This window comes from Ranitomeya imitator, chromosome 6, assembly GCF_032444005.1.
Source record: "Ranitomeya imitator isolate aRanImi1 chromosome 6, aRanImi1.pri, whole genome shotgun sequence".
NCBI classification, from domain to species: Eukaryota; Metazoa; Chordata; class Amphibia; order Anura; family Dendrobatidae; genus Ranitomeya; species Ranitomeya imitator.
In genome coordinates, this window is record NC_091287.1 from 511361555 (window position 1) to 511605347 (window position 243793).

The following is a 243793-nucleotide window of genomic DNA, read 5'->3' on the forward strand; positions in this document are numbered from 1 at the left end:
TCAATCGTCATTCCCATTTGATTACTTGATTACTGGGCATCAAAATTAGACACCTGGCCAGAATTGGCAGAATATGCATTGCAGGAGCTTGCTTGCCCGGCAGCTAGTGTCCTATCAGAAAGAGTATTCAGTGCTGCAGGTTCAATACTAACAGAAAAAAGGACTCGTCTGGCTACCCAAAATGTAGATGATCTAACCTTCATTAAAATGAACCACAACTGGATTTCGAAATCTTTTGCCCCACCTTGCCCGGCTGACACCTAGCTTTCCTATGAAAAGGTCTTGCCTGTGGACTATTCTGAATGCCTTTTCCAATCTCGTAATTTTCTGCACCTGATTGTCCAGCATACGACATGTTTACACCTCACTAAATGGCCAAACTCCCCACATGGGGCCGTGGTATCGACACTTGGCGACAGCACCCGTGAGAGTGCTGTTTGTCTGAAGAGGTGGGTGTGCCCGCTTTTGGTCGACGGCACTGCCACTGGGTCCCTCCTAGTACAATAAAGTGTCTCTGGCGGTGGTGGTGCGCACCCAACGTCAGACACACCGTTGTAATATGAGGGGCCCTGGGCCTGTACCGCCGGCCACAAGACAGTTCCCCCCCCCAGCTCAAACAGTGTTCTACCACTTGCAAAATTATCTCACAGCTCCACCAATGTTTAGTCTATGCGTTGACATCCTTCAATGCCTGCCACTGACAATACCATTGTATTGACATTTTTGTTATGTTAGGCCTTCGAAGCCTGTCTGCGGTCATTCCTTCCACTATGCCTCCACTGACCACACCACTGCTGCCCGTGTACCCCTGGAACCAATTTAAAATTGCCTACAGCCAGCCCAATTTTTTTATTTTAGGCCTTCGATGCCTGTCTGCGGTCCATTCTTTCTACTACTACTACACTGACCAGGCCACTGCTGCCCGTGTACCCCTGGAACCAATTTAAAATTGCCTACAGCCATGTGTTATTATTTTAGGCCTTCGATGCCTGTCTGCGGTCACTCCTTCCACTAGGCCTCCACTGACCACACCACTGCTGCCCGTGTACCCCTGGAACCAATTTAAAATTGCCTACAGCCAGCCCAATTTTTTTTATTTTAGGCCTTCGATGCCTGTCTGCGGTCACTCCTTCCACTAGGCCTCCACTGACCACACCACTGCTGCCCGTGTACCCCTGGAACCAATTTAAAATTGCCTACAGCCATGTGTTATTATTTTAGGCCTTCGATGCCTGTCTGCGGTCACTCCTTACAATATGCCTCCACTGACCACACCACTGCTGCCCGTGTACCCCTGGAACCAATTTAAAATTGCCTACAGCCAGCCCAATTTTTTTATTTTAGGCCTTCGATGCCTGTCTGCGGTCACTCCTTCCACTAGGCCTCCACTGACCACACCACTGCTGCCCGTGTACCCCTGGAACCAATTTAAAATTGCCTACAGCCATGTGTTATTATTTTAGGCCTTCGATGCCTGTCTGCGGTCACTCCTTACAATATGCCTCCACTGACCACACCACTGCTGCCCGTGTACCCCTGGAACCAATTTAAAATTGCCTACAGCCAGCCCAATTTTTTTATTTTAGGCCTTCGATGCCTGTCTGCAGTCCGTTCTTTCTACTACTACTACACTGACCAGGCCACTGCTGCCCGTGTACCCCTGGAACCAATTTAAAATTGCCTACAGCCATGTGTTATTATTTTAGGCCTTCGATGCCTGTCTGCGGTCACTCCTTACAATATGCCTCCACTGACCACACCACTGCTGCCCGTGTAACCCTGGAACCAATTTAAAATTGCCTACAGCCAGCCCAATTTTTTTATTTTAGGCCTTCGATGCCTGTCTGCGGTCCGTTCTTTCTACTACTACTACACTGACCAGGCCACTGCTGCCCGTGTACCCCTGGAACCAATTTAAAATTGCCTACAGCCATGTGTTATTATTTTAGGCCTTCGATGCCTGTCTGCGGTCACTCCTTCCACTAGGCCTCCACTGACCACACCACTGCTGCCCGTGTACCCCTGGAACCAATTTAAAATTGCCTACAGCCAGCCCAATTTTTTTACTTTAGGCCTTCGATGCCTGTCTGCGGTCACTCCTTCCACTAGGCCTCCACTGACCACACCACTGCTGCCCGTGTACCCCTGGAACCAATTTAAAATTGCCTACAGCCATGTGTTATTATTTTAGGCCTTCGATGCCTGTCTGCGGTCACTCCTTCCACTAGGCCTCCACTGACCACACCACTGCTGCCCGTGTACCCCTGGAACCAATTTAAAATTGCCTACAGCCATGTGTTATTATTTTAGGCCTTCGATGCCTGTCTGCGGTCACTCCTTCCACTAGGCCTCCACTGACCACACCACTGCTGCCCGTGTACCCCTGGAACCAATTTAAAATTGCCTACAGCCATGTGTTATTATTTTAGGCCTTCGATGCCTATCTGCGGTCACTCCTTACAATATGCCTCCACTGACCACACCACTGCTGCCCGTGTACCCCTGGAACCAATTTAAAATTGCCTACAGCCAGCCCAATTTTTTTATTTTAGGTCTTCGATGCCTGTCTGCGGTCCGTTCTTTCTACTACTACTACACTGACCAGGCCACTGCTGCCCGTGTTCCCCTGGAACCAATTTAAAATTGCCAACAGCAATGTGTTATTATGTTAGGCCTTCGATGCCTGTTTGCGGTCACTCCTTCCAATAGTTCTCCACTGACCAGACCAATGCTGGCCGTGTACCCCTGGAACCCAGCTGAAAGTGCATGTAGCCTCCTTTTTTTCTTTGTTTTATATTTAGAAAGCCCAGATGAACTACGCTGTGCAACGGTTCAAGCTACCCAGTCGACATTTCTTTTGCGAGAAAAGCCATCCCAGCCCTCCACCGGCATGAAAAAGTCTGCATTGTCATAGCACTCAGGCAATCAAACAGTAGAAAGGTGCACCTGACAAGAGACGCATGGACCAGTAGGCATGTCCACAAAAAGTTACGTGTCCATTACGGCGCACTGGGTTAATGTGTTGGATGCATGGTCCACAGGGGACAGCCTACAAAGTCTGTCTGCAGTCCCTAATTCCAATTTTCCTCCGCTGACCACACCACTGCTGCCCGTGTACCCCTGGAACCAATTTTACAGTGTCTACAGCCTAATTTTGTTATGTTAGGCCTACTACGCCTGTCTGCGGTCCCTCCTTCCAATACTCGTCCACTGACCACACCACTGCTGCCCGTGGACCCCTGGAACCTATTTTTAATTGCATAGAGCATCCTTTTTTTAATAGTAGGCGTACAAAGTCTGTCTGCGGTCCGCTATTGAAATTGTCCTCCACTGCCCAGAGCACTGCTGCTTGTGTACCCCTGTAACTTTTTTAAGCTGCAGTGAGCCACATTTTTGGGTTAAGTCCTACTACCTGTGTCTGTCTGCGCCACTCAATTCAGCTGTGTTCCTTTGAAAAAAGCTGAGCGTCAATAGTCTTGTTTTCAGCCTCTAGGAATTTTAAAACTGCATTGGGGGTACAACTTTGGTAGGGCCTACTAACGGTGTCTGCCTCCCCAAGGTGTGCCCCAGGTTTCCTCGCCATTGCTTCGATCTTAATGCTCTCGTTTAGTAGTTGTTGGAAACTACACTGCATTAGGCCTACAAATTGGGTATGGGGTGTAGAGAGATGGTGTGTTCCACTCCAAGGTGTTCTCCAGGTTACCTTTCCTGAGCTCCGATCTTCCGGCTCTCGTTTAGTAGTTCTTGGAAACTACACTGCATTAGGCCTACAAATTGGGTATGGGGTGTAGAGAGATGGTGTGTTCCACTCCAAGGTGTTCTCCAGGTTGCCTTTCCTGAGCTTCGATCTTCCGGCTCTCGTTTAGTAGTTGTTGGAAACTATGCTGCATTAGGCCTACAAATTGGGTATGGGGTGTAGAGAGATGGTGTGTTACACTCCAAGGTGTTCTCCAGGTTGCCTTTCCTGAGCTTCGATCTTCCGGCTCTCGTTTAGTAGTTGTTGGAAACTACGCTGCATTAGGCCTACAAATTGGGTATGGGGTGTAGAGAGATGGTGTGTTACACTCCAAGGTGTTCTCCAGGTTGCCTTTCCTGAACTTCTATCTTCAGGCTCTCATTAAATTGTGGTTAAACGGAACAACTGCATTTGGCGTACTAGTTGGTTTGGGGCCTACTATCGGTGTCTGCCGCTTCTTGCTGTTCTCCTGGTTTCCTGTCCTGAAATTCCATTTTCAGGCTCTCGTTAAGTAGTTGTTAATGTTAGACTGCATTTGGCCTACTAGTTGGGTTGGGGCCTACTATCGGTGTCTGCCACTCCTTGCTGTTCTCCTCCACTGAACAAAGCTGTGCCGCCTGTTTACTACGGTTGCCAATTTTGAACTGCATTTCGACTACTTACTGATTTGGGCCTACTCTCTGTGTCAGCCTCTCATTCCAGTTGTCCTCCACTGCAATGCCCCCTGGTTAGTCCTGTGTTACCAATTTTGAACTGCATTTAGCCAACTTTATTCTTTGGGCCTATATCTGTGTTTCCTCCTCATCCTGCCCATTGCCCAGCCAGTGATAGATGAGTCTGCTGGTACATTGACCCATAATGCAAAATTCCCCGTGCACGCTACACAGCAAGATTGTGACCCTGCTGAAAGTCAGGTTCCTCTTCCCGCATACCATACCACCTTACACGGAGACAAAGAGGAAGGTGCAGATGAAAGTGCAGGTTCCTTCATCAGGTGGGGGGAGGAATACTAGTTGGCGACGTCACTGGCACAGGGCCTCTCATAGTACGCAAAAGTGTTGCTGCCGGTGGGAGGCGCCCCCGCCATGCAAACACACCGCTGTTCTTTGAGGGGCCCTGTGCCAGTGCCAATGCCAACGAGTGGGCCCCCCCTGCTTGCTCAGGATCACAGCACTTGCAAAGTTGAAATACTTACCTCTCCCTGCTCCACTGCCGTGACGTGGTCCAGATTTACTGGGCCCACTAATTACTTGAACCAGCCCTACCCCCCACAACTTTAGCCAAATGACCCCCAATTTCAAATGCCTTCCAATTATTATAAGGTAAATTACGATTGACAAGCTTCTTTAACAAGAATGGATGTTTTTGCCATTAAAATGGGCAGTGTAGGTGTTTTCCTGGCCTCCACTCACTGCCGACTATGCTCCCCCATTGACTTGCATTGGGTTTCGTGTTTCGGGCGATACCCGACTTTTCGCGATAATCGGCCGATTCCACTCGACTTGACTTCTAAGATAGTCGGGTTTCGCGAAACATGGCTCGACTCTAAAAAGGTCAAGGTCGCTCAACCCTAGTGCCCAGTGTCAGAAAGCTGAATTTGCATGCTAGGTCATAGGTCTTCCAACAGGACACTGACCCCAAACATACTTCGAGAAGCACACAGAGATGTTTGGAAACAAAGTGCTGGGGAGTTCTGAAGTGGACAGCAATGAGTCCGGATCTCAATCCCATTGAACACCCGTGGAGAGTTCTTAAAATTGCTGTTGGGAGAAGGTGCCTGCAAATATGAGAGACCTGGAGCAGTCTACAAAAGAAGAGTTTTCCAAAATTCCAGCTGAGAGGTGTAAGATGCTTGTTGATGGTTATAGGAAGTGATTGATTGCAGTTATATATTCCAAAGGGTATGCAATCAATTGTTAAGTTCAAGGTTCCAACAATTTTGTCCCAGACATTTTTGGTGTTTTATGTGAAATTATGTCCAATTTGCATTTTTTTCTTTTCTTATATGATTTTTTTGTGTTGATCCAATACACAAAAGGATATAAACATGTGCATTATGAAATATATGTAATTACAATACTTTTTGGGGGAGAAATACTTAATTTTCTGGAACAATTTCAAGGGTGTCAACACTTTGAGTCATGACTGTACATAGAAAGACAGGGAGGTTGGATTATCTTAACCCCCATTATCTGCAGAAAGAAACAAGCAAATGGTACTATATATGCCTGCATCATTTAGATTAATAGGCAAAAAAGTAACATTATCTGTTCCTACTTCATTTACATGGACAGTCATGTAGTCGTACTGTATGTATCTAGATTATTAACTAGAGGAGACAAGAAAGCAACACTAGCTATGTCTACATTATAAACTAGAGAGTCAAGGAGACAGTATTTTCCATGTCAATATCATTTAACTGGAGTGAAAGGTAAAGGTATAGTTACACTAAACGACTTACCAACGATCACGACCAGCGATACGACCTGGCAGTGATGGTTGGTAAGTCGTTGTGTGGTCGCTGGGGAGCTGTCACACAGACAGCTCTCTCCAGCGACCAACGATCAGGGGAACGACTTTGGCATCGTTGAAACTGTCTTCAACGATGCCGAAGGCCCCTGCAGCACCCGGGTAACCAGGGTAAACATCGGGTTACTAAGTGCAGGGCCGCGCTTAGTAACCCGATATTTACCCTGGTTACCATTGTAAAAGTAAAAAAAAAACACTACATACTCACATTCTGATGTCTGTCACGTCCCCCGCCGGCATCCACAGGGTTAAAACTGCTTTCGGCAAGAGCTCTGCTAATGCACGCGCTGCTGCCGAGAGTTTCCCTGCACTGACTGTGTCAGCGCTGGCCATAAAGCAGAGCACAGCGGTGACATCACCGCTGTGCTCTGATTTACGGCCGGCGCTGACACAGTGGACGCCGGGGGACGTGACAGACATCAAAATGTGAGTATGTCGTGTTTTTTTTTTTACTTTTACAATGGTAACCAGGTTAAATATCGGGTTACTAAACGCGGCCCTGCGCTTAGTAACCCGATATTTACCCTGGTTACCAGTGAACACATCACTGGATCGGCGTCACACACGGCGATCGAGCAATGACAGCGGGTGATCAGCGACCAAAAAATGGTCCTGATCATTCCCCAACGACCAACGATCTCCCAGCAGGGGCCTGATCGTTGGTCGCTGTCACACATAACGAGATCGTTAGCGGGATCGTTGCTACGTCACCAAAAGCGTGACATTGCAACGATATAGTTAACGATATCGTTAAGTGTGACGGTACCTTAACAGTATTATCTGTGCCCACACCATTTGCATGGAAAAATGAGTTGGCAGTGCTATCTTAAATCATTTACATAAGAGAGACAAGTACCATTATTATCTGTGCCTACATCATTTACATGGTGAGCCAAGGTGGCAGTACTATCTTTGGTTATATAATTTACAAAGTACATGATGAGACAGGTAGGATAACTGAGCCTAAATCATTTACAATCAAAGACAAGGCATCTGTGCTATCTGTGTCTACATCATGTACATGGAGAGGAAGGTAGCAGTACTACCTGTGCCCACGCTATTTACATGGCAAGTCCAGGTGGCAGTACAGTGTGTGTTCATCATTTACATGGTGAGCCAAGGTGGCAGTACTATCTGTGCTTATATAATTTACAAAGTACATGATGAGACAGGTAGGATTACTGAGCCTAAATCATTTACAATCAAAGACAAGGCAGCTGTACTATCTGTCTACATCATGTACATGGAGAGGAAGGTAGCAGTACTACCTGTGCCTACACGCTTTACAATGCAAGACAAGGTGGCAGTACAATGTGTGTCTACATCATTTACATGAAGAGATAAGGTGACAGCACTACTATCTTTATATCATTTACATAAAGAGACAAGGTGACAGTACTATCTGTCCTTATATCATTTACATAAAGAGACAAATAGCATTATTATATGCGCGTACATCATTTACATGGCAAGGCAAGTTGGCTGCACCATTTTCGTCTACATTATTTACATAGCGAGACAGGTATCAGTATTATCTGTGCCAGGAAAACATCATTTATGTGGAGAGACAAGGCAACAGTACTATCTGTGTCTACATAACTTAGGTTTCTAGTGAGGAGAGTAGGAGTGTTATTTGTTTCAGCTATGATGTCTTTGAGAAAGGGTGTGCGAGCCATACCCATATCCTAAATTATTTATGAAGAGGCAGATAAGCAGCATCATTTAGCGTTTCCATTTGCAGAATGTTGTATGTGCAGAAGTTCATATACTTTGACTGAACCTGAGGTATTTCTCTGAATGTTAACATCCACTAAGTGAGCGCAAATTCTTTAGTGAGGGGCAGTAGCTGACTTGGAAGGAAAGTTGCTTTCAAAAGGAGCACAATGTACAAGTGCCTGGCGTAAGAAGATTAGAACACTTCTTATGTTACACTAGATGGTGGCCCGATTCTAACGCATCGGGTATTCTAGAATATGTATGAAGTTTATTTACGAAGCGGTGTTTAAATCCCGCTGCAATATCGCTGATTGGTCGCGACCGGCCGGGCGCGACCAATCAGCGAAGCGTGGTTTAAATCCCGCGCCAATTCGTGGCCGGACTACGCCTGTCGCTGATTGGTCGCGGGCGGCTGGATCTGAGGCGTCTTTTTTCTAAGCTAAACAAGCCCAACGTTTCCAACCTCTCATCTTATCATTACTTCTGAATATCCTTTTAAAAATGTGGAGCCCAAAACTGGATCCCGTATTCTAGATGTGGCCTCACCAGTAATTTATAAAGGGGTAACAATACGTTGGGATCTCAAGATTTTCTCTCTCGTTTTATATACCCTAAAATCTTATTTGCTGCTGCCTGACATTGAGTACTGCCGCTCAGCTTACTTGTAACCACGATACCCAAGTCCTTCTCCTGTTCTGTAGTCCCGAGTATGGTCCCATTTATTGTATATGCAGAAGTAGGATTACTCCATCCTAGGTGCATTACACTACATTTATCTACATTAAACCTCATTTACCAAGTCTTTTCCCATTCAGTCATCTTATCCAGATTGTTTTGCAATATTGTAATGTCAAAGTCAGGTTTTAATATCCTACATAGTTTGGTGTTGTCAGCAAAGACACTTTACGCTCAGTGCCATCCGCAAGGTCATTTACAAAGAGGTTAAAAAGAATTGGTCCTAGTACAGATCCCTGCGGTCACCACTGCTCCCAGTACAGATCCCTGCGGACCCCACTGCTCCCAACACAGATCCCAGCAGTCCCCACTGCTCCGATGTACTGGTCCCTGTGGTACCCCACTGCTTCCAGTACAGATCCCTGTGGTCTCCACTGCTCTCAGCACAGATGCCTGTGGTACCCCACTGCTCCCAGTACAGATCCCTGTGGTACCCCACTGCTTCCAGTACAGATCCCTGCAGTCCCCACTGCTTCCAGTACAGATCCCTGCAGTCCCCACTGCTTCCAGTACAGATCCCTGTGGTACCCCACTGCTTCCAGTACAGATCCCTGTGGTACCCCACTGCTTCCAGTACAGATCCCTGTGGTCTCCACTGCTCTCAGCACAGATGCCTGTGGTACCCCACTGCTTCCAGTACAGATCCCTGTGGTACCCCACTGCTTCCAGTAGAGATCCCTGTGGTCTCCACTGCTCTCAGCACAGATGCCTGTGGTACCCCACTGCTCCCAGTACAGATCCCTGCAGTCCCCACTGCTCCCAGTACAGATCCCTGCAGTCCCCACTGCTCCCAGTACAGATCCCTGTGGTCCCCACTGCTGACTATGTCCTGTATAGAGAATGTACCATTTACGATGACTCTTTGTTTCATGTCATTTATCAAATTCCTTACCCATCTGCATGTAGCTTCCCCCAGTCCTTGGCTCTGTAGCTTCAGTATAAGGCTGTTATGTGGTATAGGAGCAAAGTCCAGATATATCACATCAGCCGCATTACCAACATCCAGATTTGCACTTACCTCCTCATAGAAACCCAACATGTTGGTTAGACATGACCTATCCTTCATGAATCCATACTGGTAGTCAGTTATTATATTATCTACAATATAACTCTGCAGCTCATCTCTTATAATGCTCTAAAGACGTTACACACTACTGATGTCAGGTTTACCAGACGGTAGTTACCTGGATCCACAATTTTATTTTTCTGAAATATTAGCACCACGTGAGCCATCCTTCAATCCTGTGGCACCGACCCTGTTACAAGAGAGTCTAAGAAGATGAGTTACATCGGTCTGTCAATTCCTGAGCTCAACTCCCTCAATATCCGTGGATGAATGCCATGTGTGCCGGGGGATTTGTCGATGTTTAATTTGCTCTGACGCAGGCATATTTCTTCTTGTGTTCAACTAGTTATATCAGGTGGTGAACTTTGATTTTAGCCATTTTGAAAGATCACTGGAACAAACAGTGTAATTTCCTAATGTAACATTGTGCGCTGATGACGTTTCTTGATGAATCTACTATCCATTAGGCTTTATATTTTACGCTTTTGTATTATTATTATTATTCCATTAGTTCTTCTCATCTTCTCATGCATTGACAGGAAAGCAGCACACTGTGTCCTCATAGAAGAATCAGCCATATTCCACTAGTTTTTCACTGATCACTCGAAGGAAGAGGTTACTTAGAAGAATATAGGAGTAAGTTTACATTCAATAGGAGAACACAGCAAGCAAAGTATCAAATATGCCTCGGATCAATGCATTAGACCTGTGCTTATGCCAGGACTTGTGGCCATAATGTCAAGCACATGAAGACACCTATATTAGACTTTTGTGAAACTGGCCTATATAGGAGTCAATAAAGATAGGAGAGGCAGATCTAGGTTGTCTGGCACCCAGGGAAAGAATTCAGCTTGGCGCCCCTTCCTATACACAGCATAAGGAGTCTGAATAGTTATGTGACCATTCATGTGCAATTTGCCCATTTACAATCGCGTACCAGCTTGCTGTACTTCATCATTCTCTCAATGCTTAGTAAAGAACTACAGCCCTTCCTTCATTGAGAGAAGCAAGAAGAGAGGCTAGTTGGCACATGGCCGTAATTATGTAAATCACATATCAGTGAGAACGTGATGACCGCTGGAACTGGCAAAGCAGAGCAGAATCCTGACAATGGGTATATTACATGCTGTTAGAATTGAGCATGCTATAGTGCTGAATTTTATTATTAAAGGAGATGTTCAGGTTTGTGTTGAAAGTCTGTAGTCATTCTCTGTGACTGCAGATTTCTGAATCCTCACAGCTTGCACACTGCACGGTGTCAGGATTCTTCAGTTGTGTGGCCCTATTCTGACTAAACATGCCTCATTCAATACAAGTGAATTGTGAATATACTTATTGTTTCATTACCTCCTGCTCTCACCACCAGAAGTGGAGAATCCTGTCAGCGTGCAATGTGCACACTGTGAGGATTCAGAAGTCTGCAGTCACATTTAATGAATCTAACATAAATACATATAAATGTAGTAAATGTTAACTTGTCAGACGGCACAATACTTTATTAATTTGGCCTGTATAACATTATGGATTAATAGTTATGGATTAATATATATCAACAGGATCAAAACAAATAACAGCACAGAAATACGTCACTAAAACCACATCAGTACACAAATACATCACCAGAGCCACAATCAGTACATGAATACAGCACTAGATCAGTCATCAGTAGAGGAATACCGCAACGGAACCACCAGTACAGGAATACATCATCTGAAAGAGGTGAGTACAATTGAAATCTACGAACCACTGTGACGGCGGTGGGTGTGGACCTACTTAATCACGAGCCATGCATACCCTAGGGGGGGGGTGGCTGAGCGACTGCCAGGTTCTCACTAGAGCCTCTGATGGTGAGAATACGCTTGACTGCAGGTAGTCGCTATGTATCACTCCAGGGCGGTCCCCGGATCTACTACAGCTTACCAATGGGTCAAAGCAAACAGACAATCCCTGCATGTGTTGTAGCTGTCGAACAGCCGTGAGACATGCAGCCACAGAGACTCGAACATATTTTTCGAATACGCCAAAGTCACTCAGTTAGCACATGAGCATGCTTGGAAAACACCTCATCCAAGCACATTCTCTCCTCGTCAATGGGGAGGGCAGAAAAAGAGAAGAATATCTTGTGCCACTGTACTTGAAAGAGAAAGAAATTATGTTAAACTAAATTTGCGCTGCTATTCCCTTAAAAGGAAACCACGCGGGAAACTCTCTGCTACAAAATGATAGAGGACAAACTTTCTCTGCCACAGTTGCATAGATTATATAAAATAAACTTATTTTGAAAGATGAAGGACAAATTCAGCTCAAGTTCATCCATATTGGGTATATAAAACATGTTTCCTGCCTTTATATATCAGGGTGCCTCTCCCTCTGTCACATTTGAGGTACTGTGCTTTGCACTCAATGTAGTACAGTGATGTTTAAGTGCCGGTATTTCACTATTTAACAAATCGCGATCCACCCTTGGCTGTTGACTAGTTAAATGCCGCTGTTAATCTCTAACAGAAGCATTTAACTCGCACTTACAGGAAGCGTGCCACTAATCCCGCCCATAGATGACCCTGTCACATGATTGCGGGTCACCGATGGGTCGGCGTGACAACCAGAGGTCTGTAGCAGATTGTCTTTTTTAGATTGCTATGAGCGCCGCTCGGTGGTCGTCCCTCATAATAAGTGAGCATTTCTGCTACACACAGGCGATCCGACCATAGCCTTTGTGTAGCAGGGGTGATCAAAATACTGCAGATTCTAGTCTCCCATGAAGACTGTTGAAGCATGCAAAAAGTAAAAAAAAATGTTTTTAAAAATATGAAAAAATATAAAAGTTCGAATGATCCAGCCATTCACCCCATTCAAAATAAAACACTAAAAAAAAATCATCAAATATGCACATATTGCCCAACCTATCAATATAAAAAAACACTAATCCGAACGCTAAACGGCATAAAGTGAAATTTTTTTAAAAAAATGTCAGAATTAAGCCCTCATTCAGCTCCAGATCACAAAAAAATGGAGATTCTACAGGTTTCGGAAAATGGCGCCATTTATTTTTATTAACACATTTTTTTTGTTTATTTCCCACATTTAAATAAAAAAAGAACTTACATATGTTTGGTGTCTGCGAACAAGTAATGGCCTGAAGAATCATACCGGCAGGTCAGGTTTAGCATTTAGTGAACATGGTAAAAACAAAAAGACAAAAAACAACTGTGGACTTGCACTTTTTTTCTGCAATTTCACCGCACCGCAATTTTTTTTTCCAGTTTTCCAGTACAAGATATGGTGTCATTCAAAAGGACAACTTGTCCCACATAAAAAAAAGCCCTTGTATGGCCATATTCACAGAAAAATAAAAAAAAGTTATGGATTTGGGAAGAAGGGGAGCAAAAAAACAAAAATGCAAAAACGGAAATTGGCTTGGTGGTTAAGGGGTTAAATGAAATTTGTGTAATATTTTGGACTGTGGTGCAATCCTTATAGATACACCGATATCTAATGTCACAGCAAATTTCTTCAAACCAACACATCCAGTCCTCTTTTCCCCAACATCAGCATTCTGGTGCTGTTTTCTTACATTGTTAAGCTTCAAATAATATTTTTGCTTTGTCATGCTTTTTACTTTTTAATGAGGATATAATAAAGGTAGTTTGGGAAATATCTGGTGCCTTGCACCAGTTTTTTGTTCATCTATTATGTGACAGTTTGGAGACCCCGATACACATAAGATTGATGGTTTATTGGTATTGTGTGCTCCTGTATCAGCACCATACTTCCAAAAGTGACCATGTAAATGTTATGAATTTCAACTGATTTATTTGTATGGACGATCCCACCTTTTCCATGTCAGCAGATGACTGTGAAAAGAAGGATCGGACATGGCTGATTTCAGCATACCTGATCCTTTTGTTCTAGCTGGGGAGAAGCTACTATAAGATGTCCTTCTTGGAAAACATATACAGATTCATCAGGTGGTTTTTCATTCATATTCATATTGCATATAAATTAAATTTCACCCATTTGTAATAATAATGTATCGAAAGGTCACATTTCAGAGTTTGAAACTCGCACGTGAAGAGTCACTTGTGACACAATGGTGGCAGGGAGGCATCAGATTCCAAAATGGTGACTGTCTGTGCATGAAGTTTTGAGTTTTAGGGTACAAGAGGTGTAAATCAATTGTTATCATGCAGCAAGCGTTTCGAAGACAATTTGAAAGTGACCCACCCTGGTCACCAGAGCATTGGTGGTATCAACAATTTAAAGACACAGGATGCTTGTGTAAACGTAAAAGCCCCAGATGACCGGGTGTTACAGGTGAAGCGGTGGAGAGGGTTCGATAGACCTTTGCACCTAATCCACAGAAATCAACACGTCGCGCAAGTCTTGAACTTGGCATTTCTCAGCCAACTGTGCCATAAACCATGTTGCGCACAGCTATGGCAACATTTACAGCCATCCAACCATGGCATCCAATACATATTCTGTGCACTTTTTCAGGCAGCATTGGATGATGACAAATGTCACATTGTCCTAATACAGCTACTGTGGAAATCGAAAGAAATTCTCTGAAAGTAAATTTTTCAGTGCAATCTTGAAGGCAAAGGTGCACGCACACTTTTTTGGGGGGAAAAGATTGTGACAGGTGTATCGTACTTCGATATGTTATAGTTATGGTGGTTTCTGCAACTTAATTTTCCAACAAGATGTAGCTCCACTTTACTGGCGTTCAGAGGTGCCTCGCTATCTCAAAGAGGAACTCCCAAACCAGTGGATTGAGTGCTGTACTGGTGTTAACTTGGCACTCTTCAGACCTTGACCCTCCAGGTCTCCTGATCAGACAGTGTGTAACTTCTTCCTTTCGGAGTACGTCAAAGACATTGTTTAAGTGTCTCCTTTGCCAGCAACACTGGATGAGCTCCCGAACCACAATCCCGCCACTCCAATGATCACCGACGGGAACATGCTGAAGCGTCTTTGGGTCAAACTGGTAATAAGTTCACATGGATTTCAATACTGCAACGGGGAGAAGAGAAGAAATAAAGGCATCCTAAATAGTATAATACATATTATTTCAATATGATCTGTAGATGGAATCCAGTTATGTCATACATATCACCAGTACTGCGCCCGACGGTGCTCCACTGGGAACCGATGATCTTTAATGACCCAGTGGTTACTGACCACCACTGTACAAGATATGATCATCCACTTGAAAAACTAAGATGTGATGTCAGAGTTGTTGGGATTATAGGTAAGCCCTCTCGGCTGCGCAAAGAGACCTTAGTCCACTTTTTGATGCTTCTCTGGTATGTGAAATAGTGCAAGGAAATTTTTCTTTCGTGAATCGAATTTCAAAGTGTTAAAATTTGCATGGAAACAAAAATTTCTGAAAATTCAACTCATATTCGATCCTCCGCAGAGCAATCCCCTCATCTCTGAGTACATCTACACGGAGGGTCAGTATGAAGCTGACAGATTTGTAAACTGTACAGCTCTCAGATCGGCAGCTATACACACATTTAAGACGAATGAAAACTGAAGTCATCACTTGTGTTTTGATAGGAACAAGCCTCAGCTAATCCCTGTCTGACATTGAGATATGTGCTGAAAAAAAATGCTGTCTTACATTTGTATTTTGCCTGTATTCCCTATTACACGTTACTTCCCACAGTTATTTAGAAAAAAAATGAGTTGCTCTTAATCCATAGGCTAACATAACGCCACTTCTGACGCACATGTGTGTTTATGTGGATCTCAAGTAAAGAGGGTGTTAATGTATTTCATCAAATTTGTGGATTCTCTGTAACTAAACTTATGGAGACTAAGGGATTCCTGTTCGTCACTCAACCAGTGCATGTCTTTGCTACATGGAAATATTCATATCATGGCCCTCAGAGTGGCTATCCACCAGAGATGGTGACCAAGTAATGCAAGAACATCAGATTCCAGGATGAGATAAGGGATATGAAATGTGGTGGTTGGCCAATACACAACTCAGGAAGGAGGCTCAATTATGAATTAAAAATGTTTTTCCTTTAGTTTTTTGTAACAGTGTGTCCCTGTATAAATAAGACTACTAAGAAATTATGGAAAAAGCTCAGAAGACCATCATGGTTATCAGAGCTGTCTTACTGACTTTCAGAAATTGAAGTCATCGGGGCGTATTCTGAAAAATGTATTCTTAGTCAAGTCTACTGCTGATGACAAGAACACAACTGTTTTGACGATGGATAAGAAATTTAAAAACTGAGTAAAATTTTCGTTTTGGAGACAGTCACTGAATCATAAACAATAGATGGGCTGAAGCCAAGACAAGAGCCGAAAATTAAAACTAGTGGAAACCTAAAGTCTTACAAGCCAACATTCATATAATCCTACAACTTGAAGTTCGCGAGACTCCAGAGAAACCAGCAGCTACAAATAACTGTTTGCTGCATTGTACTAGCATTTTATCAGCTCCTCTCTTCATCCAATGAATTTCCTTTCTCATTATGCCTTTATCTGCACAAACCCATCTGTGCAGTAACTTGGTGGACTGAATAAGTCTCGGAGGTCAGGTTTATATAAACTCCCATCCAGTTAAATTATAGCACCACTTGATGGGACAAAGGCATAACTTTGAGCTCTTGGGTCTCAAGGCAAAATCTGTAACAGGGACACCTACCATCTGCCATTTTTAATAATGATGTATTCATGGTACCACTACCATGCCTGTCTCTGGAATTTGGGAAAAGTGAGTCTCTTGACAGCTGATTATGAAAGTTGAGCCAATTTCTCATGGCCATAGTACATTTTCACACCTGTGATCGTCACAATGCCCGCCCTTGAGGATACACAGAAATTAATATTATGGATTCTGCATAATATTGCTGTATTTTTATGCTAAGTGACAAAACTAGACTCAACATCTCTATGATCCTGGCAAAATGTAACATTTTCTCATAGCCCATTTTTTATTTATCCACAATACATTGTAAATATGGGATAGGTGTGAAATGTAAAGAGATGTTAAATATGTTCGCGCTATAGAAATAAAAAAAACATTATTTTTATGTAGGTCAGTCTCCTCACAAAAAAATATTTTTTTTTACATAGTTGCAAATAAAGAAAATGGAAATAAAACTTTTGGACAACTTAAATATGAACTATGGATCATGAATTATGAAGTGATGAGAGGCCATAACATTGCAGGCCCACTGCTATATAAAAGGTCAATTAACGTCTTATCAGCATCGTACTCGTCTCTTCCCATAACTCAAGATTTATATTTGCATCTTTCTTCAGTAATTTCTGATTAGTTCTGATTTCGCACACAACTCATTTATATGCCTGGAACGACATCTGGTAAAAATCTTAGTTACGCCAGAATAGTTAAGGAGTTTTGCAGGATGGAAAACATTGATAATGTCACTGACCTTTAGGGCGCATGGAAATGAATACTGATTTTATTTCATTAGATTGTTTTGAGAAATACACCAGATGGACAAAAGTATTGGGACAGTTACACATAAACACCTACAGGAGCTATTATTACATCTCATTCTACAAATATAGGCACAAATATGCAGCAGCTATAACAGCTTCCATTCTTCTACAAAATGTTGTAGGTGTTTGTAGTAATTTTTCCTTTTCTTCCAGAAGAGCATTTGTGAGGTCAGACACTGATGTTGGAGAAGACGGACGGGCTTACAATTTTTATTATTATTATTTATTTATATAGCACCATTAATTCCATGGTGCTGTACATGAGAAAGGGGTTACATACAGGGTTATAGATATCGTTTACAGTAAACAGGTTTACAGTGACAGACTGGTACAGAGGGGAGAGGACCCTGTTCTTGCGGACTTAAATTCTATGGGATAGTGGGGAAGAGACAGAAGGTAGGGGTGAGGAGGCGGCTCTGGCGGTGGTGAAGCGGCAGCTCTGGCGGTGGTGAGGCGGCGGCTCTGACGGTGGTGAGGTGGCGGCTCGGTTATTGCAGGCTGTAGGCTGAAGAGATGGGTTTTCAGGTTCCGTCTGAAGGATCCGAGGGTGGTGGATAATCGGACATGTTGAGGCATGGAATTCCAGAGGATGGGGGATATTTGGGAGAAATCTTGGAGGCGGTTGTGTGAGGAACTAATAAGTGTGGAGGAGAGTAGGAGGTCTTGGGAGGATCGGAGATTATGTGAGGGATGATATTGGGAGATTAGTTCAGAGATATAGGGAGGGGACAGGTTGTGAATGGCTTTGTAGATCAGTGTTAGTAGTTTGAACTGGATTCATTGGGGAATTGGGAATCTCCATATGGGTGTTGGATGGGGTTCATGTCAGGGCTCTTTGAGGACGGTCATGTTCTTCCACACCAAACTTCCCCAACCATGTCTTTATGGACCTTGCTTTTTGCACTGGGGCACAGTCATGGGGAACAGAAAAGGGCCTTCTCCAAACTGTTCCCATAAAGTTGGAAGCTATAATTCTCCAAAATGTCTTGAGCTGAAGCATTAAGATTTCCCTTCACTAGAACTAAGGGGCCAAGGTAGATCCATGAAAACCAAACCCAAACCCACAGCTTTATCCCTTCTCCATCAAACTGTACAGCAGGCAACAATGCAGTCAGGCAGGCAACGTTCTCCTGGCATTTTCCAAATCCAGACTTGAGCGTTCTCCTGGCATTTTCCAAATCCAGACTTGAGCATTCTCCTGGCATTTTCCAAATCCAGACTTGAGCGTTCTCCTGGCATTTTCCAAATCCAGACTTGTCCATTATATGCCAGATAGAGAACCATGATCAGTCATTGCACAGTGGTGGTAGTTTTACGCCACTCCATCCGAGGCTGCATGAAGCTACTTGGGTCATGAAGGTCCCGGCAGGGGCGCAGTGTGCGTGCTTATGTTAGTACCAGAGGAGGTTGGACTTTGCAGTTATGGGGTCAACAGAGCGTTGATGACTTTTCTGCGCTCTGCTCCTCAGTAATTGGTGACCCCGCTCTGTAACGTTACGTGGTCTCCACTGTGTGGCTTAGTTCCTGTGTTCCTTCCACTTTCCACAAATATCACTCATAGGTAATGGTGGAATATTTAGCAGGGAAGAAATGTCATGAACTTACTTGATACATCGGTGGCTCCTATTACAGGACCGCGCCGTATCAGAGAGTTCTTCACCACCAGACATTCTGTCACATTATGGCAAGAGATTTTATACACCAGGGAATGATGGGAGTGAATGAATAAGCTGAGTTTAATGATTATGATGTGTGTTCCAATACTTTTGTCCATATAGTTTAATTACAGATCCATTAAAGAGGTGTCTCTTTCCAGAGAGAATTTTAATTTATGTGCCTTAGATTTCTGTAAAATCATAAAATTCCTGCAAGTCCTGTTCCAATGCTTACCTGGTTTCCACTGGTCTGTGATTTCTGGTCCAATTCTGGCCCACTGTAAAAAGACAGAATTGGCCTTTTCCCAATGGGGTGAAACCAAGAAGCAGAGACCTGTGGGTTATCGAGGAAGGTTAGTATCATTTTGTATTATTTCACATCAAACTGAGGCATTAAGAAATATTCCCTGGGACATCTTTTGAAGAATATAATACTACATGCCCTGCATGAGAGATAATTTTAGAGGATCTGTCATCAGGTTTTTGCTATGTAATCTGAGAGCAGCACGATATAGGGGTAGAAGACCGGATTTCTGGGTTGCCTCACTTATTTGGCTGCTTGCTGTCATTTTAATACAATCATTGTTTTATCTACTGCAAATCTAGGAGTGCTTAGAATGTTGGTATAATCCCGCCCACACCACTGATTGGTAGCATCCTGTGTACACTGTCAGAAAGCTGCTAATCAGTGGTGGAGGCGGGGTTACATAGAACAGGTTGACTAAGTGGCACAAGGCAACTATTCTTCTAGTGATAATCTCCTGCTGATAAAACACAAATTTTATTGAGACAACAACGCGCAGCCAATTAAGCGACACATCCATCGTTGGAATCAGGGTTACAGCTCTTACATTATACTGCACTCAGATTATCTACTATATAATTGTCTAAGGCAGGCATGTCAAACACGTGTCCCGCGGGCCGCATGCGGCCCTTTACAGGCATATCTGCGGCCCGCACAAAAGTCTCCAACTTTGTCTCTAAACACAAAGTTTGAGACTTTTGTGCGGGCCACAGATGCTCAAAACTTCACGATCAGCACTTCCGGCTCTTCATTCATTGGCCGATATCCCTGCATATGACCTGCTTACGTGATCAGCAGCCGACCAACTAGCTCCGTGTCAATCCATGACGTGTGTACTTTGGTCGGCTGCTGATCACGTAAGCAGGTCCTATGCAGGGATATGGGCCAATGAGTGACGACCCGGAAGTGCTGATCGTGAGTTTTGTACATCTGCGGCTCGCGTGGCTGCTGATCACCGTCCTAAGTCAGGAAGGCTGAGAGTGACTGTGACCGAGGAAGAAGGGACCCACTGCCGCACAGGCAAAGTCCAAGTAAGTGAATGGCCCTCCTGTATGTAACGGTACCATTAACCCCTTCCCGACCTTTGACGCCACGTAGGTGTCATGAAAGTCTGTGCCAATCCGACCCATGATGCCTATGTGGCATCATGGAAAGATCGCGTCCCTGCAGATCGGGTGAAAGGGTTAACTCCAATTTCACCGAATCTGCAGGGACAGGGGGGTGGTAGTACAGCCCAAGGGGAGTGGCTTCACCCCCCCGTGGCTACGATCGCTCTGATTGGCTGTTGAAAGTGAAACTGCCAATCAGAGCGATTTGTAATATTTCACATATTATAACTTGTGAAATATTACAATCCAGCCATGGCCGATGCTGCAATATCCATCGGCCATGGCTGGAAACACTGATGTGCCCCCCCCCACCCCACCGATCACCCCCCCAAGCCACCGATCAGTCCTGCACACTGCCCCGCTCCCCTCCGTCCTGTGCTCCGCTCCCCCCGTGCTCTTGTCCGCTCCTCCCGTGCTCCAATCCCACCCCCGTGCTCCGATCCAACCCCCCTGCACTCCGATCCACCCCCCCGTGCTCCGATCCACCCCCCGTGCTCCGATCCACCCCCCCACCCCATCATACTTACCGATCCTCCCGGGGTCCGTCCGTCTTCTCCATGGGCGTCGCCATCTTTCAAAATGGCGGGCGCATGCGCAGTGCGCCCGCCAAATCTGCCGGCCGGCAGATTCGTTCCAAAGTGCATTTTGATCACTGAGATATAACCTATCACAGTGATCAAAATAAAAAAAAAGTAAATGACCCTCCCCCCTTTGTCACCCCCATAGATAGGGACAATAATAAAATAAAGAATTTTTTTTTTCCACTAAGGTTGGGGTTAGAACTAGGGTTAGAACTAGGGTTAGGGTTGCTGTATTTTTGTTAAATATATTAGTTGCTGTTGCGCACTGCAAATATATGTTGCTGTTACATATTACTACTTCATATCTTGTTTTCATTGACTGCTGTTAAAATACGTGTGTGACATTAACTGCTGTGTGCGGCCCTCGCAACAACCTCTTGTTACTCATGTGGCCCTCGGGGTACCCTGAGTTTGACATGCCTGATCTAAGGGTCACTTCTGTCTGTCTGTCCTTCTGTCTGTCACGGTTATTCATTCACTGATTGGTCTCGCCAGCTGCCTGTCATGGCTGCCGCGACCAATCAGCGACAGGCACAGTCCGGAAGAAAATGGCCGCTCCTTAATTCCCCGCAGTCAGTGCCTGTCGCCCGCATACTCCCCTCCGGTCACCGCTAACACAGGGTTAATGCCGGCGGTAACGGACCGCGTTATGCCGCGGGTAACGCACTCCATTACCGCCGCTATTAACCCTGTGTGTCCCCAACTTTTTACTATTTACGCTGCCTTTGCGGCATCAATAGTAAAAAATGTAATGTTAAAAATAATTAAAAAAAAATAAACCTGCTATACTCACCCTCCGTAGTCCGCTGAGCCGCTCCCGCCGGCCGCCATCTTCCGCTGCAGTTTCCGGTGGCAAAGATGGTATGGCAGAAGGACCTGCAATGACGTCACGGTCATGTGACCGCGACGTCATCACAGGCCCTGCGCGACAAGGACCTACCATGACGTCACGGTCATGTGACCGCGACGCCATCACAAGCCCTGCGAGCCTGCGCTAGAAAGACCTGCCATGACATCATGGTCATGTGACCAAGACGTCATCACAGGTCCTGCACTCTGATACCAACCCTGGGACCAGAAGCTGCCGTGGACTACAAGAGGCCTTCGGAAAGGTGAGTATATGTTTATTTTTTCACCTGTGACAAACCTGGCTGGGCAATATACTACATAGCTAGGCAATATACTACGTGACTGGCCAAAATACTACGTGGCTCTGTGCTGTATACTACTTTGCTGTGCAATATACTACGTCACTGGGCAATATACTACGTTACTGGCCAATATACTACGTGGCTCTGTATTGTATACTACATCACTGGGCAATATACTACGTTACTGGCCAATATACTACGAGGCTCTATGCTGTATACTACGTCACTGGGCAGTATACTACGTAACTGGGCAATATACTATGAGGCTGTGCAATATACTATGTGGCTGGGCAATATACTACGTGGCTGGGCAATATACTACGTGGCTGCGCAATATACTATGTGGCTTCGCAATATACTACGTAAGTGGGCAATATACTACGTGGCTTTGCAATATACTACGTGATTGGGCAATATACTATGTGGCTGGGCAATATACTACGTAACTGGCCAATATACTACGTAACTGGCCAATATACTACGTGGCTGGGCAATATACTACGTGGGCTGTGCAATATACTACGTGGCTGGGCAATATACTACGTGCGCTGTGCAATATACTACGTGGCTGTGCAATATACTACGTGGCTGGGCAATATACTACGTGGATGTGCAATATACTACTGGGTGGGCAATATACTACGTGACTGGGCAATATACTACGTGGGCTGGGCAATATACTACGTGGGATGTGCAATATACTACGTGGCTGGGCAATATATTACGTGGGCTGTGCAATATACTACGTGGCTGGGCAATATACTACGTGACTGGGCAATATACTACGTAGCTGGGCAATATACTACGTGGCTGGGCAATATACTACGTGGCTGGGCAATATACTACATGGCTGGGCAATATACTACGTGACTGGGCAATATACTACATAGCTGGGCAATATACTACGTGGCTGGGTAATATACTACGTGGCTGGGCAATATACTACGTGGACATGCATATTCTAGAATACCCGATGCATTAGAATCGGGCCACCATGTAGTATAGAACAAACCTGATGGCAGATTACTTTTAGAAATTGAGGGAGCACAACTCCCAGAGAAACACATGAATGAATGTGTTAAATTTACTAATAGTCTTACCCTTGGTTTCCTCAACAGATGTTGGATTGTCAAAGTCAATCACAGTGCCGAATTGTGCTTATAGTTGACATTCCCAGTGCTGTGAATGGTGATTTTAGCTGTTCCAGTACGCCTCTATTACTGAAAGCTGGAGGCTCCCGGGAGGAAAAAAGTTATTTTCCCAGTAGCTGCACTTTCAGTGAGGCGGTCGAGCAGCTGTGTAAAGCTATTAAACTTCACATTAATCATATATCTGCAGGTTACAAGAAAGGGTGGGGGAGAAAAACCAAGTACTTTTAAACGCTCCTCAGGGGTGGGGATTGGACCAAAACTAGGAATTTATTATTATGTTACTCCTATTGGAAGAGAGCCAGAAACACACGGGCTACTTGCACATTGAACAAGTCTGTAGAAACCTGTTCACACCATCAAGAAACTTGAAGACACAAAAAGAGCACAGCGAGGTCAAAAATAGTCTGTTGTAAAAAAAGAGAGAACTGAACAAAAGATTCCCATCTATACACAGAGTATTTGAAATAGTTTCCATAAAGGAATGAAGGCCAATGAATGCAGAATGGACAACGACACCTGTCTGTATCTATTCTATGTGTCTATTCACATGTGTTAACCTCAACAGAAAACTTATTGCCCATGAGCTACATGAGAATCATGACATCTAATAGACACTTTTGTCCTCTTTCATTAGAAAAATCTAGTTCACCTTCTGACATCCTCCACACGTCTCAGAATTCCAATGATTTGCAGAATTTCTTGCTTTAGGCCGATGCATCTGGATGTCAGATATCGTTATAGTGTAAGCTAAGCAGCGCTGCTCGTCTGTCTATCAGAGCTCTGGATACATTAACTTGTCATCTAGTGCTGATATATACATCTCTCTTTGTGCATCTTCTAACTGGCCCATTTTCCTGGAGAATTTGCCTATAATTAAGCAGGGATGACACTTGTGATTTGCTGTGTTTGAACCTTGTATGTGTCGTCCATGTGTCACTTGAAGCCTCAGAGCCTTAAAAAATCACATGTGTCATCTATCGTACTGGTGTCTTCTCAGCAGGGTCAGCATCTTGTCCACAATTTCCTGGATAGCCGATAAGAATAGGAATTATTTCTTCCAGTGTCCATAAAAAAAATGATGATGCGTCTGCGAACGCTGGCAGAGCTCGTACCGATCAGTGTAATTCACAGTATAATGTGCTCACATCAGAATTTTGAGCAGTAGATGGAGATTAGAATCTTGATGACTTACTATATTTTTCCAAGTTCTTGCTGAAGTAATCTAAAAAAGACTCCAAAACCTAATACAGAAACAAAATGAACATATACCCGCTGTAAGTAAATAAAAGCAACAATGCATATAAATAACATTGGGTTCTTCGTAAACACCGTTTTTGATCAAAAAAGTGTAAAAGCCACCCCACCAACGACAAGGTGTACCCGGTTGGGACGGTCCTAACCTCTAGTATCAAAACCTTACCATGCGTCAGTGACGTCAATGTGAATAAGGGCTGAGCAAGACCGGGTCCGAAATAGAAATACTCATCAAAGGGGAAGCTATATATGCGTAATGTCTAGCTCAAAGAAAGGAATATTTCAGTAAAATAAAATAATCTAGCTGGTATTCTTGGTTTTTAGGCATTACTTACAACAGCATCATTGGTACCATGACTCCTTGATATGGGATGGACACTCATTTTATTAGCAAATGTCTCAAACTACAGTAACAATATGATCCAAATAAAATAAAATACACAAACATTATTTTGGTCTTATATAACAACAGCTTTATTCAATATTACATGTCACTGTTAGGGCCAACGATCGAAAAGAAATCACAGCACGCATTTTCTTCTTCCATAAATCGGAAGAGACTCGTCCATTCAAGTATATGGGTGCACAAGAAAAATCGGATGCCACACGGAAACATAGTATGGCATCCAATTTTGATGCATATATTGCAATTCTGTAACATAGGAAACTGTAAATGGCCTTGTAAATGATTAATAACCGCGGCCTTAAAAAATAACGCATTGGATGACAAGTGAGAAAAAAAATCTTCTGCCTTTCTGGATGAAATTGACAATGTTTTTATACGCTCGTGTGAACCTACCCCAAGCGTTAAGTGAGTATATTCTGGGATTCGTAGATACCAAGAGAACCCTCGTCTGCCTAACATACAACAATGGGCGGGCAGCCATCCAGGGGCGGCATGCTCTGACCTGCCACACCAGCAAAGCCAGTCCACTTCAAGGGTCCAATGATTTTATCAAAAATCCTCATTCCTGTGTCACCCATGGATAACGTTACCATTATCATATCCTTCGGGCCACCAAAGCTCAACCTATTCACCACCAGTATTTATTAAAATGAGTCCCCTATAACATGCCGGCTAATTCAACCTGACTCTCCAATCGTAACATCAAAGCTGTGACAGCAATAGACCAATCGGATTTCATTAAGATAGATTCTCATTTAATAATTAATTTTTATTTATTTGCCTGAAACAAATTTCAAAATACAGTTTGGCCAGCCAAAATCATTATTCAACACTCAGGGGATGGAAAACCTTTACGGGGAGAACCTCTAGGAAACCATTGCCAGTATCGCGGTGCATTGTAATGGACCCTCACATCAGATTGCACCACTTAAATGCCACTGGCAGAAATTGTCAGTGAGTTTTAAGTGGTTAAACAGCAACAATCGGAGTTGTCTCCCCACACTGCACCCGTGCATGTATGGTGCGCGTCGGGAAGTGGTTATTTTACTCAGCATATTGCGGTGAATAACCGGCTGCCTTCCGATCAGACGTCACGGTCAGCGTGACAAGTTCATTTTAACTGTGCAATGGCAGAAAAGATCAGAGGGTGAGGAAACCTTACAGCTCATTTAATCAGAATCTCTGGGGCTTGTGTTTGTTTTGACAAAGTTTAGTCATCCGCCGTGAGGTCTAATGGACTGAAATTTGGATTCTTTAGTAAGATAAGCGATGTAATGCTGATATTAAGGGAGACAAGAAGAAAGGTGCTGTTTATCATGTCACTGGGATGGAACATGACCAGCGATTTACATATTCTAGAATAATATTCTGGCAAATAACATTTCCACGAATTAGGTACCGTATTACACAGAGAAATAATGAACATCCATGAACGAGTCGCTGCAAAGAGCGACTTCCCCTATAGAAAACCCAGTGGACCACGCAAAACTATAACGCTGCCGTAAAGAGAACTACATGCAGGTGCTTCTCACAAAATTAGAATATCATCAAAAAGTTATTTTATTTCAGCTCTTCAATACAAAAAGTGAAACTCCTGTATTATATAGAGTCATTACAAACAAAGTGACCTACTTCAAGTGTTTATTTCTGTTAATGTTGAGAATGTGAGAAGCACCTGCACTATATTGCTGGGCGATAAAGTTGGATGAAGATTTCATTTTAGCCATCATCCCAGCAGTGACTTACAGCTTTGTATCAGCATTAGAGATGAGCAAAAAAGATTCAAAAATACCCCAGTCCAATGCGTTCCTCCATGGCAGTCAGACCAGGGCAGTGTTTACTTCTTCCTTGGCAATCTTCTGCTGGCATCATTGGTGTTTTTTCCGTTTTGTAGACCTCTACGACATCTTGAAGCCTAGTCAGTCCTCTGTCCCTTAGCTTCTGCTATTTAGTAGGCCACTGCGACATCATAATAGAGGTATGACTCACGTCATGAAGTCTAGTAACTATGGGACCTAGTAAGGTGGCTAGAATACTGAGCAGAGGATAGCTGGCACAGAAGTGAAGAACGTCCTGGTCCAGCAGTCACAAAGGACTGAACTGGACACCGGATCAGGATAATTCAAATCTTTTTTCTAATTTTTAAGGCATGTATACTCAATAGTAGTAGGTCGGTTAAATGGAGGGGGAAGTACTAATGATCAACTCCCCAGCACTTCCATGTGAAGGTTTCTGCAGTCTCTGTTCTGGCTGCTCTAGCGTTATGTTGGCACACGTGACTTATGGAGCCAATCAGTAGCCCTAGCGGTGGTGACCTAAGGGGTCTTGTGGAGTAGGTAAACCCGAGACAGGTAAGGGACAGGGGAAGCGTTCTCATGGAAGCAGAAGTGGATTGCTAGACATTACTCAAGTTCATGTTTTATAACGAACCAACTGATTCCAATCACACTGATCACATACAGTAGTCCATAATATGTGCACCACTGCATTTCGTATAGGTTTTATCTGAAACGCAAAAGGACAAATTTACATAAATTTCTATGAGCGTACGCTTCAGCCTAAGCACTGATGAGAAGGCTTGACACTGAACTCCGTGTTATTATACTACGACAACTCTCAAAATGTCAAATTATAGCAATTCTTCTACTTAAAGAATACAGCGGAAGAAGAGTCTCTTGCTCTTTTGCTTAAGTGTTCAAACTCCAAACATTTTCCTTTCTGTGTAGGCACTGACTGGTGTTTTTTTTTCTCTTGTTCAGGGCATACATTTAGAGATGAAAAGACGCCTGGAGAGAAGTTTAAGTGTCGAGAGTAAAATAAGTGAAAATAATTGAAAAAGAAAAAGAAAACTTTAATGTACTCCCAAGTGATCTGGTAATAATAGTCATGAGCTGGTATGCCAATTAAGCTGCCCTCTCATTAGATGTGAATGCCACTGCTGAAGCTTTTCATTCGTCACTCGAAGTACTGAGCAGAGGACGGCTACTGGTGGTGATAAATGACTACATTGGATCCAAAGAGGATGGCTCATGTCCATCAAGTGTCATTATGTTACTTCCGATTAGTTCACTGCACATTTAATTAATGCCCAATACGCATTACAGAAAAGTAATCTGAAATTGCTGTTTTCAGCCAGTAAGGCTGATGATCCAATGTATTTGGGGGCCTTCCGACTCTCTCCCGATTAGAGAAGGAGGTTTCATGTTGAATCCTTTTGTTCTCCTTTCTCCTGATAGAAAAGACATAAACAATCAGTTTCAACAAACTTTCAGGTGTATTGGGGAGCCGCAACAGACAGCTGTTGGCCATACAAGCTATTGTAGATGCATTGCCACACTTGGTAAAGGCTCTCAAATAGGGGTGAGCGAACGTGCTCAGTGACACTCGGTTATCACTTGAGTGATCACGGTGCTCGGGTGTCGTTACTCGGCGAGCAATGGGCGGTTCTCAATGGGAAACTCGAATCCCCACATCCTTGGCACCTGTTACGCAGCCAATAAGCATGCGGGGATTGTCTATGAGTCACTGTAAGGCCGTGCTCATCTTGTTTGTGGCAATACTGTGATTGGCTGGCCATCTGACATCATCAGTTATTATTAGTTATGAGCAAATATACCCGTTACTCGAGAAACCAGGCACCCCCACACGTACTTATGCTGGCTAACAGATGTAAATCATTCAGCTGCGACGCTAAAAACTAAAACTCCGAGCACTAAAAAAAATACTCGGAGGACCCCAAGCATGCTCGAGAAATCTCGAGTAATGAGTATATTCGCTCATCACTAGTTATTATAAAAGGACAGGCGTCGCCGGGCTCGGCACACTGATGCCATTGCGCAGCTCTGTGACGCTTCGTATTGGAGGGAGAGAGTGCCTGTCCAGGCCTGTTTATGCACAGTATAATTAATCAGAGTCCTGTAGTGTTCATACTGGTGCTGAAGCCAAGCCATCATACTAGCAACCCTTCTAAGGGCTCATCTTTTGCTTTTCTGTCTGTTTCACATACAATCTATATTTAGCCTAGTGAGTAACAGAGAGCCGCAAGAGAAGGGAGAGTGACAGAATCCAGTCTTTAGACAGGGATTAGGCCTGTGTAGTTTATTAGCAAATATATACCGTATTTTCCAGCGTATAAGACGACTTTTTAACCCCTGAAAATTTTTTTAAAAGTCAGGGGTCATCTTATACGCCAGGTGCAGACCAATGTGCATATGGTGGGTGGGGGGTAGTGGTCCCGATGACGAAGAGAGGGGGCGTCTCACAGGAAAGTGTGAGTGAAGTATCCCCCTATTACCTCATTGCGGCAGCGTGGGGTTTCTGTGCTGGTGAGCGGCGGCGGCTCCTCTTTGTGCCGTGTGGGTGCTCTGTGCTGTGGGGCACCGGCGTATCTTTGTGCAGCGTCGGGGCTCCTCCGGCATTTCCTCAAAGCCCAGAGGCACCGGCAGCTCCATTGCTGCGATGTGGTGGGCTCCAGGGAAAAGGCCGCTGGGGGCGGTGCATGCTCAGATTCAGATCTCGTCCTGAGCAGACATTCCTGAATTTCTCCATTAAAGAGTTAGGTGATCTCCAGTCTGGGACTTTTTTTAAAGAGTTCTGAGACAAACAAAATGGCCATTTGCAACCTGTGCCATGAAAAGATCAGCAGGGGCCTGCCCACTAAGAACCTACCCACACCAGCATGTTCAGGCACATGTCATCCAAGTACCTAATTTGGTGCACCAAATGACTGGGTCCATGATTGGTGCCATTGGGTTACACCACTGCCTCTTACCCTGTGCTAAGTGCTTTCCAATCCCCTGTCCAATGTGATGTTTGCACATTCTGACTTGGCATCATCAGGCAATTCAAAAATCTTGTCCCAGCACTGGGTTCAGCTGTCACTACCCCAGGCTTTGAAATGAAAAAGAAAGTTCAAAGCCACCCACCTACAGGCCCAAATATTAAACAGGCACATTTGCAGGATGCTTGCCATGCAAATGATGTCATTTAGGTTGGTAGACACTGAGGATTTCTGCTGACTCATGGTGGCAGCCATCCCTTGGTACTTGGTCGCCTCCGCCATTTTTTCTCCTGGTGTGGCGTTCCTTCCTTGTACCAGCACTTGTTCAGAAACATCACCTATGAGCTTACTAACGCACTTACTAGCATTGTCCACTTAATGACTGACATGTGGACAAGCACTTGCAGACAGGGTCGCTACATTTCACTGACGGCACACACTGGGTGAACATTGTGGAGGTTGGGGCTGAGTCACAGGAGCTCCTGCCACTGAGTATTGCTGGCCTTACTTCTATCAGGGTTTACTCCACCTCCTACAGAAGTTCTTGCACCCTCTCCTGCTTCTCCTCATCCTCCAACTCCGATGTGCGATCTCAGGGCATATTGTCTACATCAGCCAGAAGCTCTGCAGAACTGCCTCAGCTGAAGCTAAGTTGTCTAGGACACAAACCGCACACCATGGCAGATGTACTTAAAGGAATAACAGACCAGACAATCTGTGGTTTTTGCCGCTGAACTCCCAACTAGGCATGGTCGTGTATGATAATGGGCATAACCTGGTGGCGGGTATGAATCTTGGCAAGCTCACATACATACCATGCTTGGCACATGTGCTTAACTTGGTAGTTCAACGGTTTCAGAAAACATAACCAGATTTGCCAGAGCTTCTGGTCAAAGGTACGCTGCGCCAGCGCCCATTCTCACAAGTCTGCTACTGCTGCCGCCGCTCTGGCAGTCCTGCAGCAGCAGAAGCAAATACCAGCTCACCTACTGGTTTGCGACTTCACATGCTGGAACTCCACACTGCACATGCTGGCAAGGCTTTGTGAGCAGAAGAAGCCAGTGGTTGAGTACGAGCTCCAGGACGCCCGATGGCATTTTGGTCAGCCTTAGCATAAAACAACTCAAGAGTGGGCACGGATGTCTGACATTTCTGTGGTTCTCCAAGATTTTGAGGACTCCACAAAGATGCTGAGCAGCGACGATGCCATAGTCAGTGCAACTATTCCACTTCTGTGCTACTTGGACAGTCACTGCTCACAATTAAACATGAAGCTTTTCACGTGGGGCAGCTGGGGATGGAGGATAACAACACAGAAAATTATAGCTGGCCCATTCTCATCTCCTCTGTTCAGCACGGATTGGGTATCGCTGAGGAGGAAGATGAGGAACATGGCTGGCGCAACATAGGCAAGTAGCCACACAACTTTCATCCTGTGTACCCTATGTGGATGGCGTGAGGATGGGAATGAAGAAGAAGAGAGGGAGTAGCAGAAGGAGATGGAGTCGTCCTGTTGGTGGAGGTAGGGAAATGTTGGGTGTATGGAGCTTGGAACACATGGCTGACTTTATGTACCGCAGCCTTCCCTGTAACCCTCGCGTTACATTCTTTTTGGCCAAAAAAAAAAAGAAGAGTACTGGTTGTTCACACTGCTAGGCCAACGCTACAAGGAGAACTTTCCATCTCTTCTTTCTGAGGTGGAGAGGTCTTCTAAAATGGTGCTATACCAGAAGGCCATTGTGGAAAATACTTTGAAAAATTCCCATCAGACAATGCTAGTGGCAGGGGGCAAGCTTCCTTGGCCAACCAAGGAGGGGAAGCCAGGGAGACACACAGCAGAGGCATGGATACTCTGTCAAAGGCGTGGGCCAATTTCATGACACCAGCCCTGAGACTGATGACTGGGTATTTTAGTCAAGAAGGAAAAGTTTTTAAAGATGTCAAGCGATACCTGGCAGACCAAACCAGCCTACTCCCTAATTCCTCTGCAACTTTCAACTATTGGGTCTCAAAGCTGGGCACCTGGAATAAGCTGTCTCTCTATGCCTTGGAGGTGTTGTGCTGCCCTGTCGCTAGTGTCTTGTTTCAGCGGGTTTTTAGTGCTGCTGTTGGCCATAATAGACACGCGCTTTTGCCTGTCAACAGTGAATGCAGACAGGCTCACTCTCACAAAAATGAACAAAGCGCCTGGATGAGTCTAGACTTTCACACCACCAGATGACAGCACCACATAAAGTGTTTGTAATATTCAATATTTAATGAGGCCTGCCATTTGATGGTTTTCAGGGGTATATGGATGACCCTCATTATATTTTCTGTCTGGCTTTGTACTTTCTGCAATGTCTTTATGACTGCATGTGTACATCAACTACACTTTGAAAATATTTTTGTTCAAATTTTTTTTATAAATTCAATGACTCATCCATATAGTTTAACATGGTTATTGTTTAACTACGGTGGTATGTAAAACTTACAAAAGGTGTAGAAAAAATATGTCAGGTTTAGAATACGCATCAATAAAGTATTATGTGGTTCTGTCACATTTTGATTGTGTAGAACAGTACAAAAAAAGAGTTTGAAAATTTTGCTTGCTTGTCCACATTTCTTACCAATATATTATTCCGTGTCCTCGGGTACATATTTGTATACAGGACAAAAAAAAGTTTAAACATTTTGTTACATTTCTCAGCCTTACAGTATCACGTGTTCTTGGGTAAATTTCATTGGTATACAATACAACCCTAAAAAAAACTTGTTCAAAACTTATTGGTTATATTTTGCTCATCCATAGACTATGCCATGGTCTGGAGTACATTTCGTTGGTATAATACCCTCAAAAAACTTGTTCAAAATTTATTGGTATTATATTGCTCATTTAAAGGGTATTATACCTTCTTGGGTACATTTCATTAGTATATAACCTTTAAAGAAAAGTCTTCAAAAATGTAGGCTGTGTACACACGTTGACGATTTGGTGCATTTTTGTCACTTTTTTCTGGGTGGATTTGTGACAAAACCTGATGCCAGTAAAGTGAATGAGAAACCTGACGTGTTATGCACACATATTTTTGACTTACAGATTTGGAGCAGAAAATAATCTGCTGCATGTGAATTCTTTATGCATTTTTGGCCTTCGCTTTTTTCCCCATTGACCAGTCAAATCAATCAAAAGCATAGGGAAAATTGCTGCAAAAAATGCACGTTTTTTTGCAGCTACGTTTTTTTCATGCCAAGAGATGCAGAAATTTTACTCAACATGTGCACATACCCTTATCTGTGTTATATTGCTTACCCATAGACTATCTGTGGTCTGGGGAACATTTCCTTGGTATATAACCCTCAATAGTGCATACCCTTTATGAGTCTAGGAATAACAATACATAAGAGTTTGAATAGAATGTGTGAGGCCTCCTTTATGTCTAATACAGGTTGTATCTGAGTACCTATTTTTTGGCAGTTCTTGCTTCTGCATAAATTACACCGAAATGTCTTATGTTTTTAACCCCTACATGACCTTGGGATTTTTCGTTTTTCCGTGTTCGTTTTTCACTCCCCTCCTTCCCAGAGCCATAACTTTTTTATTTTACCGTCAATTTGGCCATGTGAGGGCTTATTTTTTGCGGGACGAGTTGTAGTTTTGAACGACATCATTGGTTTTAGCATGTTGTGTACTAGAAAACGGGAAAAAAGTTCCAAGTGCGGTGAAATTGCAAAAAAGTGCAATCCCACACTGGTTTTTTGTTTGGCTTTTTTTTAGGTTCACTAAATGCTAAAACTGACCTGACATTATGATTCTCCAGGTCAGTAAGAGTTCATAGACACCTAACATGACTTGGTTATTTTTTACCTAAGTGGTGAAAAAAAATTCCAAACTTTGCTAAAAAACAAAAAATTAAAAAAAAAAAAAAATTGCACCATATTCCGATACTCGTAGCATCTCCATTTTTCATGATCTGGGGTCGGTTGAGGGCTTATTTTTTGCGTGCCGAGATGACGTTTTTAATGATAGCATTTTGGTGCAGATACGTTCTTTTGATTGCCCATTATTGCATTTTAATGCAATGTCGCGGCGACCAAAAAACGTATTTCTGGCGTTTCGCATTTTTTTCTCGCTACGCCGTTTAGTGATCAGGTTAATGCTTTTTTTTAATTGATAGATTGGGCGATTCTGAGCGCGGCGATACCAAATATGTGTAGATTTGATTTTTTTTAATTCATTTATTTTGATTGGGGCGAAAGGGGGGTGATTTAAACTTATATTTTTTTTTATTTTTTTCACATTTTTTTTTACTTTTTTTTTTTTACTTTTGCCATGCTTCAATAGACTCCATGGGAGGCTAGAAGCAGGCATAGCACGATCGGCTCTGCTACATAGCAGCGATCATCAGATCGCTGCTATGTAGCAGAATTGCAGGTGTGCTGTGAGCGCCGACCACAGGGTGGCGCTCACAGCGACGGGTGATCAGTAACCATAGAGGTCTCTAGGACCTCTATGGTTACTATTCTGAAGCATCGCCGACCTCCGATCATGTGACGGAGGTCGGCGATGACGTCATTTCCGGCCGGAAATGGTAGTTAAATGCCGCTGTCTGCGATTGACAGCAGCATTTAACTAGTTAATAGGTGCTGGCAGATCGCGATTCTGCTCGCGCCTATTACAGGCACATGTCAGCTGTCAAAACAGCTGACATGTCCCGGCTTTGATGCGGGCTCACCGCGGAGCCCTGCATCAAAGCAGGGGATCTGACCTCGGACGTACTATCCCGTCCAAGGTCAGAAAGGGGTTAATAATAATAAAAAAATATTTTAGTTTAGTTAAATTATAATTTTTTTTAAATTTTGCCTTATATACAAGCTAATATAAAATGCAATTTCTCGTCAGTTTGGAATGTTTTATTGTCAGTCCTTAAAGTGGAGTAAAAGTGTGACACCATTGTTCTCAGCAATGATCTGCGAGTCAGAGATGCTTCCAGGGGTCTTCCCCATGCCTTTCTCCTTCCCTTCAGCACTTGTCCCATCCATTTGAATATTTTCACTGCCCCCCAGACCTCTTTGTAGGGTCTACCGATAAAAAGCTCGACTTTCCCATCGACTCCCATTATACTCATTATCCAAAACGAGCATGTGAGTAGTAGGAATTGCTTGTTTCGAGCAAGGTGCACCAGACTATTTTAGTACTCGCTCATCTCAACTTTTTATGTTACTTGATATAGGAGTGATTAATATTTGTCTTAATATTTTTGTATTTTAGTTTTACTGCATAAAATTAAAAAAATGAAGTTTTTATATTGGCTATAAGTGCAAGCACTGTGGACACAAGCTTCTTTCGGCTCACAAAGTCATATCGTAGGTGGGAATACATACATACTATTGCCTATAGCAAAAGTTTTGTGAAGGGTTAATTTATGGGTTGCTCTAAACCAGAGTTTCCGAAACTCCAGTCCTTACGGCCCCAAACATGTCATGATTTGAGGATTTCCTTAGTATTATACAGGTGATAGAATTCTAATTAAAGCACAATAAACTGTCAGGGTAAGTGCTCATGATCCAGAATAGCAGCGTTTTGGACGCAGCCGACTTGCCCTGCATCCAAAATGTGTTCTAGGTTACAAGTACACTAGATGGGATTTATAGAAATCCCATGCCCACTGTGCTTCTGTTTGACAACGTGTAAATTCACCCACGATGTGGGTTTACGGGACCCAGTTTGTCAATTATCTGCAGCAGAGACGATGCATAGTCTCACCGATAGCCATTCATTACATGTGGTAAATCCGGAAGGTTCAATGAACACAAGCAGATTTACCTACATGATTAGAATGCCATGTTTTGGATGCAGCAAAAATTCGCTGCCCTATCCTGATCGTGGGGACAGAACCTCACAGGTTCTTTCAACTTTGCAATACTAAGGAAATGCTGAAAACTTGATGTTGAGGACGGTGAGGACGGGGTTTGGGAAACACTGCACTAAACAGATCAATTTCAAATTCTACTTTATCAAACAGTTCTAAAGCTCAGGGCCTTGAATAAAAGTGTTAGACAGTCCTGATCTCCAAACTTGTATTCCTAAGATTTACTAATCAGAATCCAAAGTCTTCATATTTTTTACCAGATGACTTGTTTTAATTCCTGAATCAATTTCCTTTATCGTTTTAATATTTTTTTTCTCCCCCAACTGATGCGCCTCTTAAAGGATTAGACACGAGCAAATAAATTCATATTACCCTGGTTCAGTGATCATGCCATGGATTGCGGGATAGTAGTCCTGCGACCCGCTAAGTGCCTGCTGGCATCCTCTGCTCCTCTTTTGATTAGCCAGTCTAGCGCAATGTGATCGTTGTGGCATGATGCTAGCAGGTCAGAGCCAGTGACATTGGATTACTGAAGCATTCGCCATAGCAGGGGCCTCATCACTAGCTATCTGCATTTGGAGATGTTTGAGATCCTGTGCTAGTAACAAGACCTTGGACAGTAGAGATCAGCACAGAAATTCTAAAGTCGGTGCCTGTTATCCAATAATCCATACTCCGGTGTGGAACATTCCAATTACTTCTACCTTTTTTTTTATTGTTATCCCAATCAAACACTCAATCTGTATGAAATTCACATTTGTCTGAGAACTGTATCTTTCTATCATGTATTTCTGATTGAGTAGGAATCATGGGTTTCTACAACGTCTTCTAGAAGGTATGTAATTGATTTTCAATTTTCACATTCTTGATTCCATTTTTGTGTTACATAAAATTCTATTGTCACTGTCTCACATTGTATTTCATCACGACAAAGAACTAATCACTTTAAACTCTATGAATGTATGAAATGCGCTTGCTTCCTTCATAAAAATTCAGCATTTTCTTGAAAAACCAATGTTTTTTTTATTAAAGTAAGAAAGCTGTCAGTTAGTAGGAAGGGATGGGTTAGCTTGAACTCATAAATATCAAGGAATACATAACAGGAACTCATTAAGACTAGGGGACAGAGTGTTTTCATCAAAACTACAGCAAAAAGTACGTAAGTGACATCACTCGAATCAATGTCAAATCCACATATGCACCCCTTGGCAGTCGAAATCTTGGAGCCCCTTCAGTCAACTAATCCTGAATACATTTTTACATTTAGTAAGAATTTTAAGACAATTATATTTTATTAAACAGAATAATAAGTTACTTAAACTTCATTCTAATCCAGAAAAGGTAATGAGCCAACATTACCCTTGGGTGTAGGCCTATTTAAATACTCATTTGTATTCCTAATGCTTCTTCTCACAAATGTTCTATTATGGTCTAGCGTTGGCGAAAACTTGTGCCACTTACCTCTCCTCCACTCCCCCTACCTATTCTAGCCAAGTACACAGTTGTAACACCAGGTCGCATAGCTACCCCCCCCCACTACTACTTGTAAATTCTCGAATAGACCAGACAACCATGAAAAGATCATTTCTCTACCATTTGCTGTAATGTTCACATTAGAGCTCCCTCTGGCCTCCAATGTCAGCTGGCCGGATTGGCACACCAATTGTAATTTTCATTCAACATCAAATCTATATTCTTAATCTGTTGCATGAGGCCTCCAAAAGATTTGGGGCCCATAGGCCGATGCCTTCTTTCTCTAATTGGAAATCCGGCATGGACTATCTAATTATACTCACCTACTCCTGGTGCGGTCCCTGCACGTCCCTGCTTCTTCCAGCGCTGCAGCTTCTTCCTGTAGTGAGCGGTTACATGGTACCGCTCATTACAGTAATGTGGAGCACTATATGGGGCCATAAAGTTTGTGCAGCACTATATAGGGCCAAAACGTTTGTGCAGCACTATATGGGGCAAGTGTCTGTATGGGGCCATAATTACCGTTTGTGGAGCATTATGGTATATGGGGCAAGTGTCTGTATGGAGCATCTTAGGCTACTTTCACACTGGCGTTTTTTTTAATACGTCGCAATGCATCGTTTAGGGGAAAAAACGCATCCTGCAAAGTTGTTTGCAGGATGCGTTTTTGCCCCATAAAGTTACATTACCGACGCATTGTGACGTATTGACACACGTCGCAACTGTCTTGCGACGGTTGCACCGTGTTGTGGCGGACCGCCAGGAGCAAAAAACGTTAAATGTAACATTCTTTGCAGCCGACGGACCGCTTTTTCCGACCGCGCATGCGCGGCCGGAACTCCGCCCCCACCTTCTCGCACGTTACAATGGGGCAGCGGATGCGCCGGAGAAATGCATCCGCTGCACCCGTTGTGCGGCACAACAAACGCTAGCATCGGAATCTCGGCCCGACGCAATGTGACGGGCCGAATCCGACACTAGTGTGAAAGTAGCCTTATAGGGCCATAATCAAGGTTTGTGCAGCACTATATGGGGCAAATATCTTTATGGAGCATCTTATGGGGCCATAATCAGCATTTGTGCAGCATTATATTGGGCAAATGTGTATATGGAGCATCTTATGGGGCCTTTATTAACCTTTATGTAGGATTATATGGGGCATATTTTAATATGGAACATCTTATGGGGCCATCATAAACTTTATGGAGCATTATATGATTCAATATGGATATTCAAAAACACTTGGCCTACTGATGTCTCAATTAATTTTACTTTTATTGGTATCTATTTTTACTTTTGACATTTACCAGTAGCTGCTGCATTTCCCACCCTAGGCTTATACTCGAGTCATTAAGTTTTCCCAGTTTTTTGTGGAAAAATTAGGGGGGTCAGCTTATACTAAGGTCAGCTTATACTCGAGTATATACGGTACTTATAGGCCTTTTTTATATGGAATTGATGAATAAAGAGCCTCCACGTATATGCTTGCAAGCAGGGCTGTGGAGTTGGTAAGCCACAGTTGCGACTCCGACTCCTAGATTTTATCAGGTTCTGACTCCTTCATAAATGGCCAATTCGTAACAATAAATTTACTGTTGTCAAATATTAACATCGTGCTTATTCAGTTTCTCACCATCATATAAGTAATCAGGCCACTTAGAACAAAAACTATATTTATTAGCATACAATTAGAATATAGCAAATAACTTTTATAAACTTTTCTAAACTCTTGTAAGTAAATATGCAATAAACACTGTTATGCAGTTAATAAGAAGAAATCTATAAATTTGTCCTCAGAAAAAGTATTGCCTCTGTCAGATCCTCCTTCATGGATGCCCTCAAACCTGATCTAATTATTTTGAGAGCAGAGAACAACCTCTCTACACTAACTTGGGTTGGTTGCAAAGCAGTAACCACTCGGGCAACATCTCTGACAATGTCAGGATACAGAGGAATCGCTTGTTGCACTGTTATTTTTGATGAACGGTCAAATTTCTCAATTTCTTTTAGTGCACATGAAAAATTCTGCTGAAATGTACTGGCGGTGTTCTTTGATGGGGATGACTCTTCTATGCGGGAACGCTTTGCACGGTCCTTGTGATCCAAATATTTTTTAAAATTGAATTCTTCATCAGCTGATGAGGGTGAAGATGTGGCAGGATGACCAAATTCTTCTTGTTCCTCCTGACTGTTCTGCAACCCTTTCATCCTTCCTGCTATTTCAAACAGAGCTTCTTTTCCTTTAGTTAGCTGTTGATCATCTAGAAGAATCCAATGCATTGGGTCTACATAAACAGCTGCCAAAAGAATGTTATTTTGTAATAGTAGCTCCTCTCTCCGTTTCATTGATGTGGCAATGCCACTTGCAATTAACCCTCCTCTTTGGGACAGGCGAAACATCAGGTTCTTCTACTCCTTTAAGAAAATACCTGGTGTTAAGTCCTCTGCTTGTCATTTTTTAGTCACTGTAAATGGGTGCTCTAGCAATTTTTCCAGCTCAGTCACCTGATTCCACTGACTTTCATTTAGCGTCAGTTGAGGGTTAGCCATGTCTACAAGAAAGGTTTTTAGTTCAACCAAGCGCTGATACATTAAGTAAGTACTGCCCCATCGTGTGGCTTGATCAATAATTGCCCCTTTTCCAGCACGTCTCTTCAAAATTGAGTCAACTTTAGGGGTTCTGGCAACAGTAGCCAATTTTCTCACCTTGCCAATCAGTGCAGCAGCATGTCCTTCTTGCAGACTGTCTCTTATAGCCAGCTGTAGCGTATGCACAACACAGCGCATGTGATGAATGAAAGAACGTATTGACAAAGTTTCAACAAGATCATCTAAACTATCATGTTGCTGTTCATCTGAAGCAACTTCAGTTTGCTCCTAAGTACTGTGTTCCTCTATTTCAAACATTTCTGTGTCTGTGGACCCAGAATGTTCTTCTAGCTGCTGGTCACCATCATTACTCCCATTCATCAGCTTAATAGTACTTATCATATTTGAAGCATTGTCATTTACGACAAAAAGAACTTGCTCTTTTTTAAGTTCATAGTCTTGCAGAACCTTTTCCACCAAGACCTGGAGAAACTCACTGGTGTGATGAGCTTTGGTGTCTTTTACTGCCAATGTCTTGGTAACTATTTCATTTTTGTCACAAACAAATCGGACATTGATGGCAAAATAGTTCACTCTGTGACGTGTGCAGGCATCCATTTTAAGAAACAGACAGCGTCCCTTGAGAGTTTTTTTTAAGTTCTTCCTTTTGTTTAAAAGTTTCTTCGATTAATAATTTTCTAATACTCTCTCTCTCCAGAGAAACACCGAGCTTGTGGGCCATTTCCCCATTCAGACACATAAAAACTGGTCGTGAAAATAATGAAAAAGGCACACTATCCTTTACAACAAGCCCTATGATCTGTTTTTTAAATGTATCTACTGTCATTGTCACAGTAACTTTGTCACTGACAAAATCTCTTGCAACTGATGGCTGCAAAGTTCTCTGCTCCTTTGTTTGGCTGGAAGAGCTGGGCACTGGTTCATTGGTTTGGATGCAGTCTTTCTCATCCACTGCTTTCAGTACTTCTGGATGAAAGAGCTGTAAATGTCTCTTTAGATTAGAAGCTCTGGTAGGAGCATTTTTATCTTTGCCTGAATATGCACTGATCTTGGCTTCACAGCATTTGTTTTTGTCTGGATCATTTGTCATACACTGACAGACATAATGTTTTATATCTTGAGTGATGGTGAAATGTTCAAATACAGCTGATGCTTCTTTGACATTCTCAGGTTTTTAATTCTTTATTCACAATCCAAATCACAATTGTTTTTCCTAAAAACAATTGTACAAAATTATTGTCGTACAACTGATATAGTGGTCAGTAATACTGTTATTCCTCATGTACTCACAGTTAACTGATGCAAAGTTTGTTGAAAGGATAATACTTCTTACAGTCTTCCTCTTGAGTAGCAGCTGTGAGATGCTTGGAAGACCTAGTAAACATCTGGTCTAGAGGAGGAGCTTTACTACTAAGAATTTGCAACACATTTTCACTATCAGTTTTATACATTGTAAGTAGGGGTGTTGGGGCAGCATGAGGTTAACCAAGTATAAGATTAGATAAGGGCAGTGGAGAACAGTGACACACAAGAAGTAAGAAATGTCTCTATCTCCAGCAGAACTGCTTATCACTGTTGTTCATAGTTTGATAGAACGTATATATTTGAGCAACATTTATAAAATTCATATGAAAGTTCAATTATGAAATATTAATACATTTTTTTTTTAAAGCTGGAGTCGGAGTCAGTACATTTCTACCGACTCTGACCAAAACTAACTCCGACTCCACCTCCACAGCCCTGCTACAAGTATTGAATATGGTTCCACAGTAAATCTCTTTCTAAGTAGATCTGTGGCATATGAATTCAACACAGAGACAAACGGTCTCAGTATTATATCCACATAAATACCCACATTTTGTCACAGACTGCCAATCCCCGAACCTATAGATCTACCCACACAGTGAGGTCAAGCCTTTCTGTATTTTAGCTAAGCAACAGAAAGTAGTGGATGACGTGGTAACAAAAATTCATAAGCATTTTTGTCTATTTTACCAGATAATGAACCTTCTAAAAGATGGGGTTGTAATTCACTTAACAGTTGTCAGATGTAAAGAGAGTTTTTGATAGTCTTCTTCATCGTCCAGAAGGGCATCGCATATCCTACAGCATTGGAGTGTGTTGATAAACACCATGTTACTTTCTTTGTCAGAGGGTTTGATGGTAAAGGGGTGATCATGTTCAAGAGCACATAGAATGCGCATTTCTCTCTCCTTGAAAGATTGTAGCCTACAGACATTTCCTCTCTCAAGATTCTCTAAAGGTACCATCACACTAAGCGACGCTGCAGCGATACCAATAACAATGTCGATCGCTGCAGCGTCGCTGTTTGGTCGCTGGAGAGCTGTCACACAGACAGCTCTCCAGCGACCAACGATCCCGAGGTCCCCGGTAACCAGGGTAAACATCGGGTTACTAAGCGCAGGGCCGCGCTTAGTAACCCGATGTTTACCCTGGTTATCAGCGTAAACGTTAAAAAAACAAACACTACATACTTACATTCCGTGTCTGTCCTCCGGCGCTGTGCTCTCCTCTGCACTGTCAGCGCCGGTCAGCCGGAAAGCAGAGCGGTGACGTCACCGCTCTGCTTTCCGGCTGGCTGGCGCTGACACAGGATGCAGGAGTGCAGAGAAGCACAGCGCCGGGGACAGACAGCTGAAGGTAAGTATGTAGTGTTTGTTTTTTTTAACGTTTACGCTGGTAACCAGGGTAAACATCGGGTTACTAAGCGTGGCCATGCGCTTAGTAACCCGATGTTTACCCTGGTTACCAGTGAAGAAATCACTGGATCGGCGTCACACACGCCGATCCAGCGATGTCAGCGGGAAGTCCAGCGACGAAATAAAGTTTTGGACTTTCCTCAGCGACCAACGATCTCCCAGCAGGGGCCTGATCGTTGGTCGCTGTCACACATAACGATTTCCTTAACGATATTGTTGCTACGTCACAAAAAGCAACGATATCGTTAACGATATCGTTATGTGTGACGGTACCTTAAGTCTTCGGATAGCAGATTGACAAAAATATCAATAGATGGCACAACACTTTGAACAGGGAGCATGTTTTAACTTGTTTTAAGTTAGTAAAGAGACCTTCTTCCCTACTGTTGGGGTTTTCTTCCGATAGGTCACATAATACTCCTATATACGGTAATAAGGTGTCCCCATGTCACCTAAATTTAAGCAGCTTCATCTGTCTTCTCTCACAAAATGTTTATGCCATTTGAGTCTACATGCAAAAAGGTTGAGGTTTTTGATAGTTTCAAAGATATTAAACTCTGATGTAGGAACAAATGAAAGACCTTTACTAAGAATTTTAATTTCATTTTCACTCAAATGTCTTGAGGAAAGATTTATGATCTGTGTGTTTCTAGAAGGTTAGGATTATTTGAGAGATAGGACCAGTTTCTCAAAAAGTAAGTTTGCTCCAAGAAAAAGTGTCCCTTGAGTCAACTGTCTGATGTTACCTCCCTCAAGGATCCTCAGTTTGTCCCATTAGGTTCTATTCCGACTCACTGTATCAGAAATCTAAATCTGTAGATGACAGATCCGCCTCTATAGCTTTTGTTTTAGTTCTATTATTGGGATAATTATACACTATTTTCTCTGAAGTCCTGTATATCTCTAGTATAATGTTCATGTTTCCTTTCTTTTAAATGAAACTGAAAAGAGCTTAAATATGAAAGTTGTATTTATTTCTCTCGATGTAAAATCTGGTTTAGAAGTACATTCTTTTTTCGGATATCAATTAGTTCTTTTAATTTTGTCATTTAAATTTGATAAAGTCTGAGTGAATGGTTAGTGGCCTCGCTCTCCCATAAGGCAAGAGCATTTAAAATGGACCCCCTGGTGTCAGAATAATTCTTAAACAATGGGAGACAATCTTTATATCAGGGCTGTTGAGTCAGAGTCGTGGAGTCGGAGTTAGTTTTGGTTCGAGTCGGAGTCGGTAGAAATGTACTGACTCCAGCTTTAAAAAAAATGTATTCATATTTCATAATTGAACTTTCATATGAATTTTGTAAATGTTACTCAAATATATATGTTCTATCAAACGATGAACAACAGTGATAAGCAGTTCTGCTGGAGATAGAGACATCTCTTACTTCTTGTGTGTCACTGTTCTCCACTGCCCTTATCTAATCTTATACTTGGTTAACCTCATGCTGCCCCAACCCCCCTACTTTCAATGTATGAAAGTGAAAATGTGTTGCAACTTCTTAGCTGGAAAGTTCCTCCTCTAGACTAGATGTTTACTAGGTGTGCGTCTTCCAAGCATCTCACAGCTGCTACTCAGAAGAGGAAGACTGTAAGAAGTATTATCCTTTCAACAAACTTTACATCAGTTAACTGTGAGTACATGAGGAATAACAGTATTACCAAGTGGACTGATTACTTATATGATGGTGAGAAACTGAATAAGCACGATGTTAATATTTTACAATACTAAATTTATTGTTACGAATTGGCCATTTATGAAGGAGTCGGAGTCGAAACCTGATAAAATCCAGGAGTCGGAGTCGCAACTGTGGCTCACCGACTCCACAGCCCTGCTGTCTTGGTCAATTCATTGAAAGCTGCAATGAATGATGGAATATACGGTACTTTGTGTGTAAAATTATGGTCTGAGAATACAACATTAAACACTCTCAATGTCAAAAAGATTCAATTTTTAATAAAATATTCAAAATGTCGCTCACATGGCTACATGAATAAGAGGTATATCATATAAGACACTTGCAGACAAAATGAAAGCATCCCTCTTTGGCTATCCAGTATCAGTTATATTTTTGGAGACCTGTAAAGTTATTACTACTAGGCTCGCAAAAATATAGGGGATAATGTAATGAGGATAGGATCTCATGTCATCATTATTGTAGTTATAGAAATAGGAGCATTCTCGCCCAGATCCACATCCAAACGGGATATATTAGATGCCAAGTCTGATCCTTCAGACAATTTGGGGGGGATCCATCTGATATCCACAATTCAACCTGTCCAAAGGAATCTCTTGCCGAGTTACCTAAGCGTTTCCTCAGATCAGATTACTCAGAGGAGGTAACATCCAAGCCGAATAGCCGACTGAAGGGGAATGGAGCTGAAATAGCGTCTGTTATCGATGGCTCCTCACTTCCCTGTTTAAAAAGGGAGCGAAGGGTATGTGCGCACGTTGCGGATTCCATTGCGGATTTTTCTGGGCAGATTCTGGGTTTTCTGGGTTTTCACACCTGCCGAATCCTATAATCAATTAGGTGTAAAACGCTGCGGAATCCGCACAAAGAATTAACATGCTGCGGAAAATAATCTGCAGCGTTTCCACTCAGAATTTTCCACAGCATGTACACTGCAGATTTGGTTTTCCATAGGTTAACATGGTACTGTACAACGCTGTCAAATCCGCAACGTGTGCACATACTCTAGATGGCTGACTCCCAGGTCACACAATTCTCTTCCTGTTTTGGCCTTTGTCAATCTTATGTGTCGAGCAGGCATTTCCTGGCGCCAAACCCCTCCAGAGTTCTGGAACATGCAAGCAAGTCCATTTCCGGAGCAGCGCTCAGGAACGGGGTGTTTACAGTGTCCTCCAGGTATTCTGACACTTATCCAGTCATCTCTGGCATCGGGGGGACAGGTAAACACATGACCATATTACTGTAGTAAAGCAGGAGTTCCACCCCTTCCATCCCACACATCAGTGGTGACACATTATATGTCCCACCGAATGATCGCTCATCTGTGAGGGGGAGAGGTTTTGTGGTAGTCAAGGCAAAGAAGTTTGTTTTAGGCAATTTTTTGTTTCTAAAACTTTATTCAGGGCCCCCCCAAAAATATGCATGAAAACAACGGCTATTTAAGCATTGCGTTGTGGCTTCTGTATTAAATGACTTAGAAAAAAATTGGTCACGGAAGCAATGTCATAAATTAATAAAAGTCCCATTACACCAGTACTTTCAATCCCTGTCAATGTTTATTTATTGTGCAGTGGGGATGTTATCTATGATGCATTGTTTAGGCCAATGATTGGCTGCAGTGGTCAAATAGGGCAGGGTTTCTTATCTCCATCCCCACAGGTCATGTTCTCCGATTTCTTTAGAATTGAACTGGTGATGGAATTATTACAAGAAATCAGAAATTGCTACAGGTCCTCTCCATAGAATAGGGGCCGAACAAAATCAATTTGAAATTTATCTTACTATATTTGATCAAACAAATAATTAACTCACCAGTAAGGCTGGTTTCACATTACGTTGTGGCGTCCGTTAGACGGACTACGTTACATCGCGGCATAAACGCGGTGTAACGCAGTCCGTCTAACACCGCCATTATCCCCAATGAGCGTGCGCTAGCGATGTGCTGTCATTGAGTGACGGACCCCGAGATGCGGGCTGCAGCGTTTCCGGGTTCGTCACTGCTAGCGCAGATAGAGCATCTGCTAGCTCTATCTGCGCTAGCGCTCTGCATATACCGGCACTTGCGTTGACAGCAGCCCGTTAGCGTATGTTGAACGAGCTCCTGTTTAACGCAGTGTAAACCCGGCCTAATGGGATGTCTGGAAGTGCTTCTCTTTGGCGAGACGTGTGAGGTTAGGTGGTAATGATGATGATGCTACTTGCAACTGCTTTTCTAGGTTTGTGTTGGTCTGTAGCACAGTCAACTCCTTGTGCTGATAAGTTTTGTAAAGAACTCGCAGTAGTAAGTTGTTCTGAACACAGATGTATATTACACTAAATGTCTACTCACAGTAGGACATTCATCACTGCTCACATAACATTTGTAGAACTCAAACAGTAGAATGTCTGCAGTATATACATTACACGAGATAATGAGGCTGTAGTATGTGCATTTCATAAGAGACACTGGGGCTGTAACATATACATCACATAGGAGATTCTGGGGCAGGAGCATGTACATCACATAGGAGACAATGGAGTTGGCACATATACATCACAGGAGACAGTGGGGTTGGAGCATGTACACCACAGGAGACCGTGTAGCTGGAGCATGTACATCCCAGGAGATAGTGGGGCTGGAGCATGTACATCCTAGGAGACAGTGGGGCTGGAGATTGTACATCCTAGGAGACAGTGGGGATGAAGCATGTACATCCCAGGAGACAGTGGGGTTGGAGCATGTACATCACAAGAGACTGTGTCTGGAACATGTACATCACATCAGACACGAAGGCTGCTGCCTTCACCTGTGGGAGGGTGTGCATCACGTGCCAGCAACGCTTACAGAGTATGTCCACTGGCCAACATCAGGACCTAATCAGTCTACGCATGCACCACAGCGTTCAATAGTGAATGCTGCATACGTGTGCTTGAAGTGCAAGAAGGACATTAAGGGCTGGTGGCCGGCAAAACTAGACCACCGGCACGGACTCTGTGATCCCCAAGAATCTGTCAGGGGTCTGGAGAAAAGGTTATCAAGGGCCATAGGTCATTTAGTTTTCGTTGGTCATTTAGTTTTCGATGGTCATTTAGTGATGGACGATTTCTGTAAGCCAGGAATGGCTTACAGAAACCTACTGACAGCACTAATGACCATCGATCAGCACCTTGTTTTCCTATACAGTAGTTGTTTCAAAGCTTGCTCACATAGGTAGACCACTATAATGATATAACCTGTAGGATCTGCAATAGATCATTCAGTTCACATAGGCTGCCACTGTTCTCAGCAGCACGAGTCCTGGTTAAACAATACATATGATATGCAATTGAGAACGATGATCTTTTGTGCAACACTAAAGATCATTTCACTAGAGGGTGGCTGGCAACCTGTTTACACAGAGATAAACGTGAAACTAGTGTTCTTAAGAATGCTGGTTTATGATAAAGTTATGGTCTAAATGGATCTTTGGGTTTAAAGGGGTTGTCCAGGTAAAACAAGTTATCACTTATCCACTAGGTAGGTGATATCTTGCTGATTGATCAGTGAGAGTCCCACCACTGGGGCCTGGACCAATTGGCAGATTGGGAAATTTTTATTACAAAATGGTGCAGGAGGTTGGCTCGACCACAGCTCCATTCATTCTCTATGGGGCCTCCGAGACAAGCCAACAGAATGAATGAAGTGGTGGTTGAGCAAACTCCTCTGCAGAACAAAAGGATCAAGAATTCAGTTCAAACCCACCCCTCTCCTCTCCGATTCTTATCTTCCCTGACATCATCAATTGGAGGACAGCTGGAAGCCCCCCCATCCTATACATTAAATGTTCAGCTGATTCTGCAGAACGCGCTGGTTTGGCAGATGTTTATCTAATGTGTTTGAGGGCCCTAAATGTTTCCCTGTAACAGAAAATGTGCTGGTGATATGTAACCATTCAGAATGATCATCAGCCACCATAAGAAACCTTGAGGTGGTCATCCAATAGTTGTGGTAGCCCCCATTTCACCGCAGCAACTGGAGTTCTGTTCATTCATGTAAAAAGTTGTGGTACTCACAGAATTTCCAGTCGATTATATGCCATACGGGACACATTGGCTTTTAATATTTTATTGGTGAAGAAGATGATTATGAAACCATTTATAAAATGCAGCCGCCTGGATACGAACTTCAAAGGCTCGTGTACGAGTATTGTAACCGGCAGTGAACAGAGATGTAAGACGCGAGGGATGGCTCATTAGCCGGCAGTATTTACCCGTATAACAAATAACTTCTTTGTGGTTAAAACAAACAGTCGCTCGTTGGAAGCTTGAAATCCTAAGATGGGGTCGCTGCTCTCCAGACTCGCTACCTGTTGCTTAGCAACCTGTCCTACGTGTCTGCCTTCTTTCCTGTTGTACAATACCGTGGACATAGGGGTTGGCTGGCGATAGATGAATATCCGCCGGACGCACTCGCACAGGGCAGCGTAGCAGAAGTTTGGAGCACAGGTGAAAAACTTCTTGTCTTGCTTTGATGCTTGGACGTATCCTGGAAAGTGACACAAACGTTAAAGCGGAGAATATGGTTTTCTGTACATGTAGCAGAGCGGAGTTATATACGGTTGACTAATGGTAAGTGACAAACTCTGCTCTACTGCATCTGTAAAATGGAATTATCTGAAGACAGTGTGTAGATAATGTAACACAAAAGGTTGTATTAAAAAACACAAGTAACAAGAAAAAACAAACAAAGTCATACATAAAGAATCAGGACAACCCCGTTCTATATACCCAATTATGACAATATACAATGGTTCTCCCATCAGTACCCCCTGTATTAACCCGAGATGATGTAGAATGCAGCCTCCACTCACATGTGATTGCCTGGAGGTTTAATTCCCATGCTGTAGTTGTCAGGAGGTGGCGGAGAACCCCATTGCTTCACCTCTCTCCTATGTGCTGATCCCGTGCAGTTCACTGTATTAATGTTATGTACCTGTATGTTACTGTATTCTATGTATTAGTGTGCTATGTCTGCAATGTTCCTATATGTGTTAGAGGCAGGGCCAGCATAGGTTAACTTTGTGGGCTGGACTTGCATCCTCTTGGGAGCAGGAAGCTCCTGCTTCCTGCTCAGAGCCCAGACCGGACAACCTGAGGTAGGGTGTGTGTTCCCATCTGGGGCACAGGTGTGTCCCCGCTTGGGACAGAAGGAGCCACTATCTGGGTCAAAAGTGGATCCCCGTCTGGCACGGAGCTGACCCCTGGTTAGGGAGGACATAGGCTGTCAGAGGACTGTCGGGCAGTGGGCACAAGGATTGTGTTGGTGCTCCACCAGAGACTTTGGCTCCAGAGAGCTTGCTGAGAGTCATGGACTTTGCTGCTGTAGCCGTTGCTGTGTCTAGGGACATAATAGGAATTATTCATCTCGTGTTCATTTTTACACCTTTATTATTAAAATACAAGTTGCCACTGTTGGAACCTATATAGTGTGAAGCGTGGTTCATACGGAGGACGTCATCCCATTGTGGAGAACAGCTGCAGGACTGAGGTAACCCACTGTGTCCCAAGGCTGGGATCAGAACTGACATTTTATGTGCAAGGGGCCGGGGTGTGGACTGACTGTCGTAGTAGACTCGCCCGCGACTACCACCCTGTGCCACCTTGTTACTTAGTAGCCAACTGATTACAAGGGTATATAGATGTCATAGAGGGGAAACCTCAGATCCAGACCCTCCCCTGTGCCAACTATCTGAATAGTCACTAATTCTCCTGCAGCCGATCACCACGAGTTGGTGATTATGGACAATGTGTCGTCTTGAAGCTGATCCCCATTCAAAACCTTCATAAAATGCCGATATTTCAATTGGTAATTTAGTTTTTTCTTCTCTTCTACCTATAACCAAACTTTTTTTTTCCCATCCATCGACGTATCTGTATGAGAACTTGCTTTCTTGTGGTATGAATGAGTTGTAGCTTTGTAGTAGTAGTTTCGAATTAGGTCATTCACTTTAAAATAGAATATACTAAAAAATGTGGAATAAACTTTAAATGGGGTGATCCGGTGAAAAACAAAACATAATTCCGCCAACGTCAATGGGTTACATTTTTACAACGTCAAAGAGTTCTCCCCTCTTTCCGGAAGGCTCAGGGATGTTCTTGGATAACTTGGAAAATTAGCAATTACCGTATGATTTAAGGATGTTGCTAACCATTACTCCGCAGAGTAAAGTTTTGGAACATTATATGCAATGGTTGTGAACTATACATCACACATTTTATAGCGATATCTCTGTCGTCTTATCCCGCACTAGAACGGTATTGATGTTTGTATATATATATATATATAAGTTGAAACAAACTAAACTGCCATGTATTCCCAAGTTGTTGCCATAGAAACAGAATCCGTTATACGGCAGGCTTGTAAGTCACGGCCCCCCTAGGTGCTCCTGGCATTAGTTGGCTCTTGTACGGGTCTAGTACCTGTGAGACATCCATGTGTTACCGCTGTAAGCCTTGACGCAGCAGTCCACTAATCTAACAGAACCTCAGCTCACAACACCAATTTTATTTTCACACCATCTTAAACACTTTCCTCTCATTTGCAGACGTCCGGCTACGGATGGAGGAGCGCCATCGGCTAATGTGTAAGTTTATGGCGAAATGTGCAGTATTAAAATTAATGATCAGATTTTCTGGGCAACAAACCCAGTGTGACAAACTCCGTACAAAGTGTGAAGACATAAAAATATATACAGCAAAAATTAAAGAAAGAAGTCAAGAGAGAAATGCACTCATACGGCTTCTAAGAATGGCATCTAATCCACATCCCTGTGATACGGGGGCAATATAGGCACCAGCCTAAACCTACACCTTGTGTTATGACTGCACGGGGCCTGCGGGGGCAGTGTCTACATTTTACACAGGACGGAGGATAAGTCTCTGACCATTAGTGTTCCCACCACCATTATTGGTTAGGAGAATAGGGTCCTGAGCCCCCCCACTTAAAGGAGCAGCTGTCCAGCAAACCCAATGCTTGTCTAATCAAAGTCATAGGACATGCATAGATAATCAAGCTCTGTAAGTCGGTCCCTAGGACTTTGCAGCACATCGCCACTCCATTCATTCTAATGGAGGACTTGATTAATGAACCTTAGCACACCTCAGCTATGAGCGGAAACATTTTTCCAAGCAAGAAATTAACCGGCGCTGAATAATTTTAAGGGGCTGTCAGGACAAAATGACTGTTCAAACCAAGTATAGGAGCTCGGTGCACCCTTGGTGTGGCCAAACATCTCCGCTTCTATAAAGCCAGAGCTGTCAATCAAAGAAGGGGAGGGTTGGTAGAGATAGAGGGAAAAACAAGGAGGGAAGGTGCACTTAATTATTTCATGTGTCTTTTAAATGCCATTTTTAGGGCATAAACATTAAGATTCTCCACTTCTCCAGAATTACATTTTTAGATAAATTTTTTCAGGCTCCCTCTGGAAAGCTATAGGAAAAATTACACCAAAAAACAGCTCAGAAGCGTCTTTAAATGCAATGGTAATTGATTTTCGGGAAGTCACATCCACTATACTTAAACTGTTAAAGGAAATCTGCCAGCAAGTTTTTGCTATTTAATCTGAGAGCTGCATGACATAGGGTACGAGACCCTGATTCCAAGGATGTGTCACTGATTATACTTTATATGCGTGTTTAGCGCTTTCAAAGACAAGTCAAGCATAAACTTTACATGGAAAAATTAGCATCTAAATTGATATGCAAATGATATTGGTATATCGTAAACTTCTGTCACTCCAGCTCTATTCCCCACCCTCCTTCTGTTTGACTGACATCATCTATGCTGTGTGACTTCAGGCAAAGGAGCTGTCAGTCACGCAGTGGAGGTGGCGCTGGTTGTAGAATAGAGCTGGAGTGACAGAGGCTTCAGATCTCTGAATGGTTCTTCAGCCTTATTTGCATTTTAATTCAAAAGCTGACAAGGTCCTTAAATATCCCCCCCAAGTACACCCCAGTGCTCATCATTGGCAGCTTACCGAGAGCATTGAATGTCGCTGCATGTTCCCATAAATTGTCACCTTGGTTCAAAACTGGCTGCCACAGGAGAGCGTCCACATCATGTCTCAAAGAAAAGCATGGCATCATTTCTGGAGTAGCAACTAATGAGAAAAGGAATTGATTGCCGCCAAGATTTACCTGTGGGAAAATAGGGTACAGACTTGACAAGACATCGTCAATGGGGTCAGAAACTTAAAAGAGACTGTTACCAGGTGTTTGCTGCCCCATGTGAGAATAGCTAAAAAACCTTGATTCTACTGTTGGGTCACTTATGGGGCTTCTTGCTATAGATTTCATAAAACACTTTTTATCTGCTGCATCTCTACTAGTCTTCTCAGTAATAAGCTGCAGATATTTATTTCTTGATATTCATTGTCAGATTCCTGTCTATGTACAGTGCAGACAGAAAACTGTAGTCCATAGTGCAGAATAGGTGCGACAGAGCTCATCACTGAGAAGACTAGCAGAGCCGCAGCAGATATAACAGTGATTTCATCAAAACTACATCAATGAACGCAGCAAGTGACCCAGGGCTGAAATCAGGATATCGGCCCTTGTTTTACAGTGCTCTCAAATTGGGAAGCAAAACTTTTATGATCAATTTTCTTGAAGTATCTTGAATAAAACTAAATTCCACTTCTTTATATACCTTCTTAAAAAAATCCTCTAACTCTCCCACAGTCTCAATTCACAAGATAGACAATTATGACAAGTCCACAGCCCAGGTGGAAACAAACAAAAGAAAATGGAGGAAAAGAGAGTGTGTCGGCACATCCATCCAGGATATAAGGAAAATCTTTCTTTATTGAAAAATAGATTAAAAGATGGTAAAATGAAACCTCAGGAAATATGACGCGTTTCTGGTGTATACAACACCCTCATTCATGGGAGAACTGAGGTGGATCATTGTGAGCCATCATTTATACTAGGCATGTGCCAATTAGTGGCTATAATTAATCAAGCTGAAGTCAAAACTTCAGGTGCTGGTCCCACTTATCAGAAACAGTTAAAAATGCAAGGAAATGGGAATTAGCATGATGCAAAGGAAAAACAAATATATCCCAAAAGGGATGTGGCATTTCAATAAGCTACACAGGGTATAACAGGTAATCATGATTTTGGACAAAAGATCGATTAGTTAAACATGCATCTATGACTTTGGAATGTACAAAAAACAACATTTGATGATATTTAATGGGCAGAACAAAACAAAATGTGTATTTTTCCTTCATGATTCTCAAAGCAAAAAGACCAAAAATAATGCAAATAAATATATAAATATTTTTTAAAAAGTGACTTTGTTACATTAATGGAGGTATCATCAACCCCAGAACTTTAACAATTGAGTAACTAAATGGTTAAAGGGAACCGGTCACCTCAAATTGGCAGGATATTTAAATTACTTTTTACCGGTCCACTGGGCGGCGTTTCAGCTTCATTTCTCCACCCCGTCCATCCCTGTTGTCCGCAATATATTACTGAATTAGAGTACGTGTGCGCCATAGTTGGCGCGTGTGCAATGCAATCTTCGGTCGCGCACGCGCAGTATGCTCTGCCCAACTGCGGGCAAAGCCGAAAAGCATTGCTGCGCATGCGCCCACACACTATGTCCCAGAACACAGCGAAATACTTCCGGGACATAGTGCGCAGTAATGCTTTTCGGCTTTGCCCACAGTTGGGCAGAGAATACTGCGCGTGCATGACCGAAGATTGCATTGCACATGCGCCAACTATGGCACACACTTACTCTAATTCGTAACATATTGCGGGCAACAGGGATGGACGGGGTGGAGAAATGAAGATGAAACGCCGCCCATCGGACCGGTAAAAAGTCATTTAAATATCCCGCCAATTTGAGGTGACAGATTCCCTTTAATTGCCCTGTGATTTTACCTTGAGTAATAAATCAGCAGCGGGACAGCAGATAACATAGGCAGTTGAATAAAAAAAAAAATTGCATTGATCTCGTAATTAGTCCTCTGCAGGACTTCAGAACCATCAGTCATTTGACCAGTGAGGCCACTATTTGGCTGCAGGTTCAGATGACTGATGGTCGGGAAGTCATCACTTCTGGTTCCTCAGAGAGGGTCAGATCAAGATGCTCATGTTTTTAAAGATATAAGCCTATAGCTATCTGCCGTCTTCAGGATGGAGCGCGATGGGGCAGAGCCATAGACTCCGTGCTGGAGTGCAGAATCAAACTGTGGCTCTCGCCAGGAGATCCGGGGCACCGGGGTAGAAGTCCGAGGCACATGCACTGCCCCAAATCTTCCACTTTAGACTTGTCATTTAGATTTGCTAAATTTTTTTAAAATAAAAGTAGAACATTTTTATTTCTTTTATCATTTTGCAGTTCTAAGAAATTTGCACCTAGAACAACCGCGCCTGTGGCAGCCCCAACACTGCGCCACTGCTCCAATTGATTGCTATGGGCAACAAACACTGCTATACTGTAAGACAGTGTTGATATCAGGGGAGATCAGATGGTGCGGCTGGACATAATCTGCACCCATGGTGGCGATTGGCTGCACAATTTCGTTCCAAAACTAAGAGGCCATTCCTGTGGGCGGAGAAGCAGTAAAACAGAAACTTGCAGAACTTTTCACGATCTGGGATTTTACACTGATGGCCTATCCTCAGCATAAGTTATTGATATGACGGGCGTCCCAAGATGATGAAGAGCAGCGAAGATCTGGACGCTCCATACGAGTGTGATTGGTACTCTACTAGGGAGAGCCACCGACCTTCTTTCCACTGATTGGAATGGACTCTACTGATCATCTATCGATGACCTATTTTAAGGCAAGAATTAGAATACTTTCCTGGTAAAACTTTTGCTGACTTGTCCCATAAAATGTAGAGATGGGGGCCGGATATTTCCAGGAGCGCTCCTCCGGACCGCGCTGCACACATCTAGCTCAGCACCTGCCGCGCTGTCTCATATCAGACATGATATCTCGATGAGTGATCTTGGCGTGCAGCAGAAGGACGTTCTTTACGAGTGCCGTATTCTACATTATTAAGCTTTTCTAATCCGGGAAAGGTCCACTTGAGAATTACTGAATATATTACATTGCCCGTGTATCTTTAAAGTGTCATTCTGCATGGCATCTCACAAATTAAATATTAATCATCAAAGACAGTGGTGATGAAAAGAGAAGTGCGGCGGCGCTCTGTTCACGGGTGATGTGTCTGACAGCCAGGCTTATCCTCAGGCACGAGACATACTGATCCCCAAGATAATGATTAGAAAGGTAGAAAGAGCAACATGGAAAAAGGGACCAAAAAAAAAAAGAAGAAAGAAAAAATTGAAGTTTATGTTATGTGTAAAAGGGCTTGTTATATTCCCAGCAGAAGCAGGTATTTTCCCTTGGTTTAAGCATAATATGCACCATGATTTTTATAGGATTGCAGGCTAAGCAGCTGAATATAGGGTGATCACAAAGCAAATAAGTGGCGTAAACCTCAATATAATGCTCAAAAAAATGGCAATGGAAATCTAGTGTGCTGATGATAAATCTGAACAACATAAGATATAACTCATTCTATATACTGTACATAGAAATAAACTTATGTGCTTGTGTTTTTCCAACCCGTCAAGCTTCTCCCCGTGTCTAAACACCTAGACGCAGCAGTCACTCTTGACAGTGGCATCTAAGGGGTTAAACAGAGGGATCGTGTTCTCACAGATTCCCCCAGTTTGTGCAGGAACCCACCTGTATATGTGATGAATATATTCATTGCGGAGAGCTAATTTACCAGTGCTCATGATGGATACAGCGCCGTGTAGTGTTAAGGGGTTAATGGTGTTCCTAAAACCTATTGCGGATAAATTATACAGTACGGATTTCTCGCATTGTTCCTTATGATATGCACAAGTCTGCAGAACATCAAAGGCACAAATTCTTACTCCGATGCCTGTGGAGGACGAGCACATAAATATTCTAATACTAGAACAGTGAAAAAGTGAAGCAGCCCTCGGAGGACGACACTGTGGCCAACAATACTTGTTCAGCGCTCCACACATTGTATTACGTATAGTCATTGTGGTTAGTATTAAAGCTAAACTCTACATTAGTATCTTACGAGATCTAATTAGCTTTCGGGGTCGCCATCTCCTGGGATAGGTGGTTGGCACACAAAGGGCTTTCATTCCCAAACAGTGGAAAAGGTTCAAATCTGTCTGACATCAGATGTATTATCTTCATACAGGAAACAAGTACATCACAGAGAAAAATTAATCTGGGACCATCAAGCCCTTAACTAGACGTGGTAGAACTCTAGCCGTCCAAACTCTGAGCCTATTGCCCAGAACCTCATAACACCATAGGACAGCCCACACCTCATTGCGATGACCTCCACATGCCTCAACGCAGTCTATCCTTTCCCAGACCAGGAGCCAAGCCCGGGAGTGAGGGGCATCATACACAATAGACAGCTGACGGTTTGGGCAACGGATGAGCATGCAGCTCCTAAATGCTCTGCCGTGCGCTCTCCAGTGATCTCTAAGAAAGAGAGAACAGCTACCAGATTCCACTAGCGCCAGCCAATCTCGGATATACCGGACCCTTGCTTCCTCAGACATCATCTGTCAGAGCGGAGTTAGAAAACTCCTCAATATACATCAGACTGTCGGCGAGCCCACTGATATCGAGTTTAGTCTAATGTGCATGGGGGCCCAAAGGCTGTAGTTCGTGACCTAATGTACAGCAGCGATTTTACACATGGACCTTTAATCCATTTGAAAAAAAAAATAAAATGACTAAATCACATGTAAACTGTAAGCAGCGTCTCTATCCATCCACTATGTGGACACACGAAAGCACACCAATCCTGTAACATCCACAATTTCTGACTTGGTAGGCCAGTCTGTACCCACCATAAGGCTAGGGCTACAAGACAACTTTGGAGGCGACATCTATCTCACAACTGAGGTCGGCTCGTGACTACACTGAAGCACAATTAATGGGGTTGCATTTTTTCTGTAGGTGTTGCGATGTGACCCTATTTACTTCTATAGTCCTGCCATATAATCATAGAATGTTATAGTTGGAAGGGACCTCCAAGGTCATCCCCCTGCTCAGTGCAGCATTCACTAAACCATCTCAGACAGATGTCTGTCCAGCCTCTGTTCGAAGACTTCCATTGAAGGAAAACACACCACCTCTCATGGCAGCCTGTTCCACTCATTGATCACCCTCCCTGTCAAAACTTTTTTTTCTAATATCTAATCTGTATCTTCTCTTTTTCAGTTTCATTCCTTTACTTCTCATGTTTCCTTGTGCAAATGAGAATAAGGATGGTCCATCTACATTGCAACATCCCTTCAGATATTTGTAGACAGCTATTAAGTCTCCTTTTAGTCTTGTTTCTTGCAAGCTAAACATTCCCAGATCCTTTAACTGTTCCTCGTAGGACATACATTGCAGTCCGCTCACCATCCTGGTCGCTCTTTTCTGAACTTGCTCCAGTTTTTTTAATGTCTTTTTTAAAAATGTGGTGTCCAGAACTGTACACAGTGTTCCACATGTGGCCTGACCAAGGAGGAGTAGAGGGGGATAATTACTTAACGTGAACTAGACTCTATGCTTCTGTTAATACAATAGCAGCAGCATCAAGTGAACATCTATTGCGGCCAAAGTAAACTATATCTAATCTTTTTGAAGGTGGCTCCTAAGGAGCCTAATTAGACTGGATGGTGTCAACCCTTGCTTCACACAACCAAGCAGAATTTCAGGTTTTCAATCCAACCAAACAGATGAAAACCCGTCCATCATCAAGTGACTCCCTGTCTAGGTGACCACAATATGAGAAAATTAAGTTACATTCACAGGTGTGATTGTATTAGAAATGTGAGCAAAAGTTCTAACTGCAACACAATAGGCTATTTTTAATTCCTCACAAGACTTATTTTAGTTCCCACTCCCCATACAGAAGCCATCACAGAAAGACGTATAAAATCTATGCACAGATTGCAAAAATGGATAGGCACGCCAGCCTACAAGGCAACCAAATAATTCCTTGTGGTAATTTCCTTATTGAGTTGGAGGCATTTTTTGTTTCGACAAAACAGTTTGCTCTAGGTGTGTTTTTTCCCCAAGTGCTCCCTACCCTCTTAAAAATTCATGAAGTTCATGGTATTTCCATCCTGCCAAATCTCTCCCTCCACCAAAGTCACAAAAAGGTGTGTGAAAGAGGCCTTTAAAGGGTTCACTGATGAAAACAAGTCATCACCTATCCTCGGGATCGTCGATAAATTATGCCAGGTCAGATGCCTGACCCCAACTCCATTCATTCTCTTTGGCGATGTTGGAAGAAGTCAAGTGCAACGCTCGACAGCTCAATATGGAATGAGTGGAATGGAGGTTCTCACTGGAATACAAGTGTCCTGGTTCTGCCGATCAATGTAGGTCCTGTGGTTGGATATCCACTGATCAATAAGCCAACACCTATCCTGCATGTAGCCAAGTACGCCGAATGCTAATTAGAGCATATGGATGTCTTAGAAGGTGGTCCCTTGTGTCTTGACAGTCAGTCCGGTGATCTCCAAGATGTCTACACGAGCCAATTACAGGCTTGCCCACATAGACCATTACATTTTAGGTCGCATAAGCATTAATCCCCCGTCTCTGACAATTGTACAGCTCCTGATGATTGGCATAGAATCTAAGTGAACACTGACTATTCCAACAATTAAATGATTATATATTGAAATCAATTAAAATAAAAAGCTTTAGAGCAATATATTATACTATATATACACATATACATACATATACATACACAATAGATTGCTTTTTCTACATGAGGGTCTATTTGTCATGAACTGTGTGAGGACTTTTATTATGCTCTGCTCCTACTGAAGCTTTTGTGGATAGATTTTAATAAACTAATAGTTCATACTTCTTTGCGATATTTCTAGGCAGAACATCTGATGGAAGCGGGTCTTTTCATAAAAAGAATTACGGCATGTGTTACCTTACACGGCACAAGAGCCGCCTGGAGTGCGCAGCATAACCTAAAGGATTTGACTCAAAATGGAAACGGCAGTAATAAAACTTTTCACCCATTTCCACTTCACAGACTATAAAATTGATTAAAAAAAGTGCTTTATGCATAGAACGACCCTGTTACAACTACGTCCTTTTCTTCACTTACCAGCATGCACCGCTACAGACATTGCCAGACACTTTTTTTAGTGGGTGGTTTGTCTTAATCCACATACTGTAAACACTATGGTCCTGATACATCACTTGCAATTTCTTGAAGTCACTTTTTTTATCTTGTGGGATTCACTGATGTAATTATAATAAAAACAATCCTTAACTTTGTATTTAAATTTTTTTTGTGACTTTTTAGCAGAAAAGTTGCAAATCCTTTGAGAAGTCGCAAGTTTGGCTTAAAACGCGTTAAATTAAAAAGCTTGCCAATAACCTGTGAGATGAGGCAAAAGAACACGATATTTTGCAAAAGTTGCACTTTGTGAATCTGTCCTAAACATCTGGATAAACAACGTTGTATCCTTATGCATGTATCTTATGCTTTAGGCTCAAATACTGCCTAAAGCCACTAAAAAAGTACAAGTAATCTCAGAAAAATGGAGAAACAACAATGATGAATCAGGCCTATAGGTGTGACATATTTCTTTCTATAACTCCCCAGAATGCACTTTTTCTGCCATTGTCCAATAGACTGCTCATCCTGAAAGTCCATCTTTCTCTTATGCCTGGAGTATAACAGACAGGAGAGCAGGAGCAGAGAGAATAATAGCTCCGCCTCCACCTCCTGTAGTTCATCTCTCTCTTATGCCTGGAGTATAACAGACAGGAGAGCAGGAGTAGAGAGAATAATAGCTCAGCCTCCACCTCCTGTAGTTCATCTCTCTCTTATGCCTGGAGTATAGCAGACAGGAGAGCAGGAGCAGTGAGAATCATAGCTCCGCCTCCACCTCCTGTAGCTCACCTTTCTCTTATGCCTGGAGTATAACAGACAGGAGAGCAGGAGCAGAGAGAATCATAGCTCCGCCTCCACTTCCTGTAGTCCACCTTTCTCTTATGCCTGGAGTATAACAGACAGGAGAGCAGGAGCAGAGAGAATAATAGCTCCACCTCATGTAGTTCATCTCTCTTATGCCTGGAGTATAACAGACAGGGGAGCAGGAGCAGAGAGAATAATAGCTCCACCTCCTGTAGTTCATCTCTCTCTTATGCCTGGAGTATAACAGACAGGAGAGCAGGAGCAGAGAGAATCATAGCTCCGCCTCCACCTCCTGTAGTTCATCTCTCTCTTATGCCTGGAGTATAACAGACAGGAGAGCAGGAGCAGAGAGAATCATAGCTCCGCCTCCACTTCCTGTGCTTGTCTTAAAACTCAACATGACGATTCTAGTCTCCTTCAAAAGCAATTACCAAGGGTCAATGTAGTTGCCCTCATGCACATATTAGAACTTGGAATGTCTAGTGTAAGATACAGGAAAGATATATATCTTTGTACCGTGTTAGCCAATAGATAGAAAAATATTTAGAATTGAGAGTCCTCAGTGGTTGATACCTTTTAATGGCTAACTGAAAAGATGGTAAATTGCAAGCTTTCGAGACTACACAGGTCCCTTCATTAGGCATAGACTAATACAAATTCAGAAAAAACACATTTATGCATAATACAGCCCAGAAAAAATGCCATAGATAAGACAGGTGACGTGAAGCAGAACTACCATTATGTGAGAGTGCTAAAATGTTTATGTGCATAAATATTGGAACAGTTCATAGATAAGGAGTGTCAATGTTTTATTGTCCTCTGATTGGGGTCTGGTTCTATGTTATGATGACCCCACATGGTCTGACGAGCAAATTCCTTAATTTATGTAAAAACACATAAATCCATGGGACACATTCATTCCTGCACTGAGTGTGTCAAAGATCATCATCAGTTTATATTCCCATACTCTTCTGTCTCTCTGAGATTTGAAGTTACCTTTTAATACAAGTAATTTCATGTCCATAATGCTGTGATCTGGGAGACAAAAATGTATTGCCACAGGTAGATCCATTCTTTTTTCTCTTATTGTGTGGTGATGAGAATTCATTCTTGTTCTCAGTTTTTGCCCTGTCTCCCCCACATACAGACCCCCAGTTGCACATTTGGTACAAAAAATTAAGTACACCACATTTGATGTGACACAGCTGAAAGTACCTGGGATCTTGTAGTCCTGATGTGAACTGGGGATCTTTATCTTGTCCGTGGTCATTATGAATGGGCAGGTTTTACATTTTTTCTGATTGCAAGGAAAGGTACCTGCAGCTGTTGGAGAGGACAGGGAGCTTCTGACAATGATGCTTCTTAGATTTCGGGGCTGCCTAAACCACAGTAGTGGGGGGTCTGGAAAAATGGATTGTAAGCGGGCATCTTTTTGTAGTAAAGGTTGTGATTTCAGTGCAGCTCCACTTAGCACCTCCAGATTTGGATTGTAGGTAACTACTAGAGGCACTCGGTTATGTTCTTCTTTAGCAGGTGATTCCTTGATATTCTAGTTGCTCTTTTAATTTGGTTTTGCATTGTTCTTGGATGGTAGTCCTGATTCAAAAACGTCTTTCTGAGGCAACCAAGGTGTTTGTCTCTATCCATGGGGTTGGAACATATACGATTGTATCTGATGGCTTGGCTGTAGACAATAGAGTTTTTTATGTGTTTTGGATGGAAACTGTCCCATTTAAGGTATGTTGGACGGTCGATTGGCTTCTGATACAGGGATGTCTCTATTTCATTGTTCTGCAGCTTAATGATGGTGTCCAAAAAGTAAATTTCAGTACAGGTGTAGGTGAGTGTCAAGTTGATGGTGGGATGAAATTGATTAAACTGATCATGGAACATCTTTAGCTGTGGCTCAGACTCCGTCCAGATGATTAAAATGTCATCAATGTAGCGGTAGTAGGCCAGAGGCCTGATGGGACATGAGGACAAAAAGTCGCTTTCAAGCTTGGCCATGAAAAGATTTGCATACTGTGGGGTCATTTTACTTCCCATTGCTGTGCCAGTCTCCTGTAGATAGATCTTCTTGTCAAACTCAAAGTAATTGTGGGTGAGGATGAATTTTATGTTTCCCCACAGAATCCGCATCAGTCTCTGTGTTTTCCAGGAAGAATTTGCAGGCATTTAATCCATCCTGGTGTGAAATGTTAGAGTACAAAGATTCCACATCCATGCTTGCCAGGATGGTTCCTTCTGGTATGAGTGCCATTATATGGAACAAGCTTACGAGCTGAGCCCTCTCAAAACAGAGCAGACGTCGGCGGTCTTATACAGCCGGCATCTGCCTCTAATAATAGTGACCAGAGCTAGCTCTCATAACTGTTGCTAACTTAGGCTACTTTCACACTTCCGTCTTTTCAGATCCGTTGCAATGCGTCGTTTTGTGAAAAAAAAAAGGATCCTTTAAATGTGCCCGCAGGATCCGTTTTTTTCCCATAGACTTGTATTAGCGACGGATGGCCACACGTCGAGTCCGTCGTGCGTTTGTCTTCATCGGGAAAACGTATCGCGACGGATCATGCGACATACGTCGTTGACTAGAATGGAAGCCTATGGACGCAGGATCTGTCGTGACATGTCGTATGACGGAATCCAGCGCTGGAATCCGATTTTTTACACTGAGCATGCTCAGAATCAGGAATTTGTAGCCAATTGGCCAGACAGGCCCAAAATCTATATAAACCTGGCATGGCGCGTCACCCCAAATGTGCCAGCAAGACTCCTGCCAGCCTGAAGACAGCCAGCCAGTCAATAGATTGTTTTCCCTATTTTCCAGTAGCCAATCACATTTGGGAGACTCCCATTTTTAGGCATGGAAAACGGATCAGTCAAAAAAAACTGGATGAAACGGATGGTAAAAACGGACAAAACGGATGCAACGGATCCAGTTTTTCGACAGAACCGTCTAGCGGATCCGTCGAAATACTGGATGCGTTGCATCCGTTTTTCACTATTTTTGACGCATCCGTCGCACCGACGCATTGTGACGGATTAAAAAAAAACAAAAGTGTGAAAGTAGCCTTAAATTCCGCCGTCAGCTTCTGATAACGGCACGATCCACGTAACGTATGGTGTTATAGGCACCCATGATTCTCCTGATACACAATCACAGGTTGCTGATGCATTGCAGTGCCAGGCTGGGTTCTGCTTAAGACTGAGGGCAGCTAGGGGCCTGCTGAAAGCCCCCATGGCTGCAAAGTCAGTACTCCTGCGAAGCCCAGCTATAGACACCAAATATTTTACTTGCATCCTTCAATACTGTGGTACTGCAGTATACAGATTAAGCCATTACAGGATCACAGGTACAAGTCCCCAAAGGTGATTAAAAAAAAAAGTAAAAATCTATATAGATTGAAAAAAAATTAAAAAAAATTATATATATATATATCTACTATATAAAGCTGAATGTGTGTATGTGTGTGTGTGTGTATGTGTGTGTGTGTGTGTGTGTATGTCCGGGATTGGCATCTGCACCGTCGCAGCTACAGCCACAAAATTTTGCACAGTCACACGTCTGGACCCCGAGAGCGTCACAGGCTATATTGTGAGGTGAAATTTTAACCCCGCGCTTTCCAATTCACCAAACAATTTTGCCCCTATCTACATAATGGGGAAAAAGTGAAATGAAAAGTGTTGGAGGCGTCGCAGCTACAGCCACAAAATTTTGCACAGTCACACGTCTGGACCCTGAGAGCGTCATAGGCTACGTTGTGAGGTGAAATTTTAACCCCGCGCTTTCCAATTCACCAAACTATTTTTCCCCTATCTACATAATGGGGAAAAGTGTTGGAGGCAAATTGACAGCTGCCAGATGTGAACAAGGGGGACTTAAAGAATGAGAGCGATGGCGCCAAAGAGTATATACCGATCAGTTGCTAAGGTGGGGCCCCGACATGAGATACTCACCACACATGGGGATATGAACACACACACAAAATGCGCCACACACTACCACGTGCTTGAACACATAGACCACCCTCAGCACACATTTCACCACACATACGCCAACCTCGCCACATAAAAGTCGAAACACAAAAGTCGCCGCTCAAAACTCACCACGCGCAAAACTCGCCACATGCAAAAACTAGGCTCACGCAAAACTCGCCACAAGTGCAAAACTCACCTCATGGAAAACTCGCCACACGCAAAACTTGCACACGCGGAAAAATTGCCACATGCACAAAATTTGCAACACATGCAAAAGTTGCCTCACACAAAACTTGCACATACTCAAAAGGCACCAGACATAAAACTCACCACGTGCAAAACTCGCCATGCGCAAAACTTGCTGCACACAACTTGCTACACTAACCTGTCACATGCAACTTGACACACAAAAAGTTGCTACACGCATGTTGCCACACAACTCATCTCACAAAAGTCGCTACATGCATGTCGCCACACGCAACTCAACACACACAACTTGACAGACGAAACTCGCCCTAAAACACACACAAGTCTGGTATTAGCCTTCAAAAATAAAAATCTGATTAATAAGCAGACAAACTACAAGAGCAACAAATGTACCATATAGGAAATACAGCAGCTGTCAGTCACATGACCTGTCTATTATGTGTATGTGTGAGCTAATATATACTGCCAGGGGGAGGGCTTCCTGTTGGCTGGGGATTTATCAGGCTGCCAATTTATCTTACAAATACTGAGGTAAAAATACTGAGCAAATAACGTGTTAACGAGGTCTAATACAGGAGATCACACAGGTATATACTATATACAGGGGAGATGACACACAGATATATACTATATACAGGAGAGATGACACAGGTATATACTATATAGAGGAGGAGATGACATACAGGTACATACTATATACAGGAGGAGATGACATACAGGTATATACTACATACAGGAGGAGATGACACACAGGTATATACTATATACAGGAGGAGATTACCTACAGGTATATACTATATACAGGAGGAATTACCTACAGGTATATACTATATACAGGAGGAGATGACATACAGGTATATGCTATATATAGAAGATGACATACAGGTATATACTATATACAGGAGGAGATGACACACAGATATATACTACTAGATTGTGGCCCGATTCTAACGCATCGGGTATTCTAGAATATGCATGTCCCTGTAATATATGGACAATGATGATTCCAGAATTTGCGGCTGACTGTGCCCGTCGCTGATTGGTCGAGGCAACCTTTATGAGATCATCGTCGCCATGGCAACCATTATGACATCATCGTCGCTGTGCCCGTTGCTGATTGGTCGAGGCCGCCAGGATGTCTACGTCCTTTATGACATCATCGTCGCTGTGCCCGTTGCTGATTGGTCGAGGCCTGGCGGCCTCGACCAATCAGAGACGCGGGATGTCTATGTCCTTTATGACATCATCGTCGCTGTGCCCGTCGCTGATTGGTCGAGGCCTGGCGGCCTCGACCAATCAGAGACGCGGGACTTCTACGTCGATGCTGTGCCGGTCTCTGATTGGTCGAGGCCTGGCAGCCTCGACCAATCAGAGAGCAGGGATTTCCAGGACAGACAGACAGACAGACAGACAGACAGACGGAAAAACCCTTAGGCAATTATATATATAGATATACAGGGGAGATGACACACAGGTATATACTATGTACAGGAGGAGATGACATACAGGTATATACTATATATAGAAGGAGATGACATACAGGTATATACTATATATAGGAGGAGATGACATACAGGTATTTACTATATATAGGATGAGATGACATACAGGTATATACTATATACAGGGGAGATGACACACAGCAGGTATATACTATATACAGGGGAGATGACATACAGGTATATACTATATACAGGAGATGACATACAGGTGTATACTATATATAAGGGAGATGACAAACATGTATATACTGAGGTGAAAATGAGAGGTGTGATGTGAAAATAAAAAGGTGTGAGTGCAAAATGAGAGGAGTGAGGGAAAATAGTGGAGTGATCGGAAAATGACAGATGTGAGGTCGAAATGACAAGTGTTAGGGGGGAATGAGAGGAGTGAGGGGGAAAATGAGAGGAGTGCGGGAGAAAATGAGAGATGTGAGGGGGAAAATTAAAGATGTGATTGGGAAAATGAGAGGAGTGATGGGAAAATAAGAGAAGTGACGTGCTATAACTAACCACAGATATTTACTATGCCCAGGCAACGCCGGGCTCTTCAGCTAGTATATATATATATATATATATATATATATATATATATATATATATATACACACACACACATATATATATATATATATATATATATATATATATATATAAATTTTAATCACACACCCCCCTTTTCCCTTTTAAAAAATTAAAAAGTAACCATATTTAGTATTACTGCATCTGTAAAAGTCCAACCAAAACATAAAATTATTTTACAAGTACAGTAACTACTGGAAAGAGGAAAAAAAAAATCAAAATTGCGTCTCAACCACAAAATGAAATAAAGAGAGATCAAAAAGTTGGACATACCCAAAAAACGTCAGCTCGGGACACAAGTAACAAGCCCACATGTCCTCTGTTGGAAAAATGGGGACACAAACCATTTTTTTCTTCACTTAACCCTTTAATGACAGCCGATACGTCTTTTAACTGACCGGAGATATAAGAGCATAGCCTCCCCATACAGGTGACAATCCAGCAGCTGCCGGCTGTACACTATAGCTGACAATTTGCTGCATCAGCCACGATCAGTGTTGGCACTGTACATAGCTGTTTAACCCCTTAGATGCTGCTGTCAATAGTGACTACATCATTATAAATGGTTAAGTGTGGGGGCTTCCTATTTAACCAAATTGGTGCCTTCAGATCATGATTTTGTGGTCCTGATGTTTGCCATGGCAATTCACGGCCAAATAGCGGCCTTAGAGTCTGCCGGCTGTTGTAACCTGTTCAGAAGTTACCGACATTTAGGTGGTAAAAATACACATTTTCATTTCTGTCATACCACTTTGCATTAATTCCTGTAGAGCACCTGAAGGGTTAATAAACTACCTGACTGCAGTTTTCAATATGTCAGGGGGTGCGGCTTTTAAAATGGTATCATGTTTGGGGGTTTCCCAATATATGAGACCCCTTCACTTCAAACATGGATAGTTCCCTAAAAAATAAATGTTGTAAACTTCCTTGAAAAAATGAAAAATTGCTGCTACATTTTTAAACCTCCTAAAATGCTAAGAAAATAAAAGAACATTTTACAAATGGTGCAGATGTAAAGCAGACGCGTGGGAAAGGTTATTTATTAATGGTTTGCTGTGGTATGACTATCTGGATTAAAGGGATAATCATTCAAAGTTTGAAAATTGCTAATTTTTTAACATTTTTCTCAAATTTTTGATATTTTCTATAAATAAACACAAAAACATATTGACCTAAATTTACCATTATCATAAAGTATAATGTGTCACGAAAAAACAATCTCAAAATCACTGGGATTTGTTGAAGCGTTGCAGAGTTATTACCACATAAAGTGACACTGGTCAGATTTCAAAAATTTGGCTCCGTCACTAAGGGGTTAATTATAGAACTAAAAACAAAACAAAAAAACCACAAAAATACTCAAAGTTTGGCATTGGAATTGCACCGACCTGGAGAACCGTATTGCCAGGTCATTGTTACTGCACAATGAACGCCATAGTAAAAAAACTGAATAAGGAATTGTGTTTTTATTTTCACCATTTCTTGACGTTTTTGTTTCCGTTTTTTGAATACTTTATAAAGCTAAATGAATGGTGTCTTTCAAAACTACAACTTGCCAAAAAAAACAAAAACCATCATGTGGGTATGGGAGGTCAAAAAAATAAAATAAAAAACAGCTATGGGCTCTTTGAATACGAGCAGGTAGAGCAGGTAGAAAAAAAAATAAAACGAAAGGGCAAAAACAAAGAAAAAACATAAAAGCTAAAGTACACAAATGAAAGTTGGCTGTGGCTGGCAGGGGTTAATGCGAGGTGGTGCTCAGAGGACCGTCAGCTGCTGAGATTATGGAATAATCTTGCTTATTTATCTCAACGTTCTGCATATAAAATTCCCCCCCCCAAAAAAGGGCAGGAAATACTTTTGGCATTGCAGAGTAATTAGCATAATTGCCTGATAAAGTCTGATCAGAATATAGATCTCGCTCGCCCCATCTCCCACACACACAATGTGACATAGTCCTCATTAATATTCGGCTGATGTGGCCCTCATCCCTATCAGATCGGAGCGCCTCCATACTTGTTGTGTGTGGAGACTATGAGGTGTGAAGATCGCATGGTGTTCTTGAATAGAGAGGAGACAAGGGATAGAAAATAGCTGGCAGTGTGGAGGGGTGTGAACGGAAACGGGGGATGGAGCAAATAAGATAAAATGTTCTATAACACGCAGATATAATAAGAAAATCGACATATAATGTAACAAAATACCATTCACAGGTAGAGAACTGGTGCCGACAACTCGTTAAAATGCAGAAAAGATCATGGGTACAGTAAAATCCCTTTAAAGGGGGTCCGACTGCTCGATCTGACAGTGTAAACTAATCACGGAACATTGTAGATATTACAGCACCTATAAAAATCCCACCGTTCGTGCTCTAATCGCTGCCTCCGTTCTGCAGAAATGGATATTTAATCAAATATGCTAATTAGGGTGCACACTGACAGTGCTCGCTAGCCTGGAGTGAGCACTGACTGCAGAGAAAGCCTAGGTAGGCCAATCAGGTGAGTCACCAGTAATGTAGGCGGGAACATGCAAAACCAGTGGGCGGAGCAGTGCACTGAGCCTCTTGGCCACACCAAGGGTGCAGCAACTACTCTAATTCGCACGTTTCATTACATTTCAGTTTCTGGAAAACGGAGGCTGCGATTAGAGCACCAACGGTGAGATTTTATAGGGCCCGTAGTAGCTACAAGGCTATGTGCTTAGTCTATATTGTCAGTTTGGGATGACGGACTCCCTTTAATTTTGCACACTGACCGATGCTGTACTATCAGGCCTCATTTAGGCATCCGATTTTCTCGCACGAGTGCTACCCGTGTGATTTTTACCCTGAACTGAGCGGTCTGCAGACAATATCTGATTTTGATCCGAGGGTTGGATCAAAATCTGCAATGCAAGTCAATGGGGAAAAAAAAAAAATCTGACTGCACTTGGATGACATTCAAGTGCGTTTCGATTTTCAAGGACTGTCGGAATGAAGAAGTTATTATTTTTTTTAATTTCTTCATGTGCGAGAAAAAAATTGGATGGCATTTATATCACACTGATCAAATTCTGATCAGTATAAATCGGTCCAATTTTCTTGTACGTGAAAAAAATCAGATATCTGAATGAGGCCTAATGAGGAGCTGAAAGAAAAAGTAACTTTTTTTTTTTTTTTTTAGAAAAAAAGCATCCTTGTTTTTCAACCCCTGTAACCTTGTACACAGCCTCTAAACACGGACAATAAACTATGAAAACACTGCTACAGAAATGATTGAAAGTATGCACAAAAACAGCTAAGGCCCGGATGCTTCCACACCTGATGCCCAGACAGACTATGCTTGTGCCATACAGGATGTCTAATGTTTGTGTGTCTGGGTTCGGACCCCCATGGTCTGGTGGTAACGTCATTCATATAGATACAGGAGTTATGATGAAGCTCAGATAGCGGTAGTCTAATGAACCCAATAACATGATCAGGATAGATGTCTATCACCGTTCTCGGACAACAAGCACAGATTTTGACACACAAAAAGTACAATAAAAAAGTTCCATTTGTTAAAAAGTAACTAAACGTTATTTTTTTCTATAATTATCCTCAATGCATTGCAAAGTTATGCATTTAATTGCCTTACTATGCTTCCTTCTCTCTCACTTACTATGCTGCAGTGCTGTCCAGTTCATGCTCCTTTAGAAGCTGCTTTCAATTGCTGCTCAGCTAAATCAGTATACTACATTCAAACTACCGGTGTATGGGACTTTTCCTATCTGAGCCTCACTGCTCCCCTGCTGTACTCAAATAGGGAAACTTCCATACTCTAATTGAACACAGGTCAAAATCATCATTCTTTAAACACTTTTTTCCATTTTTTTTTATTTTTAGGCATGTTTATGCTCGCACCAAATTCATTATGACTTTTGTACCATTTGTATGTTTGGGGTTTCAGTCCCCATCACCTTTTAGGCTTGCTCAGCAATATGGCCTTGGTATTGATTATATAAACGATGGTTAATTTGAGCCTTTTACAGCCTATTGAAAGGAAAAACAGAGCAAAAAGAGGAGAACTTATCAAGACTGATGTTTTGTACACCAGTCTTCATCCAGGGGTAGATGGAGTAAGATACCACTTAATAGAAAACGATCACCATTTTTTTTTTCATGTGTGACCAAAGATTATCACCTTAGTTAATAAAGGGGTATATAACCTCGGTGACTCCCCCTGTATACTCCCCAAAAACCTTTATAAATTCCCCCATGCTTTATGTAAAGCGTGTCGGTCCAGTCTAATAGGCGTCCTTTTTGTGGTCTCTATCCCTCCTCCCGGCTGCTAATCGACGACCTAATGCGGACTGTCGTGCATGAAGCCTCCTGCGTCAACCACATAGTCGGGTAAAATCTCACGCCTGCACAGAGTCATCGCCGGCTCACAACCGCGCTCTTAAAAAGTGCGCTTGTTTTAGACTCTGCCCGCAGTGGGGCAATGCAAATTGCACAGGCGCGAGCTTTCGCCCGGCTACGTAGATAACACATTTTGCGTCATCCACGTCAATCAGAGTAGGAGGACGACGATCAGCCCCCCTCTAGAAAAGCAAGCCAAAAAGATTCAGAACATTTTTAACATAAGTTTTCTGGCTTAAAAGGCTGGATGAATTCCCCCAAAACATTGTGCGCCTTTTTCATGAATGTGGACCAAAGTCCGCCACCACAAAAAGGTAGAAAAGACAAAGAAGAAAAAAAATGTATAAAGGGCTCAAATGATCAATCAGGGTCATAGCTTACAGATCTTGCTGAGCAGCAGTTGAAAGCAGCTTCTAAAGAAGCATAAATGAGACGTTGAAACAGCACTTTAGCAAGGTATTTGGCAGAGAAAGAAGGAAAATAAGATCATGAAGTACACAATATATAACATTGCAATGCCTGGAGGATCAATAAATTAAGAAATAAAGTTTAGTTACTCTTTGCATACATTTTTGACTCTTGGCATAACATATTTGCTCTGAATACTGACTTTAATTTATAGGTCATTTGCAATGGAAGAATTTTTTGACCCTTAAACTCCTCACCTTCTCATAGCCTCAGGTGCTTCATTCTACAAGTCCTTTACTTGAGAAGGTTGTGAATAGAAATAATGAAAACCAATCATCAGCGGAGGGAAAACAACTCAAACTTTTCATTGCTTCATTGATTCTATCACTGAAAAATGAGAGCTGGCAGCTGCAATGTTCCGGTCAAACAATTGCATTTGTATAGACCTCCACGATAAGTTGAGTATCAGATGCATGTGATGTATATGATTATATTCCCAAGGTACACTACTGCACAACTGTCCTCCCTAACAAGTCTTTGATTATTGGGGTATTCCCACCCTGGAATATTGGGGGATCCTCTAGCACACGCCACCCACTGGGACTCTCGCCAATCTGGAGGATGGAGTCCCGTCAGCATTTCTTCTTCACTCGTCAATGTTAAGGAGACTAGGCCTATACCGCAGGTCCCTGTTGGACCCGCATTGCCTTTAACTGGGTAATTTGGACTTCCCCCAGTAATTGGGGGCACGCTGATCAGTAAGAGGTGGTGCACGGTATGGATATTACATCTATGGTAGGAAAAACACTCTAAAATGAAATAGGAGGGAGATATAAATGCCTCAATATAAATGTAACATGGGTAACGTTCACTTAAAGGGGGTATCCAGGATTTAAGCAAAAAAAAAAAAAATCGTCAGCACTAATAGACAAGTAGTTGGTACGCACCTGTCTTTTGGTGCCAGACGCCGTTCTCCGCCGGCACAGAGCGGTCACAGACTTGTGCTGATATCAAGTCAACAAAGCAAAGGTTTCTCTTCCTGTTGGCGGGGCTACTGGTGTCATGCTGATTGACACTTCCTAATTGGGGGAAGCCAGCTGTCAATCAGCATGACACCAGTAGGCCCGCCCTGTCAACAGGAGGAGAATATGCTGCTCTACTGACAGGGAGCAGCTGAATCTCCGGCAGGAGCGGTCAATGACCGGCGCCGGGTGGAACAGGAAGGTAGTTGCCTCTGTTACCAACTACCTGCCTGTTAGTGCTTAGACAATATTAAAATTATTATTTTTTTTTTTTATAGTCCTGGACATCTCCTTTTTTTTCAGCGTTTTTTTAATGCAAATTTCAACTGCGTTTCACGGTACAAACAAAGTCTATGAGATTTCAGTAAGCTTGTTTTTCTTGCCTCTCAGCATTTTGTGCCTTTGCTTGTTTTTTTTTGCAGAATAAAGCATGTCACTTCTTTCAGCGTTTTATCAGCATTTTTTTTTATCCATCGAAAGCAGGGCAAGTTTTGCTGCAAAAATAAAAACACCGAAAAAACACCTAGGGTGAACATAGCCTTACAGGGACTTTGTCAGTAGGATCAACCCTCCTAAAGGTTCATATGGGAGTGCAGATCATAGGAAGCGAAATAAAAAGATACCTTGATATCAGCAACCCGATGTTTTATTCCAGAGAAATCCACGTTTTTCTTGTATGTCAATGAGCCCTTAAGATCTACGGGCCAAACACTGATCATGTGAGACATGTAGATAAGGAGAGAGGACTGTCAGTCATTACATGTCTCTCTTGGGTAACGCCCACTTTCATTTAAAATAATCTCCGGAGGCAGATTCTCTGGCATTCTCCGGCCCATTGATCTTGACAGCTCAATCACATATTAAAATTCCCATATTATGAAAAATGTGGATTTCCCTGGAATAAGACATCGGATCGCAGATATCAAGGCATTGTTTTATTCAGCTTTAGTGACGAGCGAATATTCTCGTTACTTGAGATTTCTCGAGCATGCTTGGGTGTACTCTGAGTATTTTTTAGTGCTCAGAGGTTTAGTTTTTATTGCCGCAGCTGGATGATTTACATCTGACAGCCAGCATAAGTACATGTGGGGGTTGCCTGGTTGTTAGGGAACCCCCACATGTAATCAAGCTGGCTATCAGATGTAAATCATTCAGCTACGGAAAGAAAAACAATCTCCGAGCACTAAAAAAAATACTCGGAGGTCACCCGAGCGTGCTTGGGAAATCTCGAGTAACAAGTATATTCACTCAAGATGAATGAAACTTGGCACTCAATTTTTGAGAAGAAAAGCTTCTTAGTTTATTGATGCATCCAGACAAACAAAACCGCTAAACGTTTTCGGTCCACACCGGACCTTCGTCAGAGCGTTTCTTAGACATTGACTGGATGAGGAAGCTAATGAGCCTGAATGAGCGTCAGCCAGAGCACGGGATATAGGAGCTGCAGTCTGCTGCAGGATCACAAAGGAAGGTGAAGCGCCAGAGGAGAGGCACAAAGCCTGGAGGGAGTAACGGCGCTGGATCCTGAGCGCTAGTAGTGCAGAGCAGAGGAGAGTGACACTGCAGACTGCAGCTCCTATATCCCGTGCTCTGGCTGACGCTCATTCAGGCTCATTAGCTTCCTCATCCAGTCAATGTCTAAGAAACGCTCTGACGAAGGTCCGGTGTGGACCGAAAACGTTTAGCGGTTTTGTTTGTCTAGATGCATCAATAAACTAAGAAGCTTTTCTTCTCAAAAATTGAGTGCCAAGTTTCATTCATCTTTAATATACGGGGTGGACACCCTACTTGAGCACCGCCAACCCTCATATCTACTGAGTGCCGTGTTTCCTTACCGTAAGTATATTCACTCATCACTATTCAGCTTTCTATGACCTACATGTCCATATAGATGGCTTAGAAGGCTTGATCCTACTGACAGATTCCCTTTAAGATATCCAAAACACAGAGTAAAGTCAGACAAATCTGCTAATATGTGTGTAGGCTAGAGATGAGAAAACTGAATCGCAGTACCCCGAGCCCCTTTACCCGCCTCCTTCCTGCCAGCTTCACCATCTCCTCCTCTGATTAGCCAGCCTGACACAATATAATCGTCGTAGAGTGACAATGTCGCACCAGGCCGGCTAATCAGAAGAGTAGTCAGGAATGCCCGCAGGATGAAGCGGCTCACAGGATCCATCAGGCTGCCATGGATGAGGCCACTGTGAATCGATCTGTTCATCTCCAGTATAGAGTCTTCCTCACTCTTCACTGACAGATGACTTGTAAAGTTGAGGAGCTTTCCTCAGGATAGCGCACCAATATCAAATCGGTGGGGTCAGGTACTCAGCGCCCCATCGATCTCCCCATTAATAGTTGGGAGTCTCCCACTCAGAACTCATCTGTGCGGTGGAACAAGAGGAGCGGAGAGCGTATCTGACTCTGGAGGACTTGGCATGTTTACGTATTACACAGGCAACTTCTAGATTTGAAGGTGAATTGCGCAATGCTTCATTTTACCTCTGGGGGCAGTGCAGATGATCGTTCATCAAATTTTTATTGTTGAACTGGACACACAATGTAATAGTGGCGACAAAACGGAATAATAATTTTTTAATATCTCTCCGTTGCAGAGCTATTAGCAATCAAAGTATCTGGCGCCTAATGAGCTAACTTTTGTTAGGACCAGGTGAGTGTTATCAGATGCTTTTCTGGGGGCGTTTACTTATTCCCCTGTATAATGTTATCCAATCATAAGCAGGCAGCACTGTAGAAAGTTGAACACGCCCCACCATAGATTAAACCATGTTTCTCAGTGTGTGAGATGTAATGACACCTATGTCTGCTGTGTGATCAGGGCTGTCATTACATCTCACAAAGGAGCAGTCTATTCTGGGATACTCCTGTGTAAGATGTAATGACACCCTGCTAAGATCTCACTGCAGAGCAAGTGCAAGTTACTGTGATCACAGCAGACTCACTACTGACCCATCTCCAGACAGGCAGTGTAGAGGAGGTGCAGTACAGCAGCGATGACAATGCTATGGGAGGAGGAGAGCGGATAGAAGAGATGAAAATATGACACAACTAAACTCAGCTGTGCTGCTCCACCCACCATAGATACTTTATCTGAAAGATGCGAGTCATCTGTTTTCTTCTCTCAGCACTTTCTAATCATACAGGAGGTTAGACCAGGAGATCAGAGCTGTCTGTCACACACCTCATATGTTGAGAAACCTGCTCTAAGCTATTAAGAAGCGAGTTCTTGTTTCCCTTGAGTGTTACTTCCTGATTATGATAGGTCATCATCATACAGGGAGAAAAAGTACACACCCCCAATGAAAACTATCTGATAACACCTACATGGACTTATCAAAAGTTAAACGTTATTAAGTGCCAAATACTTTCATTGCTAATATCTCCACATCGGAGAGGCAATACTAAAAAAAAACAAAAAAAAAACAAAAACAAAACAAAAGTAAAACATTTTATTCTGCCCTGCAGCTAATATTACATCGTGTGTCCAGTTCAAAATGAAAAATTTGGTGAAAGGTCCTCTTTAAAGGGGTTGTCCAATTTATGTGAAGTCCTGCAGTGAGGAACTGCACCCTTTGTTACAACACCGAGACCTCCCCCATGTTACACTGTGCAGATCAGCTGCAGACGTCACGGCCAGGTATACCCCATGAGGTGTGCAATCAATCACTGACCTCACTCATCTGTTTTTTGTTTTGCACTGGGTTCAATGTGTAGTAAAGATGACCTGTCAACGTAATTCTCACAGATCAATAGGACGGTGATATCAAACTTTTAAAAGGTTTTTCTTCCATGTAAAATGGTGAAAAAAAAAAAAATAGTCTTGTGTGCGAATTTTCTGAGTTAACTTTTCCTTTTTCCACTGGAGCCACGTGCTTGGTGATTCAACGTTTTTATTGGCACCATTGGATTTTCACAGATGTGCATCAGCAGGTCTCCGTCTGCCATTGGCACCCCAAATCGTGTCGGGGGGGGAGGGGAAGGTCATCCTAAGCGGCAAGTCACGTTGATCACCACTGCAGACCAACAGTGGCATTTAAGGGGTTAACAGCAGCAATCGGTGCCATTACGATTGCAGGCTCCATAACATGCGGTAGGCTGAGCCTGTTCTACACAGCCGCATCTGGCATGTGACGTACATTCACCTATCTGAAGGGGCTACAGAATGGTTCCTCCACAGATTACGGGAGATCTCTGGGAGGCTGAGCATTGGGAGACCTTGTGGCGAGCATATTCTTGGGGACCCTTCTAATAAAAGAAAAAAAAATTTGGATTTCCTGCCCGTATGAAAAAGAATAGATCTAAATGAGAATGTGTGATCGTAATTAGGACCAGTGCCCACATGGGAGAAGTCATAGATGAAGGGCAGAAAACATCTGAGACTCCTACACGAGCTCAACCAGAGCGGGGCGATAATGTACCTTCTAATAGTTGTCCTAAGAAATGAAGATAACTGTTAATATATTCTGCACTCCTCAGTAATGGCAGCATCTTACCACATGTGTAGCTTTCATCGTGTTACCATCAAATCTGCACAAAGTTGTGCTGTCCTCCAGAGCCATGTCGCACTCTTCCAGCTCCTGAGCGTTACACGGAGGCTTCTCTCGCTCCGGGTCTGGATTCTGACAAAGAAACGCAAGAAATTACCAAGATGTAAATTCAGAATATTTGCATCTATTACCACAAGATTAACTCACACAGAGATCTGAGCAATTTACTAACAAGGAAATGGAGCATAACACCGGGGGCCACCGAAATCAACCAGATGTCAATGTAACCCAAGCAATTGCCAGCAAGGTCGCCTCCAGAGGCCATCACCAGTACACAACCGATGGCCCGATGAACGATCACTCATCGCCGTCCCAAAATACCTCCCAAACTTCCTCAGCAAATATTGGAATTGTTCAGCTGATGATGACATCAGTAAAAAAAACTTGCTTTATGCCACAACTTTATGCATTCAAGTACATGCCGGTGTTTTGTACGCCATCTGTACACACAAGCACCACTAAACTGCACGAGTGCCTACTGGAATTTATCTTGGAGTCCATAATGGTAAGTCATGTAGAGGGAAAGGGTTAAAGTGGTTGTTCGGTCTTTGGCTACAAGTCTGCAGTCACTCCACATGACTGCAGACTTGTGAATCCTTACAGTGTGCTCACTGCACGCGGTGAGGATTTTCCAGGGCCGGGTCCAAAAGTGAGCTGTCATGTGATGACAAGTATGTGATTTCCATACTGTCGGCCACATTCAGACTAGACGTGTCCGCATGTGTGCAAATCACATACATGGGGTCAGGGCCGGCGTCAGCACCCGGCGCACCTGGGCAAATGCCGGGGCACTAGAGAGAGAGGGGGGGGGCCCACTCACGCTGTCATAGATACAGCTGGGAGAGCAGAGCAGGAGAACATGCTCTCTCCGCCCACAAAGTCACTGCTGGCTGCGTTCTCTTAACCCCTATGTGCCAGCTCTGACTCAAGCATCTTCTCACTCAGTCAGTGCAGCCAGGCAGGCACACATAGGGATTAAGAGAAGGCAGCCAGTGTGACATTGTTTGTGGGCGGAGAGAGTACGTTCTCCTGCTCTGATCTCCACCCCTGGCTGGCTGCAGTGCTGCTGAACTTATGAGGCAGATTCCGGAGGAGCTCCTACCAGTGCCTGAGTGAGTGGCGTTGCTATATACTACATGGGCAGCTGGGCTGCTATATACTACGTGGGCTGGGCTGCTATATACTACGTGGGCTGGGCTGCTATATACCATGTGGGCTGCTATATACTACATGGGCTGCGCTGCTATATACTACGTGGGATGCTATATACTACGTGGGCTGGGCTGCTATATACTACGTGGGCTGTGCTATATACTACATGGGCTGCTATATACTGTTGTGGGTTCTGTTTTTGGGCTCCCTCTGGTGGTTACTGATGGTACTGGGTGACTTGTGTTCTCTGCGGTCTCTGGTGTCCACCTGTTCCATCAGGTTATGGGAGTTTCCTATTTAACCTGGCTTTTTTGTCATTTCCTCGCCGGCTATCAATGTAATCAGCGTGTCTTTTTACCTCTGCTCCCTGCGTCTGTTATCTTCAGGACAAGCTAAGTTTTGATTTTCCTGTTCCACGTTTTGCTTAATTTTTGTCTTAGTCCAGCTTGCAGATATGTGATTCCTTGCTGCTGGTTGCTCTAGTGGGCTGAAATTACTCCTCATGTTCCATGAGTTGGCACATGAGTTCAAGTAATTTCAGGATGGTTTTTTGAAGGGTTTTTCGCTGACCGCGCAGTTCACTTTTGTATCCTCTGCTATCTAGCTTTAGCGGGCCTCATTTTTGCTGATTCTATTTTCATAACTACGTATGTGCTTTCCTCTCATTTCACCGTTATTACATGTGGGGGGCTGCTATTTCTGTGGGGTGTTTCTCTGGAGGCAAGTGAGGTCTGTGTTTCTTCTTATAGGGAAAGTTAATCCTTCGGCTGGCGCGAGACGTCTAGGAATCATCGTAGGCACGTTTCCCGGCTACTGCTAGTTGTGTGTTTAGGTTCAGGATCGCGGTCAGCTCAGGTTCCATCACCCTAGAGCTTGTTTTGTTTTGTGCTTGTCCTTTTGTGATCCCCTGCCATTGGGATCATGACAATATACTACATGGGCTGCTATATACTATGTGGGCTGGGCTGCTATATACTACGTGGGCTGCTATATACTACATGGGCTGCTATATACTACGTGGGCTGTGTTATATACTACGTGGGCAGTGTTATATACTACGTTGGCAGTGTTATATACTACGTGGGCTGCTATATACTACGTGGGCAGTGCTGTATACTACTATGTGGGCAGTGCTGTATACTACTGTGTGGCTGTTCTATATACTACTATGTGGGCAGTGCTGTATACTACTATGTGGGCAGTGCTGTATACTACTGTGTGGGCTCTGCTATATACTACTGTGTGGGCTGTGCTATATACTATTGTGTGGGCTGTGCTATATACTACTGTGTGGGCTGTGCTATATACTACTGTGTGGGCTGTGCTATATACTACTGTGTGGGCTGTGCTATATACTACTGTGTGGGCAGTGCTGTATACTACTATGTGGGCTGTGCTGTATTATACATGGCTGTTCTATAAACTACGTGGGCCGTGTTATATACTATGTGGCTGTGCTATATACTATATGGGCTGTTATATGATACGTGGGCTGTGCTATATACTACGTGGCTGTGTTATATGCTACGTGGGCTGTTATATACTACATGGCTGTGTTATATACTATGTGGGCTGTGTTATACACTACATGGCTGTGTTTATATGTTGTTATACACTACATGGCTGTGTTTGAAAACCAGGGATTCAAGCTTCAGGAGGCTAATTTGCATATTCCAGGTGCCTTCTGGGAGAAGCGAAGTCTCCCTAAGCTAGAAGATCGTTGGGTACAGCCGGGACCAGCTGCTTCGAAAGCATCACCAAACCAGGGATTCAAGCTTCAGGAGGCTAATTTGCATATTCCAGGTGCCTTCTGGGAGAAGCGAAGTCTCCCTAAGCTAGAAGATCGTTGGGTACAGCCGGGACCAGCTGCTTCGAAAGCATCACCAAACCAGGGATTCAAGCTTCAGGAGGCTAATTTGCATATTCCAGGTGCCTTCTGGGAGAAGCGAAGTCTCCCTAAGCTAGAAGATCGTTGGGTACAGCCGGGACCAGCTGCTTCGAAAGCATCACCAAACCAGGGATTCAAGCTTCAGGAGGCTAATTTGCATATTCCAGGTGCCTTCTGGGAGAAGCGAAGTCTCCCTAAGCTAGAAGATCGTTGGGTACAGCCGGGACCAGCTGCTTCGAAAGCATCACCAAACCAGGGATTCAAGCTTCAGGAGGCTAATTTGCATATTCCAGGTGCCTTCTGGGAGAAGCGAAGTCTCCCTAAGCTAGAAGATCGTTGGGTACAGCCGGGACCAGCTGCTTCGAAAGCATCACCAAACCAGGGATTCAAGCTTCAGGAGGCTAATTTGCATATTCCAGGTGCCTTCTGGGAGAAGCGAAGTCTCCCTAAGCTAGAAGATCGTTGGGTACAGCCGGGACCAGCTGCTTCGAAAGCATCACCAAACCAGGGATTCAAGCTTCAGGAGGCTAATTTGCATATTCCAGGTGCCTTCTGGGAGAAGCGAAGTCTCCCTAAGCTAGAAGATCGTTGGGTACAGCCGGGACCAGCTGCTTCGAAAGCATCACCAAACCGCGCGCCGTAATTTTTGCCTGTAGGACATTATTGCAAGAGAGCTTGGCTGAGTAGATTACACAAGAAGGAAAACACACAGCAAGTCAGCAGGATCTAGGAGCAACATGGCAGATGTGACAACCTACATGGTGAGCTGCAGCATGTGCTACATGTTCACAGATCGACCAGAAGAAGAATCCAATTTCACCTGTCAGAAGTGTAGACTAGTGGCCCTTTTAGAAGAAAAGGTGCGGGGTCTGGAAGAAAGAATAGCAACTTTGAAACTCATCAAAGAGAATGAAGACTTTCTAGACAGAACAGAAGCATCTCTACTGGTCACAGAAGGTGCAAAAAGTGTCAGAGAACCTCCAAAAGCAGATGAGTGGAAGCATGTGACCAAAAGAAGCAAGAAGACCATGGAGAAATCACCAACCACACAACTGAAGAACCGATATCAAATCTTTGTAGAGGATGAAGATGGCACACCTAAGAATGAAGCAATACCAGCAAGCAAAAAAGAAAAGGGCACACAGCAACAAGTGACAGCAAAAAGTACAGCCAAGAAGCAACGAAGAGTGGTGGTGGTGGGAGACTCACTACTGAGAGGCACCGAAGCAGCCATCTGCAGACCGGACATAACTGCAAGAGAAGTATGCTGCCTTCCAGGTGCGATGATCAAGGATGTGACCGATAGGATACCAAAGCTCTTCAGCTCCAAGGACGTCCACCCATTTCTTCTGATACATGTTGGCACCAATGACACGGCAAGGAAGGACCTACCGACAATCTGCAAGGACTTTGAAGAGTTGGGGAAGAAAGTAAAGGAACTGGATGCACAGGTAGTTTTTTCTTCTATCCTTCCAGTAGACGGGCATGGCACCAGGAGATGGAACAGGATCCTTGATGCAAACAACTGGCTAAGACGATGGTGCAGACAACAAGGATTTGGATTCCTGGACCACGGTGTGAATTACTGGTATGATGGACTCCTCGCCAGAGACGGACTACACCTCAACAAACCTGGGAAACACACATTCGCCAGAAGACTCGCTACACTCATCAGGAGGGCGTTAAACTAGAAGAAGAGGGGACGGGAAGAAAAACATTAGACTCGAACAAAGACGACCCAGGAAAACATACTCAGAAGGGAGGTAAGAACATTTCTAAAACAATCCACAGTGAGGAGATTGGAACAAAACAAAATCCTCTAAACTGCATGCTCGCAAACGCCAGAAGCCTGACAAACAAGATGGAAGAACTAGAAGCAGAAATATCTACAGGTAACTTTGACATAGTGGGAATAACCGAGACATGGTTAGATGAAAGCTATGACTGGGCAGTTAACTTACAGGGTTACAGTCTGTTTAGAAAGGATCGTAAAAATCGGAGAGGAGGAGGGGTTTGTCTCTATGTAAAGTCTTGTCTAAAGTCCACTTTAAGGGAGGATATTAGCGAAGGGAATGAGGATGTCGAGTCCATATGGGTTGAAATTCATGGAGGGAAAAATGGTAACAAAATTCTCATTGGGGTCTGTTACAAACCCCCAAATATAACAGAAAGCATGGAAAGTCTACTTCTAAAGCAGATAGATGAAGCTGCAACCCATAATGAGGTCCTGGTTATGGGGGACTTTAACTACCCGGATATTAACTGGGAAACAGAAACCTGTGAAACCCATAAAGGCAACAGGTTTCTGCTAATAACCAAGAAAAATTATCTTTCACAATTGGTGCAGAATCCAACCAGAGGAGCAGCACTTTTAGACCTAATACTATCTAATAGACCTGACAGAATAACAAATCTGCAGGTGGTTGGGCATTTAGGAAATAGCGACCACAATATTGTGCAGTTTCACCTGTCTTTCACTAGGGGGACTTGTCAGGGAGTCACAAAAACATTGAACTTTAGGAAGGCAAAGTTTGACCAGCTTAGAGATGCTCTTAATCTGGTAGACTGGGACAATATCCTCAGAAATAAGAATACAGATAATAAATGGGAAATGTTTAAGAACATCCTAAATAGGCAGTGTAAGCGGTTTATACCTTGTGGGAATAAAAGGACTAGAAATAGGAAAAACCCAATGTGGCTAAACAAAGAAGTAAGACAGGCAATTAACAGTAAAAAGAAAGCATTTGCACTACTAAAGCAGGATGGCACCATTGAAGCTCTAAAAAACTATAGGGAGAAAAATACTTTATCTAAAAAACTAATTAAAGCTGCCAAAAAGGAAACAGAGAAGCACATTGCTAAGGAGAGTAAAACTAATCCCAAACTGTTCTTCAACTATATCAATAGTAAAAGAATAAAAACTGAATATGTAGGCCCCTTAAAAAATAGTGAGGAAAGAATGGTTGTAGATGACGAGGAAAAAGCTAACATATTAAACACCTTCTTCTCCACGGTATTCACGGTGGAAAATGAAATGCTAGGTGAAATCCCAAGAAACAATGAAAACCCTATATTAAGGGTCACCAATCTAACCCAAGAAGAGGTGCGAAACCGGCTAAATAAGATTAAAATAGATAAATCTCCGGGTCCGGATGGCATACACCCACGAGTACTAAGAGAACTAAGTAATGTAATAGATAAACCATTATTTCTTATTTTTAGTGACTCTATAGCGACAGGGTCTGTTCCGCAGGACTGGCGCATAGCAAATGTGGTGCCAATATTCAAAAAGGGCTCTAAAAGTGAACCTGGAAATTATAGGCCAGTAAGTCTAACCTCTATTGTTGGTAAAATATTTGAAGGGTTTCTGAGGGATGTTATTCTGGATTATCTCAATGAGAATAACTGTTTAACTCCATATCAGCATGGGTTTATGAGAAATCACTCCTGTCAAACCAATCTAATCAGTTTTTATGAAGAGGTAAGCTATAGACTGGACCACGGTGAGTCATTGGACGTGGTATATCTCGATTTTTCCAAAGCGTTTGATACCGTGCCGCACAAGAGGTTGGTACACAAAATGAGAATGCTTGGTCTGGGGGAAAATGTGTGTAAATGGGTTAGTAACTGGCTTAGTGATAGAAAGCAGAGGGTGGTTATAAATGGTATAGTCTCTAACTGGGTCGCTGTGACCAGTGGGGTACCGCAGGGGTCAGTATTGGGACCTGTTCTCTTCAACATATTCATTAATGATCTGGTAGAAGGTTTACACAGTAAAATATCGATATTTGCAGATGATACAAAACTATGTAAAGCAGTTAATACAAGAGAAGATAGTATTCTGCTACAGATGGATCTGGATAAGTTGGAAACTTGGGCTGAAAGGTGGCAGATGAGGTTTAACAATGATAAATGTAAGGTTATACACATGGGAAGAGGGAATCAATATCACCATTACACACTGAACGGGAAACCACTGGGTAAATCTGACAGGGAGAAGGACTTGGGGATCCTAGTTAATGATAAACTTACCTGGAGCAGCCAGTGCCAGGCAGCAGCTGCCAAGGCAAACAGGATCATGGGGTGCATTAAAAGAGGTCTGGATACACATGATGAGAGCATTATACTGCCTCTGTACAAATCCCTAGTTAGACCGCACATGGAGTACTGTGTCCAGTTTTGGGCACCGGTGCTCAGGAAGGATATAATGGAACTAGAGAGAGTACAAAGGAGGGCAACAAAATTAATAAAGGGGATGGGAGAACTACAATACCCAGATAGATTAGCGAAATTAGGATTATTTAGTCTAGAAAAAAGACGACTGAGGGGCGATCTAATAACCATGTATAAGTATATAAGGGGACAATACAAATATCTCGCTGAGGATCTGTTTATACCAAGGAAGGTGACGGGCACAAGGGGGCATTCTTTGCGTCTGGAGGAGAGAAGGTTTTTCCACCAACATAGAAGAGGATTCTTTACTGTTAGGGCAGTGAGAATCTGGAATTGCTTGCCTGAGGAGGTGGTGATGGCGAACTCAGTCGAGGGGTTCAAGAGAGGCCTGGATGTCTTCCTGGAGCAGAACAATATTGAATCATACAATTATTAGGTTCTGTAGAAGGACGTAGATCTGGGTATTTATTATGATGGAATATAGGCTGAACTGGATGGACAAATGTCTTTTTTCGGCCTTACTTACTATGTTACTATGTTACTATGTTACTATGTTATATGCGATCATGAATCGTGGTATGTGTTAAAGGGGGGGGGCCCACTGAGACTCTTACGCTCGGGGTCCCCAAAAACCTGGAGCCGGCCCTGCATGGGGTCCTGTGTTGTGAATTCTGTGGCTGAGTTCACTTCTGTGGTCACAAGTGGTATTGCAGTCTCTGGGCTTCCTCCCTCAGGTGTTTTGGTGAGCTCGTTGGCTGCCTTGCTATTTAGCTCCACCTGAGTCTGTCTTCCTTGCTCCTTGTCAATGTTCCAGTGTTGGATCTGAGCTACTGCATCTTTCCTTGGGCCTGCTGCTCTGCTAGATAAGTGCTTCTAGTTTGTTTTCTGTTTTTTCTGTCCAGCTTGTTATTATCTTTTGCTGGAAGCTCTGAGAAGCAAAGGGGTGCACCGCCGTGCTGTTAGTTCGGCACGGTGGGTCTTTTTTGCCCCTTTGCGTGGTTTTCGTTTTAGGGTTTTTTGTAGACTGCATAGTTCTCTTTGCTATCCTCGCTCTGTCTAGAATATCGGGCCTCACTTTGCTGAATCTATTTCATTCCTACGTTTGTCTTTTCATCTTGCTAACAGTCATTATATGTGGGGGCTGCCTATTCCTTTGGGGTATTTCTCTGAGGTAAGTCAGGCTTGTATTTCTATCTTCAGGCTAGTCAGCTCCTCAGGCAGTGCCGAGTTGCATAGGTAGTTGATAGGCGCAATCCACTGCTGCTTCCAGTTGTGTGAGGACAGTTCAGGTACTGCAGTCTACAGAGATTCCACGTCTCAGAGCTCGTCCTATTGTTTTGGGTTTTTGCCAGATCTCTGTATGTGCGCTGATTACTGCACGCTGTGTTGCCTGATTGCCAGCCATAACAGTACAAGGAGCCCATTCAATGATTTCCAATAGAGGGAAAAAAGAAATCCTGACATTTTTTTTTCTTAGCTCTGTCTTCAGTCTTTTTTTTTCCCCTAGACATTAGAGTGCTTCAGGACACAGCTGTGGACATGGATATTCAGGCTCTGTGCTCCTCAATGGATAATCTCGTTGTAAATGTACAAAAGATTCAAGATACTATTGATCAGAAATCGATGCTAGAACCAAGAATTCCGATTCCCGATTTGTTTTTTGGTGACAGAACTAAGTTCCTGAGCTTCAGAAATAATTGTAAGCTATTTTTGGCCTTGAAACCTAATTCTTCTGGTAATCCTATTCAACAGGTTTTGATTATTATTTCTTTTTTGCGCGGCGACCCACAGGACTGGGCGTTTTCTCTTGCACCAGGAGATTCTGCATTGAGTAATGTTGATGCATTTTTCCAGGCGCTGGGATTGCTTTACGATGAGCCTAATTCAGTGGATCAAGCTGAGAAAAATCTGCTGGCTTTATGCCAGGGTCAGGATGATGTAGAAGTATATTGTCAGAAATTTAGAAAATGGTCAGTACTCACTCTGTGGAATGAATCTGCACTAGCGGCTTTGTTCAGAAAGGGTCTCTCTGAAGCTCTTAAGGATGTAATGGTGGGATTTCCTATGCCTGCTGGTTTGAATGAGTCTATGTCCTTGGCCATTCAGATCGGTCGTCGCTTGCGCGAGCGTAAATCTGTGCACCATCTGGCGGTATTGTCTGAGAGTAAGCCTGAGCCTATGCAGTGCAACAGGACTATGACTAAAGTAGAACGGCACGAACACAGACGTCTGAACAGACTGTGTTTCTATTGTGGTGATTCTACTCATGCTATTTCTAATTGTCCTAAACGCACTAGGCGGTTCGATAGCTCTGCCGTTATTGGTACTGTACAGTCCAAATTCCTTTTGTCCATTACCTTAATGTGCTCTTTGTCATCATATTCTGTCATGGCGTTTGTGGATTCATGCGCTGCCCTGAATCTGATGGATTTGGATTATGCTAAACGTTGTGGATTTTTCTTGGAGCCTTTGCGGTGTCCTATTCCGTTGAGAGGAATTTATGCTACACCTCTGGCCAAGAATAAGCCTCAGTACTGGGCCCAGCTGACCATGTGCATGGCTCCTGCACATCAGGAAGTTATTCGCTTTTTGGTACTGCATAATTTGCATGATGTGGTCGTGTTGGGGTTGCCATGGCTACAAACCCATAATCCAGTATTGGATTGGAACTCTATGTCGGTAACCAGCTGGGGTTGTCAGGGAGTACATGGTGATGTTCCATTTTTGTCTATTTCGTCATCCATTCCTTCTGACATCCCAGAGTTCTTGTCGGACTTTCAGGATGTATTTGAAGAGTCCAAGTCTGATGCCCTTCCTCCGCATAGGAATTGTGATTGTGCTATCGATTTGATTCCTGGTAGTAAATTCCCTAAGGGTCGTTTATTTAATTTGTCCGTACCTGAACACACCGCTATGCGCAGTTATGTGAAGGAGTCCCTGGAGAAGGGACATATTCGCCCATCGTCATCACCACTGGGAGCAGGGTTCTTTTTTGTAGCCAAGAAGGATGGTTCGCTAAGACCGTGTATTGATTACCGCCTTCTTAATAAGATCACTGTTAAGTTTCAGTACCCCTTGCCATTGATTTCTGACTTGTTTGCTCGGATTAAGGGGGCTAGTTGGTTTACTAAGATTGATCTTCGTGGTGCGTATAATCTGGTGAGAATCAGGCAGGGAGATGAATGGAAAACGGCATTTAATACGCCCGAGGGTCATTTTGAGTATCTAGTGATGCCGTTCGGACTTGCCAATGCTCCATCTGTTTTTCAGTCTTTTATGCATGACATTTTCCGTGAGTATCTGGATAAATTCTTGATTGTTTACTTGGATGACATTTTGATCTTCTCAGATGATTGGGAGTCTCATGTAAAGCAAGTCAGAATGGTTTTCCAGGTACTGCGTGCTAATTCCTTGTTCGTGAAGGGATCAAAGTGTCTCTTCGGTGTGCAGAAAGTTTCATTTTTGGGGTTCATCTTTTCCCCTTCTACTATCGAGATGGATCCGGTTAAGGTTCAGGCCATCCAGGATTGGACTCAGCCGACATCTCTAAAAAGTTTGCAGAAATTCCTGGGCTTTGCTAATTTTTATCGTCGCTTCATCTGTAATTTTTCTAGCATTGCCAGACCATTGACCGATTTGACCAAGAAGGGTGCTGATTTGGTTAATTGGTCTTCTGCTGCCGTGGAAGCTTTTCAGGAGTTGAAGCGTCGTTTTTGCTGTGCCCCTGTGTTGTGTCAACCTGATGTTTCTCTTCCGTTCCAGGTCGAGGTTGATGCTTCTGAGATTGGTGCAGGGGCGGTTTTGTCACAGAGAGGTTCTGGTTGCTCAGTGTTCAAACCATGTGCTTTCTTTTCCAGGAAATTTTCTGCTGCTGAGCGTAATTATGATGTGGGCAACCGAGAGTTGCTGGCCATGAAGTGGGCATTCGAGGAGTGGCGTCATTGGCTTGAGGGTGCTAAGCATCGCGTGGTGGTTTTGACTGATCATAAGAACCTTACTTATCTTGAGTCTGCCAAGCGCTTGAATCCTAGACAGGCCCGTTGGTCGTTATTTTTTGCTCGTTTTGATTTTGTGATTTCATACCTTCCGGGCTCTAAAAATGTGAAGGCGGATGCTCTGTCTAGGAGTTTTGTGCCCGACTCTCCGGGGTTATCTGAGCCGGCGAGTATCCTCAAGGAAGGAGTCATTGTGTCTGCCATCTCCCCTGATTTGCGGAGAGTGTTGCAGAAATTTCAGGCTAATAAACCTGATCGTTGTCCGGCCGAGAAACTGTTCGTCCCTGATAGGTGGACTAGTAAAGTTATCTCTGAACTTCATTGTTCGGTGCTGGCCGGTCATCCAGGAATCTTTGGTACCAGGGAGTTGGTTGCTAGATCCTTCTGGTGGCCATCTCTGTCGCGGGATGTGCGTGCTTTTGTGCAGTCCTGTGGAATTTGTGCTAGGGCTAAGCCCTGCTGTTCACGTGCCAGTGGGTTGCTTTTGCCCTTGCCGGTCCCGAAGAGGCCTTGGACACATATTTCGATGGATTTCATTTCTGACCTTCCCGTTTCTCAAAAGATGTCTGTCATTTGGGTGGTCTGTGATCGCTTTTCTAAAATGGTCCATCTGGTGCCCTTGGTTAAATTGCCTTCCTCCTCTGATTTGGTGCCTTTGTTCTTCCAGCATGTGGTTCGTTTACATGGCATTCCTGAGAATATTGTTTCTGACAGAGGTTCCCAGTTTGTCTCGAGGTTCTGGCGAGCCTTTTGTGGTAGGATGGGCATTGACCTATCTTTTTCCTCGGCCTTCCATCCTCAGACTAATGGCCAGACCGAACGAACCAATCAGACCTTGGAAACATATCTGAGATGTTTTGTTTCCGCTGACCAGGATGATTGGGTGTCATTTTTGCCGTTGGCTGAGTTCGCCCTTAATAATCGGGCCAGCTCGGCTACCTTGGTCTCTCCATTTTTCTGCAATTCTGGGTTCCATCCTCGTTTCTCTTCAGGACAGGTTGAGTCTTCGGACTGTCCTGGTGTGGATTATGTGGTGGACAGGTTGCAGCAGATCTGGACTCAGGTAGTGGACAATTTGACCTTGTCCCAGGAGAAGGCTCAGCTTTTCGCTAATCGCAGACGCCGTGTGGGACCCCGACTTCGTGTTGGGGATCTGGTTTGGTTATCTTCTCGTCATATACCTATGAAGGTTTCCTCTCCTAAATTTAAACCTCGTTTTATTGGTCCGTATAGGATTTCTGAGATTCTCAATCCGGTGTCTTTTCGTCTGACCCTCCCAGACTCCTTTTCCATACATAATGTATTCCATAGGTCGTTGTTGAGGAGATACGTGGCACCTATGGTTCCATCTGTGGAGCCTCCTGCCCCTGTTTTGGTGGAGGGGGAATTGGAGTATATTGTGGAGAAGATTTTGGATTCTCGTGTCTCTAGACGGAAACTCCAGTATCTGGTCAAATGGAAGGGTTATGCTCAGGAAGATAATTCCTGGGTTTTTGCCTCTGATGTCCATGCCCCAGATCTTGTTCGTGCCTTTCATGTGGCTCATCCTGGTCGGCCTGGGGGTTCTGGTGAGGGTTCGGTGACCCCTCCTCAAGGGGGGGGTACTGTTGTGAATTCTGTGGCTGAGTTCACTTCTGTGGTCACAAGTGGTATTGCAGTCTCTGGGCTTCCTCCCTCAGGTGTTTTGGTGAGCTCGTTGGCTGCCTTGCTATTTAGCTCCACCTGAGTCTGTCTTCCTTGCTCCTTGTCAATGTTCCAGTGTTGGATCTGAGCTACTGCATCTTTCCTTGGGCCTGCTGCTCTGCTAGATAAGTGCTTCTAGTTTGTTTTCTGTTTTTTCTGTCCAGCTTGTTATTATCTTTTGCTGGAAGCTCTGAGAAGCAAAGGGGTGCACCGCCGTGCTGTTAGTTCGGCACGGTGGGTCTTTTTTGCCCCTTTGCGTGGTTTTCGTTTTAGGGTTTTTTGTAGACTGCATAGTTCTCTTTGCTATCCTCGCTCTGTCTAGAATATCGGGCCTCACTTTGCTGAATCTATTTCATTCCTACGTTTGTCTTTTCATCTTGCTAACAGTCATTATATGTGGGGGGCTGCCTATTCCTTTGGGGTATTTCTCTGAGGTAAGTCAGGCTTGTATTTCTATCTTCAGGCTAGTCAGCTCCTCAGGCAGTGCCGAGTTGCATAGGTAGTTGATAGGCGCAATCCACTGCTGCTTATAGTTGTGTGAGGATAGATCAGGTACTGCAGTCTACAGAGATTCCACGTCTCAGAGCTCGTCCTATTGTTTTTGGTTATTGCCAGATCTCTGTATGTGCGCTGATTACTGCACGCTGTGTTGCCTGATTGCCAGCCATAACAGTCCTGGCACTGCAGACTCCTGACAGTCTACAGTGAGTGTGATGTGAGGATTCACAAGTCTGACTCGTAGCCTAAGGCCAGACAATCCCATAAACAGAGATGGGCTTAGTATGGAGTCTTTTAAGCCATGCACCATAGGGAAAACTATGCAGATTATCTTTCTCTGAGAATGAAAGAAAGTATCTTGCAAGTCACTGTCTCACCAGCCTTGCAACATGACCAAAGATGAATGGCACCAAATACAAAAGGAACAGCATCCAGTCCGGGTGATGAAAACAATCAATACCTTTAGGGTATGTTCACACGTTCAGGATTTCCATCCTTTTTTTTTCAGGACTGTTTTTTTAAAAAACTGCAGCTCTTGGCAGAAAACGCAGGTCCTTTTTTTGGTCCTTTTTTGATGCGTTTTTTGATCCTTTTTTTTTATGCAGTTTTCTAACCCTAACCCTACCCCTAACCCTACCCCTACTGAAAAAAAAAAAAAAAAAATCTTAATTTTTTTTATTGTCCCTACCAATGGGGGTGACAAAGTGGGGGGGGTGTCATTTACTATTTTTTTATTTTGATCACTGAGATAGGTTATATCTCAGTGATCAAAATGCACTTTGGAGCGAATCTGCCGGCCGGCAGATTCGGCGGGCGCACTGCGCATGCGCCCGCCATTTTGCAAGATGGCGGCGCCCAGGGAGAAGACGGCCGGACGGACACCGGGTAAGTATAAGGGGGGGAGATTAGGGCACGGGGGGGGGGGGGCATCGGAGCACTGGGGGGGGCATCGGAGCACGGGGGGGGGGGGCATCGGAGCACGGGGGGCGGGATCGGAGCACGGGGGGGCAGCCACACTCCGCCCACGCACTTCCGCCCGCTCCCCCGCACTTCCTGCTGCAGCGGTTCTGCACATCAAATCGCAGTAAAACCCGCAGATATATTTTTGATCTGCGGGTTTTACTGCGGTTTTGACCTCACAATGGAGGTCTATGGGTGCAGAACCGCTGCGGTTCAGGAAAAAGAAGTGACATGCTCCTTCTTTTTTGCCGCAGCTATTCTGCGCGGCTTTTTAAACGAAATTCCGAATCATGTGCACAGCAGTGACTGTTTTCCATAGGGTTACATTGTTATGTACCCTGCATGGAAAACAGCTGCGGAACCGCAGCGGCAAAACCGCTGCGGTTCCGCAGTAAAAAACGCACTGTGTGAACATGGCCTTATTCTGCCATGATGCAACGTTTCGACCCAAAAGGTCTTTGTTAAGCATCAAAGATGAATGGCAAGCCAGAAACTCAACAACAGACTGTTTCAGGGCCAAATCAGAGCACTCAGTATTGAGATTTCTTGTCCCCTCCCCTCCTCCATGGATCATATAGAAATACTGTATGTATGTATGTATGTATGTATGTATGTATGACCAGGCAGGGTGCTTGCTGTGTGCTCTGCCCCATCACTAAGAGGATAATAAAGGGAGACGGAGCAGAACCTCATAATAAGTCGATAGGGTCTGTTGTGCGAGTGATTCATCAGTGCTGCTCTTCTTTTAGAAATGGAAAAAGTATATTCGATGATCAAAATTTAAGAAGTGGTTTCCTTACCAATTCCTCAGACGTGAGGTGCATCAGTTGTTCAGCGATTGCAGCACATTGTGCCGGATCTGCGACAAATTCTCCTTGTTTATCGCCGACAATGACTTCTGGCCACATACAGCCCTCGTCTCTCTTCATCAATGTGACTTCCACACTGCGAAGACAAAAAAGTACATAGTGATGACTGGCTGAACACCAAGAGACAATAAAAATATTAATATTACATGTTATCTATTCACTATGTATCTGAAGGGAGAAGAGATGGCCCGGGAATTAAAGGGAACCTGTCACCCCGTTTTTTCAAGAGGAGCTAAAAATAGCGTTAAATAGGGGCAGAGCTGGGCTTTACATTAGTGTATTTTGGAGCCTTTATTCCCCACCTATGCTGCCGAAATACCTTTGTAAAGCCGCCGTTTTGGGGTGTCACTCACGCTGGTCAGGTCATATGGGCGTGGTGACAGCGCTGTTTCTCCCCCAGATCTCCGTTGGTGGCGTAGTGGTGTGCGCATGTCCAACTGGCGAATCCACTGCGCAGCTTGAAGGAAAATAGCGCGATCTGCGCTATTCAGCCGTTTATCGGTGGGCGTGGCCATCTTTGTGAGGCCGCGCGTGCGCAGATGGTTCTTCTCGGCTTCCCGGGGCTTCAGGAAAATGGCCGCGGGATGCCGCGCGTGCGCACATGGAGATCTCGGCGGCCATTTTCCTGAAGCCGAGTTCGCATCTGGAGCTGGCCTGGGAAGAAAAAAAAAGGGCTGGCCTGGGAAGAAAAAAAAGAGCTGGCCTGGGAAGAAAAAAAGAGCTGGCCTGGGGATAAAAAAGAGCTGGCCTGGGAAGAAAAAAAAGGAGCTGGCCTGGGAGGAAAAAAAAGAGCTGGCCTGGGAGGAAAACAAGAGCTGGCCTGGGAGGAAAAAAAGAGCTGGCCTGGGAGGAAAAAAAGAGCCGGCCTGGGAAGGAAAAAAAAAAAGCTGGCCTGGTAAGAAAAAAAAGAGCTGGCCTGGGAAGAAAAAAAAGAGCTGGCCTGGGAAGAAAAAAAAAGAGCTGGCCTGGGAAGAAAAAAAAGAGCTGGCCTGGGAAGAAAAAAAAAGAGCTGGCTTGGGAAGAAAAAAAGAGCTGGCCTGGGAAGAAAAAAAAAGGGCTGGCCTGGGAAGAAAAAAAAGAGCTGGCCTGGGAAGAAAAAAAAGAGCTGGCCTGGGAGGAAAAAAAAAGGGCTGGCCTGAGAAGAAAAAAAGAGCTGGCCCAGGAAGAAAAAAAGAGCTGGCCTGGGAAGAAAAAAAGAGCTGGCCTGGGAAGAAAAAAAAAGGGCTGGCCTGGGAAGAAAAAAAGAGCTGGCCCAGGAAGAAAAAAAGAGCTGGCCTGGGAAGAAAAAAAGAGCTGGCCTTGGAAGAAAAAAAAGGGCTGGCCCAGGAAGAAAAAAAGAGCTGGCCTGGGAAGAAAAAAAGAGCTGGCCTGGGAAGAAAAAAAGAGCTGGCCTGGGAAGAAAAAAATAGCTGGCCCAGGAAGAAAAACAGAGCTGGCCCAGGAAGAAAAGAGATGGTCCGGGAAGAAGGCATACATATGGAATTCAGTGGAATTCATTTAGCTTTGCCTAGAAATTTGTCTACATTTTTACTGGTATGGGGGGAATGTACTCAGACCCGCGTTGCTTATACCAGCCGCTGTTCAGCACACTCTGGAAAGAGCAAAAAGTGGCACATTTATTACGGAGGCATAAACTACCCAATACACTTGTTGCATCTTTGCTTTTACATACGCTGAAAACACAAAACTACATCTGCACTAAGTGGGCATAAAGTATACAAGTTTCTGCGGTGAATTATATCATATGTGTTTGGAAGAGGCGGCCCCATCTGTAAAATGGCCAGAGTAGTCTAAAAACCTAAAAGGAGGCAAATACGGTATGTAACTTGGAAAAGGCTCGTATAAGGTGCCAGTCACACAGATACGTGTTGTGCACCATGTTAGCTTACAGACTATTGGTCACTGCAATACTATTAGGTCAGACGAGCTGCCTCGTACTATGCAAGTGCACCCCACAAAAACAGACACCCCAATTCCTCTCATCAGCATTAAAGCTACCAAACCTACAGGGCCCTGTGTGACAAAGTGAATGCCCCCTAAACCTAATAACTGGTTGAGCCACCTTTAACCCCTTCATGACCTTGGGATTTCTCGTTTTTCCGTGTTCGTTTTTCGCTCCCCTCTTTCCCAGAGCCATAACTTTTTTATTTTTCCGTCAATTTGGCCATGTGAGGGCTTATTTTTTGCGGGACAAGTTGTACTTTTGAACGTCATCATTGGTTTTAGCATGTCGTGAAAAGAAAATGGGAAAAAAATTCCAAGTGCGGTGAAATTGCAAAAAAAGTGCAGTCCCACACTTGTTTTTTGTTTGGATTTTTTGTTAGGTTCACTAAATGCTAAAACTGACCTGCCATTATGATTCTCCAGGTCAGTATGAGTTCATAGACACCTAACATGTCTAGGTTGTTTTTTACCTAAGTGGTGAAAAAAAATTCCAAACTTTGCTAAGAAAAAAAAAAAAAAAAAAAAATTGCGCCATTTTCCGATACTCGTCTCCATTTTTCATGATCTGGGGTCGGTTGAGGGCTTTTTTTTGCGTGCCGAGATGATGTTTTTAATGATAGCATTTTGGTGCAAATACGTTCTTTTGATCGCCCGTTATTGCATTTTAATGCAATGTCGCGGCGACCAAAAAAAACGAAATTCTGGCGTTTCAAATTTTTTTATCGCTACGCCGTTTAGCGATCAGGTTAATGCTTTTTTTTTAATTGATAGATCGGGCGATTCTGAACGCGGTGATACCAAATATGTGTAGATTTGATTTTTTTTTATTTTTTTTATTGATTTATTTTGATTGGGGCGAAAGGGGGGTGATTTAAACTTTTATATTTTTTTTATTTTTTTCACATTTTTTTAAAACTTTTTTTTTTTTTTACTTTTGCCATGCTTCAATAGCCTCCATGGGAGGCTAGAAGCAGGCACAACTCGATCGGCTCTGCTACATAGCAGCGATCTGCTGTTCGCTGCTATGTAGCAGAAAATCAGGTGTGCTGTGAGCGCCAACCACAGGGTCTCAAGGACCTCTATGGTTACAATGTGACGGGGGTCGGCGATGCCATCATTTCCGGCTGCCCGGCCGGATGCGGAAGTTAAATGCCGCTGTCTGCGTTTGACAGCGGCATTTAACTAGTTAATAGGTGCGGGCAGATCGCGATTCTGCCCGCGCCTATTACGGGCACATGTCAGCTGTTCAAAACAGCTGACATGTCCCGGCTTTGATGCAGGCTCACCGCCGGAGCCCGCATCAAAGCGGGGCTTCTGACCTCAGACGTACTATCCCGTCCGAGGTCAGAAAGGGGTTAAGCAGCAAAGCTGCAATCAAGCATTTGTGATAACTGGCAATGAGTCTTTTACAACGCTCTGGAGGAATTTTGGCCACTCATCTTTTAAGAATTGCTGTAACAGCCACATTGGAGGGTCTCCGAGTATAAACCGTCTTTTTAAACGTCATGCCACATCTCAAATCGGATTAAGATCAGAACCTTGACTAGGCCACTCCAATGTCTTAATTTTGTTTTTCTTAAGCCATTCAGAGGTGAACTTGCTGGTGTGTTTTGGATCATTGTCCTGCTGCATAACCCAAGTGCACTTCAGCTTTAAGTCACAAACAGATGGCCAGAAATTCTCCTTAAAATTTTTTCGGTAGGCAGCAGAATTAAATTACCACAGCAAGTCTTCCAGGTCCAGAAGCAGCAAAACAGCCCCAAACCATCACACTACCACCACCATATTTTACTGTTGGTATGATGTTCCTTTTCTGAAATGCTGTGTTACTTCTACGCCATTTATAATAGAACATACACCTTTCAAAATGTTCAACTTCTGTTTCATCAGTCCACAGAGTATTCTCCCAAAAGTCTTGGGAATCATCAAGATGTTTTCTGGCAAAACTGAGATGAGCCTTTATGTTATTATTGCTCTGCAGTGGTTTTCGTCTTGGAACTCTGCCATGCAGGCCATTTTTGCCCAGTTTGTTTCTTATGGTGGAGTCATGAACACTGACATTAACTGAGGCAAGTGAGGCCTGTAGTTCTTTGGATATTGTTGTGGGGTCTTTTGTGACCTCTTGGATGACTTGTCACTGCGCTCTTGGGGTAATTTTGGCTGACCGACCACTCCTGGGAAGGCTCACCACTGTTCCAAGTTTTTTCCATTTGTGGATAATGACGGTCATTTTGGTTTGCTGGAGTCCCAAAGCTTGAGAAATGGCTTTATAACCTATTCCACACTGATAGATCTCAATTACTTTGTCTCTCATTTGTTCCACAATTTCTTTGGATCGCGGCATGATGTGTGTGCTTTGAGGGTCTTTTGGTCTACTTCACTTTGTCAGGCAGGTCCTATTTAAGTGATTTCTTGATTGAGAACAGGTGTGGGGACCTGGGTGATCAGGTTTGGGTGTGGCTAGGGATTTTGAACTCCGTTTCCCAAAGGTGTGATAAATCACAGTTATTTATATTTTAAGGCGGGGGCAGCAATTATTTTTTTCACAGAGGGCCCTGCAGGATTGTTTTTCTTTTCTGAACTTTGTGTTTACTTATGTTATCTTTGTTGAATATTTAAATCTGTTTGGTGGTTCTAAACATTTAAGTGTGACAAACATGCAAAAGAACAAGAAATCAGGAAGGAGGAAACACGTTCTCACCCCACTGTACACTTACATAAATGAACAGGTCATTAAGCGACTGCCAATCAGTTTACATATAACTGACCAGCACCCATTTATAGGGGTTGACGACTATTCTGACAACCCCTTCTGAATCCATATGCTACGACCAATAAAAGACCACCACTTATACTCACCTCCAGTGCCGACGGCAAAGGCTCTCTCAGGGCACTATTGTGTCACGCAATCCCTGTGGCCAATCTGAACTGGTTTCACTCTCCCCTACAAAAACACATGTAATCAACATCCTGAAGAAGTGAGAGGGCAGAATCAGCAGCTCTCACTTCCTCCGCATGTCTTGAAATGTCCAAAAGAGAGGCGGGTGAAGCCAGCGCTGATTGGCTGCAGGGATAACGTGACAATGTCCCGTGAGCATCGGGAGAGCCAGTGCTGATATCGCTGGAATGGTGCCGACACTGGAGGGGAGTATTAGTGTTGTCACTTTACTGGGGGGGAAAACACAAGGATTCAGGAGGAGTTGTCCGAGTAGTGGACTACCCATTTAACAGCAAATATAAATGCACCTTAAAGGTGTTGTCCACTACTTGGACAATCCCTTCTCAATTACTATATACCCCTCCCAAGTAAAATAATAACAGCGTATACTCACCACTGGTGAGCCAAGGAGCCAATCAGCATCTGCTAATAGGCAGCTTAACTCTCACTTCCTTTGGACTAAAAGGGTATCGGGCGGAAGTGAGAGAGCAGCAGCAGTTCTGACTTCTTCCACTAGTCAGTTTTGTCCAAACGAAGCGAGTGTGGCGGCCAGGACTCGTCTTGCAGCCATTGTTGGGCCCCAAGAGTCCCAGCGCAGGCGTTGCCGGAAAAGCGCTGGTTATTTTACATGGGGGAGTGTATTCATTGAGAAAGGGTTGTCTGAGTAGTGGACAACCCCTTTAAATTTGGCATTTGAAATGCCGGTCTTGGGAACTTCCTCCTAAAATGTTGCATAATTTTGCTCAAAAAAGATTACAGGAATACATCCAAATCTGCAACTTTTATTACACCGGTATTCCATCCTACAGTTGATTTTAATTGGAAGGGATGAGAAACGTTCTGCAGCATCGTAACAGACGCAGAAAGCGGCGACAGGAGGGAGATTCATTGAAAATGAAAAAAATCACATCAATCCCTCCACAGGGCGCATTGTTTATGTCTCCACGAGGCAATATGGATCCGTAGTTCATTGAAGAGCGCGCCTTCATCTTCATTGTCTGCCGACTGATTGGTGCCGGTCGACTTCAAAACGCAGGAGATGGAAGACGCGAAGCTCGGGATCAATAGATAAAAACACTGCATCTGAACCTTGGCAGGTTAATAGGGGAGAATTGGATTTCATCAAAGTGAAATAAAAGATGACAGGCTCTCAGATGCCGTGACAATGTGAATAATGGGAGCGCCACAAGTGGCTGCCAAAGGACAGAAGACTTTGCGAAAGAAGGAAGACCTTACCGGTCTTTAAGGGAAGAGCGGACGGAGATCTTAAGACTTTGATTGCATGTAATTAAATGTACTGAAAGCCCTTTAAATTAACGTACAAAAATAAAAAGCAGTGCCGCCGACCTCGGGCACTAGAGCGTTCACACCGGATTAAGGAGAAAACCGTGAGCCTGTGATCAAAAAAGGGAGGACGGGGAGGAGTGGGATCAAAAGGCTGCCGGGATGAATAACAGGTTTTATCAGAAAGCGAAAGGTCAATAACCAAATTCCCAATTAAGGTACAATCTGCGGCTTCTCTAAGCCGATCAGGAGCCGGGGACGGCCATTTGCCGGATGTAACAAAAGCGTTTTATCTCGGAAGCGAAGGAGGATTCCTCACTGGAAGGAATCATTAAGCGGCTCTTTCCCTGTCGTTTTCGGATGTGTTCCCCTTCATGCTGCATTATACATGCAACGCCAAACAGAAAGATAGTAAAACATTTCCTCGCGATGATTTCACGCTTTCGGAGTCTGCTGTGAACTGAGCGGCGGAGCCATAGGCGAAAATAAATTTTGTTATTCACAACTCATATGGAAGAAGGAGGGGGATTTAGATCAATAGTTTCAGAAATTGTGGCAGATACTCATTACTGCTGGGCTCTTTTTTTTCTCTTATATTTGCCAGATGCATTTAAATTGCATTGTGTCTAGAAAATGAATTCGGTCCATGTCTAGACCCCCCCCCCCCCCAGAGGAAAAGGGGCGACGATCTCTCAGCTACGTGAGGGTGCAGTTTCAGAGGCCAATCTTCAGTCTTCCAGGCCTTGATAATCTAGGTCTCTTCCACAGATATCCTGGGTACTGCTGCCTATATTAGCTAAGAATCAGTACAGCTTCTATCCTGCACCGATTTCCCCTACACGCACCTTATCTATAGCATGTTGTGGCTGCAAACTGTGAGCTCTGCACACCTCTAGGACAATCTCAATCCGTATATTTGCACCCAGTGAAATAATAACGCTTATACTCACATCCGATGCCGCCACCATATTGAAAAGCGAATAACTCCAACCTGCAAATAATCTGTCCCCTGTACAGTACACATTTTATGGTCAGACTGTAAAAAAAAGTGAGACCAGAGGCTAAAGAGATACGGGCATCCAGAAATTTAGAGAATGGCAGCTGCGTGATATCAGAAAGTGGCAGCTTATAAAATTAAAAGGAAAAAAAAAAAACATTAATCAAGGGGGAAAACTAGGAGAGAAACTGGGAAAAAAATCTGTTAAAAGACCTGAATATCACACAGAAAATAAAAAATGGATACGCTTCAGTCATCACAACTTATTGGCCATCATCAAAAGCAGCGGATTAAAGGCTACCATTAATATAGATAACAAATATTTTACATAGGTTAGTGGTTTCCTTTAGTTAATAAGTTGCACTAACTTTTAGTCAGCAATCTTCATTTTCTCATTCATTTTTAGACCCATAATACGGAGATTGCTGCCTGCTCCAAGTCCTGGTAATATAGGCTGGGCATGAAGTCTGAGTATATGTAGGGTACTTTTGTCTTCATTGCCTATATATCAGCACAGATTCTTTTCTGCATTTTATGATGTTTATGTGCTTTCCTCCTTTCTACAGTCTATTTTTTCTGCCGCTCCTGAGACTGTAGATGCTTTCTCCCCTGTGAATTCTTTTTTCCTCTAATACTGAGGGAAGAGTGGAAAGCAGAACCTCAAGAGAGGGAGATCTGATGGATTTTGAACATTTCAGCAGAGCACTCAGCAAGATAAAGGACTTACATTCTGCAGCAGCAAAATAGTGCCGCATGTTTAATAAAGACTAGAAACCTGCTCAACTATGCACTTAAGAAAGGAGTGAACAATTTATATATACAAGAAAAAAATCTATGTGAAGATATAGCCCAATTGAGGTAGTAATAAAATGCTGCCATACCTATAAGCAGCATCTTACCTCACACAGGAAAGAAGTCGAGTTCCATTCTATGAATTATTGGATCGTTGTGAGAAATAATATGCAAGTTAATTTTATTATAAGCGTAATTTCCAAGGATTTATAAAGTGCCATTAACTTAATTTTGAGCTAAGTTAATGACAATACATTAACAGCAGAAAATAATGGAAACAATTTCTACTAATTAGCTTTATTATATCTATTTTCATGACTTAATGTGTCCCTGGGGAGAAGATAAAAAAAAATAACAAATGAAAAGCAGCTATTTAGCAGACTGTGCACACAGCTCCTTGCAGCAGATAGGTACTGCCTTGGTGTTATAATATATAGACCTGCTTATAATGCAGTGTGAAAGTATCAGATGTAAAGTTAAAGGGGTATTCTCATCTCCAAGATCTTAGCCCAATTTGTAGTAGATGTAATAATAATAAAATTAGTAAATACCTTCAATTAGAAATGTAGTACAGTTCTTCTGATTCACTATGTCACTTACCCGATGAGAAGGGCATTGCAGTAGCTTAGGTATCCTTGTTTACAACCGCTAACAACGGTCAATATGTGAGTCGTTGTAACCATGGAGAACTAAGCTACTGCGATGCCCTGCACATGGGGTAAGCAGCATAGTGAATCAGAAGAACCATACTACAATTCTAAAAAAAAGGTATTTACAAATATTATTACATCTACTACATATTGGAATAAGATCTTGGAGATGGGAATATCCCTTTAATGACTTCTGGTGTAAAGGCAGCCGTTGTGCGGGCAGTCTGCATTCTGCTTTTAGGCTTGCAACGGGTGGAAATTTATTTGATAAAGGACAATCCCCTTCTATGTGCCCTATTACAGGTATGTGGACGTCATTGATGGAGTTCTTCATTTTCTGAAGAAAAAAGGGAATCCTGAAGGATCCATGCAGAAAAGAAAAAACATGAAGCACTTACTCTCTAAGGTAGAATAAAAAGAAAAACATTTATCAATACATAAGAAAAAAAAGTAATAAAACGTCACACTTTTTAAAACAGGTTCTCCTTATAAGAGCAACCCTGGCCTAGATGTTTCGAACCGGTGTGCATGCAGTTATTTTTCTTATCTTATTTGATCTATACAGCAGTCTCATGTCTCCTATGTAATGTATACAGCAGTCTGTATTTTATGCAATATAAATACAGTAGCCTCAGTGTCTCCTATGTGATGTATATACAGCGTTCTCAGTGTATCCTAGATTATGTATACAGTACAGTCTCAGCATACCCTTTATGATGCATAAACAGCAGTCTCAGTGTTTCCTATGTGATGCATAAAGAGCAGTCTCGTGACTCCTATGTGATGCATATATAGCAGAGTCTCAGTGTATCCTGTGATGTATACACCAGTCTCAGTTTATGTAATGTATATACAGCAGTCTCAGTGTATCCTATGTAATGTATATACAGTAGTCTCAGTGTATCCTATGTAATGTAGATACAGCAGTCTCAGTGTATCCTATGTAATGTAGATACAGCAGTCTCAGTGTATCCTATGTAATGTAGATACAGCAGTCTCAGTGTATCCCATGTAATGTAGATACAGCAGTCTCAGTGTATCCTATGTAATGTATATACAGTAGTATCAGTGTATCCTACGTAATGTATATACAGTAGTCTCAGTGTATCCTATGTAATGTAGATACAGCAGTCTCAGTATATCCTATGTAATGTAGATACAGCAGTCTCAGTGTATCATATGTGATGTATACAGCAGTCTCATGCCATGAATGACAACTGCATACAGATGTCGGTTCGAAGCGTGTAGGCCAGGGTTACTCTTATCAGGATGTCCGGTTTTAAAATGTGTGAAGTTTTATTACGTTGTTTCTGGACGTACTAATAAATATTATGGTTGTTATTCCACAATGGGGGAGTTTTTTCTCTGCTTGGAGTTATATTCATCATTGTCCTATTGGGATTTCTTCCCGTGCACTCCCCAGGAATGTCACCGTTTATTGTTAAAGGTGATATGAACATATCTTTATTAAACCTGTAGCATACAGGACACGTTAATCAAGCTGCCCGATTTATTGTTTTTCCTACTTGCTGCTGACTGAGCAAGAGAGAACTAAAGCAAGCCCGTGATCACAGACGCCTCCATCCAATCTCACTGAGCGAGCGTGCAAAGAAGAAGGAAAAATGTCACCTCTACAGACAGACCCCGAAAGACTTGCAGCAGTGATTGCAATGAAAGGTGGTCCTACAAAGTATTGACTCAGAGGGGGCGAATATAAATGCATGTCGGATCTGTATTTTTAAAATAGTTAGAAACCCCCCATGTATCATTTATTTTACATTTCACAAACACTTGATATTAGTGTTGGTGTATCACAAATGTGTTTTGGGGGGATTTTAAGTTTGTGGGTGTAACGTGGACGAGTTCACAGGGTATGAATACTTTTTCAAGGCACTATGTATATACACAAAAATACATTGTATATACATCTTTTTTTTTTTTAAACCTGCGCCTCTGGCCCGGAGACAATTTGCAGGCAGTAATGGCGGTTCGTGCAGAGGTAGGAGGACGAGCCGCAGCAGCTTCCTTTGATTGATGGCTGCGTCTCCTTGCAGAGGTGTACGAGACGTCAGAGCTTTTGATAGAACTCTCTACGAGTTGAAGACTTCAGATTTTGACAGCGTGAACTTTCTGGAGTGTGAAGGCAGAGATCTTACAGAACATTATATTTTTACCACAAGTCACCGGGAGCGACGTCTCCCACAACGAGAGAACATTCAGGGGTCTCGGAAACCTGTGTGACCATTCCCACGGATCAGTGACCACTATATATTGGCTGTCCCCAGCGGGCCACACAATGTTCACTACTGACCGCCGAGGTGCGTGCAATGCAAGCTCACATTCCGACAAGTGCTAGGGTCACGACAGACTTTATGGGGGGAGTCAGCGCACAATTTGTTTGGCCTTGAAGGATGGTATAAATATCCAAGTGGCTCTTCCCAGGAAAAAGATTCCCCACCTCCGCTTTAGTGTAAAATTCTTAGTATAATGATCAAAAAGAGGTTTGCAGCCCCTCTACACTGCAATTACAAGTGCCCTGAAGGCGGTTTCCATATGTTAAGTGCCCCAAAGGCAGTTCATGCATGTGCAGTGCACCGCAGACTGTCCCTTCATATGCCTTGCCCCATACATGTGCATTGCTACACTTAGTAGAGTGCTCCGCAGGGCATTCCCCACTTAGTAGAGTGCTCCAAAAAGCGTTTCCCACTTAGTAGAGTACTCAAAAGGCAGTCTCCAGTTAGCAGAGTGCCCAAAAGGTGTTCCCCACTTAGTAGAGTGCCCCAAGAGGTGTTCCCCACTTAGTAGAGTGCCCAAAGAGGTGTTCCCCACTTAGTAGAGTGTCCCAAGAGGTGTTCCCCACTTAGTAGAGTGTCCCAAGAGGTGTTCCCCACTTAGTAGAGTGTCCCAAGAGGTGTTCCCCACTTAGTAGAGTGCCCCAAGAGGTGTTCCCCACTTAGTAGAGTGCCCAAAGAGGTGTTCCTCACTTAGTAGAGTGCCCCAAGAAGTGTTCCCCACTTAGTAGAGTGCCCAAAGAGGTGTTCCCCACTTAGTAGAGTGTCCCAAGAGGTGTTCCCCACTTAGTAGAGTGTCCCAAAAGGCGTTTCCCAGCCAAAAGGTGTTTTCCTAGCGTATGAAGCTGAAACGCAATCGCTCAGTACACCACGCAGTGGCTATTGTCGGGTACTGCAGCTCAGCTCTCATTAATAATAATAATAATAATAATAATAATCTTTATTTATATAGCGCCAACATATTCCGCAGCGCTTTACAGTTTAACAGTTTTAAACACAACAGACATAAGTAACAACGTTAACAATACAATAATTAAAGCGAAATAAAACGACCCTGCTCGTGAGAGCTTACAATCTACAATGAGGTGGGGGATATACAAAGCACAGGTGAGTATTTACAGTGATGGTCCAGCCATCTTCAGGGGGTGGGGGATAGATGGAGATAGTGAATGGGCTACACACACACACAAACATAACATAACTTTGATTAGTGAGCGTGATAGGCCGCTCTGAACAAATGTGTTTTGAGCGAGCGCCTAAAACTACGCAAATTGTGGATGGTCCTAATATCTTGGGGTAGAGCATTCCAGAGGATTGGTGCAGCACGGTAGAAGTCTTGGAGTCGAGAGTGGGAGGTACGGATAAGTGCAGAGGTTAATCGAAAGTCATTTGCAGAGCGCAGCGGTCGGCTAGGCCGATAGACAGAAATGAGGGAGGAGATGTAAGGGGGTGCCGCACTGTGGAGAGCTTTGTGGGTGAGAACAAGTACTTTGAATTGTATCCTGTAATGAATAGGCAGCCAGTGTAACGACTGGTGAAGAGCGGATGCATCTGAGTAATGATTAGCCAGATGGACGACCCTGGCTGCTGCATTAAGGATGGACTGGAGAGGGGGAAGTCGAGTAAGGGGGAGGCCAATTAGTAGAGCATTACAGTAGTACAGGCGGGAGTGGATCAGGGCGACCGTGAGGGTTTTAGCTGTCTCCATGGTGAGAAAAGGGCGGATTCTAGAGATGTTCTTTAGGTGTAAGCGGCACGAGCGGGCAAGAGATTGTATATGGGAGGTGAAGGAGAGATCGGAGACAAACATAACACCCAGACAGCGCGCCTGCTGCCGGGGTGTTATTATGGTGCCACCCACGGAGAGGGAAATGTCAGATTTAGGGAGGTTAGTAGTTAGCGGGAGTAGAAGAAGTTCAGCTTTGGAGAGGTTGAGTTTCAGATAGAGAGCGGACATGATGTTGGAGACTGCAGACAGACAGTCAGTGGCGTTCTGTAGTACAGCGAGAGTAAGGTCAGGGGATGACGTATATAGTTGTGTGTCATCAGCGTAAAGATGGTACTGAAAACCAAATCTGCTGATGGTCTGTCCAATTGGGGCTGTGTAGAGAGAGAACAGAAGGGGGCCAAGGACTGAGCCCTGAGGTACACCGACAGTGAGAGGAAGAGGAGATGAAGTGGAGCCAGAGAACAGAACACTGAAGGAGCGGTCAGAAAGATAGGAGGAGAACCAGGAGAGAGCAGTGTCCTTAATGCCTAGTGACTGGAGCCTAGAGAGCAGGAGAGGGTGGTCAACAGTGTCGAAAGCTGCAGAAAGATCGAGAAGAATGGGCAGAGAGTGGTCACCGTTACGTTTTGCTGTCAGAAGGTCATTGGTCACTTTGATGAGTGCAGTTTCTGTCTAATGTAGGGGGCGGAAACCGGACTGTGAAAGGGTCTAGGAGGGAGTGAGTGGACAGGTAACGGGTAAGGCGGGAATAGATCAGGCGCTACAAGAGTTTAGAGATGAAGGGGAGATTGGAGACTGGTCTGTAGTTGTTTGTGCAGGATGGGTCGAGGGTGGGTTTCTTTAGTAATGGAGTAATAATAGAATGTTTGAAGGAGGAGGGGAAAATGCCAGAGGAGAGAGATTAAAGATTGTAGTTAGGCGAGTTGTGACGACTGGAGAGAGAGACTGGAGGAGATGTGAGGGAATGGGGTCGGTGGTGCATGTAGTCGGACGAGAAGAGGAGAGGAGCCTGGAGACTTCTTCTTCTGTGATGGGATCGAATGTGGAGAGTGAGCCAGGGGAAATGCAGGGAGGGATGGGAGTCACTGAACTTGGTGATTAGGAGCAGGTTTGCTGACGGATATTGTCTATTTTCTCTATAAAGTGGGAGGCAAGGTCATCAGCACAAATGTCTGTGATAAGGGCTTGTGCTTTTGGCCTGAAACAGAACAGAACTCATTGAACAGAATGTAATCCGAGCTGCAGTAGCACAGTTCGGCCACTACGCGGAGTAAAGAGCCATCATCTTCCAGCTCTACACACTATGGGAATATTTACACCAAAATGGGGGGGTACATGGGCAGAACAGTTTTGCTGGTATTAAATTGGAAACCACCTTTAAATGTACAATCTTGCAGGAACGGGCCGCATTTGCGATAAAATATCCACTATCACTTGCTCCATTTTCGAGAATGCGTGACCAGGGATGCCGATTTGACAAAATGCAGCGTCTGGACATGAAGGAGAGTTGGATCCGAACAGGACAGATCTGCGGCACTTACAGGTGAAGGTGTATAATCCCGCCATATCTATACCGTCCATGCTGTCATTTCCCTGCATACACCAGGTAATTCTATCCTCTGTGATTACAGGTATTACTGTGTATACATAGAGCCTGTTATGACATATATAAGGGAGGTTAGGGGGGAATAGGCGCAGGCGTCATACAACCGCTGTGTCCTCTGCAAGAGGAGGACAGTTCTAAGTACATTGGAGGCATCTGAAAACAAAAGGGAATCTATCAGCAGTTTTTTCTATATGTAATCTGAGAGCAGCATAATATAGCGCAAGGGGCGCAGATTCCAGTGATGTGTCACTTACTGGGCCTCTTGGCGCTGTTTTGATAGAATCCCAGTTTTATCTGTATCAGTGGTCAGAATGCTGAGCTGTGTATAACCCCGCCCACACCGCTGATTGGCAGATTCCTGTGTACACTGTCAGCAAGCTGCGAATAAGAGGTGGGGCGGGGTTACACGGATTAGCCAGACTTGTCTGCATGTGAGACCAAGTCTGACAGCGATAATTTACTGCTGATAAAACACCGATTGTATTTATATTACAGAACACAGACTAGTAAGTGAAACATCACTCTAATGAGGCTCTCTGTCCCTGCATTGTGCTGCTCCCAGATTAAATAGAAAAAAACTTGTCACTGGACAGAAGAAAAAGAAAAAAAGACCTTTTAGTGTGCGGTGGGCACAGCAGATCCGGATTCTGTTCCGGGGCAACCAAAGAAATGTCCCTGCAAAGTGCAAGTTCACAAGTGCATAGTTGCTCTAGATTGTTCACATGCCATCCTAGGGCATACGGATAAGACTCGTCCTTGTGGCACTAACCTTTTAATGGCTGCAAATTAAATTTTTACTTGGAGAGCCCCATTTAAAATTGCAGATCTACCTGAGAAAAGTCTGAAACAATGTGATGGCGCCTCTATAGGTAATACAAAGTACTACAAGGTTCCAAATAATTCATACTGGAAGTTCAAAAGATGTCCAAAGCCAAGCATCAGCTAATGGAAGGTACTGAGATGAGGACGAGTGTATATTACAATCTTTACAGCGGCTTATAAAAAAGGGGTTGCGTGAAGAATATTACCCCTTTGGGTGCACTTTTAATTGGCTTGTCCAGGATTACAAAACATAGATGTCATCTTCCAAGAGCTGCTGCACACTTGCTCTCTGGGTGTGAGATTGAAGTATTCAAGAGTGTGGAGGAAAGGAGCAGGTTGGGAGAGAGTGTGGGGGAAAGGAGCAGGTTGGGAGAGAGTGTGGAGGAAAGGAGCAGGTTGGGAGAGAGTGTGGAGAAAAGGAGCCGGTTGGGAGAGAGTGTGGAGGAAAGGAGCAGGTTTGGAGAGTGTGGGGGAAAGGAGCAGGTTGGGAGAGAGTGTGGGGGAAAGGAGCAGGTTGGGAGAGTGTGGGGGAATGGAGCAGGTTGGGAGAGAGTGTGGGGGAAAGGAGCAGGTTGGGAGAGTGTTGGGGAATGGAGCAGGTCGGCAGGGAGTGTGGGGGAAAGGAGCAGGTTGGGAGAAAGTGTGGGGGAAAGGAGCAGGTTGAGAGAGAGTGTGGGGGAAAGGAGCAGGTTGGCAGAGAGTGTGGGGGAAAGGAGCAGGTTGGGAGAGTGTGGGGGAATGGAGCAGGTTGGCAGAGAGTGTGGGGGAAAGGAGCAGGTTGGGAGAAAGTGTGGGGGAAAGGAGCAGGTTGAGAGAGAGTGTGGGGGAAAGGAGCAGGTTGGGAGAGAGAGGGATAGGAGCAGGTTGGGAGAGAGTGTGGGGGAAAGGAGCAGGTTGGGAGAGAGAGGGATAGGAGCAGGTTGGGAGAGAGTGTGGGGGAAAGGAGCAGGTTGGCAGAGAGTGTGGGGGAAAGGAGCAGGTTGAGAGAGAGTGTGGGGGAAAGGAGCAGGTTGGGAGAGAGTGTGAGGGAAAAGGAGCAGGTTGGGAGAGAGAGGGATAGGAGCAGGTTGGGAGAAAGTGTGGGGGAAAGGAGCAGGTTGGAAGAGAGTGTGGGGGAAAGGAGCAGGTTGCGAGAGAGTGTGGGGGAAAGGAGCAGGTTGGGAGAGAGTGAGAGGGAAAAGGAGCAGGTTGGGAGAGAGAGGGATAGGAGCAGGTTGGGAGAAAGTGTGGGGGAAAGGAGCAGGTTGGAAGAGAGTGTGGGGGAAAGGAGCAGGTTGGGAGAGAGGGATAGGAGCAGGTTGGGAGAGAGTGTGGGGGAAAGGAGCAGGTTGGGAGAGAGTGTGGGGGAAAGGAGCAAGTTGGGAGAGAGTGTGGGGGAAAAGAGCAGGTTGGGAGAGAGTATGCGGGAAAGGAGCAGGATGGGAGAGAGTGTGGGGGGAAAGGAGCAGGTTGGGAGAGAGTGGGGGAAAGGAGCAGGATGGGAGAGAGTGTGGGGGAAAGGAGGAGGTTGGGAGAGTGTGCGGGAAAGGAGAGAGTGTGGAAAAAAAGGAGCAGGTTGGGAGAGAGAGTGTGGGGGAAAGGAGCAGGTTGGGAACGAGTGTAGGGGAAAGGAGCAGGTTGGGAGAGAGAGTGAGGGAAAGGAGCAGTTTGGGAGAGAGTGTGGGGGAAAGGAGCAGGTTGGGAGAGAGTGTTGGGGAAAGGAGCAGGTTGGGAGAGAGTGTGAGGGAAAAGAGCAGGTTGGGAGAGAGTGTGGGGGGAAAGGAGCAGGTAGGGAGAGTGTGGGGGAAAGGAGCAGGTTGGGACAGAGTGTGAGGGAAAGGAGCAGGTTGGAAGAGAGTGTGGGGGAAAGGAGTAGGTTGGGAGAGAGTGTGGGGGAAATGAGCAGGATGGGAGAGAGTGTGAGGGAAAGGAGCAGGTTGGAAGAGAGTGTGGGGGAAAGGAGCAGGATGGGAGAGAGTGTGAGGGAAAGGAGCAGGTTGGAAGAGAGTGTGGGGGAAAGGAACAGGATGGGAGAGAGTGTGGGGGGAAAGGAGCAGGTAGGGAGAGAGTGTGGGGGAAAGGAGCAGGTTGGGAGAGAGGGGGATAGGAGCAGGTTGGGAGAGTGTGGGGGAAAGGAGCAGGTTGGGAGAGAGTGTGGGGGAAAGGAGCAGGTTTCCAATCTGGCTCCATATTTTTCATGTAGGAAAGGAAAATATTCAGATACATTTTAACTTGAGCTATGAAAAAAAACCAGAACATTAGACTACCTTTTTTCATCTTTTACAATCCAAGTGCTGCTTTCATGATCAATTCTGGAGTAAAGCTGTCCTTTGAGAAATGGATCCTGTTCCTTTAATGAAATGCTGACGTGATCGGGAGAAAACTGTATATTAACGTACTCTTTGGTTATATCATCGGGAAGGCGGAAAGTAAGAGTCACATCCTCTGCCGTCTGCTGCCAAATATAAAGGGGCTCTATAAAAAATATATTAAAAAATATTTTTTAAAAATATAGAAAATATAGAAAAAAAAAATATATAAAAAAATTAATAAACCATATATAAAAGAAATATGCAATAGGGCAGGTTATTCATTTAAAGGGATATGACCATCAGAATGAGATTTCTTAAAATAAATTTGGTGTAGAAGAAAATGTAATGTCCAAACACGTAAAAATACATGATGGAAAATTGCAATTTTACAAACATGTTCTATACAAGACTGACAATTAAAACTGAAAAAATATATATAATTTTACAGCATTCAGTAAAGTGAAATGTAGCAATGTGACAATTAGACATAAGGGAAAGTTCTCATGGAATTTTAAAAATGTGTGTGAATCCGCAGCAAGGATTACATTTTGCTCCTTGACTTCAATGGGAAAGTTAAAAAAAAAAAAAAAATTAAAAAGCAATAAAATCCTATTGTTGAGCATTTTGATGCTGATGATCTGGGAATCTGCTACAAAATCTGCAGGATATTTACAGCGTTAACCCCCTGGCACTTGCGTGGTTGCCTTCCAGTCTCTGTATACTAGCCCCAGATGTGACATGTATACGGACTTGTTATTGGAGGGAGGGGGTTTGTTGGGGGGGTGGGAATATGAAGCAAAATTTTCATGATTTATAGATTCAATGAGGATTTCCCTGCGTATTTCTGTGGATTCAATGCAAAAGTTTGGAATTTCAAGAAATATATCATTACTTCTTCTGATACACAGAAACAAGAGCGGACACTGGATATAATAAGTGCCATGGATGATGTATATGGGTAAAGGTTGGGGATGTGTCTTGCTAGAATTGACTGTAAAGCATCATTATCCTGCCGTAAAGATGATTAGTATTCCAGTTATTAAAGGGAATCTGTCAGTAGTTGTTTTTCCTATGTAATCTGAGAGCAGAATGATGTAGGTTCAGAGACTCGGATTCCAGTGATGTATCTCTTACAGGGCTGCTCGGTGCAGTTTTGATAAAATCCCTGTTTTCTCTGCTGTAGATGTTGCAGTGCTATAAATGCTTAGCTCTGTATGACCCCGCCCACATCCCTGATTGGCAGCAACCTGCAGACCATGTGTGTGGGCGGGGTTACAAATACCATTGGACTTCCTGGTACACAACACCTGGTTCTGCGGTGATAATCTCCTGCTGATAAAACACTAATTGTAGGGAAACTACAGCAAGCCTCTGGGCATGTGACACATTGCTGGAATCAGGGTCTTTGTCCCCACCTTATGCAGCTCTTAGAATAAATAGCAAAAGCTTGCTGACAGATTACCTATAATAATTATCCAGGAAGAATAACAGAGGAATGGCACAGTCTTAAGTCCTAAGAAAACATTCAATTAATACAATATTTTCCTGCACGGTCGTCAGGTCTCGTGTTGTTGAGTTATGATCCAGTGTGCGCAACAGTTATAAATATTACTTGAAACTATGGAAACAGTGGGATATATAGGATTATTAATGAACACTCCCGTTCACACATCTTATTCACACCTCTGCACTTGTTTTCCTATTTATGAAAAATAATAAAATGTGCTGTTTCAGTAATTGGAATCTGGAAGCGAAGAACTACCGAACACAACCAATAGTTATATCGCGGTATGGAAAATAACAGTTCTAAAAACCATTAAAAGGGTTGTACAGAATTCGAGAAACAGGAAAATATTATTTCAAAAAACAGCGCCGCTACTAGCCACAGGTTGTGTGTGGTACTGCAGTACTAAGGGAATAGAGTAAGACTGCAGTACCACATACGCTGCGGCAGCCATTAACCGCACTGTAACCATTTTGCTGCCAGGACAACTTTCACATTTTTGATAGACCCAAAAACTGAAGATAACGAAAAATGATTATGATTTGTTTTTAGAACACCATTGATTCCATGGTGCTGTACATGAGACGGGGTCACATACAAAACACAAATGTAAATCACAGTCAAGAAACTAAGAAAGACAGACGGGTACAGAGCCGGAGAGGGCAGAGAAACTAAGAAAGACAGACGGGTACAGAGCCGGAGAGGGAAAAGAAACTAAGAAAGACAGAAGGGTACAGAGCCAGAGAGGACAGAGAAACTAAGAAAGACAGACGGGTACAGAGCCGGAGAGGACAGAGAAACAAAAAAAGACAGACGGGTACAGAGCCAGAGAGGGAAAAGAAACTAAGAAAGACAGACTGGTAGAGAGCCGGAGGGGGAAAAGAAACTAAGAAAGACAGACGGGTACAGAGCCAGAGAGGACAGAAAAACTAAGAAAGACAGACGGGTACAGAGCCAGAGAGGGAAAAGAAACTAAGAAAGACAGACGGGTACAGAGCCAGAGAGGGAAAAGAAACTAAGAAAAACAGACGGGTACAGAGCCAGAGAGGGAAAAGAAACTAAGAAAGACAGACGGGTACAGAGCCGGAGAGTGAAAGGAAACTAAGAAAGACAGACGGGTACAGAGCCAGAGAGGGAAAAGAAACTAAGAAAAACAGACGGGTACAGAGCCAGAGAGGGAAAAGAAACTAAGAAAGACAGACGGGTACAGAGCCGGAGAGTGAAAGGAAACTAAGAAAGACAGACGGGTACAGAGCCAGAGAGGGAAAAGAAACTAAGAAAAACAGACGGGTACAGAGCCAGAGAGGGAAAAGAAACTAAGAAAAACAGACGGGTACAGAGCCAGAGAGGGAAAAGAAACTAAGAAAGACAGACGGGTACAGAGCCAGAGAGGACGGAGAAACAAAGAAAGACAGACGGGTACAGAGCCAGAGAGGGAAAAGAAACTAAGAAAACAGATGGGTAAAGAGCCGGAGAGGGCAGAGAAACTAAGAAAGACAGACAGGTACAGAGCCAGAGAGGACAGAGAAACTAAGAAAGACAGATGGGTACAGAGCCAGAGAGGACAGAGAAACTAAGAAAGACAGACGGGTACAGAACCGGAGAGGGAAAAGAAACCAAGAAAGACAGACAGTTACAGAGCCGGAGGGGGAAAAGAAACTAAGAAAGACAGACGGGTACAGAGCCGGAGAGGGAAAAGAAACCAAGAAAGACAGACAGGTACAGAGCCGGAGAGGACAGAAAAACTAAGAAAGACAGACGGGTACAGAGCTGGAGAGGGAAAAGAAATCAAGAAAGACAGACGGGTACAGAGCCAGAGAGGACAAAGAAACAAAGAAAGACAGACGGGTACAGAGCCGGAGAGGGAAAAGAAACTAAAAAAGACAGACGGGTACAGTGCCGGAGAGTGAAAGGAAACTAAGAAAGACAGACTGGTACAGAGCCAGAGAGGAAAAGAAACTAAGAAAGACAGACGGGTACAGAGCCAGAGAGGGAAAAGAAACTAAGAAAGACAGACGGGTACAGAGCCGGAGAGGGAAAAGAAACTAAGAAAGACAGACGGGTACAGAGCCGGAAGTGGAAAAGAAACTAAGAAAGACAGACAGGTACAGAGCCGGAGGGGGAAAAGAAACTAAGAAAGACAGACGGGTACAGAGCCAGAGAGGGAAAAGAAACTAAGAAAGACAGACGGGTACAGAGCCGGAGAGGGAAAAGAAACTAAGAAAGACAGACGGGTACAGAGCCGGAAGTGGAAAAGAAACTAAGAAAGACAGACAGGTACAGAGCCGGAGGGGGAAAAGAAACTAAGAAAGACAGATGGGTACAGAGCCGGAGAGGACAGAGAAACAAAGAAAGACAGACGGGTACAGAGCCGGAGAGGACAGAAAAACTAAGAAAGACAGACGGGTACAGAGTCGGAGAGGACAGAAAAACTAAGAAAGACAGACGGGTACAGAGCTGGAGAGGAAAAAGAAACTAAGAAAGAAAGAAACCAGGGATTCAAGCTTGAGGAGGCTAATTTGCATATTCCAGGTGCCTTCTGGGAAAAGCAAAGAGTCTCCCTAAGCTAGAAGATCGTTGGGTACAGCCGGGACCAGCTGCTTGGAAAGCATCACCAAACCAGGGATTCAAGCTTGAGGAGGCTAATTTGCATATTCCAGGTGCCTTTTGGGAAAAGCAAAGAGTCTCCCTAAGCTAGAAGATCGTTGGGTACAGCCGGGACCAGCTGCTTGGAAAGCATCACCAAACCGCGCGCAAATTTTTGCCTGTAGGACATTATTGCAAGAGAGCTTGGCTGAGTAGATTACACAAGAAGGAAAGCACACAGCAAGTCAGCAGGATCTAGGAGCAACATGGCAGATGTGACAACCTACATGGTGAGCTGCAGCATGTGCTACATGTTCACAGATCGACCAGAAGAAGAATCAAATTTCACCTGTCAGAAGTGTAGACTAGTGGCCCTTTTAGAAGAAAAGGTGCGGGGTCTGGAAGAAAGAATAGCAACTTTGAAACGCATCAAAGAGAATGAAGACTTTCTAGACAGAACAGAAGCATCTCTACTGGTCACAGAAGGTGAAAAAAGTGTCAGAGAAACTCCAAAAGCAGATGAGTGGAAGCATGTGACCAAAAGAAGCAAGAAGACCATGGAGAAATCACCAACCACACAACTGAAGAACCGATATCAAATCTTTGAAGAGGATGAAGGTGGCACACCTAAGGATGAAGCAATACCAGCAAGTAAAAAAGAAAAGGGCACACAGCAACAAGTGACAGCAAAAAGTACAGCCAAGAAGCAACGAAGAGTGGTGGTGGTGGGAGACTCACTACTGAGAGGCACAGAAGCAGCCATCTGCAGACCGGACATAACTGCAAGAGAAGTATGCTGCCTTCCAGGTGCGATGATCAAGGATGTGACCGATAGGATACCAAAGCTCTTCAGCTCCAAGGACGTCCACCCATTTCTTCTGATACATGTTGGCACCAATGACACGGCAAGGAAGGACCTACCGACAATCTGCAAGGACTTTGAAGAATTGGGGAAGAAAGTAAAGGAACTGGATGCACAGGTAGTTTTTTCTTCTATCCTTCCAGTATACGGGCATGGCACCAGGAGATGGAACAGGATCCTTGATGCAAACAACTGGCTAAGACGATGGTGCAGACAACAAGGATTCGGATTCCTGGACCACGGTGTGAATTACTTGTACGATGGACTCCTCGCCAGAGACGGACTACACCTCAACAAACCTGGGAAACACACATTCGCCAGAAGACTCGCTACACTCATCAGGAGGGCGTTAAAGGGAACCTGTCACCCCGTTTTTTGAGATTGAGCTATAAATACTGTTAAATAGGGCCTGCGCTGTGTGTTCCTATAGTGTATGTAGTGTACCCCGATTCCCCATGTATGCTGAGAAATAACTTACCAAAGTCGCCGTTTTCGCCTGTCAATCAGGCTGGTCAGGTCGGGAGGGCGTGGTGACATCGGTGGTTCTTCCTCAGCTTTACGTTGGTGGCGTAGTGGCGTAGTGGTGAAGACACAGCGCGCGATCTGCGCTGTCATCCCTTTCGTCGGTGGGGGCGGCCATCTTCCTGGGGCCGCGCGTGCGCAGATCGAGTGCTCTGCTGCACGGGGCTTCAGGAAAATGGCCGCGGGATGCCGCGCGTGCGCATTAGAGATCACGGCGGCCATTTTCCCAAAGCCGAGTTTGCATCTCGGCTTTGGGAAAATGGCCGCCGCGATCTCTAATGCGCACGCGCGGCTGCCCGCGCCATTTTCCTGAAGCCCCGTGCAGCAGAGCACTCGATCTGCGCACGCGCGGCCCCAGGAAGATGGCCGCCCCCACCGATGCAAGGGATTACAGCGCAGATCGCGCGCTGCTTGTTCACCACTACGCCACTACGCCACCAACGTAAAGCTGAGGAAGAACCACCGATGTCACCACGCCCTCCCGACCTGACCAGCCTGATTGACAGGCGAAAACGGCGACTTTGGTAAGTTATTTCTCAGCATACATGGGGAATCGGGGTACACTACATACACTATAGGAACACACAGCGCAGGCCCTATTTAACAGTATTTATAGCTCAATCTCAAAAAACGGGGTGACAGGTTCCCTTTAAACTAGAAGAAGAGGGGACCGGAAGAAAAACATTAGACTTGAACAAAGTAGACCCAGGAAAACATACTCAGAAGGGAGGTAAGAACGTTTCTAAAACAATCCACAGCGAGAAGATTGGAACAAAACAAAATCCTCTAAACTGCATGCTCGCAAACGCCAGAAGCCTGACAAACAAGATGGAAGAACTAGAAGCAGAAATATCTACAGGTAACTTTGACATAGTGGGAATAACCGAGACATGGTTAGATGAAAGCTATGACTGGGCAGTTAACTTACAGGGTTACAGTCTGTTTAGAAAGGATCGTAAAAATCGGAGAGGAGGAGGGGTTTGTCTCTATGTAAAGTCTTGTCTAAAGTCCACTTTAAGGGAGGATATTAGCGAAGGAAATGAGGATGTCGAGTCCATATGGGTCGAAATTCATGGAGGGAAAAATGGTAACAAAATTCTCATTGGGGTCTGTTACAAACCCCAAGTATAACAGAAACCATGGAAAGTCTACTTCTAAAGCAGATAGATGAAGCTGCAACCCATAATGAGGTCCTGGTTATGGGGGACTTTAACTACCCGGATATTAACTGGGAAACAGAAACCTGTGAAACCCATAAAGGCAACAGGTTTCTGCTAATAACCAAGAAAAATTATCTTTCACAATTGGTGCAGAATCCAACCAGAGAAGCAGCACTTTTAGACCTAATACTATCTAATAGACCTGACAGAATAACTAATCTGCAGGTGGTCGGGCATCTAGGAAATAGCGACCACAATATTGTACAGTTTCACCTGTCTTTCACTAGGGGGACTTGTCAGGGAGTCACAAAAACACAACTTTAGGAAGGCAAAGATTGACCAGCTTAGAGATGCCCTTAATCTGGTAGACTGGGACAATATCCTCAGAAATAAGAATACAGATAATAAATGGGAAATGTTTAAGAACATCCTAAATAGGCAGTGTAAGCGGTTTATACCTTGTGGGAATAAAAGGACTAGAAATAGGAAAAACCCAATGTGGCTAAACAAAGAAGTAAGACAGGCAATTAACAGTAAAAAGAAAGCATTTGCACTACTAAAGCAGGATGGCACCATTGAAGCTCTAAAAAACTATAGGGAGAAAAATACTTTATCTAAAAAACTAATTAAAGCTGCCAAAAAGGAAACAGAGAAGCACATTGCTAAGGAGAGTAAAACTAATCCCAAACTGTTCTTCAACTATATCAATAGTAAAAGAATAAAAACTGAAAATGTAGGCCCCTTAAAAAATAGTGAGGAAAGAATGGTTATAGATGACGAGGAAAAAGCTAACATATTAAACACCTTCTTCTCCACGGTATTCACGGTGGAAAATGAAATGCTAGGTGAAATCCCACGAAACAATGAAAACCCTATATTAAGGGTCACCAATCTAACCCAAGAAGAGGTGCGAAACCGGCTAAATAAGATTAAAATAGATAAATCTCCGGGTCTGGATGGCATACACCCACGAGTACTAAGAGAACTAAGTAATGTAATAGATAAACCATTATTTCTTATTTTTAGGGACTCTATAGCGACAGGATCTGTTCCGCAGGACTGGCGCATAGCAAATGTGGTGCCAATATTCAAAAAAGGCTCTAAAAGTGAACCTGGAAATTATAGGCCAGTAAGTCTAACCTCTATTGTTGGTAAAATATTTGAAGGGTTTCTGAGGGATGTTATTCTGGATTATCTCAATGAGAATAACTGTTTAACTCCATATCAGCATGGGTTTATGAGAAATCGCTCCTGTCAAACCAATCTAATCAGTTTTTATGAAGAGGTAAGCTATAGGCTGGACCACGGTGAGTCATTGGACGTGGTATATCTCGATTTTTCCAAAGCGTTTGATACCGTGCCGCACAAGAGGTTGATACACAAAATGAGAATGCTTGGTCTGGGGGAAAATGTGTGTAAATGGGTTAGTAACTGGCTAAGTGATAGAAAGCAGAGGGTGGTTATAAATGGTATAGTCTCTAACTGGGTCGCTGTGACCAGTGGGGTACTGCAGGGTCGGTATTGGGACCTGTTCTCTTCAACATATTCATTAATGATCTGGTAGAAGGTTTACACAGTAAAATATCGATATTTGCAGATGATACAAAACTATGTAAAGCAGTTAATACAAGAGAAGATAGTATTCTGCTACAGATGGATCTGGATAAGTTGGAAACTTGGGCTGAAAGGTGGCAGATGAGGTTTAACAATGATAAATGTAAGGTTATACACATGGGAAGAAGGAATCAATATCACCATTACACACTGAATGGGAAACCACTGGGTAAATCTGACAGGGAGAAGGACTTGGGGATCCTAGTTAATGATAAACTTACCTGGAGCAGCCAGTGCCAGGCAGCAGCTGCCAAGGCAAACAGGATCATGGGGTGCATTAAAAGAGGTCTGGATACACATGATGAGAGCATTATACTGCCTCTGTACAAATCCCTAGTTAGACCGCACATGGAGTACTGTGTCCAGTTTTGGGCACCGGTGCTCAGGAAGGATATAATGGAACTAGAGAGAGTACAAAGGAGGGCAACAAAATTAATAAAGGGGATGGGAGAACTACAATACCCAGATAGATTAGCGAAATTAGGATTATTTAGTCTAGAAAAAAGACGACTGAGGGGCAATCTAATAACCATGTATAAGTATATAAGGGGACAATACAAATATCTCGCTGAGGATCTGTTTATACCAAGAAAGGTGACGGGCACAAGGGGGCATTCTTTGCGTCTGGAGGAGAAAAGGTTTTTCCACCAACATAGAAGAGGATTCTTTACTGTTAGGGCAGTGAGAATCTGGAATTGCTTGCCTGAGGAGGTGGTGATGGCGAACTCAGTCGAGGGGTTCAAGAGAGGCCTGGATGTCTTCCTGGAGCAGAACAATATTGTATCATACAATTATTAGGTTCTGTAGAAGGACATAGATCTGGGGATTTATTATGATGGAATATAGGCTGAACTGGATGGACAAATGTCTTTTTTCGGCCTTACTAACTATGTTACTATGTTACAGACGGGTACAGAGCCGGAGAGGGAAAAGAAACTAAGAAAGACAGACGGGTACGAGACGGAGAGGACAGAAAAACTAAGAAAGACAGACGGGTACAGAGCCGGAGAGGACAGAGAAACTAAGAAAGACAGACGGGTACAGAGCCAGAGAGGGAAAAGAAACTAAGAAAGACAGACGGGTACAGAGCCGGAGAGAACAGAAAAACTAAGAAAGACAGACGGGTACAGAGACGGAGAGGACAGAAAAACTAAGAAAGACAGACGGGTACAGAGCCGGAGAGGACAGAGAAACCAAGAAAGACAGACGGGTACAGAGCCAGAGAGGGAAAAGAAACTAAGAAAGACAGACGGGTACAGAGCCAGAGAGGGAAAAGAAACTAAGAAAGACAGACGGGTACAGAACCAGAGAGGGAAAAGAAACTAAGAAAGACAAACGGGTACAGAGGCGAAGAGGACAGAAAAACTAAGACAGACGGGTACAGAGCTGGAGAGGACAGAGAAACAAAGAAAGACAGACGGGTACAGAGCTGGAGAGGCCCGCAGCAGCTTATAGACAGTAGTTTGGGGGGTTGTGGGAGCTCCGGTAGTGGTCAGGCGGCGGCTCTGGTAGAGGTGAGGAGCATCATTGCAGCAGGCTGTATGCTTTCCTGAAGAGATGTGTTTTAGAGTTTCGTGTGAAAGTTCTGAATGTGGTGGATAATCAGAGGTGATGGGCTACAGAAATTCCAGAGTATGAGGAATGCTCGGGGAAAGACTGAGGCAATTAAGTGAGGATCGTATAAGTGTGGAGGAGAGAAGGAGGTCCTGGGAGGACCAGCGATTACGTGTGATATCGGAAGATTAGTTTTGTGATTTATGGAGGAGATTATGGACGGCTTTGTAGGTTAATGTTAGATTCAAATGTCGGTAAACATCAGAGTCACCAAAGCACAAGGTGAGATTACATAGTTACATGGGCTGAAAAAAAGACCTAGGTCCATCAGTCTCAACATTTCCCCACCAATTATACAATTTTTGTCACTAAATTATCTATAACACACAATGTTATGTGTACTGTGGATATCGGCCATTACTACATCTTGTGGTCGGCATTCCACAGTCTGACTGCACTAACTGTAAAGAACCCTTTCCTATTCAGCTGTCGGAATCGCCTTTCTTCAACCCGTAATGTGTGCCCCCTGGTCCTTGGAATGAATAAGTCATGTGCCAGTCCTCTGTACTGAACCCACATATATTTATACATGTAAATGAGATCTCCTCTGAGGAGTCTTTTTTCTAAGCTAAACAAGCCCAACTTTTCCAACCTCTCATCATATGACAAGCCCCATATCCCCTATAATAATCTAGTTGACCCCTATGAACTAGATGCAGCATCACCAGTGATTTATAAAGGGGTAACAATACGTTGGGGTCGCGGGATTTTATCTGTTTTTATACATCCTAAAATCTTATTTGCTTTTGCGGCTGCTGCCTGACATTGAGTATTGCCGCTCGGCTTACTTGTAACCAGAATCCCCAAGTCCTTCTCCTGTTCTGTAGTCCCGAGTATACTCCCATTCATTGTATATGCAGAAGTAGGATTACTCCGTCCTAGGTGCATTACTCTACATTTATCTACACTAAACCTCATCTGCCAAGTGTTTGCCCATTCAGACATCTTATTCAGATCGATTTGAAATATTGGAATGTCAAGGTCAAATTTTAATATCCTACATACAGCTCTGGCAAAAATTAAGAGACCACCATAACAAAACCCTGTCATGGGCAGCCCAATCTCCAGACCTGAACCCCATTGAAAACCTCTGTAATGTAATCAAGAGGATGATGGATAGTCACAAGCCATCAAACAAAGAAGAACTGCGTAAAATTTTGCGCCAGAAGCAGTGTGAAAGACTGGTGGAAAGCATGCCAAGACACATGGAAGCTGTGATTAAAAATCATGGTTATTCCACAAAATATTGATTTCTGAACTCTTCCTGAGTTAAAACATTAGTATTGTTGTTTCTAAAGGATTATGAAATTGTTTTCTTTGCATTATATGAGATCTGAAAGCAGTGGGATTATTTTTTTTTTTTTAATTTTGACCAAAAAAAAAAAAAAATACAAAATTTATTGCTTGGAATTTCGGAGACATGTTGTCAGTAGTTTATAGAATAAAAGAACAATTTAGATTTTATTCAAAAATATACCTATAAAGAGAAAAATCAGACAAACTGAACATTTTGCAGTGGTCTCTTACTTTTTGCCAGAGCTGTAGCTTGGTGTCGTCAGCAAAGACTGACACTTTACTCTCAATCCCATCCACAAGGTCATTAATAAAGAGGTTAAAAAGAATCGGTCATAACAGATCCCTGTGGTTCCCACTGCTCCCAGTACAGATCCCTGTGGTCCCCACTGCTCCCAGTACAGATCCCTGCAGTCACCACTGCTCCCAGTACAGATCCCTGCAGTCACCACTGCTCCCAGTACAGATCCCTGAGATCCCCACTGCTCCCAGTACAGATCCCTGCGATCCCCACTGCCCCCAGTACAGATCCCTGCAGTCCTCACTGCTCCCAGTACAGATCCCTGCAGTCACCACTGCTCCCAGTACAGATCCCTGCGATCCCCACTGCTCCCAGTACAGATCCCTGCGATCCCCACTGCTCCCAGTACAGATCCCTGCGATCCCCACTGCTCCCAGTACAGATCCCTGCGATCCCCACTGCCCCCAGTACAGATCCCTGCAGTCCCCACTGCTCCCAGTACAGATCCCTGCGATCCCCACTGCCCCCAGTACAGATCCCTGCAGTCCCCACTGCTCCCAGTACAGATCCCTGCGGTCCCCACTGCTCCCAGTACAGATCCCTGCGGTCCCCACTGCTCCCAGTACAGATCCCTGTGGTCCTCACTGCTGACTATGTCCCATTTAGAGAACCGACCATTTATAATGACTCTGTTTCCTGTCATTTAGCCAGTTCCTTACCCATCTGCATATAGTTTTCCCCAGTCCGTGCTTCTGTAGCTTCAGTATAAGGCTGTTATGTGGTATAGGAGCAAAGTCCAGATACATCACATCAGCAGCATTAGTTGTGCAAGCGCTCATAGCCTCACTCCTATAATTACAATAAACCCAAAACAATCACCCCACAATTGACAATCAGGGAGGCCACACTCTTTAAATGGTAAGAGGGTTGTCAACATGAAGAAAGGTTCTTGCATCTCCCAGCTGAGGCAGCTGCACGCTGTACGGGGGAAAACTACAGTACAGCGCTCATTCATCCATGTTTTTCATAGACATAATTCATACCTACTATAGTCTATGGGATCGAGTCGTCCACTCCGAAACACGGAGACCTGTCCCACTTTTATCCAAATCAGGAAACAAACTTGCCCAGGGGTATGTGAAAAACAAAAATCAGAGAGCACTTGGACATCACCGGTGTGCGGATCGCTTGTCACTATTTGATAGAAGAAGTTTGAACATCCTCAAAGACTCTGTATTTTTTTTTTACTTATAGGTCTCAGAACTTACAGGCAGGTAAGTGCCTGCTCTGCCGGACGTCGGTCATGGACCACTCCTACCAGCAATTCTGCAGCTTCCATTGACAGAGCAGTGACATCTCTTCCGCTCTGTTTACGGGTGTCATTGCCGATGTGTTGTTGAAGGACAGCTGGCCCTCCGCTTCCTAATTGTGAGAAGTCGCCTGTCAATCATCACAATGTCGGCAATGACGCCCCATCGACAGATCAGAGAGGAAGAGCTGTTCTGTTGACGTGAGGTCAAATGAAGCAGCAAAATCTCCGGCTAGAGCGGTCCATGACTGTTCTGAGCCAGCACATATCAATGCTTGCCAGAACAGTCCGGAAGTTAGCCACGTTCACACGGTCAGTATTTTACATCTGAACGTGTGAACACAGCCTAAGAAGAAAAATACAAAAGTCTTTTCATAACGCCATTAATGGAAAGAGAACTCATCTATGGAGAGACGCCCTCCTCTACATTATGTAATATGGGAAAGGCAAATAAACACCAGTGCTCCCTTTGGTCTTCCTGATAAAAGATTAATATATGCTAAAATAAATGAAAATGATAACTCGTCAAGAAAAAAGATAAAAGAACAACCACCAAAAAGTCACAAACGTTTCCTTTGTTCCTACCTACAAAGCACAAGGGTTTAAGCCATAGGTTACTTTGAATGAAATTGGAATAATAGTCCTCAGCGATGGCCACCATTGTCGGTGTAATTTCAGAATGAAAGGAACGGTGTAATTACCCGGCCGCGGTGACATCACAACTGTACGAGATTAACAATTAGCTGCTGTTAGAACGGGGTCTGCATGTGAAAAGCTGCAATGAAAAGCATGCCAGTGTGATACGGCAGAGGACGGGGGGCTCGGTTAAAGCAATACCAGTCCTGGACTAAGGATTCTGCACCAAAAAAAGGGGGATTATTTTATATACCACCCTATTTCTTTCCTTATTACCCAATAAATGTTGTGATTCTGCACAATCAAAAAGTAAAATAGTACAAAAGACAAATTAGAAAACACAATAAAGCGATGCACAAAAGTCCATCACCTCCAACGCCGTCACCTGCACCTATTTGCTCAGCTCAAAAACAAAGAGGAGGAGGAGGATCTGCCGGCAAACAAGTACTGCTCGGTGTGTGCTCATGGCGCCTCTTAGATTCTCCTTGAAAGCTGCTAAATAGTTTATGTCAAAAGCGTTCCTCACCTAAAAAAAAAAGCCAGAGAAAAAGACGAAACAATGATCGAAAATACTCCAGAAACACTCGTTTCAGGACAAAAGATGCCCTGGTGTCCTACAGCGTCTTCCTCTGGCAAAACACAGCGAGTCCTCTGATGCCTTTTCTCCTGAAGTGTCTTTTTCTGGAGTATTTATAATCTGTTTTTCGAGTTTTCGGCGGCGTTTTCTCTTTTTTTGGGACACTTAGATATAAACTACTTTGCGGCCTCCGAGCAGAAGCTGAAAGTCTGAATATATACACAGCAAATCATTTTAACATTGCGTTGCATATGGTCATTCATTTTAGCGTTGCTTAAGAGCCTTTTCAGTCAAAATCCACCTGAAAAAGACAATGTGTACACATACCCGTATTTGTCACCAGGTTTCATCCACCTTATCTGAGAGTAGCATAATGTAAAGATAGAGACCCTGATTCCAGAGGTGGATCACTGACTTTGCGTCTTTCTGTGGTTTTAATAAAATCAATGTTGTATCAGCAGGATATTATCATTAGAGCACTAATAGGCCTGCCGTCATGTAGTCCTCCATATCTATGTGATCTTTATAACCACCCCCCACTACTCATTGGCAGCTTTCTGCCTATGCACAGACAGCTTCCAACCAGTGGAGTAGGAGGGGTTATATAGAGCTCAGCATTCTGAGCACCGCTAGATCTGCAGCAGATAAAACTGTGATTTTATCAAAATGAAAGCAAACAGCTTAGTAAGTAACACATCATCGAAATCAAGCCAGAAGACCGCAGCATCTGATTGCTCCTGCTCCAGCGCTGAGAAGAAGCACTTCTCCTTCATTTTAAATGTGTTTATTCCTTCTGGCAGAATAGGGGTTAATCGGCCATGTTGGAAATCCTTGTGCTCACAGGTCAACTCGGTTAGCCACACCTTTTCCCTTTATAATCTGGGCTCTGTTACAAATCCTTGTCAGAGCTAGCTTTTGCTGTATGGCTAACGGTGGGAGAGGAGTTCATACGAGAAGGAGAGTTGGAGGAGTTATCAGAGATGGTTGTTTGGTTTGTATGCGTGGTATTTCCCTGTCCTTCTCTGTTTTGGTTTATTCCTCTACCTCCACACCCCGATGCATTCCTATGTTATATGTGAGTGAATATTTTGTATGTTTGGAGTATTCTAATAACCCTTGGTTGTAATGCCTTGTTTGTCGGGTTGGTGTACTATGGTGCACAGTAGCGCCCCTCTTCCTGGGTGAGGGAAGAGAACAGACGGAGGGCTAACTCAGGAGATAAAGCAAGGGTGGAGGCCCCGGCGCCCCCTAGTGTTAGGGACAGGGAAGGAGCCCCTGGTCCCTGGTTACCTGACTGCTGTGTCATTACAAGTGGCCTACATTGCCATGGAGCTAGAACCCCATTAGCGGTGAGGAAGTGCAAGTTTAGCATAGTCAAGGAGACAAAGTACCGGCAGGATGTGGACAGGCAAGATGCTTCATGGGCTACGTACTGATATAGCGTGTGTGCTAGCTGGCGAATAGTTTTAACGTTGCAGAATTGGGCCCGCAAATGTGAAGAGTCAGCATAGCTGTTGTCAGGGAACACAACGCTGTTCTTCCATGTTTATTAGTCTTTTTAGGACACTTCAGATCCATTATGTTGTTAAGTAGGACACTGGTTGCCGTGGTAATTCAGCAGCACTCCCCGATTACACCTCGCTGGGGTGGGTGGGGAGAGCGCTATGGGCCTCTGAAACAGGAATGTTATGATAAGATAATTCAGTACCACAATGGACATAGAAGTCAGAGCACATACAGTGACCTGACAATAACCCAAAAACATAGAACGAGCTCTGAGACATGGGAACTCTGCTGACCGCAATCCCTAATCCTCTCCAACCACACTAGAGGCAGCCGTGGATTGCGCCTAACGCTCCCTATGCAACTTGGCACAGCCTGAGAAACTAGCTAGCCTGAAGATAGAAAATAAGCCTACCTTGCCTCAGAGAAATACCCCAAAGGAAAAGGCAGCCCCCACATATAATGACTGTGAGTTAAGATGAAAAGACAAACGTATAGATGAAATAGATTTAGCAAAGTGAGGCCCGACTTTCTGAACAGAGCGAGGATAGGAAAGGTAACTTTGCGGTCAACACAAAACCCTACAAAAACCACGCAAAGGGGCAAAAAGACCCTCCGTACCGAACTAACGGCACGGAGGTACACCCTCTGCGTCCCAGAGCTTCCAGCAAGCAAGAAAAAACAAAATAAGCAAGCTGGACAGAAAAAACAGCAAACAAGATAGCAAAAGCGGAACTTAGCTATGCAGAGCAGCAGGCCACAGGAACGATCCAGGAGGAAACAGGTCCAATACTAGAACATTGACTGGAGGCCAGGATCAAAGCACTAGGTGGAGTTAAATAGAGCAGCACCTAACGACTTCACCACATCACCTGAGGAAGGAAACTCAGAAGCCGCAGTACCACTCTCCTCCACCAACGGAAGCTCACAGAGAGAATCAGCCGAAGTACCACTTGTGACCACAGGAGGGAGCTCTGCCACAGAATTCACAACACATGCATAAAGGACTGAAACACTGATGGAGCATTGGCAAGTCCGAATGGCATTACTAGATACTCAAAATGGCCCTCGGGCGTATTAAATGCAGTTTTCCATTCATCGCCTCGCTTAATACGCACAAGGTTATACGCACCACGAAGATCTATCTTGGTGAACCAACTAGCCCCCTTAATCCGAGCAAACAAATCAGACAACAACGGCAAGGGGTACTGAAATTTAACCGTGATCTTATTTAGAAGGCGGTAATCTATACAAGGTCTCAGCGAACCGCTTAGTGCGCTTAGGACAATCAGAGATAGCATGAGTGGAATCACCACAGTAGAAACACAGCCTATTCAGACGTCTGTGTTCTTGCCGTTCAACTCTGGTCAAAGTCCTATCGCACTGCATAGGCTCAGGTTTATGCTCAGATAATACCGCCAAATGGTGCACAGATTTACGCTCACGCAAGCGTCGACCGATCTGAATGGCCAAAGACATAGACTCATTCAGACCAGCAGGCATAGGAAATCCCACCATGACATCCTTAAGGGCTTCAGAGAGACCCTTTCTGAAAATAGCTGCGAGCGCACCTTCATTCCATTGAGTGAGTACGGACCACTTTCTAAATTTCTGACAATATACCTCTATCTCATCCTGACCCTGACACAGAGCCAGCAAATTTATCTCTGCCTGATCCACTGAATTAGGTTCATCGTACAGGAATCCGAGCGCCAGGAAAAACGCATCGATATTACTTAATGCAGGATCTCCTGACGCAAGAGAAAATGCCCAGTCCTGAGGGTCGCCACGTAAAAAAGAAATAATGATCCTAAGGCTAGGGTCACATTGCGTTAGTGCAATCCGTTTAGCGCTAGCGCTAGCGGATTGCGCTAACGCAATGTTTTTAAAGGGTCGCGTTTCGGGGTCGCGTTAACGTCCCCGCTCTCGCAGATCCCCGATCTGCGAGAGCGGGGAACGGACCTCGGGCGCGCCGCGGACGCTGCAAGCAGCGTCCGAGGCGCGCTACAAAAGACCGGCGCGTCGCTAGCGCGTGCCGAAAATGACACGCGCTAGCAATGCGCTGGTACATTGCGGGCAATGGGAGCGCTAACGGACGCGTTGCATGGCGTTAATTTCGCCGTGCAACGCTGTCCGTTAGCGCTCTGACCAAAACGCAATGTGACCCCAGCCTAACTTGTTGAACTGGGTCACCAGAGGAGCGAGGTTTCAAAGCCAGAAATAGTTTACAATTATTTTTGAAACTCAGAAATTTAGTTCTATCTCCAAAAAACAAATCAGGAATAGGAATTCTTGGTTCTAACATAGAATTCTGAACCACAAAGTCTTGAATATTTTGTACTCTTGCCGTGAGCTGATCCACACATGAAGACAGACCTTTAATGTCCATCGCTACACCTGTGTCCTGAACCACCCAAATGTCTAGGGGAAAAAAAAGGCAAAACACAGTGCAGAGAAAAAAAAAATGGTCTCAGAACTTCTTTTTTCCCTCTATTGAGAATCATTAGTACTTTTGGCCTCCAGTACTGTTATGATAAGATAATTCAGTACCACAATGGACATAGAAGTCAGAGCACATACAGTGACCTGACAATAACCCAAAAACATAGAACGAGCTCTGAGACGTGGGAACTCTGCTGACCGCAATCCCTAATCCTCTCCAACCACACTAGAGGCAGCCGTGGATTGCGCCTAACACTCCCTATGCAACTCGGCACAGCCTGAGAAACTAGCTAGCCTGAAGATAGAAAATAAGCCTACCTTGCCTCAGAGAAATACCCCAAAGGAAAAGGCAGCCCCCACATATAATGACTGTGAGTTAAGATGAAAAGACAAACGTAGAGATGAAATAGATTTAGCAAAGTGAGGCCCGACTTTCTGAACAGAGCGAGGATAGGAAAGGTAACTTTGCGGTCAACACAAAACCCTACAAAAACCACGCAAAGGGGCAAAAAGACCCTCCGTACCGAACTAACGGCACGGAGGTACACCCTCTGCGTCCCAGAGCTTCCAGCAAGCAAGAAAAAACAAAATAAGCAAGCTGGACAGAAAAAACAGCAAACATGATAGCAAAAGCGGAACTTAGCTATGCAGAGCAGCAGGCCACAGGAACGATCCAGGAGGAAACAGGTCAAATACTAGAACATTGACTGGAGGCCAGGATCAAAGCACTAGGTGGAGTTAAATAGAGCAGCACCTAACGACTTCACCACATCACCTGAGGAAGGAAACTCAGAAGCCGCAGTACCACTCTCCTCCACCAACGGAAGCTCACAGAGAGAATCAGCCGAAGTACCACTTGTGACCACAGGAGGGAGCTCTGCCACAGAATTCACAACACAGGACCCCCAGAATAGAACGCTATCAGAGATAGTGGCAGGAGATAACAAAAGCGATCATCTGGGCATGGCGCAGGCTCTACACAAGAGCACCCGCCGCCACCTGAAAAAGTTGTCAAATACTTGAACCTCTTCTCATTTCTCGTGCTTGGCCCCATTAAAATATATACACTAGTGATGAGCGAACGTGCTCTGATAAGGTGTTATCTGCCATGCTTGTGTGCTAACCAAGTAACTTCGGCGTGCTCGAAAAATATGTTTGAATCCCCGCGTCTGCATGTCTCAGGGCTGTTAGACAGCGGCCACATTTGCAGCAATTGCCTGTTGTTAGGACATGCAGCCGTGGGGACTCAAACATATTTTTTGAGCACGCCGACGGAACTCTGTTAGCACACGAGCATGGTCGAATAGCGCCTTGTCCGAGCACGTTTGCTCATCACTAATTAACACCTATACTCGCCTCCCGTGCCGACACCGTTCCAATGATGTTGGCACTCGCATTCCCGGGACTCACGTGAGGTTGTTAGGTCACTTGAGCCCGGCCCTCAATTTGCGTTAGCGTCTCTGTCTCCGTAGGCGTTAATAATCTAGAAGAAGTACGTGGCCAGCCGCAGCTCTGAATTCTTCTAAGTATATGTCCCAAGGCAGGGACAGTGCAGGACTCTTGTAACATAACCTCATGTGAGCCCTGGTAATGCGAGAGCCGACACTGCTGGAACGGTGTCGGCACAGGACGCGAGTACAGAGGTTTTTTTTTATCATTTTAACAGAGCTAAACATGGGGTTGTCCTAATAGTGGACAATGCCCTTCAAGGCCATCGTACTTCTTGAAACTAAATTATGTCACGAAATCCAGGATAATGAAGATCTACTTTACAACTTGTAAGTTAAATTCCACATTAGTATGATGGCTCTAATAGACTGTGAATGCCATCACGAATTTAGGACACGCTAATAGTTTCCACTCCGATCTGTCTAACATGTTCAAAATGTGGAATTAATGTTTATAGGAACCAATGACCACAGGGAGAAGAATCCCACAGTTGACAATCTAGATAGATTTCATTTCTGCAGGGCACACAATGATTGGATGAAAGAGGATAAACAAAGGAGAAAAGCGATGGCAGCGAAAAGAAGAGGTTCACTGAGCCAGAACGACAAGGGCTTGGAGATGAAATGCAATGCCCAAATCTTGACATACACAGCCGTCATGCATCACCGTTATCACTGCTCAAAACCAAATACATTTACGCTAATTTTTCTGTCAATGTAACAGGCCGATGCGTGGCTCACATGGTAATGAGTAATAATGCAAACAGGACAAGTCATTGCTAAATGGGTCAATCCCTCGCAACATGAAGGATGTATCTGGCTTAGTTATTATGTAAAGATGCAGTACAGATACATTTGACATTTCATTCTTTGGAGCAAAATTGAGTAAGCAATGTGAAATCTTTCAGGCCGAGAACCACTGATGACTGAACTGCTGCGAGTGCAGCCTCAGTGACCGGCGGTGACGTCATCGAGGTTACCTCCGGTCACTGCATCTGCGTTCTCAGCTGGGCTGAACTGCGGTGACCCCGGTGAGATGGGAGCTGTAGTCCAATTAGCTGACACCAGTGACCGGAGGTGAACTTTATACCTCCGATCACAGCTGCGCGCTCACACTGTCTTTTGACAGCTTGGAGTCCGCAGCTCTCTGACCGGTAGGGATGATTTCACCGTCGATCAGAAGTGGTGTTCACCACGCTGTCATGCACATGACAGCGTGACAAACTCCCGGTGTTCGGACAGCCAAACCCGAACAGTAACACAGACTTCATAGTGAAGTCCATGTTCGATGTCCGTGCCCAAACAGCAGGTGTTCGGTATGGACGCCGAACTTTACTGTTCGGGTTCACCCATCTCTATTAATCACATGCCAATATAACCTATTTTTAAATCTGTACAGATTTGCAGCTATCAGCCCTCTAATGATGCCCCCAGGGCTCTCTTCATCCTCTGTTGCTACAGGATCCATCCTCCAGTAGTTCTAATGCTGCTGGTCGAACACATTCAGATGTACTTAAAAACCATGACCCTGGAAGAAGCTGGCGGCGAAACGCGCGTCGGGGTGAGGGGACGCTGAAGTGACCTCAGGCATTGGAGCCTTCACGCACTCTTTACTGTCAGGTACACTAAGCATAGCACTCTGCACTTTATTCTCATGCATTCCCTTAGATCCTCCCAGGTGTCAGTATTAATACCACTCGTAGTCAGGTGCTGCAGTCCCTATTGATCCATTCAAACATGTGCTAGACAGGAATATAAGGGCAGCACCTGAATGTACATATAATGCAACTGTGAATTTAGGATTTTAAAATTTAAGGTGTTGTACCAGAATAATGACTGTGTGTTGATATAGCGAGTTAATTATTTAAATATGTATTACCTGATCCATCTAATTTTGCTAGTGAATCTTATGACATATTGAAATCCTGATAGTTCATCAGTAATTATACAGACTTTATTTCTATTTAGCCCGAGTGCCTCCTTTAAGCGTTCCCGATTGTGACATCTCTGATTTTTTATTATCATGTTTTAATTTATAACAAATAAAGCTACCGTACATTTTTTTATATGGATCTCTTCGGTATTCGACCCATTATTTGGTTCGGAATGTAAAATACGTACTTAAAAACCATGTCTAATAAATCAGCTGGTAGCAGGGGTGTAGTACAGCTCAGCTATTGTATGCTGAAGATCCCATTTATATCAGTTGCTTTAGCATCTAAAGCATCTAAAGAACCTGTCTAATTCATAAAATTATGATACATCTATGACCCTGTTGTCACGATTCCACCCCTCAGTGTGTCTGGGATGCAGTTACTGAAGGTTCAGCCATTCAATCTGGTCCAGGGGTGTGCTGAAGCGGTCAGTGTTTTGCTTGACAGCTCGGATGTCATATCTGAGACTGGAAGGCGCTGAGATGCCTTCAGTTGTTCTCTGTCCCAGGTGATTGCCCAGCTGCTTAGCAGGGCTGTCAGTCCCAGACCTCTGCCAGATATAGCTTCAGCTAACAGTGGTTTGTTTTCTACTCTGTGGTTAGTGTTTTGTTCGATGAACTTTCACTGCCTGACCTTGGACCTCATTCTGACCTTCCGTCTGATTAACCCCTTTGCTCCGCTTTCCTCCTGGTATTTTGACCTCGGACCATTACCTGACTACGCCTTTGTCACTTCCGTCTAATTATGACATACCCTCCTAGCTTTTGACCTCGATCTCATTGACTATCCCATCTCGCTCCCTACTGTAAGGAACTTCCTCTCCCTTTTCTATTCCGTCGTATCTGCATGCAATGTCCGTGTCCGAGCGAGACAAGAGGCTGCTCACATTGCTGTCCAATTTAAGTTTCTGAATGCAGAGTGGGTGTTATGATCTGGAGAAAGTAAGTTCTCACTCTCAGAGTCAAGACTACCAAGAAAATGTAAACAACTTTTTCACTAAACAACCCACCAGGAATAAAAAGTCAGGGTATGTGCACACGGTCAGCAATTGGCCGCGCTTTTGAACACCGGTGATTTCGCTTGTGTTCATTGAACCATATGGATTCACTGTGTCCAATACATTGTACGGGTGAAATTTATCTTGTGGAGGCTCTCGTCTCCGTAAGATAAATTGACACGCTGCAGTCTGGAAAGACGTGCCGCATGTCAGTCTCCGCAGGTAAGCCGCAGGTGTTGGTGCACGCATAATGGACGTGGGATTTCTTGAAATCCCACCCATTATATGGTAACATCTGGAAACTGCGGGTTGAATGCTGCGTATTTACGTAGCGTGCAACCCACAGTGTTTACTGACCATGTGCACCTACCCTAATAATTTGAGTATGCCTGTCTGCTAAAGTAATCTTTTGGTTTGTGATACTTTATGAGGAACAAATTCTGCAAATGTATTCCTCATTTTCTGCTACGTAGGCTTCCTGTTTCTGCCATAGGATGGAATAGTACGTTCGATGGCAGTATCACCCACTTTGATGTGGGCTCCAGCAGTGAGCCCGCATCAAAGCCAGAACATGTCAGCTGTTTTGTACAGCTGACATGTGCCCACAATAGGCGTGGGCGGAATCACGATCAGCCCGCACCTATTAATTAGTTAAATGCCGCTGTCAAACTCTGACAGCAGCATTTAACAAGCGCTTCCGACCATCCGGTTGGAAATGCACTCATCGATGCATCGTCATGACAACCAGAGGTCTCCTTGAGACCTCTATGGTTGTTTATGCCAGATGGCTATGAGCGCCACCCTGTGGTCGGCGCTCTTAGCAATGCAGTAATTCTGCTACATACAGGTGATCTGAGCATTGCTTCTATGTTGCAGAGCCAATCGAGTTATGGCAGCTTCTACTCTCCCATAAAGGCTATAGAAGCATGCCAAAATTAAAAAAAAAAAAAAGTTTGTTAAAATATGAAAAAACTAATAAAAAAAAGTTAAAATCACCCCCCTTTCGCCCCATTCCAAATAAAACAATAAAAAAAAAAATCAAACCTACACATATTTGGTATCGCCGCATTCAGAATCACACGATCTATCAATATAAAAGTGGAGATGGTACGGGTAACGGAAAATTGCGTAACGGAAAATTGCGCAATTTTTTTTTTTCAGCAAAGTTTGGAATGTTTTTCACCACTTCGATAAAAAAAAAACTAGACATGTTTGGTGTCTATGAACTCGTAATGACCTGGAGAATCATAATCGCGGGTCAGTTTTAGCATTTAGTGAACCTAGCACACTTTCACCACACTTGGAATTTGTCTCCTGTTTTCTAGTACACGACATGGTAAAACCAATGGTGTCGTTGAAAAGTACAACTCGTCCCACAAAAAATAAGCCCTCACATGGCCATATTGACGCAAAAATAAAAAAAAAGTTATGGCTCTGGGAAGAAGGGCAGCGAAAAACAAAGACGCAAAAGCTCCTGTCATGAAGGGGTTAAAGAAATAATATAAATCCGGTACACAACATATATTTGGAAATGCTGAATAATATATCCATATTTGCATGAAAAGCTGTTTCCATTCTAAAACATTTTTACTTGGGGACATTTTAACTCCTACAAATTCTGCTCCATAAAAATATTTTATTACTTATATTGTGTGATAAACCACTACCGTCACAAGTTATTTTTGTGTGTGCAGGGAAAAAAAAAAATTGTATTTCACATGCAAAATTTCACATTATAAGGAAATTGCATCAAGGGAACACCGGTGTCAAAATTACCTTTCTTCTCCTCTTCCATTCTCTCCTCTTCTGGCTGATTTTCCTCATCCACAATGAATCTGAAGGGTTTGTAAGAGATAATCGTCAATCCATTTCCCGTCGGTTCAATAGCCGCATAATGTGGGACAGATTTGCCATGAAGCTTCCTACGTTTCAAGATTTTACATTCATCTGTGAACACAAAAAAGCAGTATCTTCTATAGACAATCATATCATACCGAACAGCCAATTACAGCCGCACAAGTTTTAGGTAAATTGCTCAATTACGACACCAATGTTAGAAACAAAACTCATATCGCATAAAGATTGTAGGAAAATTGCTGTTTGCCCCATAATTACCAGTGTCACCTCCTACTGTGGAGGCATTCAAGACCATTCTTAAGTGGAATGGGTAAAGCATGTTAAGACAACGCTGAAAAGGATTATAAATATACAGTAGAATCTCCAGAAGTCCGTAACACCTACTGAACATACAGGAGCTTCTCACAAAATTAGAATATCATCAAAATGTTAATTTCAGTTCTTCAATACAAAAAGTGAAATTCATATATTATATAGAGTCATTACAGAGGGATCTATTTCAAGTGTTTATTTCTGTTAATGTTGATGATTATGGCTTACAGCCAATGAAAACCCAAAAGTCATTATCTCAGTAAATTAGAATACTTTATAACACCAGCTTCAAAAATGATTTTAAAATACGAAATGTTGGCCTGCTGAAATATATGTACAGTAAATGCACTCAATACTTGGTCGGGGCTCCTTTTGCATCAATTACTGCATCAATGCGGTGTGGCATGGAGGCGATCAGCCTGTGGCACTGCTGAGGTGTTAGGGAAGTCCAGGTTGCTTTGATAGTAGCCTGCATTGTTGGATCTGGTGTCTCTCATCTTCCTTTTGACAATACCCAATAGAGAATCAGGTCAGGCGAGTTGAGTTTGCTGCCAATCAAGCACAGTGATACTGTTGTTTGTAAACCAGGTATTGGTACTTTTGGCAGTGTGGACAGGTGCCAAGTCCTGCTGGAGAATGACATTTCCATCTCCAAAAAGCTTAACGGCAGAGGGAAGCATGAAGTGCTTTAAAATTTCCTGGTAGACGGCTGCGCTGATTTTAGTCTTGATAAAACACAGTGGACCTACACCAGCAGATGACATGGCTCCCCAAACCATCACCGATTGTAGAAACTTCACACTAGACCTCCAGCAGCTTGGATTGTGTTCCTCTCCACTCTTCCTCCAAACTCTGAGACCTTGATTTAAAATGAAATTCATAATTTACTTACATCTGAAAACAACATGTTGGACCACTGAGCAACAGTCCAGTTCTTTTTCTCCTTGGCCCAAGTAAGATGCTTCTGGCGATGTCTATTGGTCATGAGTGGCTTGACACAAGGAATGCGACACTTGTAGCCCATGTCCTAGATTCGTCTGCATGTGGCGGCTCATGAAGCAATGACACCAGCAGCAGTCCACTCCATGTGAATCTCCCCCAAATTATTGAATCTACTTTTCTTAACAATCCTTTCAAGGCTGCAGTTATCCCGGTTGCTTGTGCACCTTTTTCTACCACACTTTTTAGCTTCCACTCAACTTTCCATTAATATGCTTGGATACAGCACTCTGTGAACGGCCAGCTTCTTTAGCAATGACCTTTTCTGGCTTACCCTCCTGGTGGAGTGTGTCAATGCCTGCTTTGTGGACATCTGTCAAGTCAGAAGTCTTCCCCATGATTGTGAAGCTACTGAAACAGACTAAGGGGCGTTTATAAATGCTTAGGAAGCCTTTGCTGGTGTTTCTTGTTAATTATGCCAATTTACTGAGATAATAACTTTTGTGTTTTCATTAGCTGTAAGCCATAACCATCAACATGAACAGAAATAAACATTTGAAATAGGTCACTCTCTTTGTAATGACTCTATATGATAAATTGAGTTTCACTTTTGGTATTGAAGAACTGAAATAAATTAACTTTTTGATGATATTCTAATTTTGTGAGAAGCACCTGTATTACACCTCTCGACGACTAGACAGGAACTTGAAAAATATAGGTGATTGGAAGCGAGTTGCAAAAATATATCAGTAATTTGTAAGTAATCTTAGACATGATCTTGCAAGTATGGCAACATTCTGAAAGACAGAAGATTCATATCTTTATTTATTCTGCACCATGAACAGCTACCCCCCCTAAAAAAACTGAAAAGAATGCCAGAATTTCCGTGTTTTTTTTTAATCGGTTCCTCTTGCAAAAGAAAACAGGAATGAAAAGTGATCAAGAAACTGTATGTACCCAAAAATGGTAACCGTAAAAATTGCTTATCCCACAGAAAAAAAACCAAAGGCTAGTCTTCATATTAGCTAAGTTAATGGAAAACAGATTAACTTTGGTCTCCCAGGGTACGGCAACACAAAAGCAAGTGATTAAATTTTGGCATCACCATAACCATTATGACCTGTAGAATAAATTAAAGACATTGTCTGATACCTAAAACGACCTTAATAAAAATCTATTTTTCATCCATACCCACTTTCGTAATTTGCTTTACTCCTGTCCCCATATAGCTAATTCCTATATATTGTATGCAGAATTATTGGCAGGTGAGTAGACCATATCATTATTTTTATGGAGATTTTCCAACTCCGTACTGTATAACATGGGATGGAGCAGATTAGGTGACGTGTATGTGTGTAATGAGGAGAGTGCGACCTAAGAATATAACGTCCATTATCAAGGTGTGCAGAATTATGAGGCAGCCTGTTTTCCACAGGCAAAATGGGCCAAAAAAAGAGAGAGAAGAATCAAACGTGAAGCGACCAAAATGCCATTAACCTCCAGTGCTGTCATATTCCAAAATGCAACTTCCCTGGAGGCCCAGTAGAACAAGGTGTTCAGTACTCATACACAAGGTCAAGGTGAGAAGGCTAAGACCGACCACCACGGAGCAAGATATAGAAGACAAGGTGCTCAGTGCTCAGAGACACGGCCGAGGTGAGAAGGCTAAGACCGACCACCACGGAGCAAGATATAGAAGACAATGTGCTCAGTGCTCAGAGACACGGCCGAGGTGAGAAGGCTAAGACCGACCACCACGGAGCAAGATATAGAAGACAAGGTGCTCAGTGCTCAGAGACACGGCCGAGGTGAGAAGGCTAAGACTGACCACCACGGACGGAGCAAGACATAGAAGAACAAGGTGCTCAGTGCTCAGAGACCTTTAACACAACACCCTTTATAGTCATACTCAGCACAACTTACACATACCACCACAATATAAATTCATACACCAGTAAAACCAAAAGCTTATCATAACTAAAACAATGCCTCTAGATAGATTCTTTGAGGAGTCAAGTTTCCAAAATGATGTCAATTGTGGGAGGGTTTCCATTATTTAGGCACATTAGCGGCTTTCCAAACGAGACATGGCATCAGCAGACCATTCCATCAAAGTCTGCGTTCCAAAACATCACTCCATCTTATCCAAGCATCGCAGTATGTCTAAACAGTAGTTTCCCACCACATATGAGGTATTGACATACTCAAGAAATTGAGCAACAAATTTTGGGGTCCATTTTCTCCTGCTATCCTTGTGAAAATGAAAAAAATCTGGAGCTAAAGAAATATTTTTGGGGAGAAAAATGTGATATAACATTTTCACGGTTCAACGTTATAAAATTCTGTGAAGCAACAGGGGGTTCAAGGTGCTCACCACACATCTACATAAAGTCCTTGGGCGTCTAATGGGGTTACTTGTGGGGGGTTTCCAATATTTAAGCTCATCATGGGGCCTGCAAACACGAAATGGCTTCTGCACTCGATTCCATACAATTTTGCATTCCAGAAGTCAAATGGCGCTCCTTCCCGTGCGCTCAAACAGTAGTTTTCCCCCACATATGGCGTACTCAGGAGAATTGTATGGTCCATTTTCTACTATTACCCTTGTGAAAATGCACAATTTGAGACTAAAGAAATATTTTTGTGGGAAAAAGGAAAATTTTCATTTTCTTAAAATTTCTATGAAGCACCTAAATCGTCACGAAGATTTTTAAATGTGGTTTTGAGCACTTTGAGGGGTGCAGTTTTTTGAATGATGCCACGTTAGGGTGGTCCCTTCAAAAATTGGTTTTGTAACTTTTTGTTGGAAAAATTATTAATTGCTGATAAATGTTTAACTCTAACTTTCTGAAGTACAGTATGGCACGAAAAATCTCAGAATCAGTGGGATCCGTTGAAGCATTCCAACGTTATTGTCACATAAAGCGACAGTGGTCAGAATTGTAAAATTTGGCATGGTCAGGAAGGTAAAAAACAGGCTTTGAAGTGAAGTGAAGGGGTTAATGAAACACAAGGGCAAAAAAGATTTTTTAGCCCCAAAAATGCAGGCATAGAAAAAAAAAAAAAAAACGATCCCCAAAGGTGGACAACCCCGTTAATTAATTCAAATACCAGAGTAATAAAACAGGTTCTGAATTGGGCTACCTATGAAAAGGACAGCCATTAACAGCAACGCAACACGTGATGGTGTCTCCGCAGCTTCTTTACTTGCATTTGCATATTTCCCATAAGGGATGGGGGCAGTGTTCTGGAATCACTGCGTTGAGAAACACGTGATGGTGTCTCCGCGGTGTTGGATGTTTTGGTCTCCCCGACGCCAATCATCTGTGCCTCTATAGCCTTTTTACTAGGCACTGCTCCTAATAGCCAGATTCCTACTCCACACTGATGAGGGGCAAAAACCCCGAAACAGCTGTCTGTGGATGGATACCATGCTTGGCATAGGTGGCTTTCCTTCATAGGATGCTGCCCTTCCCGTGGTTGTTCCTTCCCGGGGAAAGGCCTGGCTATTCACTGCTTGCGTCGAGAAAAACGTGATGGTGTCTCCGCAGCTTCTTTACATGCATCTGCATATTTCCCATAAGGGATGGGGGCAGTGTTCTGGAATCACTGCGTTGAGAAACACGTGATGGTGTCTCCGTGGTGTTGGATGTTTTGGTCCCCCCGAGGCCAATCATCTGTGCCTTTATAGCTGTCTTACATAGTCACCTTTATAAAAGACTCCTGTCCACAGGCTCAATTAACCAGTTAGACTCTAACCTCTACAACATGGGCAAGACCAAAGAGCTTCTAAGGATGTCAGGGACAAAGCCGGAATGGGCTACAAAACCATAAGTAAGATGCTGGGTGAGAAGGAGACAACTGTTGGTGCAATAGTAAGAAAATGGAGGACATACAAAATGACTGTCCATCGACATCGATCTGGGGCACCATGCAAAATCTAACCTCATGGGGTATCCTTGATCAAGAGCAAGGTGAGAGATCAGCCTAAAACTACATTGTGGGAACTTGTTAATGATCTCAAGGCAGCTGGGATCACAGTCACCACTGGTAACACATTATGCCGTAAAGGTTTAAAAAATTCCTCCTGACATGTGCACAAACCTCATCATCAACTACAAACAACGTCTGACTGGTGTACTTGCCAACAAGGGTTTTGCCACCAAGTATTAAGTCTTGTTTGTCAGAGGGATCAAATACCGTATATATTCGAGAATAAGCCGAAATATTCAGCCCATTTTTGGGGGCTGAAAGTCCCCCTCTCAGCTTATACTCGAATCATACCCAGGTGTCGGCAGGGGAGGGGGAGCGGGGGCTATCTAATAATACTCACCTGCTCCTGGTGCGGTCCCTGCCTCCCCGGCGCCCCAGCTTCTTCCTTTACGGAGCGGTCATATGGTACCACTCATAACAGTAATGAATATGCTGCTCCACCTCCCATAGGGGTGGAGCCGCATATTCATTACTGTAATGAGTGGTAACTGTGACCGCACAATACAGGAAGAAGCTGGGGCGCCGGGGAAGCAGGGACTGAACAGAGCCAGAAGCAGGTGAGTATAACGGGGAGCGCAGCGCTGTGCGATATTCACCTGCTCTTCGTTCCCGCGCCGCTCCGTCTTCAGCGACGCTCAGGTCAGAGGGCACGGTGACGTTGTTAGTGCGCGCCCTCTGCCTGAACGTCAGTGCAGAAGATGCTGAAGATGGAGCGGCGCCGGAACGAGGAGCAGGTGAATATTGAAAGTGCCGGGGGCCTGAGCGACGGAGAGTATGTAATTATTTTTTTGTTACCGCGGCAACAGCAAATGGGGCAAATGTCTGTATGGAGCATCTTATGGGGCCATAACGTTTGTGCAGCATTATATGGGGCAAATGTCTGTATGGAGCATCTTATGGGGCCATAACGTTTGTGGAGCATTATATGGGGCAAATATCTTTATGGAGCATCTTATGGGGCCATAATTAACGTTTGTGCAGCATTATATTGGGGCAAATATGTCTATGGAGCATCTTATGGGGCCATTATTAGCCTTTATGCGGGATTATATGGGGCATATTTTAATATGGAGCATCTTATGGAGCCCATCAAACTTTATGGAGCATTATATGGGGCTCCTGATTCAATATGGATATTCAAAAACACTTAACCTACTGAGGTCTCAATTAATTTTACTTTTATTGGTATATATTTTTACTTTTGACATTTACCGGTAGCTGCTGCATTTCCCACCCTAGGCTTACACTCGAGTCATTAAGTTTTCCCCGTTTTTTGTGGCAAAATTAGGGGGGGGGTCTGCTTATACTCGGGTCGGCTTATACTCTAGTATATATGGTACTTATTTCTCACTGCAAAATGAAAATAAATGTATATAATTTATACAATGTGATTTTCTGGATTTTATTTTTGATATCCTATCTCTTAATGTTAAAATTAACCAACTCTTAAAATTATAGACTGTTCGTGTCTTTGTCAGTGGTCAAACTTACTAAATCAGCAAGGGATCAAATACTTATTTCCCCCACTATACTTTGTTTTCACCAACACAACCCCTTTAATGGGGAGAGTAGAAAGATTTACCAAAGGACTAAAATGAGTAAGATATTAACTAAAAGACTACTGTACGTGAGGAACATTGCTATGTAGAGCCATCAGTACTGTATGGTGGCCAGAAAGGGGGATACTACCGTTAAATAAGGGCACAAAAATGGGGGCACCTTAGGCCACCTTGTCGTATTATTGGCTACATTGGTGTTATGTTTAGTAACAGCATTGTATATATATGTTGAACTCATATTCCAACATTTGGAAACTGAAGTAGATCCAGATTTTCATCAGTGTAGCAGTCACTATAACAATAAGGACAGGTGAAGGATTTTCAAGAATTGACTTTGGGGGGATGCTTGTCTCTTAAAGGGAATCTGTCAGTAGCTGTTTGCTATTTAATCTGAGGGCAGCAGAATATAGAGCAAGAGATCCTGATTCCACGGATGTATCACTTAAAAGGCTGTGGGTTGTAGTTTCAATACAATCAGCGTTTTATCAGCAGGAGATTATCAGGGCTGGACTGGGTGTCATGTGCAGGCCAGTCAGGCTAACCAGTATAACTCCGCCCCCACCAATGATTGGTAGTTTCCTGTGTACACTGTCAGATACTTGCCAATCAGTGGTGTGGGCGGAGTTATACACAGCTCAGCATTGTGAGTATTGCTACATCTATAACAGATAAAACATGGTTTCTATCAAAACTGCAACAAGCAGCCCACTAAGTGACATGTCACTGGAATCAGAGTCTATTGCTCTATATTATGCTTCTCTCAGAATACACATAAAACCTGCTGAGAGATTCCCTTAAGATAGTTATCTAAAAACTTCTAAAGATGATTCCTTTCGCTGCCAGATCCAAGTGTGGTTTATTGCCACCTGGACCTCATGGGCCATGTCACATTATTACAGTATATGATACACTGACCGGACAATGCTCGGGTGGTCTACCACTGTGCCCCCAAATTCTAGGTTATGCCTTCAAAACACCTTCAGAACTGGTCTAACAAAAGGAAATAGAATCTCTGGGATCATTCTAAGCTCAGAAAGGTTCTGGTCCATTACTGAATAAAAGGGTCTAATATTAGGGCATTGTAGGGAACCCAGGTAACTGAGCTCAGGGGGTGAGGTAGCGTGGAAAGCTGGCTAAATTCAGAAGAAAAACATTATACTAAGAAACACGACTAAGTAAATGGTATAAAGATTATTTAGTGTGTCGACTCCTCCACACCAAACTTCTGAACCGCATGTTCTGATCACGCCATCATTTTTTTTTATTTTACGGCTATTCACAGAATATAAACCAAGAAGCCTCTAATAGGAATAAAAAAAAAAAAGAAAAAAAAACTACTGGTAGATGCAAAGATATTTCTGTGTGGTGTAGTGTTTACGGTGGACACCTTCAGCTAATACTTTATTGAAGTCTCCTTTGAACTTATAGCAGCAGTAAGTCTTTTTGGGTAGGAATCCATCAGCATGGCACATCTAGAATATAGCAATCTATGCCCCTCTTCCTCACGGTAGTGCCACATTTGTTGGATTGTGAGGGCACCTTGTGTGCACAGCGCTCTCTTCAGGTCACCTAGAGATTTTCTGCTGTATTCAGATCTGGGCTCTGGCAGGGCAATTACAAAACTTTGACATTCACCAGGAAAGCCATTCTTTTGTTAACTTGGAGGTACGATTTGGATTGTTGTCATACTAAAACGTGAAACTCCTTTTTGTCTATAGCCTTTTATTAGCGGCCTGAAGGTTTTGATGAAAAATTTACTGATATATGGATCTCTTCATAATTCCCTCCACCTTGACTAAAGCCCCAGTTTCAGCAGATTAAAAGAAGCCTGAAAGCTTAATGTTGTCCAATTTTTAATGTCCTGGCGGAGGGAAGGAGGTGGTCACTCACAATGTTACGGTACATGGCTCTATCCATTGTAACGGTCGCACCGAGACTGGTTGGCGCGGGCGTGCGGGGGTGTGGCCCCACTGGACCACAGTCCAAACTTCCCTGGAAGGGGCGTAACTAAGTAGCTTCCTAGGTGTTCGCTAGAGCCTCTGATGGTGAGCTCAGACTTGTGCAATAGGAAGCTACCAGGTACCACTCCAGGGTGGAGTCTGACTGTGGATGCTGATCCCACCGGGGACAAGACACGGGCAGGCAGGCACGGCTGTGACACTGGCTGACGGATGGGTACAGAAGAGGCCCTGACGGGCAGACTGGCTTGACGGAGATACAGGCAGGCAGACGGGCACGGCTGGCACTGGCAGACAGGACTGATACTCTGGTAGGAACTGGTATACAGGCGGATGTATGGAAACAGGTAGGAACCTGTTCAGACTGGAGAGTATATGGAAACAGGTAGGAACCTGTACGGCAAGTTGCTGAACAGAGGAAGAGCAAGAGCGGATGCAAAGCAGAACCACAGGGGGCGGAGTAAGAGCAGGAAGGAGAAGACAGAACTAAGAGCAGAGAAGGAGAAGGCTGAGCTAAGAGCAGAGAAGGAGAAGACAGAACTAAGAGCAGAGAAGGAGAAGGCAGAACTAAGAGCAGAGAAGGAGAAGGCAGAACTAAGAGCAGAGAAGGAGAAGACAGAACTAAGAGCAGAGAAGGAGAAGACAGAACTAAGAGCAGAGAAGGAGAAGGCAGAACTAAGAGCAGAGAAGGAGAAGACAGAACTAAGAGCAGAGAAGGAGAAGACAGAACTAAGAGCAAAGAAGGAGAAGGCAGAGCTAAGAGCAGAGGAGAAGACAGAACTAAGAGCAGAGAAGGAGAAGACAGAGCTAAGAGCAGAGAAGGAGAAGACAGAACTAAGAGCAGAGAAGGAGAAGGCAGAACTAAGAGCAGAGAAGGAGAAGACAGAACTAAGAGCAGAGAAGGAGAAGACAGAACTAAGAGCAGAGAAGGAGAAGGCAGAGCTAAGAGCAGAGGAGAAGACAGAACTAAGAGCAGAGAAGGAGAAGGCAGAACTAAGAGCAGAGAAGGAGAAGACAGAACTAAGAGCAGAGAAGGAGAAGACAGAACTAAGAGCAGAGAAGAAGACAGAACTAAGAGCAGAGAAGAAGACAGAACTAAGAGCAGAGAAGAAGACAGAACTAAGAGCAGAGAAGGAGAAGACAGAACTAAGAGCAGAGAAGGAGAAGACAGAACTAAGAGCAGAGAAGGAGAAGGCAGAGCTAAGAGCAGAGAAGGAGAAGACAGAACTAAGAGCAGAGAAGGAGCAGGCAGAACTAAGAGCAGAGAAGGAGAAGGCAGAACTAAGAGCAGAGAAGGAGAAGGCAGAGCTAAGAGCAGAGAAGGAGAAGGCAGAACTAAGAGCAGAGAAGGAGAAGACAGAACTAAGAGCAGAGAAGGAGAAGACAGAACTAAGAGCAGAGAAGAAGAAGGCAGAGCTAAGAGTTGGAGGCGGAGCCACGTACAGAACTGCAGGAGGCAGAGCCACGTGCAGAAACGCAGGAGGCAGAGCCTAGAGCAAGAGACGTAGAACCGCAAGGAGCGGAGCCAGGTAGAACCGCAAGGAGCGGAGCCGCAGAGCAAAGCCACAGAGTGCAGAGAAAAGTTACAGAGAGCAGAGCTGAAAGCAAAGCTATAGAGTGTAGAGCAAGGTCAGAGTGCAGAGCAAAGTTACAGAGAGCAGAGCTGAGAGAAAAGCCACAGAGTGTAGAGCAAGATCAGAGTGCAGAGCAAAGTTACAGGGAGCAGAGCAGAGAGAAAAGCCATAGAGTGTAGAGCAAGGTCAGAGTGCAGAGCAAAGTTACAGGGAGCAGAGCAGAGAGAAAAGCTGAGAGACACATAACCACAGGTTGTGGTAGAACTGAGCAGAGAGAAGCAGAGCCACAGACCGTGGCGAACAGAGCAGAAAGATAAGGCAAAGGTACACACGGCAGAGTGGGAAATGACTAATGACAAAGGAGGAACAGGAACGGACATAGACCAGAGTACAGACAGGAACAGAAACGGATAAACAAACAGAACACAGATGAAGGCCTGCAGTATTGCAGCCCTCTGAGACAGGAAACACACGACCTGCCAGCTCAGTAGCAAGTGCTAACTGAGGGAAATAGTTTGCTCAGGCATCCTCCAATGGGTAAGGATGCCTTAAGTATCAGAGGCCTCAAGGCTATTGGCCAGGAATACCCAAGGGAGGTACACACAGTCTCAATAAGAATCCAGAGTGGCTGGCGCCGCCCCCCTATGCACACAGCCAGGAAGTGTACGGGGCGATCCAAAAGTAATGATAATCGGTTATTTCTATTGCACAGAGAAATTAAAATAAAATGTTTTCTTCTCTCTTAGGTACCCACTAGTCCAGGAAAAAAAAATTACTTAAATAGACCACGATTCCCGGAAGCTACATTCATTTGAATATGAACTGCCGAGGAGTGAACATCAAAATGAAAAAAAACGAGCTCAGAGCTGTCATCAAATACCTCTGCTTGAAAAAAATAACTACCAAAGACATACACAGCGACTTGGTGGAAACATTGGGGGACTCTTCTCCTCCATATTCCACAGTTGGACGCTGGGCCAAGGAATTTAAGCTGGGAAGAACATCGACGGAAAATGAACATCGTGAAGGACGCCCATCCACGTCCCTCAATGAAGAAAACGTGAAAAACCGCTGTTGGGGATTTTTTTGAGGGTCAAGATCAAGAATTTTTTTCGAAGGGAATTCTAAGTTTAGAAAAGAGATGGACTAAATGTATAGACTTGTTAGGAGACTATGTAGAAAAATAAATATATTTTTTGACTATATTCATTGTGTTTAGTATTGATTATCATTACTTTTGGATCGCCCCTCGTACACAGAGCAAGCCGCCATGAAGCACATGGCATGGAGCTGGCAGCAGACAGATCTCACAGCATGGCACTGGGTGAGTGAGTTGATGTAACAGGCAGGTGGGGAATGGAAGGCCATGCAGTGATGCCAGCAGGGTTGTTACAGTACCCCCTCCTTTACGCCCCCTCTTCTTCAAACCCGCCAAAATGATCCATAGAAGAAGAAAGAAACCACTCACAGTCCAAGTCATAACATCTTCAAAGTAGGATAAGGCCAACGGGTCACCAGGAATCTCAGAAGACAAAGTCTCTTTGTGCTCAACAGGGTTAGCTTCATCAGAAATTTCAGATAGCAAAGTCTCTTTGTACCCAATGGGATTAGCCTCCTCAATGGACTGGACCATTTCCTCTGGGTAGACAAGAAGCAGGGACTTAGATGCTACTGACTTGTTATCTTCACCAGCCGGCCACATGGAAGCTGAAGGAACACTCACAGGATACATCTTCTTCCCGATATCCAGAGACAAACTTTCAGGTAGCAGAGATGTCTTGATATCTTGACCAGCCGGCCACATGGAAGCCGAAGGAACACTCTCAGGATACATCTTCTGCCTGATATCCAGAGACAAACTTTCAGGTAGCAGAGGTGTTCTAGAGTACTGAACATAGGAAAAATCATTGGAACAGAGAGTGGAGAACAACAACGCCACCGGATCAGAAAAAAAAATGAGAGGAAAAAACTTCTATTTTGGATTCTTCACCAACCGGCCATATAGACAATGAAGGCACCCACATAGGAACCATTTTCTACCTATTATCCAGAAAAAAACGTCCAAGAGGCGGAGGTACTGTATTTCCACGAACAGGTTACAGGTATAGTCATTAGAGTTGTGAGGAGAGATTGTCACCGCTTTCCCATCTTTGGTAACATCAGCACTCCTTGACTCGATGACTAACGGGTTACTGGTATAGTCACTGGAGACGTGTGGAGAGATAGTCACCGCTTCCCCATCTTGGGTGACATCAACACACCTTGACTCGACGACTAAAAGGTTACTGGTATAGTCACAAGAGACGTGTGGAGAAATAGTCACAGCTTCCTCATCATGGGTGACGTCAACACACAATGACTCGACGACTAGCAGACCAGCTGAAGAAGAAGACAACACAGTTGACTGTCCTTGACGCATGGGAACCAGACACCTCTCATGACTGGGTAAATTCAAACGAAGCATTTTGAAAGAACTCTTGACCAGGGCGGGTGGTAGAGTCCTAGGCTCAGAATGACCCATGGGCATAACAGACAGCATACGGTAGACAAACTTCTTCGAGTATAAGACTCCAACCTGGAGCTGTAGTTGTCCTTGAAGGACTAGACTGCTCTTGAGTAGGGCTTGACCAACTTCAGACAACGCCCATACCGGGTTCTGGAGCTGTATGACGGAGACCACACTCCGACTCCGAATGGCAGGCAACATTACCGCACCAAAGCTCCCAGAAAACAGAGACACAGTCTAAGATTTTGATGGAGAGGAAGTACTCTCACCTAGGGCAGCCTCTCCTACTGGACCGTCTGGATGTTCCTTGCAACCACAGCGATACCGCGTTCCCTTCTTGCGGCTGGATTTGGGCTGCTGCTTGGCCAGCCCACTTTTTCCAGCCTTCTGGGGTTTTGCTTGGGTAGCTGTTGGGACAGGTAGAGGAATAGGCGGATTTTGGACGGGCTTGGCCAGACGTGGCGGTTTCGTTGGGGGATTCGCTCGTCTAGACCGCCTCTGGGATCTGGTGAGGGAAGACTTTGCAGGAGGAGCAGGTTTAGGTGCCTTGAAGGCTTTAACAAAGGCTTCCAAGAAAGCCCCAAGGTCTGAGAGGATCGGATCCCTTGCTTCACAGAGAGGATTCATCCAATTTAACGCATCTCCTGCTAGGTAGGTCAAGATAAATCCTACCTTGGACCAATCAGAAGAAAATTCGGACGCATTTGCTTCGATATACAACATACAATGCTTCAGGAACTCAATGCACTCCTCTGGATCCCCACAGTATCTTGGCGGAGGATTCGAAAGGCATTCATGATAGGCAATGTAATCATACAACTCCCTTGAGATTAGGAGTGGACCACATGTAGGAGGTGTAGGCTGATCTTTCAACTGAGCATAACAATCTTCCGAGGGCCTAATACGGGCTAGAAGAGAGTTCATTTTGCTCCAAGAGCAGCGGCTCATGGGACTCAGCGGGGACCATGGCCTGAGCAATTGAGCAATCTGTAACGCTCGCGCCGAGACTGGTTGGCGCGGGCGTCTGGGGGTGTGGCCCCACTGGACCACAGACCAAACTTCCCTGGAAGGGGCGTAACTAAGTAGCTTCCTAGGTGTTCGCTAGAGCCTCTGATGGTGAGGTCAGACTTGTGCAATAGGAAGCTACCAGGTACCACTCCAGGGTGGAGTCTGACTGTGGATGCTGATCCCACCGGGGACAAGACACGGGCAGGCAGGCACGGCTGTGACACTGGCTGACGGATGGGTACGGCAGAGGCCCTGACGGGCAGACTGGCTTGACGGAGATACAGGCAGGCAGACGGGCACGGTTGGCACTGGCAGACAGGACTGATACTCTGGTAGGAACTGGTATACAGGCGGATGTATGGAAACAGGTAAGTACCTGTTCAGACTGGAAAGTATATGGAAACAGGTAGGAACCTGTTCAGACTGGAAAGTATATGGAAACAGGTAGGAACCTGTACGGCAAGTTGCTGAACAGAGGAAGAGCAAGAGCAGATGCAAAGCAGAACCACAGGAGGCGGAGTAAGAGCAGGAAGGAGAAGACAGAACTAAGAGCAGAGAAGGAGAAGGCAGAGCTAAGAGCAGAGAAGGAGAAGGCAGAACTAAGAGCAGAGAAGGAGAAGGCAGAGCTAAGAGCAGAGAAGGAGAAGGCAGAGCTAAGAGCAGAGTAGGTGAAGGCAGAGCTAAGAGCAGAGTAGGTGAAGGCAGAGCTAAGAGCTGGAGGCGGAACCACGTGCAGAAACGCAGGAGGCAGAGCCACGTGCAGAAAAGCAGGAGGCAGAGCCAAGAGCAAGAGACGTAGAACCGCAAGGAGCGGAGCCAGGTAGAACCGCAAGGAGCGGAGCCGCAGAGCAAAGCCACAGAGTGCAGAGAAAAGTTACAGAGAGCAGAGCTGAAAGCAAAGCCATAGAGTGTAGAGCAAGGTCAGAGTGCAGAGCAAAGTTACAGAGAGCAGAGCTGAGAGAAAAGCTGAGAGATAAAGAAAGTCGAGCGGGCACCACCTAAATACTTCTCACCATATATGCCCGGTGCTACCAATGCGCTTATATGTACAATACTATGGAAGAAAAAGAGAAAAGAAGCGCAAAGAGGTGCACACTGAGCCAGAATATTCAACATAAACAAATCTTTATTGAGACCAAACTTCAGTGCTAAACATTAAAAACATACATTAAAAACAGCATAAAACATATGCCTACACACACTAATTTCAATGTCCTCTGTATATGGGGACATGATAGAAACCAGACCCCCTAGGACAAATAATCCTGTAATGTGACTCCGTGAGTTGAAGATAGGATAGAGTCTTGAAAATGCAGATAAGTATCCAATGGCAAAGTCCTGGCGTCATTTGATAATGTCTAAGATAGATATCTGACAGTTGTCATATATAGTAATACAATGATACCAAAAAACATAAATAGCAAGCTGTAAGCATGCAGATATCCACTTTATATGTATGCTAAGTGCTAAACAATAAACCCTTCATGTGTTGTGGGTACAGCAGTACATATAAACAATATCATAATACATTTTGATGATGTCAAAATATCGCCAGAACTAAAGCCACAGGCACCACCCACTGCATGTAAAAATAAACATGATATACTAACTAGGAGACAGGGTCTGGATGCTCCCTACGCGTATCGCCACTCCTGGTGGCTTCGCTGCGCCGATTCTTTGGAATGCACTACCTAGGTTAATACGATTAATCCCCAATCCCCACAGTTTTAAGCGTACCCTAAAAACTCATTTGTTCAGACTGGCCTACCGCCTCAATGCATTAACCTAACGATCCCTGTGTGGCCTATTTATAAAAAAAAAAAAAAACAACAATCCGGTTCCTCGCATCATGTTCTCATACACTTTATGCAGTTAATAGCCCTCTGTGTCTGTACTGCTACATACTTAGGCAGATAACTGGTTCATGCAGCTTTACATGAACACCTGAGCCTTACACTATGGCCGGTCCGAATAACTAAAGCAATTGTTACCATCCACCTCTCGTGTCTCCCCTTTTCCCCATAGTTTGTAGCTTGCGAGCAGGGCCCTCACTCCTCCTGGTATCTGTTTTGAACTGTATTTCTGTTATGCTGTAATGTCTATTGTCTGTACAAGTCCCCTCTATAATTTGTAAAGCGCTGCGGAATATGTTGGCGCTATATAAATAAAAATTATTATTATTATTCGTCAGGGGAAGTAATGGTTCTCAAGTCGTGTCCAGCATATATAGCGTAAGTGCACTTACTCATTGGTGAGCTAATGCCGACACCCAGAAAAAGTTCAGGTTTATGATGTAATGCTTTCAAAACAATTTTTCTGCAAAACAGATATAGATCTTTAATAACGGTAAACTTGTCCGTAGTTAGCATGGGGGAGAAGGAGAGACCCCTCTGAAGTACTGACCTTTCTGCCTCAGACAAAGTATACGTGGACAGGTTGATGATTTGAAGCTGGTTATTAATTACTTCTGGCGCCTGCTGCTCTTCTTCTGCCCTTGCATGGGCTGGTAGCGTGGCCGCCTGCTGTTTCTTATTTCTCTTTCCCCGCCTTGTCCTCCGTCCGTGTCACTTGTGCCTGAGGCTAAAAAATCGCTCAGACTGTTTTCAGCTGTAGCCCCCATGTCTTGTTGATTTGTTGCAAAAAATGATCTTTTATTACCCGAGTGTTTCCACCTGTAGGCTGTACCCTTTTCATAATCCTGTTTATCCCGTTGTAATTTAGTTTTCTTTCCTGCCATGATCTCTTGTTCGAATTTCGTAATCGTGTCTTTTAAATTTTTCTGAAAGGGCTGTACTTGTGTTATAATAGAGATGACCTCTCCGCAGGCACCGCGCAAGCGCATTGAGCAAACGCTAATCATAGGACTGGCGTCAGGGTTCAGCATCATCGCGTCGCGCAGGCGCAATAGGCGACTTGTATCAGCAGGCCAGCGTCTGGTTTCTAAGACGCTTTGTAACCAAGACGCTCTGTATTTTGATCGCTCTGCGCAGGCGCAACAGACGGACGTTACCTATTGGACTGGCGTCAGGTCTCTAAGACGCTCAGTAACTAAGGGGACTTCCCACTGGACTGATTGAACCTATCGGAACCCATTTTGCACTACAGAGAGGGGAGGGGAATCGGGATGTAATTAGACCTTCAACGAATAAGGACTGGTTTTATATATCCCCACTCAGGACTTTTGAACTGTTACATTGGCCAGTGACTGCCGAACACAGGTGTCGGCATTAGCTGACCAATGAGTAAGTGCACTTACGCTATATATGCTGGACACGACTTGAGAACCATTACTTCCCCTGACGAAGCCACCAGGAGTGGCGATACGCGTAGGGAGCATCCAGACCCTGTCTCCTAGTGAGTATATATATCATGTTTATTTTTACATGCAGTGGGTGGTGCCTGTGGCTTTAGTTCTGGCGATATTTTGTCATCATCAAAATGTATTATGATATTGTTTATATGTACTGCTGTACCCACAACACATGAAGGGTTTATTGTTTAGCACTTAGCATACATATAAAGTGGATATCTGCATGCTTACAGCTTGCTATTTATGTTTTTTGGTATCATTGTATTACTATATATGACAACTGTCAGATATCTATCTTAGACATTATCAAATGACGCCAGGACTTTGCCATTGGATACTTATCTGCATTTTCAAGACTCTATCCTATCTTCAACTCACGGAGTCACATTACAGGATTATTTGTCCTAGGGGGTCTGGTTTCTATCATGTCCCCATATACAGAGGACATTGAAATTAGTGTGTGTAGGCATATGTTTTATGCTGTTTTTAATGTATGTTTTTAATGTTTAGCACTGAAGTTTGGTCTCAATAAAGATTTGTTTATGTTGAATATTCTGGCTCAGTGTGCACCTCTTTGCGCTTCTTTTCTCTTTTTCTTCCATAGAAAAGCTGAGAGACACATAACCACAGATTGTGGTAGAACTGAGCAGAGAGAAGCAGAGCCACAGACCGTGGCGAACAGAGCAGAAAGATAAGGCAGAGGTACACACGGCAGAGTGGGAAATGACTAATGACAAAGGAGGAACAGGAACGGACATAGACCAGAGTACAGACAGGAACAGAAACGGATACACAAACAGAACACAGATGAAGGCCTGGTAATTACAGCCCTCTGAGACAGGTAACAGACACGACCTAGCAGCTCAGTAGCAAGTGCTAACTGAGGGAAATAGTTTGCTCAGGCATCCTCCAATGGGTAAGGATGCCTTAAGTATCAGAGGCCTCAAGGCTATTGGCCAGGAACACCCAAGGGAGGTACACACAGTCTCAATAAGAATCCGGAGTGGCTGGCGCCGCCCCCCTATGCACACAGCCAGGAAGTGTACACAGAGCAAGCCGCCATGAAGCACATGGCATGGAGCCAGCAGCAGACAGATCTCACAGCATGGCACTGGGTGACTGAGTTGATGTAACACGCAGGTGGGGAATGGAAGGCCATGCAGTGATGCCGGCAGGGTTGTTACATCCATTCTCCCATTGATGTGATGAAGTAGTCCTGTGCCTTTAGCAGAGAAACACCCCCAAAACATAATGTTTCCACCTTCATGCTTGACAGTGGGGATGGTGTTCTTTGGGTCATAGGCAGAATTTATCTTCCTATGAGTTAATGCCAAATAGATCAATTTCTGTCTCATCTGACCACAGCATCTTCTCCCAATCACTCGCAGATTCATCCAGGTGTTCCTCGGCAATATCAGACGGGCCTGCACATGTGCCTTCTTTAGCAGGGGGACCTTGCAGCCACTGCAGGATTTAAAACCTTTACGGCATAATGCGTTAGCAATGGTTTTCTTGGTGACTGTGGTCCCAGCTGCCTTGAGATCATTAACAAGTTCCCCCGTGCAGTTTTAAGCCGATCTCTCACCTTCTTCATGATCAAGGATACCCCACAAGTTGAGGTTTTGCATGGAGCCCCAGCTCGATGTCAATTGACAATCACTTTGTATTTCTTCCATTTTCTTACTATTGCACCAACAGTTGTCTCCTTCTCACCCAGCATCTTACTTATGGTTTTGTAACCCATTCCAGCTTTGTGCAGGTCTATAATCTTAGATCCATCCATAGAAAGCTCCTTGGTCTTGCCCATGTTGTAGAGGTTAGCGTCTGACTGATTAGTTGAGTCTGTGGACAGGAGTCTTTTATAAAGGTTGATTAGGAAAGTCTAACTGGTCTGTAGGAGCCAAAACTTGTAATAGTTGGTAGGGGATCAAATACTTATTTCTCACTGCAAAATGCAAATAAATGAATATAATTTACACAATGTAATTTTCTGGATTTTATTTTTGATATTCTCTCTCACTCACAATGTTAAAATGAACCTAACCTTAAAATAATAGACTGTTCATGTCTTTCTCAGTGGGCAAACTTACAAAATCAGCAAGGGATCAAATACTTATTTCCTTCACTGTAGAGGATGTGTCCCGTGTGGTGCAGTATATAGGGATATGTCCTGGGGGTGCTGTATATAGAGGACCTGCGAGTAGTGCACTATATATGGGACTTGTGAGGAGTGCAGTACATAGGGGACATGCGAGGAGTGCAGTATATAGGGGACCTGTGAGGAGTGCAGTATATAGGGGACCTGCGAGGAGTGCAGTATATAGGGGACCTGCGAGGAGTGCAGAGCTTCCGAGACCTCACAGTTACAGCGCAGTGCTTGTACAGTCACGGCCAAAAGTATTAACACCCCTGCAATTCTGTCAGATAATACTCAGTTTCTTCCTGAAAATGATTGCAATCACAAATTCTTTGGTATTATTATCTTCATTTAATTTGTCTTAAATGAAAAAAAACACAAAAAGAATTGTCCTAAAGCCAAATTGGATATAATTCCACACCAAACATAAAAAAGGGGGTGGACAAACGTATTGGCACCATTCGAAAAATCATGTGATGCTTCTCCAATTTGTGTAATTAACAGCTCCTGTAACTTACCTGTGGCACCTAACAGGGGTTGGCAATAACTAAATCACACTTACAGCCAGTTGACATGGATTAAAGTTGACTCAACCTCTGTCCTGTGTCCTTGTGTGTACCACATTGAGCATGGAGAAAAGAAAGAAGACCAAAGAATTGTCTGTGGACTTGAGAAACCAAATTGTGAGGAAGCATGAGCAATCTCAAGGCTACAAGTCCATCTCCAAAGACCTGAATGTTCCTGTGTCTACCGTGTGCAGTGTCATCAAGAAGTTTAAAGCCCATGGCACTGTGGCTAACCTCCCTAGATGCGGACGGAAAAGAAAAATTGACGAGATTTCAACGCAAGATTGTGCGGATGTTGGACAAAGCCTTCTCTTGACCCATCCTCTGTATCTAGCTATCGCCCTATATCACTTCTCCCCTATGCCTCCAAACTACTGGAACAACACGTTTACCTTGAACTGTCCTCCCATCTCTCTTCTTGCTCCCTCTTTGACCGCCTATAATCTGGCTTCCGGTCACACCATTCCACTGAAACTGCCCTAACTAAAGTCACCAATGACCTCTTAACCGCCAAGAGCAAGCGACACTACTCTGTCCTCCTCCTCCTCGACCTGTCGGCTGCCTTTGACACAGTGGACCATTCCCTATTATTACAGACCCTCTCATCCCTTGGCATCGCAGACTTGGCCCTATCCTGGATCTCATCATACCTAACAGACCGGACATTCAGCGTCTCCCACTCACACACCACCTCCTCACCTCGCCCTCTATCTGTCGGAGTCCCACAAGGTTCAGTCCTTGGGCCCCTGCTCTTCTCCATTTACACCTTTGGCCTGGGACAGCTCATAGAATCTCATGGCTTTCAGTATCACCTCTATGCTGACGACACACAGATCTACATCTCTGGACCAGATATCACCTCCCTTCTAACCAGAATCCCTCAATGTCTGTCCACTATTTCATCCTTCTTCTCCGCTAGATTTCTGAAACTTAACATGGACAAAACAGAATTCATCATCTTTCCCCCCATCTCACGCGACCCCCCCAACGAACCTATCCATTACAGTAAATGGCTGCCCACTCTCCCCAGTCCCACAATCTCGCTGCCTCGGGGTAATCCTTGACGCTGATCTCTCCTTCAAACCACATATCCAAGCCCTTTCCACTTCCTGCCGACTTCAACTAAAAAAATTTCACGAATCCGTTCATTCCTCAACCATGAATCTGCAAAAACCCTAGTCCATGCCCTCATCATCTCTCGCCTTGACTACTGCAACCTCCTGCTCTGTGGCCTCCCCTCTTACACTCTCGCACCCCTCCAATCTATTCTAAACTCTGCTGCCCGACTAATCCACCTGTCCCCCCGCTATTCCCCGGCCTCTCCCCTCTGTCAATCCCTTCACTGGCTCCCCATTGCCCAGAGACTCCACTACAAAACCCTAACCATGACGTACAAAGCCATCCACAACCTGTCTCCTCCATACATCTGTGACCTTGTCTCCCGGTACTTACCTACACGCAACCTCCGATCCTCACAAGATCTCCTACTCTACTCCCCTCTTATCTCCTCTTCCCACAATCGTATACAAGATTTCTCTCGCGTATCACCCCTACTCTGGAACCCTCTACCACAACACATCAGACTCTCGCCTACCATCGAAACCTTCAAAAAGAACCTGAAGACCCACCTCTTCCGACAAGCCTACAACCTGCAGTAACCACCGATCGACCAAACCGCTGCATGACCAGCTCTATCCTCGCCTACTGTATGCTCACCCATCCCTTGTAGATTGTGAGCCTTCGCGGGCAGGGTCCTCACTCCTCCTGTACCAGTTATGACTTGTATTGTTTAAGATTATTGTACTTGTCTTTATTATGTATACCCCTCCTCACATGTAAAGCGCCATGGAATAAATGGCGCTATAACAATAAATAATAAAAAACCTCAACTAACATCCAAACAAGTTCAAGCTGCCCTGCAGTCCGAGGGTACAACAGTGTCAACCTGTACTATCCGTCGGCGTCTGAATGAAAAGGGACTGTATTGTAGGAGACCCAGGAAGACCACACTTCTTACCCCGAGAATTAAAAAAGCCTGGCTGGAGTTTGCCAAAACTTACCTGAAAAAGCCTAAAATGTTTTGGAAGAATGTTCTCTGGTCAGATGAAACAAAAGTAGAGCTTTTTGGGCAAAGGCATCAACATAGAGTTTACAGGAGAAAAAAAGAGGCATTCAAAGAAAAGAACATGGTCCCTACAGTCAAATATGGCGGAGGTTCCCTGATGTTTTGGGGTTGCTTTGCTGCCTCTGGCACTAGACTGCTTGACCATGTGCATGGCATTATGAAGTCTGAAGACTATCAACAAATTTTGCAGCATAATGTAGGGCCGAGTGTGAGAAAGCTGGGTCTTCCTCAGAGGTCATAGGTCTTCCAGCAGGACAATGACCCAAAACACACTTCAAGAAGCACTAGAAAATGGTTTGAGAGAATGCACTGGAGACTTCTAAGGTGGCCAGCAATGAGTCCAGACCTGACCCATAGAACACCTGTGGAGAGATCTAAAAATGGCAGTTTGGAGAAAGCACCCTTCAAATATCAGGGACCTGGAGCAGTTTGCCAAAGAAGAATGGTCTAAAATTCCAGCAGAGCATTGTAAGAAACTCATTGATGGTTACCGGAAGCGGTTGGTCGCAGTTATTTTGGCTAAAGGTTGTGCAACCAAGTATTAGGCTGACGGTGCCAATACTTTTGTCTGGTCCATTTTTGGAGTTTTGTGTGAAATGATCAATGTTTTGCTTTTTGCTTCATTCTCTTTTGTGTTATTCATTTAAGACAAATTAAATGAAGATAATACCAAAGAATTTGTGATCGAAATCATTTTCAGGAAGAAACTGAGTGTTATCTGACATAATTGCAGGGGTGTTAATACTTTTGGCCATGACTGTACTTATAGAAGCAGGAATTTTTCTTTAGCGAGATATATTATAAAGTGGATTGCTTATTAATTCAAAAACGATTTATGGGGGAAAATGATGGCGCCATGTTGCAAAATATTTAATAAATCAAAAAGAAAAAAAATAGAGATGGAAAAAAAGAAAAGCTGCGATATTGCCCCATTATCAGACGTGTCCATTAGTCGGCACATATCGTACATTTATAGAGTGCGGTCACTCTTCTTCTAACAGTGAAACGCGTTGTACCTGCAGAGAATAATATTCTCCTGAAACTAAAGAAAAGAAGCTGATCGGTTTTTTTTTATCATTTTTTTTCTACTTCATCCTAGAATAGCGAGGCTGAGAGATATGACTGCAGGTAGCACACTGGATTATTAGCTAAGCAAGTGAATGCGTGGGAGGAAAATAGAGGGACGAGGCTCGGATGAGTCACAGGAAAGTTACAGAGAAAGAGGATGGTTTAGCAGGAGAATAAGCTGAAGTGGCATCTGCCGCGGGTTGGGTCAGAAACATTGGAGATTAATACAGGCGAATACTGAGAATTTGCTCATCTTCATATGCTAGCAAATCTGTCTGTCCTTTAACCCTTACCCAATATATGCTACACATGTATTTCGGGTGCACGCTTATGGAGGGGGCTCAGCTGAGCCTACGCTACACACGGCGGGAGTATAGTATTTAAAGGGAACCTGTCAGCAGGATTGTGCACAGTAAACTACAGACAGTGTCAGGTCGGCACCGTTATTCTGATTACAATGATACCTGGGGTGATGAAATCCGTCTTGTGGTTGTTGTGTTATCTTCAGCTTTGTGTTAATGACATGCTCGTGCTGCGCAATATGTGGAGGCTTGGCGGGCGCCACTTTCAAATTATTATTTTTTTCAGCGTTGTTTATCCACTGACTTGAATGGGCATTGAACAAACGCTAAAAAAAAATGCACCAAAAACTGCAGGTATCAGGTTTTGCTAAGCTATTTGATTCTATAGAACAGGACTTTTTTTCAACACTAAACTTTATCAGCATGCACAAGAGACAAATCTAGGATGTCAAAACCACAGCAAAAAGAAAAAAAAAAAAAAGCAAGAAAAATATATTTTTTTTCTGCAGCTTCTTTCCGGCCAAGAGAGAAATTTTTGCTGCAAAAAAAAAAAAAACACTGAAAAAAATGCCCAGGGTGAACATACCCTAAAGTCCCCCTATTGGTAGTGATACAAAAATACATACAAATATTGTTAAGTTATCAATTAAATATTTTTAACAAAACATATTTAAAAAAAAATAAATAAATAAATAAAAGCCCCATTCTGATTAAAAAAACAAACGAAAAGTGGGTGCACACGAGAGAATCTGGGAAGAGGAGCTGCACAGCAGCAGCACGTCTACCTGTTAGCTTCTTCTCTAGAGTACACCCGGCGAGTGCAGAATTGAAACAGCTCAAGAATGGTAAAAGCTACAGGAGAGGAGGAAAATGGTGACCTTAAAAGAAAGGTACTGTGAAATACGAGGCCCCTACACATAAGATCGCTTAGCGCTACACTTGGAGAAGAGCTCCCTCTGCCGAGGAAAGGAGAAAATAAGGTGGTAAGAAAGTCCTGATGAAGCACAAATATGATTTTTCACTATAAACATATACCGTATATACTCTAGTATAAGCCGACCCCCCTAATTTTGCCACAAAAAAACTGGGAAAATTTAATGACTCGAGTATAAGCCTAAGGTGGGAAATGCAGCAGCTACCGGTAAATTTCAAAAATAAAAATAGATACCAATAAAAGTAAAATTAATTGAGACATCAGTAGGTTAAGTGTTTTTGAATTTCCATATTGAATCAGGAGCCCCATATAATGCTCCATAAAGTTCATGCTGGGCCCCATAAGATGCTCCATACAAAATATGCCCCATAAAGATTATGATGGCACCATAAGATGTTCCATATTAAAATATGCCCCATATAATCCTGCAAAAAGGTTAATAATGGCCCCATAAGATGCTCCATAGACACATTTGCCCCATATAATGATGCACAAATGTGGATTATGGCCCCATAAGATGCTCTATACAGACACTTGCCCCCATATAACGCTGCACAAACGTTATGGCCCCATAGATGCTCCATACAGACACTTGCCCCATTTGCTGTTGCTGCGATAAAAAAAAAAAAATCACATCCTCACTTCTCCGTCGCTCAGACCCCGGCACTTTCAATATTCACCTGACTTCGTTCCGGCGCCGCTCCATCTTCATTGCCTTCTGCACTGACGTTCAGGCTGAGGGTGCGCACTAACCACGTCACCGCGACCTCTGACCTGAGCGTCACTGCAGAAGACGGAGCGGTGCCCGGAACGAGGAACAGGTGAATATCGCGCAGCGCTCTCCTCCCCATTATACTCACCTGCTCCTGGCTCTGTGCAGTCCCTGCTTCCCCGACGCCGCAGCTTCATTCTGTACTGAGCGGTCACCATTACCGCTCATTACAGTAATGAATATGAGGCTCCACCTCTATGGGAGGTGGAGCCGCATATTCATTACTGTAATGAGCGGTTCCATGTGACCGCTCAGTACAGGAAGAAGCTGCCGGGGCCGGGGAAGCCAGGGACCTGCAGGGACCGCGCCAGGAGTAGGTGAGTATTATTAGACAGCCCCCGATCACCCACCCCTGCCGACCCCTGGGTATGACTCGAGTATAAGCCGAGAGGGGGACATTCAGCCCAAAAAAGTGGGCTGAAAATCTCGGCTTATATTCGAGTATATACGGTACTTTATATTCCAAACATGGCTGTAAGCTACTCACTAAAGGTACGTTCACATTTGCGGTTTGCGCCGCAGCGTCTCCGCCGCAACAAAACGCATGCGTCGTGCGAGCCTATCTTTAATATTGGCGCCGCATGGCGCCGCATGTGCATGCGTTGTGTTGCGTTTTGTGGCGTTTTAAGCCGCATCTGTCTGGGCGCGGCAAACGCAACATGTTGCATTTTTCGGGCGGCACCGACCTTTTAAAAAACGCATGCGTCGTGCGACCCTATCTTTAATATTGGCGCCGCATGTGCATGCGTTTTGCTGCGTTTTTGTTTGCGTTGTGCGTTGCGGCGACAACGCTGCGGCGCACAACGCAAATGTGAACTTAGACTAAGGCCGACCATACACATTAGAAGGCGATCGACCGATCGATTGAAAAACTGGAGAACGTTCGGAGGAGAGCTGCCAGGATGGTGAGCGGCCTGCAAAGTATTTCCTACGAGGATCAGTTAGCCCCTTAGGGACAGAGACAATTTGGTTCTTAATGACCGGGCCAATTTTTACAATTCTGACCACTGTCACTTTATGAAGTTATAACTCTAGAACACTTCAATGTATCCCATTGATTCAGAGATTTTTTTTCGTGACATACTGTACTTCATGATAGTGGTAAAATGTCTTCAATATGACTTGCGTTTATTTATGGATACAACAGAAATTTGGCAAAAGTGTTGAAAATTTTGTAGTTTTCAAGCTTTTAATCTTTGTACCCTTAACCCCTTCATGACCTTGGGATTTTTCGTTTTTCCGTGTTGGTTTTTCACTCCCCTCCTTCCTAGAGCCATAACTTTTTTATTTTTCCGTCAATTTGGCCATGTGAGGGCTTATTTTTTGCGGGACGAGTTGTACTTTTGAACGACATCATTGGTTTTAGCATGTCGTGTACAAGAAAACGGGAAAAAAATTCCAAGTGCGGTGAAATTGCAAAAAAAAGTGCAATCCCACACTTGTTTTTTGTTTAGCTTTTTTTCTAGGTTCACTAAATGCTAAAACTGACCTGCCATTATGATTCTCCAGGTCAGTTCGAGTTCATTGACACCTAACATGACTAGGTTTTTTTTTATCTAAGTGGTGAAAAAAAATTCCAAACTTTGCTGAAAAAAAAAAAAAAATTGCGCCATTTTCCGATACTCGTAGCGTCTCCATTTTTCGTGATCTGGGGTCGGTTGAGGGCTTATTTTTTGCGTGCTGAGCTGGCATTTTTAATGATAGCATTTTGGTGCAGATACGTTCTTTTGATCGCCCGTTATTGCATTTTAATGCAATGTCGCGGCGACCTAAAAAACGTAATTCTGGCGTTTCGAATTTTTTTCTCGCTACGCCGTTTAGCGATCAGGTTAATGCTTTTTTTATTGATAGATCGGGCGATTCTGAGCGCGGCGATACCAAATATGTGTAGATTTGATTTTTTTTTATTGATTTATTTTGATTGGGGCGAAAGGGGGGGGTGATTTAAACTTTTATATTTTTTTTTTTTCACATTTTTTTTAACTTTTTTTTAACTTTTGCCATGCTTCAATAGCCGCCATGGGAGGCTAGAAGCAGGCACAGCACGATCGCCTCTGCTACATAGCAGCGATCTGCTGTTCGCTGCTATGTAGCAGAATTGCAGGTGTGCTGTGAGCGCCGACCACAGGGTGGCGCTCACAGCCACCGGCGATCAGTAACCATAGAGGTCTCTAGCACCTCTATGGTTACCATCCTGACGCATCGCCGACCCCCGATCATGTGACGGGGGTCGGCGATGATGTCATTTCCGGCCGCCCGGCCGGAAGCGGTAGTTAAATGCCGCTGTCTGCGTTTGACAGCGGCATTTAACTAGTTAATAGGTGCGGGCAGATCGCGATTCTGCCCGCGCCTATTACGGGCACATGTCAGCTGTTTAAAACAGCTGACATGTCCCGGCTTTGATGTGGGCTCACCGCGGAGCCCTGCAGCAAAGCAGGGGATCTGACCTCGGACGTACTATCCCGTCCGAGGTCAGATAGGGGTTAAATCAGAGAGATATGTCACACAAAATAGTTAATAAAAAACATTTTGCACAAGTCAACTTTACATCAGCACAATTTTGGAAACAAATTTTTTTTTTTGTTAGGAGAAGTAGTCGCACATGCTCTCTACTGCTCTGTCCACTGTCAATAGGAGAGGAGGTCGCACATGCTCACTACTGCTCTGTCAATAGGAGAGGTGGTCGCACATGCTCACTACTGCTCTGTCAATAGGAGAGGTGGCCGCACATGCTCACTACTGCTCTGTCAATAGGAGAGGTGGTCGCACATGCTCACTACTGCTCTGTCAATAGGAGAGGTGGTCGCACATGCTCACTAATGTTCCATTCACGATCTGAATTGTGGGCCCCCTTTTCTAGGAATCAGCGTTGAGGCCCTTACAGATCATACATTTATCTTCTATACTGTGGATAGAGGTCGTTTACAAAAGAATATTAAAAGGGTATTCCCACAATTAAAAATTATCCCCTCACCATAGCAGAGTGCTGAAAATAGAAAAGTGCTGAAGTCTGCTTTCTCCAGAGGCCCCATAAACAATAAAAGGAATAGCGGTTGTGCCGTTATAAAAGGAATAGCGGTTGTGCCGTCATAAAAGGAATAGCGGTTGTGCCGTCATAAAAGGAATAGCGGTTGTGCCGTCATAAAAGGAATAGCGGTTGTGCCGTCATAAAAGGAATAGCGGTTGTGCCGTCATAAAAGGAATAGCGGTTGTGCCGTCATAAAAGGAATAGCGGTTGTGCCGTCATAAAAGGAATAGCGGTTGTGCCGTCATAAAAGGAATAGCGGTTGTGCCGTCATAAAAGGAATAGCGGTTGTGCCGTCATAAAAGGAATAGCGGTTGTGCCGTCATAAAAGGAATAGCGGTTGTGCCGTCATAAAAGGAATAGCGGTTGTGCCGTCATAAAAGGAATAGCGGTTGTGCCGTCATAAAAGGAATAGCGGTTGTGCCGTCATAAAAGGAATAGCGGTTGTGCCGTCATAAAAGGAATAGCGGTTGTGCCATCACATCTCTGCAGGATCCAGAGTCCAGGTCTCAGGCTCGTTTGGGACCCAGCAGAAAGATACCCAGAAATTAGCAAATTATCCCTTACCCACTTTCAATTTAGGCAATACCCTTTTAAGCACTGAGACCACAAGGCCACAGAAGCTCCAAAACTAAAGAAAGACATATCTGCTTTACAGAAGGAGAAGTATTTACCGATATTTTGGCCACATGTTATAGATATCCACTCCAGGGAGACATGGAAACCGCTGCCTTTCACATCCAGTTCATCTCTCTCGATAGACAATACTAGAGTATCGATGACCTGCACCTCATCCCGGGCGTACACAACACTGTGAAGAATGATGAACGGGTCCCCCAGCTCCTCATTAAACGTCAGCTGCAACGAACGTGAAAATAAGTAAATGAGACAAGAGTCATCAATGTGGAGGCGAACACAATGTACTGCGTGGGGACCAGAGGCGTGATCGGCAGGGTTCAGTACAGGGATATGCTTAGCCTAATGACAAGGTTACAGTCCTATGCAAACTAAGACCCATCCCATATTGAATTAAGATTTTAGAGAAAGTAGAGTTTTCCAGGTAAAAAAAAATAATATATATATATATATAGCCTTAAAAGGCTATAAGCACCTTTCATATGAATATATTACCACCAGCCTGATCCAAGTTTCAACTTTTTCTCTTGTCGGAGTGTCTCTCCCAGTAATATAGGCTGGATGTAAGTACTCTCTTCGCTTGCATGTATCAGGACAGCTTCCTTGCCTTTGCTCTTTTCTGTAGCTGGTTTTCTCTGCCCTCCCCAAGACTGTACACGCTTTCTCTGCTCCCCATGCTGTAGAAATCCACGTACAACTCCCTCCCCCTTCCTTGCTAACATTTCTAAAACAAGAACTACAGCAGAAAGCCATCAGAACCAGAAACTAAGAAGAATTTGTAACATTTTGCAGCATATAGAGCAGTCTTAGGTCTGCACAGTCCTACTTCTGGCTCATGCCCAACATAGGAGAGAACTTACTATGTCAGCACATGACCAGTGCTGTATGTGAAGGGGGCTGGCCAACTCTGCTCATAGGAATAGCTAAGCCAACCTTCTTTTCTACCAGAGACACAGCTATTTAAATGAGCAGTCAGCCAGTCCCCTTCACACATCGCGTCGGTGCCAAGTTGTGGAACAGAAATAATTCTGTATCAAACACAACCCGGAACTACAGAGCCAGGAAAGCGCCAATATCTTTAGAATGGGGAATCCTTTGACTTTTAAAATTCGTTAGTAACCTGTACAACTAGTTATTTTATGCAAATTTTAAGAATTTTGTTTGAGCTGGACACTCGCTTCATTCGATTGATAATGATACTCGCCTGATGTGACCATCTGAAGTTGTTATCTAAGTCATAGAACGATCAAACACTTTGGAGGAATTCTCTCGGGGGGCAGTTTAGTGGGAACAGGATACCCCGAGGGCTTTATTGTGTGTCCCCAAACATCTCGCACACGGAGGAGAATACTCACCTCCCATTTTACTGAGGCACATTCATCATTCCTGAAACTGTGGATGACATACAAGGTTCCCGTCCCATCAGAAAGGGTCACCCAACTGGGCGATGTGAAATGCATGGAGGAGCAGAGTCGCTGGTCGCAGGAGCTCACGTCACTTGGAAATCTGAAGACTTCTATTGGTTTCCCCAAAGCCGTATCCTGAAAATTGGACAAGAGGCAAATGATTTACTTGTGAGCGCAATCACTATTACGTCCAGGTGAAGTAGGAGAAGGTATCCGAATATGAAGGATTATAAGGTGTGCGCCCCATTTCCCATCGCATGGCCTTCTGTATCCCAGGATGGCAGATACGACGCTATTCTATCTTGATATGACAATTTTAGGTTTCAGATAATAAAGTGTCTTCGAGACAAGAGCAAATCAATAAGTCACGGCACAGAGATCACAGCACGATCATTACATAATACCCATCGTTCTACCTTCCAGGGTCACAGACCAGAAGCAGCGGTCACCACAGGCGGATTACAACCTCTCCTATCACTCTGTCATCCATTAAATGGAAGAAGACAGCTTCAGAAAATCTGCCAAAGCAATAGTTATTCTTCCTTCCCCCCCCCTTATTAAAATCAATATTTTTATTCAAGCCAAAAAGAACAATAAGCAACAAAGACACCTGAATATTAATCAGAAAATTCCCCACACAAACAATAGTCCAACGCAAAATTGTCTTATTATCAAACAGTTTGTAAATGTATATCGCTGTTAACACAAAATTATATAGGAACTTTTTCTAGCAATAAAGCCATTCAAAAAATACCCAATACCCATTCTACATCTTCATGTAATGTGACCAGACTCGATATCTCCAAATGGAGGGTTATAGTAACACTAATAATCCTGTGTTATATTTAACAACCAGGAAAGATGAGACCTATCCTAATAAATCACTACATAGTCTCCATAAATGCAAGTCAATAACCTTCCCAGGTACACAGTATTCATTTAGGGTGGTATAATAAAAAATGAAGATTGATAATTACCTAATGTGTGGATAGTTCTGGTGTCCCCTCACCCCGACGCGCGTTTCGCCGCAAGCTTCTTTCGGGAGCGTGTCAAGGTGAGGGGCTGCTGTTTATATGAGCGCCGGCCTATCAGCGGTGTATGGTCCTGGTCAGCTGATGCGGCGCATTGCATGTCTTCCCCGCCTCCTCTATTCCCCTTCCTAGCAACGCTCAATGACGCGCCCGCTAATCTGCGTGTCAGCGTAAGGCTACTTTCACACTGGCGTTGTTTTTAATACGTCGCAATGCATCGTTTAGGGGAAAAAACGCATCCTGCAAAGTTGTTTGCAGGATGCGTTTTTGCCCCATAGAGTTACATTACCGACGCATTGCGACGTATTGACACACGTCGCAACCGTCTTGCGACGGTTGCGCCGTGTTGTGGTGGACCACCGGGAGCAAAAAACGGTAAATGTAACGTTTTTTGCAGCCGACGGACCGCTTTTTCCGACCGCGCATGTGCGGCCGGAACTCCGCCCCCACCTCACAATGGGGCAGCGGATGCGCCGGAGAAATGCATCCACTGCACCCGTTGTGCGGCACAACAAACGCTAGCGTCGGAATCTCGGCCCGACGCAATGCGACGGGCCGAATCCGACGCTAGTGTGAAAGTAGCCTAAGAGCGCAGCCTGGAAGTGACGGAGTCCGAGGTAGCTGCGCATGCGTACCACCGAGCGGCTTCACCAGCACCACCGATATCTAACTAACAAAGTGTGGAATCAAATGAACGGAGACCAAAAAGATTTCTCAAATTGAAATGATTCTCATCCGTATTACTACATGCTAGGAATCTGTTTATATAATATAGATGTATGCTAAAAATGAATTCATATTTAAATTAGCCTCTTAGTGTCTTAGTGCTTAGTGCTTCAATTATTTAATCTGTTACTAAAAACACCCAAAATACATATTGAAATATATACAAAATGTGAACAATAATATAATATATACAAAAAATAGGGACATCCCAAATACAAAAATAATAATAATAAATAATAATAATAAAAATAATAATAGATCTCCGTCCAAAGGTGTGTTCTTCTTATAGGGAGGACTTTACAGAATTATTCATATCCAGATTCCCGAAACCACATCAAAGTTTCATAGAATACTAGACTCTGACGACTCATATAATTAAAAAAACTAAAATGAAATGAAGATAAAGATTGATTTTAATTATTTCTACCTTTATCTTCAATTCATTTTAGTTTTAAGTTATATGAGTCGTCAGAGTCAAGTATTCTAGTCGCTCGCACCGGCTGCGGCCAAGCGGATGCATCGCTAAATGCAAAATGATGACAGGCAAAACTTTTTATCCTCGAGGCTCTTCAAAAGTTCCAAGATTGTCTGACAAATCAATAGCACAATGGTCAGGCGGGAATTAACAATAGTAGTCCTATCAGCTGCAATGTTAGCGAGTCCCCGTGTGTAACACACCATAATGACCCGGTGTTCCCTGCCCTCCATCCTCTTCACCGCCCTGATATGTGAGCACAAAACAGCTTCTAAACATCGGCAGAAACACATCATGTCATCTGTAACAGAACTATTCTGCTTCTGTCATGAGGAACTGACATAAACGCCGTTATTGACTTTTCCAAACATGAAACTTGCATTAAACAAGTAAGAAAAATAGAAAAAAAAATGTGAAAATAAAAATAGAATTACTAGTAACTTTCGCATTTTGTGCAGGCATCAAACTTTACAAAAAACTTTAAAAAAAAAAAAAAAAAAGGCCAATCACATCATTTTCAGGAAAAGTTGTGTTAGCCACAAATTATCAGAGAGATAAGAGAGAGCGCGCAAGGAGAGAGAAAGAGCGCGCAAGGAGAGAAAAAGAGCGCAAGGAGAGAAAAAGAGCGCAAGGAGATAAAAAAAAAGTGCGCAAGGAGAGAAAAAGAGCGCGCAAAGAGAACGAGCATGCAATGAGAGAGTGCGCAAGGAGAAAAAGAGGGCGAAGGAGAAAGAGCGGGCAAGGAGAAAGAGAGGGCGAAGGAGAAAGAGCGCACAAGGAGAGAGAGAGACCGCTAGGATAGAGAAAAAGAGCAAGCGGGATGGAGAAAAAGCATGCGAGAAAGAAAGCGCACAAGGAGAGAAACCGAGAGAGTGCGCAATGAGAGAGACAGAGCACACAAGGAGAGAGAGAGAGCGAAGGATAAAGAGACTGCGCAAGGAGAGAGAAAAAGTGCACGAGAAAGAGCGTGCAAGGAGAGAGACAGTGCACAAGGAGAAAGAGCACGAAGGAGAAAGAGCTCAAGGAGAAAGAGCGCGCAGGGAGAAAGAGCGTGCAAAAGGAAAGAGCGCGCAAGGAGAGAGCGCATAAGGAGAAAGAGTGAGCACAAGGAGAAAAATTGCACAAGGAGAAAGAGCGCGCAAGGAGAAAGAGTGCAAGGAGAAAGAGCGCGCAAGGAGATGGAAAGAGCGCGCAAGGAGATGGAAAGAGCGCGCAAGGAGAGAAAGAGCGTGCAAGGATATGGAAAGAGCGCGCAAGGAGAGAAAGAGCGCGCAAGGAGAGAAAGAGCGCGCAAGGAGAGAAAGAGCGCGCAAGGAGAGAAAGAGCCCGCAAGAGAGCAAGCGAGCAAGGAGAGCGAGCGAGCGAGGAGAGAAAGAGCGAGCGAGGAGAGAGAGAGAGAGCGAGGAGAGAGAGAGAGCGAGGAGAGAGAGAGAGCGAGGAGAGAGAGAGAGCGCGAGGAGAGAGAGAGAGGAGAGGGTGCGAGCGAGTGAGGAGAGGGTGCGAGCGAGCGAGGAGAGAGAGCGAGCGAGGAGAGCGAGCGAGCGAGGAGAGCGAGCGAGGAGAGAGAGCGAGCGAGGAGAGCGAGCGAGGAGAGAGAGCGAGCGAGGAGAGCGAGCGAGCGAGGAGAGCGAGCGAGCGAGGAGAGAGAGCGAGCGAGGAGAGAGCGAGCGAGCGAGGAGAGAGAGAGAGCAAGCGAGGAGAGAGAGCGAGCAAGCGAGGAGAGAGAGCGAGGAGAGCGAGCGAGGAGAGAGCGAGCGAGCAGAGCGAGCGAGGAGAGAGCGAGCGAGCAGAGCGAGCAAGGAGAGCGAGCGAGCGAGCAAGGAGAGAGAGAGAGAGCACGGAGAGAGAGAGAGCACGGAGAGAGAGAGCACGGAGAGAGAGAGCACGGAGAGAGAGAGAGCGAGAGGGTGCAAGCGAGGAGAGGGTGCGAGCGAGGAGAGAGAGCGAGCGAGGAAAGAGCGAGCAAGCGAGGAGAGAGCGAGCAAGCGAGGAGAGAGCGAGCAAGCGAGGAGAGAGAGCGAGCAAGCGAGGAGAGAGCGCGAGCAAGCGAGGAGAGAGAGCGAGCGAGAGAGAGCGAGCGAGCGAGCGGAGAGAGAGCGAGCGAGCGAGGAGAGAGAGCGAGCGAGCGAGGAGAGAGGAGAGAGAGAGCAAGCGAGGAGAGAGCGAGCAAGCGAGGAGAGAGCGAGCAAGCGAGGAGAGAGCGCGAGCAAGCGAGGAGAGAGAGCGAGCAAGCGAGGATAGAGAGCGAGCAAGCGAGGAGAGAGAGCGAGGAGAGCGAGCGAGGAGAGAGCGAGCAAGGAGAGAGAGTGAGCAAGGAGAGAGAGCAAGGAGAGAGAGAGAGCGAGCGAGGAGAGAGAGCGAGCGAGGAGAGAGAGCGAGCGAGGAGAGAGAGCGAGCGAGCGAGGAGAGAGAGAGCGAGCAAGCGAGGAGAGAGAGCGAGCAAGCGAGGAGAGAGAGCGAGCAAGCGAGGAGAGAGAGCGAGCAAGCGAGGAGAGAGCGAGGAGAGCGAGCGAGGAGAGAGCGAGCGAGCAGAGCGAGCAAGGAGAGAGAGAGAGAGCACGGAGAGAGAGAGAGCACGGAGAGAGAGAGGGCACGGAGAGAGAGAGAGAGCACGGAGAGAGAGAGAGCGAGAGGGTGCGAGCGAGGAGAGGGTGCGAGCGAGGAGAGAGAGCGAGCGAGGAAAGAGCGAGCAAGCGAGGAGAGAGCGAGCAAGCGAGGAGAGAGAGCGAGCAAGCGAGGAGAGAGAGCGAGCAAGCGAGGAGAGAGCGCGAGCAAGCGAGGAGAGAGCGAGGAGTGAGGAGAGCGAGGAGAGAGAGAGCGAGGAGAGCGAGCGAGGAGAGAGCGAGCGAGGAGAGCGAGCGAGGAGAGAGCGAGCGAGCAGAGCGAGCAAGGAGAGAGAGCGAGCGAGCAAGGAGAGAGAGCGAGCGAGCAAGGAGAGAGAGCGAGCGAGCAAGGAGAGAGAGCGAGCGAGCAAGGAGAGAGAGCGAGCGAGCAAGGAGAGAGAGCGAGCGAGCAAGGAGAGAGAGCGAGCGAGCAAGGAGAGAGAGCGAGCAAGGAGAGCGAGCAAGGAGAGAGCGAGCGAGCAAGGAGAGAGAGCGAGCGAGCAAGGAGAGAGAGCGAGCGAGCGAGGAGAGAGAGCGAGCGAGCGAGGAGAGAGAGCGAGCGAGCGAGGAGAGAGAGCGAGCGAGCGAGGAGAGAGAGCGAGCGAGCGAGGAGAGAGAGAGCAAGCGAGGAGAGAGCGAGCAAGCGAGGAGAGAGCGCGAGCAAGCGAGGATAGAGAGCGAGCAAGCGAGGAGAGCGAGCGAGGAGAGCGAGCGAGGAGAGAGCGAGCAAGGAGAGAGAGCGAGCAAGGAGAGAGAGAGAGCGAGGAGAGAGAGAGAGCGAGGAGAGAGAGAGAGAGCGGAGAGAGAGAGCGAGTGAGCGAGGAGAGGTGCGAGCGAGGAGAGGGTGCGAGCGAGGAGAGAGAGCGAGCGAGTGAGGAGAGAGAGAGAGCGAGCGAGCAAAGAGAGAGAGCGAGCGAGCAAGGAGAGCGAGCGAGCGAGCAAGGAGAGAGAGAGAGAGCAAGGAGAGAGAGAGCGAGCAAGGAGAGAGCGAGCAAGGAGAGAGCGAGCAAGGAGAGAGCGAGCAAGGAGAGAGCGAGCAAGGAGAGAGCGAGCAAGGAGAGAGCGAGCAAGGAGAGAGAGCGAGCAAGGAGAGCGAGCGAGCGAGCAAGGAGAGAGAGCGAGCGAGCAAGGAGAGAGAGAGAGCGAGCGAGCAAGGAGAGAGAGAGCGAGCAAGGAGAGAGAGCGAGCGAGGAGAGAGAGCGAGCGAGCAAGGAGAGAGAGCGAGCAAGGAGAGAGAGCGAGCGAGCAAGGAGAGAGAGAGCGAGCAAGGAGAGAGAGAGCGAGGAGAGAGAGAGCGAGCGAGGAGAGAGAGCGAGCGAGCAAGGAGAGAGAGAGCGAGCGAGGAGAGAGTGAGCAAGGAGAGAGAGCGAGCAAGGAGAGAGAGCGAGCAAGGAGAGAGAGCAAGCAAGCAAGGAGAGAGAGCAAGCAAGGAGAGAGCGAGCAAGCAAGGAGAGCGAGCAAGCAAGGAGAGAGAGCGAGCAAGGAAAGAGAGCGAGCAAGCAAGGAGAGAGAGCGAGCAAGGAGAGAGAGCGAGCAAGGAAAGAGAGCGAGCGAGCAAGGAGAGAGCGAGCGAGCAAGGAGAGAGCGAGCAAGGAGAGAGCGAGCAAGGAGAGAGCGAGCAAGGAGAGAGAGCGAGCAAAGAGAGAGAGCGAGCAAGGAGAGAGAGCGAGCGAGCAAGAAGAGAGCGAGCAAGCAGAGAGAGCGAGGAGAGAGCGAGCAAGGAGAGAGAGCGAGCAAGGAGAGAGAGCGAGCAAGGAGAGAGAGCGAGGAGAGAGAGCGAGCAAGGAGAGAGAGCGAGCAAGGAGAGAGAGCGAGCAAGGAGAGAGAGCAAGCAAGCAAGGAGAGAGAGCGAGCAAGCAAGGAGAGAGAGCGAGCAAGCAAGGAAAGAGAGCGAGCAAGCAAGGAGAGAGAGCGAGCAAGCAAGGAGAGAGAGCGAGCAAGCAAAGAGAGAGCGAGCAAGCAAGGAGAGAGCGAGGAGAGAGCGCGAGGAGAGAGAGCGAGCAAGGAAAGAGAGCGAGCGAGCAAGGAGAGAGCGAGCGAGCAAGGAGAGAGCGAGCAAGGAGAGAGCGAGCAAGGAGAGAGCGAGCAAGGAGAGAGCGAGCAAGGAGAGAGAGCGAGCAAGGAGAGAGAGCGAGCAAGGAGAGAGAGCGAGCAAGGAGAGAGAGCGAGCAAGGAGAGAGAGCAAGCGAGCAAGAAGAGAGCGAGCAAGCAAGGAGAGAGAGCGAGCTAACAAGGAGAGAGAGCGAGCAAGCAAGGAGAGAGAGCGAGCAAGCAAGGAGAGAGAGCGAGCAAGCAAGGAGAGAGAGCGAGCAAGCAAAGAGAGAGCGAGCAAGCAAGGAGAGAGCGAGGAGAGAGCGCGAGGAGAGAGAGCGAGGAGAGAGAGCGAGCGAGCGAGCAAGGAGAGAGCACGCAAGCGAGCAAGGACAGAGCACGCAAGCGAGCAAGGAGAGAGCACGCAAGCGAGCAAGGAGAGAGCACGCAAGCGAGCAAGGAGAGAGAGCTAGCAAGGAGAGAGAGCTAGCAAGGAGAGAGAGCTAGCAAGGAGAGAGAGCTAGCAAGGAGAGAGAGAAAGGAGGAGATGAGGCTCTTGTTCTAGGTAGACAATGTGCAGTAGGAATCTTAGCTCCCTAACTTCAGGTATATGAAGATGGACTTCCTGTGGAAATTCTGATCTAATACTGGAGATACCTATTGTGGTAAGGAGAGGCTGCTCACACGGCTGTCCACCCTGTTTATGTGATCTAATACTGGAGATACCAGGAGTGCAGAGATTAGAAGAGGCTGCTCACACTTCTGTCCATCATATCGATCTAACCACATTGCTATCCACAATGTCTATCTCATCTAATACTATACAAAAAATCCTGACCAACACCTCCTAAAGTGTGAATAGGTGCAAGCTGCAGTGACTGCAAAATATGTACAAAAAAGCACAGCAGCACTCTGTGAAAGCCAAGACATATAGTGTCAATGGAAATAACTTCAACTACATTATCCCTCAGCAAGATGTACTTATATAAAAAAGAAAAAAGGTTCTTAGCGCATAAATTGGCCAATTCATGTGTACCCATCAACCACGGCAAGGTGGAACTTCTCTGATGGGTCCTATCATAACCCTTCCCTATCCTACTGTACATACCACTTTCGTACATATTCACCTAATACTAGAGATAACAGGGGTGGTGAAGGAAAAATAGCTGCTCACACTGCTGTCCACCCTGTCTATCTGATCGAATGCTGGAGATATCAGGAGTGCTGAGGTAAGATGCTGCTCACACTGCCGTCCACTCTATCTGATCCAAAACTTTACATACAGCCAGGTTCACATGACAGTAGATTATCTCATCCGAGAGAATTGGGTTGATTATGATAATGACACTCCGATCAAACTCCAAGTATCAGCATAGTGTGATCAGATTCTCTCAAATGAGAGCATTGTAGTGCACTGTGAGGAGAAGATAGAGAACAAAATTTTCCATCTTTTCTATTGTGTGAGCTAGCAGAAATAAGTCTACACTCAGATGTTATCCGAGTGCAGTTTGATGGTTTCCACGTGCCCATCGACTTGAACGAGCGAATGGCATTCAATTTCAGACGAAGTCGCAGCATGCAGCTATTTTGTTTCACTGACAGATTCTGTCAGTGAAAAAAAACTGATCATCAGCACAGCCCCATTATGTAACTGCTGGAAGTGCTTCTGTTGTGGATTCTGTTTTTGGGCTCCCTCTGGTGGTTACAGATGGTACTGGGTGACTTGTGTTCTCTGCGGTCTCTGGTGTCCACCTGTTCTATCAGGATATGGGAGTTTCCTATTTAACCTGGCTTTCTTGTCATTTCCTCACCGGCTATCAATGTAATCAGTGTGTCTTGTTACCTCTGCTTCCCGCTTCTGTATTCTTCAGGACAAGCTAAGTTTTTGATTTTCCTGTTCCACGTTTTGTTTAATTTTTGTCTTAGTCCAGCTTGCAGATATGTGATTCCTTTTTGCTGGTTGCTCTAGTGGGCTGATATTACTCCTCATGTTCCATGAGTTGGAACATGAGTTCAAGTAATTTCAGGATGGTTTTTTGTAGGGTTTTTCGCTGACCGCGCAGTTCACTTTTGTATCCTCTGCTATCTAGCTTTAGCGGGCCTCATTTTGCTGAATCTGTTTTCATAACTACGTATGTGCTTTCCTCTCATTTCACCGTCATTACATGTGGGGGGCTGCTATTTCTGTGGGGTGTTTCTCTGGAGGCAAGAGAGGTCTGTGTTTCTTCTAATAGGGAAAGTTAGTTCTTCGGCTGGCGCGAGACGTCTAGAATCATCGTAGGCACGTTCCCCGGCTACAGCTAGTTGTGTGTTGAGGTTCAGGATCGCGGTCAGCTCAGTTTCCATCACCCTAGAGCTTGTTTTGTTTTTTGTGCTTGTCCTTTTGTGATCCCCTGCCATTGGGATCATGACAGTATAGCCGGCCAAAAAGTGGTAATCGTATTGGCTGAAGTAGGAGGAAAAGTAGTCTGAGGAAGTTTTTTTTTTTTTTTTTTTTTTCCCCTCAGAGTTTGCTGCATAGCCTTAATTGCAGCCTGGCTGCGTCTTACCTCCTCTTAATCCTTGAATGGCTCTGACCTCAGCTGTTTATCATGGACGTCCAGAGTTTGGCTTCCAGCCTGAATAATCTTGCTGCTAAGGTTCAAAATATACAAGATTTTGTTGTACATGCTCCTATGTCTGAACCTAGAATTCCTATCCCAGAGTTTTTTTTCTGGAGATAGATCTAGTTTTTTGAATTTTAGGAACAATTGCAAGTTGTTTCTTTCTTTGAAATCTCGTTCTTCTGGAGACCCTGCTCAGCAAGTCAAGATTGTTATATCTTTCCTGCGGGGTGACCCTCAGAATTGGGCATTTGCATTGGCACCAGGGGATCCTGCGTTGCTCAATGTGGATGCGTTTTTTCTGGCATTGGGTTTGCTCTATGAGGAACCTAACCTAGAGATTCAGGCTCAAAAAGCTTTATTGGCTCTCTCTCAGGGGCAAGATGAAGCAGAAATATATTGTCGGAAATGGTCGGTGCTTACTCAGTGGAATGAGTGCGCCCTGGCTGCAAGATTCAGAGATGGCCTTTCTGAGGCCATTAAAGATGTCATGGTGGGGTTCCCTGCGCCTACAGGTCTGAATGAGTCTATGACTATGGCTATTCAGATTGATCGGCGTTTACGGGAGCGCAAACCTGTGCACCATTTGGCGGTGTCTTCTGAACAGGCACCTGAGACAATGCAATGTGATAGAATTCAGTCCAGAAGTGAACGGCAAAACCATAGGCGGAAAAATGGGTTGTGTTTTTATTGTGGTGATTCAGCTCATGTTATATCAGCATGCTCTAAACGCACAAAAAAGGTTGATAAGTCTGTTGCCATTAGTACTTTACAGTCTAAGTTCATTCTGTCTGTGACTCTGATTTGTTCATTATCAGCCATTTCCGTCGATGCCTATGTGGATTCAGGCGCTGCCCTGAGTCTTATGGATTGGTCATTTGCCAACCGCTGTGGGTTTAGTCTGGAGCCTCTGGAAGTCCCTATTCCTTTGAAAGGAATTGACTCTACACCTTTGGCTATGAATAAACCTCAGTACTGGACACAAGTGACCATGCGTATGACTCCCGTTCATCAGGAGGTGATTCGCTTCCTGGTACTGCATAATTTACATGATGTCTTAGTGCTTGGTCTGCCATGGTTACAAACTCATAACCCAGTCTTGGACTGGAAAACGATGTCTGTGTTAAGCTGGGGATGTCAGGGGGTTCATGATGATGCACCTCCGATTTCTATCGCTTCATCTACTCCTTCTGAGGTTCCGGTATTTTTGTCTGATTATCGGGATGTTTTTGAGGAGCCTAAGCTCAATTCGCTTCCTCCTCACAGGGATTGCGATTGTGCTATAGATTTGATTCCTGGCAGTAAATTTCCTAAAGGTCGTTTGTTCAATCTGTCAGTGCCAGAGCATACTGCTATGCGGGATTATGTTAAGGAGTCCTTGGAAAAGGGACATATCCGTCCATCTTCGTCCCCTTTGGGAGCAGGTTTTTTTTTTTGTGGCCAAAAAAGATGGTTCCTTGAGGCCTTGTATAGATTACAGTCTTTTGAATAAGATTACAGTTAAATATCAGTATCCTTTGCCATTGTTGACTGATTTGTTCGCTCGCATTAAGGGGGCTAAATGGTTCACTAAGATTGATCTTCGGGGTGCGTATAATCTTGTGCGGATAAAGCAGGGTGATGAGTGGAAAACCGCATTTAATACGCCTGAGGCCCATTTTGAGTATTTGGTGATGCCTTTTGGACTTTCTAATGCTCCTTCTGTCTTCCAGTCCTTTATGCACGATATTTTCCGTGAATATCTGGATAAATTTATGATTGTGTATTTGGATGATGTTTTGGTTTTTTCGGATGACTGGGAGTCCCATGTTCAGCAGGTCAGGAAGGTGTTTCAGGTCCTGCGGGCCAATTCTTTGTTTGTAAAAGGTTCAAAGTGTCTCTTTGGAGTCCAGAAGATTTCTTTTTTGGGGTATATTTTTTCCCCTTCTACTATTGAGATGGATCCCGTCAAGGTTCAGACTATTTGTGACTGGACGCAGCCTACATCTCTTAAGAGTCTACAGAAGTTCTTGGGCTTTGCTAATTTTTATCGTTGTTTCATAACTAATTTTTCTAGTGTTGTTAAGCCTTTGACGGATTTGACTAAAAAGGGTGCTGATGTTGCTGATTGGTCTCCTGCGGCTGTGGAGGCCTTTCAGGAACTTAAGCGCCGGTTTTCTTCTGCTCCTGTGTTGCGTCAGCCAGATGTTTCGCTTCCTTTTCAGGTTGAGGTTGATGCTTCCGAGATTGGAGCGGGGGCGGTTTTGTCACAGAGAAGCTCCGATTGCTCAGTGATGAAGCCATGTGCGTTCTTTTCTAGAAAGTTTTCGCCCACTGAGCGGAATTATGATGTTGGTAATCGGGAGCTTTTGGCCATGAAGTGGGCATTTGAGGAGTGGCGTCATTGGCTTGAGGGTGCTAGACATCATGTGGTGGTCTTGACTGATCACAAAAATCTGATGTACCTTGAGTCTGCCAAGCGTCTGAATCCTAGACAGGCTCGTTGGTCATTTTTTCTCCCGTTTCGATTTTGTGGTTTCATACCTGCCAGGTTCAAAGAATGTGAAGGCGGATGCTCTTTCTAGGAGTTTTGTGCCTGACTCCCCTGGAAATCCCACTGGTATCCTTAGGGATGGGGTGATTTTGTCGGCTGTCTCCCCAGACTTGCGACGTGTTTTGCAGGAGTTTCAGGCGGATAAACCTGATCGTTGTCCGCCTGAAAGACTGTTTGTTCCGGATAATTGGACCAGTAGAGTCATCTCCGAGGTCCATTCTTCTGCATTGGCAGGTCATCCTGGAATATTTGGTACTAGAGACTTGGTGGCCAGGTCTTTTTGGTGGCCTTCCTTGTCGAGGGATGTGCGTTCTTTTGTGCAGTCTTGTGAAGTTTGCGCTCGGGCTAAGCCTTGCTGTTCTCGGGCCAGTGGATTGTTGTCACCTTTGCCTATTCCGAAGAGGCCTTGGACGCACATTTCCATGGACTTTATTTCGGATCTCCCTGTCTCTCAAAAAATGTCCGTCATCTGGGTTGTGTGTGACCGCTTTTCTAAGATGGTTCATCTGGTACCCTTGCCTAAGTTGCCTTCCTCCTCTGAGTTGGTCCCTCTGTTTTTTCAGAACGTGGTTCGTTTGCATGGGATTCCGGAGAACATCGTTTCTGACAGGGGATCCCAGTTTGTGTCTAGATTTTGGCGGACGTTCTGTGCTAAGATGGGCATTGATTTGTCCTTTTCGTCTGCACTCCATCCTCAGACGAATGGCCAGACGGAACGAACTAATCAGACCTTGGAAACTTATTTAAGGTGTTTTGTTTCTGCTGATCAAGATGACTGGGTTACCTTTTTGCCGCTTGCCGAATTTGCCCTTAATAATCGTGCTAGTTCTGCTACCTTGGTTTCTCCTTTCTTTTGTAATTCGGGGTTTCATCCTCGTTTTTCCTCTGGTCAGGTGGAGCCTTCTGATTGTCCTGGAGTGGACATGGTGGTGGATAGGTTGCATCAGATTTGGAGTCATGTGGTGGACAATTTGAAGTTGTCCCAGGAGAGGGCTCAGCAGTTTGCTAATCGCCGTCGCCGCGTGGGTCCTCGACTTCGTGTTGGGGACTTGGTGTGGTTGTCTTCTCGTTTTGTTCCTATGAAGGTCTCTTCTAAGTTCAAGCCTCGGTTCATCGGTCCCTATAGGATCTTGGAAATTCTTAACCCTGTGTCGTTTCGTTTGGATCTCCCGGCATCGTTTGCTATTCATAATGTGTTCCATCGGTCGTTGTTGCGGAAGTATGAGGTACCTGTTGTTCCTTCGCTTGAGCCTCCTGCTCCGGTGCTGGTGGAGGGAGAATTGGAGTATGTTGTGGAGAAGATCTTGGATTCTCGTGTTTCCAGACGGAAACTCCAATATTTGGTCAAGTGGAAGGGTTATGGTCAGGAGGATAATTCTTGGGTGGTTGCCTCTGATGTTCATGCTGCTGATTTGGTCCGTGCATTTCATAGGGCTCATCCTGGTCGCCCTGGTGGTTCTCGTGAGGGTTCGGTGACCCCTCCTCAAGGGGGGGGTACTGTTGTGGATTCTGTTTTTGGGCTCCCTCTGGTGGTTACAGATGGTACTGGGTGACTTGTGTTCTCTGCGGTCTCTGGTGTCCACCTGTTCTATCAGGATATGGGAGTTTCCTATTTAACCTGGCTTTCTTGTCATTTCCTTGCCGGCTATCAATGTAATCAGTGTGTCTTGTTACCTCTGCTTCCCGCTTCTGTATTCTTCAGGACAAGCTAAGTTTTTGATTTTCCTGTTCCACGTTTTGTTTAATTTTTGTCTTAGTCCAGCTTGCAGATATGTGATTCCTTTTTGCTGGTTGCTCTAGTGGGCTGATATTACTCCTCATGTTCCATGAGTTACATACATAGTAACATACATAGTTAGTAAGGCCGAAAAAAGACATTTGTCCATCCAGTTCAGCCTATATTCCATCATAATAAATCCCCAGATCTACGTCCTTCTACAGAACCTAATTGTATGATACAATATTGTTCTGCTCCAGGAAGACATCCAGGCCTCTCTTGAACCCCTCGACTGAGTTCGCCATCACCACCTCCTCAGGCAAGCAATTCCAGATTCTCACTGCCCTAACAGTAAAGAATCCTCTTCTATGTTTTTGGAAAAACCTTCTCTCCTCCAGACGCAAAGAATGCCCCCTTGTGCCCGTCACCGTCCTTGGTATAAACAGATCCTCAGCGAGATATTTGTATTGTCCCCTTATATACTTATACATGGTTATTAGATCGCCCCTCAGTCGTCTTTTTTCTAGACTAAATAATCCTAATTTTGCTAATCTATCTTGGTATTGTAGTTCTCCCATCCCCTTTATTAATTTTGTTGCCCTCCTTTGTACTCTCTCTAGTTCCATTATATCCTTCCTGAGCACCGGTGCCCAAAACTGGACACAGTACTCCATGTGCGGTCTAACTAGGGATTTGTACAGAGGCAGTATAATGCTCTCATCATGTGTATCCAGACCTCTTTTAATGCACCCCATGATCCTGTTTGCCTTGGCAGCTGCTGCCTGGCACTGGCTGCTCCAGGTAAGTTTATCATTAACTAGGATCCCCAAGTCCTTCTCCCTGTCAGATTTACCCAATGGTTTCCCATTCAGTGTGTAATGGTGATATTGATTCCTTCTTCCCATGTGTATAACCTTACATTTATCATTGTTAAACCTCATCTGCCACCTTTCAGCCCAAGTTTCCAACTTATCCAGATCCATCTGTAGCAGAATACTATCTTCTCTTGTATTAACTGCTTTACATAGTTTTGTATCATCTGCAAATATCGATATTTTACTGTGTAAACCTTCTACCAGATCATTAATGAATATGTTGAAGAGAACAGGTCCCAATACTGACCCCTGCGGTACCCCACTGGTCACAGCGACCCAGTTAGAGACTATACCATTTATAACCACCCTCTGCTTTCTATCACTAAGCCAGTTACTAACCCATTTACACACATTTTCCCCCAGACCAAGCATTCTCATTTTGTGTACCAACCTCTTGTGCGGCACGGTATCAAACGCTTTGGAAAAATCGAGATATACCACGTCCAATGACTCACCGTGGTCCAGCCTATAGCTTACCTCTTCATAAAAACTGATTAGATTGGTTTGACAGGAGCGATTTCTCATAAACCCATGCTGATATGGAGTTAAACAGTTATTCTCATTGAGATAATCCAGAATAACATCCCTCAGAAACCCTTCAAATATTTTACCAACAATAGAGGTTAGACTTACTGGCCTATAATTTCCAGGTTCACTTTTAGAGCCCTTTTTGAATATTGGCACCACATTTGCTATGCGCCAATCCTGTGGAACAGACCCTGTCGCTATAGAGTCCCTAAAAATAAGAAATAATGGTTTATCTATTACATTACTTAGTTCTCTTAGTACTCGTGGGTGTATGCCATCCGGACCCGGAGATTTATCTATTTTAATCTTATTTAGCCGATTTCGCACCTCTTCTTGGGTTAGATTGGTGACCCTTAATATAGGGTTTTCATTGTTTCTTGGGATTTCACCTAGCATTTCATTTTCCACCGTGAATACCGTGGAGAAGAAGGTGTTTAATATGTTAGCTTTTTCCTCGTCATTTACAACCATTCTTTCCTCACTATTTTTTAAGGGGCCTACATTTTCAGTTATTATTCTTTTACTATTGATATAGTTGAAGAACAGTTTGGGATTAGTTTTACTCTCCTTAGCAATGTGCTTCTCTGTTTCCTTTTTGGCAGCTTTAATTAGTTTTTTAGATAAAGTATTTTTCTCCCTATAGTTTTTTAGAGCTTCAATGGTGCCATCCTGCTTTAGTAGTGCAAATGCTTTCTTTTTACTGTTAATTGCCTGTCTTACTTCTTTGTTTAGCCACATTGGGTTTTTCCTATTTCTAGTCCTTTTATTCCCACAAGATATAAACCGCTTACACTGCCTATTTAGGATGTTCTTAAACATTTCCCAATTATTATCTGTATTCTTATTTCTGAGGATATTGTCCCAGTCTACCAGATTAAGGTCATCTCTAAGCTGGTCAAACTTTGCCTTCCTAAAGTTCAGTGTTTTTGTCACTCCCTGACAAGTCACCCTAGTGAAAGACAGGTGAAACTGTACAATATTGTGGTCGCTATTTCCTAGATGCCCGACCACCTGCAGATTTGTTATTCTGTCAGGTCTATTAGATAGTATTAGGTCTAAAAGTGCTGCTCCTCTGGTTGGATTCTGCACCAATTGTGAAAGATAATTTTTCTTGGTTATTAGCAGAAACCTGTTGCCTTTATGGGTTTCACAGGTTTCTGTTTCCCAGTTAATATCCGGGTAGTTAAAGTCCCCCATAACCAGGACCTCATTATGGGTTGCAGCTTCATCTATCTGCTTTAGAAGTAGACTTTCCATGGTTTCTGTTATATTTGGGGGTTTGTAACAGACCCCAATGAGAATTTTGTTACCATTTTTCCCTCCATGAATTTCGACCCATATGGACTCGACATCCTCATTTCCTTCACTAATATCCTCCCTTAGTTGAGTTGGAACATGAGTTCAAGTAATTTCAGGATGGTTTTTTGTAGGGTTTTTCGCTGACCGTGCAGTTCACTTTTGTATCCTCTGCTATCTAGCTTTAGCGGGCCTCATTTTGCTGAATCTGTTTTCATAACTACGTATGTGCTTTCCTCTCATTTCACCGTCATTACATGTGGGGGGCTGCTATTTCTGTGGGGTGTTTCTCTGGAGGCAAGAGAGGTCTGTGTTTCTTCTAATAGGGAAAGTTAGTTCTTCGGCTGGCGCGAGACGTCTAGAATCATCGTAGGCACGTTCCCCGGCTACAGCTAGTTGTGTGTTGAGGTTCAGGATCGCGGTCAGCTCAGTTTCCATCACCCTAGAGCTTGTTTTGTTTTTTGTGCTTGTCCTTTTGTGATCCCCTGCCATTGGGATCATGACAGCTATCCAATAAAAACAAAATCTGATAGCAGTCATCTGCTGTATACGGTGGTGTGAACAAGCTCTAATAGGAATGCTAAGCTAAAGGGAGGCTGCTGACACTGGTGTCCACCCTATCTATCTGATCTAATACTGGAGATACCAGGGATGATGGGTAAGAAGAGGCTGCTCACACTGCTATCCAACATGTCTATCTGATCTAATACTGGAAATACAAGGAATACTGAGGTAAAAAGAGGCTGTTCACACTGCTGTCCACTCTATCTGATCTCATTCTGGAGATACCAGGGGTGCTGAGGTAAGCAGAGGCTGCTCACACTGCTGTCCACCCTGTGTATCTGATCTAATGCTGGAGATATTAGGGGTGCTGTGGTAAGGAGAGACTGCTCACACTGCTGTCCACCCTGTCTATCTGATCTAATACTGGAGATACCAGGGGTTCTGAGATAAGGATATACCAGGGGTGCTGAGGTAAGAAGAGGCTGCTCACACTGCTGTCCACCCCATCTGATCTAATGCTGGAGATACCAGGGGTGCTGAGGTAAGGAGAGGCTGCTGACACTGCGGTCCACCCTGTGTATCTGATCTAATACTGGAGATATTAGGGGTGCTGTGGTAAGGAGAGACTGCTCACACTGCTGTCCACCCTGTCTATCTGATCTAATGCTGGAGATACCAGGGGTTCGGAGGTAAGGAGAGGCTGCTCACACTGCTGTCCACCCTGTCTATCTGATCTAATGCTGGAGATACCAGGGGTTCTGAGGTAAGAAGAGGCTGCTCACACTGCTGTCCACCTTGCCTATCTAACCTAATACTGGAGACATTAGGGGTGCTGTAGTAAGGAGAGGCTGCTCACACTGCTGTCCACCCTGTGCATCTGATCGAATACCGGAGATACTAAGGAATCTGAGGTAAGAAGAGGCTGCTCACACTGCTGTCCACCCTGTGCATCTGATCGAATACCGGAGATACTAAGGAATCTGAGGTAAGAAGAGGCTGCTCACACTGCTGCCCATCCTGTCTGTCTGATCTAATACTGGAGATACCAGGCATGCTGAGGTAAGAAGAGGCTTCTCATACTGCTGTCTAACCTGCCCATGAACAGAGGCAGCGCTGCTTCTGAAGTGTCACAAATTTCTTTTTCTAATTGTGGAAAAAACATTTACATTTGCAGTTTTATACTGGGCAATGACCACATAATTCATCATATTTATTTACTTTTAAAGGCAAGTGGCCACATTTCAAAGGGATCAATATGTTCCTTTAACAAAAAAGTGGGTTTAAAACCAGAAAGCCTAGAACATTGTGAGTTAATATGGTCATAGCTGGAAGAAAAACAAAGCTTTGCACACAGAAGAGGGCTTCTGAATATTCATAAGCTCTAAGTAATATCACAGTAAACGAAAAGCAACATAGCACCTGAAATGGAGCCAAAAAAAGAAAACAATGGCAAACAAGCCCAAGCTGTCGGCAGCTCCTCATTGTCCGCTGCAGACACATATGGCTCAGGAGATGCTCGCGCTGCCCTGTTACACACGTTCTGAAGGATCGCTGCCATAATAGGCTTTCCTGCCACGCACAACGCAGATGCACACAAAACGCAGCATACGAGACGGGTCATCGTACCAGATATTAAATAACAAAACTATAAATAATCTTAACACTTCTCAGATACAGAATATTTAGCTAGAAATCATAGTTTCTTTTTTTATATATTTCTGTCATTCTCCTCTGATTATTATTGTGTGGTGTTCAAGGGCACCGGCATAGACCATCAAAAGGGAAGTTCAAGGGGCTGAGGAGCTATGAAGTGTAGTGAGAATTAGGGACCCACATCGAAAAACGTTGGATGAAGCCGACGATTTCGGTATGATCGTCTGAGCATTTAGTTATGTCGAGAATAAAAATTATTTGGAGGGGAGATAAGGGATTGTCAGGTGATTCTTGCATCTGCTCTCATAGAGAACACAGGAGCTTGGCAAAATTCCTGTGTATGGTGGAGGCAGGACACATAGCGGACAGCTAAACGATAGTTCAGCCAACCGCCATCGACAGTATACGGTTAGGTGTGCTCTGATTCAAGTCAATGTACTGATCACCTTGCATGGTCACAACGGCTGATCTTCAGCTGATCTCCACCAGCACCTGCTACACCTTGGTCTTCACTTTGGCGATGAATTGTTGCCGTTTTCCTCCTCTGTATGGCAAGTTGCGTCGGGTTGCCAGGACAACCTTTGTTTTCGAATGGCGTCAATCCTGGTAATCTATAAAAAAAGGGACTCCAGCTTTTCACATGGTATCACAACTAAGGCTACACCCTTTGGTTTCGCTATAGTTACTGTTCATTTTAATTTAGCTTCTGATCTTGACTTTGACCTTGGCTTCACACCTTCATCACAAGCCTGTCCCACCTTGTGGATTTGTCCTCTGATGCATGTTGTTCCAATGATGGTATTATTGACTCCTGGACTGTTCTATAGCTGCATTTCTGCCTCAAACTACACGTGGCCAAAGCCTTAAAACTTTCCTCAGAGTCAACCTCGTGGCACGGTACGGGAAGGACTGGGTCTACCAGAACACTCAAGTTCCAAGGAGAAGGCTGGAAACAGGGAGAGTCTTGGAAGTAACCTCTTTAAAGAAATCTATTGCCAGAACAGAAACTTCTAAAGAAGAGCACTGTCTCTACATCAGACACCTTACAAATTATGGTGCCCCTCTGTCCAATTGGCCAAGTTGCTCGGCATGACAAAAAAAACCCTACCAAAGGTGCATTTAGATGGAAAAGAACATCTCGAAGATGGGTCCACTTGAAATGTCTCACCCGTTGAGAAAATTTAAGGTTGAATTAACTACAAAGAAAAAAAGTCTTGCACAATAAATTCTATTTTTCCACCTTCTCCACCAAGTGGCTTTGAGGAGCTTTCGATGCAAGGTCAACAATTAGTTTTTCTAATATCTCAAATCTAGCACACAGAGACCAACAAACAATATTTTATTGATAGGGTGTTAGAAGCTCTATGCAATGATAAAAAAACAAGGAAAACAAAAGCATTTTTTTTTAAGTAACGCAAGATCTGCGACAAACAGTGGAAGAGACGGTAAAAGACTGATCATAGTCTAATGACCACCGAGAGTAGAGTCACCGAGACTTGCTTACGGCACACGCTCTGCACATCTACTAGTGCATTTACAGGAAAAAAAATATTAGCCGGGAGTCTGATCTCTATGACAACATCAGAACCCGTATTACGATAGACGGACAGGCTACAACTCCGCTGCGCGATACCGAGAGGCAGCAAAACCGAGGAGCACTAGATGGGCAAGATTACTGCCGAGCGGAGACGAGAGCGCATCAAGTGCTGGCTTTTAAGACACTTCAGAAGCCTTACACTCGAGCACATCCTTTTTTGCCCCTAGATACGTTACGTTTAGGCTTCCAATAATTAGAAAAACAAACATGTTATTTTGCTGCATGCCTTAAAGTGACAGCGCAACATAAAAACCGACTCTGTAACCCCCCATAGCAGATCTGTCAGTAGATTTTAGAATACTTAACTTAGTGGAAATAATGAATTAAATCTCTTAGACCTGATGACGCTGGGGTGCTTAAAAAATTCTTCGCTTTTGCACTTTGCTTTTTTCCTTTGCTCCAGTCCTTCTTTCAAGAGTCAGAACCTTTTTATTTAGTCTGCGTAGCTGTATCAGGACCAGGTCATTTCACCAATAGTTGGAGTTTTAAATGACGCTATTTATTTTACCATATGATTTACTGGACAAAAATGGGGGGAAAAATCCAAACGCGGTAATATCAAGTGGAATAAAAAGCAATTTCTGAATTGTTTTTAGGGCTTTTTTATGGTGTTCACTTTTTGGTTTTTCAGATCAGTGCGATTACAGTGATGCCAAACTTGAAGAATGTGTTTCCCATTTTAATGGTCATAAAAAAGAAATAAAATAACCAATTCGGTTTATGCCTCCATTTTCTGAGACCTGCAACTGTTCTTTTATTAATTTGTTCATGAAGCTGCTCGAGGGTTTATTCCTCGCAGGGCCAGAGGGAGTTTGCCCCATTTTAGAGTACATACAGTATTATTAACTTTTCTTTTTATTGCACTTTTGTAAGCAGTGAAGTTACCGAAAAATAGCAATTCTGAAACCTTACTTTATTCATTATACTTGGTAAACAATTTTATAGTGTGTGTGTGTGTGTGTGTGTGTGTGTGTGTGTGTGTGTGTGTGTGTGTATTGTGGGATTGCTCTCACTAAGTGTATTGGGGGACACTCGCTTGGCACAGGATTGACGTAGTCAGGCACGATTTTTGAACACAAAACAGTCCATGCGGTTTATTAAAGTGTCATAAACCGGGTTATGCACAGTTCATATTATACATTCCATAGAACACAATAGGCACCAACTGGTGATATTAACTTGCAGCTTTGTCTTAACACTTCATTTACGGCTTTGACTCACGTTTACGGCTTTGTCTCACAGACACTAAACATGCTGGACCTCTCACTTCGTCCAGTTCCCATGGGTGTCCGCATGCCGTACACTTCACCAATGTCCCAAGTCACATACTGCGCATATGACACTGGGTCGCGGTCTCTAAACACGCCGAACCTCACTCCGTTCAGTCAGCGTGGGAGACCACACAGTTCATAGAACATTACAAGCACCAACAGTCTGTAAAGGTACCTGACGGGAGCTCCTGCTCCACCTGTTGACTCCTTGTCAGTCCACTCCTCCGGGAAAGCTGCCTCACAGGGATCACCAACTTGCCTGGGCGGCATATCTTAGTCAGTCCAGACCCACCGAAGGACGGTAGCTTCCCCCAACATAGTCCGTCCAGAACCACAGTCACTGTGTGCTATTCAGGGATCCGGTCCTACTCCCAGAACCTCCCAACACTCCAGCATCACCAGGTCCAAAGCCCCACCATGTGCTATTCAGAACTCCTACTCCCAGGAAATTCAACACAGGTTGTTCGGTGTGCTATTCAGGACTCCTACTCCCAGGAAATCCAACACACCAGGCTCACCAGGTCCAAAGCCCCACCATGTGCTATTCAGGACTCCTACTCCCAGGAAATCTAACACAGGTGGTTCAGTGTGCTATTCAGGGATCCGGTCCTACTCCCAGAACCTCCTAACACACAGGCTCTCCAGGACCTTCCACTGGAACCACACAGGAACCATGTGACCCACACCCTGGTCACAATATATTCCCTTAACCACTCCCCTGGATGGGAGTGTGGATGTGTGGCTAGTTTGTCCCACCCATCTCACACAACTAGCCTAGTAAGTCTCCCTTGACTATTATACAACACTACACAAACTCTTGAGGGACTACAAGTCCCAGAACAACCACATTACATCAGACTTACTACGCAGACTCCCTCTGCGACACATATCGGCCATTCACAACACAGCCAGTCACTGTTTCACCACGATTATCACAACAAATATGCCTCCATGCACATCCCAAGGAGCACTCACAGCGCCCCCTAGCTGTCACAGGGGTCACTGCATCACAGTATAAAATATATATATATATATATATATATATATATATATATATATATATATATATATATATATATATATATATATATATATATATATATATATATATATATATATATATATATATATATACACATATATATATACACACATATATACATACATATATACATACATATACATACACACACAATCAGATTGTTTGCATGATTCTTATTGAAAGTATTTCTGTCCGATATCAGAATTGGCATTTTATGAGGCCAGCACTAGCCAGACTTATAAAATGCTCATGTTGATACAAAGATTGTATAACCATTCTGACATAGACATTTTTTTTTCAATAAATACACCAGCCTCATCAAGTTGAAGAGTTATTTTAGAATGAATGCAGTTTGTATTGTGACATCTGGTGATGGCTAAAATTGAACAACCAAGGATACACATTTATGATGTATCCCCCACAAATATGTAAAGCGACTCCTTGTCCTGCCAGGTGCCGCAGCTGCTATGAACAGAGAGATGGCTGCGGACGCTCACTCGCATTAAATATAATCATGTGGGGGGGGTTGTATAGCGTTCACCATTAACCCCTTTACCCCCCGAGGGTGGTGTGCACGTTAATGACCGGGCCAATTTTTACAATTCTGACCACTGTCCCTTTATGAGGTCATAACTCTGGAACGCTTCAACGGATCCCGGTGATTCTGACATTGTTTTCTCGTGACATATTGTACTTCATGATAGTGGTAAAATTTCTTTGATATTACCTGCGTTTATTTGTGAAAACAAAAAATGGAAATTTTGAGAAAATTTTGAAAATTTCGCAATTTTCCAACTTTGAATTTTTATGCCCTTAAATCAGAGATATGTCCAACAAAATACTTAATAAGTAACATTTCCCACATGTCTATTTTACATCAGCACAATTTTGGAACCAAAATTTTTTTGTTAGGGCGTTATAAGGGTTAAAAGTTGACCAGCAATTTCTCATTTTTCCAACACCATTTTTTTTTTTAGAGACCACATCTCATTTGAAGTCATTTTGAGGGGTCTATATGATAGAAAATACCCAAGTGTGACACCATTCTAAAAACTGCACCCCTCAAGGTGCTCAAAACCACATTCAAGAAGTTTATTAACCCTTCAGGTGTTTCACAGGAATTATTGGAATGTTTAAAAAAAAAAAAAAAGAAAGAATATTTAACTTTTTTTCACAAAAAATTTACTTCAGCTCCAATTTGTTTTATTTTCCCAAGGGTAACAGGATAAATTGGACCCCAAAAGTTGTTGTACAATTTGTCCTGAGTACGTTGATATGTGGGGGTAAACCACTGTTTGGGCGCATGGCAGAGCTCGGAAGCGAAGGAGTGCCGTTTGACTTTTCAATGCAAAATTGACAGGAATTGAGATGGGACGCCATGTTGCGTTTGGAGAGCCCCTGATGTGCCTAAACATTGAAACCCCCCACAAGTGACACCATTTTAGAAAGTAGACCCCCTAAGGAACTTATCTAGATGTGTAGTGAGAACTTTGACCCACCAAGTGCTTCACAGAAATTTATAATGTAGACCCGGAAAATTTAAAAAAAAAATCATATTTTTTCACAAAAATTATTTTTTAGCCCCCAGTTTTGTATTTTCCAAAGGGTAACTTTGACAACAACTTTTGGGGTCCAATTTTTCCTGAGTACGCCGATACCCCATGTGTGGGAGGGAACCACCATTTGGGCGCATGGCAGAGCTCGGAAGGGAAGGAGGGCCATTTGGAATGTAGACTTAGATGGAATGGTCCGCAGGCGTCACATGGCATTTGCAGAGCCCCTGATGTACCTAAACAGTAGAAACCCCCCACAAGTGACCCCATATTGGAAACTAGACCCCCCCAAGGAACTTATCTAGATGTGTTGTGAGAACTTTGAACCCCCAAGTGTTTCACTACAGGTTATAACACAGAGCCGTGAAAATAAAAAATCATTTTTTTCCCACAAAAGTGATTTTTTTTTAGCCCCCAGATTTTTATTTTCCCAAGGGTAACAAGAGAAATTGGACCCCAAAAGTTGTTGTCCAATTTGTCCTGAGTACGCTGATACCCCATATGTTGGGGTAAACTCCTGTTTGGGCACATGGGAGAGCTTGGAAGGGAAGGAGCACTGTTTTACTTTTTCAACGCAGAATTGGCTGGAATTGAGATCGGACGCCATGTTGCGTTTGGAGAGCCCCTGATGTGCCTAAACAGTGGAAACCCCCCAATTATAACTGAAACCCTAATCCAAACACACCCCTAACCCTAATCCCAACCATAACCCTAACCTCACCCCCAACCCTAATCCCAACCGTAAATGTAATCAAAAACCCTAACCCTAACTTTAGCCCCAACCCCAACGGGAAAATGGAAATAAATACATTTTTTGAATTTTATTATTTTTCCCTAACTAAGGGGGTGATAAAGGGGGGTTTGATTTACTATTTATAGTGGGTTTTTTAGCGGATTTTTATGATTGGCAGCCGTGACACACTGAAAGACACTTTTTATTGCAAAAAAAGGTTTTTGCATCTCCACATTTTGAGAGCTATAAGATTTCCATATTTTGGTTCACAGAGTCATGTGAGGTCTTGTTTTTTGCGGGACGAGTTGACGTTTTTATTGGTACCATTTTCGGGCACGTGACATTTTTTGATCGCTTTTTATTCAGATTTTTGTGAGGCAGAATGACCAAAAAACAGCTATTCATGAATTTCTTTTTTTTTTTTGGGGGGGGGGGGGGGGCATTTATACCATTCCACGTGTGGTAAAATTGATAAAGCAGTTTTATCTTTCGGGTCAGTACGATTACAGCGATACCTCATTTATATAATTTTTTCATGTTTTGGCGCTTTTATACAATAAAAACTATTTTATATAAAAAATAATTACCGTATATACTTGAGTATAAGCCGACCCGAGTATAAGCCGACCCCCCTAAACTTGCAACAAAAAACTGGGAAAACGTATTGACTCGAGTATAAGCCTAGGGTGGAAAATGCAGCAGCTACCGGTAAAAGTTAAAAAAAAAAAAATAGATACCAATAAAAGTAAAATTAATTGAGACATCAGTAGGTTAAGTGCTTTTGAATATCCATATGGAATCAGGAGCCCCATATAATGCTCCATAAAGTTCATTAAGGCCCCATAGATGCTCCATATAATGCTCCATGCAGTTCTTTATGGCCCCATAGACGCTCCATATAGCATTGTGCCACATGTAATGCTGCTGCACTAAAATGAAAAAAAAAAAAAGGGGGCAGAGGGCGGTGTGCACACTAATATGTCATTGCGCCCTCTGACCTGAACAGTCAGTGCAGAGGATGGGGAAGACGAGGCGGCGGTGGAACGCGGAAAGGTGAATATGACATACTCACCTGCTCCCGGCGTTCCTGCATGTCCCACGTCTCCGGGAGCGGCAGCTTCATCCTGTAGTGAGCGGTCACGTGGCACCGCTCATTACAGTAATAAATATGCGGCTCCACCCCTATGGGAGTGGAGTCGATATTCATAACTTTAATGAGCGGTCCCACGTGACCGCTGAACAGGGGAAGAAGCTGCAGGCACCCGAAGAACGTGGGACATGCGGGGACCGCGCCAGGAACGCCGGGAACAGGTGAGTATTTGACAGGCGCTGATCCCCCTCACCCGCCGACACCTTCCACGACTCGAGTATAAGCCGAGAGGGGCACTTTCAGCCCATTTTTTTGGGCTAAAAATCTCGGCTTATACTCGAGTTTATACGGTATTTTTGCATTGCTTTATTATGAGGACTATAACTTTTATTTTTTCGCTGATGACGCTGTATGGCGGCCCTTTTTTTTTTGCATGACAAGATGATGTCTTTTTGCTCGGCGGTATGATAAAGCGTTGTTTTTTGCCTTTTTTTTAAAGGAATTCACTGAAGGGATAAACTAGTGGGACATTTTATAGGTCGGGTCGTTACGGACGCGGCGATACTAAATATGTGTACCGTACTTTTATTGTTTTTTTTTTATTATTTAGATAAAGAAATGTATTTATTGGAACAATATCTTTTTTTTTTGTTTATTTAGGATTTTTTTTTTTTAAACACATGTAAATATATATATATATTTTTTAAACTTTTTTACTTTGTCCCAGGGTGGGACATGACTATATAATGTCAGATCGCTGATCTGACACTTTGCAGAGCACTGTGTCAGATCAGCGATCTGACCGGCAGTGCAGGAGGCTTGCCGGCGTCTGCTCTGAGCAGGCGCTGACAAGCCACCTCCCTGCAGGACCCGGAAGGAGCCAAGCGGCCATTTTGGATCCGGGGCCTGCACGGAGGAGACGCTCGGAACAGCGCAATCACTTCGAGTTGTTCCAAGGGTCTCAGGGAAGCACGCAAGGCTTGATTGCAGTGTTCCGGGGGTTAATATGCCGGGAGTGGTCCGTGACAGCTCCTGGCACATAGTGCCGGATGTCAGCTGTAATAATCAGCTGACACCAGGCGGCGATCGGCCGCGCTCCCCCTCGCCTATGACGTACTATTCTGTCTCTGGAAATTAAGTCCCAGGTCACCTCGACAGGATAGTACGTCATATGGCAGAAAGGGGTTAATATGATTAGAAAACTATAACAACTATATTGTCTGGCAGGGATGGGCAATTAATGTTCACAAGAGGCCAGATTAGATACCGTGACTGTTTGTGGAGGGTTGAATAAATATGCTGAAATTATTTCTACTCAATAGTACTAGTCTTTTAAATTAATATTTTATATTAATATTTTATCATTTAATATTGAGCAGTATTAAGTCTGTTGACTAGTTACTACTACTATAACATATTATGATAGGGCTTATTGCATTATGACATGTATTCTTACCCGTAACAACTAATCAAAACCATATCCTGTTGGATTTTTTTAAGTTTATAAATAATGAGGAGTGAATGTGCTGGGATAAGGTGTTCTCCGCCATGCTCGTGTGCTAGCCGAGTGTCTTCCCCATGCTCGAAAAATGTGTTTGGGATCATGTGCCGGGAAAGAGCCTGCATCAAAGTCAGGGACCCGGCATATGACATAACGTCATACATCGGTAAGGGGTGAAAGAGAATCCGTCAGCAGGTTTTTGTATGTAATCTGAGAGCAGCATGATGTAGGGGCAGAGACCCCGATTCCAGTGATGTGTCACTGATACATTTAGATTACAGTAATCTCTTACTCTGGGGAGGGTGCTCATTAATTTAACGGTGATAACATATAATTCAGGGGAGGAAACGATTTGAAGTCGGACCTTACACTACTAACACAAACAATGTAAAGGTTGTATCATCCCTACCAGTGTCACATGGATGGTCATGACTCTGCCAAGCTGATCCACATAGAAGACGCTATCGGGGGACCACGGGTCGCAGTGCAGGTAATTATACATGCCGTAGGCGCGCATGTGGTCCAGCGTGTACTGATCCTCCCGGAGCTTCACTTCTGCCACAACTGGAACATAAGAAGAGACATTTTTTTTTTAATCCATTCATTTTTATACAGTATTTTTTTTTTCTTTATCTTGCCTCGAAACTTCGTATATGATCTTTCTAATGGATTTTCCTGCCGTTCAATCGGCGCTGGATTATACTATGTACCAGGGTGAGCGACAGATTCACACACACTCACGTCGGGAATCCAAATTGGAAGACAGAATCATTTTAACAATTCATCTCATTAACCTTTTATCTTCCCAGGGTCCAGAAATGTAATAATAAACCATAATAAGGTCAACTGGACAAATCTTACAGAAGTTAACTCCAATAAAACAGTTTTTTTTTTTTTGAAATATTATAACTACTATGTTTGTGGCTTTTCATACAGAACATAAAATATTTTAATTCTAAACACTAGTTACCAGATCTCCCAGAGTCTGACATTTCCAATTTTGCCTAATTTTTGGGGGACCTAAAAAAAAAAATGACGTGGGGTCCCCCTATATTTTATAGCCAGAAAGGCTATGCAGACAGCTATGGGCTGATATTCATAGCCTAGAGAGGGGCCATGGATATTGCCCCCCCCGGCTACAAATACCAGTCCACAGCCGCCCCAGAAACGGCGCATCTGTAAGATGCGCCAATTCTGGCACTTAGCCCCTCTCTACCCACTCCCGTGTAGCGGTGGGATATGGGGTAATAAGGGGTTAATGTCACCTTGCTATTGTAAGGTGACATTAAGCCGGGTTAACAACAGAGAGGCATCAATAAGACACCTATCGATTATTAATCCAATAGTAAGAAAGGGTTAATAAAACACACACATTAGGAAAAAAGTATTTTAATATTCTTAATTTATCTATACTTCAGCGCCTGCAAAAAACGTTAAATAATAAACCGTATACTACCTGTCCACCGTAGTCCAATTAATAACGAGTGTCCCACGACGATCTCCCTTATAGAACAGTGACATCGGGTGATGTCACTGCTCTATAGGACCCTCCGTGACACACTGACAGGAGACAATGGCTCCTACAGTGCATCACTGAGGTTACTATAGTTCAAAGTCTCACTTTATGGCAATTGCTGCATGGGAAAATTTCTCATACAGCAATGCCAAAAGTGAGACTAGGGACTATTTTTTTACAGCGGTGGAGGAATACAGTGCGGAAGGATACCTTCCTTCCGTCATTGTGTTCCTGGAGCCCCTGGAGAGCAGTCGCATCAGCTGATGCTGCCGTTCTCCACAGGAGATCATCGTGTAACACTCGTGGATTTCTGCGGACAGGGAGTATATTGGTTGTTTGTTATTTTAATCTTTTTTACAGGTGACACTGGCTTCGGGGATCAAATTGACAAATAATGGTGAGTATGTACTCTATGTTTAATGTACTGTATGTCTATGTATAGCCCACACAGAGCCCCGGCAGGCACACACAGAGCCCCGGCAGGCACACACAGAGCCCCGGCAGGCACACACAGAGCCCCGGCAGGCACACACAGAGCCCCGGCAGGCACACACAGAGCAGCCGCAAGCCCGCACAAAGCCCCCGGCAGGCACGCACAGACCCCCCCCGGCAGGCATGCACAGACCCCCCCCGGCAGGCACGCACAGACCCCCCCGGCAGGCACGCACAGACCCCCCCGGCAGGCACGCACAGACCCCCCCGGCAGGCACGCACAGACCCCCCCGGCAGGCACGCACAGACCCCCCCGGCAGGCACGCACAGACCCCCCGGCAGGCACGCACAGACCCCCCTCCAGCCTGCACAGAGCCCCCCCGGCAGGCACGCACAGACCCCCGGCAGTCACGCACAGACCCCCGGCAGTCACGCACAGACCCCCGGCAGTCACGCACAGACCCCCGGCAGTCACGCACAGACCCCCGGCAGTCACGCACAGACCCCGCCCGCACACAGAGACATGCACATTGTCCGCCCACACTCTTCCCCCCTCTGGAACAGGATGTAGAAGGACAGAAAGGGCTTATTTACATTCCGATATTTGTGTCCCATTGACTTGCATTGGTATCGGGTATCGTGTCTGCGATATCCGATATTTTTGGGATATTGGCTGATCCAATCCGATACCGATACTTCTGGATATCAGAAGGTATCGCTCAACCCTACTCATCATTATTAGAGGACAAGTGAATAGAAAGGACTCTATATCAAGAAAGAAGTGATAACATTAAATGACGATCTTGTTTTTCGGTCAACATGACTTTTCCCAAAATAAACGGTCTAGTAACAGTCAAACAAACATCATAGGGGTTAACACTCTCCAATTTACAGCTCGTGAACTGCTGAGGTTCAGGGTGATAGGACCCCAAAGATGGATGAAAGTCATCTGAACTAGCTGATTGGCAGGACAGGCTAACCATCTGATGTAAATGGGGGCTTTCCAACGCTCTTCCCCAACAAATAATAACAGGGGGATCTAGGACCTGTCTCTTGGAATTTCAATGGCCATTGCTTTGGCTTTAGGGTAGATAAGTTTCTAGCAGATGAACCTTTCTCCTCTCTCCTCATTCAAAAATTCATCAAAGCCTGTGAACTCATTTATTTTTCTAACAGTTTTCCAGTGTATGGCTGACTTTAATCTCTGTATTGTACTACAGAAAGAGCAGTGGGGGGAGGCTCCTGCTGCAGCCAGTCACAAAACAGTGAGGACGAGATAGTTGACCTTTTCAGCTACATATACGAACCTTATAAAATTACTTTACTGTAATCATACTGACCTCGAGAACATTAGCAGAACTGGGCTTTTTTTTTTTGCTTATTACCTCATTTGGATTTTTTTCTGCAAAAATGAAAAAAAAGCCCAATCTCAAAAAGGGTCAAAGGGACACTGTCAGCAAGTAACAGGGCTCTGACATAGTATATGTGGCTAGATGAAGAGATACAGATTAGTATCTCGGAAGTCAGGGTCTTATACGCTGCAAAATAATTGTGAACGAGTGTTGTTCAAAAACGCCGGTTTCACGATTATCCTGCTGAGGACACGGGCTGCTAAACGAGCAAAACGTTCGTTCATCGGGTGAAATGATCTTTTACGCAGCATAGAAGAATCGTTCTTGGTGGTGCGTCGTCCTGTGTAAGCAGAACTTGTGCTCCTGAGAAACATGGCAGACTATGAGCGCTGAGCGATCGTTTACCGAGGGCTCAGTGCGCATTATTTCCTTTGTCTGTGTAAACAGGTATTAAAATGACCGCCAAAGAGAAGAACTACATTGTTAGCTGAAGAGAAACCCGGATTCTAAGAGCTATCTCCGTACTATCATTAGTTACTACATTAGGGACGGTTTTTATGGTGATTTGGGATATTTTATTCTATTTAGATGCATTTGATCACTGGGGTACTAGGAAGTGCAGCTGAGCACCATCAATTTAAGAATCTGTGGTGGTCTGGTGGATCAGACTAAAGCAGCCTGATGGTACATATGGTGGGGTTCTTCACTGCACATGTGTACCCAGCGCAAACATCACATGTATAGACCGGACGCAAGACATTGGGCTGCACATCTCAAATATCGGATTGGAAATATGGGAAACAAGAAAATTCTCCCTGATTATCGAGAGGAAACATTAAGGTCGGCTTCACACATTCACGTTTTATAGTCTGCGAATGGACCAAGATTAACAACCCAGCTGATGGTCTTCGAATCTGAACGCAACTGCGTCGTCTATGTCCGAAGGCTGCTGACTTGGGTCAGGAGAACCATGGAGCGCGATACAAGTACATATAACATCGTAATTCAGCCTGATGTTCTCCACCAGCGCTTGTGTTCCTCCTACATGTAACAGTTACACACACGAGGTCAAAATTGTTGGTACCCTTCGTTTAATGACAGAAAAGCCCACAATGGTCACAGAAATAACTTGAATCTGGCAAAAGTAATAATAAATAAAATCTATAAAAAAAATGAACAAATGAAAGTCAGGCATTGATTTTCTACCATGCTTCCACAGAATTTAAAAAAAAACTAAAACTCATGAAGTAGGCCTGGACAGAAATGATGGTACCCCTGAAAATATTGTGACAAAAGGGATATGTTAAATCACGGTGTGTCCACTAACTAGTATCACAGGTGTCTACAATCTTGGAATCAATGAGTGGCCTGTATATAGGGCTACAGATACTCACTGTGCCGTTTGGTGACATGGTGAGTACCACACTGAACATGGACCAGAGGCAGCGAAGCGAGGATTAGAAAGAAAATTATAGACAAACATGTTAAACGTTATAAGACCATCTCCAAGCAGCTTGATGTTCCTGTGACTACAGTTGCACATATTATTCAGAAATGTAAGATCCATGGGACTGTAGCCAACCTCCCTGGATGTGGCCGCAGGAGGAAAATTGATGACAAATCAAAGAGACGGATAATACGAATGGTAACAAAAGAGCCCAGAAAAACTTCTAGACAGATTAAAGGTGAACTTCAAGCTCAAGGAACATCGGTGTCAGATCGCACCATCAGTCGTTGTATGAGCCAAAGTGGACTTCATGGGAGATGACCAAGGAGGACACCATTATTGGAAAAAAAAATCATAAAAAAGCCAGACTGGAATTTGCCAAACTACACGTTGACAAGCAACAAAGCTCCTGGGAGAATGTCCTATGGACAGGATGAGACAAAAATTGAACTTTTTGGCAAGGCACATCAGCTCTATGTTCACAGACTGAAAAATGTATCAAGAAAAGAACACTGTCCCTACTGTGAAACATGGAGGAGGCTTTGTTATGTTCTGAGGCTGCTTTGCTGGTTCTGGCACAGGGTGTCTAGAATCTGTGCAGGGTACAATGAAATCTCAAGACTATCAAAGGATTCTAGAGAGAAATGTGCTGCCCAGTGTCAGAAAGCTTGGTCTCAGTCGCAGGTCATGGGTCTTGCAACAGGATAATGACCCAAAACACACAGCTAAAAACACGCAAGAATGGCTAAGAGGAAAACATTAGACTGTTCTGAAGTGGCCTTCTATGAGCCCTGACCTAAATCCTATTGAGCATCTTTGGAAAGAGCTGAAACATTCTGTCTGGAAAAGGCAACCTTCAAACACAAGACAACTGGAGCAGTTTGCTCTTGAGGAGAGGGCCAACATACTTGTCGAGAGGTGCAGAAGTCTCATTGACAGTTACAGGAATCGTTTGATTGCAGTGATTGCCTCAAAAGGTTGTGCAACAAAATATTAAGTTAAGGCTACCATCATTTCTGTTAAGGCCTATTTCCTGAGTTTTATTTTTTTTTTTTAATTCTGTGGAAGCACAGTTGAAAAGCAATGTCTGACTTTCATTTGTTCATTTTCATAGATATTTTTTTTGTTATTACTTTCGTCAAGTTATTTCTGTGACCATTGTGGGTTTTTCTGTCATTAAACGAGGGGTACCAACAATTTTGACCACGTGTGTAGATGTGTTGTTCCAGTTACTCCTAAAAATAAACTAACAACACGGTGTGATCACTTTTTGTTAATGATGTGTCCATCTATCTCAGCCAGATGGGGCTCTCGGGGTGGGGGCCCTGCCGTGTGGCTAACTGCTATCTGCTCAGGCAAGTGCCACTATCAGACATACCGGTTTCCACAGGGGACGTGCATTATTTCTTCTTAAAGCGGCACTTTCGGGCCATTACTACTTTAGAAGGAGGCACTGGGAGCATTACTACTTTATAAGGGGACATTTGCAGTATTATTACCTTATGAGGGGCACTCGGGGCATTACAACTTTACAAGGTGGCACTCGGAGAATTATTACTACTACTCGGGGATGACTTTGGCTGTTATAACTTTATAAGGGGGGGGCTCAGGCATTTCTTCTTTATACGGGGAGGGGTGAAATAGGGAATTACTACTTAATCAGAAGTGATTCTGGCCATTACTACTGTACAAAGGAGCATTCGGTTAAGGGGAACGTACGCCCAAGATTTCTTCACATGGGCACAACACGTAACCCATCTCTCACAGCCTAATGAAGACCTCAAGGTAAGAAGATTGGGGACCGCTACCCTATACCCCCTGACAATATCCGATCAGCATCAGACAGTGTAAAGACACACACTATTAACAAGTAGAGTGGTAACACCCAGTTGTCAATTCATTCCGACATTACCCGCAGCAATAACGGAGGTACAGCACAACACAGAGCTCCTCTAGGACAGTTTTCGTAAAGGTGAATGTGATGATTTTCTAAGACTGGTTAGATGGGTACGCTGGAAGGTCCTCTACAGATTTTAGCAATCGTAGCATTTGGGAATTTAACCAAATGTTCCAATCACATCTTTGTAATCTTTTGTATACCAGTTTTTCCACATTTGCCATTTTTTTCTAGTAATTTTATACAATTACTACTGATGCAAAATGGAGAAGATAAGATTTGCAGTAATGTGCACCTTTCTATAAGATCAATCCTTCGGGAACGAATGCAACGCTATAGCTGGTGGTTGCAGCCCCCATCCAGTCATTGTGAGATACCCCTCTACTCCGACACTTGGAGAGAAGGATTAATTAGGCATTCATGCTTGTGAATAGGTACTTATAAGCTCCTCGCATCCTTACGATGGTGGGATGGTTCACATTTCCTCCAAGTAGCCAGCTGAACCCATTAACACTTAGAGATACGGTGATGTGCAGTGTTCATCTACCTATGAATACGGGGCGGCTCGTTATCTGCGGGTAATCAGGATGACTCTAATGAGGATCACAGGAAAGAATCCGTGAATCACAAAAGGAAAATCTCCAGTGTCTGACTTTGATAAACAATTTTTTGGGGGAGGGACTTCATGTCACAACCAGCCTCGATGACCCCAACACAATACCAAATGTCCCATCATAATTGTAAAGGTAACAGACCGGAAAACTGATCCATTTTAATCTCCTGCTAATATCAAATGATGAAATGTAAGGGATTGAAAGGAGTTGTGGTACTGATCCGATAACTGCAGCCAACAACCAGCAATGCAGGAGTTAGAGACAACCAGGTGCATAAGTATTCCTACAGTGGACATTTATGGAAAGCCTGTGGCATATGAAAAATCTCCAATAGGTGTAGATCACACATCAATCCTGAAAATGGAGCCCTGTTGCCCCTACGAGAATGAAAAGACGATTATATATGTGTGTCATTTTTCAGTCACTTTCATGCATGATAAATTGGTACAATGAGAGAAGCGCGCGGAAAACCAACGAGAGAAGCACACGCGCAACCACCCAGAGAAGCATGCGGGCAACCAACGAGAGAAGCGCGCGGGCAACCAACGAGAGAAGTGCGCGGGCAACCAATGAGAGAAGCGAGCGGGCAACCACCGAGAGCACATACAACCAACGAGAGAAAGACGCGCGCGACCAACGAGAGAAGCACGCGGGTGACCAACGAGAGAAGCACGCGGGCAACCAACGAGAGAAGCGCGCGAGCAACCAATGATAGAAGCATGCGGGCAACCAACGAGAGAAGCGCGCTGGCAACCAACGAGAGAAGCACGCTGGCAACCAAAAGCAGAATGGGGTCAAACATCTCTCCATTTCCTGCTGTATGAGAAAGGGTCTCAGCCTCAATAGTGCGCAAATGTAAGAGCAACAGGTGCGCAACCGTAAAAGCAGCACATGCACAGCCAATTCTCCATATCATGAAGCAAGAGATTGGGGCCCAATCTCCAGATGTTTGCGAGCAGGATACCATGCACATCTATGAAAGCAGCACGTACATAACCATCTCTACTTCCTGGGGCGTGAGATGAGGCCTCATTATACAGATAGATGATTTTCCAATTCTCTAGCATCGATAAAATATTTGTGGCATAAACGCTTAGCTGTCGGTTTTTCCATTTTTGTGGCAGCTCCAGTGGTGGCATCTTTTCTATTATTTATACGGACCCCAAAGAGGTTCAAAAAAAAAAAAAAATTCATGTTCAGCTTTTAGGCAGTTTTGCTGTCTTTTTTTTTGTTTTTTTATTGGAATCCACCATAAAAAGATGTTGCGAGCGCCTATTCGCCTATCCGGTGGGTACGAGCACACGTTGCGTATTTGAAAATTACATTTTCTGAACCAAAAACCAGAGAGTTGGCAGGAACAACGTTGTGTGCAATATGTGCGGCATGGGTGAAAAACCCTGCAAAAAAATCTGAAAATAAGGGACACCCTGTGGATTTGAAAAACATAAAATCTGCAAGGAAAATTAAGCAGGAAAATGCATCGGATTTCGTTACGCCTTGAGAAAAATTTAAGGCATTTAATATGATTTGTTTGAAGCTGAAGAAACTTCCACAGATTATTCTGACTGTAATTATCATAATTTTACAGTGAATGCAGCTGATGTCTCCTATCAGAATTATGGGCTGTACACACGGATCACTTATAATTGGAATGATTTGTTATGGTTTTGCAATGTGACCATAACAAATATTGTCTGTCCATCATTTTTGGATACTGTCCAGAAAAAGTCAGTCAAGTTGGCAATCGTGCCATAAACATGCATTAGATGCGGAAAATCCGCTGGTAAAAAACGCTTGTAATCAACCCCTATCAATATCAATGAAATTTTGTCAACGCCAAATACCAGGAAGTATAAAAAAAAAACAAGGCAACTTTATTTAAAACATGACACATCAATGAGAAACAAAATAGCAGAGATAAAAAAAAAAGTGTGAAAAAAAAATTAACCAAAAACTAATTGTGGAAATTTAACCTGAGTGGATCCATTTGAAAATCCACATGACAACCAGCTTTCCACACTCTTCATACTCTCCAATGTGGATTATTGTAGTGGCCATCTTCAGAAGTCACATAAAAAGAACATACTCTGGAGGCCTTTCTGTCAAAAAAAAAAAAAAACTACAAATTTTGCCACAGAAGGCAGAAAAAAAAGTATTTTAGGGGTATGTGCACACACGCTTCAAAGTACACAAACGTGTTCCTCAGGAAGGATTGAAACGCGTTGGTAAAAAAAATGCATTTAATACAGTTCTTGTATCCTGGATCTCATTACTTACTCATCAGCAACGCGGAAAATCCACATTTTGTTTCCTATTTCCAATACTGAGGTAAACTCACCAAATACTCAACGTGTGCCCATGGCCTCCACAGCTTCAGGCTTTGAAGTAAGAGAAGCCACCCGACCATTCTTCAGGCGGAAGCCATCACTATGGTATATAAGCCGGTGGCTAAAAGACGTCGTTTGCACAAACCCTTAAGCGACTCAAATTTGTGGGGCACATTTCTAGTAATTAAAAAAAAAAATTGACCTATAAAGGGCGAGTTGAGGGGAAAAAAAAAATCACCTCTCTCCTGGATAGGTGATAACTCGGCGATCGGTGGGGGTCCGACCGCTGGGACTGACCAATATTCCGTCTCTAAGGGGAGGCTGGAGAAAGGCGAGCACAGCGCTCAGCAGCCCTATAGGGAGGTACTGGAGCGGGCGGTCAGGCGTGGACACAGCAGCTCCACGCTCACAGGTGTCACAGCGCACCGTCCCGCTGATCTGTTCTGGATCCCAGCGGTCGAACACCCACCGACCATCAAGTTATCACCTATCCCGAGGATAAACAATATAAGGTTTTCTACCATCTGAAGTATATATCATCACTACCTGATGACGTTGGAGGGGGTGTCTGAGCGCTGGGGCCCCGGCTGTAGCCCTTTTTGTTTCACTGGAGACCCCTTCTCCTGAACTTTCACAAATTACTATAAACCAATGGTGCCTACCTACCAAAAATGGCTTCTGGATTCCCGAAAAAATGTCCGGCCAAAAGCCTAACTTGCAGCCACAATGGTGATACATGTGTAACCGTCAGGTGATTTCTGGTAATGGACTCCTCATACTGTGCCTATGACCCATCCATACTGTGGTGTCCGGGAGAATCCGCACCCCCTATAGTCACGGCCTCGTGTCTGGGATGGATTTAGGCCCAATTTCCTGAGAACTTTATTAAACATTAGTAACCAGAATTACACATTATCAGCTGCGGATGGCAGTCAGTTACCATGGAAACTCGTCAAGATAATGATTCGTCCGGGAAAAGAAAAGAGTCGCCGATGTCTGCATCTAACACTTCCAACCAGCCCTGGGTCACGGGAGATCATGCAGAAGGGGAAACGCAGATATTCCCACCAATTAGGTAAACGGGTCCGGTAACAGTCAGAGTCAGTCTCGAAGGGGAAAACTATTTTGGAAAAAAAAAAAAATGGGGTCAGTTTGTTCAGGACCCCCTCTCTATCAGCAGAATGGACACACTCCACCTTTCTATTAAAGGGTCCGTCTCATGATTCCTTTAAGTGTGCCACCTTGCCTCCTGATTGCCAGGGGGTGGGGAGGTGCGCTAGTTTGGGCTAGCGGCATTGCTGCGCTGCTGGCCAGAGCTGTGTGCTCTCCAATTCTGCAGGCAGGGGAAGCGAAGTGGCACAAAGCTTACTAGGATGGCTTTAAATCAGCGCTTACAAGATCTATCAGGCTATGTGCACACGTTGCAGATTGGCCGCCGAGGATTCGCAGCAGTTTTCCATCAGGGTTACCAAGTAAACCTATGGAAAACCAAATCTGCAGTGCACATGCTGAGGAAAATACCGCGGGGAAACGAGAATCCAAAGTTAAGGATCCCAGAAAATGTTTTGTTTTGAGTCACATGTTTGTTTGTTTTTTCTTTCAATGTTCTGAATTAACAATAAAATATTTGCAAGCTTGACATCACTGTTATCGTACTGACCTGCAGAATTATGTTGACAGGTTATTTTAATGCACAAAGTATGCCATAAAAATTTAAAAAAAAATAATAAAATAAGCTCCCAAATAACTTCATGCTTAGAAAAATTAAAAAAATAAATAATGTTTTGGCTCTTGGAAGAAGGGAAGGAAAAAAAATTTAAGTGCAAAAATTAATAATGAAGGGGTTAAAGCGTCACACATTGAGCTGTGGGATAGCCACCGCCCTTACTGCATGTGTGTGGTTACCTTCCTTCCCTGAGAACTCACTTGCAGAACTTTGGATAAATTCGACCAAGGCCCGAGTTATACAAAAGAGTTATTGGTCCTTTACTGCCACCTGGTGGAGAAAAATGAGCACTGCCGCTGCCTCCTAAAAATAAATCCGCTCCTAGAAAAATGACATTACAAGAGCACAAGTCAGCGAAAGAAAACTCACTGAAGAAGAGCAATAGTAAAAAAGAAACAAAATATTACATTCTTCATCTAGACATGGAAAATGATAGCACAGCTTTGTTAAGCTTCATTAGGTTTCTCCGTGTTCAGCTGAACAAACAGCAGAGAAGCCCTTTACCTTTATAGGGGACACAGCACAGACCCCAAAGGGTCACACACCCGGCTCTGCATGGAGAAACTGTTCTCTGACACAGTTTGTGGGTCCCGATAGGGCCATAGACAGTAATTGTGCCGGCAGAGTGACAGTGCGCCCTGTCGTCTATCATTTTCAGGCGTAGCCGCCTACTGGAGAGGGACATCCAGGTACAGTCTGCTGCGTCTGAATGTCCGTCTCCAGTAGGTGTACATGACTAAAAAAAATGGATGACAGAGCACACGTTCGCTCGCTCTACCGGCACCATTATAGTCTGTGGCCCCGTCGGCACATACATCCGAATCCTATTTTGAGGGGGTTCAGACGTGAGCCCCCCACAGAGCCATTGAAAGGATGCCTGAACGCCGTGTGGAAGCAGCCTTAGGAATGAGCAGGAAAGTAAAGCTGTAGATATATATTGTTCCCTAAATGGAGCTAACAAAAATAAAAACCTACATAAAAATCAAGACCTCAGCAAAAAGAGAAAAAAGAAAAAAAAAAAAAAGATGGCTCAGAGAAAGAAGATCGGTGGGGATCCGGGTCCCGAGACCCCTTGCCAATCGCTTAGTTACCCCCTCGAACAGTGCGCTGCTCAGCAAGCCCAGGCTTTCCATCAACTACATACCCCATATCCTCTAATTCGGTTATTGAGAAATAAAAGAAAAAAGAAAACAAGAACATAGAAAAACAAGGCCTCATGGCTACGGCAAAAGGAGGAGTAAAACCTGTGGATGCTGAAGAAATATTCAAGTGCTTCTCACTAAATTAGAATATCATCAAAAAGTGAATTTATTTCAGTTCTTCAATACAAAAAGTGAAACTCATTATATAGAGTCATTACAAACAGAGTGATCTATTACTTGTTTATTTCTGTTAATGCTTATGGCTTACAGCCAATGAAAACCCTAAAGTCAATATCTCAGTAAAGTAGAATAACTAACAAAAAAACACCTGCAAAGGCTTCCTAAGCATTTAGAAAGGTCACTTAGGGTATGTGTCCACGTTCAGGATTGCATCAGGATTTGTAGCCAAAACCAGGAGTGGGTGATAAATGCAGAAGTGGTGCATATGTTTCTATTATACTTTTCCTCTAATTGCTCCACTCCTGGTTTTGGCTTAAAAATACTGATGAAAAATCCTGACCAAATCCTGATGCAATTCTGAACGTGGACACATAGCCTGTTTCAGTAGCTCCACAATCATGGGGAAGACTGCTGACTTCACAGATGTCCAGAAGGCAGTCACTGACACACTCCACAAGGAGGGTAAGCCAGAAAAGGTCATTATTAAAGAAGCTGGCTGTTCAGAGTGCTGTATCCAAGCATATTAATGGAAGGTTGAGTGGAAGGAAAAAAGTGTGGTAGAAAAAGGTGCACAAGCAACCGGGATAACCACAGCCATGATAGGATTGTTAAGAAAAGCCCATTCAAAAATTTGGGGGAGATTCACAAGGAGTGGACTGCTGCTGGAGTCATTGCTTCAAGAGCCATCACACACACACACAAGTATCCAGGACATGGGCTACAAGTGTCACATTCCTTGTGTGAAGCCTCTTATGACCAATAGACAACGCCAGGAGCGTCTTACCTGGGCCAAGGAGAAAAAGAACTGGACTGTTGCTCAGTGGTCCAAGATGTTGTTTTCATATGTAGCAGTAAATTTTGCATTTCATTTGGAAATCAAGGTCCCAGAGTTTGGAGGAAGAGTGGAGAGGCCACAATCCAAGCTGCTGGAGGTCTAATGTGAAGTGTCCACAATCAGTGATGGTTTGGGGAGCCATGTCATCTGCTGGGGTAGGTCCACTGTGTTTTATCAAGACCAAAGTCAGCGCAGCCGTCTACCAGGACATTGTAGAGCACTTCATGCTTCCCTTTGCTGACAAGCTTTTTGGAGATGGAAATTTCATTCTCCAGTAGGACTTGGCACCTGTCCACACTGCTAAAAGTACCAATACCTGGTTTACAAACCACAGTATCACTGTGCTTGATTGGCAGCAAACTCGCCTGACCTTAACCTCATCATAGAGAATCTATGGGGTATTGTCAAGAGGAAAATGAGACACCAGACCCAACAATGCAGACGAGCTGAAGTCTGCTATCAAAGCAACCTGGGCTTCCATAACACCTCAGCAGCAACACAGGCTGATCGCCTCCATGCCACGCCGCATTGATGCAGTAATTGCTGGAAAAGGAGCCCCGACCAAGTATTGAGTGCATTTACTGAACATACATTTCAGATGGTAAAATAATTTTTTCAAGCTGGTGTTATACAGTATTCTAATTTACTGAGATAATGACTTTTGGGTTTTCATTGGCCGTAAACCATAATCATCAACATTAACAGAAAAACACTTGAAATAGATCACTCTGTGTGTAATGACTATATCATATAGGAGTTTCACTTTTTGTATTGAAGAACTGAAATATATTAACTTTTTCATGAAATTCTAATTTTGTGACAAGCACCTGTATTTAGATCACGGATATCAGATGCAAATACAAAAAGTAAACACTTGGAATAAGTAGCAGGTCGACCTCGATATTTATTAAAACAAGTCTACAATCGAAGTTTTTCTTTATCATCAAATATAACGACGAACGTTTTCACACGGAAATAAACTTAAAAGGGGTTGTCCTACGAACAAAGCACATTTTGATATTAAAAAAAAAACACAATCACAAATGGGGCATAGTGAAATAAGTTACGTAAGAGAAGTAAAAAAAGCATACAGCCCAATGGCCTAATTTAAATATGTAATAAAGCATTAAAAAAAAACTTTAATAAATAAAACGGATAAACTAAGGTGGCAACAAAAGTGCCCTCCAAACACTTTATGATACGCCACAGTATCCTCCACACACACGGTACGATGACCCTACTGGACCCCCACAAAGTATGATGCCCCAGCTGTGATCCCCACACAGTATAATGGCCCCACATAATGCTCCGTGCAGGATAATTAAAGGGAATCTCTCACCTCAAAATTCGCCTATAAGCTAAGGCCACCGTCATAAGGGGGTTATCTACACCATTCTGTAATGCTGATAAGCCCCCAATGTGACCTGAAAGATAAGAAAAAGACGTTATATTATACTCACCCAGGGGCGGTCCGGACCTGAACACCGATTGGACCCGGACCGCATCGGGACCGCCCCTGGGTGAGCATAATCTAACTCGTTTTTCTTATCTTTCAGGTCACATTGGGGGCTTATCAGCATTACAGAATGGTGTAGATAACCCCCTTATGACGGTGGCCTTAGCTTATAGGCGAATTTGGGGGTGACAGATTCCCTTTAATTCCTTAATCTCATATGACGTACTATCCCGTCGAGGTGGGGTGGGTCCGTATGACCACCAACGGGATAGTACGTCATATGCCATCAGCCACGCTCACGGGGGGAGCGCGGGAGATGGCGGCCGGGTGTCAGCTATCACAGCTAACATCCGGCACTATGTGCCAGGAGCGATCACGGACCGCCCCTGGCACATTAACCCCTGGAACACTGCGATCAAACATGATCACAGCGCTCCGGCGGTACAGGGAAGCATCTCGCAGGGAGGGGGCTCCCTGCAGGCTTCCCTGAGACCCTCGGTACAAGGCGATGTGCTCACCTTGTACCGAGCGTCTCCTCCCTGCAGGCCCCAGATCCAAAATGACCGCGGGGTTGCATCCGGGTCCTGCAGGGAGGTGGCTTACCTGCTCAGAGCAAGCACTGGTAAACCTGCAGCCCTGCATGTCAGATCGCTGATCTGACACAGTTTTCTGCAAAGTGTCATATAACATGATGCCCCGCCCCCCTTCACATGTGTAAAAAAAAAAAAAAAAAAAATAATCCTAAATAAAGAAAAAAAAAATATTGTTCCCATAAATACATTTCTTTATCTAAATAAAATAAAAACAATAAAAGTACACATATTTAGTATCGCCGCGTCCGTAACGTCCCGACCTATAAAACTATCCCGCTAGTTAACCCCTTCAGTGAACGCAGTAAAAAAAAAACGAGGCAAAAAACGCTTTATTATAATACCGCCGAACAAAAAGTAGAATAACACGCGATCAAAAAGACGCGAGAAACGAGCCGCCATATAGCATCATCAGCGAAAAAATAAAAAAGTTACAGTCCTCAGAATAAAGCGATGCAAAAATAATTATTTTTTTTATAAAATTGTTTTTATCGTATAAAAGCGCCAAAACATAAAAAAATTATATAAATGAGGTATCGCTGTAATCGTACTGACCCGAAGAATAAAACTGCTTTATCCATTTTACCAAACGCGGAACGGTATAAACGCCCCCTCCCCCCCCCCCAAAAGAAATTCATGAAAAGCTGGTTTCTGGTCATTCTGCCTCACAAAAATCGCAATAAAAAGTGATCAAAAAATGTCACGTGCCCAAAAATGTTACCAATAAAAACGTCAACTCGTCCCGCAAAAAACAAGACCTCACATGACTCTGTGGACACAAATATGGAAAAATTATAGCTCTCAAAATGTGGTAACGCAAAAAATATTTCTTGCAATAAAAAGCGTCTTTCAGTGTGTGATGGCTGCCAATCATAAAAATCCGCTAAAAAACCCACTATAAAAGTAAATCAAACCTCCCTTCATCACCCCTTTAGTTAGGGAAAAATTAAAAAAAATGTATTTATTTCCATTTTCCCATTAGGGTTAGGATTACATTTACGGTTGAGAATAGGGTTGGGATTAGGGTTAGGGGTGTGTCAGGATTAGAGGTGTGGTTAGGGTTACTGTTGGGATTAGGGTTAGGGATGTGTTTGGATTAGGGTTTCAGTTATAATTGGGGGGTTTCCACTGTTTAGGCACATCAGGGGCTCTCCAAACGCGACATGGCGTCCGATCTCAATTCCAGCCAAGCTCTCCCGTGCGCCGAAACAGGGGTTTACCCCAACATATGGGGTATCAGCGTATTCAGGACACATTGGACAACAACTTTTTGCGGGAAAAAAAAGATTTTATATTTTCACGGCTCTGCATTATAAACTGTAGTGAAACACTTGGGGGTTCAAAGTTCTCACAACACATCTAGATAGGTTCCTTGGGGGGGGGGTCTAGTTTTCAATATGGGGTCACTTATGGGGGGTTTCTACTGTTTAATGTGACGCCGGCAGACAATTCCATCTAAGTCTGCATTCCAAATGGCGCTCCTTCCCTTCCGAGCTCTCCCATGCGCCCAAACGGTGGTTCCCCCCCCCCCCCACATATGGGGTATCGGCATACTCAGGACAAATTGGACAACAACTTTTGGGTCCAATTTCTCCTGTTACCCTTGGGAAAATACAAAACTGGGGGCTAAAAAATATTTTTTGTGAGAAAAAAAGAATTTTTATTTTCACGGCTCTGCGTTATAAACTGTAGTGAAACACTTGGGGGTTCAAAGCTCTCACAACACATCTAGATAACATCCTTAGGGGGTCTACTTTCCAAAATGGTGTCACTTGTGGGGGGTTTCAATGTTTAGGCACACCAGGGGCTCTCCAAACGCAACATGGCGTCCCATCTCAATTCCAGTCAATTTTGCATTGAAAAGTCAAATGGCGCTCCTTCGCTTCCGAGCTCTGCCATGCGCCCAAACAGTGGTTTACCCCCACATATGGGGTATCGGCGTACTCAGGACAAATTGTACAACAACTTTTGGGGTCCATTTTCTCCTGTTACCCTTGGTAAAATAAAACACATTGGAGCTAAACTAAAATTTTTGTGAAAAAAAGTTAATGTTCATTTTTATTTAAATATTCTAAACCTTCCTGTGAAACACCTGAAGGGTTAATAAACTTCTTAAATGTGGTTTTGAGCACCTTGAGAAGTGCAGTTTTTAGAATGGTGTCACACTTGGGTATTTTCTATCATATAGACCCCTCAAAATGACTTCAAATGGGATGTGGTCCCTAAAAAAAATGGTGTTGTAAAAATGAGAACTTGCTGGTCAACTTTTAACCCTTATAACTCCCTAAAAAAAAAAATTTGGTTCCAAGTTTGTGCTGATGTAGACATGTGGGAAATGTTACTTATTAAGTATTTTGTGTGACATATCTGTGATTTAATTGCATAAAAATTCAAAGTTGGAAAATTGCGAAATTTTCAAAATTTTGCCAAATTTCTGATTTTTTCACAAATAAACGCAGGTAATATCAAAGAAATTTTACCGCTATCATGAAGTACAATATGTCACGAGAAAACAATGTCAGAATCACCGGGATCCGTTGAAGCGTTCCAGAGTTATAACCTTATAAAAGGACAGTGGTCAGAATTGTAAAAATTGGCCTGGTCATTGACGTGCAAACCACCCTTGGGGGTAAAGGGGTTAATGAATGATGAGATGCTGCTTTTTCCAGTACAGAGTGAATTATGCCAAGTACTGCCCATACAGTGGGGTTGGGGGCCCAGATCTACACAGGGGCCCACCGGGGATTCCCTTGTTACCCTGTGGACCAGTCCGAGCCTGTTTGTTACACGTGGAGGAAAGACAATTATGGCAGATAAATAGGAAAGGGTTCTTTACAGTAAGAGCAATCAGACTGGAATGCCGACCACAAGAGCTAGTAATGGCAGTTACTATAACATTTAAAAAAAGATCTGAATGCTTTTTTATCAAAACATGACATTGTGAGTTATAAATAATCTAGCAATATAAAATATATAACTTTGAAGATAGGTTGAAAAAAGACCTAGGACCATCAAGTTCATCCTATGTAATTATGTGAACTGTACATTAGGTAAACGCTAGAAATGTAATTCCCCATAATATTATTTTACAAGTAATTTCCCCTTATTTTTTTCTGTGTAAAGTGCTAGCTATAAATCCAATCTCTGGATTTAAAAAGTGCAAAACCCTCCTGAAACACTTGCACGTTTAATCTGTATTTCTTCTGGTGCCTAAGGGAAGCCGTAATGATAGGCGCCTGCTTGGTGACAAGTGCAGTTATTTGCCTCTATAACGAAGTGAATTACCAATGATGAAAGGGTTAATACTTGGGTCCTGCATCAGTAATAGCCCCTGCAGTAACCATGACAACTGATATGAGGTCATAAACAAGTGTGATAAAGAAGATTCCATAATAGAAGGCCGCACTGCCACGATCAGCGCCATTAGTGATGCGCCTGAGGACGTTGAGCTTGACCACCCCACGTAATGTGCCGACCTTGGTGAAATTTGGAGGTTCTAGCAGGGAAATGGGGTTGTCTGCTTTAGACACCCCCAGGGCATGGGAAGGTAACCGAGGTAACCGGGGGGGTGCCCAGCAGAGGATCCCCTTCTGTTACCCTCTATAAAGACCTGCTCTCCTTTGGGAGTTCATGGAAGCACCTATTAATTTAATGGGTGATAAATTGGGATGGAAGAAGGGGGGGGAGGGGGTATTTCTCCTATTAGGGATTAACCATTATGAACAATCCCTGTAACCTAAAGTCTAAGTTTATGAGAGGTGGACCTGGATCTGTAAGGAAGAAATGGTTCATCCATCTGGGCAATCAGATCAACCAAATTGGGTCTAACAACCAATGTGGTGACCGATATCGCAGCCAGATCTCTCCCACATCCGTTTTATAACATTTATAGTCTATATTTGTTATGTCGTTCTCTGTAAATCTGGTAAAATGTACAAATGTTAAAACTTGTACATCTGTTATATATCGGCACTAACTCTCTAAGCCCAAGGGAAGGGCGATCCTCCAGCCATGGTTTCCTAGAGGTTTCCACCACAGGGGTTTTTTCCTCTCCTGAGTGCTGGAGGGTGACTCTTCGTGAGTCGGGGTTGTGCCATTTTTGGTGTCCTGTGAATGTAAATAAAATTGAGAACGTTTGACACCTAATTACAATGCTTTGTGTATTTATTTTGTGTCTGTGTGATTCATTTTGTTTGGGAGTCGAAGTCCATCACATGTCACTGTGTCATAGGGCCGGACATCTGCCGGCCACAGTTTTGCACCAGGTTTTGCTCCTGCTCTGCTGAATATTATGGAGCAGAGAAGACAAGCAAGTGTGCACTCATCATTGGAGTAAGGACTTATATTACAGCAGGATTACAAGCAGCTTCCTCGCCTCATTCACACACTGAGTATTTTGGCCAGTATTTTACATCACTATTTGTCAGCTAAAAAAACAGGAGCAAACACTGAGAAAAATAATAACTGAATGACTTTCACCTCTTCTATGTTTTCGATCCACTCCTGGAGTCTGTTAACAAATACTAATGCAAAAAAAAAAAAAAAAAAAAAAAAAAAAAATCGCCATGTAAAAGTGCTGTAAATCCTTACTGACTTTATCATTACATCGATGACAGCGCTGCAGTCAGTAACTTAGCTCAGTGACTCTGAGTTGACATCATAAGCTGCTGAGCTCACTAATTGTCTGCAGCGCTGTCGATGTGAAGTCAACGCTGCAGACAATAACAGATACCATGGGTGGCACCAGAGATTCAGCCCTGGAGCAGGGGAAAGTGTAATGTACAGGGGGACAGAGATTTCACTTTCTGAATACCCTACATAAAAACCGACGCATTTCGAACCAGGACCAAGAATGTTGTACAGTTTGAAACGCGTTGGTTCTTATAGAAAGTGTTCACTTCACCCTTTTGCAAAGTTTGTATGTTTTTTCACTTTTTTTAATGGATTAAATTAAAAAATTATATTCTGGAAGCAGGATCCTTTACCGTTCCATGACTTGTTTACTTTTTTTAATACTACAAAAATTGAAGTGTGGTGAATTTTTGAAATCTTGCGAATTATATGTGTTTTATTTGCTGGATTTCCCCATACACTTTAATGAGATGCTGAATATTCGCATATGAAAAATATATATGGGTTTTTATTACATTTCAGCAGCAAAAAATGGATGCAATCCACATGCACACATAACATTATCAATAAAGCATTATCAAAGCTCACAGCAAACAGGGAGTTTACAAAACAAAGTAATTTTAGTAAACAAATTATATTCAAAAAGAAGCAAGAGCGAAACTGAAAAAAAATGCAATAAAAACATGTAAAAAAACACTCAAAAGGCAACGAAGAAACACAAATAACCTAATCTGGCAAGTTGAAGAATGAAATTCTGCAGGAAATCTACAGCATCAAAATCTCACCAAATCCTCATCCTGGAAACACAGCCTTAGAGGGTAATTTCACTGATTTTGAGATGGGAGATGAGGGACAAGTGTGCTGCCAAAGGGAGAGAATATGTGGTCTAAATTATGAGATTGTCCAACTAAGAAAAAGTGCACAAAAAACCCCAAAACAAAACATTTTGATATGGTATCTTGAAGAATACTAAGGAATATATTGGTGTCCTTTGTCCGTGATCCTCGTGGTCAGTGTGGTTACAGAGAACATGTCTGGCTCTTGCCTCCGGACGGCTGTTATAACCTGCAGTAACTGACAATCCACGGATATGAATAAGCGTTGTATTGTGAGCGGCAGCCAGGGCCGTAGTCATGGCCCACATAGGCGTCTGCTTTAGCGTGCCCTGACCACCCGCATCACATATATACAGTCCCACGGTCTCTCTTGCCTGGTTCTCAGAGGCCTCCCTGAGTCGCAGGGACACGTCTTCACATAAAGAGACAGAGTGCAATGCCAACTAAAAATGTAGCACACACTTAGGAGAAAAAAGGATCGTCCCCGCGTTGCCGCAAGAAGAATTTCAACAATTGTAGAGGTTTTCAACGTGGTTTATTCTACGCGTTTCAGGGTTCAGGTGACCCCTTCATCAGGACACACCACAAATTCTTCTTGCGGCAGCGCGGGGATGATCCTTTTTTTCTCCTATCTAAGTGTGTGCTTCAATCAGGTCCTGCACTGACCTGTGGATCTACAGCAGCCGCCATTAATATATGTCCTTCCTTCAATCTCACCAGGTGAGTAGTTCTATTGGTGGGCAACTTTGTGTAACGTTTGATAAGACCCTATTTGCGCTTTTGTGTCTCCCTCTTTTCACTGACTAACTAAAAACGTAGGACTTTACTTGTTTCCAATCGCAGCACGTCCACATCAGTTACAGCATCAACTATTAATAGCCAACAGCTGCATTCACAAGTTGACAGAATAAATAGCAGTAATCTGCCAGCAGTCATTTCTGACTCAGTGCCTTGAGGTGTAGATTATTGATACTTCGAATAGGCCAGTATTATCAGATCAGTCGGACTCTTCACACCCCATAAAGATCAGCACAAGTCCTGTTAGAATGAGTCCCAGCACTGGTGCAAGCACTACTCTGCAATTAGGCACGGGTGGGCTCCAGCCATCAGGCACAGGGGGGCTCCGGCCATCAGGGACGGGTGGCACGGGTGGGCTCCGGCCATCAGGGACGGGTGGCACAGGGGGGCTCCGGCCATCAGGGACGGGTGGCACAGGGGGGCTCCGGCCATCAGGGACGGGTGGCACAGGGGGGCTCCGGCCATCAGGGACGGGTGGCACGGGTGGGCTCCGGCCATCAGGGACGGGTGGCACGGGTAGGCTCCGGCCATCAGGGACGGGTGGCACGGGTAGGCTCCGGCCATCAGGGACGGGTGGCACGGGTAGGCTCCGGCCATCAGGGACGGGTGGCACGGGTAGGCTCCGGCCATCAGGGACGGGTGGCACGGGTGGGCTCCGGCCATCAGGGACGGGTGGGCTCCGGCCATCAGGGACGGGTGGGCTCCGGCCATCTGGGACTGGTGGGCTCCGGCCATCTGGGACTGGTGGGCTCCGGCCATCTGGGACTGGTGGGCTCCGGCCATCTGGGACTGGTGGGCTCCGGCCATCTGGGACTGGTGGGCTCCGGCCATCTGGGACTGGTGGGCTCCGGCCATCTGGGACTGGTGGGCTCCGGCCATCAGGGACAGTTATTGTCGCTCAGAGACCCCCTTGTGCCGCTCAGAGATCCTTGTGCAGCTCAGAGACCCCCGTGTGCCGGCAGCAGGAAGTCCCCCGGCAGCAGGATGTCCCCCGGCCCGCACGTGTCAGCCCACTCACCAGCGTCCAGCTCCACCCCGTAACACGGCAGCGGCTCCAGTGACAGCTTGTAGCTCTCAAACTTGGGGTCCAGCAGGAGCCGGTTCACCCGCAGGGAGCAGTTGGCCGCTTCCATGTTATTATCCCAGTCTGCTCTGTCACCAGCCTGAGTAACCCGGAACCTTTACACCACGTTCACTGCGGCTACAACCGGAAACGCCTCATTCCCTGAAGGACCACAGGAACTAAGCCTGACGGGAATTGTAGTTGTTTTTTTTTAAGGCTCAGACGCTTTTTGAAACTTTCTGATTTTTGTAACTGCTCCCATAACTCTCTGGGTGGAGACATTTCATAGACCGGCCATTACTCGGAGCAATAGAAGCTTCTTTGTGTTCCTGCTGCGGGGAAAACGGAAGAGTACAGTCACGTGACCAGAGCGACGTCCGGGGACGTAACACGCCGCTTTAGAAGTGGTTGCCAAGCAACTGGAGGGGACTTCCGGCTGGCGGACTTGGCGGCGGTGAGTCGTTGTGAGGCCCGGTGCGGAGTGTGTGCGGTAACGTGTGATGTAGCAGTGATGAGGGGACTGTTAGTGCCGGAGAAAACCGCCGCCATGTGTGCTGTACAGACGGGGCGGCTTTGTGGCTGAGAATCGTTGTTTCCACAGCAGAAATCCGCTTACTGGTTCCCTGTTATTGCTTTTTCACCAAATGTGAACCCGCAGTCATAGGGTTAATCTATAGGTTAAAGGGCCTCTGTCACCTCCTCCAGCCGTTAAATACTAATAGAGCCACTCTGTGCAGCAGTAATGCCGCATTCTGACAAGGTGGCTCTTTTAGTTATTGGTGCAGTTAAAGCCAAAATAAAGCGTTTTATAATTTCGCCAGAATACCGTTCTTTAGTCCTGGAGTCAGGTGTTAACCCCCCTGCTGCACACGCCACACTGCCGTCACTCATATCTTATGGGGCGCCGCCCCCTCCGCGCTGTTATCCAATCAAATCCGGCGCCTGCGCTGTTTAGTACTGGCTGGTGCAGGCGCAGTGAGCGCTGCCCGTCTGACCTCACATGCAGTCTCGCTGACTGCGCCTGTGCAGCCGCCCTGCTTGTCAATCCCAGTGTGTTATGCATTATGCACAGTGTGGGGCTGGGATTTATAGGCAGGGCGGCCGCACAGGCGCAGTCTGCGAGACTGCATGTGAGGTCAGACGGGCAGCGCTCACTGCGCCTGCACCAGGCCGAACAAAACAGCGCAGGCGCCGGATTTGATTGGATAACAGCGCGGAGAGGGCGGCGCCCGGCGCCGAAGAAGATTAGAGTGACGGCAGTGTGGCGTGTGCAGCAGGGGGGTTAATACCTGACTCCAGGACTAAAGAACGGTATTCTGGCGAAATTATAAAACTCTTTATTTTGGCTTTAACTGCACCAATAACTAAAAGAGCCACCTTGTCAGAATGCGGCATTCCTGCTGCGTAAGGTGGCACTTTTAGTATCTAACGGCTGGAGGGGGTGACAGTCGCTTTAATGGTGTCCGGATGTTTCGCGGCTGCTGCATTAAGAGTCCAGCACTGAGCTTCATTCCTCCAGGGAGCCGCCGGCTATCAGTCATGGCGGAGCATTGGCGGCTACAGGCACCACACACAGCGCTGCACCCCCCGACACTGTGCCTGACGGCCACGCAGCCCCCACCCAGCACTGTGACTGGCAGCTTAATACACAGACAATAATAATAATTTTTATTTATATAGCGCCAACATATTCCGCAGCGCTTTAAAAATTATAGAGGGGACTTGTACAGACAATAGACATTACAGCATAACAGAAATCACAGTTCAAAACAGATACCAGGAGGAATGAGGGCCCTGCTCGCAAGCTTACAGACTATGGGGAAAAGGGGAGACACGAGAGGTGGATGGTAACAATTGCTTTAGTTATTCGGACCGGCCATAGTGTAAGGCTCGGGTGTTCATGTAAAGCTGCATGAACCAGTTAACTGCCTAAGTATGTAGCAGTACAGACACAGGGGGCTATTAACTGCATAAAGTGAATGAGAACATTCATTTTTTTTTTTTAAAATAGGCCACACAGGGATCGTTGGGTTAATGCATTGAGGCGGTAGGCCAATCTGAACAAATGAATTTTTAGGGCACGCTTAAAACTGTGGGGATTGGGGATTAATCGTATTAACCTAGGTAGTGCATTCCAAAGAATCGGCGCAGCACGTGTAAAGTCTTGGAGACGGGAGTGGGAGGTTCTGATTATTGAGGATGCTAACCTGAGGTCATTAGCGGAGCGGAGGGCACGGGTAGGGTGGTAGACTGAGACCAGAGAGGAGATGTAGGGTGGTGCTGAGCCATGGAGTGCTTTGTGGATGAGGGTAGTAGTTTTGTACTGGATTCTGGAGTGGATGGGTAGCCAGTGTAATGACTGGCACAGGGTAGAGGCATCGGTGTAACGGTTGGTGAGGAATATGATCCTGGCAGCAGCATTCAGGACAGATTGGAGCGGGGAGAGTTTGGTAAGAGGGAGGCCGATTAGTAGAGAGTTACAATAGTCCAGACGAGAATGAATAAGTGAAACAGTCAGAGTTTTTGCAGAGTCGAAAGTAAGAAAAGGGCGAATTCTAGAAATGTTTTTGAGATGCAGGTAAGAAGAGCGAGCCAGTGATCGGATGTAGGGGGTGAATGAAAGGTCAGAATCAAGGATGACCCCAAGGCAGCGGGCATGTTGCTTTGGAGTAATGGTGGAACCGCACACGGAGATGGCAATGTCAGGCAAAGGTAGGTTAGTAGAGGGAGAGAACACGAGGAGTTCAGTTTTTGACAGGTTCAGTTTCAGATAGAGGGAGGACATGATGTTAGAGACAGCGGTAAGACAATCACTGGTGTTTTCTAATAAGGCAGGCGTGACAACAGGAGAAGATGCTCTGTTTATAGGCTCTGGTCACTGAGTGGTGTCTGTAGCCGCTGCACCTCTATGAATGAAAGTCATTTTCTTAAAATTCATTGACTAATCCAATTGGAGTAATATAAATAAAATGTAACTTTTAATGAGTAGCTTTAAAATGAACACTTATCACTATCTGAACAATTTTGTCCCCTTTAAAATGAATCCACTTAGGAAAGATTGCAGATCTGAGTGTGGTGCCAGGGACAATATCCACACACTGCAGTCTTGATCCTGTGGATTGTATTGAATATTCCGAAGCTTTATTTCCTCCAGCGGCTGTGTGCCCCCGTCAGTGATGTAATCCAGTGGGTTTGTAACCAAGTGCTCCTGTGTCTTCCTACTTCCAGGGCTCTGGTTACACGGCTCTGAATCCTTTATGATGAAGTGCCCGTGTCTTCCTGTCCCAGCTCTCTAGGTGACCGGCCCTAGGTTGCGTTCACCCAGGATAGTCACAGTCTCTGCCCATGGCCGTCCCCTGAGCTCTAGCAGTTGCGAGTGTGGCACCTGGGATACCGTCAATATCCACAACCTGCAATCCTGCTGCCACGCTCACAACTGCAATCATTCCTTAGTGGAGATAAAATGAAGATAGTGATAAGTGTTAACTTTAAGGCTAAAAGTTACATTTTATTTATATTACTCCAATTGCATTAGTCAGTGAATTTTGTCAATTAATTGGAGATACCTATTCAATTGTTTAGCGGTGAATTTGGATAAAGTTGATTTTCTTTCTTTCAGTGCGGCGGCCGGACTGCATTGTAACACTATTAACTTGCAGATTAACTCTATATCTGCCAGGTGCTCCTGTTTGGCGAAATGGCAAGTTCCCTTTAAAGCGTTGTTCCATAAATCACAATATGATGCCATACATATGTAGTTATTTATTGGTGCCGGTGTAAGGCTACTTTTACCCCTCGCCACGACAGCACCCTACAGGAGAGAGGGATCCGCCCCACAGGAACAGGAAACCTACAGAAAGATAAAAGGGGGCGGTCCGCCTTTCCTCCTCAGTTTAGGTTTCCTGTTCCTGCGGGAACGACAAGACTCTAGATGCTACAGAAGTACCTGGGCATGCACGCCGCCTGTGCAGTCTCTTCGGAACGGCAGGGGCTGCAGCCTGGAAGCAGCGTCGGGGGAGTTCCGCTAGACGGCTCCCTCCTCGTCTGGGAGGCATACAGATGGCCGGGTCTGGAGAAAGCCGCCCGGCATCTGCATTATGCGGCGGCTTCAGCGTGGGAGTTCCTCGCCCGGCAGAAGGGGTGAGTGAGAGGAGCTTCCTGCATGGCGGTCCGAGGACTGGAGGCCGCTCCGCGCACGCTGACCGCCATTAGTAAGTTCACCCCGGAAGTAGATGCTAAACTTCCGGGGTAAGCAGGCCGAGGTCAGCGGTGGGGGTAGCGCAAGTTCGCGCATGCGCAGTACCGCTTAAAAAAAAAAAAAAATGGCGCTCTATATAAACTGGCTAACCACTGTTACCTGCGATGCAAGATGTCATCTCCAGGTGCCATGGATCCTGCAGCAGGAGACTCAGTTCCCTCCAAGGACCGCTCCAGCAGAGGATCATCAGATGCCGGTCGAAAGAGCGACACAGTGGATAAATCCAAAGGATCTCGGCCGTCTGATCCGGTAATAAAAAGCTTCACTGGGTGAGTTTATAACTCTGCCTATTAAGCTGACGCCGTCTCCCCTCCTTTCTCTCTCTTTCTCCTCCTCTCGCTATGTCTTATCTGGATCAGGCCAAAAAACGACAGAAAACCAAACATAAGGAATGCGCCTTATGTAGCCAGCCCCTACCAGACTCATACCCCAAAAAACTATGCAAAAATTGTATAGCCGAAACCACACAAGGAGCAGCGGTGTCTATTACGGACTTACGCGCCATTATAAGAGAGGAGTTAAAGGCTATGTCACAGGATAAACCACAAAAAAGTAAATCCAAAAAGCCAACACCTTTATCAGACTCTGATAGTGAGCAAGCCGTACTCTCAGATATCTCTATAGCCTCTTCATCATCATCATCATCTTCAGAAATTGAGGGACGTTCATGTTTCCCCTTAGATAGTGTGGATAATCTAGTGAAATCAATAAGAGACACTATGGGGTGTGAGGAAACAAAGGGCGCACAAACCACGCAGGATATAATGTTTGCGGGTTTGGCGGAGAGGAAAAGGAAATGCTTTCCAGTCATTCCAGCAGTGAAAGCATTAATAAAAAGAGAATGGGAGAAACAAGATCAGAGAAGTTTTTTGCCCTCGGCGTCAAAACGGAAATACCCGTTTAGTGACGATGAGTTACTTACGTGGACCAAAATCCCTAAGGTTGACGCAGCTGTTGCCTCTACCTCTAAGCCGTCCACATTGCCTGTTGAAGACGCGGGGTTACTCTCAGACCCTCTAGATCGCAAAGCCGAGTCGTCCCTTAAAAGATCCTGGGAGGCAACTACAGGCATATTTAAGCCAGCAATAGCGATCACTTGTACCGCCAGGTCAATGCTCATCTGGATTGACCAGCTAGACCAAAGCATTGAGAATAAAATGTCACGGGAAAAATTACGAGCTGCTATTCCCTTAATACGAGGTGCAGCAGCCTTTATGGCGGACGCGTCTGCAGATTCTCTCCGCCTAGCAGCTAGATCCGCAGGTTTGGTAAACAGTGCAAGACGGGCGTTATGGATGAAAAGCTGGAGAGGGGACGCACAATCAAAATCTAAGATATGCGCAATCCCATGTGAGGGAGAGCCTTTAAGAGAAGGCCATTCGGCAAGAGCAGGCAGACGGACAGGTCGGCAACATGGTTCCCTAAGGAAGATAAACAAAGAGGTACCATGTTCAGAAGACCCAACCCCCCAAAAGAAAGCAAATTCTGAGGATATAACCATTCCAGTAGGGGGCAGATTAAAATTTTTCACTCCCCAGTGGGAAAATATTACAACTAGTTCGTGGATTTTAAATATAATCAGAGATGGAATAAAATTACAATTCTCTCGCTTTCCCCACGAATCATACATTATAACATCTCTCAGCTCGCCTATACCAGGGGTCCCCAACTCCAGTCCTCAAGGCCCACCAACAGGTCATGTTTTCAGGATTTCCTTTGCATTGCACAGGTGATGCAATTATTACCTGGGCAAGACTAAGGAAATCCTGAAAACATGACATGTTGGTGGGCCTTGAGGACTGGAGTTGGGGACCACTGGCCTATACAACAGGAGGCCCTTGAGAGTGAAATCCAAACCCTATTCTCAAAAGGGGTTTTAGTCCAAGTTCCGGAAGGACAGGAGACTAGAGGATTCTATTCTCCTCTATTCTTAATTTCCAAACCCGATGGTTCATTCAGAACAATCCTAAACCTCAAAAAGCTTAATTCATTTATTAAAAATGATACATTTAAAATGGAGTCTATAAAATCCACCATAAAGCTACTCTTTCCAAACTGTATGATGGGGGGCATTGATCTAAAAGATGCTTACTACCATCTCCCTATTCATGACAGATACCAGAAGTTCTTCAGGGTAGTGGTGGCAATCAAAGGCAAGATTTGTCATTTCCAGTATGCAGCCATGCCCTTCGGCCTTTCTACAGCGCCAAGGATTTTCACCAAAGTGATTCTAGAGGTGATGGCTTATCTTCGCCAAAAAGAGACATTAATTGTGCCCTACTTAGATGACTTTTTAGTCATCGGAAATTCAGTTTCTCAGTGTGCTGACCGTTTAGCTCATGCAGTTTCATCTCTACAGGATCTAGGTTGGATAATCAATATCGACAAATCCAGACTGACTCCACTGTCACTTCAAGCATTTCTGGGGTTCCATCTAGACTCCATAACTCAAAAATGTCTGCTCCCTCAGGTAAAAATCTCACTCATCAGACATAAAGTCACAACAGCAATAAATAATCCTCACATGACCCTAAGAAAAGCCATGTCATTACTGGAATCTCTTATTTCCTGTATCCCTGCAGTCCAATGGGCACAATACCATACCCGGACACTGCAGCACCAAATCCTCCAAGAGGAAAGACGGCTACTTAGCTTAAATGCAAAGATAACGTTGTCCCAGGAAGTTTTATGTTCTTTAACGTGGTGGCTGGATTCTAACCATTTGATGAGTGGTGTTCCATGGGTAATAACACCATCTCATATTATAACCACTGACGCCAGTCCTCATGGATGGGGCGCTCATATGGGAAATGATTTTTGCCAAGGGTTATGGGACACTGAAGAATGCCACAACTCATCTAATCTGAAAGAACTAAATGCAGTAAGATACGCTTTATGTCATTTTCTCCCACAGCTCCGGGGAAAAGGCATTCGAATCCTTTCCGACAACACCAACACAGTGGCTTATATAAACAGACAAGGAGGTACTCAATCAGAGACTCTGATGTCTTCCGCTGGGAAAATTCTGGATTTGGCAGAAAAACATCTATTATCCCTCACTGCAGTTCACATAAGGGGGAAAAACAACCAGCAGGCAGACTTCTTAAGTCGACATACCCTAAGGCAGGGAGAGTGGTGCCTAAACCATCATATCTTCCAACGGATAGTATCCCTATGGGGTTGTCCGCAAATAGACCTCTTCGCCACGAGAAAAAACAGGCAAGTCCAGAAATTTGCATCCCTATCGTTAGCAGATCATCCGGACATTCTAGACGCTTTCCAAACCCCTTGGCAATACAGTCTAGCGTACGCCTTTCCTCCGATAATATTGTTACCACAGGTTATTCGGAAGATCAGGGAGGATGGAGCGAGAGTTGTACTAATAGCACCATTCTGGCCCAAAAGGCCATGGTTCTCATGCCTACAAGCCATGTCGGTTTCGGACCCTTGGGTCCTCCCCTCGACACCCAACCTTCTCTTCCAGGGTCCATTTCTCCACCCCCAGGTGGACAATCTCCATCTGACGGCCTGGAATTTGAGAGGCAGATGCTAAAATTAAGGGGATTTTCCGAGGGACTAATTGACACACTCCTCCAAAGTAGAAAGCACTCTACCACAAAAATTTATACAAAAATCTGGAAAAAATTCCTACAGTTCCATAAATCTCCCAACACATCAGAAATTCCAGTACAATCTAATTGGAATTCCTTCAAAAAGGGAGGGAACTAGGTTTAGCTGTAAATACGTTAAAAGTTCACGTATCAGCACTGGGAGCCCTGTATGGCCATAATATTGCAGGAAATAGATGGGTATCCCGATTTATCACGGCTTTTGAAAGGATAAATCCTGTTAATATACCTAGAATTCCACCCTGGGATCTAAATTTAGTTCTACAAGCCTTAACAGACTCTCCATTTGAACCAATAGATTCAGTAGCCATTAAATATTTATCACTTAAGACTGTCCTCTTGGTAGCGCTGACTTCAGCTAGGAGAATCAGTGACATCCAAGCTCTTTCTATAGATCCACCTTTCCTGCTAACTTTTCAGGATAAGTTGATTCTTAAATTAGACCCTTCCTATCTCCCCAAGGTAGCGAAGAAATTCCATAGGTCACAAGAAATAGTCCTACCCACCTTTTTCAGTAACCCTTCCACTCCTGAGGAATGTAAATATCACACTCTAGATGTTAAAAGAGTAGTTTTAAAATACATTGAAAGGACCAGTAGCTGGCGACAGTGTAGGGCTCTGTTTATATCCTTTCAGGGTCACAAGAAGGGTCATGCAGTCACAAAGAGCACCCTATCCCGGTGGATCAGGGAGTCTATCACATTGGCTTACTCCGCGAGGAAAGAAAACCCTCCGGAAGGCATAACGGCACACTCTACCAGAGCTATGGCATCCTCCTGGGCCGAAAGAGGAGACGTCCCAATAGAAACCATATGTAAGGCGGCAACTTGGTCAGATCCTTCTACTTTCTATAACCACTATAGGCTTGACCTATCGTCAACTTCTGACCTAGACTTTGGCAGGACTGTCCTCAGCACGGTGGTCCCCCCCTAAGTGATGGTCTCTGAAAGATCTCCTGTAGGGTGCTGTCGTGGCGAGGTAAAAAGCCGGATTACTCACCGGTAATACTCTTTTAGTGAGTCCACGACAGCACCCTGTTACATCCCTCCCTATATTAATATAGTACTTACTATTGAGTAAAATTCTTTTAATCATACATGAGCAAATAAGTTTGAAAATGAAATAAATTATATTTGCCTAATACTGGCGGTCCTCCGGGTACTCTGAAATCAAAACTGAGGAGGAAAGGCGGACCGCCCCCTTTTATCTTTCTGTAGGTTTCCTGTTCCTGTGGGGCGGATCCCTCTCTCCTGTAGGGTGCTGTCGTGGACTCACTAAAAGAGTATTACCGGTGAGTAATCCGGCTTTTCACACATCAGGCTTTTTGTTTCAGGCTAAATCAAGAGAGACCAGATTACTATTTCACACCTCCATTTCCTTTTTTTTTTTTTTGCCGATTCCGACTGTGCGTTTTTTTTTTCCGCCAGACAAAAAAACGCTGCAGTGTACGTTTTCTCCGTCCGCCAGAAACGACTATTTGAACGGATCCGGCAAAAAACGGTTGAAACGTCTGGCCATCAGGCACAATCCGGCGCTAATACAAATCTATGTGAAAAAAATGGATCCGTTTTTTTTTCAAAAATTGCCGGATTGTGCCTGAAACAAAAAGTCTGATGTGTGAAAGTAGCCTAACACTGTTATATAGGCCATGTTTTGCAGATCCCACCATGTTAAGGAAGCCCCTCCAGGGGTACCAGTGCTCTTGGCCACGCATGCTCAGGGAGTGCAGCCTGCGTCTCCCGGCCTCCAGCACTGACGTGGTGTCTTCTAGGCTTTGATAATCCTCTGTCAGGCGGTGTCTTGTAATAATAGATTTAGCTTTATGATATGTAAAAAAAAAACAGCTCTATTCATAACTCGCACGACTTGAAAGCGCACACCTTGCGACTATTCGGGAACTCCAGGTGCTGCACCAAAAGCAAGGTTTTTGTGAAACTTCAAACAGAGGAAAGGCCTACATCTGCATCTGTTTCACACACAATGGAGGTTCAACGGGTCCAAGCACAGCTGTTTTTGGACCCCCTTGAAGCTCCATTGTGTGCGAAACGGCTGTCGGCCATCTCTTTAACCTGCATCCATTTTTTAATGATTCTGCAATAGAAGACGTGTTTATAGGACAGAGAGTGCCGCTTTTCCTCTCTTTGACGTTTCGCCTGATCATATACCTACAATGCAGCTGAGCACAGTATAGCAGAGCTGTGTTGGAAACCTGTGCTACTTTCCACATATATCAGCTGATGTCCAGCAGAGCTCTGAGACCGTAAAGAAGCCCTCCCCGGTGGCTTTTACAATGGAAGTCTAAGGGGCATCAGAACAAGGCTGCGTAGGCTCTCATTGTAATAGAGTCTGAAGAGCGATGATGTCACTGAGAAGAGGAGCTGAATGGTGATGGATCTCGGAGATAGGTGAGTATATTACTACAATCACTGCATTTCATGCCATATACGCACATTTAATATAAAATAATATGAGTCGTTCGTTGTCTCTGAAAAATTAGGCTAGTCAGGAGCACACATTATCTTGGTGCTGCAGACCCCTCCCTTCCTTGAGTGTCCTTACAAGCCCCATCTTTCAGAGTTAAAGTAGCATCCACAATTGTTTTGAAAAAAAAAAAAAATTCCCAGATTTTGTTTGAAACGCAGAGAGAATTGTGTGCATGAATGAGACCTGTGGGTGAGTGTACACAGCAATATTATTGTCATGATTACATTTTTCTTAAGTTTTCAAAATTATTATTTTTTCCCTCCAAGAGTCTTCACCATGAATAAAGATGCTCAGATGAGAGCGGTGATCAACCAGAAGCTCATCGAAACAGGGGAGAGGGAGCGGTAAGTACGGAGTCAGTAAGCGTGATGTCCTCATATCACATCCACAGTGGTGATAGAGCGTCACATGTCCCCACATTACCCTTGACATACGAGTACCGTGAAGAATCTATGGTAATGTCTATATCTACATACAGTTGTGCTCAAAAGTTTATATACCCCGGCAGAATTTTTGCATTTTTGGCCTATTTTCAGAGTATATGAATGATAACACCAAAACTTTTTCTCCACTCATGGTTAGTGGTTGGGTGAAGCCATTTATTGTCAAACTGCTGTGTTTTCTCTTTTTAAATCATAATGACAACCCAAAGCATCCAAATGACCCTGATCAAAAGTTCACATACCCCATTTCTTAATACCGTGTATTGCTCCCTCTATCATCAATGACAGCTTGAAGTCTTTTGTGATAATTGTGGATGATATTCTTTATTTTCTCAGATTGTAAAGCTGCCCACTCTTCTTGGCAAAAAGCCTCCAGTTCCTGTAAATTCCTGTGCTGTCTAGCATGAACTGCATGCTCGAGATCTCCTCGGAGTGGCTCAATGATATTGAGGTCAGGAGACTGAGATGGCCACTCCTGAACCTTCACTTTGTTCTGCTGTAGCCAATGACAGGTCGACTTGGCCTTGTGTTTTGGATCGTTGTCATGTTGGAATGACCAAGAAGGTTCCATGCGCAGCTTCCAGGCTGATGACGGCAAATTTGCCTCCAGTATTTCCTTTTCCCGTAGATCCATTGATAATTCTTTTGCTTTCCCCATGACTCACAATCCAGAAATGTCAGTGGCTGGATGAAAGATGCAAAAGTCTGTCTGGATCCCAGAAATTCACTCAGCTTTTATGCACACACACTGATTACAAGCAAACAGGTCACAGGTGAGGATGTTACATGTAGTAGCCATTCAACCCCATTTGTGTCAACTTCTGTGCATGTTATCAGGCCAAAATCACCAGGGTATGTGAACTTTTGATCAGGGTCATTTGGATGTTTTGAGTTGTCATTATGATTTAAAAAGAGAAAACAGTAGTTTGACAATAAATGGCTTCACCCAACCACTAACCATGAGTGGAGAAAAAGTTTTGGTGTTATCATTCATATTCTCTGACAAAAGGGCCAAGAAAGCAAAAATTCTGCCGGGGTATGTAAACTTTTGAGCACAACTGTAGATACCACATAATACACTTCAGATGCTGCAGAACCTCAGACTATAGAGGTGCGTGGGTGTGTTTGTATGGATGAGGGATGGATGGATGCAGACAGCACATTATACTCACCTATGTAGAAGCCTTTTTCTTCTTGGTTCATCCAATCCGCAGAGTCATTCACCCGCTGCCTCCCACTGTGTGCTGCATGGGGAGGCTGGACAGGAGGGGGAGGGTCTGGCAGAGACTGGCGATTATGACCAGGAAAACTAGTCGGTGAGTGAGCAGCTCCTCTAGAATCAGGAGAGAGCTGCTCACCAGACTAGGTGTGATATCTAGGACACCATGCAAAATGCTGACCTGGAGTATAATATAAACTGTCAGCATTCTGCAGCCTAGATACACACAAATCATACAGAAAGCCCGGACACCGCCTTTAAGCATACTGCGTTAAAAGGTAGTAATTGGAGGTATTGCCAATTGTTTCACTAGTCCAGGGGCCACATCAGTGATCTGGCTGCCGGACAGGAGCCCAGTAAACTGGATCATATTTTCAAGTGACATCATTGTTGCCAGCTTATCAAATTAAGACTAAAGAGCCAAGGATGCTGGCAGGTAGGGGGCGGCTGGCAGGTAGGGGGCGGCTGGCAGGTAGGGGGCGGCTGGCAGGTAGGGGGCCGCTGGCATGTAGGGGGCGCCTCGCTGGAATACCATGTAGCAGCCACAGGTTACTGAATTGGCTGATGGAATGGGTCCTGGGAATTGAAGCACCCCAACTCTACTACACCATGTTCCAAATTATTATGCAGATGACATTTTTCTCGGATTTTCCTAAATGGTCGGTGCAAATGACAGTCAGTCTAATAAAAGTCATCACCCGTTAGATTATACATCGAATGTTATTGCAGAAACCTCCCAATGATAACAGTATAATCTCCAAAATGACTAAAAACTCAAAATGCACTGTTCCAAATTATTAGGCACAGTAGAATTTCTAAACATTTGATGTTTTAAAGAACTGAAAATGCTCATTTGTGGAATTTTCAGCATTAGGAGGTCACATTCACCTAACAAAAAAGCTATTTAACTCCAAAACCTCCTAACAGGCCAAGTTACATGTTAGCATAGGACCCCTTCTTTGATATCACCTTCACAATTCTTGCATCCATTGAACTTGTGAGTTTTTGGAGAGTTTCTGCTTGTACGTCTTTGCATGAAGTCAGAATAGTCTCCCAGAGCCGCTGTTTTGATGTGAACTGCCTCCCACCCTCATATTTCTTTTGCTGGATGATACTCCAAAGGTTCTCTATAGGGTTGAGGTCAGGGGAAGATGGTGGCCACACCATGAGTTTATCTCCTTTATGCCCATAGCAGCCAATGACTCAGAGGTTTCTTTGCAGCATGAGATGGCACATTGTCATGCATGAAGATGATTTTGCTCCTGAAGGTACGTTTCTGCTTTTTATACCATGGAAGAAAGTTGTCAGTCAGAAACTCTACCTACTTTGCAGAGGTCATTTTCACACCTTCCGGAACCTTAAAGGGCCCCACCAGCTGTTTCCCCGTGATTCCAGCCCAAAACATGGTTTTCCACCTCCTTGCTGACGTCGCAGCCTTGTTGGGACATGGTGACCATCCACCAACCATCCACTACTCCATCCATCTGGACCATCCAGGGTTGCTCGACACTCATCAGTAAACAAGACTGTTTGGAAATTAGTGTTCATGTATGTCTGGGCCCACTGCAACCGTTTCTGCTTGTGAACACTGTTTAGGGGTGGCCGAATATTAGCTTTATGCACCACAGGAAGCCTTTGAAGGGTCCTACACCTTGAGGTTTGAGGGACTCCAGAGGCACCAGCAACTTCAAATAACTGTTTGCTGCTTTGCAATGGTATTTTGGCAGCTGCTCTTTTAATCCAATGAATTTGTCTGGCAGAAACCTTCCTCATTATGCCTTTATCTGCATGAACTCTGTCTGTGCTCTGTTTCAGTCACAAATCTCTTCACAGTATGATGATCACTCTTAAGTTTTTGTGAAATATATAATGTTTTCATCCCTTGTCCAAGGCATTGCGCTATTTAACGCTTTTCAGCAGCAGAGAGATCTTTTTTATTTCCCATATTGCTTGAAACCTTTGGACTGCTTAATAATGTGGAACATCATTTTTAAGTAGTTTTCCTTTAATTAGAATCACCTGGAAAACTAATTATCACGTGTTTAAGATTGATTTCAGTGATCCATTGAGCCCTGAGACACAATACCATCCACGAGTTTATTTGAAAAACAGAACAATTAAATCTTTATGACACTTAAATCCAATGTGCATAATAATTTGGAACCTGGTGTAGCATATATCGCCTAGAGCTAAATATTTACAGCGCTGTGATCGTGGGGCTCGGCAGCTGCACCCGTATGAGCACTTGTGTTGTACCAACCAGATTTGGAGACACCTGATCCTGGACATATAAGCCCCAACAACCACCGTCTATGTGATAAGACAGAGGTTAGACCGTGATGCTGGGCACCAGTGCCCCATGATCTCCTTGCTGCGTTATCTAATAGCTCCCCGTCACTGGACAATGCATTTTGCCGGATGTTTCTCCAGTCTGCACCATGTATGAAGGTGGTTTGTCCCAAGACAGATTTTTCTGGCTCTCGCTGCCGACTTCTGCCTGTGTTGAGCAATGCTACGTACCTGTCACCAAGGTCATTGATGAGTGTGATAAATGTGCCGCTCGGTGGGGACAGGCGGGAGATGACGCCACCGCAGGACATATCGGAGCCCAGATCTGGTTCCATTCCTCCTGTCATCAGCTCCTCATGCTTTTATGACATATCCTTCAGGCTCTGTTGGCTCGCATGGGGGACTGTGATTGATCAACTATTTTTAGGTTCTTCCAGTAACTACACAAGCGTGTTTTTTTTTTGTCTTTGTTTGTTTTGTTTTGTTTGTTTGTTTTTTTTTTTTTTTTGGGGGGGGGGGGGGGGGTTGACAGGAAAAACGAGAGCAGTTTTCTTGCAAAATCTTTACATTTTTGAGACATTCTCAAACTCTCCAATTCCTGCTTATCCGCCGAGCATCGTGCAGACAGCAGGGGATGAGATGTTTCATGAGAACATTCAAGAAGGGGTTTTCAGCCCCCTGGATTAGAAACAGCGGACAATTGTGTAGAATAACAAAAAGAGTAATACTGTACCAGTGCTTCCTCGTCCCCTTCTGGTCACAGTCCCACCGGCTTGAGACCAGTGGGGCACCAGGGAAATGTCCTCACAGGAGCTGCAAGAGGTTGAAAAACCTTTTTTAAAGGGATGCGATCATAAAAGAATGACCTGTTGTTTTTGTTTTTTAAATTGGCTATGTTTTTATATTTAAAAAAAAAATTAGTAATCTTGCAGTTCTCACACCGGCCACTGGGTATTTTTTAGACGGGTATGTCCTGTCCTTACAGGAAGTTTTCAGCAGGCTCATTATAATCAGGGGCAGGATGGCAATGACAGGTAACACCATTATACTGAGCTGATAACACAGGATCCACCAATCATAATAGGCAATGTCACAGCTCCCCCTTCCTTTCACAGTGACTTCTGCAACACGCTCTTTAACCCCTTTCTGACATCTGACGTACTATCCCGTCGAGGTGACCCGGGCCCGTATGACCATCGACTGGATAGTACATCATATGCGATCAGCCGCACTCACGGGGGGAGCGCGGCCAGGTGTCAACTGATCACAGCTGACATCCGGCACTATGTGCCAGGAGCAGTCACGGACCGCTCCGGCACATTAAACCCACGGAACACTGCAATCAAACATGATCGCAGCGTTCCGGTGGCATAGAGAAGCATCAGGCAGGGAGGGGGCTCCCTGTGTGCTTCCCTGAGACCCTCAGAACAACGCAATGTGATTGCGTTGTTCCGAGCGTCTCCTCCGTTCTCCTTCCTGCAGGCCCTGGATCCAAGATGGTCGCGGAGGTCCTTCCTGGTCCTGCAGGGAGGTGGCTTGTGAGCGCCTGCTGAGAGCAAGCGCCGACTTGCCTCCTGCACTGCCTGTCAGATCGCTGATCTTACACAGTGCTCTGCAAAGTATCAGATCAGCGATCTGACACTACTTAGTGATTTTCCACCCAGGGACAATGTAAAAAAGTTTAAAAAAAAAAAAAATTGCTGTGTAAAAATATTTTTTTTAAAATGCCTAAATAAATTAAAAAAAAAAATTGTTCCAATAAATACATTTCTTTATGTAATTAAAAAAAACAAACAATAAAAGTACACATATTTAGTATCACCGCGTCCGTAACGACCCGAACCGACCTATAATACTGTCCCACTAGTTAACCCCTTCAGTGAACACCATTAAAAAAAAAAGAGGAGAAAAACAATGCTTTATCATCATACCGCCGAACAAAAAGTGGAATAACACGTGATCAAAAAGACGTAAATAACCATTGTACCGCTGAAAACGTCATCTTGTCCCGCAAATAACGAGCCGCCATACAGCGTCATCAGCTAAAAAAAAAAGTTATATCTCTCAGAATAAAGCGATGCAAAAATAATATTTTTTTTTTATATAAAATAGTTTTTATTGTATAAAAGCGCCAAAACACAAAAAAATGATATAAATGAGGTATCGCTGTAATCGTACTGACCCGAAGAATAAAACTGCTTTATCATGGCTCCCCCCCAAAAAAAAAAAAAGAAATGTATGAATTGCTGGTTTTTATTCATGAGTTATAACCTCATAAAGGGACAGTGGTTAGAATTGTAAAAATTGGCCCGGTCATTAACGTGCGAACCACTCTTGGGGGCAAAGGGATTGAATGCTTCAATACAAAAGATAGGATCGGGGTCTGAGCATTGTGGCTAGGTACATGTGTTGTTTCCTGAAGCAGGAAGTCTAAAAAAGCCCAAACAGCATATGTGAAAATTGCGAGGGTTTTTTTATTTTTTATGTATATAATGCAAATTTTGATGGGTAAAAAAAATGAACCCAAAAACCTAATTTTAACTGCTAGAAATAAGGATCTAAATATTTATTTCCAAAGCTTTTGTTCCTTTTTTTTCAACCACATCTAAAGAGCTGTATAGAACCTGTCCAGTGCACATGAGTAGGGCCGTGCCCGGAGTTCGGCTCGCTAACTTTGGGGTGGGAACACTTTGATTGCTCTCCTCATATTGTAAGTGCAGAAACTGATGGAATAATGATCCCTCCGAGCCTGAGTGTGCGAGGCGACATCTTGGCATTGTGCAGAGAGTCCTTCTCCGGCCCCATCACACACATACTTATCATGCCTTCCGTTCGCTGACCCGCGATCGCGAATGTGTCCCGCTGACGATATTTGCTGTGATTTCCATGACTTCCCAGCATTTCTGTGGGACCTTTTGTAGCTGTGAGAAATGTGCTTTGTCTTATCTCTGTGCATCATCCGGCGCGGTGACAACCTATTGTTCCCTATGATGGCACCTGTAATCTTTCCTGGTTCATGAGTGAAGTTCGAGCTGTCTGTAACCAAGATATGAACATTTAATATAACCTCACGGAAAGATTTTCTGGAAATGTTGGTAAAGTAACGTTTTATTTCAGTACCGTATACTGAAAGGACAGAAGTTAAGAATGCTATCCACAATGTAAAGGGTAGAGTAAGGTGAAGTGCACGCTGACTTTTCGGCTACTGACGACACCGCGAAGTGCACAGACGCTATGAGCACTAAAGGACGTCACATTTCTCCCCATACCCCGATAAATGAGCGCCGGTCGATATCGACACTAGTTCTTTAAGTTCCAGTGTTAAATGGTAGATCTGGGAAACGGCTTACATGGCTGATGTGATCGGTAAGCACTTGTGATGAGCGAACGTGCTCGGTTACGGTGTTATCCGACAATGCTCAGGTGCTAATAGTATCTTCGGCGTGCTCGAAAATGATGCTAAAGTCCCTGCTCCTGCAAGTCTCGCAGTTGGCCTACAGCCGCAACACATGGCGGGATTACCTAACACATTGCCAATCCCTGCATGTGTTGTGGCTGTCCATCAGCTGCGAGAATTCGAGCATAATTTTCAAGCACGCCGAAGACAGTCGGTTAGAACCTGAGCATGGCGGACACCACCTTATCCCAGCACATTCACTAGTAAGGACCAATCTACTACAAACCATAATGCGTTATGTCTACGTTTCGTCTCTAATTATTATAATTTCTTTCTTCATTCAAAGCCTTAAAGATTTGTTAAGGGCAAAGCTTATCGAGTGCGGATGGAGAGACCAGCTGAAGGCGCATTGTAAAGGTAGAGTCTCCGTTTTCTGAATGAGCTGTGGGTATAGATATTGGATGAATGTCTACCCCACCCACCCAGACGTTGGGGTCCGGCATGTTGGATTAGGATATGCATGATCCTTTTGTGCTCACAGGTCATTAGTTCTGAACACTCAGCACTCGCCAGTGTCATATGTATTAAGCCTCATTCAGATGTCCCATTTTTTTTGTTTTACCTATGTGTTCTATCCATGGGTTTTACTGATTAAATACATCCCCACTCAAGTCTATGGTGTCAGACATATGTCCATCTATTTTGTGAACTAGAACCACAAAAAAATCAAGAAACACGTCAGATGAAGATCGACCATACAAGTCTATGGGTCCGTGAAAAATCAGGCATCCTTGTTCTGTCCGTGATGATATAGAGTTTAGTGGATGCTTGGCAATTTATTATTCATTTCTGAAAATCGCTGATGGTAAAAGCCTGACACATTGAACAAACGCTGATCAAAATGATGAAAAACACCGAAAGTACAACTAAGCTGTATGAAGTGGTGCCAACCACAATGACCCATCAGTATTCTGTAACCACGAAGAGCTGGGTCACATCACAATAGTATCCAGGTGAACAGCTAGGAAACATAATGTAGTAATATTTGTCATACTCTTATGTATCGGTGGAGTCCGCTGGGGCCAGTGGTACTATAGTAACTCATTCATCACCTGTACTTGTATGTAAGCACCATTGTGTTATACCGCCTAAGGGCTGCAGTCAGTACTATTGCTACATATGGGATTCTCCCCACCTGTGTGATCCAGCACTGTTTACTACCTGACCGTATTGCCGCCTCCTGTTACCAGCTTAGCTGTACTTTTAGTGAGCTGAACCCTATTCATGACTCCATACCGGCTTCTTAATAGATGCTTTTCTGTCTCATTAGCAGATTGTTTCATATTTTGTGTATATACCTGAATTCTGATGAATTTTTGAACTTTTTTTTTTTAACCTGGTAGAAATGTTTCCCTCACCTTGCCTTTAGGGCATCGCACTTACTTGGCCGGACTGTGCTGTGCACTGATGATGGGCAAACACCCTGAAACCGCTTTAGTCATGTTGTTAAGAGGTCAAATATTGACTAAAGGTACCTTCACACTCAGCAACTTTACAACGAGAACGACAACGATCCGTGATGTTGCAGCATCCTGGATAGCGATCTCGTGTTTGACACGCAGCAGCGATCTGGATCCCACTGTGCCATTGCTGGTCAGAGCTAGAAGTCCAGAACTTTATTTGGTCGTCAGGTCGGCGTGTATCGTCATGTTTGACAGCAAAAGCAACGATGCCAGCAATGTTTTACATGGAGCTAACAACCAGCGAGAACGATAAGTGAGTCGCCGTTACGTCACAGGATCGTTCCTGCATCGTTCTGGAGCTGCTGTGTTTGACGTCTCTACAGCGACCTGAACAGCGACGCTCCAGCGATCGGCTCGTTGTCTATATTGCTGCAGCGTCACTGAGTGTGACGGTACCTCTACTTGGTTCACGTTGCCAGAAAGCTAATTTTCATACTCTTATCCTATTGAGTCCATACTCCTTTAAAAGGATTGTCCAGGCTTTTGCTAAAAGTTTGCAGTCACTCTGACTGCAGACTTCTGAATTCCCGCACCGTGCACCCTCCGCGCTGTCAGGATTCTCCAAAGTCAGAGGCGAGAGCAGGCAGTCACGTGACGGCCATTATGGGACTTGTAATCTTCCAGACTAGACCAACTGAGCGAGGCCATGCAGGAACTAGGGCTGGGGAGTCGATAAGCCAAACCTCCGACTCCTCAAATTTCATTACGCTGACTCCAACAGAATGGGCTCCGACTCCACAGCCCTGGCAGGAACATGGTCTGATCATACCCCAGCTCCTGGGCAGGAGAGGAAGCAAAAGAGTATACAGACATGACAGCAGGGGAGGAAGCAAAAGAGTATACAGACAGGACAGCAGGGGAGGAAGCAAAAGAGTATACAGACAGGACAGCAGGGGATCAGAAATTATTATTTTTTTTTTTTTTTAAATGTTCTACCTGCAAAGAAAGAATAATTTGATCCCCATGCTGTAATGTCTGTATACTTTTTTTACTTGCTCCCCTGCCCAAGAGCTGTGGTATGATCAGACCATGTTCTAGCACGGATAGACACGGCCATTACACAGTACACAGCAGGGGCACATGTATAAGATTATTTCAGCACAGGAACATTTTATTTATACACATCCAATTGTGGAAATTATTATTATTCCGAGATCTGTTGATTTAAAATTGTTTTTGTGGGAAACACCTTTAAGAAAATGTAATTTTTATATATATTCAAATATATCATATATAATCAGATATTACATTTACTTTCTATCTGTATATCTCACAATAGGATGCACAGAGTCTCTAAAGTGTGAGGAGCAGCAGTCCCATGTCACTGATCTGTTACTGCTGCCTTTAGACGGGGATCCAGCCCGAGCAAAGTGCAATGTGACCCCCCACGGCCGTAGCAGATGCATCATGGGACGTGTAGTCTGCATTAAGGGAATCAATATTGCAGACATCCCGGCTAAAACGGGAACTCGAGGCATACTCACAAACCATTACATTATTATTTATTAATGGCCTATGTGATGAGAAATTGCTGCTTTAATTAGCAAGTCCTTTACCCCTTTGCCGCCTCATCCCCCTATTTCTATAGATGGATCTGTAACTCACTGAATCTATTTAGGTCTCTGTTCATATTTTCGCTTTTTACGTTATGGTATTTTCTCCTACGCCTCATTGGGGGACACAGGACCATGGGTGTTATGCTGCTGCCACTAGGAGGACACTTAAGTTAAAGGGACACTGTCACCTGAATTTGGAGGGAACAATTTTCAGTCATAGAGGCGGGATTTTCGGGTGTTTGATTCACCCTTTCCTTACCCGCTGGCTGCATGCTGGCTGCAATATTGGATTGAAGTTCATTCTCTGTCCTCCGTAGTACATGCCTGCCCCGAGCTAACAATACCCCGTTATGTGCGGATTGTGACCTGGCCTCTGTGCAGCTGCCGCCAGTGCCGCCGCCGACCCTGCAGATTCTAGTCCCCCTGAGTGGGCCACTTCCTTGTCATAATCTATGGCATCCCTAGCCAAGGCAATTGACTCCCTCCGGGGTCCTCGCGGAGGACTCTGGCGGCGGTACGGATCCGTCCACCAGCAGGGGGTGTCCTCTGTCACTAAGGGATCGAGGTGCCAGGAAACGTACCCATGTCTCACCCCCCTCCCCCCCCCCCCCCCCCCCCCTCCGACCACGGGCGTGTTTGCTTTTCAGCATCCGCGAGCTCAGTCTCTCGTTCCCCCTCCTCCGGGCAACCGAAATGACTCTGAATATGAGTCCGAGGACTCTTACGTTCAGGATTCCTCGACTTCCCAAGAGACACTGGATTCTCTCATTGAAGCGGTCAACAAGACCCTGAAGGTGGACAAAGAATCCGTATCCACTCTGGAACACGCAGTGTCTTTTAAGAAGACAAAATGTGTCCAAAAAGTATTTGTCACTCATCCTGAGTTTAAAGAAATCGTACAAAAACATAGGGACCGCCCTGACAAACGCTTCATGGGGCAAAAGCCTATTGAAACCAAATACCCTTTTGCTCAGGAACTAATCAAGGACTGGCTGCAGTCTCCCTCAGTGGATCCTGCAGTATCGCACCTCGCTTCCAAAACGATCCTATCCCTGTCAGACGGCTCCTCAGTCAAGAACCCCTCTGACCGCCAAATTGACTACCTGGCTCGCTCCGTCTTCGAGGCCACAGGAGCGTCTCTCTTTCCATCCTTCGCCGTTTCTTGGGTGGCTAAGGCTATGGTCGCTTGGGCTGAGGTGCTTACCACGACCATCCAAGACAGTAATCTCCCTCCAGAGGCGATCAACCTGGCTAACCAGATAGCCCAGGCCGGGGACTTTGTAGTTAATGCCTCAATAGACGCGGCCAATTGTGCTGCACAGGCAGCCGCAAATGCAATTTCCATCAGAAGAGCCCTGTGGCTCAGAGATTGGCGAGCAGATTCTGCTTCCAAGCGTTCATTGACATCTCTAACCTATCAAGCTGGTCGCTTATTTGGAGAAAAATTAGACCAAATAATCTCGGACGCTGCTGGGGGGAAAAGTAAATTTCTCCCCCAACAAAAGCCTACCCGGCCGTTTCGGTATCAACAACAATTTCGATTCCGGCCTTTTCGCAACAATCCCAATTGGTCATCTACATCCTTCTCCCCCATATCAGGGCGAGGTGCGCGTGGGGACCGAGGCTCCCAGGTCTCATACAGACCTAACCGTAACTGGAAACCCAAACCACGGTTATCTGGGTCTAAGGAATCCAGATCCCTTAGATCCTCCACTCAATGATTCGTTGCAACATCCGGAGGACATCAACAAAGTAAGAGGTCGCCTACTTTTGTTCTGTCAAGCCTGGCTCTCGGTCGTCTCCGACGAGTGGGTCAGGGAACTGGTGTCCTCCGGATACAAAATAGAATTTTCTTCTCCCCCTCTGACACGTTTTTTCCAGTCATGTCCTCCCAAAACAGACAACGGCTTTTCTCCAGGCCATACGGGCATTACAAAGGGATGGAGTCATCATTCCAGTTCCCCAAGACCAAAGGGTTTTACTCAAACCTATTCGTGGTTCCAAAAAGGACGGATCTTTGCGTCCGATTCTAGATCTAAAACTTCTGAACAAATTTGTCAAAAATCGGTGCTTCAGAATGGAATCTCTTTGCTCTGTCGTCGCATCCATGGAAAAAGGAGAGTTCCTAGCATCCATAGACATCAAAGATGCTTACCTCCACATCCCAATTTTTCCTCCTCATCAACAATTCCTTCGCTCCGCTTTTTGTGAGGAACACTTCCAGTTTGTGGCCTTACCTTTCGGCCTCGCCACCGCTCCCAGAGTTTTTACAAAGGTCATGGCGGCTGCCATGGCCATTCTTCATTCCAGGGGAGTGGTGGTACTTCCGTACCTGGACGACCTATTGATAAAAGGCCCATCATACCCAGACTGTGAAGAGTCTCACGGTGGATACTCTTTCTCGACTGGGTTAGAAGATAAACTTAGAAAAATCCTCCCCGATCCCGGCTCAACGGATCTCCTTTCTAGAAATGACACTGGACACTTCCCACGGTCTGGTCATTCTCCCTCCAGACAAGGCCTTGGCCTTGCAGCGGGGAGCTCTGAGTCTATCCCGTCCAGTCTCCCACTCCATTCGTTTCAGCATGCACATTCTCGGGCAGATGGTAGCTGCCATGGAAGCAGTCTCATTTGCGCAATTTCATCTTCGTCCCCTACAAAATGCGCTGCTGTCGGCGTGGAACGGGAACCCGTCCTCTCTCGACCGCCGTTTGTCTGTCCCCACAGGTCAGACAGACCCTCAGGTGGTGGACACTGAAGTCCTCCCTGAACCAAGGAAAGTCCTTTCTCCCAGTCCGTTGGCTGGTGGTGACCACCGATGCCAGCCTCCTGGGCTGGGGTGCAGTTTTCAAACAGCACAAGGGCGGTGGTCCACTCGAGAGTCGCGTCTCCACATCAACATCCTGGAAATATGAGCTGTCAGACTAGCATTGCTCAGTCTTCACCATCTCCTAGCAGGTCACCCCATCAGAATCCAGTCCGACAACGCTACAGTGGTGGTGTACATCAACCGTCAAGGGGGAACTCGCAGCAAAACGGCCATGCACGAGGTGTCCCACATTCTCCGTTGGGCCGAAACCAACCATTCGCCCATCTCGGCGATCCACATACCAGGTGTGGAGAACTGGGCGGCGGAGTTCCTCAGTTGCCAGGGTCTCGCCTCGGGCGAGTGGTCCCTCCATCCGGAAGTTTTCCAGCAGATTTGTCATCGCTGGGGGGACGCCAGACATGGACCTTATGGCCTCCAGGCTAAACAACAAGGTCCCACAGTTCATTGCCCGATCTCTCGACCCACGTGCCATCGGAGCAGATGCCTTAGTCCTGCCGTGGCATCAATTCCGCCTCCCGTACATTTTTCCTCCTCTCCCCTTGCTACCGAAGGTCATCAAGAAGATCAGGGCAGAGGCGGTTCCAGTGATCCTCGTGGCGCCGGACTGGCCGCGCCGAGCATGGTACCCGGAACTGGTTCAGCTGGTCACCGACGTCCCCTGGCGTCTTCCAGATCGCATGGATCTTCTCTCACAGGGCCCGATTTACCACCAGAACTCGGGCCGTCTTTGACGGTCTGGCCGTTGAATCCCGGATTCTAGGCCAAGCGGGTTTCTCTCCCAAGGTGTCCTCCACCATGATCAGGGCTAGGAAACCTGTGTCCATGCGCAGTTACCACCGTACCTGGCGAATCTTCTTCGCATGGTGCGACGCACATGGACGATCTCCTCTGGCATTTTCCATTATTGGAATTTCTTCAATCAGGACTAGTCGGGTCTCACACTTAGCTCTCTCAAGGTACAGGTGTCAGCATTGTCAGTCCTGCTCCAATGAAAAATTGCCAATAGATTACCGGTTAAGACGTTCTTTCAGGGAGTTTCCCGTGTGGCGTCTCCCTACAAAATGCCTTTGGATCCGTGGGATCTTAATTTGGTCCTTGGAGCCCTTCAGGAGGTCCCCTTCGAACCACTGCAGGACGTCTCTCTGACCTTCCTTTCCTGGAAGGTAGTTTTCCTAGTGGCGATTACATCCATCAGGCGTGTTTCGGAGTTGGCGGCACTTTCCTGCCGACCTCCGTTTCTGATTTTTTCACTCAGACAAGGCAGTCTTGAGGACTTCTCCTTCTTTTCTGCCCAAGGTCGTTTCCTCTTTTCACCTCAACGAGGAGATTATTCTGCCTTCGTTCTGTCCGACACCAGTCCATCGCATTGAGAAAGCTCTGCACACTCTCGATGTGGTGAGGGCCCTTCGACGGTATGTCTCACGGACGGCTCCCTTCCGAAAGTCGGATGTCCTATTCGTACTTCCAGAGGGACCAAGGAAGGGTTCTCCCGCTTCCAAGGCTACTCTAGCCAAATGGATTCGATCGGCTATTCAGGAATCCAATCGTGTCAAGGGTGTTCCTATCCTAGCAGGGATTAAGGCCCATTCTACTCGGCCGGTGGGCGCCTCTTGGGCCATTCAGCACCAGGCGTCAGCACAACAGGTCTGCAAAGCTGTAACATGGTCCAGCTTGCATACTTTTACAAAACATTACCACATTCATTATCTATCTTCTGCAGACGCCGCCCTTGGCAGGCACATTCTGCAATCGGCGGTACCTTAGCTGTAGCCAGTGGTACATGGGGTATTAGCAGTTATTTTGCTCCCCACCCAGGGACTGCTTTAGGACGTCCCATGGTCCTGTGTCCCCCAATGAGGCGTAGGAGAAAAGGAGATTTTTTGTGTACTCACCGTAAAATCTTTTTCTCCGAGCCAATCATTGGGGGACACAGCACCCACCCTGTTAGCCTTTTGGCTTGTTGTTACCTCTTTGGTTTTGACATAGTTTTATTGTCTTTCGTTTAATAGTCCTACTGCTTTACTACCGAACTAGTTTGAATCCTGGCCAGTCAAGGGGTGTATACTGCAGAGGAGGAGTTAATCTTTGTGTTAACTTAGTGTCCCCCTAGTGGCAGCAGCATAACACCCATGGTCCTGTGTCCCCCAATGATTGGCTCGGAGAAAAAGATTTTACGGTGAGTACACAAAAATCTCCATTTTTACAGCAAGAATCGCCTCGTCTGCGGCTCTGGTCTTGGCTTTAAAAATATCAGAAATGCCAAGTAATATGTCAGCCAGGTCCTTTCACTTCTCGATCCTTCATATGTCCAGAAAATGTCTGCCTGTGAGATTTGCGCCGTTTGGTCCCTCTATCGTTGTTCTTTCCTGTTGCGCTCAGCTGGATCCTCTAACAAGTGTGCGTGTTCTTGTTCTAGATGTGATTAATGAGAAAGGACTTGAGCACGTCACCGTGGATGATCTGGTCGCAGAAATTACTCCCAAGGGCAGAGGTGAGTGATGACAACTGACTGTTCTGTGGCCGACCAGAAACCGGACAATTTTTTATTTTTATATTTTTTTTTTTTTTGCATTAGAGAAAAGTGAAATTGATATTCCCGTCTTCAAGATCATATCCTAATATGTAGTGGGTGTAATAATATTAGCAAATACCTCCAATTACAAATGTGGTATAGTTCTTCTGATTCGCTAGGTCCTCACCCCATGTGCAGGGCATTGTTGAAGCTTATGTATCCATGGTTACGTCCACCAACAGCTAACTATCATTATATGAATATCAAAAGACTGACCATCACTTCCAAACAGAAAGCGGGTGTGAAAAGTTGCCTACTAAGAGTAGCCGCCTCCATCTATAACCAACAAACAAAGTTACATACATGAAACTGGAATTATTATAACGACTCCAGAGCACATATTTAAACAAAGAAAAAAAGGGCAATTTTGCACTAAATAGCAGAAAAAAGCCACAACGCCTACACAAGAGGCAACCCACTCCATATTAACACTATAAACAGGAGAACCAGGAGTATAATAGGTATATAAATTTATTACAAATACAGGGTATAAATATACATACAGTAAGTGACGTAAGATGATAGTATATAAGCAGAGAACACAATATAAAGTGCAAGAAAGGATGGAAACACGGGAAACCAGTATCCACCCAGTGTGCGGGAGCACAAAAAAAAAAATCCAAAACAGTCTGATACAACAGACTGAAAATACACAGCGCTGCAGGAAGCCAGTAGTACATATAATAAAGTGACAAATCGTCACTAATAGTGAAATATTGGGGCTTACCGCAGATAAGAAGGGCTACACCGCACACCGGACCGGAACCAGGATAAAAAGACCCCCGACGTACGTTTCGCTTATTCCATATAACCGCTTTATCAAGGGGATCCCCTATTTCACTATTAGTGACGATTTGTCACTTTATTATATGTACTACTGGCTTCCTGCAGCGCTGTGTATTTTCAGTCTGTTGTATCAGACTGTTTTGTATTTTTTTTTTTTTTTTTTTGTGCTCCCGCACACTGGGTGGATACTGGTTTCCCGTGTTTCCATCCTTTCTTGCACTTTATATTGTGTTCTCTGCTTATATACTATCATCTTACGTCACTTACTGTATGTATATTTATACCCTGTATTTGTAATAAATTTATATACCTATTATACTCCTGGTTCTCCTGTTTATAATGAAACTGGAATTGCATCACTGCTCTAGCTAATAGGGGAAAAATGAAGATACTTGGCATATAAATTGGCCAATTCATGTGTGCCCAACAGCCAAGACAAGGTAATCCTCTTTTTGGAAATGTAATTATTATTATAGCGCCACTCCATGTGAGGAGGGGTATACATAATAAAACAACAAGTACAGCGATCGTAACAATACAAGTCACAACTGGTACAGGAGGAGAGTACCCTGCCCGCGAGGGCTCACAATCTAATGATTCCTCTCCTGGCAGTAATGCAATTTGATTTGATCTATTTTATGTTTACATGTTATAGTGCTACTGAGTGCTACTTTATTTGTTATGTATGGAGATGACTACCCTTACTATGCTCCTGTACACAGCAGTTTTCTGTTTGGAAGCGACTGTCAGTCTTTTGTTATTTATATATGGGGTCCCTGACTGAGCTCTCCACCCATCAGCCTGAGGCTGTTTTTAATCACAGCCGGATCCTACCTACCCATATACATGTAGATTATCAGCCCAAGAGAGGAATCGCATTAGATAGGTTCCCAGCAAAGAGGATCACCTTATTGCGGCTGCGGGGCACACATGAATTGGCCAATTTAGGCCCTAAGTATTTTCATTTTTATTTTTTCTTATTTTCAAGTGCAGTAATGCAATTCCAATTTGATATATTTCATGTTTACATGCCATAGATCTATACACTGATACTTTGTCATTATGAGTGGTTGTAACCAAGGATGCCGAAACTACTGCAATGCCCTGCACATGGGGTAAGTAACCTAATGAATCAGAAGAACTATACTATATTTCTAATTGGAGTTATTTGCTAATATTGTTATTACACATTCTACATATTGGGATCGGATCTTGAAGTTAGGAATGCCCCTTTAACTACTGGACCAAGAAAAAATGAAGGAAGTACTGATCTCACATGTTCGTCTCATTGTGTTCCTGATTACAGTAATTTTCCAGTTTTATCATTAATCATTTTTGGTATTTGTATAGACGCCTATAGCGAAGCCCCAAACAGATGTTTCTTAAACCAATTTCGCCATCACAATGCGGTAAAGTGTTATTTTCTGAACTAAAATGTACATGTACATCGTGTTGGTGGAGCAGGTTCAGGATCTGTACCGTCTGCATCGGGAACTAACTGCCATGTACACAGTATATGAATTTGGAATAGCTGTAATCGTTCTGACCCACAGCATAAGTTTAATACTTTTATTTCAGTAAACAATGCATCATTAAAATACATAAAAAAAAAAAAAAAGCAGAATTGCTGTTTTGTTTTTTCTAATTCCCATAAAGAGTTAATGAGATATATTGTATGTGCCTCTAAATATCGCCATTGGGAAATACAACTCGTCACACAAAAATCAAGCGCTGATACGGCTTTGTTGGAGTGTGACAACAAGAAAATGATAAAAATGCTTTGTCCTAAAGGCCCCAAATAGACTGTTGTGAATATTTGAGTCGGCACAAGTCCTTATCTGATGCAGAATAGAACTGCAACTGCTCATCTTCCTCCTCCTCTGCTAGAAAACGAAAGAGCTGTTAAGGCAATGTGTGCTGGGAGATTTTGAAGCAGAAACTCTCAAAAACTTTTCAGCTTGTGCTCTGAAAACTCAGCAAAAAAAAGTCTGAGTGCCATTAGTATAAATGTGACAGTCCGAAAAACCCTTGTCTGTGATTGGTAAGGCAGGTCCACTTTAGGCCGAGTCAACAGCCGGGTCAGCCCCCTTTTCTGCCATGGCCGATGCATAAACAGAAAGTTTAGCTATTGAAACGAGCAGTCGGCCAGCCCCCTTCACACACAACACACATCATCACAAGTTAGAAGTGGAGCTGATCGCTGAAATTCTGGTCACTTTTGGAAATAAGAGTACATTCGTAAGTTTGAGGAACTTGTACTAATAGCACATTTATACATACACTTTTTTTGTCTCAATGAATGAATTTTTTCCATTTTTGTAGATTGTGAGCCCTCGCGGGCAGGGTCTCTCCTACTGCACAAATTGTGGCTTGTAATGTTTAAGATTATTGTACTTGTCTTTATTATGTATACCCCTCCTCACATGTAGAGCGCCATGAAATAATAATAATAATATTTGCAGACATGCGTCAGTCTAATCATTGTCCCCTTCTTCTCTCCAGCCCTGGTGCCTGACAGTGTGAAGAAGGAGCTGTTACAGAGGATAAGGGCTTTCCTCGCTCAGCATGCCAGTCTTTAACTTCATTTGCCTATTTTCTTTTCTAATGTGATACGTGGGGGTTTTTTTTGCACAATTTGTTCTCCATTTTCAAGCTGTTTTTTTATTACATAATTTGTAGCATGTCTTGACCAAATAAAACGTTGCCAAATAAATGCGCTGTTTTCTTATTGAAAAAAAACGTAAGAGCATCACTTCATGTCACTGATGTCGGTGAGTGAAATGGAACAGTTTTTCATGTTTGATAGTGGATGTGATCTCCCCAGAAGAAACTGTTCACTCGCTGTCAGCATGGAGGAGAAAATGTACAAGCCGAATTTTTTAGCACTTTTTTTAAATTTTTTGTGTGGTGAAAAGACCCCCCTCGGCTTATACATGAGTTATTGTCCCAGAAGAAGGCTGGGGAGGGGGAGCAGCAGGTTACAGGAGGCAGGAGTCGGCGGCTGCAACCAAAGCCTGTGCCCGCTTCTAAAGAGAAATGAATATTCACTGCACTTGCAGTGAATATTCATTTCTCTTATAGCGCGTACAATGTCAGCCACAGCCGCTGGCTTCCAGCAGCTGCCGGGCTATCGTGCTACTTAAGAGTTATGAATATTCACTTCTCTCCACTCCCA

At 44.3% G+C, this 243793-nt stretch overlaps 4 protein-coding genes across 4 annotated transcripts; 3 read left to right on the forward strand and 1 right to left on the reverse strand.

Moving 5' to 3' along the window:
• Positions 1–48054: 48054 nt before the first annotated feature.
• On the reverse strand, positions 48055–213987 carry NUDCD1 (NudC domain containing 1). The gene is made up of 10 exons (XM_069731786.1): positions 213588–213987; positions 191199–191353; positions 163377–163562; positions 162060–162243; positions 133217–133387; positions 109154–109361; positions 91786–91930; positions 76583–76708; positions 51999–52158; positions 48055–48508 (listed from the first exon to the last, which is right to left on the reverse strand). Exons 1-10 carry the CDS (start codon positions 213700–213702, stop codon positions 48216–48218), a joined length of 1743 nt encoding a protein of 580 aa, XP_069587887.1. The 5' UTR covers positions 213703–213987; the 3' UTR covers positions 48055–48215.
• On the forward strand, positions 166493–168456 carry LOC138642295 (trichohyalin-like). Its single transcript, XM_069730377.1, has 4 exons — positions 166493–167075; positions 167175–167385; positions 167447–167558; positions 167617–168456. Exons 1-4 carry the CDS (start codon positions 166493–166495, stop codon positions 168454–168456), a joined length of 1746 nt encoding a protein of 581 aa, XP_069586478.1.
• LOC138642296 (trichohyalin-like) lies at positions 169376–170766 on the forward strand (the record flags this gene model as incomplete). Its single annotated transcript, XM_069730378.1, has 2 exons — positions 169376–169423; positions 169537–170766. Coding segments are annotated over 2 exons (1278 nt in total), but the record flags the coding sequence as incomplete, so codon positions are not given.
• ENY2 (ENY2 transcription and export complex 2 subunit) lies at positions 213963–243331 on the forward strand. Its single transcript, XM_069731787.1, has 5 exons — positions 213963–214086; positions 224270–224347; positions 231698–231768; positions 239677–239751; positions 243121–243331. Exons 2-5 carry the CDS (start codon positions 224280–224282, stop codon positions 243195–243197), a joined length of 291 nt encoding a protein of 96 aa, XP_069587888.1. The 5' UTR covers positions 213963–214086; positions 224270–224279; the 3' UTR covers positions 243198–243331.
• The last annotated feature ends 462 nt before the right edge of the window (positions 243332–243793 follow it).

Bases quoted from the DNA above. Each gene is read 5' to 3' on its own strand.
- LOC138642295 (XM_069730377.1), top strand. From the start codon at position 166,493: ATGCGAGAAAGAAAGCGCACAAGGAGAGAAACCGAGAGAGTGCGCAAT. The intron at 167,386-167,446 runs GCGAGGAGAGCG...AGAGCGAGCGAG, and splicing joins CGAGCAAGCGAGGAGAGAGA to CAGAGCGAGCAAGGAGAGCG. The intron at 167,559-167,616 runs GCGAGAGGGTGC...GAGCGAGGAAAG, and splicing joins AGAGCACGGAGAGAGAGAGA to AGCGAGCAAGCGAGGAGAGA.
- NUDCD1 (XM_069731786.1), bottom strand. From the start codon at position 213,702: ATGGAAGCGGCCAACTGCTCCCTGCGGGTGAACCGGCTCCTGCTGGAC. The intron at 163,563-191,198 runs GTAGGGATGATA...TCCAATTTTCAG, and splicing joins TGACCATCCATGTGACACTG to GATACGGCTTTGGGGAAACC. The intron at 133,388-162,059 runs GTAAATACTTCT...TTGTGTTCACAG, and splicing joins AACATGTGGCCAAAATATCG to ATGAATGTAAAATCTTGAAA.
- ENY2 (XM_069731787.1), top strand. From the start codon at position 224,280: ATGAATAAAGATGCTCAGATGAGAGCGGTGATCAACCAGAAGCTCATC. The intron at 231,769-239,676 runs GTAGAGTCTCCG...TTCTTGTTCTAG, and splicing joins GCTGAAGGCGCATTGTAAAG to ATGTGATTAATGAGAAAGGA. The intron at 239,752-243,120 runs GTGAGTGATGAC...TCTTCTCTCCAG, and splicing joins AATTACTCCCAAGGGCAGAG to CCCTGGTGCCTGACAGTGTG.